The 288,358-nt window shown below is 39.6% G+C and overlaps 4 protein-coding genes across 5 annotated transcripts; 2 read left to right on the top strand and 2 right to left on the bottom strand.

Moving 5' to 3' along the window:
• The first annotated feature begins 6,185 nt into the window (after positions 1–6,185).
• On the top strand, positions 6,186–15,607 carry CD164 (CD164 molecule). The gene is made up of 4 exons (XM_062488727.1): positions 6,186–6,335; positions 10,219–10,437; positions 11,528–11,608; positions 12,544–15,607. Exons 1-4 carry the CDS (start codon positions 6,239–6,241, stop codon positions 12,702–12,704), a joined length of 558 nt encoding a protein of 185 aa, XP_062344711.1. The 5' UTR covers positions 6,186–6,238; the 3' UTR covers positions 12,705–15,607.
• Positions 15,608–98,942: 83,335 nt separating this feature from the next.
• CEP57L1 (centrosomal protein 57 like 1) lies at positions 98,943–109,624 on the bottom strand. The gene is made up of 10 exons (XM_062488726.1): positions 109,483–109,624; positions 107,570–107,749; positions 106,858–106,979; positions 106,316–106,432; positions 105,958–106,035; positions 104,133–104,231; positions 103,338–103,415; positions 103,024–103,253; positions 101,256–101,400; positions 98,943–99,158 (listed from the first exon to the last, which is right to left on the bottom strand). Exons 1-10 carry the CDS (start codon positions 109,622–109,624, stop codon positions 98,943–98,945), a joined length of 1,407 nt encoding a protein of 468 aa, XP_062344710.1.
• A 13,511-nt stretch (positions 109,625–123,135) lies between these two features.
• SESN1 (sestrin 1) lies at positions 123,136–198,946 on the top strand. 2 transcript variants are annotated; one of them, XM_062488724.1, is made up of 10 exons: positions 123,136–123,433; positions 189,519–189,584; positions 190,474–190,674; positions 191,586–191,768; positions 192,967–193,209; positions 194,447–194,594; positions 195,428–195,540; positions 195,781–195,971; positions 196,201–196,345; positions 197,828–198,946. In XM_062488724.1, exons 1-10 carry the CDS (start codon positions 123,170–123,172, stop codon positions 197,912–197,914), a joined length of 1,641 nt encoding a protein of 546 aa, XP_062344708.1. In that variant the 5' UTR covers positions 123,136–123,169; the 3' UTR covers positions 197,915–198,946. The 2 variants fall into 2 exon arrangements, with proteins under 2 accessions (XP_062344708.1, XP_062344709.1); XM_062488725.1 differs by lacking the exon at positions 123,136–123,433 and adding an exon at positions 179,600–179,669.
• A 3,007-nt stretch (positions 198,947–201,953) lies between these two features.
• Positions 201,954–261,014, bottom strand: ARMC2 (armadillo repeat containing 2). Its single transcript, XM_062488723.1, has 18 exons — positions 260,797–261,014; positions 260,111–260,183; positions 257,778–257,946; positions 256,362–256,572; positions 253,075–253,125; positions 243,947–244,017; positions 240,162–240,251; positions 237,132–237,307; positions 235,779–235,881; positions 233,191–233,411; positions 228,770–228,915; positions 226,506–226,605; positions 213,401–213,716; positions 211,867–211,989; positions 209,959–210,072; positions 208,479–208,611; positions 206,151–206,308; positions 201,954–202,087 (listed from the first exon to the last, which is right to left on the bottom strand). Exons 1-18 carry the CDS (start codon positions 261,012–261,014, stop codon positions 201,954–201,956), a joined length of 2,607 nt encoding a protein of 868 aa, XP_062344707.1.
• Positions 261,015–288,358: the final 27,344 nt, after the last annotated feature.

The following is a 288,358-nucleotide window of genomic DNA, read 5'->3' as shown; positions in this document are numbered from 1 at the left end:
GCTCTGAGTATGAAGATCATGTTAATTTTAGCAAGGGGATTTAGGTTTTTCTTTACTTATGCTACAAATCAAAAAGATTCTTTAACCTAAAATATCTTTGTATATCTGCAGCTAGCTAAGAAGCCTTTAACACCTTTCATCCTTCCATTTTCTAAAGCATTCTGCAATCTGTACACAGACTACTATATAGGAATTAAATCTTCTGTAGGAACATTTCAAATCAATCTGCCTAGAGAGTAATTTTTTTACCTTGTAGTTCTGGGTCTTAGGATTAAAATAGACTGTGATATTTTCTTCATAAAACTCCACATTTCCTGATGAATAACTTTTTGTAAGTAACAGAGACTACTGCTATGAAAAGATACGGTTTTGCATACTCAGTATTAAGACAGAGGTTAGTGGCTCTTTTTCCTTGCAAGGATTTTAAATTGTATTCAGATGTTTAAAGTCAGGAAAACAATTTTAGTTCTTAAGGCTATCAGAGGACAATTTTAAGAGTCCAGTTAATTGATTTTTTATTTGCTGTTGATTTGGTCACCCATGGCAGGTCTGCTCTGTGGCTGTCACCCCTGTGTCTCCAATGTTCCACAGGGATCAAAGCAAAACACACTATGTGATTTGAGTCCAAAAGACCCGATCTGAGCAGATGTCAGAGCCTAGAAACTCATGGTCTGGCAGTAGGCAGTGTACGGGGAGTCTGAGGAGAGGCAAATGCCTCATCACATCAAGTATCAGAAAGCTGATCCTGTGCCAAAAGTCAGACCTGGAGACAAGGATGATGGCTGGATGTCATACACTCAGGATGTAGGAGAACAATGCATGGGAACTGGACAGGGGGCAACTGGCTGAAGTTATACTACATCAAAAAAGTTATAACAAGAAGAGTACAACCAGGAAATATTTGGAATTTCAGGCATAACAATTCTTCAGGCAAGCCATAATTACTGTATTTGCATTGGTCATGGCAGGATGCTCGGCCAGAAAAAAACATGGTAAAATCTTTCATCCAGTATTAAGAGGTCACCCAAAGAAACAAAAGTGCATCTTTGAAGCCTGGTTCCCCAGTGCCTGCAAGCTGGAGTCCAAGACTATGAACAATGAAACAAATGGAATATTCATATGAATCCAAAATGATGGTTTTTAACGTATTTTCTGCTACAACTTAACATATCTGACCAAGTCACTAGGAACACAGTGCAGCCTCTCAGAGTGCCATACCAGAGAAACAGCATGCACAAGCATCCAGAGGACATGCAAGTCTAGAGGCAAGCCATAGGGTCTCCACAAAGTCAGGAAACTTAGGGGCAGTCAGCAAATGGAAAGGTGAAGACTTTCATTGTCAGCTGCTAGGTTTGGAGAAGTTCTCTTCCCAGCAACCATATAAAAAAAATCCCTTCTATAAAGAACAGCTGGCAGCAACATGCATTCTGAAAAAACTATTATCTTACCAGATTACACAGTACTTTATTTATGTAATGTGTCACCACTGTAATAAAAACTGGTATCTTTGAAGTTTTGCTTTATTGGAGTTTTATAGTGAGCTTCTTACTCCAGCAAAAAGCTCCCTTAGACACTGCTTTAAATTGAAAGTGATGAAAGAAGCCCTCAAACTACACACCAGTTTTCTTTGCACGGGCGTATGTGTTAAAAGCACAAGGACATTGTGTTAATACAGCAGAGACAGTAGGCTCCAATCATTCCCCCCTACTTATTCAAGCTGATGAGACAGAAGTTGGAAGCCAAAGTCATTATCTACAAGTCAGTTTACCTAATCTGAGGTCAGAGGGTTTCTGAATGTGATCCAGGAGGGCTGCTAAAGCCATCAGAAATTGTTAGCATGGCTCCTCAGCTGTATAGGTACTCCACACGGATCTGGGAAAGCCCTGGAATCTGTATACGTCCATTTTCATGGCATCAGACAGACCTCTGACAACATATTTCACCTTTCTACAGGCCAGCCTCACCTTCCTTTTTAGACTATCATGATTACAGCTCTCTGCTATTGACCTTCACATACTTGACTGCTTGGGATACCCTTCACTAATTCACTGTTGACCTCCAGCTGTAAGCCAGACAAAAAAATTCTTGCCACCAATTCCAGGGAATTAAAAAGGGTACTCAGAGGGACTGGTTTTGAAAGAACTTTACTGATAATATCAACTATGCAGGATATCAAATGGATCAGAATGATGTAATACAGCTTGCACAAAGAAAATGGGTAAGTGGAATGATTTTACAAACTTAATAGAAAAAAATCTCGATACAGTAATGGGTGGCCAGATCAAGAGAGCTCAGTTGTGCCTGTATGTCAACTGGTGGGAGGGAAGAAGCACTGGTCCAGGCCATCAGGGCACAGCAAGAGCAGATGCCAGGTGAGTGGGACCGAAGACCAGGCACAGGCAGCCCAGAGGTGTTACATTTCAGGCAGGAGCTTGATGCAACAGCCTCAGAACAAAAACATCTGAGAAAAAATTGTGGAGACCCTCCTGAAGTTCCTCCACTTGAAAAACTCCCAGGTTGACCAAGGCATTTTAATCAGCCAGCCAGCCTTGAGGACACAGCTAAACTCCTAGGGAATATGCTCCTGCCCTGACACAGTTCAAAGCCCACCAATGTATTGCACTATCACCAACTAAAAAATGCACATTAAAAATATGGTAAATGGATGTTCTGTTACGAGAACTCCATCTAAACATTAGCTTTATTTTCATTTGGTCACCTAAATCAGCCTGACCTCACTCTGGTTGGCTGCAGCTGCACAGGTGAAAGGTTTATTCCTTCATTCCATCCTACCTCTACCTGTTACCTTCCATTCTTCTTTTCAAGACATGTCTCTGGCTTGCCTTAGACTAAAATCATCAGCCTGTATATCTCTAAAAGAGTTAATAAAATATTTTAACATTATTTTATTATCACCATCCACTCTATTATTTTATTTGTTCCTTATGTTAAAAACAGCTTTTCCACCCCACCTGGTGGGGCTGATGGAGTGCCTGTAATAGAATATGTGTGTACCAAACACAGTTCCACTTTGCCTGCCTCAGGCAAGCAGCTTGTACAGTACAGATGCCAGTGTCCTCACCCGGAATTCCTGCTGGGGACAGACAGGCACACAGGCATCTTAAATGCACCCCCTGATGTCACACAGCATGGCATGCACCATCCAGTATGTGCCTTGGGGCCATATCCAATCCTGGTTGGACACACCCTTACAGCAGGATTTACTGCCATACCTGCCTCATGATACAAGGACAAACAAGGTTACAAAGCTCCAGTTACAGGAGTCAATGTGTTATTTCTGAACAATTCATCATTCTGGTGAATGGCACCAGGATAAAATAATGCATCATTATGTAATGGTAACAAATACTTAAAAACTTCCTTAGATGCTGTATTTTCCCTGCTGAAACACCCACCACATATTTACACTTCACATGCATTTCTCTTACTGTGCGCTTGAAATGACAATATGGAAATAGGAACCAATGTTTACAAAATTAAGGAAATATATATTAATTTCAATTTATCTACTAAATTTTGTTTTTCATGTACTGCTGTCATCCCAACTGCTGTACACTCCTGTGGAATCTCTCCAATCCATTATCACATCTTGCCAAGCACCAATTGATACAATGCAATCTGCTCCAAATCCTGGGCATTTGCTGTGTTTCAAATGTGCTTCCCTAAAATGGGCATTTGCAGACTCTTAGGTTCTGCCCATTTTGTCAAGGATTTCACATAATTTTCCAGTAATGCAGTGCTTGGAATTCCTTATAGATTCAAAACAGAGGTAAATGCCTTACTTACCACTAAGTATATAACAGTGCAATGAGAACTGAATCCAGTGATGAATGTGGTGTTTTAAATCCAACAACAACAACCCAGACTGCCATGGTCCTGCTGACTGTATGCTACAACAAAATCCCAAGACGCTGACTATAAGAAAACACAGACAAACCACATTTATCTTTTCCCTGGATTCCCACCAGCCCCCAGAATGATAAACATGTTTTCACACACTTGTGGAGATGTTCTTGCCCTTGCTGGTAGTCTTAGTTCTATTTTTTATGTACTTCATTATCTCCCACTTTTTCCATTATTTAAACACTGATTAGAGTCTTGTCTTTTATCTTATTTAACTTAACTGTCCTATTACTTTCTCAAAATAAGGGATTTTTAGTATGCACTCCTGATGAAATGCAGATTGCATTTCACTTACCATCACACTTCATGTGTCTGGCACATCAACAGAAGTGCCACTGCAATCCCTCATAAAACACTGATAACTGCTGAAGACAATATTTAACATTATAACCCACATGACCCGCAAAAAAGAAAACCTGAGTTCAAATAATACCTTGTGTCTAGTGAAGTCTCAAGAGACCCTCTGAATCAAGTCCTGATCCAAGCAGAAGACCCTTGTCCCAGAAGGACATAAAAATCTCTGCAGGTATGGCCAGGAGGGATGAGTGGAATCCACAGAAAACTCCCTTATTCCATGCTCCCTGCAATTTTGGTTACATTGCAATTTTTATTTATGCTGCTTTTCAATTTATGCTGTTTATTCAAAGTAGAACAGAAATATCATATTTTAATAATGCATGTAAAAATAATTTCTTATTAAAAGGCCAGAAACTTCCATCATACTGTGGAAATAACAAAATTATTTTATACTACCACTCCAGTAAAAATGCAGAATGAGAGATAACTAAAGTCACTGTGCAACTTCTGTTTCCTTATTACTTTTCAAACTAAATTCTGATGTTCCTGACATTTACATACAACAGAACATGTTTGGTCATTTTAACGCAGTTTTACAAGGTTCCAGATCATATCACAAAATTGATTCTCTGTAGTTTCTTTGCAGACCTTTCTTTTATGCTTTCTCCCTGAGACTTCTTTGCAGGAAGGCAAAGCGTTCGCCATCCTGCCTGCTAGCAGAAAGCACCACAATATATGACAGTACAGAATCTTGTCAGAAAGCTCTGTACCCAAATTACGTATTACCAGCAGCCCTACAGGCCCCTCCATAGCTCACACAGTAACCATGACAGGTAGCTTGACTTAAAATTTCTGCATCTGTATTGGTCTCTTGGCTCTCGGCAATGTAACACCTTCAGGAAAGAATATGGGAAGCTAAGCTAGGGATTTCTTTGGCAGTTTCCTCTTTACTGCCCAAGTCCAGCTCACACTTAGGAGAACCAAGGGGGAATTGTCCTGATTGTAACTCTTCCGTTTGTTCTTTGACCTAGACCATAATAAAAAAAATTGCTTTATAGCTCTAGCTTAGCTCTCCTTGAATACAAGCACACATTAATGTTTGCCTCGGTTTCCAGACATTCACCTGTGCTGGCACTGCACAAAATGCTGAGGCAGATTTACATAAACAAACTTTGTCATATGCAGAGTCCACTGATGACGGTATATACGGACTCAAGCTGCCTCAGGGGAAAAAAAAGGGCAGAGGAAATGCTATAAGCATAGGGGGAACTCTACCCAGTGGTCCGGGGGGAATCGCCGATTCTTAGAATCACTTAGGTCGGATAAATTTTTTCTTCGAGTCCAACTGCAAACCCGATACTGCCAAGTCCTCGAAAAGAAGTGGTGGGATGACGAAGGAGCCTTCTCCAGGTGCTCCCTACAGCGCAGCTGTAAAGATACGGATTACAATTTGTAGCATGCTTCCCTTCTACTATTGCAGCCATTTCATCCTGGACCTACACAAACTGCAAGCGTGCAGCTTCCCCGTGCGATGGCACCACTGCTGCTGGGAGCGCAGCTGGACACCACTGGGCAAATGCTGCGCGCAGACTGCTAAGGCTCCCTCCCCACGGCCCAGCGCGATCACCGGCACCGCCCGCGAGCCTGCGCGCCCCCGCCTCGCTCCCAGCCAATGAGGGAACCCAGCGGGGAGGGGGCGGGGCCTCAGTGTGACGTAGAGGCGCGTGACGCGCGGGAAAAGCTCCCTCGCGGGGTCACCGGCGGGGTCACGTGGGGTAGCAGCGCCGCGCTGCGGACCGTTCCATTACCCGCCGGATGGGGGGGGGGGGCGCAGGAGGGAGCTGGGCGGAGCCACAGTGCCGCGGGGGGCGGGGCCCGCTCCGGGCGCTCCCGTGACGTGACGCGGGGCGTGGCGGGGCGGCGGCGCGCGGCGGCAGCGGGAGCGGAGAGGAGCGAGGCGGGGAAGTGCCGAGCAGGAGCGGGAGCCGCAGCACACTCGTTTCACCGCATCGCCGCCATGGGTCGGACACTTTGGACGCTTTCCTTCTCCCTCGGCGTCGTTTCCATGGTGTGCTGCCTCTCTGGGCTGGCCTTGGTCGAAGGGACGAGCAGCGGTGAGTGATTCGCGCCCTCCCCCCCTCCTTCCCTCCGGGCGCTGCTGACGGGGCAGCCCCGCCCCGCTCCCGGCGCTGTGGGGAGCGAGGCGGGTTCCGCGCACCGAAGTGCGCGCTCTGGTGCCGGACCCTCCGCGGGCGGCGGGCCGGGAGCGCCGCGGAGCCCCGGGACCTGCCGGGACCTGCCGGGACCCGCCTGGCGCTCGCTTGGCCGCCGCCGCCGCTTCCTGGGCACTGCGGCCGCAGCCCGCCGACCTCTTGGGCCGCTCTACTGCTTGTGCCGGTCTGGGACTCACTAGCCCGCGTTATCCCCCGCTAGAGGGGAGAGACGATGCCAGGGAATTGTGCCGCGGCTGCTTCTTTCGCCCTGGGAACGGGTCTGGCAGCGGGGAGTCCTTGATGCAGCCGCGTCGTTCTGGCCCTGCTGCCGCGTGTTCCTTGCCCCGGTGTGAGCCCCGTTACTCGTCCTGCGGGTTTGCTCCCAGTTGCCCACAGCTCGGACCCTGCGGACTGTTTGCCAAAGTGTTTGCGGGGCCGAGAACCGCCAAGTGTGCCGCCAGCCCCAAAACGCGGAGACAGCAACGAAAAAGACAAAACAAAAAGTTATCTGGGAGCGCTTCAGTGTTCCCTGGCCGCGTTCCATAGTGGCGCTGGGTGCAGCCGAGGGTGACGCTGCCCGGTCACCGCTGTTCCAGCCCGTAGGGATCTCCTCTCCAGGCCTGCCCCACCGGCGGGATGCGGGGCGGTGCGGGCCGCCCTGCGGGAGCCTGGACTGCTCCGCCAGGGTTAACGCTCGGCTCCGCTGCGGCGGGAGAGGGCGCTCTTGGGCCGGCGGGACCGACCCCTCCCCTGCTTCCTGGTTTCCTCCTCGAGTGCAAGGGGAGTATCCGAATTTACCCTGTGCGAGAGCCAGTACGGCGGGTTTATCTTGGGAGCAAACGTCAGCTTGCCTAGGCTGAAAAACTGAGTTGTTGGTACCAGAGTATTTTTTTTTTTCAGTGAAGAGGAGGCGTCTGCTGATGGTGAGAGCTGGGGAACTTGCTGTTATCCCATGTGAAAGACTCCACAAGAGCCTTTAGTAGCAGGAGGTGTCATTGGGACAACATCTGAGACCCTGCCACAGATTGTGAAGATAAAAGCTCATTGATAAAAACATGTCCTGATCCTTTACTCTTGCAAATCTGATCCTCCCCCATGTTAGTGTGGGAAGGCTGTTTTTGAAACTAAGTTAGATGTCCCAGTGTACCTGGTATAAGTTGGCTCTACCGACTGTCTTCCTGTCTTAACAGATGTACTGTGCTAGATTTTCCACATACCAGTGAGGAATCTACAAAAGTGAAGGTTGTTCATTTGTCAGAGGCCATGGTGTGTGCTGTGGTCATTCCTCAGATATACACCCACCGTAACTGACTGACTTTTTTCCCCCCCTGAAAACTGTTACCGAAAAACAGTCTCTGAGTGCTTTGAGTGCTGCCTTTCTGGAGGGAGTAGGGCGGCTGTTGCCCACCTCACTTTATGCAAACCCACAAAGGTCTTTTCATATCTTATGTAAAAGAGGAAGAAATAGTGCCAGCCTTTCTGACCTGATCCTGCCATAACCAAGAGAAAAGCCCTATGGATTCAGGCTTACTTGGGTTTGTCAGAGTACTGAAGTCAGTTAATGTATTTGTAGTTGTTACTTGAGAGGTAAATGAGTGTGCTGACTGCCAAAGATCTGTGGATAGCAGCGTTCCTTTCGTGGAGAAAAGTGAAAGGTCACCCCAAGGTGCCTGGAGTGGGTGTATACGATGTGAAATGAAATGTGCCGGTGAGCATGCAGCAGAAGGAGTTGTGGGTTGTGTGTGGGTTTGCTGAGTATGATGGCTGTATGAGTAAGTCTCAGTTAAAACTAACATGGTAAAACTAGACTGGGAGAAGATCTTACTTGATCCAGTTAGTGGATGTATTGTCATTGTGGTTTTAAGGTAACCATGATTGACTGAGATAGACATAAAAAAGCAGCTGGACTGGTTAGATTGCTGACTATCTGCTGTGATCAAAATACAAATAGATTGACTTTTTTTCTCTGCTCTCCTTTTTAATGCATGTGCACATTAATTTCTCCAGGTTCTTTTCTTTATTTCCCATACTTTAATTGCTTTCTACTGTAGGTCTATTTATAGCTGACTGCATTACCTAAAGGAAAAATGTAATCAAAAGGAAACAAGCACTTACCATCTGAAGCTTCAATGAGCTGCAAAATTAATTTACTGGCCTTTGGTGTCTTCACTAGAGGAGTGTATGCCATACTATCTGTAAATAGGAAGAGCTTATGAACTTTCCAGTTGTAATTAAATAGCTCAAATCTTCATGCAGCTCAGTCTAAGATATAGAACTGCCTGAGATAAATCCTTTATGCTAGGAATGTGCTCAGTTGCATATCTACTTCAGACTTTTGTGCTTATTGTGCAAAGCAGTTTTACAGGATATGAATAATTTAGATAAGGTCTTGAATTTCACTTTTGTGAAAGCCCCCCAGTTTCAGTTTTTCTGAATGCTGGTTAGAAATGGACTTTAAAAACAGGATTTTTTTGGTTTTAAGGTTTAGAACAGTAAATGAAAATTCTGAATAATCTTATCTAGGTGAATTAAACAGTTCTGCTAAAGGGACTGGCTTGCACCAACAGAGATTAAGCTTCCATGCTGCTTTGGGCTATCTTGTGGTGGTGACAGCCAGAAATAATTTATTCTGACTTGGACTTTTGTGTTGTTTCTAAAATTGTAACAATCACCCCATAATCAGGAGTGCTGAAAGAACGATTTTTTAGTCCTTTCCAAAGAGAGTGAGATGTTACAATGCCTTGTTCTGTGTTTGGTAAGTGTTTCTACAGTCTGTTCCTGTTGAATTTGTGGTGGTAAATTATCAGGTTGTTGTGTTTAGCTTCTGCAAATTCAAGGACATAAATTGTCAATAATTGGAAATAAATAGTAGGTGGTCTTTGTAGGTGTGAGAGAAATTTGTATCCCTTATTGACTCTCAATTGTTTTGGCTCAACACTGCCTCAAGGGACTGACACGGGAAAAACAGGCAGCCTTTTAGATGGCCTTAAGCTATCTAGGTGCAAGTGGAAGCCAAGAGAATGTAGATTCTCATATGTCCAGCCTATCTCTGTAGAAACAGTCAGCCCTGATTTCCCACCCTGCTGAATTATGCTCAAGATGTAAATAGCCACACTTGAATGAACCTGAGCATTAAAATCTTCTGGACATCATGATTTTTCAGCAGGAGACTTGCTGATGTATCAGTTTAGATAAGCTTTCTATGTGTGATCAACCCACTACAACTTTTTTGTTTTGGAGGTTGTGAGGGGGTTTTATAGTACAATGTGTGCCAGCTGGAGCTGGCAGCACCTATGTCCAACAACAACTCTCCAAACAGGAACTGTAGCTAAACTTTCAAATTCTTGATTGTTTTCCCCTCCATTCTGATTCAGTTGTCTAACCAACTCTGATTTGTAGTTGAACTTGATAGCTCAGGTCTTAGTTGCAGTGAGGTTGGGAAGCAGTACTCTATGCCTAGTGTTCTCCTGTGTAAAGCATGCAGTTTCTGCTTGGACAGTAGGGTTCTTCTCACTCAGGTTTGCTTTGAGGAATCTTGATTGCCAGTTGAATGCTGGCTTGATTGGGCTGCCTGCTGTGACAAGATTTTTCATATATTCAGTCATGCAACTTTTGATGTTATTATGGTGGATTCAAAAGCTTTGTAATTTCAAACTAAAACTTCAGTGGAACTCAGTGCTATATGAAATTCCTAAAGCTATGCCTGCTGGTGTTATTTTGTTGGGTTGTTTTTCAGTTCAATACCATCATTAATCTCTCTAATGTTGCTCTATTTTTTTCATAGCTCCCACAGTTTCTCCTGCTACCAGTGTTACTAAGCCCTCTTCCAGTGTCACCACCACCACTGCCACCACAGCTTCTACCAATGCCACCACAGTGACCACGGCGTCTTCCAATGTGACCACGGCGTCTTCCAATGTGACCACGGCATCTTCCAATGTGACCACGGCGTCTTCCAATGCTACCACAGCCAGCTCTGCCACCACAGCTCATACTCCTATAGGTAATACAGAAGCACTGGGCTCAACAGCAGGAAACTAGGAACTGGCGAATAACATGAAAGACAGGGGCCTTTTCCAAACTTCACTGTAATAGCTTGGCTACTAAAAATCTGATGTGCAGAATGCATAAATGGTTCCAAGGTTTGGAAGAAAGGGATTTTAGAAAACTCTTAGTTATGTTGGGAGGAAGCATTTTCTTAGTTAAAAATTGGCTCTGTGGTAATTGAATTAGTAATTGCCACTAATCATGAATTCTTCGGAGTTTGGTTTTGGTGAGATTTTTTTCCCCCCTCAAAATTTCTCTGCCATCTCTACAGTGAAATTAGTTTTTTAAAAATCACCTAGTCTTTAAAAAACTTGCTGATCAAGGGAGCTGGGAGGTAACAAGTTGGTACTTGATTAGGCTCAGAACAGCCTAATGTACAGCAGGGTGATGTTTAGCTTTGAGTAAACTCACAAATGTTGACACTTATCCCAGGCACATAGTGGAATACTGATTAATTTTTAGTAATACTAATGTTTAGGGGAGCGGGAGAGGTCAGAGACTGAGCTTATGGGGCTTGATAATGGAAGTTTTTAGGAGACAGTTTTGTTTTAGGTCAGTGTTTTTATTCCAGTGGTGGCATTCACAGTTAGTGCTTTGAGGACAGGAGAAGAATGACTGTGTATCTCCTGTCTAGAGGTATTACATTAAGTAATTTTTTAGTACAGTTGATACTAACTGCTTCTAATGAAAGTTTAATGAAAGCCCTTTGCCTTGATGCTGATTCTCAGTTGTTGTGAAGCAGATCTCTTGATTCTTGTTCAAATACCAGCATTTATATGAGTGCTTGAAAGAAAAGTCGTTTTGTCTGAACAAGAATCACTGATCTGTGGAGAACCTTGAAATAGTTGGATAACAATAGTATTCAAGTTTGAGAATAAACCTAGTTGCAGAAATTTGGCTTCACCTAGATTATATGGGATACAGACTGAGGGCCAAGCTTATCCTTGTTAAAGCAGAACAGGAAAAATCATTTGTGTAGGAATTTCAGTGCTTGCAGACTTTGCTTTGGAGTTTATGGTGTTTACATACTGTCTTCTCTCAAACAGCCAACGTCACCAATGCAACTACTCATGCTCCTATACCTAAAACTACCACTACTTCAGCTACCACAACACCCACTCCTGCAGGTAACTGCTACAAGTGCCATCATTAAAGCATAAATTACTTAGAAATCAGTGTTGCTTTAAAAGTGTTATCTTGAAAGATCCACCAAGTGACAACATTAAAGTAGTTTTGGTGTGTCTGGTGTTGTCACTTCTAACTTTATGGCAATTCAAATTTTGTTAAGGTGATGTATACAGGTAGCAAGGTTATATAGCCTGAGAAACAGAGCTAATTGGTGAGATGTAAAAAGTCAGAAACATATTGGTCAAATGAGATCAGCTGGATGACTCCCTTGTCTTTGGGAGGTGGTATTTTGTTTTTGCAGCATAATAATGGGATGGGGTTTTTTGTTTTTGTTACATGAAATTCTGCTACAGTGATAAGAATAAGCTGAAGTATTTTATTTCCAAGTCAGTCCTAAATATGCCGTTTCCTGAAAAGCTCTCACAAAGTAAATTTCTTTAAAACTATCCATCAGCAGATGGCTGTTATTTGCAGACTTGTATTTGTGACTTCAGCTGGGTTTTTTTAAGCCTAACTCTTGTGGTAAAGTACAGTTGATGGAAGACAACAATGTGCGTTAAATTTAAGCAAAAAAAAAGCTGGAGCAGGGAGCAGCGACTGGGAAATGTCTTGGATGTGGGCATATCAATAATATATTCTATGTAAAGGAGGAATGCTTTGGCTTTTTGAAGTAAAAATAAAGTCCAGCTGGGTATTGCTCAGTTTTGAGGTTCAGAGCAGTTTGTCTATAAATAGCTCTACCCTTGTACAAAGAGCATTTAATCAGAATTTCAGTACCACTAATCTAAATACAGATGCTGGCATGGCTTCGCTTTTGAGTATTTGTTTTCTTATTGGTATTTTGAGTAATCCTAATACAAAGAATCCAGCAGTAATATCTGTAAAACTATTGTGAGCATTGTACACTTACAATTTCTAATTTGGTGTTTAACAGGTTCAAATACTACTGTGGCTCCTGTACCTGTTCCACGCAAATCTACATTTGATGCTGCGAGTTTCATAGGTGGAATTGTCCTTGTTCTGGGTCTGCAGGCTGTAATTTTCTTTCTGTACAAATTCTGCAGATCTAAAGACCGAAATTACCACACGCTTTAGGACCTGCCCCTTGGTAATGGACTAGTAGCCCAACAACACCTGTAGTTCACTGAACCAAAATATTTTCTGTTGCTCATGGAAGACAGCAGTTCATAATATCCTTTAAATCTCTAAAAGAAGACTTTAAATGAATATTTTTGCAACATTATACTTGGCAAGAAGTGATACCAATCTCTTCAACAGGATTACTTGCAATATGCTGCATGGGTTCTAATGGCTGTTTTATTTTCCTTTAGTGGCTGCTGATGTGGGACTTTTCTTGATATGCCAAATGTAGAATGTTCAGAGATTCTTATTCAGTGGCAACACTGTCCAGTAGACAATCTTAAAATTACTTCTTCTGAAGGCTAATTTAAACAACATCTGATACAGTATCCCTTCAGTTTTATCAAGATGTGAATTATTGGTGACTGATTTCAAATACCATTTATAGTAGCTTATGGCTCTTACAGTGTGTTGCTAGAAAGATGGACAAAAATGTAGAGTTAGATAATGTCTTAACAGAATAACATAACCCTTTTTTTTTCTTTTTTAACACAAGAATAGAAGTTGCCTCATAAACTACTTCATTCCAAGCAGAATTCCTATGCCATTTCTAGTTACTGTTGAGGGTAGGGAAATTAATATTAGTGCCTTAAAAGACTAAATTTCAGTAGGCTGTAAGCATGTCCCAGCTATTTCAAAGATGAATAAAACTTTTAAGTATTAGCTTTACATAGGAATATAGAATACACATGACTTGAGCATTCCAGTTTAAAAAAAATCTTCCCTAGAATAACTGTCCCTTAGTGATTTTGTTTTAGAATGAGGAGTGTGGTACAACAATGTTCAGCCACAAACAGAAGCTTTGACTTGTTTACCTTTTGTTCTGGCCTACAAAGACCAACCATAAAACTAGTGATACAATTCAGTTCACTCCCTAGATAAAAAGGCAACCGCTCACATTTATACTTGAAATACTGATGTTTGGGAAATCCTGATGTTTTTGTTATTCAAACGGTTCTTAAAACTCATTGCAATTAATTTCAGGAGCTTGGGTTGTTGCTTTTTCTTTATTACCCTCCTGTATGTCTGCTTGCTGAAGGAGCAATTATTAAAAGTCCTTCATAGGATCTGCTGATTTGGTCCTAGTCAGGGTTGCTGTAATCCTGAGACTGCAGGGTACACCTTTTTTCTTTCCCTTCTCCCCTTCCCAGCTTCAGGTTTGTCACCTTGCAGTGAACTGGTTAAGGAAATCTATTCAGCCAAATAGTTTAGTTGTGGGGTTTTTTTGTTGTTGTTTTTTTTTTACCGTTGGCTGGATCAGCCATGTGATCTGAGTATCAAAGGTACGTCAATTCCAATGCAGACTGACTTGAGCACCTGTGAAAATAAACACACAGGAAAAATGGAAGTAAAGTCAAGTGGTGGAGGTAGCACATAATGCAGAGCTTCTGATGATATCCCCTGATCATCAGTTTTGGGATAATCTGTAGTACTGTCTTACTAGCTCTGACTTGACTGGAATTTGGCACCCAATACAAAAATAGCATTGATAGCAGATAATAGTCATGGCAGTGGGACTTGAATTATGAAGCAAATTAGGTGCATTTCAGTTGGAAACTTGAAGTGTACATTGTGGCTTTCTTGTGTTCTTCTAGTTTGAATGGCATTGTTTCTATTGTGCTGCATAGAAAACTCAAATTGCTACAAAGTGCAGAGGTTACTCACCAGTACTGTATCTTAGAGTTCATTAGCTTTTGGTTTTCTAAACAAAACTAAGACAATCAGCTCAGGTTTATGAAAACAGCAGTGAGCAGCCAGTTCTCAGCAACAGTATGTGTGTGAGTTAGGTGGTATATCCTTGGCCTTATTGTGAAATCACTCAAATCTCTCCTTTCCCCATCTAAGAACTGTTTTATATGTTTATGTGTTAAAAAAAAATCCATGAGCTTGTATTCTGTGCTTTGGAGTGAACAAAATATTCTTTTGAAATACGACAGTTTGCCTTTAGCTCAGCAAAGCAAACTCTGTCGTATACAGTTTTTGGCCTCAAAGGGCTCTTTTGGGAAACTTGCAGAGAAGTCCTACAGAAGACTTCATAGTGTGGAAAACATTGACACAAAAAAGTTGCTCTGTAAAATGTTGCTGAAATGGTTAGTCATGAGCTTTGCTAATCCTGATTTAGGTTGCTGATAAAGTATGCTGGTAAAGCAAACTAAAAAGAATGTTTGAAGTGCCTTAAAATTGCTTACTTGTTTGCCTCAAATTTTGTTTAAAAGGGTAGAAGGGATACCTTGCCTTAGTTACTAAATTTGTTGTGGTGCCAGCAATTGCTATTTTCCAAGACTTTAGGAAACCCAGGATCTCTGGCATGTACGAATGCCTATCTGAAAAACTCAAGTTTGTGCTGTCTCAATTTAATCACGTTTCAGAAGGCCTGCACTATACACCTTTTGCTCATTAACCTTGTCAGCAAGGTGTAATTCCACAGTTCAGAGTTCTGGCTTGTATTTTTCCCTTTTTAGTTGTTTGGGGGAAGGGGAGGTTGGGTTATACATCTTCACCATCTGCTTGGCTGCCTCACTGTCAAAAGTAATTACTCCTTTGTGAAATGCAGTATCAGCTGATCTGTGCTGTGTACTAGCAAAAAACCTGAAGTATCAACTTGCAGTTTTTCTTTGGCCTTGTGTTTTGAAGTGGAAGGTAGCTTATAGATCTGTAGTTGTACTTGCCCCTAAATCAGTTTTAGGCACTGAATCGTAGTGACTCTTCAAGTTATCTGGCTTTTTCTTGAAGCCAACTTGTGCAAATACCAAGCTGTTACCTTATGAATGTTCTCTTCAAATGTTGCTGTAAAAGTTTGTTTCTTGTCTTCAGTGAAGGGAAACTGAAGCAGTTGTAATCGCAAAACCAAATTGATAAATAAAATCTGTTGAATGGAATTTTACCTGTGAACTTGATTTAATGTGAGCCATGTCTGAGAGGGGTGTCTGCTTGCTGACTTGGCAATTAGCTGTTTCCCATGGGAATTGAGAAATATTAAGGGAAAGAGGAAAAATGCAAGGTATGAAGAGTTAGTTCCCCCCAAAACAATATTAATTTTGTATTTAACAGTTCTGACTCAGATTTAGAATTATCTCAAAAAGAATTTTCAGTCGGGTCATGTTTTTCCATGTTGGCTTAACTCTTGTTTTCCTCTTAAAGAGGAGTCAAGTATGCATTAAGTGTTACACTTGTAACAACCTGTGAGGCTTAATACTCCTCTTCCTAAGCAAAGTTTGTAATACTGGATGTCAGGTGGAAGAGGGGCTGCTGTCTGTGTTTGCACAGAGGCTGTTAGAACTTTCATGAAAAAGGTTATTGCTCTGAGCCTTATTTCTTTTCTGATTGTTTAGAGCCATGGGTGGTTGTGATTGGCAGGGACTTTGAGGATCCTCTAATTTCAACTCCCCTGCCCTGGGCAGGAACACCTGCCACTAGACCAGGTTGCACCAAGGCCAGTTTGGATGGAGCTTTAACATTTCCAGGGATGGGGTGTCTACAGCTGCTCTGGGCAACCTCTAGACTCATTCCTGCAGGTTCATGGATGCAGTACTCGAGGTAGGTTCTCACAGGAGCAGGGTGGAGAGCAGGACTCGCCTTCCATGACCTGATCACACTTTGCTTGAGGCACCCCAGGATACAGTTATTGTTCTGGGCTGTGAGTGCACATTGCCAGCTCATGTTAGGCTTCTCATTGACCAAAACATCCAAGTCCTTCTCCTCTGGGCTATTCTCAGTCCATTCACTGCTCAGCCTGTATTTTTGTGATTGTACTGACCCAGATGCAGGACCTAGCACTTGGCCTTGTTAAATTTCCTGAGGCTGGCACAGTCCCATCTCAAGCCTGCCGAGGTCCCTCTGGGTGACATCCCTTCCCTCCAGTGTGACCACTGCACCACTCAGCCTGGTGTCCTTGGCAAACTTGGTGAGGGTGCCATTGATCCCAATGTCTATGTCACCAACAAAGATGTTAAACAAGGTGCTGGTCCCAATAACGAGCCCTGAGGACGCCACTCATTACTGGAGACTCCCCTTGGACACTGAGCCATTGACTGTGTGTGGCCATCCAGCCAATTCCTTATCCACCCAGTGGGCCATTTTCAAACCTGTGTCTCTCCAGTTTAGAGACAAGAATGTCACATGGGACAGTGTCAGATACTTTGCACAGGTCAAGGTAAGTGATGTGTGTCACTCTTCCTTCACCCACCAATGCTGTAACCCCATTGTGGAAAGCCACCAGGTTGGTCAGGCGTGATTTGCCCTTAGTGAGGCTGCGTTGACTGTCATCAATTCCCTCTTTATTTTCCAGGTGCTTTAGCACAGGTTCCAGGAGGATTGCCTCCATCTTCTTGCCAGGCACCAAGGTGATACTGACCAGTCTGTTTTTCTCTTTTTGTTTTTAAAAATGGGGTTACATTTCCCCTTTTCCAGTCAGTGGGAACTAAACCTGACTACCATGATTTCTCACATATGGATAGAAGCTTCATCTGCCAGTTCCCTCAGTCCCCACATGCCAGGGAATTTATCAGTATACTCGAGCAAGAGAATAGAAGGTGTTCAGTTCTATGGTTGCTGACTGACTGAAATGATAACCACCTCTGGGGGAAGAAACCTCAGCTTCACATCATGACCTTGATGCTTATGTGGGTAGTGTATCAAGTATGAATGTCTATTGACATGACTCAGTTGTATATGATGAGAAAATGCAAAAAATTTAGCTGTAGTTCTGGAAAGGCTGTATGGGAATGAAGGAAACCTAGAGCTTCCTGATGCTATTAAAATTGCTATGCCTTTCAGAAAATTATCCATCTGCTGCACACAGTTATGGACTGAATTAAGTTTTTGCTACAATGCACCACTGAAAGTCTGTGTACAGTGATTTATCCCTATAGTACCAGTCTGTGTTACTGCTGTTCTTTGAAGACTATCTCCTGCAGGTATAAAATATTTTCTAAAGTAGTCTTTGAATTTTGCTATATTGAGTAATACTTCAGGTGTTTTAACAAGAAGCTGTGATTACTGGAGACAGCCCTTCCCCTTTTGCTACTGCAGTGGGATGTAAGTGCTTCATACTGATGCTATTGCTCTACTTCCAAATTGGCATCTGGTTTCTGGAGTGTGCTAAAATCACATTTGATGGTTTCTCTAGTGACAGCTGACCTTGGATAGTTATCACTCACTTTGTCCTTTATTTATTGCATACCTTAAAAAAAACCCCTCATGTTATTTGATAGCTTATTCTACAGTATTCTGGGAATAAAGTTACTTGTTTTGATGAAGCAGCAAGTGTGCATAAATTAAAAGTTGTTTCAGTAATGGTGAAGGATGTCATCCCTGTTCTAGATGTCCTGTATCTCTGTACACAGCAGCATTTCTAATGTAACTTTGAGCTCTTTTAATCAGTGTTTAACCAGTGCAGTGCTGTTAAGTTTTGCCTGAATTTAATCTAGGTCTTAGTGCTTAAGTGTTTGATTATTTGTATTCACAAGCATCCAGGCATGTGGATGATGCCAGAAGGCACACAGCTTAGTATTGTCACTGATCAAAAGCTGCAATACAATTGGATGCATCTCTGGAAGATACTCGGAGTCCTTCATTGTCTAAGCTATAAAAACAAGGATTTTTTTCCATGCAAGATAAATGCAGATACACTTATGAACATTTTTGGTTTTCTTCTAGGTAGTGTAGCATTGTGGAAGGAGATGCACTTCTTCCCCTTTCTAGGTGGAGAGCAGAGAAGGTGCTGGGGCAGGTCAAGACAATGCTTTTAATGAGTCATCTTTAAGCAGACATGAAAGGTTTAGTGTGCAGGCAGCAGCCTCTGGGGGTGAGAGCACTTCATTGGGCAGGATGTGGTAAGCAAAGATTGCAATAGGACAGCAGTTAAACAAAAAAAAAAAAACAAGCACCCCCCCCCAAATAAAGCACCAGACACCAATGTTTTTCTCTAAGCACCTAGCTGTGTTTTGCACCGCCATGTTCCAAGGTTACCATAATCAAAGGAAGACTTTTAACTGATTTCCTTGCCTTTGTGTACTGTGCTGCACTGTCTGTGAAGGGAGGACATGAAGTACTGCTCTTGCTCAGGAGGAGGATCTGCATCACCCAGTATTTAAAATGGTTTCTCAGACCGAATGACTGGAGCTGGTATTGAGCACTGTATCCAGATGCATTGAAGTACATGTGCACAGCACTGAAGTATTACTGCCTATCTTTGATTTATGTGATGTGATGTGACTGTGCTGCTTCCTCACCCTGTGCTAGCATCTCCCACTAGCTTTAGCTAAAAAGATGAAGGTGTTTCTGCAGTGTATCTGTAATCCTGCACTTAATATGTTCATTGAGACACTTCTCCGATGTGATCCAAGCTGTTAGCTGTGGTTAGCTGTTTCTGGCAGCATTTCAGGGTGCGTGCCCAAGGGACTCTGCCCTTCTGCTGAAGCAGCAGGCCAGAGTGCACAAAGACCCAGTCTGGCCAGATGCATCAGGTGTGCACACATCCTGCAGCAGGGGCTTGAGAGGGCTGCCTACGCAACCATCACATGAACCCAGAAAGAAGAGCAGCAACTGTTCTATGCTGCTGAGACAGGCTAGGACCTAGTGCACTGGAGAGGGAAGAAGAGGAAGATGTGAAAGTGAAAGGAAAAGTCTGGTGAAACTACCTAAAGGACATGGCTCAGACAGCTAATCTGCAGATTACTCTTACTAACTGGCTGAAGTCTTAGTCTATCTGGACAATTCCTCAAGTTGACATGATCTGCTTCAAAAACATCTTTGCCTTTTCAGTCACAACTATGGCACATAAGAGTTGCCACCCCTATGCAGATAGATCTGGCCAAGTACTGTAGGCCTGAAGGCAGGTCAGTGGCATAGTGCAATCAATTTAACAGAAAAGACAAACCTTTACATGATCCAAGACTGGATTGCCTTATCAGAAGTACTAGTGTTAATGATTTTTTGAAAACAGCCATTTGATATTGACTTATCTGACAAATTATTTCTTATACTGTTTGTATTGTGCAATAACAGCTAGGCAAACTTCCTTCTACCTTTTTGAAATGGAAACAAAACTTTGCAGTATCCATTAAATATTAGACATAGGAATAAAAATAGCACAGGTGAAAAGGTAGCTGCAGTACATTGCAGGGTTTTGATGCATTTCAGACTATGTGTCTAGAGTTTGATAACACTCCTGTGATGAGCACAGAGAAATCCTCAGACAATTTTTCCAGCTCTGCATTGTCTTTAACAATAGTAACTCACTGCAGGAGAAAAGAAAATCTATCACAGCTGTTCTCCTTGTGCTCCGTGGCATCTATGTGACTTACAAGTTTTGCACCAACTTTTCCCCTGAACTTGACTGGCTTAAAGCCAGAGAAGCCAAGTATATTTCTGCATTAAGTTATCTCCATTTCTTGATTTTCCCAGATTTGCCTTGTGTGTTGTCTTCAGCAGTGTGCTAATGAGCATTTCTGAGTTTCCTGCAGCAGGAACAGCTAATGTTTTCCTGCAGGAGCAATTAAATTTGTAGTATTTATACTCTTCATAGCATAGAAATGGACCTTGAAAGATCATTGGAGGTTTTTTCTGTGTCCTTAACTTATTAGGAATTTGGGTATTACCCATCAATTTTTCTGCATGCATTTGTCAGACTGACAGCAGGATTTTAAAAACACAGAAAAAGAAAAAAAGCAGAAACTTCAGACAGATAGGGGTAGAAATCCTAAGTCAAACTTTTACAAGTACATTAATTATATAAGGATTACCTTTAAAAGTTACACAACAAACAGCTGTGAAGAAAGATTTCTGTTAAAAGGTTTAAGTTCCAGGTTAATGCAATTAAGGGCTATAAAGCTTTCACTGCTGTCTTGAAAGCCTCTAAAAAACTCCTGCAATCTTAGACATATATCTAACTGAATTACAAGGATGCATTCTTGTTTGACTGCCTCACGTTGCTTCTAGGTAAGCTGTTCCAAGAACAGAAGCACTACCGAAGCCTGATTTCCTACCTCTTGGGATCCTTTATCTCCCAGTTGCCTCCCCTGCTAAATGCAGCTCTCCTTTTATTTCCAGTCAAATCCCTACAAAGCAAAAGACAACACAAATTATGGTTTAAAGTTATTAACTGGGTGTGTTGTGCTGCTTCAGCAGCTGTGGTGTCAGAAATCATAGATACGGCCTTTGAGTTGTCTCACTTTTCCTGAAGGTTGGTTTTGGTCTTTCTCCTCTACCTGAAAGCTTTCATTACAGTGTAGATAGTCTCCTCTTTTATATTTGGCTTAAGCTGCCTATTCCTTCAAAGGTTAAAGAGGTATTTAGAGGCATGGACACATAACTCACAACCTCTCTTTACCTGCAGTCACAATTCCTCTGGGAAACCGCAGCTTCCAGATCATAAACTTGACATTGCAGTTCATCAGCCCATCTCCCATTTTAAACTGCACCCTTGGGTTAACTGACTTTGTATCTTAAAGATGGTAAAAGGATTAATGGCAGCAACAAAAATTCATCATCTGATAGCTTTGCCTCAAAGCAGGTGGCTAGATTGAAATGGAGATATGTTGCCATGTGCATTTATGAGAATGAGTTCTTTCTGGTTGAAATAATCCATAATTACAGCTTTGCTAAACATACCTATGATCCTTCTGAATGCAAAGTACACCATGAATACTGCAAATTGACATTCTCATTATTGTTTAATAGGAATCTGGGTTTCAGGCATTGCTGGAGGAAGATAAAACCAATAAAGAGGCCTTTTCCTCACTGTTCTCTGCAGGTAACCCTAATTAGATAAGGCCCTACATCCATTTTCAGGGAAAAGGTGTGTGAAAGTAAAACAGCACCTCTTCCCTCAGCTTTCACACAGACTGTAACTTGCTAGCTAAATTTATATTTGAGGTTTGTTAGTGTTAATGACCACATAGGTGCTAGCTGCAGCTGGGACAGTTGTGTGGCAGTAAAAGCACGAGCACTACAGTTACCCTTCTCTGTTCTGTTCTCCTCAAAGGCTGATATAGCTGTTGATATCTCTGATCTCTTGAAGGGTTATTTTTTAAACAGAGCAAAACAGTTCAGAGCCCCATCAATGACAGACACCTATGAAATCAGTGGCCTCGTGTCTGCACCAACTGCTGTGGCTGTGTAAAAGTCTCTCATATGAGTTTGTTTAGAAAACATGCCAGAAGCCTGAGAAATTATTTCCAGCAGAATGGCATTTGTCATCCTGACTCTGGAAAACAAACAATTCATGCTTTCACCTTGATGCTTGAAAAGATTGAAGACAGAATATATTTTGGTTGGTTTAGGGGAAAGACATTCAGATACACTTCAAAAGCTTTTTTTCTCAATAGACCAAGAAAGCAAGGGTAAGGAGGCTTCTGAGGCAGCAAAATTGTCACTAGATGGATTCATCCAGTTAAAGTGTAATCAAGTGGTTTCCAAACAGTATTTTTTTTTTCTGCAGGCTATACTACAGAAAAAGCACTGCACATTTCACAGCCAAGAGCCTACACTACGAACTGTGCTAAACACATAGATTGTATTTACTTGGCCAAAAACAGTTTTTAAATTGAAGCAGTTAAAGCTCAACAGCACCTTTTACATGGAGACAATCTTAAGAGTAGATCTGATTTCAGTTACACGAAATCAATGATTAGCAAATAAGCTCTAAGATTTAGACTCAGTACAATGCTCAGCACAATGGCATCAGTTTAGTGAAAACTAATGCCATTTGTGTGGTCTGACTGGATTAAAGCAGTTCCCTTCCCAATACCCTCATTTGGTAGTCCAGAGTTTGGGGAATGGTGTTGTAATGTGTTACAATGTGAAACAATGGACAACAGAGGTAAGGGCAGAGAGTTCACGTCCAGTGCAGAGTAGATAAAGCCAAAGGACAGCAGTTTGTCAGCTCTGCAGCGCTGGTGACAAATCCGTGCCTGGAAAATGTCACAGGCACTGCAGACTCAGGAACATGGCCCCAGCAGGGAGGCAGTGTCCAAGTGAGGCTCCAAAATTCCTTGTTTAGCCTGGTGATAAGAATGGCCATTGTGGCAGAGGCCTGGGGCATAAACAAGTCCCCCAGAGCCACCAAACCCAGCCAGCTGCTGCTTTAGCTGCACCACCCTCAGTCTCCCCAGGGCTGCCAGCATGTTCTGTCTGACATTGCACACCATTCCCTCTGCATCAGCGCCTTACACAAATTCTTAGGAAGTTTGCCTCTTTACTATGGAGAGTACTGCTCACTTTCTAGAGCAAGGATATTGACCCAGGGTCGGTCAACAGGATGGTCCTGAGAGGTATCAGAAAGACAATCATGGAATCATACAATATGCAGAGTTCAAAGGGACCCATCAGTATCCTTGAGTCCAACTTCTGTCTCTGCACAGCACCATCCCCAGAAGTCACACCATGTGCCTGAGAGCATTGTCCAAATCCTTTTCAACTCTGTCAGTCTTGGTGCTGTGACTACTTCCTTGGGGAACCTGTTCCTGTGCCCAGCCATCCTCTGAGGGGAAGAACCTTTTCCTGATATTAAATCTAAACCTCCCCTGACACAGCTTCAGGCCATTCCCTCAGGTCCCGTCACTGGTCACCAGAAAGAAGGGATCAGTGTCTGCTCCTCCTCTTCTCCTCACGAGGATGTTGAAGACCGCCATGAGGTCTCCCCTCAGTCTCCTCCAGGCTGAACAGTCCAAGTGACCTCAGCCACCCCTCATACAGCTTCCCCTCAAGGCCCTTCATCATCTTTGTAGCCTCATTTGGACACTCTCTAATAGTTTAATGCCTTTCTTATATTGTGGTGCCCAGAACTGCCCCCAGCACTTGAGGTGAGGCTGCCCCAGCTCAGAGCAGAGCAGGACAAATCCCCTCCCTTGCCCAACTGCTGGCCCATGCTGTGCCTGATGCACAAGATACCACCAACAAGTGGACCATGACCCTAAAGCCCTCAGCAGGCAGGGGCTAGCACAGCACCAAGACTCCTTCTGCAAGATATATCCACCACACTTGGATGGCTACAGAGAAACTCTCAAGTTCAGAGACTTGAAGGGACACACTCAGATATGTGGTCAGACAGTGTGAGACATCTCTTCAGAAATGCTAATATTTCCTTTTCTCAACTATACATTATGACTGTATCTGCTGCATTTGTTTCTTGTCCCCTTTTTTGGGGAAGATAGTATGTCTTAGAAGGTTTTGGAGCTTCCCTCACAGAGGCATTTCACTCTCTGCTCTTTTTCTTCCTTCTCTTCAAACAGCTTCTCCATGTTTTTATACTTGCCTCTTGGAAGGTCTTGGCTGTTTGTAACTTCCTTTGTACTGCTTCCAACAGCTTTTGTTTCTGAAAGATGCAATTATAAACATGTCAGGGTTAATTGCTTTATCCCAGTGTCCATACCCACCTTTTTGATTTAGTTTTAAACCCTGATGATTAATCCTCAGATGTCATGCCCAGTTGAGCTGAATGAAGAGAGACCCAGTCCCACATTGTCTTCATTGGTACTGAAAATAATTAAATGTTGGTAAATTAATCTGAATTATCCTAATATCTAAAAAAACTCAGACAGACCTAAACCCAAAATAAAATCTGGGTTGTGAAAATGGGGAGCACAAGGGAAGGGTAGGGTCAGTTAGAAACAGAATGCTGATTTATATAATTGCTTGTTAGAGAGAGAAGCTTCAGAACAATATTCATGTGGAGAACTCATTCAATTGCAAATAAAAAGTTCAGTTGCTTCCAATTTCCTCATTCTGTTGCAATTTGCTTTCTGCAACCAGCCTCTGTTCTGTATATGAAACTTGTTTTTAAAGCAATGTATAAAAAAAGGAAAGGGGGAAAATGAGCACAGCTTTTTCAAACGTATCTGTTTGTACATGGTTTGTAGAGACAGACAGTATGGCTACATGTTAGAATCTTCAGTTCAGTCAAATGCAATGGTATTACAAGCCACCCAAATCAGGGCAAACCCTCCTGTGCAGGCAAGGTTGGAAGCTTGCTGTTGGTAAATCCCATCATCATAATGGTAAGGAGAGAATCAGAAAGAAAGGAAAGAACCAGAAGCTGATGTCAGAAACCGAAATAAAACAAAACCAACAAAAACTGCTGCTAGGAAGATGATAGATGCAGTGGGTCTTCTGGAAGCTTGTCAGTGAAGAAAACCGATTTATTAATTCCACTCTGCTGAAAAATCTGAACATGCAGAATTCAAAGCAGTCACAGCACAAACATTTTTCACTGGGGAGCTCTCTCAGCCTTACTAAGGTTGGAGTTTCACAGACTGAGAAGCTCAGAATGGTGCAATCAACCTACCAGATGTGAATTTTTAATATCACCTTTACCTTCATGACCCTTGTACTGGAGTGAATAAATTGGTTGGGCTAATCTGTTTCCCTAAAAGGGATTTGGTTTTGGTGATACTCCAATAGCCATATTGTCATTGCTTAGTCACATTTTTAAAACATTGTTTCTAATTTCCCTTTTTCAATTTTTGTGGCCTCAACTTTGAAGCTTTGCCTTTCCCTAAGTAGTTTTTAATGTCTGATATCTCTCAACATAATTATCTGTAGATTGTAGGCATGCCACTCTCAGATAAGCTAAACAGATTGAGCCCTCTGCTAGAAAGCATTTCCTGCAGCCCTCAAATAATTTTTGGAACTCTTCTCTATTTCCTCATTCTTTTTTTTTTCTTCATCTGTTTTACATAGTATACACTCTGGAACTGGCAGCAGTATTTCTGTGTTGTACATTGAGCTACAAACTCTTTTTCACTGTATCTTCACTGCTCTCCTTTTTATAAACTAAAAGATTGCAGCATCCATCTTTTCCACACTACACAGCCAGTCATTAGGACTGTCTGCTCAGTTCCCTGTCCTGTCCAGGGATGCAGTCACACAGCTCTGCACAAGCCCTGCTTTCTTCTCATTCTTTACCTAAGCAGGCACTGAAATACTTCTCGGAGGGAGAACCAAGTTACTGAGTTACCTGTGTGATTCTGTACTCCTGCTCTGCCCACATCATTATTCACTGTATGTGCCTTACCAAATTCACTAACATTCCTCCCCAAATATGTCATTGGTTATTTTTATAGTCTATAATTTTATATTTATTTCCAAGCCACTGACAAAAATGAATAATGATAGCTCTGCTACCAACCCTTGCAGAAACCCATCAGAAACCAACTAAATTTAATGAAAATGTTGCATTTTTATATGTCAAATATATCTAGCTCTCCATCCATTTAGCATTTTTATTGATATGGTGTAATACTGAAATTTAAAATACAAAATTTATGTGCAGCTAGCCCACACAGCCCTTCCAAATAGATGTTACATCTATAGCATAATGTTTATCTATCTAACTCGTAATTTTATCAGCAGAATGAAATGAAGTGGGTTTGACAAGACTTATTTTCCACACAGTAATGTTACCTGGCATTAAGTATATTGCAAGGGAAGGGTGTGCTTTTCAGTCTGACTTTGAGGAATGGGGCATTTCAACATGTGCAGCCACGTGTAGAAGTGAAAGGCAGCTTGCTGGCACAGTGTCCTTCATACCCATGAAGATGTTCAGATTGAGGAAAAAGCCCAACCAAAAAAACCATGCAATTAATTTATTCTGGTTTTAATAGCAACATCTTCAATATTCCCTCGAAATTTAATGATTGGGTAGAAGACTAATAACCTCAAGATGTGTTATTTAATTTTTTAAAATCTGTGTAATAAAATTTTAGTAGTGTCTTTTGCTCTAGTAAAACATGCATCCAGCACTGTTGATGACAGATGTAAAAGTAGTACCTGTAGGTATCCTTTTGGTATGTGACTCAAACTTCTTCCATGCTATAGTTTTTTCCTTAGTTCTCTCTGCCTGGGATGGTGAGAGCACTCAGACAAACACACTGTTTCAATGCCTTAAAATGCACATCCAGGTCCAGTAACTGTGTTATGAAATTAGTTTTTAATGCATTCCTCTCATAGAACAACAGCAGGCAAATTGCTCATTAAAGCAGGTGAGATGGGGAGGAGAATTCAGATACCAGTTTACGTAGCCATTTCTTAACTTGACAGTGTCTGCTTGAGATTTTGCAAGAGCTTTCCTTACAGACATGAGCTGCCTCTGAAACAAAGCAGCATTTAGACACACTTTTTCATTTTGAAGAGCTTCCTGTAAATAGAAAGCACATAACAGAAGCAATATGAGGGCAGTAATTTTGTCTCTTTTATAGAGAAGTAGGTTTCTGGAAAGGTATATCTCTCAGAGTTTTGAGTAAACTGGGATTGAATTGTTCCTGCCTTCTAAAAAAGGCTGGACCTTTTTTAAAGCAGAGATGGAAAGAGGATGGACAAGAGGGGTCCCCTAAAGATTAAAATGTAAGATGATGTTTCCTATGGGTACACCTGCACATCTGTAATAAATTTACATTTCAGCATTTCAAGTTCTTGTGTGCATAGAAGCTCAGAGAAATACAAAACTTGATCTTCTTATTAGAAGGACTTGCCCATCTACTAATCTGTTTATCCCTTCATTGTCTCTAAAGCAAAAATGTGTGTGATGAAGCTTGTTTTCCTTCCAGGCTGGGTGTTTTTTTTTCTTTTAAACACGAATATAAATGTTTGTATGTGACATTTTACTATGTCAGGCACAGATTCAGCAGCCCTCTCTCCTTTCCCAGCCATTTGAACTGGAAAAAGCAGTATCCAGGATCCTCTGCACTTGGAGTGGGGGACAGTGAAATACAAATTCTTAGATGTTTGGGATCATTCCAAAGTCAAACACAAGAAAGCTCTGCCAGAGTGAGGTGAGCTAGTTTCCAATTTTAAAAAAGTCTGATTCTCCCAATAATTATTTTTCCATTTCAGACTCTTCTTTAAAATCCTGTGAAGATGGCTCTCATTTCTTATTTAAATCCACCAATTTGCAATAATTCAATCAAATTTTGACTGAGCTATTTAGTAAAATATTCTGATGACTTAACATCTCCCTGATACAGCTGAACTAAGTCTATGCACATCCATTTTATTAGGGTTTAACATTACAAGCACACAAAGGCCATTTTGTTTTCACCCTTTTTAAGTTAACAAATATGTTCCATTCTGCTTTCCTTTGTTTGACATGTGCAGCTAATTGGCCACTATGACAATCAATAGCCTGTTTGTTCAATCCTAATCAGCTTTATTTACAGCAGTGAGGCGCTTGTCTTTCCACCAATCTTCAGTTTAATTTAGTAATTTTTGTCCTTAATCTTGTATTTCTTTAATTAAATTTATAAACCTCATGCTGTGTTCTGCTTTGTTTAAGCAGATACTAATTAAAAAAATAAAACAAATGCCACGACTTCCCAAACAGCAATCTAGTTCATTTTCAGTTCATGTCTGCCTGTCTTCTCTTCATACCTTCTGGTCAGTTATGAAATAGTAAATTTTGATGCACTATCACAATTCATCTTCTGAGTCAATAACAGAATTATGAATACTGTAGGCTATACATATTTCCTAAACTCTTCCTTCAAGCAAGCATCAGAGATTGGTTTCACATTCTTCCCATTTGAAGACCACCATTATACCCATAATAGAGTGGGGAAAAAATATAGAATCTTAACCTAAAATCTGCAGTTACCAAGAACTCCTATAGGCTCACCATTATTCCATGACCCTCTCCACCCTGACCACAAGTTTTGCAAGAAATTAGGCATAGTAACATATGAAATGGTAAGGAAATATCATCTTCTCAGCATCTCTGAGCTTAGCAGAAAACTGTGCCTTCTGAGGGTTTTGTTTTCAACAATTCAGAGCCTTTAGCTTACGCACCAGCTCACTAAGCCTGATATTTTCATCCTGCATGAGCTGCAGCTGTTCCTGCTAAAGAAGACATTGGTAAGAGTAGACCCAAAAGGATTATTTCCCCAGGAAGCAATGTGGTTCGGAATTAAATCCAATTGTAAAAGCATGCAACTCTTTATATCACTTTTTAACTTGCAAATGCTTAAACTTTGCAGTATAAAGCAGTGCAGCCTTTGACAATAAATTTCTATTACTGCATCCCTGGGGAAACAGGACATGTGAATGGGAAAAAAAAAAAATGAAGAAATTAGATCCAACAAAGCAAGCAGTGAACCTCTCCAAAATGAAGCCCTCTTAATGGTAGTGAACACTATTATGCCAAATGGGGATTTTGGTTCACACTGCATTCATACACTTGGTCCACCTTAATTACAGTGTCCTCAGTAAAAACAAAACTAGTGGATTCATAAAAAGTACAGTCACTGGGTTTTCTTCTTCATTGTTCCAAGTAGACTTGCCCAGAGAAGCAGCCCTGGTGGTGCTCAAGGCCAGGTTGGATAAGGTCTGGAGCAACATGGTCTAGTGGAGGGTGTCCCTGCCTGTGGCAGGGGGGACTGGGAATATATGGTGTTTAAGGTCCCTTCCAACCCCTTAACATTCCATGATTCTATGACTTCCTGCTGAGAACTCTTACAGATATTTGAGAGGACAGCTGGAGAAGTGTCTCTGCAGAGAAGGTCAACCATTAAGTGTTCACTTACCTTCTTAGCCTTTGTGCCCCATATTAACTTCATCTGCAGCTGGGCTTTGGCCTTCCTAATGTCACCACTTTGGGTCTGAACTCCAATACTCCAGCTCTGTGGCCTGCCCATGTTTCTACTGTTTTCAATCTCCCTTTTTGTATCAGTTCCTCAAGAAGCTCCTTGCTAAGGCAAGCAAGGCCAGATTTCTGCTAAACTCCCTGGTCTTCTTGCATAACAGGGTGGCTGGTTATGAAATCTTCTCAGTTTTATTTAAAAATCAACCAGTTTTCCTCTGCACTTTTCTTCTCTTGGCAGTCTTTCAGGGTTTATGCCTATCAATTCCCTAAATAAGTCACAGTCCACTTTCCTGAAGTCCCAAGTCCTAACTCTAGAGCATAATTTTGCAACCTTTCTCCTGATCCTTAAATAATTTCACAGTCAATACAGCCTCACGTGGCTTTCCTTGCTTGTGAGCAGCAGAAGTAGGTATTTACCAGAGTTGGCTCCTCTAGCATTTGCTTTTAAGATATTATCACTAATGCTACCTAGGAACTGCCTCAGCTTTCACAATGCTGTTTTCCCCTTCCAGTACATTTCCACCAAGACATCAAATCAAAAACACTTTTCCCTATTCCCTCTATAGGCAAATCCATCTGATTTGTTCTCTTGACCAGGCAGAATGTCACAGATTCTCCACCACAGTCATTAATCCTCGCTAACATTCCTCCCTCCTCTGACCTTGACTCATAGGCTGTCATCATGTCATCTCCACACTCACTCACAAGCTTTATGCAGGGAATGAACCCCTTACACAGAACACAATCCTCACTCCTCTTCTTCCCTACTGATCCTTCTTAAGCACCCCTGGCCGTGGTGCAGCAGCCCACCAGATTTCCCAGGGCTCTGCTCAAACCACAGCCCTCTGACTGCACGTAAGCTCCCCACTTTCCCTGTCCACTGCATCTGCACACTGTCCCTTCCAAGCAGGGACACCAAGGTCTCTCTGTAGCCTTCTCACACACTGACCTGTTCCATTTCCACCGGTTCCTCATTTACTTCTGGCTGTGCCCACCTCCCAGGTACGTTTGGGGTGCTGAAAGCCCTTCTCACCCTGATGGCATTGCAGTTATACCCTGCTTTGCAAGCTTCTCTGCGTGAGAGAGCTGCAGACATATTTGCTTTAGACAGAAGTATATTGCCATTATCCATTTGATCTCATTTGTATTCACTGGCTTACTACCATAATTTCAGTACAAATTGAACTTTGCTGAGGAGGAATATGTTTGACTATAAAAGGAATTGATCTGGAAGTTGCAGCTTGGAAATAACTTTCCAGGCTTTAGTTTATAATTCCCAGAAGATCAGTTTTGGGGGCTCTTTTTCAAAACATAAAGCTGAATATATTTTTTATTCTAAATAACCACTAGTGTGAAAAAAGATTCTTGCCCCCATTCTCTTATGTGACCAGCCTGCAAAACATGAAGATAAAACTCCCATCAACACATTTATCAGGGTCACTGAAAGAACACAGTCTCTTTCCCCTGCCCAGAAAACGGACAATGACAGTACATGAAGACATTGACATTATGACTGACAGTGTGTTCAAATTTATACTTCCTCATATCCAAGTTCAACCTCTCTGATGTTCACCTGTGTAGGAAGAATGGTGGTGGTTTCATTCAGAACAGTTCAAAAGCAGAGTTTTTAAGTTAGTACCCAATCCAGTTCAAAGACATGTAGTTATTCAAGTTCTAAGGGCCCAGTGGTTTTGCACTTGGAGCATAAACACACGAGGATTTGTGACAGGAAGTCACAAATTAACAGAGTCTAGTAATGGATCACCTCCAGCTCCTCACCCAACCCATGTCCCAGGCAGAACACAGTAACAGCAGCAGTGAGCTCAACCAGCACATTATCCTTGTCCTTATTTGCTGACACACAGATACATTTCCTTGCTTTAGAAAAATGTTCTTTCAAGTCACCATTATTTTCAGTGGAGCCAACCTTTTCCTTCAGATCAGTCATACTGTCAACTTGTCCCTTCTCACTTCACTGCTGATTTCAAACACTCTTTGCTCTGTGCTAAGGTAATAGACAGCCCCCTTTCCCTGCAACTACAAACCCGTAAGGGATGGAATGTGCACATATGGGAAAGCAATGTTCAGAAGATTTCAAAAGTCTCTCAAGTACAACCAGATGGTCTTTCTTCTTTACTATTTTCCAAGAATCAATGTATCAGGAAGACAGAGCTATATTCTTTTTGCCTCCGGGCACTAAAAAGGTGGAATTTCAATTGTGTCATTTGCAGGCAATCTATTGGCAGTCCTGGGATGTATGTATTTAATGGAAGCAGCAGCACTATGGTGAAAAATCAGGCTGTATGGTGAAAACTGAATTGACTCTAAAGACTGCAAAAGTAATCACAATATTCCTAGAGTCACTACTGACATTAATGGGCTTATGGACAATCAAATCAAAACTCTGAGGATCTGATGCAGGCAGTTGCTCTATGGTTCCAATTAGCTCAGTTTTTATAAACTACATTGAAATGTCTTATTTTTGAAAAGATATGACATATGTAGCCCCAAAGAAATCTGTGGACTACTTGAAAACAAAGGCATTGTTAGAGTGAGCAGAACAATTATGCAGCAGACATAAAGTTTCCAAGAAAAATAATGCAGAATATTACAAGCTGAGGTATATCCAAAATATTCCCTCTGTTGTAACTGAAAAGAGCTCCCATCACTCTCTCTAATGTGGTACCTGTTCCCCTGGGAATACATCTCTCTCACAGAAGGTACATTATTTTTCCACTAGATGTTTTTACAAGATGCTTCTAGCAGCAGGAGACAAATGATTCACACATTCATCCACCTGGCACACTGCAGCAATTTGTTTCTTTGAGTGCTACACTTGTGGTGAGTTATACAGCAGAACAGAAACACTGATTGAGTACTCCCTCTTATTTTGTACTTTTAGATGGACACAAGTTACAAAAACGTTCTGCACTAGAGATTCATATCCATCCCTTTCTTTTCTAACCTGGTCTTTGAGACCAAGATTTTCTTCCTCTCAGTCACTGAGCTGAGCTCCTGGAGCATTTATTTCCATAATTATCCCATGGCACAGCCCCACAATCTATCACAGCAGAGAAAGTGAATGAGCAAAGCTAGCGATGGGCAAATACCACAGCCTAGGAGTAAATGATCCAGAGCTCAGAATATGCTCTGTGATGCCTATTTAATTAGAGCAAGGATATTTTCCTAAATGAGTGGCTTGGTGAAAACAATCCTTTGATGATATGAAATAATCAGTTTTGTTCTTCTCTGTTAGTTGAATAGAAACATCAACTCTCTGGAAGCAGTAGGAAGTTCATGACTAATATTTGAAGGTGTCATCTGCCTGAGCCAGGAGGTTGGACTAGATGACCCACTGTGGTTCTTTCCAACCTTATACACTCAGTGATTCTGTGAAATGTGTAACTTTCATACACAATCTTAAAATGTCTGTTTCTGTTCATCAGGAAAGAAAGATCTCGTCACTGGTAGGTATGAGAATTTACAGAATGAAATGTGTGCCGAAGACAGAGGAGCAGAAAGGTTGGGGAGCAGGATTAGGAAATTTTAGGAGAAGATCCTGTGCCTGGTTCTCTACATCATTGAGCCTGGCCTCCCATAGCAAGATGTCCCCTGCCTCCAGAGAGAAAGCCAGAACTGTGAGCAGGCTTCCTTCAGCAAGCTGTGAGGTAATGCATTTACCAGAACAAATATGCTCTTTCTGATAAGCTTGTACATACAGACCATTTAATATACGATAAAAAACAATTGTGTGCTCCATTTGATGATATTTGACAATCAAGCTGCCCTCAGAAAGGGCACACAGATTAGCACAAGCAGGATGGTATGTGACAAGAACTTAAACAGATTTAAATGACAGTATTGAAATCTCACACAGGTAGGTCATTGCTAGGTATAAATGTTTGGTCGTTCTCATACCACTGAACAGCACTCTCAAGCAGATGAACACAATGCAGGGAAGCTAGAAGCATTCCTAGCATATTATGTTACTCAGATAAGAAAGAGGCACAACTGCAGACGGTGGGCTCAGCCAACAGCACAGTCTGGTTTCAAGGCTGCCTGGCACCTCTGCGTGCCAGGTCTAAGCTATAAATGCTAATAACTACACTGGGCTCTTGCTGAAATTTTCTATGGGTGTTTTCTTGGGTTTTTGGTTTTTTGGGATTTTTTTGGTTATTGTCTTTTGTTTGGCTTGGGGGTTGTTTTTTGGTTTTGTTGTTTTTTTTTTTTTTCTTTTTAGTTTTATAACAAACATTACTAACAGATTTCTGAAAAATGAACATTTGGGGGAAAAATACATATATTTTAGCCCTGCTTAAAAATCTGGGTGATCTTTATGCAGAGCAACACTAGCTTTCCTCTGATTTGGGTTTCTTTTTTCCAAAATCAGCAAAAAGCTTGTTGAATCCTAAGACTCTGCTGGAGATAACAGAACAACGCAGAGAGTTCATCTGTGTTCCTTAGTTACTTTTTAGTTTTTCAACTATCTGCCATCCCATTTTAGCTGATCACGCCTGAACATTTCTTGTGGATTCTACCAGCTCCATGAAGCATCTGAGCTTGCTCTTCAGACCTGCAGTGGCCTTTGTTGATTGCTTTAGGATAGTGAGAAGTGGAACTGGAGGGGGATATCTCCTCTGAGGTTGAAGCAGAGCCCAGTGACATTAGACAACTGGCGACCATGGGCCACTTCCTTTGAGTACAAGACAGGTGGCACAGGGATTTAGTGGTGGTGGGCTAGCAAAGGGGATGGGGGAAACTCCACTGCCCACAGGCCACAGGAAAGTCCAAATGACTCCTCCTGTATCTTTCCATCCAGCTGAAACCTCACATGGATTTCTCATTTTCTCTCTCACTTGAGCCTTTTCAAACATGTGGAGCAGGACAATGAAATCAGGAAAGAAGGAATGTTGCCAAACAGACACTGTACAGAAAAGGATATAGGAGAAAAAGAAAAAAAAGAAAAAATGAAAAAAAGAAAAGAAAAGAAAAAAATAGCATGAGAAAAATGCAGAAAAAAAATCCTGATAAGAACCCCAGAGAAGAATTGAAATCATGTTGTCAGTAATGAGGCCTGATTAGGGTAGGAGCCCAGGAATTAAATTAAAAGTGCAGGTGTTCCAACACTGCTGTGTAAACATCCTTGTAACCCAAGCAGTCCTGTCCCTATTGTAGGTTTCTGTAGAAGCTGATATGCCTGTAGCAGTGGAGTTTGTGTTAATGGAGCCCTGCTTCCAAGTCAGCTAACACATTACAAGGATGTCATGATTCCACAAGATAACATTTCTGATTTATTGGCTGGGTTTGCTTTTTTTCAAAATTCCACCCACACATAGTAACTATCCTAAAATACAGAACTGAAGCTGCAAAGTCAAGCTTAGAACTCCAGAGGAGTTGGTTCTGCAGCCATATGGCAGAATATCTCCCAGTGACCCTACAGTGCCTGACCCACTTCTGTTTCCTGTCTCAGCCAATGCGCAGGATTGAACTGCTCTGGAAAAACACCTTGTAAAAAAAAGAGACCCAGGGTAGAAGTTCAAGTTAGAAGGTTACCAGTGTAAAATCCAGTGTGGACGTGAACCATGGAGCAGCAGGCCACTGCCTCTGCCTTCAGGTTATCTTTGTTTCATCAGAGATAGTTGGTGATAGTTTCATCGTCTCCTTCTGGCATGACTAAGCAGCATCCCCAGAGCCTCCGTGCCCTCCTTCTCAAAGGCTGTCACCACATGTCTGCACAGGGGGACTCTGTGGGACCACCGAGTGCTGCCCCTCGATGGAACACCATCACCAGCCTGAGTCAGAGCTCTGTCACTTGGGATGCCGCCTTCTTCCACTGCGTGCAGCTCCTGAAGCAAAGCACGAAGATGCAGAGTGACTGTGCTTGTGCAGCCCAGCTCCCCTTCAGCAACTTCCCAGCCACACAGCTTGGCTTTAATTTTTACTTAGCAACTGCCTCCCACACAGAGAAACCAACTTCTCCTGTTCTTGGAGAGCAGGATCAGTGGTCTGAGCATACTTTTTAAAGTTTGGTAAAGTAAATGATACTGCTGATGAAGATTTTCATGAATCATGGAATGGGGTTCAAAGTTGCTGCACTTTCTGGCTGTAATGTCACAGCCCAGTACAGTGAAACAGTGCTGTAAATTACTTTTTTAAAAATAACCCAGGGAAAAAAGAAGCCATGTGGGTGGCCTGAGTCACAAGGGCTGCTATATAAACATGCATCAAAATGAAATATGGTCACTTTATGGTAAATAAAGTGCTTCTGCAATACCAAAATAATGCAAAATCAAATCATTCAATGTAAAAGTTTGTGCCCAACCTACAATTTCACTGAACTAATGCAAAACAGGCTTGTCATCTTTTTTTTGACTGGTTCTAGCTGCAACTGTATAATGTTGTTTTTTTCCAATTGAAGTTAAAAGAGAATTTTCAGTGGAGAAATTAAATCACCAGCACAGAAACTGCTTGGATTGCAGTTGGGCCCCAACATTCCTTCTGTTGCTGAAAAATGTGGTTTGTGGGTTTTACCTGGAGTGGTCAGATTTTCATAATTATTTTTGTTTTCAAATTTCCCTAAAAGAACCTAATTCTGCTTCCTAACATCATGACTGACCCCTGATTTAGCAATGACTCAGGAAGAGCAGTTCCCACTACTGACTCTATGAATGAAGTCCTGCAATCCTGCATTGCGGTTGAATATGAGCCTCCAGCCCTAGCTCATCTTCACATTATTGCAGTCCTGAGAGCTGAAATAAACCTGTCAGAAGGCAGCTGGTCACTGCAGAAGTTTGCTGCCAATGCTGCCATTACAAACCAACATAATCTACATCTAAGCTCATAAGCTTAAGAAATGTGTTTCTCTTTTAGGTCACTGATTGACAAGAGCTTTAAGAAATAAAGCTGTAAACATGATTTAGCTGTTGCTCAGCTAGAAATGCAGAGTATTTACCTCTGTATCTGATTCTGTGTGGTTATCCATCAACCTTTGAACAATTGTTTCAACTATCTGTGTGTGTACAACTGAGAAATTGTCTTGCTTTGCCCTGTGTTTCCAGGGCTCTGTGGGGACAGAAGGAGAAAACAAAACAAACAAACCAAAAAATCCAGAATAAAACCACACTTCAGTGGGTATCACTGTCACAGAATATTGATCCTTCAGTAATCCCTGGGATTTGACACTGGGTATGCTTTTGTAGCTTAGTGCTTCTCAGCTTTCCTAAAATGTTTACAGCAAAAAGTAAATGTCATTGCAGACAGATTGCAAAGCCTGTGCTGAGCAGCAATATCAAATTCATTCTGGTATCAAAGCCAAAATGCAATTTCATTACAGACCAGTTCTGTCAATAATGACCTGGCCCACGGTTGTATATTGGAGTTCTTTGTAAATATTGAGAAAAGAATATTGCTTTTGCTTGGAAATGAGAATTCATGTGCACTAATTATTGCTTCCTGCAACCACAAGCAGTGGCAGTAGGGCACATTTTTCTTACCTTTTATTTTCTCTTTTTCTTTGTTTTACTGTTTGTGTCCATGAATACTCAAATTGCCCACAACCGTGCAGTAATTGTACCAACATGATATACCTAAAATACTAAAACTTCTGACATTTAAATTACTCTGCTAGATGTAAAATATTCTCTACTCCAACACAAAGGAGTAGAGAAGTAATTTCCTATCTGTCTGATTCAGCCTGGCTGCAAACTCCAGTGGGGAGCTGAGAGCAAATGCATTCACAGACAGGACAAGGCTTTGCTGCCTATATGCAGCAAGGCTACTTTCCCCACACAAGAACTGAGCTCCCATATTCCCCAGAGAGGGTATCTTAATTCTCCTGACCAGAGGGGAGAGCTGCTCTTGTCTGTCTCTTTCAGATATCACTAGAGTCATCTCCTGACTAATTTTCTTCTGCACATCATGGATCATGTGGATTTTGGGGCTTTCCAGAAGCTTTTGAAGCTAGAATCAAGTTCAATACTTAGCTTTTACTGTATCTCTATGTTGTTTATAAAGCAACTTGCTGGCAAAAATACCGGACTAAACCAAAGTAATTTTCTTGCCATTTGTCTCTAAAATACATAATTTTCCAATAAAATATCAAGGTTAATATTACTTTTGGGTGACTGTATGCCTAGAGCTATGCATCAGCCCCACTCCACCTACAAGCAGGACAGGATCATCTGTCTCTTCTTTGCTGGTCCTGCCTCACCACATAATTCAGTCTCTCCATGTTTATGATAACACAAAACTAAAACCTAGGGGAAGAAACCACGGGGTCAAGCACATGAGACAGGTGAATTTGGTCACTGGTTCTTACACTGTTGATCAAACAGACCAAGAAGCTCTGTCCAAATCCTATCCCTGCTCCCCTTGGTATCTGATCATGGCTTTGCTTAGTGCTTCTGAGCCAGAGGCAGACAGTCATTGTGCTCTTGGAAATGGAGGAGCCATTAGCAAACCATATCCCTTACTTCAGTTTATTGCTTTAATCAAGCAGCATTTTAAACGCTTGGTAGCATGACAAAAAGAAAGGTCAGCACAGAGCACAGAGCACAGAGCACAGAGCACAGAGAGGGAATTCAAGCTCTTATCTGTGAAAGGAGATGGGTGGGGACTTGGAGAAAGCAAAGAGGAGAATTTTTGGATCCAGAATATTTACAGATTGCCTGCTGTGAAAGAGCATAGCACCACTCCAACTTGCTCTCTCTGCAAATTGCTCCTCGGCAGGAGCCATGTAATGGCCACTTCAGCCTCTGCAAAAGGCTGCTTTTACTGCTCCACTTACGGTTAGGGTGTGAAAAATCCATAAAGCTTTGAGCTTCAGGGAGACTGGAACTACGAAAGGCTCGAACTACCAAGGGTATCGTGGCACTGCCCCAACATTGCTCTCTCCTGTCTTGGTTTAAAAGACAGGCATCTGCCAAGGAAGGTGGGAAGTTTCCTGAAATGGAAAATATGACCCCCCTCCCTCCAAATTAATATAGTTATGAATTTACAGGACTTTCAGGTAAAGATAAAGGAAAAGAGTGACAGGTCTTTGCTAGTGCAGATATATGTATAACAAGGCAAACAAACAACAACAAACTACGGCATTAATAACAACCAGAGCAGGAACCCAGTGACCCTTCCGGGCCGTGGGCACTTTCCCCTTGGTGCAGTTCCGGGCACGGCCAGCAGGGGCGCTGCGGGCTCCCGGCCAGGCAGGGCAGGGGCGATGATTCCCCCGCGCCTGCAGGGGGCGCTGTGCTCGGCTCAGCCGCCTCACGCCATGCGGTAATGGCGACTCAGTCCGTCAGGGAGAAAGAGAGCGTGGCTCCCTCTGAAAACTCACGGGGAGCAGCCGGTCTCAGTGCCACTCCTGGTGGTTAAATAGACTGAAGCAGGAGCCTCAGAGTGCCGGATGGAACAGCAGAGGTGAGCAGACCCCTGGGGGCCATGAATTGAATTGTAGCACTAACGCCAAAATGGTGGCAGAAGCAGAAGTAGCTGGGGGTCCTGGCAGACATAGGGCTTCAGGCTAAAGTACAGTAAAAACCCCGAAAAACCCCGAAGCAACGTTAGAGAACAGTGGGGCTGGGCAGGGGATTGCTCCTTTGCACAGCTCACAGGGGATGGCTGGTGCCAGCGATGCCGTTTGGGTTTGTTGCTTTTTATCCTTTGCACATATATTTGTAGCTTTGTAGCCTATTGTTAGTGACTAGTCTTCCCAGTAATTTCCCACGGCCTTTCCCTAGGCAGAAAGACAAAACAAATTCCAGAACTCCAAGCCCCACAGGGTACAAGGCCCCAGGGCTATTTTGGTTCTTCCTGGGAACCAAGGCCGAGAACAACTCTTCAAGATACATTTCATGGACAAAGTGCAGCCAGTGCTGAGGGGGGAACTCCAGAGAGGGGGCTTGACCTGAGGAGGAATTGCCTCACCACTTGTCCCCCTAACTGGTGCTTTTTATCTATTATGTTGATTTCCTAAAACCTATAAAAATATACTCATCCCTGTGGGGATGGGCATTTGTGGACACTTTTCCATAACTGCCCGTGAAGGCCTTCAAATAAAGATCTGCTCTTATATTACCTCCTTACTAAAAGGATCTTGAGTTTCATTCCCAGGATGTGAAAAAGGTAACACTGGGGTCAGGCTGCCATGCAGAGGGAACGGCCCAGCGGATGTAGGGATGCTCCTGGCTCCCGTATCCTGGCACAGTATGCGCCAGCTCTAGGCTCCCATTCCCCTCATGGGAAGGAAGAGCAGCCCCTGGCCCCCAAGCCCTGGAGGCTCCCAGGCTGCCCTCACCCATTGCAATATTTCCAGAGACAGGGCAGGGGAGGCAGTGACCATTCCAGACACAAAAACAAAACCAAAAGTGGTTATAGGATGCAAGCCATGCCCAAGACACCTCCACACCTTGCTCCTTATGCAGCCATGTGCTGGCCACCTCAGCCTCAGCAAAAGTCTATTTTTACTGCTCCACTTAGGATTAGGGTTGAAAAAACCACAAAGCCTAAAACTCCAGGGACGCTTTGCCTGCCAAAAAGGACAAAGCTTTGGGCTTCTTGATTTTTAGGTGGAAATGAAATTAAATGGAAATGAAGGGTCCTTTAGGTTAAATGTCACATGTGAGTAAACCAAAACCTAGTCACGCAAATATTTCATATTTTCCCAATTTTTTTCCAGTCCACCAGTTTGTACAGCATTGTCCCTGTGCAAACTGAAATTCTAGGCTATACCCTTTTTAACCTCTTGACTTATTTCTGCAGAAATATATAAAGTAGGGAACAGGAGGGATGAGGTACCTGGTGGGCCCTGGCATTGTGGGAGCTGGGGAAAAGGACTGTGGGGGGGAAGGCTGGCTGTGTCTGTCTGAGTAAATGTAAACACTGAATAAAGCAGTTCCAAGAGACACTGGGGGAACAGTTTCTTAACCAGAGCTGTGACACTAGATGAAACAGTGACAGCTAGGAGTGATACCCAGAGCCTCAACAAAACCCAGTGGCTGAACTTGCTCTGGGATCCCCAGTGTCATCCCAGAAAGGTCTCATTTGGTCTCTGGGAGAAGCTGTGTCCCAAGAAGCAAAAATATTTGCTGCTTTGGTGCGTTTACTTAGCGACAGTTTTCTGAAAGGTTTTATTTGTCTGAAGGCTGCTCTCAGAGTTCCCCACCTAAGCTTAGAAATGGTGGATGCATTTTACCATGTGGTTTCATATGTCCTGGCTTTTGCTCAATTAGGGAATTCTCCAAACTGCTTCTGTGTCTTAAATCCAGAGCTTCTGACCCCAGACTGGGGAGTGACCAAGAGGACTGAAAAGTGAGCAATACTGAGTGCTTAAGCAGATGGTTCCAGGTGCAAAAGAGTGTAAAATGCTGATAGCAAGAAAGGGGGAAAAGGAGGAGATTGATTTCAAGTGAAGAATAAAGTCAAGATGAAATGTCATCCATCTTCTTTCTTTTATTTTTCCTTCTGCATTTTACTTTTGGAAGGCTGTTGTATTTCCAGAGCATGTCCACCGCATCACAGATCTCACAGAAAAGCAATGCACCCTCCAGGCCTGGGAAGTCTGCTCCTGCAGGGAACAGAAAACATGGTCCAAAAATTCTTCTTCCACCTTTAGCAAGTGCCTGTTAAACCATTTGATCAGCCTATGATGATTTTCTCTTTACCAGAAGATTAGAAATGGCAGGCTGGGGTTACCATAGTAGTAGATGTGTCATTTCCTCTGCTTTCCTTTCCAAAGGGTGAAACAGCTGAGGTGTGTGTCATCCAGCATGGAGACAGATAGCATTGGTTTCCCTAAGAGCTTTGGTCTGTTATTCAAGTCAAACAACTTCAGGACTGAGACTTGCCTGCCTTTCCTTTAGCAGTTAGCAGGGAAGTGCTGTGTAACTACTGGCATCTCACCACCGATTTGGTACCACTGCTGTCACTGGACACCATTTCAGAACACTCCTACAAAGACACCTTCAGCTAAAATGTGTTCATTGTGAGTGAGATGAAAGTCCCTTTGGAGGTGCCTGAGATTGCAGGAGCCAAATTAAACTTGATGTATGATAATTAGGCAACTAAGGTCATGTCAGATAATCCTGTCCCATGTACTGAAGTTCTCTTTTGGCATTTTGCTTTTCAGCCCGTGGAGTATTCTTACAGTATAATGAGCTGGAATTTCAAAACAAGGCATGTTATGCATACCATCTTCTCTGTTGGTGCCAGTGCTGGGTGTCAGGACTGTTGTCCTGTCACCAGGAAATGCCCCTCTTTATATATCTGTACATTTGGTGCGGCTCACATATGACTCAGTAGTAAAAAGTTCCTCTGTACAGCTTTCCTTTTGTCCTGGCATCTGTTAAAAAATGAAAAATTTATCACAACAACTTGATAAAAACAATAAGTTCTTCAATAGTTGGTTAAAATAAATAAAAGACCAGCTTGGTCTTTTAGTATCTCCAGTTTTTATCCTTTACATATTTTTCTTTTTATGTGAGTAAGATTTTTATTATCAGTTCTGAATTTATCTTCTTGAATTTTCATTTTGGAAGGAAGAACAAGTCAGTGAATCATAAATACTTGTTACAGCTTTTATTTTACTACTGTGCTTATGAATGTTTGATGTTTGAAGTGGGTTTATTTTCTTTGACAAAAAGCCCTTCCTGTTCCGTGGTGTGTGCTCATTGTGCAATCAAGTGCATATCAGTAACTTCATTCGTATATGACTGAGAAAGCTCACATAAATTAGCATGCATAATGAGCTTTGAAACAATCAAAAAGGCTGAGCTCAAGGATCAGTGAGAAACCACATAACCACATGTAGGAGGAAGATTATGTGTAATGTATGTCAGTTTCAGACACATCTAATGGGTGCCTAGCTACTGCACTTTCAAGACAGAAAATATGGGCAGTACTCTGCTGTCTCTGTAACACAATTTGTACAGAGTTTTACTTCACTGCTCATGACTAAGAGATCTTTTTGGTTGCTGTTGCTGCTGAGAAATAATTTCCCTCTCCTCCAAATCAGACCATTTAACTTCCCTGAATGATGGCAGGCCCTTCAGTCTGACAGAGAGAACATTGGGTTTCTATAACAGGTAGTTCCGATTTAAATCACTTCTGCCAGGGCTGTCTTGGGACGTCGAGCCCTGTGCACACACTTCCTGCAAGCACCAAGCAAGAGCAGGTGCTCTTGTAAGGGTAATGACTTGCAGAGACCCATTCTTTGAGAAGTTTTTCATAAGCTTAGAGGGAATAAATAACTTCAGAACCTCTGTAGGAAAATATTCTGTACCTTGCAGGATTGAGCTACAAAAGTATTTCATTTAAAAACTGTTGGAAATGTTGTCCCTCTCATCCCTAGTCAAGTAGTAGTGTCAAGCTTAGGTCTTTGGAGTAAGTAAAATGCCATCTCTGGACATGATTCCGCATGTGTCTGACAAACCTAATCTTAATATGATAGTATGATTTGCCACCATCCCTTCTTGGATTTTATAATGTTTAACTTTTAAATGGGAAAAGCTAATGAAAGAACTACTCTTTTGAATTGCTTGCAACTTCTCATTGCTATGCCTTTTCCTCCCTTACTTCACTACAATCTCATAATTCTCCACCTCTCACAGTCTCTGTTCTTACCTGGTTTTGTAACGCTGAGATGGTTGTAAACACATTCTTCTTTTGCATCACAGGGAAGGATGGAAAATAGAGAAAGTCCTGAAGTACAAAACCTCTGGAGGGAAAACAAGTTTGCGAAACTGACATATTTTTATGTGCAATTTTTGACACCTTACCTGATAAACTTACTATTCTTGAGATCGCAGGGACTGAACTTCAAGACATACAGAAAATTATTACAGCTTCCAGAATCCACTGGATCTCAGCGGAGTATCCCAGCTCTTAGCAATTCACAGAGAAGTGGTCTTCCTACAATTTAATGCAGCAGTCAGGCATCAATTATGGAAGGAATTACAACTCACTGGAGATGGGACTGACACCTTTTTTGATAGAGGTGCTTCTTTAGTTGTTCATAAAGAAAGAAAAAAACCTAGGAAAGATGAATTTAAATTTTGTCCATGGTGTCTGTTCCAAGATCATTATATGTGCCTTGTAAGCATAGACATTTTCCTTTCACTTAAAAGCATTAACTTTCTTTAACTAAAAGTGCTGAAGATCCTTTTGTGCCTCACTGAGGGATCTCAACTCATCATGTCTGAGTACAGCTGTCCTATTAGCTGAGCATTATTTCACCTTTATGTCCTGATCCGTAGTTTACTACATCTGGGACGTTGTGGCTGCCATGGAGGTTGACTTATGAGTTAATCTTTTTGTGTTTCTGTGGGATCTATGTCCAATTTTATAATCTCTTCTGTCAAAGTATGCTTAATAAGCAGGTAGATAACTTACCTACTTATACCATCTTCAAAATAAGAGACTACATGAAAAGGAGAATACTTACTCAAAAAGAAATCAGAAGGTTTAGCTGAGAGAATTCAGTCCTTGCAGAGGGTATGGAGACCCTTTGGGAACACACTGGGAGCATTCAAGAAATGCATACCACATGTGAAGAAAGCCTTAAGAAAGGATGAGAGGATGCTGGCATTGCTGAACAGCAGGATTAAACAGCAAAAAGGCATCTTTCAAAAGCTGAACTTTCTTTCAAAAGATGAGTTCAGTGGTTGGTAAAATGATGTCCCTGGGCGAAAGAAACCAATCCCATTGTATAAAATTACAGCCTCTAACTTGGCCATTAAATGTCAATGCATTGGCTATGCAATAGCAAAATCTCAGAATTACAACAGATAATTCTATCCAAATTTCAGCTCAGTGGTGATAAAAAGAAAAGCAGATTGATTCCCTCTAGGCTAAAAATAAAAAAGAACGCCACTGGATAAATCTGTGTTGACAAGCCTACACAGTTCTGGTCCCCACCTGAGGAAGGAGAGAGAACTCCCAAAGGTTCCCATGTTTCCCAAAGGTGAAAGGTTGCTGGGTAGAACAAGAGGTACAGCTGGGAGCCCTGTAAAATTGTCAGTCAAGGTCTGGGGATAAACGAGGAGTGTTTGCTCATAGTCTTTTCCAGTCTAAGGTGCAGAGGTGAACAGCAGATAACCATCTCTCAGCAGCAACAACAACAACAACAACAACAACAATAACAACAACAAGGTGTTTCTTGCACATAGCCTGTAATTAGGCTGTGGGATTTCTTGCTGCGTTGTGCGGCAGTAAAAGTTCATAGGACTCAGAGGGAGCCTGCACAGGCTCATGGAAGACAAATCTACCAAGATTAAACATTTAGCAGTCACGTCTGGCTGAGAAAATGCCTGAGGAGGCCTTGAGAACATCAGTGGGAATTACCATCATATGCTTGTTCTGGAGATTTTTGTAATCTTCTCATGAGTCTGCTTTTGATCACTGTGGGAGGCAGGTCTCTGAGCTGATGGACCTTTGCTCTGACCCAGTACGATCACACTTGTGCTATCCAGGGAAGTTGTATGTAATTGTAGACTGAGGATTTTTCTGGAGATTTGCAAGGACATGAAACTACCTAGTGCTTTTACCTCTATTTTTCCCTGCTTAAAGTACTATAAAGGCAATTTTTGAGGGAAATGTTTTCCTCAAATAAGGAATTGTGTTGATAGGAAGTAAGCTAAAATGTAAATATCAGATGCTTCATCTTTCTTGTTCCTTATTTCCAGTGCTATCGGTTTCCATTTTCTTCACACCGGGGCTTAGTGTGACACTAAATCATATTTAACCTCATTTGAACTCCTCTGCTAAGTTCAGTCCCAGAAGCTGCCCCTGTAATTTTCTTGCTAGTCCTGCAACTGATACAAATTCCATGTTGCTTTTAAAAGTACTTGCATGTGTTTAACGAAAACAAAGAACAAAATCCTTGCCTTAGAGTTGCCTTTCAAAGGAGGCTGTGCAGCTACAGAAAAAGTTGCAGTGTAGAATGCTTTTTATATTGCAAGAACTGGTCAAACAGGGACTCTTCTTTTAAAAAGTGTGAGAATGAAGTACAGAAGGATTGAGAGTGACAAACAGGCTGCAATGAGATGACAAAGTCATGTCTAAGCTTGGTTGAGTAATGTATTTGCATGATGCATAGAGTGCAGTAAAAGCTTTATGTGTGTCATTGCACGGCACAATGCAATCCAAGCATGAGGAGTCAGCTGGGTCCTGGAACACTGTACAACTGTATTGGAAGAGCACTTTGATGGTTTAGCTGGGTACTGATGTCCCCTGCACTGCTATGTGAGCCCAGGTCTCATGAAAATCAGTGCAGAGCGCTCCTGCTAAACCTGACTCTGGACTCCAAGAATCCTGTCATATAGTTTCCAAAGTTTCACAAGCTCTTTTGAAAACTTTTGAAAGCTTTAGTGGATCTCCCACTTTGTATATGAAATTATCTTAATATCAGGAGTAGGAGGCAGTAGAGCTTCTGAGTTATTATCCGGTCTATTAGCTACATTAACATTCCTCTCTGTGAGCATTCCTCTCAGGCATGTTTTGTTGTAAATGTCCCCAGTCAGAGGTACTTTCAAACATGTATCTAGATCACTAATATTTGTGTCTATTTGTTTTAATCACATCTGCCACTATCCCTTTTAGTTGCCACCATGTTGGGTTAAAATGAAGTGCAGGTAATTTTGTTATAGACCATTTGGAGAATTTTGAAGACACCTTACTCCTTTTTTTAATACAAACATTTTGATTCCTTTACTGAGAGACATTTGAGTCCTTAGGGTATGTTTCAGCCTACCAGAATGTTACAGACAGGGTGCACCATGTGCTGCCTCTATGGAGTAACTCCGTGATTCAGTGCTTTTGCTTCACAGCCCTGACTCCCACAGTTCCTGGATCCTCAAAGCTGCAGGGTGAGTAAATCAGGACTCCTCATCAGCACTCTTCCTTCCTCCATTTGCCTTCAGCTCTTCAGAGAACAACATCCTCTGCACTGCTCGCTCCTTGCCTACCATGGGGCAAGGAACCTGACCGCTAACAGCTAATTAAAAAAATTCCCATGATCACAGGTTAACTTGATTTTCCATCAGGAGTTCTAGGAAACACTCTCTACACAAGTGTATATATTGAATAATAACATTCTGAGAAAGAATGTAATCACACTGATGTCACCAAAATGGAATTATTCTGCATGACAGATATTGGTGTTTCTACTAACTTTCAATTTTGGTTAATTACCCTTCTGAACTCTCTTACCACCTGGCAGCAGTTTTTATTGATCAACATTCCTGTTGTGGTTTTGTGCAAGATATTTAGGTGGAGTGGTTTTCTCAGATATAGCATCTCATAGAGTTGCGTAATGCCCAATTACATACCTATGTGCTCGAGAGGCACCTTGAATGACATTGGCAAAAAACCCCAGGTGTCTTGTTAGGGAAAGTAAAGATAAGTCTTACATACTAGTATGTTCCAAGGTAATAGGCAGTTTTAAGTAATCATTCCCACTTCATGTTTCTTCATTTTAATGCCATTCCACTAATTATCCAATGCTAGATACTATGATTTCACAACTAATAATGCCTTTCCCTAACAATGATTTATAAGAATACAATTTTCTGCCTTGATTTAGGTCCAATGCCAGGTAATACCTACTTAGTATAACTGAGAAACAGGATTTATACTGGCATTCAAAATCTGGATGGCTTTGCTGAATAAGATGCTTCTGAGGTAGGACCAACAATAAATGATTGACAGTAGCTAGGTAAAGACGTGGGAGCTATTCTGTGGAAGCAGAAGTAGTCCAGCAGCTTGGTAGAACAAGTATTCTGAATTTATTCTTACTGGTTTTTTTTTTCCCCCAAGGGTTGATAACAGATGTTTCTCTCTTTTCTCATTCATGACCTACTTTCAAAGTCAGACCAGTGTACCACATATCAAGTATCAATGTGGCCTCTGAGTTGCCTTTTCCTCATATTAGATGGGACTCTCATAACTAATTGAATGTTGTTCTTATTTACAAAGAGTCATCTTTATGTTCTAGGCACACATGCGTTTTCCTTAGAGGATATTCCTAATAGATGGGGCATTTTCTTTTCCAGTCACTATCAACAATGCAATTAATTTAAATTACAACATACAAGTACAGTGAGAGTACAGATTAGCCTTGTACTTATGTCCAAAGACATAAAGACAAGATGATTCTATGAGAAAAGTAAACTAGGACTATCTTTTTTCCTGTCTTGGTTTTTTAAAGAACAGAAGTGAAAAAAAATCTCCCCTTTTTCTGTCCAAATTTCCTTTTTACCATTTGCATCAAACCTGATCTTTCTTCAAGGAGAACAGAGTATTTTTATTGTAATATACCTATACCTAGCATTTTTCTAGTGTGCTAGAACTAGAAAATTTTGGTGCATGAGCATATATCTTCAAAACCATGGTGCTAAGATCTTGAAACCCATTTGTGTTTGCAACACAAAAGCCCATGTGCTGAGTTATGAGGTTTGCTCTTAGTGGTGAAGCTCTGACAGCAAACCCTCAGAGATCTTGCTTTCCTCCCCAGCTGTGCATGTGCAGCCTGAAGAGTCGCTCATGCAAATCTAGTGGAGATGTACTTTCTCCTGGGGGATCCCCTGCAGCCACAGCCATGCTGTGGAGAAGCACTCTGACAGTCAGGCCTTGTTAGCTCAGAGCAAGCTGGTACCTCTGATAGCTCAGTTTGTTTGGGGCTGTACAGCTTCTGTGTAGGACTTCTAATATTTGCAACCAAATCTCTGTGAACATAAGAGACCTAGATCTGAGTTGTGCCTTCACCTACTCCTGGCCAGCTGGCAAGAAGCAAAGGGAACAGTGTTGTCTCATAAATCCTGAGTGGTCTCAAGAGAGGTCCTAGTCGCAGATGCCCTTTGGGGACCTGCTGGTATCTCCAGACTTCTGGAGAAAGCAGAGACCCATATACTCCACCAAAGGACCACCTCTTTTTTGTCAAGATCTGTTCAGTGGAAATGGAAGAGGAACAGGCTGGTCACTGTCTAAAACCAAGTGAAGAAGATGAAACATACTTCCAGGCTGTACTTCACCAAGTACTTCCATTCTGGATGTGTTTGTGAGGAATGGCTCTTAGGGGCACCTAAATCTACCAGAAACTGCATAAAGATTTGGTTCAAGGAATGGGGAGAGATTCAAGCTGTTTGTGATGGGAAACAAATGCTATGATCAATTTTTAAAGTAAAACGAGTGGAAAGGCAGATTTCTGTAACAGCACTTTTTACAGCAACCAGGCAGAGAGATGCTGTTGAAGAGATCCACTTGAGGAAAGCAGCAATAAAACAAAGGGTTTCACTTCTGTGCAATTTTATCCCCAACTCTGCTGTGTGTGAGTACCCACTGCAGTCAAAAAATAGGCCCTTTCCCCCTGTGCCATGCTCTGAACAATCCTGGTGTAAGGCTGCAATTGCACAATAGCCTATCACATGCCTTGTCTCATTGTCCATCTCATCAGATGATATTAAGCAAAGAAAACATTTCCTTGCGATTTCCAGTTGAATGTGGCAGAAATGCTTGACTCAAGGACCAGCTAGTTGCAGGATGGCAAAAAGTCATGCAAACATTTGCTGAGGGTTTGTGATCAGGTCGTATCAGTTAACTTGCTGGGATGTTTACTGATACCATGGAAACCACATTAAAGGCAGAATGGGGCTGTCTGAAGCTGAAGAGTGAGAGTATCAATACAATTCTTCTCTACAAATAATTTTGTGAGCCATAAGGATGCAAGAATATTCCAGAGTGACTGAAAAGATGGAAAATAAGAAAGGTCTCTGCCATGTCCAGGCATTTTCCTCCTGTCCTCTTTTACTTTCCTTTTTTTATCTTTTTTGAGTAACTTCTGCCTTTTTTTTAATTTTTATTATCAGCTAAGTACTTTTGCTTTTCTCTAAAGGCTTGAGGGCTACATTTTGCTTAAATACAGTTGTTTTTTCCCCTCTTTCAATATCTGTCCAGCCTGTTTTCTGATGCTGTATTCCAAATGCATTATTCTCAGTCATGTGACCCATGGCCTCTGTATTTCAGGTTCCATAAACAATGTTAAATACAGTAAATGAATAAATGGAAATTTGGGACATCCATTAGATGAACTGTAGCAGAATTCTTCTTAACCCTCCCAACTCAACTGGCTCAACTTTGAGCAGTCAAGAAGAGAAATTTGAAAGATTGCCATCAGAGAGATCCTTCTTAAAGCAGAAAATGGAACATTGCCTTTTAAAAAACCTTGTCCCCAGAAACCATGAGAAAGGAAGTGAAAGACCAAGATGACACAGTGGGGGTGAAATCTGTGCATGTGCTGGAAAATTCTGTTGTCATGAAATGGGTCAGGGAAGAAGCAATGCTCAGTGGGTATGTCCCTGTAAGGCCAAGGCGTTTTAAATTTACAAGTCTGAATCTGTCACAGAAAATTTGTGTGTTTGCATACAGAGCTCATATCAGATTTTCTCCATTCTGGTCTCCAGGTATCTATCTGTATCCCAGGGCTATCTCCCAAGTGTTACTACCAGAGTGGAAGACACCTCTTCCAATCCTGGGGGTCCATGGTCTTTGTCTCAAGCTAATTTATAAACTCTGTTGAGGAAACAGCTTCAGGACAGAGCAGGACTGGGTTTCAGGAGGGCTGAAGTAATGGATGCAATTTCTCTTTGTGGAATGAACAACACTTGTGCATTATCCTGGAATTGGACTGTTGTGGGAGAGCCCTGGCCTCAGCATGTCCCAGTCCTACACACAAGAGCTTTCTTGAGGTGGTTCCTGAGATTCAGCATAGAAGTTATTGCCTCCTGAGAGAAAAAGTGAACTCCGTGCCCCTGCCTTACCTTGCGCTGGCCATTAACCATGATGAATATCTGTAGAATTTAACTTCTATATAATAATAACTTCTGCTTATAAAATTCCAGTATCCCTCAAGTGCTAGGCTTTGTGGTTTTCTTAAGGCATAAATCAAATCCTAAGACCAAAACTAAGCGTAACAGTAACCCTGAGCGGAGCAGTAAAAGGAACATGAGCTGAGGGTGAGGTAGCCAACACATGGGTGATGCCAAGCAGAAGGACGCAGAGGGAACAATACTGGGACAGTGCCGAGCTACCCCTGGCATGCCTTTTGTAGCTGCAGTGTCCCTGGAGTTCCAGGCTTTGTGGTTTTCTGAACCCTAACCCTAAGCATAGCACTAACCCTAAGCAGAGCAGTAAATGCAGCCTTTTCTTCAGGCTGAGGTGGCCATGATCTGGCTGCTGCCAAGGAGAAAGGAGTGGAGGGAGCCGTGTTAGAGCAATGCCATGCTTCCTTTGGCATGTATTTTGTAGCTGCATTAAAACCCTTCATCTGTGGCTCACACTGACTGCATTTGGATTGTCACTATAATTGTTTTTCCCCACGTCCTGTTGCAAGACATATAGTAATGCATGCGAAAAGCTGTGGATGGCTTAGTGCCTAGAACAAATTCTCTTTTAGCATTAACAAATACTGACCTTCTCTTGAGGCATTTTGTACATGACCAGCACTTTGTTATTGTGAGTCATTATCCACAAGTTGAGGAATGTGTGCCCATACTTAGACAGTAGAGTGTGTTTGAGGTTAGAAGGAGTTATTGCAAGGAGTTAAAAGTATATAGTGTTTTGAGGCTTCTTTGTGCCTGTCATTTCCCAGAAATCCGTTTTTGTTTGTTTTATTTTAGTCAAAGTTTTACTTGAACATAAGATTTATCTCTCAGATTTGAAGCTAGTGTATTTTAGACATAACATGATTTAGCTATGATGTGTAGAGTACAAGGTAAAGGTTTGACATTCAAAGCCTGCTGAATTTGAACAACATTTGGAAGAAACTTTCTTAAAACATCTAATTTATAAAGCAGGTATGTGAGATGCTGCACTGAGGGCATTCAGGGTCTCTTCCTCCAGGAATGTGCTTTTGCTGGCTGGGACAGGGGACAGGCAGCGACTGACAGACATTAAAAATCTGCATCATTATTTTAAAATATGATGTGCAATTACTAGTAGACAGCCCACTTTTTTTTTGCCAGAAGACATGAAAAAACAACTTTTATTACATGAATAATGCATTTCCCTGTTTTTATATACAATATGCCATTTCTTGTCTTCATACATATGAAATATAATATGCAGTTAGTACATTCTGAAATAAGAGACAACAGTTAATCTTGGAGATTAGGTTCAGGTCTTTTTAAAGTGAGTTTTACAGGGTTTTAATGTTTTCCTTTTTCTTTAACATGGAAAATAGAACAAAATAAAATTGTATGCAAAAAATTAGACCTTTGATTTGGGTGGAAAGGAGTAATGAAAGGTTAAGTACTCTCTGTTGTAAGCATGGAAATTATAGTTGGGCAGGGTTTGTTTAACTAGCTGTGACCTACTAACTATTGCACAAGAATGATAAGCACGAACTGTATCTGAGGAAACCAGATCCTTTTCAGGGTGTATCAGATCAGTATTTACACTCCCCATTTCCTCTGCTTTACATCACAACCCGTAAATGATACCAACAGAGTTAGAGCACGCAGGGTGAGCAGGGTTTCCTCCCAGGGCAGTAGTGCGTACACTGTCCATATGTGTGTCATCTTCACTTATTTTGGTGGTCTAGGACTGTGAGCTGCCTGTCACAGGTGCTGCACTTCTCCACCTCACAGCAGGACACTAAGGGTGACTTCTCTGCAGCATAGTCTTCTATGATGTGGCACATGACTTGTTCAGAGACAAAAGAAGAACATCCCACTGCATCTAGATCAGACTAGAAACAGATGAAAGATTTGCAGTGCCATTTCCCAAGAAACAGCTAAAACAGTTTAATCCCAAATAGAATTGATTTTCCACATTATGTGAAAAAAAACCCCAAACCCTATTCCCCCACCCCAAACATGCCTTGTCATGCTCACAGAGTGACTAGTACTTCTAAAACATGTATGGCTAAGAGCCTTGACCTAGTTTCATATACCAAATCTGGGGACAAAGAAAAAGTCTAGAGGAAGGGAAGAACAGGATGGCAGCACTGCACTAAACCCACAGTCCTACATTATCCTCCTTCATCCTGCTTCCAACATCTAATTTTAAGACAGCAGTTGCCGCAGGAGTCCTTTATTGTCTTCTGTGAGGTAACATTTCTGCTGCACCCAGTGCTTCTGCCTTTTACTCAGAGACACTGCTAGGCCTGAGGTAAGCCAGTAAGGGTAGATGCAGACTACTATCCACAGCCTTTCCTTCATCCTGCTTCAACTCAGCTATATGTAACATGAAGACAGCAAAATCAGGAAAGTAAGAGACAAAATGCAGATTTTGACAATGCCAGCACCTCCCCTGAGTTCCTGTGGAGAAAAAGAAGGACTTCTAGGACACAAAACATTTCATCCAAACCCAAGAGTCTGAAACAAGTCATCCCTTTGAAACACCTCTTGATGGTCAGGGGAATCTTCTCAGATTGACTCTAGGTGACTACAGTGAGATGGGCTATTCTCAAATAGTTCCCATTAACATTAATTAATTTTAGTCTTATGGACATGAATATGCATGTTTTTTCAGAAAGATTTACATTATATCCAGAGTGAGTAGTCAGTAGTTCCTTCCTTCCTTCCTTCCTTCCTTCCTTCCTTCCTTCCTTCCTTCCTTCCTTCCTTCCTTCCTTCCTTCCTTCCTTCCTTCCTTCCTTCCTTCCTTCCTTCCTTCCTTCCTTCCTTCCTTCCTTCAACAGCTCCTTATCAGAGGGAAGAAGGTAGAGAAGGACAGCAAAGGCAGGGCCTGCTCACCCCAGAAGCACCTGGCAACCACAAATGCATGTAGCAAGAATAGTTCAGAAGATAAGAAAGCAATTGAATTAATTCCTGCTATAGGCCTCCAAATGCAGCCAAGCTGGAAGCTAAATTTCTGCTTTCATTATAACTAATTGGCAGTTGCTGTCTACAAGATGCTTCTTAGCTTTTGTTAAACAAAACCAGAAAATGAAACATTAACTGGTAACAACGGATGAAGCAGGAATGAAAAAAGACCAAAGGATTGGAAAGGGCAGGAGCAATTCTTAACTAAAGCCTTTTCTCCAGCAATTTGCAGCTGCCTTTTTGGCATGAATGCCAGTTTCTGGCAGCCCGTGCAGAGGAGGTTGACACAGATGTGACAGATGTGCTGCAGTGGTCCCCATGCTGCAGGAGTCCCCAGTTCACAGGCTGCAGTGGTCCCCATGTTGCAGGGGTCCCTGAAACCCATACTGAAGCCATCCCCAGTTCCCATACTGTATACAGCATGTGGGCACCCTCACATCTGCCTCCCTCCAGTATCTGAAGTACAGAAAAGCAGCATATCAAGTCATAGGAAAGTGGGTGTGGCTGGGCCACAAGCTGATGGAGAGACACAAAATGTCAAAGCACAGGATAACAGGCAACTTAAGAAAATTCAGTGCTATTAAAGAAATAAAAGGGCATTCATAAGTATACACACATTTTCTAGGATGTGTCAGTTTCTAGGATGTTTCATTTTAAAGTGTAAAAGCACAATGTGTAACTGCTTATAAGTTAATACATTGACTTCCTTGAAGAAGTGTAACAGTAGAACTCTACAAAGTATTACAGGGCACTGAAATGTTTTCTTGCTGTCAACAAGTTACAGGTTCTAGAGGCACAAACCAGTATCTGATCAGGGTGCACAGCATTAGGATTCACACATCTCTGTCTCAATTATCCCAGCAGAGTAAATGGACTGAAATGCCTTCTCTGCCACAAGATGGATCTTCCTGAAATGCAAAAGGCTTTATTCTTTACTTGATGTCCTTGTGACTCCAAGAGTAGCAGGAAGTGCATGGCATGAACTGCAGGTGGATAGGTTCTGCAGCTGAGTTAGCTCCTTGGTGCAAATAAATCATGTTTGATTCAGTCCTTGTTGATAAACTAGGATGGCTATCAAGAGCTACTATGACAAGCCACTACTCTTGGTCTGTACTCCCAAATGAGTTCAGGGCAGAAAGACACTGAGACCCTTGAACCCACGGACTGAAACCATCTGGGGTGGGGGCAGCATGAGCTAGAAACTTAAGTCTAGTAAAATAATCTGCTCTAGGTTTACCACTGTCTCTTCTCTTACTGTGTCCAGAGAAAACTCCTTCAAAATCTAAGAGTAAATGTGCTATGAATGGCCTGTGTAGAACTTTTTGTGATATTACATAAAATATTATAAAGTTTAAAAGCTTCTCAGGACAGTTTGAAACAGGAATACAAAATACAGCATCTTAGACAACACCCAACAAAACTAGGCAGATAAAGGAAGGAAAACAGCCTGTATAATAAGCCTGTGACAGAGTTACTTTCCAGCAACTACCAGCCAGATAAGAACTACCCCAAACTGGTGTAGCTCCACATGTTTGCAACTGGTGTGCAGTTAACCAGCAGAGGAGAGCTAATGAGCCCCTTCTCAACTTTTATAGCTCCCTAGGCTTGTAACTAGAGCTTCCAGCTTCAACACAAGCTTCTGCCTGAACCTTAATATGTGTTTTCCTGTGTTTCCTGCTGAGCCTCTCTTTTGCTGGGGAACAAGATGACCAATAGCAAAACCAGTGTGTTGTGCGACTAACTTCTAAACTCATCTGTCTGCTGTTGCTAACAGAGTCACATAGGGAGTCAGCAGAAGGGCATGCCTTGCTAGACGGAAGTTTTGAGGAAGGAGATCCTTGTGACATGGTCAAAAAGTTGTGCTTTCTGAAAGGAGCAGTTGATACAGGGTCATCTAAGCTGTTGTGTGCTCTTTCTTTCCTTTCCTAACTCCCATCAAGTCACATGTCTGCAGCTTATTAACAGGTTTCATTTAAATCTTAAATAAACAAAATTTGAAGGGTAAACAGCCCTCACTATCTAAGCTTAATCATTAAAGAAGTGGATTCACATGCTGAAAATGAGATTATCTGTTTGTTTTTCCCTTACACGTATTCCTGGGATTAGAAGCAAGAACATTTTCAAAGTTTTCTTTATCTGTATGCTTGTTTTTGCAGGACATTGTGCACATTCTCCATCCACCAAAAATTGCCTGAGGACTGGCAGAGCACACAGCTCAAGGCACTTTCATACTCATTCCCTTTACAGACATGTTTTTACCCTTACTTAACAATATGCACTGGCTGAGGACTTTGGCCCTGTAGTAGTGCAACTTCTTAGGGCATGATGGGTGACACATACAGTGACACAGCCTAAAAGAAGTATAATTTAAATATGTAATTTTGTGCAGGGCATCATGAACCCAGATAAGATACACCTTTACTTAACTTCTTTCTGTATGGACATTCTTGGCATCTCCTACAGCCAGATTTACAAGCTATGGTTCCTCTGTACTATGATGACCAACATGATAAAAATTGTGAAGGCATTTAAGAACTAAGGTAAATTTTAGTTTTAATGCTTTTCATTTTACATGTGTGTTTACAATGCTTTAGAAAAATCCACAAATTAATACAGCAGCCACTTCGTGGTAACTTTTTATTAAGTGACAATAAAGCAGCAGAAGCAGGAAGGAGCTAAGTGAGATGATGAGTTAGTTGCAGAACTGGGGATTTGACAGTGTGACCCTGAGTCAGATTTCATCATCACTGAGCTGTGCTGAAACTCTACTCCAACCCCGGGCTGCAAGCTGCCTCCAGAGCCCTCAGTGTGGCCTTAGCCACCCACTGTTACCTGGCTTACAGGCAGACTGCACCTGCAGAGTGACACAAACTCACACCATTTGCAAAACACGGCTTCCCAGGACATCTGTCCTGCTCTGAGCTCTCTCCTTGCTGAGGTGTTTCCCAAGGCTGATCAGATGCACCTTTCCATTCCTGGGCATATGAAATGGCAGACCTGGATACTTCCCCCATGAGGTGTTCTTGCCCAGCCTTTTGACAGAGTGGAACTTACAGCTCTAGGTGGCTTCACAACAGGTTACACATGCAGTAGAAAGGACACACATAAACTAGGCTATGGGGTTATGCCAAGTGTGGCCTGTTTCTTAGTGAAAATAGACTACAAATAGCCCATTTCTTTTTTTCTTCTTTATTGGCATTTGTGCTCAATCTCAAGATATTGTATGCAAGAGAAACATCTCAGAAACATAAACTTATCTGGGAATAGAAACAATAAAATACTGAACATTCACATATGAACACAGAATTAAATCAAGTCCAACTCTGAACTTGTTTGAACTTTTTTTCTCATGAATTGTTTTACAGTCTATATTGAATTCACAGGATAGCACATCCCACTCATTCATTCTCTGATTTACTGCACATTATTTCCACTACAATTTATCACTCATATCAATGATGTTTATTTGGTATTTCTGCTGAAGTACCAAAAAAAAAGTGTTGGTGTTGTTGATCAGCATTCCACCATCTTTCTCTTCTTAAAGAAACCGAGGGGCGTATTCCCTACTCATCAGCGTGGCTTGTAATGTTACCCCACTAAACCACTGAAAATGTTCTTTTCCTCACCTTGCAAAATAGCTTACAGGCATATTCATAATATTCTGAATAAAGAGTCTGTAAGTTCATGCCATGTACATGAAAAAGATGACCTCAGAACAAGAGTTAAGCTTAAATTTTGATGTGCTTGTATGTAAATGGCTATACTAGGTCTATAGTAAACATTTATTAGACATACAGTAAACACTTATATCAGATATACTTACTTATGGCAATATTTAACAGTAATTCTTCTTTTGAGTTTCAGAACTTTACCCTATAAAGAGACAATATCTTCTTCTTATCATGTAGGACTTACATGCACTCTGAATCTAGCAAAGCCAAAACACTTGTAACATTTTCTATTCGTATAATTTAAAAAAACCCTCTAGATTGTGTACAGTATTACAAATATCTGAACTATGAAACTCCAAAACCTTAAGGAGGTTAAACATTAAAATACATTTCAACCAGTATGCCAGGCCCTATAGACAGCTAAGTCAGTATTGTAAATAAATTCAGAATTATTTTGTTAAAGTCTGGTTCACACAGTTTTGTTCACAAATTCTGCAGTATTTCCCCAAAAGAGCCTGCAGCTTACAGATGTTTCCTTGTACAATCAAAAAGCTTAATGAGATGGAAAGAACCTTGGGAGTACATTAAACTAAATAATTTATGCTGGCTATTTAAAAAAAAACAGAATAGGCATTAGGGGGTTGTGTAGAAGAAGTTTCATTTCACTACCTGGTAAATTCTTAAGGGCTGTGCCTAACCTGTAATGCAGTCAGCACAAGATTAAGAATCACAAGCAGTTTAATACAGGATCTATGTTCTCACCTTTAGACACCGGATAAACAGGAATTTGCAAAAGACAAAATCTATAGTCATAATGTATGTTTACATTCATTATTATAATAACTATCACATCCTCTTCTAAAATTAAAATATTTACAGAAATATTTATTAAGGAGCCTTTCTCACAAAGCACCCTTCTTTAGCTAGGATCACTGTTGGACACTTCATATACAAAAGTCCAGAGCAGTTCTGCACCCATCAACAGAGCTAAAGCCAGAATTTATGTCCACACCTAGGCTGGAAATAGTTTAGGAGCAATGTCCATTAACATCCATAGCCTTAATCAGCCCTGTGCCTGCAGACTGCTGCTGTTCCCATGCCCCTCTCCATCATGAGTCTTGCAGCTGTGCCCATGGGAGACCACGGGGAGACTGTGCAACAGAAGAAGGAGCCAGGCCACTGTCTAGATACCCTGGCCACATCCCAGCCTCCTCTCCTCTGCTGGAGGTGTAGAAACTCCTGTCACTGGCTTACCCTTCCCCTTAAAGTAACCACTGAGAAAGTACAAATGATAACTCAAAGCTGTCACTTCATCTACAAGCTGCGACTTCATCTAAATGCCAAAACCCAACACAATCACTTGGGAGCATCCTGATGTACTTACAGGGATTTGCAGCCTGCTGCCCAGTGCTTCTGTCTCTTGAGTGAAAGGGTTCAGCATCCTATCTTGGGATCCTCGTTTGTCCAGCCAAGGGAAAATGAAAGCCAATGAAAGCCTCTGGAAGCCCAAAGAGGGAAGAAAAATGTGGCAGCTTAGAAGAGTCACCTTTTGAAAGGTGAACTGATAATCTACTTCTGAACCATTCAACTTCTTTAGATAACTTCTCCAACAACATGCTTTTTACTGATTCCTTATATATAACAGGTATAAATACACAGGGTCTTGTGGATCATCTGTCAAAGATTAGATGAGTTCTGGACAAAGTTACACAGTTTATGTATTTTTAGTTTCAGTGCAAGTGAAATATATGGTGAGAGGAATTGTGACAAAATGAAAAAAACAAGAAACCACTTCATACTGGCATTAAAATAGTAATAGGAATCACGAAGTCTGCCTGGGCCTAATTAGACTCACTGAATGCCCTTTTATTTTTATCTTCAAATCACATTGTTCAGTGAGCACATACTGTTCTGTGCCCAACTTCCAGCTAATCAGAATTGAATAATATAAAAAACTTTATCTGTGTCTTGCCAGTGTCTTGTTAGTATACAGTACCCCATGTAAAAGCCAGGAAATAGTAAGTGGGTATAAAACTATTGAGACCAAATTCTGTTCTACAGGAGGAGAAAAATCATATTTAATGGCCTTATTCTGGTCCACTTACTATTTGTCAAAATTTTGCAGTGTTTTCAATTGTAAATTCAATGATGCTTAGAAACTCCTGAGAGGTAACTGCATTTTCTCCTTTAGTTAACTAAAGGTTTTCTCCATGGGTTTTAATGTGAAACCAGAGTCATACAGAACCATAAAATGGCTTTGGTTGAAAGGGCCCTTAGAGATTACACAGCCCTTCCATGGGGAGGGACACCTTTCACTAAACAAGGTTGCCCAAAACCCCATAAACCTGTTCTTGAATGCCATCAAAGCTGCCAATCCTCTATTTCCCTCCCAGAATTTCCAAATTTCATTCATCTGCTGAACTGCTCTGACTTGTTAGGCTTAACATGTCATTCCTAAAATATCATGAACATCAATTCTGTGCTTGCTGTCATTAAGACTGGCAGCTCTTCCTACAAAATCATTGCAGATTTGCAACTCTGTGTGTTTCTGTTTACTCTGGATTTATGCCATAATAATTCACTGGGATCATTGAAAGTCACAGAAGAAAAACATTTCTCATTGAGCACAGGCATAATGAAACTGTAGCAGCAGCAGACTTAGAGGCAGTATCCCATTTATAAATCAGACAACATTCTCAACATTCAATCAGATGCAAATAAAATATGAATGTTTACAGATAGTCACATTTTCAAATACATACAAATAATTGTTTCTCTAGATTACTTGTCTGGAAAATCAGTTTGCCTCCCCACAAACACAAAAAACTGCACACATCCCCTTACAACTCCTATGTAAGTCCCATTGGCTCTTGGTATGAAGGAGCCTCAGAATTTTTTGTATATTTATATAAAAATAATCCTAATTTTCAAATAGGAACAAGTGGTAGTTTTCCAAATAATTTAAGTCATATTTCAAAAATGTCGTCGGCACTTTGAAGTCCAGGAGTGCGAAAAAAGTACATTAAATCCACTGCAGATCAAGGAGAACTATTGTTGCATGTGTAGCAGGAAATGGAAAGATCAAAGAGGGGAAAAAAACATGTTTTTTGAGGATTGACTTCCTTTTCTTAACTAAATACTAACTTGAATTGGATTAGTGGCACCTTGCAGATAGGTCTACCAAAGGATGCTTTGGCTCTGTGGTAGAAAATTGATTTATTGCCCAGAGAACAATTTTTCTGAGCACAAGGAATATAAAATATTTTAAAAATCAGTGGTCAGAAATTGCCTTGGAAGTAAATGGACAGACATGAACAGTGTCTTCCTGAGAAATAGTTCAGCCTATAAACAAAGGCAGTACAGTAAAGCTGGGCACTGAGGTTTCAAATACAGGGAATTTCATCATTCTGAAAGTCCTAGACCACTATCAAACAGACTGGTCTGCACAAGGACTTACTGCACAATGAGTCTGGCCTGGTTAAGCCTGTGCCCCTCATGGCACAGCCCATGTGCCTTGGCTATCAAGCAGCCCAGGCCATGTCAGGTGCTGCAGAACACACAGCTCCCTTGGCATCACACAAACAGCTTTCCTTCACACAGGCTGAAGGGAATCACCATGAACCTTGCCCTGTTTTGTGTGGGCAACCATGCCACTCATGGCACCAGTGGGTCCCTCAGTGCAGACACAGCCTGTGACATCCTGAATCCATCTCCTATTCCTGTGTAAGATTTGTTCCATTTTTACGTATTACTCTGGAAAAACAGACGCATGACCACTTTATCACTGCCTCTGTTGTTTGTATTGATTGCGTCCAGTGTGTGAGTTTGATAAGTTAGCTAATACCCACTGATGGTAAATCAGCAAAAACTGATTTGGAATGGATGCAGCAGCCACTAAATGATTTACAGAGGAGAGGAGACATCTGAAAATGAAAAAGAGAGTTGCTGCCATTCTTTGGCAAAGAAACCATTCTGCATTTAGACAGCAAGAGAGCTCCAAATGTTTGGAAGATCAATTCTTTTCAACTGGTTGCTCAGTTCCCCTTCAGGGTTGAAGACTTCGGTGGTGCAGGCTCTGATTAGAAATGAGGACATGTCTGTGAGAGGGAATAGAAACCAGTCTGTTGGATGAAGCAGACCCTGACTGGCCCAAGGAGGCTGTACAGCTGGCCTCAATGCCTAGGTGCCCACCAAGTGGTTGCAGAGTGCAGCAGCCCCCAGGGACATGGGCTGTGTGCTGCCAAAAGTTGTATTTCAATGTTGTGAAAGTTCCTGCTCAGCAGTGAGCAGGCAGCTCTGACCACACAGGACTAGGTTTTTTTTCTGGGGGATCGTCAGGGTATCAATTTGTTTGGGCCAGCATATCTCATCCATACAGTGAAGAATCACTGTCCTGCTTGTGCCAGGACAGGGTGCAACCATGCAGTGGTGGAACAATTTTGTTCTGGTGCAGCTGACAATCTCTGGGGGCAGTACTACTAGGACTTTCTTTACAATCATCTCCAGTGTAAGGAAAGACAGTGTGTAGGACACTACTCTAGGAATAGCAATTCATGCTCAGAAGCTTGAAAGTCACAGTTGCAGTGCATGTGATGTCTTTCCCTCATCTCCTTACACTACAGCTATGACTGACCCGATATGAGACAATAGAGTGCCACAATAACATCTATTTTTAATTTTTAAACTTAGAAAAAATCTGGTGGTATGTCACAGGGAATGGTTTAGCCTCATTCCCTTAGTTGGTTCATCTCCAACAACTTTTTGACCCTCTAATTTTAAATACATTTGACATAAGAACAAAGGTCTCAAGGGTAAAAAGTTCCTTCCAGTTTTGCAAAATCAGCATTCAGCTAGTGAGGAGAACTCCCTGCTCAGGGAAAAGGCAGGGCGGGTTTGATCCCTGGCTGTTTTGTTTGGCTTGCTCAGCTCTCAGGAGGCAGCAGCCAGCTGGGTTCCCAGCATCACAGCCAGGCAGTCAGCACGTGCACAGCTACAAACCTGCTGCAAAACACAGTGTTTCTTGTTCTGGCTAGGCAGCAAACCATGGGCACTTCCTATACTCAGGAAAGGGCTGAGGATACTCCCTGGTGGTGAGGGGTTGAGCACAGAGTGCATCAGGGATGCAAGAGGGAGCTGAGAGGAGATGGAAGAAGTGTACTAAGGAACATGGAAAGAGAAGCCAATATAAGCACAGAGAAGGGACAACAAGCCCCAAAGAATCTCTCTTTGGTTATGAATTTAATATTGCACATGAGATCACTTAGCTCACTACTGTAAGGCAGCTGTCTCTGGAAGAGTAAGATAATGCTGCATACAGCCCTACAAAACTTCACACATATAAAGCAAGGGCAGCTCCTGAACACGATATATTAAATACAGGATGTTAAACAAAAAACAAAAAGGAAAGCCATATATGAGGAAGAATAATGCTGGTAGCCCTAGGAGGTAGATTTTGAACCAACATTACGGCATCAGGCTGTCATGGATGTTTCCCACTGCAAATGGCATTGACCATACTTCTCTTTTTGGAAGACAGGACAAATTAAAGTAGTGGGAATTAATGGTTTCACCATGTCAGAAGAATGCATATTTCAAGGTCAGGTTACGATTGCTAACCTTTTGCATACCACAGGCTTTAAGATTTCACCTTTTGTGCTTTTTGCATCCAATTCATCTCCAACCTCCATCAGTCCTCTCTTGTGCATTTTTAGCTATGTTTCATTGCTAACCCAACTCATAGACTGAATAAATCACTAATGTGACACCATTTATTTTTATGTCATATGCTAATACACACCAACTACAGTTCCTGCAGTCATTAGTAATGCTGTTCCAAGTATTGTACAGGACTGCCACCCAACTGATTATAAACCAAATTAACAGATACCCTCTGAGGGCTAAGTCTGACAAACCCCATTACTACCAGTGCAGTGTGAGGAAGAAAATGCTGCTGACCTTTCTGCTCTGGGTATGGGGAGGCTGGATCCAGTAACACAAGGAGGCTTGCTGAATATCTGCCAAAAGAGCATTTTTCTGAATGGCCTGAGAGGCCAGGATAAGTTACATCTTCCTTATTCCAGATAGACACAAGAGCTAAGGAAAGGGAAAATGTGTTAGACATTTCCTCTGCTGCTCATTTTACATAAATTGCTCTCTGTTTTGTAGTACTTTGGCAGCTTAATTAAAGAAAGGAGGAGTAACAGAGGGCATTCTGCTATATTTGTATGCATTGTTATCATTGAAACATTACTAAATGTAGAGACTGAGGAAACATTTCATTCATTTCATTCAATTGTGTTTACTGAGTTGTATGCTCAGTTCTGCTTGATAGAGCTGAGTGCTAGGGACTGCAGCCAAGTGCAAACAGGCTGGGAAAGGAATAGATACCAAATAAAATATACTTCTTCACCCTTGGTAAATTTTTAATTGCATGCCACCATTCTGCAAAGTACAGGTCATGACTAAATTGATGGCAAGAAAGAGACCTTGTGGCAAGCTTTAAAGAAGAAATGTCCATGGCCTGGCAGTCTCTGATACTGTTTTCATACACCTGTACAAAGAGGACATAAGTGCACAAAAAAAAAGTTGAAGACTAAGGTAATTTTCTTTCATAATTTAATACACATATTTTTGCTTATTCTGCAAATTAAATCATTCTCCTGCCTTATATGATCTCTTGTACAGACACTAAACTTTCAAATATGATTTTCAATTTCTGGAATGCTTATTGGTAAGCTACATGGAAAATATCTGCAATAAAAGCAAAATTATCTATTAACATGGAGTATGACAGAAAAAAAGCCAAACTAAGAATAAAACAAAAATTGTGATACATTCAGAAACTCTTTTTATTTCTTTTCCACTTTAGATTTGGAACAATAATGGAATTGGTCACTCTAGTCCTTAATTTAGTGATATTAGGATGATGCTTTCATTTTCAAAGGAGTTTTGTAAGAAAAGGATTATGTTCTCATGGTGTTTTGTGGTTGGCTTTAGAATGATTCATTAATGGACAAATGGAAGTCCCCCAAACCTGCTTCCACTGCAAAAGCCTCATATAACCTAAAACCAAAGCCACATGGATACATTTGAAAAATTAACTTTCCTTCTGCTGTAAACAATCCACATCTAGAAATCTACCTCCATCAGGCTCATTTCAGTGAGTCATCTGCATTCAACTTAAAATATTTCTTGGCATCTGAAATGATGTGATGGATTTACCCAGATAGCTGATGGTTGCTCGGGATTGCCCATTCAATTGACACAGACAGCACCCGCAAAGGACAGCCAGTTGAAAGCCTGTAATGTAATAAAGGAAAATAAAGGGAAATAAGCTACCTGCTCTTGTTTAGAAAGGATAGCCTTTGGCAGAGAGATGAATAACATTATTATAGACTAAAAACTGGGAAGAGGACTGACTGCCAGAGAGGAAGCTTAAACAGACAAGTAGAGCTCATACACATCACTACTATTAAAAAAAAGATTTCATAACTTAAAAAAACATTTATTCTAGATGACCCCAGTATGATGCAACCCTAACACAACCTCCCTCATCTAATGAATTATAAGAGCAGTCCATTAGCAGACAGTAAGCACATGGTCTGAATGCAACCACTAGCTTAGAAAACTTCTAAAACCCCAAGTGTCAGAACCTGGGCACAGTTCTGCTTTTAGTATTCCCTCCCTACAGATCCATCACTGCACTCCTTCAGATGCAAGACCACAGAAATATTGATCTGGCCTGTGATGCTTCATTTCATGTAGTGTAAGAAGATGTCAGAAAGAAAATCTTTGACTTTTTGGTACAGAGTGCAAAGGAGTAAGATACTCCCTTGCTTCCTCCCAACGTCACACCATGTGTTTTATCAGTCAAACAATCAGGTCACAGAGAATATGCTGTGAGAATGTGATAAAAACACAAAGAGGACCTAGAAGACATAGAAGGCAAAGAGGAGAAATGGAGAACAATTGAATATATTTTAAGGGTGACTGTCAAACAAAACCAAAAATAAGCAAAATTCAGAATAAAGCTGCACTGTCTAGCTCTAGTTTTCTTCCAGGGGATGTCCCTTGTCTTCAAATGGTAGAAGACGAACACTGAGAAACTGAAACTGGGGTAACACTGAGGAACAAAGAGAAGAAATGGGAGCTGAAAGGAGCAGTACCTACAATATAAATGTTATTTTTAACTGTAAAAGTTCCACTTCAGGAATGGAGAGACAATCAAGTCATGGGAGTAATTCTGGCAGGTCTGACAAAAGATATTTTATGAGATAGAGGAATCCACAAATTAACTACATTTAACACTGCATAACAGGGAAAGAGATCACTAACCTTTCTCATATTTCAGTCTGAATCTGAGTCTCTACCAGTTCATACTGTAAATGAACTGTGAACTTCATCACACCGAAAGAAGATGTAAAAACATCACCTCCAAGTACCACATTAAATAAGCCATATAGGTTTATATTAATATTTAGACTGACTTAATGATCTTCTCTAAAATGAAGATAATGTTATGCTTACTGGTCTTACATATGCGTATGAGGTCTCATTTTCTGTCATAATTTTCCACTCAGTTCTCATAGCAGAAAATAATAATTTCCTGCTATTTCTTAGGGATTTGTAAGTAAGCCTCAGATGAGTACATCCTCTTAGTCCTGCTCCCAAAAGAAATGCAGCCAGGCAGTGATCCGGACTGCCCATCTGCCTGCTCTAGATGACTTTTATAGCAATCAGTGAGTATTAATGAAATATGATACAGAGACAGGTTTCATGAAAAAAAGTTAAATGGAAAGTTTCAATATAACCTTACCCTCTGTTAATTACCAGAAAATACTTGTGTTTCCATGTATGCATGTGTATAATTGAAGGAAAAGCTCAGCCAGCAATAGCTTAACTAGAACTTCTATTTTTATTAGAAAGCTAAGTATTCAAACAAGAAACAAAAGCTGACAAGAAAAGAGACCTCCTTGCTTCGTGGAATTTTTTGGCTGATGTAGATTAACCTGTTTGTTAGTTTGGTCAAGAAAGTTCCACATGTCATATTATTGTTCCAGAAGTTCTTATTTCAATGAAAAAGAGCTGTAACAGAAAATCAGATTTTCTACCAAACTAAGTTGAGTTGTCATGGCTCACATGTCTTAAAGATGAAAATAAATGCTGCTGACTTTTTTGATACAGACTCTGAATGTTTAAGAGGAATGTTAGAGAAAGGGTTAAGACAAAAAAAACCAAACTGTGACTGAAATGTCATCTATCCTACACACCCAGCTATTGCAAGCAATCACATCCCACAAATCCCTTCCATAAATGAATCAAGCCCCACTTTATATTTGCTAGTTTTCTACTGTTTGCTCTTTCCCTTCCAGAACTTTGTTGTCTGATTCTTAGAAATCCCCTATTAATTTCAAGATTAAATTTATTCACAGTGATTAGATCCATTTGTTCTGCTGCCAAAATTGGCCTTTAGTTTAATAGCTTCCCTCCATTCTCAGTGCTTATCTTTCTGCTGTATTTATGGAGAAGAATCCTATTTTCTCTCAGCCTTCATTTTTGCTAGGATAAGCAAACCAATCTGTTTTATTTGTTTTTGCAAAATGTGTCCTCTATTTTGCCCCAACATGCTAGTATATCGTCTTTGCCCCCATTCCAGTCTGAATTTATCTTACCTGAACACAAATCTCCAAACTATACTTAATAATGCAGGTAAGGCCTTATCAGAACCACATACAGGCATCAATTTCCCCTCTATCTAAAAACTCATTGCCTGACTCATGGTAAGAAATAATGGCTTTCCTGCCCATCACACTTGTGATATGTTGGCAGTTTACAGTCACCCTGTGGTTAGATCTATACCCAGCTCTTTTTCGTCCTCTGTTGCTTCCAAGTAATAAGCTCAAAGCCCACAAGAGAATTTTCTGGTTTTATGCATAACCTTAAGATTTGTGTTATTGATGCTTATCTCCTCTCTACTTCTCTAATCCTTAGAACTGTGAGTTCTTCCTGCAAGATATTCCATTTGTTTTCCATATCAGTTTTATCTGCCAGCACTGCAATGTCCTGGATTTAATAACACCTCCTTATGTTTTCTACTGACATCATTACTAAAAGTGTTGAGTAGGATGGAGCTGAACAAGAAGAATTTTCACCAATAAACCACCTCCAAAACAGCAGTTCAACATTACCCTTCATAGTCTCCCCATTATTGTCTTCCTGTACAAATTGTCATCTCCAGCTGATAACTCCATAAATGACACTGACTTCTCTTGCCTATCTTATTTCATTATCATAGTAAAGATCAGCAGAGCTAGAGCAATTTTGATATTTTCCGACCTCTGGTGGTGAGCAAAACCTGTACTTTTTGTGTTCTTCTTCTCATGTTACACTAACTTTCATAAAAAGACTGTTAAAATATTTAAGTGTGCAAAACTCAGCAGAAGGACGCATCTTAGAATTTTTTTTTGATTTGTGAATTCCGCCTGCTCCTTTTAACAGAATCTCGGTATTTTCACTAGGAAAGACTTTCTCCTGTCAAGATTTGAGGAGCAGCATGGCCTCAACTTTTGAAACTAAACCCATTTCCCCATCTCCACATGCAGGCAAACAGCTCTCACAACAAAAATGCAGGGACTTGCCTTATCTCTGAATTTTTTCCCAGCTATAGCAGGCGGCGTATTTAAAGGAAGAAATTTTTCCCCCTACAAACCACACCTCTCTGAAATCACCACAGCTAAAACAGCACTAACCAAGGTAACCATGCCTTCTCTGTTGCTACCTCCATCAGCTGATGGCAGAGTGTGACAAGATCCAGGAGAGTGGAGGGGGAATACAGGATAAAGGACTGTTTTTCTCTGCCTTTTCTCTTTGTCTGCTTCCATCTCTAATACATAAAGACAAAGCAATTTCTTGCACCAACACAGGGTCTTCTACCAATACCTCAGCAAATAACTGTTAAAAAAGGGATAATAAAAAAGGAAAGAGAGAAATCATTTACATACAGATAATGAAGGCCTTTAAATACATTAGGAAACCATTCAAAAATCAATTGTAAATTGTGACTGGATTTGTTTCTGACTTGCCACCCATGCAGGGCCAGAATTGTGCCCACTCTGACCTATTCTGGCCTCTAAAAATAAGCTGGCATTTTGTCTTTTGCTTTGAAGGCAAAATACACTGAATCTATAAACCTGGCTTTGCTCAAAGCTTATTTTATCCATAACAAATGTTATTTTATTTATTTTTCATATCTAATGCAATATATTTACCATTTGAATCAAAATTCAGCAGGCTTTTATCAGTATATACCTCTCTAAAGTATAAATACCACTGTAACCTGGATCACATATTACCAGCTGAGGCCATTCCTCCTCCAAACACTCTGCAGATCCCAGCACATGCACCAGTGTACCTATGATGCTCTCAAAATGGGAACAGCAAACGCCTATGGTCTGCAGAGCTGAACCCCTTTTCTACTGATGATGGAAGACTCCAAAAGACAGCCAGAAAATTTAAATTATCAAAAGCTGTTGATCGGTCATGTGAAGCTGAAATGACAATAGCCCATCATCTATTGTGCTGTGGAAGTGGTGGCAGGAACAGCTCCTGGCTCTGTGCATGGAAAGATGCTCCTTCTCTATGTTTATCTAAGCTATACAACTGGGCCACCCTGCTCACAGCAGATGGCAAATGTGGCCAAGCTGAGCGGCTTCACACTTTGCTGCTTATGACCAATGAATCACAGATTATAAGAAAATGTGAACACAGCCATGCAGTTATTAGTAATAAATGTTTAGATTTTAACACCAGCCATTCCCTACACCTTCGCAGCTACACTGAAAAAAAAAAGTGTTTGGAAAGACAGCACTACAAAGTTCAGTGTCAGAAATTATGCAACTTTATTCTGTCCCCATTAACTAGTATTTTACAATGTGCTTTTGTAACTCTGTGACACTGGAAGGGTGGCACAGCTTTACAAGCTTTCTCACAGAGCTGCTACAAGAACAGCATCTTTCCTTTCTCCAGTGAGGACAAGAGAAGCAGCAAGCAACAACTAAGCTGACTAATTAAAAAACCCCCAACCTGCTAGATACATCCAAGGTCAGTAATTTCATTCACAACAAATTAGCATTTATCAAAGTTATACTCATCCAAATTTGGTGCCCTACACCAGGAAATGGTAGATATTATAGTAATGATTTGCCTCAACTATAACAATATTTGCTTTAATGTCAAGTCTTTTTTTTTTCTTTGCAGACTGTACACACACACAAACACAAAATCTGGAGACTTATCATGACCTCACATCACTATTAAACATGTATATTTTCCTTCTCATTAAGCTGATTGTTTCTATTTCCTGCCACAATGAGGTCAAGAGTTCTACCTTTCAGTGGTCATTAGCAGGAAAAAAATCTTGTTTTAAGGGTGGATAGAATGCATCTTCACCAATCTTAAGCAATAAATACATAAATAAATTAAGAATCACATAACTAGAATTTGACCAGGAAGTATAGTTGAACTAGCAAGATCACACTGGGGCATTCTACTTGAAAGAGTTATTACTAACATAAGCAAAATGGAACTTACGTCTTTTTGAATCTGAGAACTTTAGGAAGTTTCTGGGTTTTCCATAGTTAGCCACTTATCAACTATTAGATGCAGTACTTATTTTTCTAGATTACCTCCTTTTTGGTCTGTTTTTGGTCTGTAGGTGCTGTGGAATTCCTGGTAGACACACTCAAGAGCTTTGGGGATTGAGTGCACCAAACTAAGAAAAGGGAGAAACTCCAGCTAAATAAATGTTCCTCAGAGCAAAACTTAAAACCAGCAAAAACAAAGAAAGAACAAATAGGTCTCAAATGAGGCTTTAGTAAATTTTCTACATAAGAAACCTTGCAACAGGTTTGTTCGCAAGAATAAGCTGCAAAGCTTTAGTGCACATTAGTTATCAAATATCAAATATGAAAATAGAACTGAAGCTGTAATAAACATAATTATATTGGAACACATCCAAGTAGTCTCATTTGTTAATGAAAACAGAAAATGTTTAAAATTCTCTTTTGTTAGCTGACATGGTTTATTAACCACATTGTCACATCTACTACGATTATGCCTGCCCATTAAAACTGCCTGCACTTGGAAATAAACCCTCAGATAACCAACACAGAATCACAAGGTCTGTGGGGAGAGGAATATGGGCAACAGGTTCAAGACAGAGGCAGGAATCCAGAAGGGACCTGAGGCAAGGAGTTCTTGGCTTCTGAGTGTTTACCAGTTGCTCTGTGGCTGCTCTGCATAACCCACAGTGTTGCACAGCTGCAGGATCCAGCATGAGGAGCAGGTCTGTACTGCAGGTAACGTGTGGGTTGTGTATGTGAAATCCCAGTGCATACACATACAGCTGGGCAGCTGTACTCAGATGGGTAACAGCCTATGGCCAAAGGGCAGGGAAAATTGCATCACCAGGTCAAAATACTGATGCAGCAACCCTGAGGCCAGGCTAACCTCAGTAATTACTTCTATCATTACTGTTTAATATTCTGTACCCATAGGAGTGCTAATATCCCAGTGCACTGAAAGATGCAATTGCCAAATCCATTGTCATGAAAGGGGAGTGTAAATCTGGTGGGGGAGGAATCACTTTTTCTCCTTTTTTTTAAATTTTTTTTCTGGGTATCTAAACAGCATGAGACTTTTTATCTATTGTTTGATTCACCATAAGACTGCAAATTTTTCAAACAGTCTTATTTTTTGGGTGTTGGATCCTAAATTTTTTGCAATCACTGTGGTGGCTGGATGTCAGGTACCCACAAAGCTGCTCTATCACTCCATTCCTCAGCATGGCAGGAGAGAGACAATGTAACAGAAATTTCATAGGGCAAGATAGGGACCAGGAGAGATCTCACCAGTTACTGTCATAGGCAAAACAGACCTGACTTGGGGAAAATTAATATATTGATATTTAAAGTCCGAGCAGGGTAATGAAAAAAACCCCAAATCTTGAAAGAGCTTCCTTCCACCCCTTCCTTCTTTGTAGGCTCTACTCTACTCCTGACTATGTACCCCTAAAAGCAGGGAAAGGGGACAGGGACTGGGAGCTGCAATGAGATCATCAAATGTTGTCTTTGCCACCCCTTCCTCTTCAGTGACAGGATTCCTCATGCTCTTCTCCTGCATGGGGTCTCTCCCGCAGGAGACAGTCCTCCACAAACTTCTCCAGCTCAAGTCCTTTCCCCAGACTGCAGTTCTTCTCAAACTGCTCCAGCCTGGGTCCTCCATGGGGTCACAAGTCCTGCCAGCAAGCCCATTTCAGTGTGGGCTCCTCTCTCCATAAGGCCATGGGTCGTGCCAGGAGCCTGCCCCAGCACAGTCTTCCCATAGGGCTCCCAGTTTCTTTCAGGCATCCACCTGCTCTGGTGTGGGGTTCTCCAGGGGCTGCAGGTGGATCTGTGCTCCACCATGGAATTCCATGGGCTGCAGGGGAGCAGCTGCTTCACCGTGGTCTGCACCAGGGGCTGTGGGGGAATCTCTGCTCTGGAACCTGGAGCACCTCCTCCTCCTCCACTGACCTTGGTGTCTGCAGGGCTGTTTGTTCTCATTTCTCTGTACGGCTGTAATTGCTGTTGCACAGGTTTTTTTTTTCTCTCTTCCTAAATCTGTTATCCCAGAGGCACTACGCTGAGGGACTCAGCACTTACCAGCAGTAAGTCCACCTTGGAGCTGCATGACATTGGCTCTGTCAAACATGTGGGAAACTTCTGGAAGCAAGCAAGTCTTGTGGATATATTCTCTCTGGGTCCTTACATAAAACTAACCAATAGACACAGTGATGTTAGCCAATAAAATCCACTTATAGCTAAAAATCAAGGCAAAAATCAACTATTCTTTATCTAAACAGAAATTAGAAAAAAAATCTATTTATATAATATATATGTAAAATTTTCATGTAAATTATCTGTGTACCCACTCTAGATGAATCATTCATGCTAAAATTATTTTGAGTCTTTCATATTGTTTCAGATCAAAATTTGATGTCCAAATTTGTGATGCTGTCAACATTCCATTTTTACTGCTAGCAGTGTGGAAGCAGCAACAGCAGAAGCCTTGTGTACCAAAACCTCTACTTCTGTCTGTGGACTAAAAGTCAGATTACAAAATTGCATAATTAAGCTTCCCAACCCACAGCCTCTGAAATCAAATCTCAGAGAAAGGAAATACCCTGTGACAGGATACAGAGGAAAGCTGAGACAGATTTTTAGACCTGAAGAAAAACGTGAGGGTTTGAAATGCTGTGCTTTAATCATTAGCACAGAAATTCCCAGCTATCTGAAATTTTTCGAAGTGTACTGCAAAGTACAAACTTTGTTTATATTCTCTTTAAAGTCTCTTCTCTCTTACTCCAAATATGACTAGTTCCTTATCCACTGCATTACAGAAACAGATTATAATTTTATTTACCTTTCATGATTCTCAAATACTATTTCTAGCTGTCTCAAACAGTAGCAGATGAGGCCTTAACATCACATATGAACCTCTGCAATCTTTCCAATGTTTCATTTCTTATGATGAGGAAATGATACCTTACTATTCTTGAGCTTCAGGCCATCTATTTACAAAACATCCATGGGTTTCATTTTAAAATTAGTCTTGTCCCACCTTAACACTGTAAATCCATGCAGGCTTTAATCAAAGTTTCCCATTATGGATTTCACCTACTTGGCCAAGATGGCTTTACTGTAAATTCAACCTATTTCTTGGTTTACTATGTCCTTCAGCAGTGGGGTGAAGTTGCAAACACATACATTCATCTTTGTAGTTGTTAACATACATTGAAGCTCAAGATCAAACCCTGGATGCTTATGATGTGAATCATTACTCAGGCCAAAGTGAATCTTTCTTCTGGGTTCAAAGCATTCTGATAAACTTCAAAGTAAACATTAAAAAGCTGAAGAGATACTCAGAAATTTAGAAATGTTTATTTGCCCAAATATTCATTCTTTTCTGGGGACAGATTTCTGAACATGGAGGTTGCTGTCTGTATCAAACCACCAGTAACCTGGTGTAGCATCGTGTTTATAGTACAGGATATTATTTAGTGCTTCATCAGAAGGTTCAAGAACAGAACATAGAATAAACCACTCATGAGAGATATTTCTTCAAAATCTTGCAAAGTTAACATTCATTTTTTTTTCTACTGAAACATGAAGATTTTTATGACATGCATATTTCTTTTTAAAAAGTAACAGGCAGTGTACTTGCTGCTCTAAAAACACCTGCTTCTTTTGACAACTAATCCATTTTCATATATTTGCAGAGCTCCATTTCCCTCAGCTGAAACCTGTTGACTCTTCCAAGACTTTCCATTATCATATTTGGCAATGACTGTCACTGTCACTTTATATTTTCTGGATAAACTCCAGATTAAATTAAGGTGTAATTAAAGATGCACAGAGACTCAAGCCCTCTTTAGGCTCCTCTATCAAGAATAGCTGTTAAGTTCTATTTAAATAAAAACTTTAATTACAAATGCCCACAGCTTAAGTCAGAAAATTAAATAGTCCAAAAACAATGGTATGTATGAACTCTTGAAATGACATTATAACACTTTTTTGGTCAAATGGTAATTAGGAGATTGAAAATATGAACTAGTGCTCTTCCTTCTGGACATACCAGTAATGTCACTATGCAATGATCTAGATTTGACTCTTGCGTTAACACTTAAGTAGAGAAGCATTCACATTACTTTCTATACTGAAACCAAAGGATTCTGAAAGAGGAAGACGCAGAAAGGCTTAGGAGGTAACCCAAATGCTGAGAATGCAGATTTCAACACTCAGGGTCTCTGATTTAGACCTGCCTGACCTCAGCTGTTTTGAGGAAACTAAGAGAGTGCTTGAGCAACAGACTGATAGCAAGTTCTGTATAGGCTAAGCTAAGATATTGGACAAAGTGTTTTTGTTTCCTTATTCTTCTGCATGAATTCTGTCCCAGATAGAAAGAAAGCTAGCTAAAATTTCAGCTAAAAGCAAGACCTCCAGCACATCTGTACATTTATTCCTGCCTAGATAGCTGGGTTGTGAGAGAAATTCCAGAATATACCCTTTGATGCTTTTGGAAGAGTATTATTCTATTGTTGCTGTAGAGGTTTCACTATTCTTTAGCTGGGGGTTTTTTCTTTATAAAACAAAGCAAGTTTCCTTGTACAGAAGATCCATTATAAAAATGAAAGGTAGATTCACAGAGGCAGCATGATCATACAGCAATGGAAAGTGTAGTCTGTGGGGATAAGGGCAGAAGTTAGTGAGCTAGGCAATTAGACAGCCTTTTATATAGCTCTATAACACCCATGAAAATGGGAGAGCAGCCCTAGGAGATTTCTTAAACTGCATACTTTTAGTTTTAAAAGGTTTTCTATTTAAGACCTCTTCAAAGCTACACAGGAGTTTTCACAACACCCTCTACTATTCCTATTTTGAGAGCTGCCCTGTGTTGCTCCAGGACTGAGAACACAACAGTTCAAGTGTATGAAGATGACCTCAATTAGTGCCATTTCTCCCTGCTTATGAAGTGGTTTATCTGCCCCTTTCCACTTCCTGACACTCACAGCATTGTCCTTGAGACTGCTGAGTCCCCTAGATAGACATACACTTCCAAGCTTCTCTGGGTGCATTCTTCTTAACTTGTCCAATCTCCTTCATCTTTCAACACTGAAATCTTTGGGCAGAAACCCTGTATGCTTCCATCGGCCTTGGTAAAAGGTGGTCACATCTCTGGATGTCCACAGAGAGGAAGGGGAGAGCCCTCAGGATGGGCAGCAGCCCTAGTGAATAACAAAGCTACACATTGCTTAATACACATTTTAGTATCAGTTTGTTAGTTGTTGCTCTTAACTACATAATAAAGCATGGCACTTTTTTCTCAGATTAAATAACAATGAAAAAAAAATTATAGTAAATATAGAGTGATACTTATAGAATACATATAGCTGATGGCTCTAGCATCCTTATGTATGTGCAACAGGAAATGTCGAAAGGGAATCTTACACAGCCCAAAGCAAACTGATTGCAAATCACTGCTTTCAGACCAAAAATCATCTGTACCTGACTTTTTTTTTCCAGGGGAGCAATTTCATAAGTCCAGAGGTCAAGCAGCATAGCGCATTCATGCAGAGAGATGTGTGCCTAGCCAAGGATTGACTTGCTGCCACTGAATTGCTCACCAGTTGCATTGTCTAAGATGAACCAAAAAAGGAGAAAACAAGCAGATGTTAGTATCACAGGGATTTCCACATGCCTACAGTCCCAGGGCTTGTGGTGTTTCAGTTTATTTACAGCCCAGGGTTGTGGTTTCTGCTTGCAGGGAACCCCAGGCCACAATAAGATTTCAAGTTCCATAAGCTTTGGTGCGCCCCAGAGTATTCTACAAGGAAAGGAACAACCACGCCAGCCATTTTTCCACCAGGGTGTAAACATTCCTTCCATCCTTGTTTAACAAATATTCTTTGTGAGGTGTGAATTTAAAAGACCCACATCAAGATACATAAAGCCAGAGAAAACACAAGAAAACTAGGAGAGGAAAGTAAAGAGAAGCTTAATTGTTCACAGCAGCAAATCCTGTTGGTATCATCTCCATCCCTTTACCTTCATTTTCAGATCAATGAAAAGCAGCACAGACTACTCAAAGATAAATTTTACTTAGAGGTATAGCAGGGCAGAGAGTGGATCAAAGGGGTAGACTTTTTTTTTTAGGTTGCTTAATATCAGAAAAGTCAGTCTTCATAATTTGAAAATTACTGTGAAAGGAGGAAAAAAACAACACTAGAAATGTTTCAATGCAATCAGTCCATGAGAAATCCTTAAAAAAATCAATGGTTTTTTTTTCTTGGCTGCATTGCCATCTAAATGAGAGCTATTTTTGACAATAAATGATAAATCAAGTAGAGTGAATCTGAAAAGTTTAGAGCTGCAGAGTTAAAAATTAGCTATGGGGTTTCCAAGCTTCTTCCTCCTCACCCTTCTAGAAGTACAGCTGGTCTTATTTAGTAATGTGTAATTGTCTCACTTAACTCAGATCTTACTGGTTAAGAAAAACGAGGTCTGGAACATCAAATAATTATTGGATTTTTATTTACAACTGAGAAAAGTTCAAAATGGTAGGAAGTTAAATACAGTTCTGTGGAAAAAGAAATCCAATACATTAATTAAACTAATTCAGAAAAAATTAACCTTTTTCTTTTCCAACTCCCTGTGCTTAGAATATGTGCTTGCTCATTATATTACTGAACTACATCAGTAAATGTCCCTTCCCTGTTATTATTTCCTCTGATGCCTAACGAGGCTACCTAGAACAGTGGCTTGACAGTGTTAAAGAAGTAGGTATTTATTAAAAGGCCTTCAAAGGATACATCTTGGGCAGTACAGGAGGCTGGCCATGGCTCTACCCAAGATGCGCCCAAGATTGACTCAAGATGGAACTCTGAGTCATGAGTTTTCACACTTTTATAAGTTTTGGTCCATTTACATGTTGGGGTCAATTGTCCAGTTACAGCTTCAGTTTATGAAGTCCCATCCTCCCAGATCGTTCTCCTCAATTCACTGTTGTTTATACTTTTTAGGCCTCAAGCTGCAAGAGTGTCCTTGGTTCCCAGGATGGAAAAGGATTGTTTTGTCTAAGTAAACTGGTAAGAGAACTTGCTAGGACTTTATATGAGCTTCAGAGTTATATACCAATGCAGTACAGAATCTGGAAATCATGGAAGTTAAAGCTTACGGCATCACCTCCAGGGTGACTTTGTTATCCATGACCCTGAAAAAACTGTGATATTAACAATATATGACAACCAATTCCACATGTTCAGTTAGGTCTTTGTAGAACATTCATCACCTAACTAACTAGAAGGATAAAGAAAAGTTCCAGAAATGCAGTCAGCACTTGGTCTTGAAGAAGTATAGCAACAATTCAAGTCATGGTCTTGGCCTACCTTGAAAAGAGAAAACCTATCATAAGTCATTTTGACCTGTGGATATCTTGCATTTATCTTCCTTAATATACTGACTAGTCACAAGCAGCAGCTGCTCCCAATGTCCTTTGGATCCCCTAAATTCACATAATATATTATGTAAAACCCTTGCTGGTCCTGTGTGTGATTATATCCATCCTCACCAGCACGAGTGTTGTCATAGTTTTCCACCTCTGCAAGCTCCATGAACTGAGTGCTGTGGACCTGTGCCATGAAAAAGAAACACCCAGGAAACAGCAGCTTTGCAAAGATTTCAATTCTGTATAATTGACCTAAGACTGGATCTGTCCTCGGAACAACTAAATAAAATATTACCAAAATATTACTTTTTTACAGGTAAGACCTACACTGTGGCTTCATTTATATCATCACAGAGCAAGACATACTGTATGAATTTTTTATTGTGCCTGGTTTTTCCTTCAGTCCTATAAATTCACAAAAAACACCAAGAAGGCATTAAAATGCAAAAGATTAGCTCTTGTACTAAGATAGAACTTTTCTTCTTTTTTTTTCTAATTTAGCTAAAGTTTGGGAAAAAGTGTCTTAAATTCTGATATTCAATGTCAACATATTTTCAAAGCCTTCTTGGCTAAGTTCCACTTGTAAGATTTGAAGATAAGCTCACACAACACAAGGACTCTAGCACTAATTAAAAGGAACACTCATTGACTCGTGTCCCAAATTGCTGTGACATCAGAACTTGTTCATTAGAATAGTTTAACAATGACCTTATTTTTCTAAAAAACCCATCGGCATGTTTAAGAGAGAATTGTCTACCTTGGCAGTGAGTCATTAGTTAGGTTGGTAACATCCCAGGCAAGAATCCAGTACTGCAGTCAGCAGAAGTGATGTTCATTTTCAAGTGATTCTGTTTCTTGACCAGGAGTGCCACAAAGAAAATTGCGTACATAGATCACTGGGTGGATAATTACTGAAGTTAATCTTCCAGTATAAATAAGCACTTGGTATAGGCGTATAACCACGGAGATTTTTTAAGTGGTTCTCCATGTAAGAATCTATCAAGCAGATGCAAGGTCCTGGTTTTCTGCTGGTTTTGTTATTTCCTGGTGTCTAATGCACCTTTGTTCTCCCTTCAGTGCCAAATAATGATGCACAATTGTCCTGGTTTGGGAAGTCACTCCAAGACAACGATGTACTGCAGACTTCCTCTTTTCATTGTTTGTCCAAACATCTGCCTTGACAGTATCTCCAGTGCTACCCAGGTGTCTCAAATTCTATTCAAAGAAAGAATGGGATGGAGAAAAGAAAAAGCTATTTGCCTTAGTCATTGAAATCTTAGTAAAATTTAAATGTGGTGGGAAGAACAGTTTTCCAGCTTCACAGGTCTATTCCGAATTAGAATTCAGTCTTTCCTGTAAAGTTTATGAGGCACCCCTGAAAAATGTTCACCTAATTTGAACATCATATTTGCTAAAGATTAAATCAAAACCCTTTATAGAATAATTAAATTCAACTTGATTGAGGTAAATAACAGCAAATTTTGGGCTGACTTTACCACAGCAGATAGAGGATTTTGATTGTTTTTAAACAACCTTATGGAGAACATTCATTGAAATATCTCCATTTTCAAGATCTTGACCTTTTGTTTCTGGAAATTCCTGCTCTTAGTCCTAAACATCTCAGTCAAGACTACTGCACTTTGCAAAAGGGGTGTGTGACTACAAAACTAGAGACCCTTTACCAAAAAAAACAAACAAACAAAAACCAAACCAAAACAAACAAAACAAAAACAAAAACAAGCAAACAAAAAACCACAAGAAATTAAGACTTCTCCCTATTGTGCTTGTTTTGGGAGTCATATTATTTTAAAGAGACTACCCAAGCCTTCGAAGTACTACTTATGCCTATAAAAAACAATTAATATCCAGCTAGTATATTAGCAGCAAATTAAGTAACTGGATATTTGTGTGATTGTTTTTTGCTGCAGGTTCTGTGTTTTCTCCTCTCATTCTACTCGGGCTTACTGGGCCTTAATAAATCCTTTTTTTTTGTTGTTATAAAACAATACTTACACATCAACACATATCTTACCTACTTTCTTTCAAGCTGAATCTCAAAGTGGAACAGAAAATGGTTTTAATGTAATGTAATTTATTGTTCTGCAAGGCCTTCTGTCAGTGTAACTCACACCTCTGATCATCCCAAGCAGTCTGCTGGGGAGGGTGCAACACTGACTCAATTTCAGTTTCAGATAGATTGTGTGCTGAGCTGTCACACTGGCTCACAGTTTACAGTGTGGACAGATTCATAACACAGGTACCACTCCAATTTTGAGCACTGATTAAATGATAATGTATTTAAGAAACAATGGCATATATTTTATGTTTATAGCACATGCTACCTACATGTTAGGTAGGTCTCAAATAGGTTTCCAGTAAATTGGCTTTCCTGTTGTTCCAGTTATTGAAAGACAGTCTGTACAGTATATCAAAAAAACACAAAACGAACAAAACATATTAGAGACTGTTGTTAAGGAAATACTGTTGCCCCTGCTTCTAAATCCACTGCCAAATAAACAGTAATCAGATTAGTAAATATTTATGTAGGCTTTAGTTAAAGTTCAAGAGTATATATTCATATCCATGTATTAGTCCAGGGGAAAGACAGGCCCCTGTGCAATAATATCTCTCTCAGAGCAAGGACTCTCTGAAGTATTTCACATCTAATCTCCAGATCAAAGATTGTGTACATGGAAGGTCAGAACTGATCTTTGTATAATTTCTTCTGTCACTGATAAAAAGAGGAATGAAAACAAAGGTGTATTATCTAAACTTCAGGAGATTTTGTCCCAGCACCTGTTCCCTGGAAAGCAAAAGTTTCCAAATTACTTTTTCTGACTTGAAAGTTTGAAGATGTTGGAGCACTCCATTCAACATTTCTTTAGTGGAAAATTATTTTCTAGTTCCAAGTAGCTTTCATTTAGGAACTTTACTGTTTCTCTTTTTAAAGGAAAAATGTGATCACATTAGAAATAAAACTAAAGATACCTTAAAAATATCAGAAGTTCCATGTCTGTTCCCTACATTTTGCTCATTTTCAAAGTTTAGGATTTTTCATGTTTCCAGACAAAGGTGGTGTGGAGTTTTTTTTTTTTGTTTTTTTGTTGTTGTTGTTTTTGTTTTGTTTGTTTTTGGGTTTTTTTGTGGTTTTTTGTTTAGTTGGTTTGGGTTTGTTTGTTTTTTTGTTTGTTTTTTTGTTTGGTTTTTATTCTTTGGTTAGTTGGTTTGATTTTTTGGTGGTTTTTTGGGGAGGTTTGTTTTTTTTAGGGGGTTTAGTTGGTTGGTTGGTTTGGGGGTGCAGGTTGTGTGGGTTTTTTTCTTTTTTCTTGTTGGTTTTTGTTTTGTTTTTTTTTTCTGGGGGATGGACGGAATGCTTGAAGTCTTAACACAAGCAAGAAATGGGGGTGGAAGCCTACTTCCTTTTTGGTTATAGCCACAGTACTTCTGTATTTGTGTTTACTTCTATGTGTTTCTATGGAGAAAAACACAAACAAGTTTCCAGTAAATAAGAAATAAATATGACTTCAAAATGCTAAAAAAGCTCCTTGTAGAATACTATCATGCTTTTTCAGGTTTTCTATATTAGAACTTTGGGATGAGTGTTAAATAACAGAAATTTTACAGCTCAAAAGACAAAATACTTATATCTCACATCAAACCACTAATATCAGGATGAGAGACTGATTCTGTTTGGGGTATTCCACAAAACAAAAAAAATTTGAGACTCAAAGTTTGATAAGCCTTAGGAATTACATTTATAGTTACTTTTTTAAATATGTGTAGTAAATATACAAATTATCTCACTTTGGCCACATTCCCTCATCCAAGATTAAAAAACAGTAAGTCCTAAGGTATATCTAAATCTAATAATACATTTTAGAAGTCATTAGGAGTTACTTAAACAAGCACTTCCATAAATTGCAGAATGCCTTAGATTTTTCAGGAGCAGCTACGCTGTATGATAATCCCACACTTACAAAAGTTGTAGTTTAACCTACAACAGCAGCACCTATCTAAGTGAATGTTTATCTGGCAGTCATTATTGACATTGTAGTGATGAAGTTTCTCAGGTTTGTTACAGAACACTGGTAAATACAAGTTTTAGTTGGTTAGGGCAAGACATAGGGTTCTGAGGAATCAGTTTGCCTGAATCCCTCAGATCATTCAGCAATTGATCAGAACACAGCTGGCATGGAGAGATCCAGAGCACTGGATAGGGTACTCCTGGTGAAGAACATGGTTTGAAAGACTCAGGTCGTACCTCACCTTGGTCATGTGGCTGAGAACCCAGGCCACCAGAAACCCCAGCGCCTCCTTTGGCAGCATTTTCTGTGCTGTGATTTAGGCAACCAGCCTTGAAAGACTGGCCAGCAGCACTCATGGTTAGACTCCTCTCCACGAACTTGAAATATTTAAGGATCCTCAGGCACATTTGCTGGAACAAGCAAACAGTTACACTTTCAGTTGGATGACTCTCTTAAAAAATTAACTCTGGTCTCTGCAGATTTTATGTCCAGTTTTTTTGGGGTTTTTTTACCATTAGCCCATGGACTCCTCAGGGGACATAAGAAAAGAAGGAACAAGTAGGCTCTTCTCCTTGCCATGTGTTCCCTGTGGGCAGTAGCTGTACTGCTTCTAGCAGCAGCAAGATGCCTATGTAACTATACCTTTTCCCAGACAGGAAAAAATGTCATTACATTTTTTACTGTTCAAGGAGATTCTGAACCTCACCAAAGCAAACAGTTTGGTAATGTCTGTTGTCTAAAAGAAGACTGATGCTGCCTACAGGACTGAAAGTCATGGAAGTCTGCACTATGGAATAATGGAAAAGGAGGGCCCTACTGCTTCTGTTAATATGTTGATATCATTCTTTTTCCCTCTTTTGGGATTCATTAAATATATACATACATAAACAGTTTTATGCATAGACTTTATCATAATGAAAAGGGAAGGAAGTGCCATACTATATGAAATTCATAATCCAGACAGTAGTGAAATTATCCCATCATATAACTCTACAATATTTGATTCCTTTCCAATCCTTAGTGGTTTGTCCTTGGGCTGTATGAAAGCACTGTCCCAGTTTCAAAGACAAGACTCTGGCAAGGGACAGAACACGGAAATTTTCCAAAGAAATTCAGAACATCTGTTCACTAAAACCTCAGCACAGCTATGGCTAGTGACATATCTGACCTCCTAGTTCATCCTCTTTCCTTCAGACATAAAAGCAAAACTCATTTCTGGTCTCGAGCAGGTCATAGGAGCAGCATGGGGTAAAATCATTGTGTGGAACAAAGAAATAACATCAGACTAGGCTGTAGGAAAGTTTTACTGTGACATATATACAACATCCCCGAAACAAGCATATATTAAATGCTCTATCCAATATTCTGTATAATGAAATTAAATACTTGGTTTGGGGTTTTTTTCCTCCCTTCTTTTGAGCACACTCAACACTGTAGAAAAAGAATAGCAGAAGAACAGCAAGCAAGAAAACAGCTACACCTGCCTTGGTAGCAATTCCAAGGCCTACTCACAAACATCAGGAGTTACTCCACCAGTATCAGTGGAATTAAACTTGCATTAGCATCAGTGTAAATGAGAAGATCACTGTGAGTGAGTCATGCAGTATTTATTAATTGTGGATCATTATGGACAGTGATTTACTTGGCATTATCCATTTCATTGTCTCAGACAATCAAGTAGATAAGAAAAATTCTTATATGTTCTTTATTCAAATTTATTTGGATGGCATAAATAGGAATTCTTTTCAGTGTGCTAAAGGTTTTATAGTATTAATCTTGGCCTTGGTTTTTCTGATTACAGAATATCCTGTTAATGTATCTTTACAAATGGGTGCTTGTCACATTTATCCTGCTCAACATAAGACATTCTAACAAAGCTTCTAATAGAAGTGGCACAGATAAACTTAGGACTACATTGGCAGTTCTGTAAATTTGAAAGATGACATGAGTGTTTTGTCTCCAAGAATTCCTTCAAGAGAAGCAAATCTTGATGACAAACTGTCAAGCGATTAATTATTTACATAATCCTTGCAATGACAGGTTATCTGTGAACCAATTTCTCTATCTCACTTAGTACGATCATCCTCATTCATCCTCTTCTCACTGACTCTAAAGGTTTAATTTCTCAAATTTGAGAAACTCTAGGTCATTCCATCTCTACTACTTAAAATAGCACGAGGTCAAATAGCATTAAAATATGTTTTCCTGAAACAATAACATTAATTGTACATCTCTGTTAAATATCATGGTAAGTATATGGACTAAGCATGGGATGAAGCATTTTCATTTAAAATTTCCACTCCAAAACAACAGAAAATGATGTGTGAAAAATGTGAGAGACATGAGGAAAAAGGTGATGGCACATTTTTGGCTAGCAGTTAAAGTTTTTTCTTAAAAGAGAGAGACCTGGACAGCACCTTTTTTTTTTTTTGTCTTTGTAGAGGATCTAATTCTAGTCTTTCAATAACCTTAGTGACTAGACTGTTTCATAATGAAAATCAGTCACATTCCTTACATTGCCCTCAATCAGCTACTCTTTCCCGACCTAGTTGTGGATTTAGTGCACTTTATGAAAGATGAAGAGTGCAAAGCTACTTTCTTTCCTTTTTTTTCTTTTTAAAAATTAATTTTCATATTGCTTCCATGAGAAAACCCAATGTTTAGAGTTTTTTTCTGAAGTTTTCATTTAGTAAATGGGTATTTCCTAGTCTGGGTCAGCCCGAGGTAGGAAGACTTTCCATATTTTTGAAGGTGGGAAGTTCTCCTGACAGAAAGTGTGGTTATATTTTTTAACCTAGAATTTGTATCAAGCTTGGGACACGTTAATCAGCAGGAAAGAGGGAATGCATGAGCCTAAATGCTCTCTCTCTCTTCCTTTTCCCCTGCACCTGCTTGATCCTGGCCAGGTACCTGGGCATAAGACCTCTCATTAACATTAGGGCTACCTCAGCTCCAGTAAGCTGAGACCTTTCCTCTTCAAAAAACAGCAGTAAAGTGAGGAGATTTTTCAGTATTTTCTTACCTTGCCGCCAGGGCCCACTGGTGCAGGCATGGGTAGAGTGAGCCAAACTGAACATTGAGCTATAGATACAAAAACTTCTGTGAGGTAACCCTTCTGGTGCAAAATGCAGTAGCTGTGAAGGGCTCCTCAGTCCAAAGTACAATAAAGAAATAGGGAATCAAAGTCCATGTGCATCAAAGGGATAGCTTCACATTCAGAGGATTAGTCATAGAGCTTGCCTCACAGATAATGTAACTTCCCCAGATACCAGAGAAGTAGGTCCTACTTTTCATTCACTACCCCCACAGTGAGGCCATTTGGACTTTTTCCTCCCCTCTACAAAAGGTGGAGATTTCTTGCATCTTCTGAGCCTCTGTGAGGCAACGTCCACAGATGCCACTTCCTCCTTTAGAGGAGGAACTTGCTATCACACCTGCCCCTGCACAAAGCAGCATTTGCTCTCAGGTCCCCAGTTGCTCATCTGCTGGACAGCTTCCAGCAACCAGAGCATGCCCCTGTCCTTCCTCCCCTCCCTGCCGTACACACACGCTAACCCATTTCCTAAGACCATTACCTTTCAGTAAATACTAGGGAACACTTCTTGTGGCCAAATCTACATCCCAGAGCTGCTATAGGCATATATCCCCATGTTACTTTTACAGAGGTGCAGTCTCGTGCTGCTTGTGCTGTACTGGGGCTGGTGAGCACAAGGAGCAGAGGACACTTTGGCACACTGCAGCTGGGCAGCTCCTGCTTAGCAGCATTAGCAGGAAACTGAATTTTGAAAAAGGGGAGGGCTCGTGTCCAAACAGAAATCTGTTACAGAAGCCCTCTATCAAAGGTGACAAATGCCTGCTAGATGTGTTAATTGTCCATTATCCATAATTTCTACCCTTCTAAGTATCTGGTGGGACTCCTCCCAGACATGATTGTAGCTCTACTGTCCAGCAGCATAAAAAGAAATGGTAGAACTTGACCACACAGGATGTGTTTCAAACACTGCTACTGCGAATTGCTGGAGATCCTCCGTCACTCTCACACCAAACAGAGATAAAAGATTCACAGGGCCAATGAGTCAGCACACCAGACCCCATTCTGCAGTGAGTCAAGATCAATTTAGAGCATCTGGCCTCTGCAGTACTGCTCCTAACTGCTTCTCCTTTTATTTGAGAAAGTTCTCTGCTGCCCCCTCTCCAAGGTGAAATGAATGCCTGTTACAGCATATGGAGGAAATACACCAGACTGGAAAGAATACAAAAGAGTTTTTTCCTAAGATTTATGGAGGGGAGTGTCTACCTCTCTCATTTCCTGTTACCCCTTATCCTTAAGGAGTGATGATCAAAATCAAACATACTGTGTTTGGTGAGCATATCACTATAGAAAAAACAAGGAGAGTGATCTTTTTTTTCCCCCCATTGTCTCAGTGAGTGGCATAGCCAGTTTTACTTCTGTTAGTGATGATGGCTTGCACCCAAGCTTTCCAGAAAAACTACCTGCTGTAGCAAGATTTGAAAGAAAGGTTTCTTTGTGAAGTATCTGGCATGGGGAAAAGGTCTGAAAACAGGGATCATAAAAGAAAACTTGTTTCAGTCCTAATTTTTTTTAAAAGGCCATAAGCACCTTATCTTTCTAGGAGTATCATCAGCATTTAACCCATTAGTTAAAATATTGTAAAGCTAAATGCAGCTGTAAAGCCTACATATCCAATTTCTGAATTCTTCACTTTAAGCCAAGTCCTCTCTCAAATGCTTTGTGAGACTCACAAAAGGAAGAATGAATATTAAATAGGAACCCGTGAGAATATTAATGTACAGAGTACTGCCAAACCCTAGGTTAAATAAAATTAATAGTAGTACAAAATTAATTTTAAAAACACACATCTCACTTTGCAGGAGGCTTTTAATTGCCACTTCTATCAGAAGTACAATTTGAAGAACTTGGCCATGTTCTTCACAATATATATATTATATATATATACAACTTCTAGCAAAGCATTATAGGAATTCCAGGGATATTAAGAACAGGAGTTTCATAAGACTCTTTGTCATCTGTTTTGAACAAATGGAACCTTGCTCAGCACAGGAGAAAAAAACTAAAAGGAGGGGGGCAGGGGACTAAGAAGCCTGTAATAAAAACATAAATTAAATATCAAACTCTATAGAAATTACATTTCCATTAATTTCCAAAGTATTTACTTTATTTCTTTTCTTACTGATTGGGAGGCAACAATTTCTAATCCTCTACTGCCTCTCTACTAAACAGCTACCAGCCACCAAGGGTCCCAAATGAAGGCTTGCCCACAACTTGAACACATCCACAGCATCATCTGTGGCTCTTAGACAAGACCACTACCCCCTTTCTAGAGAGCAGGGATCTTCAAGCCTGAGCACAGAGATATTTGGATGGAGTGCAGCAGTGGTTCTTTGGGAACAGAAAACTTAAGAGCTCAGCAACATTTCAGGGCTGAAACAGCCTCCCATGAGCTGGAGACACCACATGAGTAATAAAAGAAAAGAGAGACAGCACGCCAAGGACTTTCCATCTGTCAGGAATATGTTTATTGAGAGAAATGGCATACAGGGGCACAACTCCCCAGCTTCAGAGAAAGTATTTATTTTCTGTAAAACTGGGAGATGATGAGCTACAAGGTGTTCTTATTTTCATAGTGCCTCAGGTTCACCCAGGGGATGAGATGCAGTGACCTCATCCCCTCTGACACCACATCAGTGTCACTGGATGAGATATTTATATAAATCCAACTCCATAGTAGCAGTTCATCTTAACTGCAGTAGTTTTCCTCTTGTTTTGGAGGCAGAACACTCCTGTTAAACCAGTTTTACAGATGAGGAGACCAGACTTGTTCCAATGTCACTAGGAAAATGTGGCAAGACCCCCAACATACCTCCTGTTGCATCCCCCAGCTCCTTCAAGCATCCACACAGCAGGAGTGAATGAGCAGTTTTTGCTGGGCAGGTGCAGGTCAGCCCTGAAGGCTGAAGGACACATTGAATAAGATGCAATTAAGATGAAAAGATGAGAGGTGTTAGAGGTGCCTCAGGCTCCCTGTGGATGCAAAAGATACCTGATCTGTGGAGATATTTGCCATTTTTCCAAGGAGGCTGGGTGGCAGGACATCTTCCAAATATCCCAAAATGGGATTGTATCACCACAGTCAAGAGAACCTGGGAAGCTAGAACCAAAATAAAGATACTCAGTAGCCACTTCCTGGGGCACATTATGCCCCATGGACTCATACCTTATTATTAGAGCATCTCTCTTTGTCTTTTGAGCACAGGTCTGAACCTTGGTCACATTACAAAAAGAGTTCTTCTGAGACCTTTGACACAAATTCCAGGGCTGATTTTTGCTTGACTTGGGTGAATTTCAGAGCTTTTGGATATTTATGCAAGTGTTTGAGCTGCCTTTTGAAACTGCTGAACTGGGAATGGCACGTGGGAGTGGAATATCTCTATAGCACCTTAGTAATGGATCTTTAATGAATTCAAGCATAAGTACATGATACATAAACCTGAGACAACCTTTTTCTAGAGATTTCAATTTCTCTGGAAGTGTCCAATAAATAAATAAAAATAACTTTAAATGAAATAACTTTAATCACTTACATTATTTCTACAGATTTAGAATGAAGGTACATCAGTTTATCTCCTTTTTTTCCATTCTTTCATCAAAAAGCTTTTGCTGCCGGGATCTACTTTAGGATTAATCTGGCTGACATAAAAGTAACCACAAAACTTATGAATATTGCTACATGTTTTTATATAGGAGGCAATATACAGTAAAGCAAGAGCAACACATTCTGGTTGCATTTTCAGCAAGTATGAATAGGGATTCTTGACTATACAGAAATATTGTGGTTTGCTAAGGACTGAATTATTTAAAAAATCATCCCACACTTTGTAAAAAGAAACATTTTAGATTTAATTGTTGAAATGTATCTTGGTGCATCCTGAAGACTATTTAGGACTAACACAACTGAAAAACGGAAGTTCCTCATAATTACCTTTAAATAAGGAATCCTGCAGTCTCTCTCTTCCAAACTCCTGCCTGCATTGACCATGCCCCACCTCTGCCACTGAGAAACCTCTGCATCATAAACTTGAAATGTTCTCATTGTCTGCTGTTTGCAGAAGATGCTTCTAAAGTTTTGCAGAACCTAAAGCACAAAAGGAGATGATACTGATATAAATTTCCTAAGCTGGATATGAAATCCTAGAGTAAAGCAATACTGAATATTATCAACCAAAATGAAAGGGATGAAAATAAGTGGAGTGGTAAGGGGACAAAGGAGACATTCTGGTCTCCAGTTGATTTTTTTTTTTTCTAGCAGACACAATGAAACTCCCTGCTGTTATTTCTAGCACCTCCAAACAGAAAACCAGGATTTTCAAAACCACTGCCTTTCAACCAAAGTTAATAGCAAATTTCTTATCAAATGGCTTTGGTAAGAATAGCATAAGCCCTGAAGGTATACTTTGAAAGTCCTGTTCAAAAACTAAGAAGCCACAAAAACTAAGCCGAAAACTAAGCCAGCCTACAATGAGGGCAGTTTACATCATTGCCTAGTTGTCTGCCCGTGCTTATCTCTGATAGCTCAAATGCTAATTTGAGGAAACTGTTACAGAGCAGTTTATGCAATCAAACCTTTGTCCTTTTCAGCTGATCACCTATGCTCATTCAAGGTGCAGTTTGTAAGGCAAGTCACGCATTTAAAAGCAGTCTGTTTTTTCTGTTTAACAGCTACACATCTCCTTTGGACCCTGAGCACACGGTGAAGATTTTTGTTTGGTTTTGCCTTTTAGATGACAATAAAAATGAAACTGAGTTTTCCTGCTGGTATATCGAGAGCTGTGGAGTCTGGCAAGTTCCTGGGTGATGGTGTGCTGCAGCCGACCTCTAGTGGAAGGACCACAGCTCAGGGAGACACCAAAGTCAGGAATACTAGAGAAAATGCACAAAAAAAGCTAGTGAGAGCTAAGAGAACAAAGGTACAGCCTCAGAACCAAGATACTGAAAATATGAATGTGAGCGATTAATAGAGCTAATAGAGTTAATAGAGTTAATAGTGGGTGTGAGTTGAGCCTTCCTGCTGCTTCCTGTCAAGAGCAAAAGTAACACAATCTTATTTTCCATGATAAAAAACACTGACTTAGTAATAAATGGAACTTTCTTCCATGCTTTTAAATACTTTTTTAAACTCTTTTTTTTTTTTTTTTTTTTTTTTACCATCGGGAAGTACGTTTCAATTACCAGGGAAAAGAGGTCCAATCTCATCATTGAGTATTGAGATTCTTAAGGTTATGGTCAATATCAGAGTGAGAAAGCAGAAGCTGAAACTGAGGTTTCAGGTCCTTGGTTTCAGTGTTGTGCCAGGGCAGAGTGAAACCATTGTCCTTGTGGTGGGACTCTGCAAAAAAAACAGAATCAGACCAGCTGGAGAACATCAACAGTTTAAGCAACATGAGCGCAAGATGTCTGAAAGCAATGCTGTCAGTGCCCTTTACTTTTCATCCATACCATGATTTAATTCCCTGAGTTTCTTTATTCTGAAGCAAAAGTATATCAGAGAATGGAATATTATGGCAGGGGAAATGCACATTGGGTACATTTTTATTATTTTCATATCTCTTTTAAGAAATGGCTTTCTGCCCGACCCCAAAAGACAAACAGCTGTTGGAGGTCAAGGCACCTCCACAGTCCTTGGAGGAGTGCGTATCCTCTAGGAAAGGACATCATCTAACAAATCCTTCTGCCTGAACAGAGTCCTGCTCAGGCATGTACAACATTCTTCTGACACACACACCTCCCAAATCTTCTCATGCCATGATGACTTCAAGTATGTTACTATTTCAGGATTATCACTCCTCTGGTATCTGATTCTGACATGATACTGCTATGGCCAACTTCTGAAACAAGTGTGTCCTGGGGAAGGCTGGGTCTGGCATGGTATCAGTGTTGAAGAGTCTGTTGGCATCATAACACCCATTTTTAGAAGAAAACTTATTTTTTCTCCTTCTTCTTTATATCACCTCAGGCTTGCTGAAAGCTTTGAAAGATACCAGTATTACTTCATCCTTGAAGAGCCAAAAGTACTGTGTTCCTGTAAGTTTGGTCATATTTTCTTCCCTTTTCTCAGCTCTTTGATGGGTATATTTAATACTGGGGGTTTGGTTGGTTGGTTGTCTGCTCTTTGTCTTAGGCCAAACCATAACAAACAGCAGCACTTTTTCTGCTACTACTTTTCCAGAGACCTTTGAAAGTAAGTATCAGCTGATCCTTCCTTATCCAGTATTGGTGAGTAATACTTACATGCGAAATGATCCAAACAGGTAAGACAGAATTTGCTGAAGTTCAGCAAAACTCTTGGGGTTTACTAGAACTACATGTAATAGAATTTTTATCTCATTGTTTCATCAATAAAGGGCCATCTGTGTTTCTGTTCCATGCTTTATTTCAGCTTTGTTTTTAATGTCTTGTCTAATCATTCTGTTGTTTCATCTGTGATGCTCAGATTTAGATAGCAGATGAATGACAATTATGATGGTAAGATGAAACTGTTGCTCAAATATTAGATAACCAGATATTGAAGATCAAAATGATCCAGAGCATGTCTGAGTTGCTTTTAATACTAATAAGGGTCTATTCCACAGAGTGGCTCATGTGAACTTTGTAATGTTGTAGGTCTTGCTCCCTTTTCTGTACATCATTAATCCATGGTATCCAAGATCATGGATCATCTGTCCTTCTATCCTGCTCGGCTAAGAGACAGGGTCAAGAGGCTGCATTTAGAATGAAGAGTTTAACCCTGCTCCTGCCCTGGTGGTGGCATACTCCTAGGGCAATGCTGCATTTTCTCTGCTTCATGGGTCCCCTTTGGGCTAAGGGGTGAAAAGCAACTGCACCAGCACCACCAGTTAAAACAGTCAGAGCTTGGTTAGACCACTAACTAAATGCTACAGACCCCTTATCTGTCCCAGGTAAATCTGTACTTTCCTTAGCACTGTTACCAATCGTCACTGGTTGGGCAGTGACAGCCAAGGGCTGTGCCTTCCTCCCCTGTGCCAATCCACAGGTACATCCACTAGAGATTTTTGGTGGAGAAAGGAGACAGGGAGGACAAGTCACAGCACCTTTTCATTTCTCCACCCTGGGCAGCCCACTCCTCACTTACAAGGGCAAGGCATAGATCTGCCTAGTTCCCAGAAGTAAGGGGTTTTAGTTTTTCAGGGACAATCCTGTGAACTCCTACAGTTCCCCACTGTTCCCACTCTGTAACAGCATGGGTTAAACCCTACGTTTTAAACACTCTGCAACAGGAATGCTGCTTTGCTTGCTAAGTACCACTCACACGAGTAATTCTACTTAAACAACTCCCTCCCTTCAAAAGGAAAGAAAACCTGAGAATAACCACAAGCAGACATTCCTAGATACCCAGTCAGAATCTTGCTGAGCAGCTAATTCTGATCATAAGCAGACAGCTTAGAATGAAAATCTAGAGACTCCCATGGATACTTTAGCTTAACTCTTTAAACAAGAGCTTTCTTCTCTTAGTTTATCCAGAAACAGGCCACCCACAGAAATATTTTAAATAATACTGTTGCAGAAAATTGGAAGGGTGAGTTTCAGGGTTTGGCATAACTGAGACAATATCTTGGTTTCTCCATCAAGTTGATCCCACAAATATCCTTCTGAACTGCCTGTTTCTGCAGTCCAAGACACAGTAAGTCCAGAGGAGTAACCACTGCAGATTCAGGGCTCCAGACTCTGGAATTTGAGCACCAGATTTCCAGGATTCCTGCTGACTTTAAAAGCCACACTCCAGATTTCTCAAGCATACAAACCAAGGATGGCAACGTTTGCAGTGTTGACCATTCTCAGAAAATACATATAAACAAGCACTTTATCTGTAGGACTGTGGTTTTAAAAGAAAGCTGATGATTCTTCACAATTTCTTCTTAAAACTCTTGAACAGGGAAGGCACATCAGTATTAAAAATATCTGAATTCCTGTCTAAAGCACTTCTTAATTTTTCCCAATTGTCTTGAACCACATCAGGATATTTTTCATCAGCCACATTCATTCTATAAGAAATAGACAAATGCTGGAGAATTAGAGCTAAGAACATAACAATTATTTTTCTTAGTGATTTAGAAAACATATAAACTTCAGTAGAAAATTTAGTAATAAAATGAAACACAAAAAGAGGGAAAAAACTCCTGTAGCTATCAATTATATATAATTCCAGAAGTTTATTCACTGTCAATGACAGCACTGATAAAATAAAGTTACTGAAGAAATTGGATAAAATAATTAAGTATTTAAAACTATTTTCAAAGGGTGATGCTTAAATAAATACTCCCCAGGTCTGCAGGCTTCATTGAGATGTCTCAGTCCCCAATAGTGTCCTGTTCTATTAAAATATCATCACAGTGACAATACAGAAAAAATCTCTCCAAGCTTTTTCCTTCTCATCCAGACCTCCTCAAATCCAAGCAGCTCAACACTACCTACACTGCATGCAGGGAGCACATTAATTAGCTAAATAATTTTTATCATTGCAACATTTCCTTTCTAGTAAAATCAATCTACTAAAAGAATTGGAAGATGTACACAGCCTCGCTCATTACTTATAATAGATTTCTTACATTGAATTTGATCTTCCTCTGTTTACTTTTTAAAATTCATGATTACACTTCACTGTCCAAAGGATGCTTATCTTACCTGGAGAAAACTACTTTCAGAGAGTGTAGGTGACACACCGTAACTACCACATCTAAATCAACAATCTTCCAGCATCACTACATTCGCTGGATTTTTCTTTCCTGTTAGGAACTTTTCCTTGCCACTGAAGACCTTGCAGCCCTCTGAACTGCATTGCTGTGTTCCTCCTTGATGTGATTGAATTGCTTCTGCTTAAGTATATAAAAGAGAGGCTGTTAATTTTGTATTTCTGAATCTTCATCCTGTGTTAGATAGAAGGCCATTGCATTCCCACTGCATGAAGAATCCTAGCCTAAGAGTAATCTCAAAGGTTTTCTTTTCTTCCTAAGTGCTTACAAATATTATTTCCAACCCAACGAAGAAAAGAGAATTTCAGTCCCAATAGTGTATCTTCCTGAGCAGCTAATTCTGACCCTAAGTACACAGCTGAGAGTGAAAGTCTAGAGACAAATTACTCTCAATATTAACAGCTTTTTATTTGGGTGGGAAAAAAGCCATTGCTGACACACTCTTTTTCATGAACAGCTGCTGTGCTGGATGTATGCATGACAGATTCCAGGTTTGGTTCCCTCTCGATAAAGGGGATAAAACTGTCCAACAACACTGACATGCGTACAAAATCTCTTCCATCTTAGGATGTGCAAATATTTACTCTGGACTAGCTGAGTAATTCTGTCAGGAAAAACTTGAATAAAATCAGAAATAACCAACAAATCACACATTCATAAACAATAGCAGCTTGACTTAATAGAAAACTTAAGGAGAATATACATCATCATTAGCATCAGAGAGTGACACCATAACAACAGCTAAGCAAGCCATCAAAGACACTGTGATATTAGACTTGTTCATGAGGTGTACTTCCCTTAAATTGACCCAGTGGAAGTATTACAGGTATAAAAAAACAAAAACAGTTCATACCAGGAAAATGGCAGAATTCAGATCACCGAACCTAGAAATTTGAAACCCACTTGAAGACTGAGAATAAAAATAACCTGCGACATAGATGCACCAGAACAGCACAAAAACATCAGGAAATTAAGAGAACCTTGGCTCAGCCCATCTGGTCTGGCACAGATTCACGTCTTTTCAAGAAATACAGAAAGAGGAAAAAATTTCATCTCGTGCAAGGGAACTGCAAATACTGACATTTTCATGCCTGTTTCCAGGAAGGCGTTTCGTATTGGTTTTATTTTCAAATGTGCGCAGTGCAGCCTGCTGGGCCCGCGAAAGCTCCTGGGTCCTCGCAGCCAGCGGGAGCCCTGCCTGGAACAGAAGCAGTACTATTGCGTGCAGCCCTTCTCCGGGCAATTCCCAGCTCTCTAACTCCCTCTGCATGACAGCAGACTGAATAACAAGGACATTTGTTTCTGATACATGAAAAAGGAGAACACGTTGAATTAAAAAAAAAAAAAATCTAAAGTGGTAAACACAGAAAAATAAATAAATGCTGCACAACCAAGTCCACAGTATTATTCAGATGAAAGAAGGGTTATGCTCTGTTACTACAGTGAAAATAGCATTATGATTCCTCCTATTCTGTTTGTACAGGCCCAGATTTCAAAAATCATGTTATTTTCTCTTGTTTTAATTTTCAGTTATTTCTTGGCAAGATCTAATAGGCTTTTTCAAAACCAGTATGCATTTTATCTACCTGCCGGTAAGCCTTTCTTCACTATTACCTCCCTTTTTTTTCTGAAACAAGATTCATCCTTTGGAATTCCAACAGAACAATAGGGGGAAAAAAATCTTCAGCAGGATGTTACACACAAGGTAGTAGAACCCAAACATTTGTCAGGCTCAACATGGCTCAGATGGTGAATTTATGATTAACAAGTTTAACAGTATGGAAAGACTATATTAAAACAGCAGGGTTTATTTAATTAAAATACTTTTGTTGGCAAATGCTTCTCTTACAATTTTTTTTTTTTGCCAAAACCTTTAAAAAGTCCATCTGGATATTTATAAATCCTATAAACAGATATTACAATGCACAGATAAGCAGTGGAGCTCCTTAACAATTCTGTCACTTTCCTAGTATGCCTGTATCACAGAAGGGGGAGCTGAGAAAACTTCTGGAGGAGAATTGATTCTCATGTATCAACACTGGTCACTAGGAAAAAGATCTTCAGCCAGAGGGTGGTCTGTCACTGGACCAAACTCCCAGGGAAATGGTCATGGCACCAAACCTGCCTGAGTTCAAGGAGCATCTGAATGATGCTCTTGGTCATTTGGTTTAGCTTTAGGTAGTCCTGCAAGGGGCAGGGAATTAGAATCCTTTGTTCTTATGGCTCACTTCCACTCTGACATATTCTAAGGTTCTATGATAAATACACTTACAAGAAGCATACACCACATATTTTTCTCTATTAGAGTAAAAGGAATGCATTAAAATTAAAACCACAGGTGAAAAACTGGACCATTAAAAAAGGCCCCCTAAATCTCATCCAAAACATGGCAAACTGCTGCAATACTTCAGAGCCCTAAAGAAGTAGGACCAGGATGGGTTTTATAATCTGTCTACTATTTTCACTGCTCTTGGGCAGGAAAAAGTAAATACTTAAAGGTATTTGTTCATCCTGTTTTTAAAAATGGATGGTCCTTACAGATGGTCAACAACCTCCTAGCCTAGATGTCAGTGTTTAGCTTACAATATCTTTGGAAAGCTTGAATTTTAGCCCACTATTTTACGTCCTACTCATAAGTGCAAACAGAACTTTATTCCCTTAACCTTTACAGCAATGACCCATGCTGCTTAAGATTTATAACCTAGAGAAAATACAGTGGAAACATAAGTCCAGCTCCTTATTTTTTTGTTTCAAGTGTCCTAGTCAAGTGTTTTTCATCTGTTTTTCTTTCACACACTCTCCAAGTAGTCTACAGCCTCCTTGAAGTGCAATGCCACACCTCGATACATCATCTTACCTTTCCTCTCATCATTGCTGAGGAAAGTATCCTATGTAACCACTCTGTTTACACATTGTAGCACTGCATTTGAAGCTGCTTCCTTTTCACTCTAAGAAGGATGCACCTGACCTGCCATGGAGATCTAAAGTTTTTCTTACAATATACAACATAAAATGAATTTAGTTTATGACTTGACATTCCATTCCATTTCAACCATAATTCTGTGGTAAACACACAATGAAAAAGCTGGTATTCCTGGCTTCCATGTGTGTATGTCTCAAAATTGTATAGTTGAGACAGTTGTGGCCCCAAAAAAAAGCACTGGGGCAGCTAACCCAAAAGTCAGGGCTGGGAAGCCTCAACTAAAGAAACACCAGCTAAATTAAAAATCTCTAAGGAAAATAAAGGGCAGGCAGTTCTTCAGCTGTATAAATAAGAAGGAACCAAGAGAAAAGAAATGATTCCATTATGTAGCCAGTGGAGTTCAGATAAAAATAACACAGATAGTGGGTATAAAACTAATGACCAGGCATTTGGGATAAGATTCATCTGGCCTGTTACAGCCATTCCCTCAGAGTAACACTCAGAAATGCTTACTTCTCTCTTCTCCTCTCATTTAAGACAGACTGTTGCACCTATATGGGAGCTCATGGAAACTTTCAGGTAAGCACCAGAGCCATAACCCAAGCAACTTGCAGAAGCCTCAACAGGCCCCAGCAGGGGACACAGCAGAAGCAACCTTGGCCACTTCTGTGCAGGCAAGCAGAGGGAAACAGAACGTACTTCATCAAAAATAAGAATGCTTGTTTTATTATCCTCACTTTCTTGGCTTCTTCCCTGCTATAAAATCATCATGTGTTTGTACAATATTCTTATTCTGGGAATGTATTTCAGTCTACATAAACATCTGCACTTAGTTACATTAGCCAGTATCCAAATCTCAGCAAGATCCTGCCCTGATTATTTAGCTCCGAATGTTTTTGCCAGCTTCTATTCCCAGAACACTCTGGATTTATAGCTATGTCCAACCTCCAGCTTTGCTAACTAGAAGATTGTAACACACATGCTCAAATCGAACGTCTTTTGTACTAGGACAAAGTCTTTCCAGCAAGCTCAAGTAACAAGACATTAAATTGTGCTAGCATACATTAGCAGCAGGAAAGTGAACTATTGTTGGATGCAATTTGTTGATCTGTATTTTTAATCATATTGTTTGACCTACATCTTTCATCCACTTTCCTTGCTATCTAACCATAAAATACGACCCTTAATACAAATAACAATAAAACCTGTTGTCGCAATTTTGCATAACTGAGCGCAAAAGAACTCAGATCTCAAGTAAATAAACTGATAAGGTTTTTTTTGGGGATCACTGTGTGGTTTTGTCTGCTGCCCTGCAGAGCTAGATCCAAACCATTAATAAAAAAGAGATATATACAGTTTCATCTGAGAAGACAAACAAAAACATGCAGTATATAAATCAAAACAAGGATTTGCAAAATAATAGAGTAAGCACTTACTAAGCCAAAAACATATTGTTCCTGTGAAGAAGCCTGCTCTGACCACTGTGCTTTCTCCAAATGTACATTTATGGATCTTCAGGCCAGAACATTCTTGGAGCATAAGGACATGAAGCATTCGATCCCAGCAAAATTCACTGTGATCTGCCCAGTTCTCATGGAGCTGAACTTCACCACAGTTGTGCACAAGCCTACATTCCCAATGCAGCTTCTGGACAATTATTCTCTGATGGACACTTCCTTGAATACTTATTTTACATGACTGACAACTGCCTCGAACTGTGAATATGCTAATAGGTAAATACATAACCTGACCTCCTACCTTACCCCTCCCTCCCAAGATACAATCAGAAACCAAATTTTATGCCTTACTTCAAGCAAGAAAACTGGTTTGGAATACACTTTCTTTGTATCTGGTTTGGATCTCTCAGCCAATGCTGAAATGCATCTACTTTGCTTTGGTGTGTGAAAACACATTCACTACAGAAATAAAAGCTTCAGAAAGAAAAAGAAGAAAATATTATTAAAATTTATTTAAATCTTTCGAGTTGAAATACAAGTGACACAACCAGTCAGCCAATATAAGACCACATATTATCCATTCCTATTTTTCCCTCTCAAATCCCAGCTCCTGGCTCTGAGCAAGACAGCTTTTTCAGCTCCTGGCCCTGTTTTGAAGCAGGCAGAGATGAGAAATGCCCAGCTACCAGCAGGACCAGGTTCAACTGTTTCCCTCCAGCCACTCAACCCACAGAAGAGCAAACACAAATTTTTTTCTGGGACTGGACAACCCCTGTCAGCACATATGTTTTGAAGACTGACAGTTCAAGGCTGTCATTGTTTAAAGACTGCCCCATCCAGTACCTGGTTGACAGACCCGAAGTTGCAGCCCTCCACTACAGCTTCTGCCCAAGTGGGGAGCCAGAGCCCCACTTCTCCTGCTCCAAAATAACATCCTCTCACCAGGATTCTGTAGTCAACAAAAATACCAGGTCAAGGTATGGAGGGAGCCGGAGAACAGTATCAGTGATTCCAGTATCCAGAAATGCATAAACCTATCTCAGAAAAGCTATCTGCACCATGAAAAAAATACCAGGCTTTGAATTTTGTCTAAGCATCTTTAAGCATACATTGTGCTTTTCTAAGCTAGAAATAATCCGCAAATAAGAAGATTGGTAACAGGTACACAGCTGAAGATGATCTCTATGACAGTTTCCTTCTCAGCCACTGTATACTGTGCTAGAAGTAGGTTCTGTTAAAGAGAAGACAAGCACTCAAGCATTTAGCAATGGCCCTTCCCATGCACATATCAAGAATACTGCAATATTTTTGTAGTTAAACCAAGTAATGTGTTGTGCTTCCAGAGCCCAGCTGTCCCTGATACTAAGACTGTCAATAGATCTCATAAAGTAATAATACTACTAATAATGAAAACATATAAATAAAGAGACAACACCTCTTCTGCCTCATTCACAGTGATCTGAATTTTCGATTATTAGAGAAAGGAAGACCTTTATTTTAATTTGTACAGAAGCACTGGCACAAATCATTCTGGAAAAGCAAGCTCTAAATATCTCCTTGGTGGCCAGGAAAAATAAGACACCAAAGATCATATAATATTTTAAGTGTAAAAATGTATCAAATTGTATTTGACAAGTTAACAAATAATAACATTTCATTAGTCCATTAAAACACTTTATTACAAGGAAGTGTAGTTGAGTTACAGCTACATTACATGAAAGTTAATTCTAAAGTGAACAAACTGACCTACTGGAGAGTAGGCAGTTTAGAATGTATGTCTACTGTATCCAGTTTATTTTTAAAAGGTATTTTGTACAATTAAAAATTTACTAGGTGTCAGGCAACTTCAAAAACTTCTAACATAGCAAACTTCAGAACTACTCTTCTCAGATGACATAATATATTTTCAGAGACAGCTGAAGTTGCCTCACAGCTTTTAGCAGCTGAAGAGAACTTCTGCTTTTCTGCCCTGGACAAGGTTTAGATACACTTTCCTTTACAGTGACTGCAATCCCCCTTGCTCCCTTTTGTTCACCACACTTTAGTTTGACATTGGTTGCCCCTTGCTTCAATTCCTGAGTTTTTCTCTTTAATTTCTGCACCTAGGGAAAAAAAAACTAATTAGCATGTTACATAGCTGTAGAGCTGACTGGACTTTTCATGAACTCCATACTACAGATGACTAAGAGACATTTAAAAAAAAGAGAAAAATTTAAATTTAATAATGTTGCACAGTTGTCACACTGTAACAGAAAACTGACCTTGCACATACAGAAACCACCACAGAAAACTGACCTCACCCACACTCAACTGGTTGTTGAATCCCATTGCTACCTAACATAAAAATGCTTGCTTGAGAGAGCTGGAATATCATCTCTCAATAATCTATATTTACAACAGCCTCTTTCCATTTGAGATTGCACTATCCTAATTAAAAAAAAATCAACCAATAAACCTCTAAAATGTATACAGTTAATTTATCAGTTACTGGTTCTAAGCAGCTTATTTTGATGTCTCCTTAACAAAAGTGGAAAACAGAACAAATAGGGTTAATTGCTAAAGAATGTTTTATAAAATGTCAAATAATGAGTCTTGACTTGTACTTGGCATGAAAAGGTCACTTCCCAAAGATAAAATTAAGATGGAAGGATTCCAAATGCCAATTTAGGCTTTAAGTTCATTTCTAAAAATAATTAACTTCAATTGCATTCTAGAACATATTATTAATTGTGAAACACAGCATTAGCATGGCACTTTTAGTATGGCAGGTTCTAGAAAAAGAAATATGCATTAGCAATATTAAGATTGGTCTGTACAAAATACAATGGAAATGTCTGTGTGCAAAAGCACCAGAAAAATAAAAAATACAGACCAAAGAGCTGGAGGAATGGCCTGAATTGATAACCAGGGCATGATGGACAGTAATCATACAGACACCACTATTTACAACACGACCCTAAGGGGTGTGCTCTGACCAGGCTGTATCAGAGCATAGAGGACTTGCCAGAACATCTGCATGCTGGTAAGAGGCAATGACTACAAGGTTGCACCACATTGTATTTGCTACTCTTCATCATCCCAAAACATAGACAAACTGTAGCCATAAAAATATGGAAAAGAAAGAAACAAAGATGTAGTTGTTGTCCTCTGTCTTAGGTTCCTGAGGATGAAGTCAGCAAGATTTTGAGGCAAGGAGTAACACCGTAATTGTGGGGTCTTCAAGAATATGAGAGTTTTACAAAAAAACCAGCTGACATTGCCAAGAGAGGCAGTGAGGACTCAGCAGTCAATGCTTGGTCCGTATTGCTAACATGCAAGTCTGACACATCTGCTATGACATAAAGCTTGCAATTACATGGACAATAAAAAGTTAAAGTGAATAAAATCCATCAAAAATGAATATGAATAAAACTGGTCAGATTTAAATTAACTATAACCTCCTCTTTTCATAAGGTTTCACACTGAGTTTTGCTTTGTTTTCTGTATAAGCAAAGTTCTCAGGTGAGTACTTATCTTGAAACATAAGATGAAAAAACAAAAGCAATCAGACAGAACTATGGATTGAATGTTTAATCATATGCCCAAACCAAATTGCTACAAAACAGTTAGGCTGTTCAGAAGAGGGATTTTATATGGGCATGTATGAAAAGTTGTTCTCTATGGCTCTAAACTAAATACTATCAGAATGAGGACAGTTTAGGAGTTAAACAAAACTGAAAGGCTTGCCCAGCTATGATTTTGAAGAAGCTCAGGTCAACAGACTAGTTTATAAAAAAGCCTCAATTTTCAGTAATATAAAAGACATTTAATCCAGTCTGCACAGGAATTACAGCTTCTATTTTCTCATTCCCCTGAGGGACAGGATACAAAGGAATGAAATTCCAACAGTTTGTCTTAACACCGTGAGTAGAAGTGACAGACAGTGCAACCCAGCTTTGTATTGCAGAACTGCCACAGGGCAGGAAGCTTTCCCACCAGCATACATTCCTAACTTCCAGCTGTAAGCACTTTTTCTTGATCAAATGAAGAAATTGGAGGTACAAAAATATGAGCCAGCAGTCTAATTATAATCACCCATACTGGAACATCTTGGCTTAAAACATTCGAGTGACATTCTAGCTGATGACAACAGGAGGCAGAGTTGTGGCAGCCTTTCAACAAGAATGTTAGTAGCTAGAGAGTTTACATTTCATTCTTACAGTAGCCTGATGCCTTTTCAACTTGGATATTTGTTTTCCTTTTGTCTCCATGTGTTTTACAAGGCAATCCAGCTCCTGTTCCAGGTCTTCACGCGCTTGGGAGTCTTGAGTCTCCTGTATCTGCTTCAGAAGTCCTTGATGCTCACTATTAAAAACATGAATGGCAATCTAAGTATTAATGATACAATCTCTATAATTTCTTCCTGCAGGAGATCCTAGCTATTTTGTGCAGAATACAAAAATTTAGCATTATTTCCATTCTCACACAATGCACATTAATCTGGAATATATTAACATGAGAAAGGGAAAAGGTTTTCCCCTGAGTCTGATTTTCTTGTTCCAAATTTTTTGGTGATGTCCATTTACTTCTCCCTCTTCCCACAGGCATAACAACTACATGTGTAATAGTGTGCAAAATGAAATTTTTGAAAGTGAACAGCAGCTATGCAGTCCAACATTTTCAATTCCTGCCCAATTTAGCACAGACTTTGAAGGCTTAGTGTAATACATGAAAGTATTTTTAAATTAGTACATTCAAGTTGTATTTTTTCTAACAAATTATTCAAATTAAAATATTCTACACAAAAAGATTTACAGAAAAGTGGGCTGCTTAATCAAGCTTACCAGATTAAGTAAAAGAAATTGTCTAGCTCTTGATACCCAGATACCTGAACAAATGGAAGCCAGAGACCCCTCTTAGATAAGTAATCCCTTTACAAAGGTCAGAGCTTCTTTCTGGGTAACTGCTCCTCTTTGACAGTTTAATTGAAGCAACTGGCTGTTGCAATTTTAAAAAAAAAAAGAAGAAACAAAACCAAAAAAACCACCCTGTCCTTGAACTGCCATGAGTAAGCTAGACATTGCTTTTTGAACATGAGATTGCTTGCCAGTTTAAATTTTACCACATCAAGCATTTCAAATCAGCGTCAATATCCTAACTGGTTTAATCAGCACATCTTCCTCTGCTCAAACCACAGCTCATCGTGTTGACATGTCTGCTACAAACAGCTACAGAGCTTTGGCCCACAGCCCCACAGTCCTGCATTAATGGGAAGATACCTAAGAACACAACAGGTTGTAATCCACATTTGCTTGCATGGCTAGAAATATACACTCCCATCTGAAGTGTTAGCTTCTTCCACACCCTGCCCATTTTCTGGCAGGAAATCATCCCTCTTTCACAACCCCCTTACAGGACCAGCAAGTTTTCCTGCTATCAACAAGCAAAGGGTACAAGCACCGGACTGACTCAGCACAAAGACCCAGCAGCTACACTGGTAAGGAAAGAACACAAAGTGAGTACAAATGAACAGAAGAGATTTTGTGGCAGGACTGCTAATGCCAGAGCTGTAATAACCCATTCCACCACCTAGACTGACTGCATTCTGCAGGCCTATTCAATATCAGCACCACCTTTGCAGCCTTCTCCAGGAGAAAAAATTTAGTTTACTCTGTATATCTCAGAATATATTTAAAATATCTCAAAAGCACATGTCTGAAAGGCTTTTCATTTGCTGCAGCTGCTACTTCAGTAGCAGCTTGTTTAGATACAGGATGTGAAAGCAGAAAAACAAGACCCGTGAAACAACAGGATAGAAAGAATTTTTTGAATGAGAAAAATCCTACTAGTCAAGCCTGATCAGGTCATTCTGTCAACAAGTAGTCCTATTGCTCAAACAGGCTAGGCTTGATGACTACAGCACCCCATTGCTTTTCAGGGCTACTGCTGAAGTCACATTTACTCACAGCACCAGTGATGGGTACTCACGAGCTCATTTGGCCCAGCTCATTTTGTAAGGCAAACAGAAGGTCTGAAAAGCTCCTGGTGGCAGTGGGTGGTGTGGAACAAGAGGATACAGATTTTGAAAGAGCACTGTGTCCTGAAATCCCAGCTGCAGCTCCTCCTTGTCTTTGCAATGAGATCCATGGATTGTGATGCTTCATAGTGTGCAACACACTTTGTACATTTGCACTGACAGAATGGCTGGAGCTGACAGACTTAAAAGAAGAATTATCAGTGGCTTACACAGGCTTACTCAAACTGTAGATGTCACTTCAGTGAGAACAGTGGTTTTCACCTACCTTCCCAGCCACAAAAGGTAGTTCACCAGCCTTTACATGTAACTGTGAAAGGGGCATTTTCTTCATTGTAGGATTTCTCTGCCGTAAGAGGCACAAGAAAATATAAGACAAGAAATTCCAATCTGCTGACTCAAGAGCACAATTTTAAACTTTTTTTTAGTAAGTAAAATTCAATATAAATACACTGTGAAATGCATCACCTCCAGGTCTTTTCTGGTTAAAAAAAAAAATCCCTCCTGCATATGTAACAAGTAAGACTTTCCAATAGCTGACACAAGTACATTTTATACATATGAATGTAGATTGTTTAACAATTAGGCTAACATTAAAGGAATTCAACTTTGTTTACTTAAGTTTTCAAAACCACAATTACAAAATTTTGACTGATCTGTTGCAAAATAAATTTTCTTGATTTCAGTAATTCCCCCAAAACACACCATCTTAAGGTATTGAGCTAAGACTCATTTGGAAACAAATTCTACCAGATAAACTGAAAGGCAGCTAAGACAGGACAAGGGGATGGCAGCAAGACTTTAACAGAGGTAACTGTCAAGCTAGTAAGGGAAGGTTTTCCAGTGATGTCCTACCAGCCCCAGTACCATTTTAATTAATGAAAGAAAGAAAGAAGAAAAAAAGGTGGGGATAGCTATTTAGCACTGTTTGTCACTTTAGAAGTGGATTAAAGTGCAGCATATGAATCAAGTGCCTCTTACATCACTATTTCCCACAAATTCCAGTCTCTGTGCAAGTCATGTGCTATCAGCAAAAATATGCTAATAAAAATATCCACATTACCTTCCTAGGTTTTTTGTTCTTCCCATTTTCCTTTTCAGGTTCATGTTGAGAAGTTACTGAAGACGTAAAAATTCTGTTTATATCAAATCCTGTTTGAAGCTGTGGCAATAAGCAAAAAAGAAACAGCCATTTAGTGTAATACCAGAAGTATGAAATAACAAGGTTTAATTAATTCTGTCTTTCATGCATGTATAAGAACCAACTAAGGGCACTATTAATTGCCCTGCTTGGAAAGCACATGCTACTCTTAAAATATGAACAGATTACAAGGAAGGCAGAGTATCAGGCAGATCTTGCAACTCTGTCTTATTATTCCTCATTTTCATGTTCAACTGCAGCAGCAGCTGTATTTTTCCACTGTGACAACCAGCAGCTGAGATAAGCCAATCTTGCTGCATGCTGAGGATCTGATCATAAAATCCAAATTATATGAACATTTGGCTCTTGCAATCTGGGGACAGAGATAATTAAACCTGTCTGTATTACTTTGAGGTCAAACCTGCTGGAAAATCATATTGCTCAGTGGTTCAAAGTTGCTATCAAGGCCCATGATAAACAGGATGAAAATCATTCCCAATTAAACATAGGACAAGGACTTTACTTTGGCATGTGTTACAGTTCCAGCTAAACAACGCTGGAGGTCCACCACTAAAGTGAGAATATTCTGGCTTTTCTGTCATCAAGAGGAAATGAACCACACCACGCCCTCTGCTTTCCAGTCCAGATCCAACAGACCTAAATCCATCCTGCAGTGTATTGAGATGGTACTAACACAACTTTAGGACTCAGTTCACTGCACCTAAGCCCTTTCTTAAGCAAATGTTTAGACTATCTGCTCTGGGACAGTCATTCTTACCATGTTTCTCAGAAGATAAAATCTCTGTACTAGGCCTTCTGCTCTGCAGCAGCAAGCAGTCTAAGCAAGAAATCAAAAAACCTACAAGTTTTTAACTGTCGTTCTGCTGGATTCTGGGGGTGGTCAGACATCTGGGCTACAAATCTGCATGTTATTTAAAGCTTCCTGGATTGATGAAAACCCATCATCCTTGGATGAGGTATAAGAGCTGACAGCAGTGATGAATTAAATTAAGGCATCAGCTTTGCTTATGTTCTTCCAGAATATTACTCTTCAGCACTGCAGTCCCTACCCCACCCCACTGGAATTCCCCCACAACGGGTCTCTCTTTCAAGCTGGCTGCTACTTGTGCACAAAGTGAGGTTTGGAATACAACTACCTTGCCCCTTTAACAAAAGGTTTCATAATTTTGTTCTCTTTGGCAAATACTCCTCTCTCAGATGGATGCTGGCCCAACAAACTGATTATGGCTTTACAGAATAATGAATTATACAAGAACTCATCTGATGAACAACGTATAACTGATTAAGGTTTTTCCAAGTATAGCCTTATGTATTAGATTTCTACAGATCTTAACAAAGGGAGGAAAATAAACATAACAACAAACCTCACTTGGAATATATGGTTTCATATTGTGACCACTTTCGAGTTACTGAAAATTAAGTTAACCTGATTCAGTTTCAGATTTTCTAGAAATTAATTTTCTACCTGGGTCACTTAGAGCAGTGTTGAGGCTTATGAACTGTTCCACTAATACAAATCCAAGTAGAATATTTCTTCATTGAGATATGCAACACACCTGGCAAACTTTCTAATATGGAGCTATAACTGATCTAGGTAGTATTTCAGGAGTTCTGCCTGGGTAATAAACATGAGGAGTTAAAATGTAATAGAACAAGAAAGGCATTTTGAACAGAGAGAATATCTTTCTTTAGTCCTAAAAAATAAGATAAAATCTTTTCAGTCTACCTGAGCAGTTTTATCTTGTATTAGCTTATGCTGATGCTCTTCTTTACACAGCTTTTCTTCTAAGTGCTTGATTTTGTCCTGTATTTGAAGGCAAGAATTATTAGTCCCACTTCAATTTGTCATGCTGAATCAGAGGTCTGGAGGAGCTTACAATTGTAAGGTGGGGATAAAACTGGACTGTAGGAATTTTTAAAGCCCAGACTGAAAAAGGACTAATGCACATGAAGCCAAGGTGGCATTCAGTCAGGTATGCTTCAACAGAGGTTGTTTTGCAAAACTTAGTACTATTAACAGTATACCAATACTATTATAAAATGATACCAAATTACTTTTAGGCTGTCATTCCATGCATACTTACTTCAGCAATTCTCTGAGTAGCAGTAAGTTTAAGACACTCTTTTTCTAGCATTTCAAGCTTTTCAAGTTTTGCGTGCAGTTCTAACAAGTTCTGATCTTCCTCTTTCTGAAGCTGAACCTAGAAAAAATAAGCAAGAATAGAGTTGGCAACTGACTGAAATTGCTTCAGAGAGCAAAAAAAAAAACACCAAACCACCACCAAACCACCCCACACCAGAGTAAAGGTGTTGAATTAGTTTAAATTCCATATCTTTTTAAATTGCAAAGTGATGAAAAATACCAGGCAGACAAAGACAAGCTTCCAGCAGCTTTTTTGTCTACCAAGTGTGCAAGTATTAGCATGGTTTTTCTCATTAGGAGTTCCACCCAGGGAGCTTTTCATACAATTCATTGAATGGTTGCCATCAGCCATACACTAAATTGCTTCTGTTTACTAGCAGCCTGAGCAGACCTGAGGAAAAACAGTGACCACAAAAAACTTCCTGCACATTTCTATAATTTTAAGCTATGTCACTACGGTGTTATTATGCTGAAGGGCTTCACCTGTTGTTCTAAAATAATTTTCTTTTCCATTTCTGCATGGGAAACCATTTTTCTCATGTAATCCAGCTGTTTCTCCAGCAGGGAGCAGCGGGATTGTGCTGCATTTAACTGCACACTTGCATCTACAGAGAGAAACAAGACATTCAGTACAGCAAAGGGAGCAGCTACACATTTAACCAGACTCATTTCATTGAGGAATTTTCTGTCTTCAAAACAGGCAAGAACAGTTTTGTTAGTCTGAACAAGTCATGTGGTTAAAATGTATTTTATATATAAGACATGAGAATCAAAATGTTTTTTCAAAGCTAGTCCCTAATTTGAATTCCAAAGGCATGAGCACTGCAGTTACTTTGATTTGTATCAGCAGATACCTAACCAGAATCTGAGAGAGGAGAATCTTCTCTTCTCCTATCTTTTCTCAAGTTATCTGTGTTATGTAAGCAGCTGCTAGCTTATTGTAGGAGTTAAACATACCACCTAAAACATGCTTAGTCTTTAAAATTGCTTTATGGCTTATGCAATACTTGGTTGATATATGTAAAAAAAAAAAATCTCAACTTCATCCATAATTATCCAGCTCCTGTCCCTCCTCAGTTCTGAAGCAAAAAATGAAAGGGGCTGCATTAATTAGCAGTTTTTCAAAACAGAACCCTCCCTGGATTATACAGTATTAATGTTGCTGTGGCTACACCTTATCACTCAAAAGAAATACCTTTCCTTTGTTGCATCAGCTCCTGATGTGCTGTGTCCTTCTCGAAGGATTCATGCTCTAAGACCTTCTTGTACTGAGCAGCTGCTCTGGAGAGGCTGCACAGTTTATCTTCAGCCTGTGACTTCTCCAGCTCTAGACGATGGATTTTTTCTTGCAGAGCTTTCAGGGCTGCCACTACAGCTAGCAAACAACACAACAGCTACACTTTAAGTAACAATTCTTATTTTGGTGATGATAACCATTATTAGAAAACACTTCACATCACAATATACTACCTAAATTTTCTTCCTAGGATCACTCCCAAAATTAATTACATTCCCCAGCAGTACAGTAATATATGCACAACATATATGGGGGAAAATTGATGTGTTTCCTGCATAAATGAGGTGCAAAGCTCTGGCCCTATGAGCAAAACTATTTTCACTCCAAATTGCAGCAAGCACAAAGAAATCACGGCAAATAGAATATAATAAACCCTGGGGCTTCTCTTTAAAAAGAAGCAGAGAACAGAGGAATCCAAGTGAGGTCACAAGTTTTGGGGTAAGGCAACTGGTCTGGACAGATTAAAAAGAGAAAACATGCTCAAAACGGCGGGGGGGAGGTGGGGTGGTGGTGGTGGAGAAATTAGATACAATGGACAATTTAGCAAAGGATACATTGTTAAATACTTTATTGTTTAAAAAGGTAATGTTTCAACATCTAGTATCTTCTATTTGATGATTCTTTAAACCATAGAAACACGTCTAGAAGATTGAAGATTTTGCTTTCAGCCTCAAATCAGTATGTGTCAAATTATACCAAAAATAAAAGCTGCAATTGCAGCTACAAGAAAAAGTCTGCTAGCTCTCCATACAGCATACAGACCTGTGGAAGCTTAAGACATGTTCTGTAACAAGTCAAGCTTATTTTCTGACATCTTGTAATTGGCAGTTTCTCTATTCCAAACTCTCTCATCAAAAGAATACCATCAAATATTGCTAACCTCCTTAACAACCGTCACCATCTTATCACAGATCCATTAAAAAACAAACAAAAAATCCCCAAACTAAACAAAAACACATAACAGCAAAAACCAGATAAACATCAAACCAAAACAAAAAGCAAATATCAGAAAGCAGAAAGATGAAGTGGGACCACCTTTTCCATCTTTCTATTGGTATGCCAAACAACTCCTTAACCACTTCACTATACAGCACTAAACTGATCACTGCAATCCAAAAAGCCCCAAATCTGTATGACTAAAGATTACTACAGAAATCACAGATTTTTCAGGTGAAGAAGAGTGATCACATGCACACTCATAGGCTATGTCTGTGCAAGGTAGCAAAGTTGTCCATAATAATAAGTCCAAGTAAGGGTACCCTTAAGATTCCCCAGGCTTTCCAAATATGTTAAGCCACTGAGCATTTGCCTTATGAGCTCCAGAGAGTAGTCACCCATTAAGGCACATGACAACCATATTTCATAGGGAGAAATAACTTTCATGCTGCTAACCTTCAAAAAAAATCCTTAGAAGTGATTTTAAGCTGAAAGAAGTCAAATAGCACTATGCAAAGCCAATTTCAGGTCAGTGCACCATAATAATGATCTTTTTTTAACTATATTTGAAGTCATGAACTACTTCTGAGTTTGAAGCATTCTCCTTTGCTTTCAGAGGAAGTCTGATGATTTTAAGCTAAACAAATTTCAAAGCCAAAGTTTACAAGGATGTTAGAAGATTCGCAGAGGTTTCCATTCTAGACATATGACTTCAGGGAGACTACTCCCTCAGGACATATATACATCCTGCCTCAATGTCAGACTGATAACTGCAGCAAGTCATTGAACTCAGTCAAATAGGACGGGGAGTTTGCTCAAGAGATTTCACATGGAACACCTAAAAAGACCATTTTAAGCACATATTTTGGCTATACCTTGGTTATTTGGGAGAGAAGGCCTGTTACCAGCAGCAGCTGCCAACTTCTTTGATTCTTTATGAACAAAGGCTGCAGGAAGCATCCAATCTGGTGGCTGAAGAAAGCTTCCTATGAAACTGTTCTTTGATTCAGAATCCATAGCCTGTAGAAAGAGAGCCATTTAATGACATTATTTCTTTAACAGACTCCTTTTCAAAAGTACGTCACTGGGCTGTCCCCGGGTCTGTTTATATCAAACTAGATCATGTACACCAAAACAATAATAATAGTAGTAATAATAATAATAAGAAGAACAACAATAATAATACCCACACCCCAACAGAAGAATCCTGTCTTTTAATGCAATTCTAAACCAATGTCTTTCATAACATTAAACATAACTTCCTTTGACCAACCAAAAATTTCCAAGATTTTTCTAGGTGCTTTCTAATAACTTATGCTGATTTTTGCCCTTTTAAAACCCAAGTATTAAGAGCATTTTCTACTAAGTATTTACAGACTTCAGTGTCTTGACTTTAAGTGCTCTCTGCAGAGCAAGCATTCCAGGTTTTACAGCCTGTTTCTATTTGCAGTGTCTTTAGTGTTCTTCTCCCCATCTTTTTTGGATTAAAAACCAAATTACATATGGTGAATAATGTATCATTACTACATAATAAGGACACAGTTCTCCACATTTAGTGCTGAGATAACAGGAGGATATTTAATATGAAATATCCCCAGTATTATCTTCATTATTAAGCGCACACATTAAGTTCTGTTTCTTCACTCCCTTTCTGCTCCACCTTTTCGCATTCTTCATTTTATGAGAAGCACATTTGAAAATAGTTCATACCCTGCCAAATAGAAATTTTTCTTGATACTCAAGACATAGACAGTGAAATGTGTAGGAAGTGCTTTAGACTAATACAACCTTCAGGAAGTTAAAGCAAGTTTGAAATCATCCTGCAGTTACCTATCAAAGTAGTATCAAGAATTTCACTTGATACAGTGTAAGAACTGAAGAGTCTATACAGCTTCAGCTAATAGAAAAACAGCTTATTTGAAGGTTCAGTGATATAATAATTATAATTGTCGTATCACTTGTGTTTAAAATACAAGGCTGGAACAGTCTTTGCACTTGGGTAAGGCCATTTACATGTGTTAGTCCCCAAGAAAATCACCCAAAGGAGGTATCTAGTAACATGAGGAAGAAACAGAACAAGACTAGAGCCTGCTGATGAAGCATACTCCAGGAGAAACCATTCATACTGGGTGGCAAACAGGGAAAAAAGGCTTCAATAACAAAAAAGGTTTCTAGGAGCACTTACAGCTCTTACCGCGTCTTCCAAAGGCTCTACAGAAAAACCAAAAAAATCATCTTCCAGCCACACTGCCTCAAGGTATGCACTAAAATGAAGGCAAGCAGAAATCCTTCTTTCTTCCTCCAAACTGTCATCACAGAGATGTCAACATGAGCATCTTTTCACCAGGATTTGCCTGACTTGGGGTCTCCCAACCACCACAGCTTTTGTCTGCTAACACCCCTGAGGTCACACCATTCAGAGCAGCCCCCCTGGTCTCAAAGACAGAATCTATCCAGGCTACCCTCCTGCCACAGGTCTTTTCCATGGACTTCTCCATGGGGCCCTACTGCCATCCTACTCAAGGTCAGGCCACAAGTTCTTGGCACTGGGTTGGCAATAGCAGACAGCCAGGCACCCCACCATCACTTGGAAGACGTCCCATCTAGTGACCCTACCATACTTATGGCCACAACTCCCCCCTACCTCTGTTGTGAAGGACTGGAAAAGACAATCCAGAGACACTTGACTGTAACAACTGGCCAGGTCTATTGACCATGTTCAACAGCACAAGGGGCAATGGTAGTGAAAGGCACAAAGCAAGGAACAGCAGAAACCTCAAAACATGGATGAAAACGTCTTGTGGCCACAGTGGCAGTCAGGGCCAAGACAAGAGAGAGATGGTTCTGGCATGCCACAGGGCATCAGCATGGAGTTCCAGAAAATAAGAGATAAGCAAGGCTTAATTTTCCTGCTGCTATTCAACCCCTTCACATTGGTGATGAAACAGACTAGCAAAAAAAAAAAAAAAGTCCATAAAAATGAGCATATGCACAGGCAAGGAGTTTCCTACCACTGCTGTGAATAAAACACAACTTTGAAAACAGCAGAGGAAGAAGGTGGTTTTTGCTCACACCATCCAACCTTCTGGCAGTCAGCGTAAGTGGAGGCTTGCTTTTCCAACATCCTCCAGTGGAACATGGCTCCCCTGCATGCCTGCACAGCTACACATCAATTACTTTCCTTATGACTTTCACATAAATAAGTTTTGCTGTTTCCAAGGAGATGGGTCTGTGGACAGTTTAAGGAGGGCAGTGATCCGAAGCAAATAATGAATAAAGCAGCAGAAAATTCAAGAGTCTGTGGACAGGTTCAGCAATACAAAGGTGGGGGGGCACGGGGACATCGATTTGGCAGACAGGGAAATAAAACCCCTTTAGTTCTGCAAGTGAAACCAAAGGGAAGTGAAAGAGAAGAGGCCAGCTCACCTGCCTGGTGGTGGTGATTCAGCTAATCCGGTGTGGGTTTCAGCACAAAAGCCCACAACCTTGCCAGCACAGCAGGGGATAAAAAACACCCACCAGCTGGAGGGGGAGCTCCCCAAGCTGCTCCTAAGAGCACAGGCTCAGCAAAGGGTGTGAAAGAAAACACCACAAGACCGAGACACCTGTGTTTGCAGAAACTGCTGCAGACACAGTTACTAATGCCTTGCTTTACCACAGCTTCCTCAGATACAGAGGCTGTGTGGAGCAGCTGAGGGCATGGTTGCTATAGTGCTTTGAGGCTGTGTCAGCATAATTACTCTGATAAAAGTGCTCTGGTGTAGACAAGTCCTAATATCTCAGCAGGCAAATAGAGTTTATAGCAACCAAACTGCACAGGAGAAACATCTACAACTCTGCAGACCTCAGGCAAGGAGATACATGCCAGTAAAAGGACCAGGTCACTCTACACCAGCAAGACCCCACTAAATATGCTGGCCACTTCCAGCCCATTGCAACAAGAAATATATCAGGAAATAATTAAGTAGTTTGACGTATGCTTGAACGTCAACTGGCCTACCACAACTTTCCCCCCCCCCCCCACCAAGTATTCAAAAATCGTCATATAAAACCATCACAACCAGGTTTGCTTTTTAAAAAGTCTTATACAGCAAGTTTAAACCACTCTGTTATTCCATGGTGCTGCCACCATGGACACCTGGTACACAGCCCTAGAGAGGTGCTTTAAAGCAGATATTGCTTCCTAAACAACGTTTGTACTAACGTAACTCCACAAGGCTTAGGGGGATTTAGCATGCGAACAGCACTCGTTAAAGCAGCCAGATTATAGTTGTTTAGACAAGCCCTTGGTTGAGGAAAGCAGTGCACTCCTTCAAGTTTGGGCAAAAGCCAAGGGAGAAGTATGCATATTAAACAGAGGCTGACAAAATACCCCAGTTACATGCAGAGGGGAGGAGAAGAAGAAAGAAATGCCTCGCTCCCACCCCAGCAGCCTACACTGCTGTGGTGAGCAGGGTGAAGCACTTATGCTGTGGAGGTCATATCTGGAGTCAACACTGGCCCTTTGGGTTTTTTAATGGGAAATAGTACAGCCTGTGTTGGTGGATGCAGTAGTGATGCTCAGATACTCGGTGTTATTTTATCCAGAAAAATAAAAAGTAACTGGCTCCAACACTGGCTGCATCAAGCATGGGGTAACTTAGTTGCACCCATGGACTTACCATGGTTCTCTTCCAACTCAGAATATTCAGTGATTAAACATCAGCCTGGGCAAGCCAGCTATGTTTTTCTCCAGGTCTGAGCTAGGAAGCTCACAGAGCTCTGTGCCACACATTTGCAACCCTGTGCATGGTGCATGATGACAGGCATAGCACATTAGCCCTGTGACAGCACTGCACTAATGCAAACACTCTGCCCACCTCTCACCTTGCTGCAGCTGGACTGCTCAGCCCTGGCATGTGAGCATGAGAAGGGCTGGTCCCTTCAGTGGGACCACTTCTGCCTCTTGGCTCACCATCACATGCAGGCTGAGAGTGAGCTCGCACACAGTACAGTGGGGAGCAATCCCATCATCAGGTCCATCCCTGTACATGCAATGTTCATGCCTCAGAAGAGAGTGAGCAAAATGAAGTTTGGTACCTTACGAAAAACACAGATTTTCCCACTTCATCACAGTCATCTAAGTACTAATACAATTTGCCTTTATACCATTTCTGTTTACATTTGCAGAATATGGCCAGCAGTAAATGCCAGAGTACTGGATTGGTTGCTGTAAAAATCAATTGACATTTCAGTTACTGCTCTCTGGCCCAAGCAAGTATACTAACAGAGGAGAATTACTGAACACAACTGAAATCCCAAGTGTTACAGAAAGACCACTTATGGCTTCATCATCCTCCTCCCCTCCTCTGTGTTTCTCCCCTCCAATGGAAGCCACTTCATTACAAAGTTTCAAAAAAATATCTCCTGAAGTGAAAAGTCCAGAAAGAGCATATGGAAAAGCTTTTCCCACATGTAAACAATAGCAGGCTCAGGGAATAATGCTGGCTTAACAGTCTCCCAAAAGATACACTAAATGAATAATGTGATAATGTAAGGGATACTTCCACTAAATTCCCTGATGTTTGCTATCTCACAGGGACACTGGTTCATTCAAAATTGTTGTGAGGGCAACCTTTTAGAACCAAAGAAAGAGAAGCTGTCAGAACACCTTCAAAGAAGAAAAAGAAAAAGCAGATCAAAGCATTTTTCAGAAAGAAATACAAAGATACCTATCTTCTGGTCTGACCTACTGGGCATACACAATTCATAGTGGTTTCTTTGATAACTGAAAAAAGGTCTTAGATGAACCAAAGACTAATTCAGTGATTATCTGACATAAGAGAAGTTCTAAACAACTGCCCCAACACAGGCCATACCAAAAAGCTCCCAAAATACTGGCTGCTGCCTTGTCTACTTGAGCCAAGCCTTGCTGGCTAATGGTTATGTGAGAAGCCATTTTTGTGACACAATCCAAACTGCTGTATTTTTTCTCCTTTCACTTTCCTTTGAGAACTGGGAGAAAAGCTTGGTCAGCTGTACTAGTTATGCTGCAACACTCAGCCTTATTCCCAGCAGACAAAGAACAGCCCCTTCCACAGAGAAAGAAAAAGAAATAAATAATGTTGTGGGCAAACTGCATTGTTGTTTTGGGAACACCCAGTCTCTAGCATCCTGACACAACCACTTTAATCAGCCTGAAACACATGACAACGCTCAGGACATATCTAAGCAGCTGATACTCCCATGTCTCTTCTAATATAAGTGGCTTAGACATGAGACGGTGGCAGCTGCAAAACTAATAGGAAGTGAAACCTCACCGAATCAATAAAGCATTTCAACACGATTTTTAAGTTTTCTCAAATTCCACTTCAAATAAGTTCAGAGCAAATGGCAAAACTTTATTACAGAAATTAAGGAAACTGGGAGTATTTTGAAAAATTGACACAGCCAAATCCATGGGAGGCAGTTTATTTTACAAACTGAGATACACACACTGTCATTCTCAGAACTGGATACATAAAGGTTAAATTTCCGGACTCTTCTCTGATACTACTGTAGCAAAGCCCATCCATTCCTGAACATCAAGTCTTATGCAGAACTTTCATACAATCATTGTTTTTCATTCTTGGAAGAAAAGGAAAAGAAATGCCATTCTCTGTTTTCTCATAACACCATATTTACTGTCAAGTAGGATAAAATCCGGCATTTTAATTAAAAAAAACCCAAACCACAAACAACCCAACAAATGCCCAAAACTCCTAAGACTTTTCACTGAGTCAGCATTTCACTTCTAAGCATTCACACTGTTATTTCTCTATTTCCTGTTTGCTAGAGAGAAAAGAGGGAAGAGAGAAAAATAAAAAAAGAGGAAGAAAGAAAGAAAATTGAGTGAGTTACACGAATATTTTGTGAATAAGCCAAAGAAACAACCTGGTGGAGAAAAACCCTGTGATTTTTAAACAATTTTTTGGGGAATAGATTCTAACCTGGCAGTGTATCAAGCATGCAAACTTGGGTCAAAATGTTATTAGAATTTTGCTGTTTTCTTCAATGAGTACAGCGGACCAAATTCCTCATCCAATTGGGCCTTCATCCAACAGCACATGTTAAACTCACAATCAACCCTTGGTGGGGAAATCAAGTTGGTGCAAATTGCTTTAACCTCTACATACAGATGATAACTGAACTTAGCATTTAGAGGAGCAAGACTGCAAACTCCTATCTAGTAATAATTGTTATCTTAGCATGAAAACATTTAGCCTGTAATACAGTGCTATCAAAATAATTACATTTATGTATCTTTAATCAGTCCAAAATAATTAAACATTTTTTGTAATAAGCATCAAACAAAACCCAAATACTATAAATGGTCATTAACAGACTTCCTCACTTCACCCACTGTTCTGTACCTCTTATTTCATGTACCTTCTGTTATATTTGGGTTTTGTCCCTCATCTCCTCTCTCTTTATTGTATTTACATGATCCTATAGCTTCGTTCCTTGCCCTTTGCCATTTGGTATTCTTTTTCTCCTATGCCCTCTTCTAGCATAAAAAGCTAGGATTTTTTTCAAACTAAAAATACCTACTTGCCCCCCCCACCCCCCCATCCCCAACAAGATTAACTAACAAGTTTCTTCCTTTTATACTTAAAATCCAGTTCCAAGACATACTGCTTAGTATACTTACTGATGTGGAAATTGAAGGTGTTCTCCTCAGTACTCTACACGAAAAATAAAAAAGCCTACTTTTTCTGTCCACTGTTATTTCCTGCTGATGCCATCACACTGTCTTCCATATGTAGTTTCTTCAGTTTACTGCATCGTGATAGATTGGAAGACAGGAAGGAATTATTGGCTTTGGCTATGGACCCTTGAAAAAAAAAAAGAAAAAAAAGAAGTTTGCTGTCATGTCAAGGGAAGGTTTTCAAGGGTAACTGACTCCAGTATAAAAGACTGTATCTCTTCACAGGCAGAATAATTAGATATTAGAAAGGCAAATGCAAAAAGGAAAAGTCATATTAAGGTAGGGCAGGGCAAATACAAAGGTGGATTGAAATGACAATCATAGTGAAGAAATGTAAGAAGGTAGGGGATGATTATTACAGGTGTTGACTCATTCACAGTAAATGTTTCTACTGCATGATAATTCTCACCTTTTATGTCTCAAATATTTAATGGTATCACTGAAAGATGGTTTTGAACGTTGCAACTTGCCCTCTAGGCAGATGAAACACACAGATTATGTCCCCACTGTTGCCTTGGAATTTATTTTTAAAGTAAGCTTCTGTTTTTACCAATACCTTTTCAGGGAAAGTGTCAGTCTCTTCATCCACTATCCTTTAACCTAGCCTGGAGATGGAGTAGGAGGTAGATTTTAGACAGATAACCTCAAAAGCTTGACATGGATGATCAGAGAAACACAAAGAGGGTAATTATTAATAGGATTTGTCTCTTTTTACCAACTGTCATACCTACATTTTTTTCATATATTTCTGTGTTACCTATAGCTAGGCACCTGGCAAGGAACAAAAACTCCATTCTGCATTTGTACATCAGGCAGCCTAAGAAGCAGAATGAGGAAAAAAGAAACAAGAAAAAAGTTAGCAAGGAAAAGGAAAGGATAAGTTTCACTCCAGGCAAGAAATTATTTCCAAAATCATATTTGTCTGAAATAGTTGTCTTTTAATATACAGAAATAATGAAAGCAGATCTGACTTAGAACAATTCCTTGATCTTATTTTCGAGACCAATTTTGTTGAAGAATGACTTTAAAAAAAAAATCTGTTTACATGACTCATAATAATCATAGCAATTCTAACATCCACACTGCACATCCTGAACATTATAGATATCAATGCCAAATAGTTTGTATATCATATGGTATAATGAGTATTCAGAAATGTAGAAATGGTTTTATTGCTACTTCTGTTCCAAGTTGCCTGGGGAAACTTAAAACAGTCAAAGGCATTACTTGTTTTATATAATCTGTGTATTAAAACTTGCATGGCTTTGGAAATACAGAAAAAGCAAATCTGAGTAAGATGCTACAAAATCCCATGCAATAAAAACTAAAACCCAAGGCATCATTTGCAGGTAGAAAACTAACTTCAATTGATGATAAAATTTTTAATAGGCATTTCTAACCTATTAATTATATGCAGTTTCTGAATGCAAAGAAATTTAGTGAATCTCTAGGTTCTTGACTTCAATTCTTTCTGTTCTGTGTGATCTTAGTAAATCAGAGGGTTGGGACTGATAAGGGACTGATGTTCCAGGATACATGAGCCTTTCAGCCTCGGAGCTGAGTGTGGTAATGTCAGGCTTGCATTCCCTGCATGAAAAAGAAATGCAGGTATAGATCCAAAACAAGCAGCACGCTCAGTGAGAAGCTAACAAGAGCTTTGGTTCGGGGTGAGGAAACTCTGAACACAGACGTGGGTGAAGTCCCACCCTGGTGCTTGGTACCTTTATCTTCTTTGGAGTCAGAATTTGGAGTCCTCTTCTGGCAGTGAGTGCCAAAATCTGTTCTTTAAAACAATGAATAAAGAGTCCCTGTAGCTTTTCTGGTCTATGACTTCAGTTCATGTGGCTGCTGGTCACAGCATTTTTCTTTGTGTTGTTGCTGGAAAACACCAAGGTCGGTGTTAACAGCCTGCCAAAGGTGCTTAAAGGGCCTTTTGGGCTGTCAGCAGATATAAAATTCCCAATAAGCAACGTTCCTTTTCTTTTAAAGTGCAGCTGGAGGAAGCAGTGTCCACCTTCTCTGTGCTGCTACCCAGTGGTCAGAGCATTGGCCAGGAAGAGGGACTTCCTGGGGAGCATTCATGCCTCATCCCTGACCACCATGCTAGACTGGGAGGAGGAAGAGCAGGAAGGAAACAGGGAGTCACCACCTTTTCATTTGAAGTTATGACCCTGTTCCCAAAAGCATGTAAGTCTCAAACAAGGACCAGGCAGTTGAGGCAAAAGACAGTAAAACAAGGAGGTGTCTCTCTCATCTAGTTCAATCATCAAAACAGGGTCCTGGGGTTAATTTATGCATTTCTGTTGTAAATAGTTCCTGGATAAAAAAAAAATCAGCACTGGCTTGAGAAAAGTTATCAGAAACCAGGAAAAAGTGCCTACAGATCCCTGTGTCTCCTTCCCTGTAGCTCACACTAGTGCCATGCATTTACCATCCTTTCCAGTAGGGCACAAATTCAACAACTGAGGTGATGAATACTTCCCTTCCATTTTGCAATCCTCCTGAGCACCTGGGACACTCTCCTGGTAGTTAGGAGGTGTAGATGTAAATGCCTTTGAGCTAAAAGGCAATTTTTTAATCCCTGGGTTACTGTACTGAAGGTGAGCACTCTACCAAATTCTTCCAGGCACTGAAGCCAACAGAAGAACCCGACTTTTTGGGCTTGGAAAGGTTCCTCTCTTAGACCTGCTCCACCTGCTTCCTAGATCACGATGGAAACAAAGGGGAGACAGGTTCCAAGGTGCCCAGTTTGGGGCAATTCCAAACATTTCTATTCAGAAATAGATTAACAAGAGTTCAGGTGGCTGCTCAGAGTTCTTCAGAACTGCACTTCTAGTTCACCCATACTGTTTTCCTAGTCCTCAGTGTTTCAGGTTACATTTATACAGTTAAATGGAGTGTAGTCAGAGAGTTGGCATAGTCCAGCAGGACTTTTAAGTGATCTGTAGTTCTGGCACATCATAGCCCAGCTCTTCTCAAAGCAACCCACTCTCCAGAATAAACTGCTCCACAGACTTTCTGCATGGAAGATTTGGTCCCCTGAGAAGAAGCTGGTGTCCCATTTACCCATCCCTGCTGTATTTGTGACCTCCAAGGAGGCAGGGTGGCAGGGTTTGGTGCAAATGTACACCTGCAACACATAATAGGGCTCATCAGATGTACAAACAAAGGCTCAGAAGCAAAAAATGCCACATCTTCTCCCAAACAGAATGGTTTGAGCTTGACACCAAGCTTCAGCCTGGGTTCAAAGGCAGTAGAGGAGTAGCCTCTGGCTTTTTGGTGTCTCTTTGCAAAACAGGAGTCACAGAACTTGTTTTCTTAGAGGGTAGCTGTGAAGAAAAATGCATGTTACTCTGGACTGCCATTTATTGTGGCAACATGCCAAAACACAGATCTAAAAAGGGTGAACTTTTTGAAGAGTCCAAGGTATTTAGCAATTGGAATGAAGTAAGCCTTAACAAAAACCAGGTGAAAAGGAAAACAGTTGAAGGAATGTAATTTAAAAAGCATTTTCTTCTAGACTGCCCAAGTTTTATGTTATTATTAGTTCTCTAGTGTTTGACTAAATGCATTCTGGAGTAAACTACTCTTTTGTGACATACAGAAACTGGAATGAACTTTTAAAAGTAAATATAATAGATTTTAGATTTTATATCTTAGAAAGAACATGAATATAATTACTAGATACTGTATGTTCAAAAGTAATTCTGCTGTTGGATGTCTTCTGCACATGGCTATAGAAGACCTTATCTAGTTAAAAAAAAAAGGAAGTTGATAAATCATGAAGGAAGGAAATACTGAGGTTTAAAACAGCCACAAATTTGTTTTTCTTCAGCTTATCGTTTTGAAAGCTCAACTGCTGTAATGCTGGATGAGTTGCCAGATTGTTTCCTTCATAATTCTGCCTCTCTCTTATCCATTCTTTAGGGATCAAAAACAAGCATATTAACTTCAGTCAGTGAGCATGCAAATCAAACAAACACATTCCCCTAACTCTGGGCTTGGATTAATTCCACTGGTAGCCTTTGACCTTGATTTCCACAATGTCTTGCAATGCATAAAGAAGCCTGACCTGGTATCAGAAAACTGCAGAGATTTGGTTTGGAAAAAAAATAAAGCCATCCTCATTGCTATTCCCTAAGTACTACATTAAAATCTATAAAACAAAGGGCTGAAATCTGAAGTTTAGGCCTCGGAGCCAGTTTCACAATCTGTTTCCTGTAGCCAGAGTTCATTTGGAGCCAGTGGAAAAAACAGCTTCTAAAAGATAAAAGGCAGTGCTGTGACTTTCAATCGATCTTGGCATTCAGTGTGTGAATATAGCTGTACCAAAGTCTAAAACACCAAGGCTCCAGTTCTGATTCTGGTTCGCTCTACTGATCTTGGATGTATGTAGTCATTGTCGGAGACACCCAACAACTCATGATGGGAAAAATAAGATCTGGCCAACTTCTGGAGATCAAAAATTAGACAGATATAAAGCAAACAGATGTGACATGCCCATTCACAGGAAAATGGGAGACTACAACAACTGACAACAGAATGGGATGGGAAGCTGAAGTGGTAGCTAATGTAAAAACAAACCAAACAAAAAAATCCCCCTCCAATGACATAAAAGGCACAGGCAGAACTATTTTCTTTGAACATATCAGTTATGGTGGGTGGAGGCCTCAAGTGCTTAGAGAAGTCAAGACTCATATTTATTACAGGTAGTGCTGATTTCAGCAGATACATTGTTCATGAGGGTGCCAAAGGCTTGGAGGAAGCAGCTGCGTGAAGCAGTCCAGGCCTGTCCACCCTACTGAACAATGGTAATGCAGCCTCCTTACAGAAAGGATTTTATGGGAAAAAAAGACAGATCTTCCTTCAAAGGTACAGGTAAGTGCAAGTTTTAAAGAAACAGTTCCAGAAAACAAAGGGATGTTAGATGAAGAAATCTGACTCCTTACAAATAAGAGAGTTGTCAATGGATGGTGTCAGTGAGCCAGACCTGGCTCTGTTCCTGGACTCATAAGTGGTTTCTGTGTCTTTCTGTGGCATAAAAGTAGCCTGTTCTGCATTTACCTTCAGTTTTGAAGTCTGAATCTTAGAGTGGGAAATGTGTATATGAGAAGATAAAAATAATTATGCAAGGCCCAATGTCCTGTTTCTAATTTACTGCCAAATATTCTTTTGCTTTTCTGTATGCTCAAAATTTTAGTTTCATGATTGCTTCAATGTGACAGCTGCAAACAGTTCTGCCCTTGTTTTCTTCTCCTCTTCTCTGCCAAGAGGTGAACTGGATCAAGGAACTGAACTTGGCTGAAAATTAAAATTTATCATAAACAGCACCATTTTTTTTTTCTGGAGGAAAAGCAAGGGAAACAGCAATGCCAGCCCCTTTAGTGGCAGATTACACTTAATCGCAGAACGGCTGAGCTTGGCAGGGACCTCTGGAGACCATCTGGTCGCACTCAAGCAGGGCCACCTAGAGACAGCTACCCAGGCTGCCCCGTGTGCGGGCAGCTTCTGAATATCCCCAAAGACAGCAAGTCCTCCCCGGGCAACCTGTCCCAGCTCTTGGGCACCCTCACAGTAAACGATGTGTTTCCTGATGGTCAGAGGGAGCCTCCTGTGCTTCAATTTGAGTCCCTTTGCCTCTGATACCGGGAACACCCTGGCTCCATCCTCTCTGCACTTTCCCTCTAGGCACATACAAATGTCCCGATACATACACGGGTAAGATTCCCCCCCCCCAGAGCCGTCTCTTCTCCAGGTTCATCAGCCCCTGCACAACCAGGATTTAAAAAAAAAAAAAAAAAAAAAAAAAAAAAAATTAAAAAGCCCTGGGAATAGTTTGGATAGAAACACCGCGGAACTGTTGCTCCATTTGAATATTCCAGGGGTTCCTCCTTTATCCCAAGTGATGACGGGCTGTGTTTCGCCAGCACCGGTGGTTTATCCTTTCCCGCAGACACGCTAATAGGATACAGCCAAGGTCCGCCTGTGACACGCCTTCGCCATCGCTTGAAACAGGAGCGTGCTTAAACGTCTGCCGGTGCAAAGGTCCGAGGCAAACCAGCTACGGGTGCTGCTTCACCCCCGGCTGCCGCCAGCCATCGGCGCTCCACAACCTGCTACGACAGATCGCAAAATCACCCCAAAATCCTGTCAAGCAGGACGACGGGAATACCACGCACGCATCCCGCAGCTAACGCTAGCTCTTTCCCGGCAGGAGCCTGGCCGTGCGCCGCGCTGCCTGCCGGAACACGTAGTCTTTCCCCCGAGAGACACGGGACCGCCCTTTGACCAGACTACATATCCCAGAAGCCCCTCCTGGCATTGCCTCTCCGGGCTGCGATTGGCCCCCCCGGCTCCGAGCACTGAAAGACGATTTGCTAACCGGCGTGTCTGTCATGCGGGCTCGCCGTGCTAGGCGGGGCTATTTCCCCCCAACCCGGGGTGTGGGGACTGCCGGGGGTCGGTGGCGGCCCCGGCGGGGAGGGCTGAGGGGCCGCCCCTTCCCTCCATGCCCGGGGCAGGGAGGAGGAGCCGCCGGCGCCGCGGGGTGGTAGCCGCCCCTCTCCCTGCCGGCAAAGGCGAAGCCGCGGCGTCACCGCTCGCTCGGCAGCCCCGGCGCGGGAGGGCGGCGGCGGCCGTCGGGGGCACCGGCCCGTGCTGCCCCCCATGCGGCGCGGGCAGCGGGCTCTGCGCTCGCAGCGGCCGCGCTCGTCGTCGTCTGTGTGGGCGGGCTGGCGGCTGCCGGGAGCCCGCCATGGGGCGGCCGCACCGAGGCTGCTGCTGAGGAGGAGGAGGAGGCGGCGGCTGCGGCGGGGGAGCTGCGGCCGGGCGGCCCCATGGAGGAGCGGGAGGGCGAGGTGCGCTGGGACGCGCTGTGCAGCCGAGACGCCGCCGCCCGCGACGCCGCCCTGGACACCATCGGGCAAGCGGTGCTCCGCCGTGCTGAGTGCATCGCCTCCGGGGCGGCCGCCGACGGGCTGCCGGTGCCCGCCGCCCGCGACGGGCTGGGCGAGGCGCTGGCCCGCCTGCTCATGCTGTCCAAGAGGTGCCCCTTCCCCGACGTGAGGGAGAAGAGCGAGGCGATCCTCAGCGGGGTGCAGGTGAGCGCGGCAGACCGTCCCGTTCGGCTTTGGGATCGGGCCGGGGATTCTCCCGGCCCCGTCCCGCGCAGGGCACCTTCGGGTTTCGTCTGTGCAACTAGGTGGGCGCCTGATCCGCCCTGGCCGATTTATTCCTGCAGTTAATATGTGCTAAGTGCTCTCCGCCCCGACGGCTCTCTCTCCGAAGAAACATTTGGAAAAGCTTTATTAAAAGGCGGGGTGGGGGGGGGAGGGGGAGAAGTATCTTACTGGAGACACTCAAAAAAACAACTGGATGCCTTCCTGTGTCACCTGCTCTAGGTGACCCTGCGTTGGCAGTGAGGTTGGACTGGATGGTCTCCAGAGGTCCCTTCCAACCCTAACTATTCTGTGAAAAAACCTTAAGTTTTTCAGTCTGATCCAGCAGAGAGGATTTGGCAATGAATGGCTGGAAAGTTGGGCCATCCCCAAGGAAACACTAAAATGACAGCTTTAACACTCTAGTTTCATTCTGTATGACCAGTGCTGTTGTATTATCCGGTTAGCTTTAATAGAAAACCGGGAAGGATTTGGTTGTTAATATTAGTGTTGCCAACTGAAAATACAAATGGGAAGTTTTGGAGCTTTTAAGAACCGTATGAGCTTGTTAAGGCAGAGCCCGTCAGAATGCCCTTCTTGTTGTTTAGTGGTAAATAGTTTCTCCACTGGCATCGATAGAATCCAAACTATTTTTTTTTTGTGTAGCTTACAGGCTGCCTAGCCAGTAGAGGATTACATTTACTGACCTAATGCTAACAAAAATAAATGTTAGTTTGTACTCTTCCACTCTTACAGGCTAATTATAGTTACTTGCATTGTGATTCTCTTGCTCACCTCAGGTTTTTGTGAAGGTCTTGGAATTCTTGTATCAATGGGCCCATGAGCACTGCTAAAAATAGTACTTTTAACTGTAGAGTAGGAAAAGGAAATTTGAGTATTTCTTTCAATCACAAGTAAATACATAGAGCTGTGCTTGGCGATAGCTGCCTGATTCTCATTACTGTGCTTTTCCTCCCTGAACTTGAACAGGCTGAATATAGGGAAATCCAGGGGAATGTAATCATAATACATGAAAGTATTACAGATACAATAATTTATGTATTATATATATAAATATATATGTAACATAAAATAATTACATATTATCACATATAGAAACACATTCAGGGTTTGGGTTATTTGAACTGAAATAGTTTCTGTTTATTTTGTCGAACTTCTCAGTAAGAGTAAATGTAATTATTTTACCAAGGTTAGACTGTGTGTGGAGTTTTTCTGAAAGCTGATGGTTTCACATGGTCTAAGTGAAAAGCTTGACCGCTTTTGTTTAAAAACCGAAGCCAGTGAAACAAGCAACCACCCCAAACTTGAATACTGAGTTGAAAACATAATCTGGCATCTTCCCTGTTAAAAGCTCATGTAAGAAGTGAGACTGTTACCAGTAAGAATGATAAGTTACTGCTAAGGAACTCCGAAGGGAAGACTTGTTTTTGTCAGGCTCAAGATACCAGAGTCTATTCAAAGGCCAAACAGATGGTGATCTCTCATCTAAATTTTGGGAGGAGGTCGGAATACAGGACTGGATAACTCTCTTTTTATGTATTTGAAGTTAGTGGCTTGTTCAACTATTGTGTGGTTTAGAAACTTTTTTACTAGCTTTTTTTTTTTTTTTTTTTTTTTTTTTTCCCTAGGCCAAAAAGTTCTGGCAGAAAATGCACAGAAAATGCAAGTTCAAATGCCGTGGTCATTTCTGGCTTGATTAATAAACATAGGTATGAAAGGTTTAGTAGCTGTGAAACCAATTGTATACACACAAGGTGCAGTAAAAGTTTACCAGCAAGTTGAGCAAAATAAAATCAGATATAACTTTATTTTAAGAATTTTTTTAGATGCTGCTTTTTAAAATTTTCGTTTTTCGAAGCGTAGATCTAAGAGAGAAGTATTCTGTATTTTATGATTTTTAGAGTGGAAAATCTTAGTTCTTGTGTCTGTGCTCTAAAATGAAAATTTTCACTGTGATCTTTGGATCCATGTTTTTTTGGAGAAATAATCCAGTGCAAGTAATCTGTTTTAGATGCTGAGGACTATTGTCAGGTATGAAATGGTTTTCTGTTGATTAATGACCAAGAATAATATTGTTCAGATCTCTGCAGTGAAGATGGCACATAAAGCAAACTATTAAATTAAATATTATCACCCCATGGAACTTGTGGCTTTCAGCAGTGCTTCCAAAGGTAAATAGTTTAGTAACATAAAAATGTGAAATCCCATTAAGAACAGTATCAGTACTTGTATTACTTTAGCTCCTTGTTTTGGGATCTGAAACAATACTCAAGTCCACAGCAATATATGCAATTATGCTGTCTAAAGGTATTAAATGACATAGAGCCCAGGGCAGGAGAGGCAACTCTGAGCCTGGAAGTTCTCCTGTGAGCTGGGGCTCCACTCATTCTCTTACCTGTGGAATGGTCCATCCCACACTAGAAGTCTCAGCCTGGACTTGTGTATTTCTTTCTATTCCTTCCCACCCCAGCTGCCTCAATATGGAGAGCTGCAAAATGTGCTTTATTCATTTTTCAGGTTTGCTTCCAGCATGAATCAGTGACAAAATCAAAGATTAGAATTTTCCATGTGGTCTCGTTGCTGTTTCTTTCCTTGAGTTAGTGCCCTCTGGCCTCTTGGGGCACCCAGCAAATATTTTACATGAGCAGCTGGTGCTCCTGGTGATTTTGCAACTTTGTGTCTGGAGCAGGTTGGTAGAATGCATTATATGGCTGGTGTAAGGTGCAGGCTTGGCAGCAGCCTGTGTCAGCATGGCATCCATTCCTCTAAGCCTGCCTTGGTTATGTTTGGGGGTATTTTCCCCCTGGATAAAAATTCCTCTGATATGGTGGAATGCTAAGTATGCAGCTTTCTTCTTAACATTATTGATGTTATTTATTAATAGCAATTATTAATAAATAATATTGCATGTATCAGAATCTGTAGAGTTGATTATTGCTTCACATAAATTCCCCTTGATTTGCCTCATGTTCAGAATAGTGAGTTTTCTCATTGTAGGCTATATATACTTATATATAATAACATACTTTTTTACCTGGGAGAGTGTATCTGTTTTCCCATTTAGAATAGACAAGTTGTTTTTGTAAGGGTTATTATAAAGACAGTGTCAGCAAACTAGTCCCCTTTTTCCTAATTTTTTGGCTTTTATTACGAAAAGCAAGTTACTATAGCCACTTCAACCTTAATAGATAATTTAAAAAATATTTTAAAGATACTTCATTTGCAATGCTTTAACCAAGTGAAAAGAGTTTCAGTGTTTGCATTGGAAAGTGTTTGATGAATAGTTTTTGAGGTAAACCCTCCAATATATATCATAGGTTCTTGATAAGTTCTTGCTCATGGGGTATTTTGGATATATTTATAGCATAGTGCCTATGACCTTGCAGAATAGTGCGTCATTCCTCCCAGTGTTCTGGGTGTCTGCACACCAACACAAATATATTGGGAAAGAACAGCAGTGGAATGTCTGAACACGTGCTCATTAGAAGTCTTCTGCCAGCCTCAGCTGGATCAATCAGATATGTATGAGTGGAATATAAATACAAGGTGTCTGTAGCTGGAGAAGAATCACTGGAAGGATGAGATTTGGTAATTAAAGTCTCTTGTAGCCATTCATTGGAGAAAACTCAGCAGAACATACTGCTCTCCACGGGTATGTAAATTCATTCTCTTCATAAACAAAGAAAACACATGGTTGGAGGGCAGGTTCTGCAGGTGCAACAAGATGATAGTCTACATAGGATAGAAGATGACAACAGCAGAATAAAACCCCTAAGTGTCAAAAAGCATAGAATTTAGCACACAGAGCTTGTCTGGGGGCAAATATAAGCTAGAAAGAAACAATCTCAACCTCTTTGAGTAGTAGTCTAATGATACCAAGCACTTGCATTAAAGGGGAAAATAGGTAATGAAAAAAAACCTCCACTCTCTGTTCTTTCTATTGATGTAAACTAAAGAAACATATAGAAAGTGCACAAAGGTGTATGAATAAAACTACAATGGTCAAAAACATATGGCGGTATAGCTAAAATTAATATTGGAAGAAAGCACGCAATAAGAGCCACAGATTACTGGATTAACAGATAATGCTGGGGTGATTGAAATGTTTTCTGAAACGGTTAATCCGGCCTGTGTAGTCAATAGCCATGATAAAAGCATAAATAGTACCTTCCTAGCTGGAGGGTGGGGGGAAAACCTGTAAATTGCTTGGATAAGCAACAGACTTTCAATCTGGTAGGGCCTGATGAAATTAAATCCAAGGTGCTTAAAAAAGCAACTAGCTGAAACAGTCTCATGTAGTGGATTGCAATTTCCAGATAGTGGAGCGAAGCAGAAGACTCAGATTAATTGGTGCATAGCTCTTCAGTGTGGGCTAAAGGGGATGAGATGAAGAGGAAGCTGATGGGTTTTAACTGTAGCTCAAAGAAAAAATACTGGACCAGTGTTGGAAAACATTTTTAGTGCCTAGGAAAAGAAGTTGAGCAACAGCCAAAGCAGACTTAGCCAGGATAAATTCTTTTAAATCCAGCATTGCTAGTGCTTCTGTGATAGAGTAACAGGCCTTGTGGTGCAGAGAGATTCTATTATATTAATAGGATGATATACTGAAGTCCTCAATGTTCACGTGATACCCTTATTAACAAGCTAGGAAATTGTGGTCTATAAACTACACTTTAGTGAGTAAAATTAGCTGGAAAACCAAACCCAGAAGGCAGGTGAGGTCAGGTAACAAGTACTTGGTACAGGCTCTACAAGGTCCTGTCCAGTGAAGTCTTGATTAACAAATTTTTGTGCTTTGTTGAATAGAATAAGCTGGGATGGAGAATAAGAATGGTTTAGAATTTTTGTCCAAGTTAATTTGACTGTGTCCTGCTGCATGATAGGGATGATTGGTCAGCCACCATAGAAAGGTGTCTCAATTGGAATTTGTAGTCTATTCAAGCTTAAGAACTTAAATATGGTATCCTCACTGGTGGTAGTGAATCTGATCACTCTGTAAGCTTACTTGTACCTCTGAACAATGCCAATACCCAAATCAGTTCCTGTTTCCCATAGTGCTCTTATATACAGTGAATTAAAATATCCCTTTTTTTGTGAGTTCACTTCATAGCAAAAGCATGTTCTGTCTCTTCTGGCCATTGGATGGAATGGATTTAATTATTCATTGTAGAGTGCTCCCTTCAAAATCCATGTGTTGCTTTACCAGATCTGTCTGTTATGGGCTTTTATGGTGGTGTTTAATACTCTTGCTCTTCTCAAACTAAGAGAGAATACTGAAGTAATGACATGATGCTTTAAATTGATTAGTCCTATTTACAGTGTCTGCTGTCTCTGCAGTATTAATTCTAAATGTGTTTTGATGATGTGTCTGTATCATGTGTGGGGTGAGGCTGGCTGGAGATGTTAATGGAGTAGAATTAATCTTGACATGTCAGGGAATATTCTGAGCAGGGGTGTAAGCATATTTTTTTAAGACTTAAATGCCCAGTAAAACTCAGATGGCCTTATCTGACTCTTCCCTCCTTCAGCCTACTTGCCTCCTTTCTTAAGGCTTCAGTCTGTTGAGAGAGATGAAGAGAAATTTTTTCTTGCTGAGCTTGTCAACTGCAGAATTGCCTGACCTTGGGAATGTCTTTGGTTGGAATAAGGGGTTGCTTGAAAACAGTGGAGGTTCTCAAAGTGATGCAAAGTAGGGCATCTGGGGCACTTCTAATGCTGTTTCTGTGTTTGGAACCTTTCTGTAATTTTCCATGGTAATGGTATGCTGCTCTTTGTGTATGGAACTGAGCTTTGCTTAGTCAGCTTTTCCTCATAATTGTTCAAAATTACTTGATCTGCAAATTTATGAGTTTATGTGAATCTGCTGAATTGATTTTTACAACATCATAACAAGAATTTTTATTTTCAAAAGAAGTGAAGCATGAAGCACACATTTGATAATATCTTGGTTGATAATTTATTTTTTGACTGCATTGAAGTTATTTAAAACTGTAGAAATGAAGCAGCAAACTTTCCTTATCTCTTGCTCTTTAGTAATGGGGTGAACAGTTATAGGATATATATTGGTGGCTTGGTTGAAAAAGATTTGTTTCCTGTATTTTTTGTTTTTTTAATAGGTGCTAATACCTAGAGATCTGTAGAAACCAGAAATGCTTCAGCTTGAATGCATTTTGTAAATAACAGCATCTGTCCTCCTGATCTAGCAGTTACTAAGTCACAGGAGCTCTTTTTTAGATATTTTTTTTTAACTTTTTGATTCTGTTTCTTTCTAGAGGGAATTTTAGAACTTGGCTATTCATTTCAACTCATAACTGGATATGATCCTTTCCAGTCAACACTCATATTCCAGTGTCCACTTAAATCTCTATTTGAAATTGTTTTTCTTGCTCTGACACTAACAGTGTATGGGTAGCAGTGATCTTTCCCCTCTCTGCATGGGTTTTCCTGCAAGTTCTGCTCTAAGTTTCCAAAAAGCCAATTTATTTATGTTTTTGGGGTGATTTTTTTTTAACCATATAATTTATTTGTCCTGTTTATTATGTAAATAACTGTCTTCATTTTGGGCTCTTGGCATACATTTGGATGGTTTTTGCTCACAAATGGGGAAATTTTATGTATCTGGAGGAGATGTTCAAGCAAAAGGAAATATTCTAAGATTTTGGAATGCTATGTAATTTAGCATACAATTTAAGTAAAAAAAAATGTATGGACTTCTTGGTTATGTAAAATGATATGTCTTTTGTTAGCCCGACCAAAGTATATTATTTTAAAGAAAATTATATTGCCTTACTGTGACAAGTGCAAAATCATCACTGAAGAAATACTTGCTGTTTTGTCATCTTACTCTTGACTTTTTCTTCAGGTTAGGCTTTCTCCTTTTAAAATAAACATAGTGGAAAAGTACTGAATATACCATTGTGGGCCAGAAAAAAAGAGTTTTGAAAGCTTGATTATATTTTCCTGTGGATACCGAGTGTTTAAATTTCCAAAAATATGGTTTGCTGTCAGTATGGTTTTCTATTCCAGTAAATTGTTTACAGTTTAACAGAGATTGGAGGGTGGGAAAAGCTTGGGTCTCCCTCCAGAAACCAAGGGAAGCATGGAAATTTTTACTTGAAGCTACATAAATGAATTAAATCCAAAAAGTTAAGTGGTGGCATTTTTTCTTGTTTACTGCCTTCCTGGTCTTCAGTGACTTTGACTGTTTTTCCTTTGTCTTTTTTTTTTTTGGTTTTTTTTTTTGTTTCTTTTTTGTTTGTTTTTCTGGAAAATTAGGTTAAATTACTGCTAAAAGTTGTTTTGGGAAGGTGAACTGGTTTAGTTCTATTTAAACCTAGTAAACAGTTTACCATTTTCCTTACTTCAGCTTTATGTAGAAACCAAGCTTGTTCTTTCATATAATTTTGGGTTAAAAGTATCACCTAGTGTTGTGTCCTAGTGCAAGAATATTACCCAAAAATATACTGTGCTGGTATTTTAAAAATAGAGGTGATGGTACTTATGTAATCTGATAATGTGTCCCTTCTGTGCAACTGCAGGAACTTACTTTCAATTCAGGCACTGTACTGTAGAAAAGCACTGAAAACTGCTTCTGAAACCATGTGGGTTTTTTGATTTTTTTTAAATTTTTTTTTATTTTTTTATGTTTGTTTGTTTTCCTGTAAATTACTTAGAAATGGTAACATTTTTCAATATTCTATGCCTTCTGGAGTCAGTAATAAAGTTTTCTTGGTGGCAGGTCTTTCTTGGCAAGTTCTTTGTCTGTCTAAATAGCTGTCTGGCTTTGTGGGCCTTAGCTTTGAGACTCAAGGTGTTACTACCTCTTCACCAAATTTCCTTCCCTAGGATATTCTTGCTTGCTATTGAATTGGTTTTATGCCATTTTCTTCTGAGACAAATATTTTTCTCAAGGATTCCTTAACTCCTAGGGAGTAAACATTGAATAATGTGACATTTATTCAAAGGAGGAACAAACTTGAAAATGCAAACTTATTTAAAGCTCAAAAGCCTTTCTTGTGTGCCTTTTTTTTTTTCTTCTTCTTTTGGTTTCCTTTTTTTAGGGGGGGGAGGGGAGGATGGCGTTTGTTTTTGGGAGGAGGAGAACCTCTTTTCTGAAATTTTTTTTCCATTGCAGCTTGTTGCTGAGCTTGTTGCTTGTGTTCTGGTGCAATAAAACTTTTAGCTTTAAATGCAGCCTGTTTGCCAACAGCACATTCCACTAGATTAAACTGTATGTTCGGATTTTTCATTTATTTAAATTTTAGTTCTAAACTAGTTTCACACTGATATCCTTGTAGAAAAAAAGACTGAAGAAAGGAAAAGTTTAAGACAGATTTTCTCTTTCTGTGAATTTCAAGTTGGTGTTGAGTGCAAGCTTATGTCCCTTTAACAATACTAAATATTTGGCAACTGGTGTACACAAAACATTTTCTGGAGCTCATCATGTTATAAGAGAAGTCATTACCAGGATAAGATTGCTTATGATATTTGCTGTAACTTCCTTTGTGTCCATTCTGGCCTTCCTACTTGTGTCACATAAAAGGTTTTGGAAACCTTAGAACTTCACCTAGCTTACATTTTTTTAAGAGTTATGTTTGCAATGATTGCTTATATTTACCTAAAAATTGATGTATAAACAGTGTACTGTAAGCAAAGCTTAATTCTGACATTTTTATTGCTACTTTTCTGTTCCATGAGGTGGGAAAATAAGCCAAATGGCAATGTTTTTGTCTGGCTTTTAGAAAGCAAATTGGTATCTTGGCTGGTAGTGTTCTGCTTTTCTAGCTATTCAGAACATGGCAGCTCTGCTTGGCTGATATTGTCTGTAATCTGTCAGAAGAGTATGTGTAAATTGGGAATGTCAGATGTTGCTTCTTTTTCCTTCATATTTTGGTCTCAGGCACTTCTGTTAAAGGATTCAAGGTTTTGAGTAAGGTTTCACTAGGAATGAAAGCTGTTTGTTAATGCAGAAGATACCATTTGTAATTCACAATGTAAAAATCTTAATTTTAGATTCTAAAGGTAGTAGTTAACTCTGTAGCTTATGCATTAAGTGAATACTTGAGATTGAAGCATAGACTGTTTTGCATTCTTTCTACTTTTTAAAGTTTTCTATATATTTGTGTGTAATGATAGAATATGGGGGGGAATTCTGGTTTTATACACTCTGAATTCATTACTTCAAAGGGCAGTGGAAAATACAGCTGCTTCATGATGCAAAAATTAATTTTGTACTGGTAAGCTGTGGTGTGCTTCCCATATATGTGGTTTCCACCTATGTTCCTCCCCTCAGAGCCCAAGGTCTGCAGTGCAGTGTGTCCCACATCTGCATGTTTTGGGAGGAGCTACAGTTCTTGGATATTAGTTCTCTGGGGTAGGGTAGCCACATGGCTCAAAAGTGATTTCCAGTAGCAGTAAATCTTCATGCATGGGCATAAAAACATGCTAAGGGGATTGCAAAGTTCCGCTGGAAATCTTACATGGAAGCTAAATGACTTGCTGTCTGTTCCCTCAAAAAATAGTTGCTAAAATATACTTGAGAAGGTATCCTGAGGTCAAAGAAACTAAAGCATTTTACAGAGAATAAAATAAGATTTTAATATTCTTCTAAACCTCTTCTTGATTGTGTTGGGGAAACTGAGAATTTCTCTAAGAAGCACACTCACTCAGACTCACAAATTCCCTGTTTAACTATGACTTAATGAATAAAAGTGCCCTTTGGGGAATGAAATGTCTTTGAAGATACAATCTCAGTTTGTGTCAGGGATGCTGGTGTGGGAGGGCCAAAGCTTGAAGTTGTGCTGAAAGTCTATGGCTTGAGTGCAAACCTGTCCCAGGTTATCCTTAGCTAATATAATCTGCCTGGTTCTGTCCTGTGTGATGGTCTGATGTGAGATTTTTCTTTCATATGTAGCTGTTTTAGACAGCTGTAAGGAGACACCTTCTTGATTCTTGATTGTAACAGAAACAAACATATAAGTATATAATCATGTGTTGTCAAAATTCAGCAGACGAATGAATATTAATCTTTGAAATATTTGCTCTATGTACTTGTTGAGGGTGGAGTGACAAGTCCTGCTGCTGAGCCACGAGGTGCTGAAAGGAACCCCTTGCTTTCTGAATTCCTTCTCAGAGAGGTGTCCAGGTGTGGCTGGATGCAGTCTTAGCCCCATAATTTATTTCTGCACAGTATAAAAGCTAAAACTGCTAGCAGTGTATGTGTAGGATAGTACAGTGCACTACTGCAAAGCAATTATATTAAAGCTCACAAGAAGGAGTAACTGAGTAGATGTGGATGTAACTCACCTTAGCAAGGCTCATGGACAGATCTCTCTCTTAACCTTGAGGAGTGTCAAGAAGGAAGGAATATGCTAGAGAAACCTAGCTTTGTGGAAGTTGACTGGACTTTCATAGCATAAAGTGGCCAATTGCCAGTCCCATGTCGGCTTAGCAGCTTGTCTGCCAGATCTTTGCCTCACTATCAGGATACTGATTTGGGGTTAGTTAGCCAGACTGGTTTCACATAGTTCAACACCAAAGCTAGAATATGGCCTGAGCTCAGCCCACCACTGATAGCTTTGCAAACAGGACATTGTCCGAGTTGCTTGACTACATTCCAGGGTAGAGTATCCTGCTACAGTAGTACTTGAATATTTGTTTAAAAATAAGAGTGGACAATCCAACTAGGCAGGACTTGTAAAAAGCATTGAGTTCCTTTGTTGTCTAGAACTGTTAAGAAATGTAAGTGGAAGTCAAATTGGAAAGAGCAGGTGCTGTAAATTTTTATTATGTATACACAATATAAGAGGCAATCTAACAAAGAACTACCTCTAAATTCTTAAGCCAAGCATAATTAATTTTGGAATAGAATGAAGTGATTTTCCTTGGGATAGTATCATGTTTAATATTTTTTTCTGTATATAATAGAAGTCAGGGATAATGTAATTTAATAGCCTCATTTGAGACTTGATTCCTTTATCTGGTGGAACAGTAGATTCTGGTGCTCATTGAAACCAAGCTCTTATCTCCAACAGAATCTTCACATGGATAATAATCTGTAAACTACTTTCTTTCCAAAGTAGTGTGATATCTCTTGCATAGTTTGTGCTTCTGAATATTGAGCTGTCTTTGAGGAGTCTTGAATCCTGAGACTTCTAAATGGCAAGGGGAAGTTTCTTCTAAGAAGTTGAGTTCTCAGCAATTCTGTATGTTATAGAAAAATAAAGAGTTGAAGCAGCATGCTGTGTAATATTCTGTTGCAATAATATTCTGTTACTCTAAGAAAATATAGAAGAGAAACTGCTATTATGTCCTTGTGTCAGTTGCTTTCCTTCACATGATTAGGTAGGATCATGATTCTTCATGGAGTCTGATTGGGAAATCCAGTGTCATCTATAGGAAAGCATCCTAAAGGGAATGTTGTCATTATTGATGCAAATTCTAAATTTCGAGAATGATCTTACAGCAATCTTCTTTATTTCTCTCTTGTAGTGGAAATGAAGTCCAGGTAATGTGTAGGGCAGATTATTTAATAAAGAGTGGATTTTGGTTTTTTACCCCTTTGGCTTTGTATTTGTATTGGGTTTGCATGGCAAGATTTTGGTTTCGGAGCAGCTACAGGGTGACTTCTGTGAGAAGCTGCTGAAAATTTCCCCTATGTCCAATTGGCTCCAACATGGGCCTGTCACTGGCCAAGGCTGAGCCCATCAGTGGCAGTGGTGGTACCTCTGGGATAATGTCTTTTAAGAAAGAGGAAAAAGCCCTGGGCCATAGCAACTGCAGTGAGAGAAGGGAGGAATATGTGAGAGAAACAGTTCTGCAGACAAGGGCAGTGAAGAAGGAGGGGATAGTGGTGGTTTAGGCACTGGAGCTGAGATTCCATTGCAGACCATGGTGAGGTGGGGTGTCCCAATGGAGCAGATCTCCACCTATAGCCTGTGGAGGATGCCACACCAGAACAGGTGGATGCCTGAGGAAGTCTGGGAGCCTGTGCTGTAGCAGGCTTCTGGCAGGGCCTGTGGCCCTGTGGAGAATGGAGCTGTTAGAGGGTTTGCTGGCAGGATCTGTGACCTGAAGGGGGACCCATGCTGGAGCAGTCTGTTCCTGAATGGCTCTACCACCCTGGAAGGGACCCAAGCTGGAGCATTTCATGAATAACTGCAGTCCTCAGGAAGGATGAACTTCGGAGAAGTTAATGAAGAACTGCCTCCTGTGGGGAGGGACCACTGGAGCAGGGGGGGAAGGAACAGCAGAGACAATGTATCTGACCACAACCCCATTCCCTGTTCCCCTGCATTGCTAGGGAAGAGGAGGTGGAAAAAATTGTGAGGCAAGAAGAAGGTAGGGTTGGACGAGATAAGATGCTTGAAAATGTGGGTTTATTTCTCATTATCTTAGTCTGATTTATTAATAACTTAAATTAATTTCCCCAAATTGAGTATGTTTTGCCTGTGATGGTATCTGGTGAGTGAGTGATCTCTCCATGTCCTTACCTTGGCCTGTGAGGTTTTCTTTTTGTTATTTTGTCTCCCTGTCTAGCTGAAGAAGGGAGGGATAGAGCAACTTTGGTGAAGACTTGGCGTGCAGCCAGCAACAACCCACCACAATATTGGAACTAGTTCTTTAATGTGTTTTCTTGAGAGTGAGACTTAGAATTTGCTGGAATAACAGTGTTTATTTGGCTGTTACAAAGTTGATTGGTGTCTCAAAAAAAAAAAAAAAAAAAACAAAAAAAAAAAAACAAAACCAAAACGACAAAACCTTTTTGTGAAAATGTTCTGCTTTTGACAAAGTGTTTGCAGTGAAAGGCTTCCTCACTAATGACTGGAAGTCTCATGAAGAATAGGAAGAAAAATACACTTAGAATAGCCAAAAGCTGTGACCATGAAGGTCTCATATTCCAGTCTCTGGTTTGTCTTTCTCAGGTAAGTGACTTGTGAAGGCAGTTGAATAGACAAGTTAGTTCTTCTCAAGCATTAGGAGTTTCATGTTTTCATTTAAAGTTGTAAAAATTTTAGAGCCTTGGATGTATGAGTATCTCATTTAAACATGAATGGGATCTGTACTGAACTGGAGTTTGAAACTTGCTCTGCCTCATCTCAAAGCTTAACTTGGCCCTAAAGGTCATTTTTATTGACAAGATGTCACATTGAGAAATAAGTACCTGAGGTCTTAAAACTTCATCAAGTTAGGAAAAAATCACATTTTGTCCAGATGCTGTGAAATTTATTTACCTCAGTCCAAAGGTTCTTTATATTAAAGCCAAAGTAGTGAGGAAGCTTTGAAGGCACTGTAAGATGGGTGAAGGGTTTAACCTGAGTAGTGGTAATCCAGTTAGATTAATGGGGTGAGTTGAACAAGAATTGTGGTGAAAATTGAAATATGCTAAAATAATTTTTCCAATTATAATGTTAAGTGTTTATCTCCTCTTTGTTCTTAGAAAATATCTAAATAAGTTGACTTCAGAAAACTAAGATAAAATACATGTTTGTATGGCTTTTTTGAAATTCAGCTTCTGAAGAGGGGGAGTGTGTTGTGCTACAGAAATAGGACACTTTTTTTTTTTGTACCACAAGAGGAAAGCATTTTTTCTGTATTCTGATGAAACTTATTATAATATTAAACATGTTTGTTTAATTACATTATTGTGGTAGGATCTAGGGTTTTTTTCTTCTTTTCTGAAAATTTTAATTTTGAAGTATTTATTGTCTTAGCAGTAGAGTTTTGGGCACTTACTGTCACTTGGAGGGAACTGCTTTACTGAGAGTACTATATTAATATCATCAGATCATCTAAAAACTATAGATTAAAAATAAACCAGCAGGTACTTCATTAAAGGTGTTGTGTACCACAGACATTATCCTGAAAAAAATCACAACTGACGATTATTCCTGAGAGCAAAAAAAATTGCCAGAATGGCTACTCCTTTCAGTGTGGTATAGTGAAGCATACATGTACTTGCAGTGTTGAGGCCTCTGTGCTGGTTGGTCTGTCCAGAAGCATCTTGGAACACTGGTCCAAGATTCTGTTTCAAATCTCTCTTAGTACTTCCATTTGTTAGGAACAATCATGTGTCTCCTTTTACAGGTTTCAGGTTTCCTGTGGCCGTAAGTGTGATCACTGTGCCAAGATGACACTCACACTTGTCTCTTAATCTGAGAAGTTACACCGTGAGTAGAGAGATGCAGGAAGCAAGTTTTGGGTGAGCCATAAGGAGCCTGGAAGCACAGTTGTTTTTTTGTGGTGGTATACCTTTCTGCAAGGCCTGAGAGGTTAAATGTCATATCTTATGAATAGAGTTGCAGTATTTGCAGGACTAAATTGGCTCAGCGTGGGCTACCAGGTGTTCCAGTTATCATAGTAAATAGACATTGCTCACTTGTAAGTGCTTCACAGAATTCCCCATGGAACGAACTGAAGCTGGTGCACCTGTTCCAGGAAGATGTAATGAATTTGAAGGAACACTTGGGGGAGACTTCATGTCTCATGTTTTGTTGCCAGTTTTTGATTTGTTTGAAGTGGCATCGATATGAATTGAGATGTATTACTCTAAAACTCTTGAAAAATGAAACTTTTGTCCTTTTTGTCTCATGCTGTTTCTGTTTGCAGAATAGTAACATGAAGATTTCTTGAGACAGGGCATTTTTTTAGGTATTTTTTTGTTGGTGATGATATCTTGCTAGTTTTCCTTAGAAATAATGTGGTTCTAACTGACATAAAGCAGTGATGATTGACACAGTGTAGGAAAGGGAGAAGAAAAGCATTAATGAATAAGAAGCTGGTGATAGTAGGTGAATCAGCACTTTATATGTTAATTATGAATACTCACTACTGTATTCAAGTTTCATGCCTATTTCTATTTTAAATCATGATGGTGGCTATTTCAGTTTTATCTGGCATTTATCTCCAACTGAAACTTCCCTAGCATTACCTCTGCATTGTTAATGAAACCTTGGCATCAATATGTCTTTAGAAAATAACAAAACTGAAAGAAGGAAAGAGGGCACTAACTGCAAGAAGTCACCTCTTCTGAACACAGGAGACATACATTCCCATGTGCTAAAAAAACCTCAAAGCCAAAACAGCAACAGAAAAAAATCCCCTACCCAATTGCAATGATGTTTTAATAATTGAAAGAGTTGGGGTCAAAAAGCTGAGGTTTGTGAAGGAAATCAGTACTGAGTATGTCCGATGGTGCTTTCTGTTGCTGGCCATGGCATAGACTTTCCCTGATCTAACCAGAAAAGACTGGTACAGCTACTAAGTGAAAGGAATAGCCATAATCACTCTATCTCCTTTTTCTAAAGGATCTAGCAAGGGATCTATATGAAGGACTTTAAGGGAAATTAAATTATTAGAAAACTTTGGTGAATAACTCTCAACCTTAATTTTGAGCTTACCAGCAAAGAATTTTAAACTAGTGCATGGCACTTAACCAGTTTTCTAAGAATAGCTTCAACAAAAGAGTAGATTCTAGTTGGGAAGACAAGGATGACACTTAATGTTCTAGGACTTTTTAGTTCCTGTTAAGCAAAATCAACCAATAAGTATGTTTAAGCTGTCACTGGAATAAAATAAATTTTTCTGCTGAACTGTATTATCTTAAGTAAAATAATGTAAATAATGTGTTGTGTGGTAGTGTTGCTATTTTTTTTCTTTATTCCAACAGATTTGAACTACTGCATTGTCAAGGATAAATCTAGTTAAATGCTGTTAATTGTTCGCTATTACAAAGAGAAATAGTGGAAAATAGAATTCTTTGGCAGTCTTCACTTACTAGAAGAAACTATATTATTTGCTGTGTGACTGTGGTGCACAGGAGTTGCTGGTGTGTGCTCAAAGGGACCCTGCAGGGTTAAACTTCTGGGCTGCATTTTAGCTTTTATGGCAAGGCCTTATTCAATGGGAAAGGTGCTCTACTTAATTCAATCCTGGCTGTAGCAATGACCCAACAAACTGCTTGTGTCTTCAGAGATTTACTACCAGTGTCTAGTGCATCAGAACATAGGTGGTATTTTTAGTGAAAGAAGGGGGCTGGAGTTTGTGGCCTCTTAGATGCAACTACTCTTCAAATTGTTTCAACTCCCTTACTCTAGGTATGCAACTGAAAGAATAAGCTTGTATCTTTTAGGTATTTTCAGGTGGAATGCTCTACTGTTTCATATACTTTGTAACTTACTGTTTCTTACAGCCTCCTTTAAGGCAATAGTAGTTCATCCAATTGGGACATTTATATCATAATTGTGCAGTATTTTCATTGACAAGTTTGTCCCTGCTTTGTCATTGGTGTATCATTCACAGTAACAATAAAGGAGGTGAGGTTCTGCAACAGATGGCACTATAGGGAAAGGTAACCCTAACAGGAAAATGTTCTCCCTGCAGTAGAATGAAAACTTAAAAAATGCAGGTTGAAATAATCTAGGTAGACTCAACTTCTAGTAGTTTCTAGCATCAGAATGCTTTGCTTCTCAAACTTAATGTTTTTATAGTACAGCTGTTGGGGTGGGGTTTTTTTGTTTTATTTTGTTGGTTTTTCTTTTGCTTGGTTGGGTTTTGGGGAATGTTTGTTTTAAATGGAGTAAGATGCCTTCAGATTTCTGAACTTATACCCACCAACATGGGGGTTCCTCTGTCCTGTATTATAATTATTTGTCCAGACAAAGGTTCTGGTTTTCACTAAGTCACTGAAAGATGATTATGCTGTCTAAGGACAGGAGCTGAGTTCAGGAAGCTTCATAAGCTTCAGGAAGCTTATGACCCAACTCAGAGTTTCAAAACTCAGGACCCTTCTAACTCTATAGCTAAAGTCAGTGAGCATCTAGGCAGAACCTCATCAGATGTTCAGCCATGCTTAAGGGTGTTCCAGGTCTGGAAGTGGGCAGTAGTTCCAAGCCTGTGCTCAAGTAAGCTCACTGTAGATCCAGAAGTTAAATGTTTCCTTCTATCTCTTCTCAGGGTTTACAGAACATGGTGTTCTTGGAGCATGTTTACTGAAGACCTATCAGATGGGCTTTGCACAAAACAAACCAGAGCTACTCCTCCCACTCCTGAGTAATAGCTCCATGGTCAGAGCATTCCCAAAGTGTGAGGACTCTGAGTTCAGCACCTTTTCTCCCTGAGGTGGTTCAAAGTCATGCCTTTTACATGCCTGGGCTCCCAAGATGAGAGAACTGAACTAGCTTTTGCTCTCATTTCCAGGCCTGTGAACAACTTAAGAATTGCATGTAAAGCAGGACAAATGCAGTTGGAAGTGCTGGTTGTGTTGCCATCATTATGTGTCTTAACTTTATTTAGAGAGGGTGTGAAATCACTTTGGCCCGTTAATGACTTGTCCCCTATCTTGTTTAAGTGATCGCTCTGCTGAGGTGAGGGCACCAGTCTCTTGGCTTGAGGTTGTGGTAATGAATAGATGCAGTTGCCTTTTTGTGGTGGGCAGAAAGCTCTAGCATAGTGAGAGATGAGACTGATAAGGCACTCCTATCTTTGGTGCTCCCTGTTGGTTAACTTAGGTGACTTCCAACTTGACCTACAGGTTTTGTGAATGATAGTTAAGGTGTATTACCTTCCTCAATTTCTGTATAATTAGAAAAGATAACTTTTGTGTTCCTGGGTAGTAGAGTGAAGTGTGATCTTTGCTAAGAGATTCAGAAACTTGAAGAAATGTTGTTGTCTTCAACATGGTTGGAATTGTCTATACAGTGTTTGTTTTATTTGTAAATTTGACCTTCCACTAAGGTGGTACTTCCTTGAATTACTATTTAGAGGCTTCTGCACTAGATAAGTAAGCTGCCTTTGTTATGTGGTGAGAATGCATATGAAACTTCCAGCCCACAAGCATCTGAAAAGGCAGTTGAAAGAGGAGATGTTTTGTCATTTGTTTCTTGCACGTGTTTATAGTATGCAGTCTGTCCTAATGCGTAAGCGCAATTATTCCCACATGCTGGTAAGCGTCGTTCTCTTCAGTGAGGGTCCTTCCTGAAGGCTTGAGAACTTTTCTTTCCCTTCCTAGATCCCAAGACTTCTTCTAATTCTTATCCCCTCACACTTGAGGGCACTATAGGTTCATTCTTCTTTTATAACTGATTGGTGCTAGAAGGTCTTGGTGGAGGTTTGAACCAAAACTAGGTATCTGTTGGCATTTTTCATGAGTTTTCTGTTTATTTTTAGTTTGCGTCTAAAAGTTTCCACTGAGGGAAAAGAAGAACAGTTCTTTAAAATATCAATGGGTGTTTGTATAAGACTTCATAGAACAGTTTGGCACCTAGAAAGGAAACATTTCATCTCTAGAGGATTTGCAACTTGCTTTCAAAATCCAAGTGCACTGAGGTGTGAGTAACTTGCACTACTGCAGCTGAGTGGCTGAAACAGGGTTACAGAACTAGTAGGACAGTCTGGAGGAAGAGTAGAACAGTGTCAACATATATTGTCAACTGGGTTGAGTTTAATAGAGGGTGAAGCTGAAATTCTTCTTAAAGAGAACTGTGTATTCTCGTTGCTATTTAAGTTTTCCCATGTCAAGCTTTTTTCAATTGAATGTACTATGCAGGAACTAAATCATTAGCATTAGAAGAACCTGAAGTTCTTCCAAGTTTATATTCAGGCCAAATGAAGTAAGCCTCAAGCAAACATGTAACTAGATGACATAATAGCATATATTAAATGTGCAGAGGCCTTTTTATTTCCCCATCTCCTAATTATATCAAACAATAGGAGATGAAATATATGTCTCTTTATTACCACTGAGCTTCAACTCTGTTTAATAGACTTTTTTACAAACATAGATATGTGTGCAGTTGAACCCTCCTCATAGTGGATGGCCATGGGCATTGTGAAATGCCAGAGGTTTCATGAACAGTGCCATGAAAATCTGCAACCTGAAGAGCACCTGAGCTCACAGAGTATAGGCTAACACTTCCCTTCACACTCAGGCCTTCTAATTTTAGGGTAACTTCCCATGATTGCATGTGAACTAAATCATTACCATTAACTTTGGAGTAGCTCATCTATAAAAACTGACTTGTTAGACTTGCTGTGTAAAACACATTAAGGGGAGCATGCTGTCAGTTGCTGTGGCTGAAGTGACAAGATTTGACTCACAAGATGGTGGTAAATTGATTGTTTGCAGTTGTGTGAAATTATGATAATAGCTCTTGCTAATGTTTACTTTTCATTCTGTGTTAAAGCATGCCTGCATGCTAAAATATATTCCAGCATCTTCAAAACTTTTTCTTAGAGGATTTTGGAAAGGAAGGAAATGTAGCAAATGCCAAACATCAAGTGGTGCTGTAGACAATTATTGGTTTAATCTATTGGCAGTAGATTAAAGAAGGTGGCTGATGATGGCCAGTTCTTTCCCGCTTTCCCACAAGACTGGGCTAATAGTTTCTCCCTACCTTCCCCAAGTGACGTGAATTAGTTATATGATACCTGGGGTGACTGTTTAGTGACCTCTTAGTTGTAAAAGCTTTTATGAACATCAGAAGCCTAGAGTTATAAATATGGACCTTTAAAATAGTCTGGGGGTTTTTTGTTTGGTTCGTTGTTGTTTCTGGAATAGCTAACATAAAACCAAAGGCTGGCCCATTGTCAGGTTAACAGACTTCCTTTTTGGCGATTCCTTCCCTCTTCTGTGAAGTTTTAGTCTTCAAAATATCAAATAGAGAAACAAGCAACAAAACCAAAGGAAAACAAAACCCCCGTAGTTTTCCTTTTAACATTAAATTATCAATGTCACTGAAAAGATGGGAGTCAGCCCTTTTGTTGTAGATCATTACACTTTGGGTGTGGAACCAGGGAAAGTAGCAGTTTGTGCAAAATGGAAGCTGGTAAAGCTGTGCTTGTGTGATGGTCTGCTTGATTTCTCCCTGCTGGAAATCTGGGAGTGGCTCTGACCTAAATGGTGGACGTTTATTAATGTAACCTATCCAACAGTGACTTCCTTCTTGTAGACCCCTTATGCATTATTAGACCCAGCTGGTTTGGAAAGGGTGATTTATAGAGACGTTAGTGAGTGTAGTTAGATCTGTACCACAAGTTCAGGAATAGCATTGAGCTCCTACAGTTTGCATTGTCCAAGTGCTGGTTTTGAGTTTTTCTCTTTACCTTTTAGAAGAACCACTCTATAAGCTGAAGGGGAAAGCAAGTGCAGAGCTCTGGCATTAGGCTTTCATGGAATGAAGACACAGTCCAAGCTCAAATAATACAATTTCTTCTATGATTTGAGATGTGGTTTTCAGCAGATGACAGTCTAGCAGGTTGCACCTCTGTCTCAAGATATCAGCCTCTTGGGGGACAGAGTCTTTTGGGCTCACTGCTTAAGGTGAGTTTGGAGCCAGGCACAGCCTTGTGCAGCAGTGGTGGGAGCAGCGCTCAGAGCTGAGCAGGGGTTGTAGCCTTGCTTCTCTGAGAAGTGAGAGGGAGAGGGAGCTGAAACAAGAGGTGAAGTCTAGTTACTGTTTCTGGAGTGGGAAAGAGAAAAGTACAGGTTGGTGAGAGAGAGCAACACAGTAGCTTGTGAAGTTAGAAAGACTTTTCTGACACATGTTTGGTGTTACCTTCCCTTCCCTGCTGGGCTCTGGGAAAGGAAAATTCTGTGATCCCTGAGGTTGTGAGAGCATAAACCTTTGAGAATCTTTTCAAAGCAAAGCAGTATTTTTCAGTAAGAGCTTTGTGTGAGTGTTTATATGGGGCAGTAGAGAGAGGCATTAGGAGAAAGCGTAGCTAATAGTAACACAATAAATATTGCTTTGGAATTTATGCACCTCTGGCTGATTGTTTAGTGTTCTTGTTCTTGAAAAGTGCCCTGTGAAATATGGAGATTTCTGTAGAAAAAAAGTTTTAGAAATCTTTTTGCCTATTTTAACCTTCTAATAGTCTGATTACCAAATGGTAGGGAGATAAAAGTTCATTCAGCATTTGATTGTTGAGACAGCCAAGTACTGAATCATAACCCTGATGCCTGTTTTGTGCCAACTGCCAAATAAAATCATGTTATTGGAATGAAGTGCCTATATCCTGCTAAGGCACAGGAGTACTTGGCAGTTAGCAGCCAGTCACTGCACTAAACTCTACAGCCAGGGATTGCAAGGAAAGAGCAGAACTTGCAAATATTGGATTGGCAGAATTTAAAAATGAAACTAACATGAATGGTAAAATCCAAAAAATAAATCTTTAGTCCTGGGCTAATAAAGCTCTTTTGACTCTAGTGTTTTTGTGCAATTTCTCTATATTCATGTTAATTAAATATGCAGGGTATTGTAGCTTTTTTTACACCTACTCTGCTCTGTCAAACTCATGAATGTTTTCCTTATTAATTTTCTTTGAGGTAGAATGTCTTTGGTCTCTGAATTTCCGATTCCATTTTCTGTCTCAGCTGTCTAGGCATAGATCATATTCATGTCTGACGACTTGATGACTACCTTAGTTAGTGCATCCTAAACTGAACTCCTTTCAGCTTTTCCCTTTCCTGTTCTGTTATCGTTATTTAATTGCTCTTGCTTCCTGCTTTGCCATCATCTTACTGTTTTCCTAGTGTCACATGACGCCAGCTTTCATGTTGCATCATGAAATCAAAAATTTGTTTTTAAAGATCTGTTCATTTCCACTGGTGCTTACTACATAAAGATATTGATTTCTGTATTGACTGTACAGATGGGATCTGCCCAACTTTGTGTGCCCATAAGGCACATACCTTGCTGGGACTGTATCAATAACAACCCTTTAGATTGCACATTCTTGCATCATGCAGCATGCGGGGCTGCAGGAACGCATCCTGCTGACGCACGGTAGCATAACAGAAGAAGGTACTGCTGAGGCAGGGCATGGGGGTGGGGAGGTGAGGAAATAAAGCAAACGAAATTCAGCTGTTTGAAATCCCAAATGAAAGAAAAACTGTCAGCCTGCAGGAGGTCACAGTTTAGTGTTTCAGCTCCTTGACAGAGTGTAACTATTTAGAACTATCTGCATGAATCTAAGATATTGCTGAAAACAGGTAAGTGAAGTAGAATCTTTCTGCCTTGTTTGGAGTTTTATTTTGTTGGCTTGACCTGTTTTGTTCATGCTGGTTGTGCTGAGGGTTTTTTTGCACAATTTTTCCAGTCCTTACTGGTGAGCCAAAAGAAAACACCTTGGTAGCATCACTTAACTGTGTATTGTATTGCTATTAGAATAATATTCAAAATGTCTATTTTAGGTCTGTCTGAATACAGAAAATTACAATTCCTTTCCTGAAATTCTTCTTAAAGGTGCTAAGTGTCTCCAATAGCCTTCAAACTTATTTAAATTTTAAAACCTTCTTTAATATGAAACTTAGGAAATAATAGAAACTGTACAGACAGTTCTCAAATAATTTTGATTTCTTCCTAAGAGATTAGTGCTGGGATTGTAGTTGTCTTGTTGTTCAGTCATTGTATTTTCAAAGTTTTGCATTGAATCTACAAACTTGTTAGCTTTAAATTCTGCTAATCAAAAGATACTGTAGTTAGCCTTTAAGATCAAATCTTAACTTTTCAAGCCTTTGCCAGCTTGGTGTCACATTCACATTCGTGTGTCCTGCTGTTGAAAGGCACTTTCAGCAAGTTGTCTTATTGCAAGGAGGGGACAGAAATATAATCGGAGACTTTGATCTCTCAAGAACTTGGCACGTAAGTATTTTCTCTGACTCCTTACTAAGAACTCTGCCTCTGGCATTTCTCTCCAAAATGTACTGTATCCTGCTTCAGCAATACTGAAATGGGCTTAACAGTTCTAGGAATGGCCTGGGAGATGAGTTCTATTCCTGGCCTTGCCACTCTCTGATTTGCTGTGTGGTCTTTGAATTATAGCCCCATTTCAGTTTGCTTATCTGTAAAATGTAAATAATGCTCATGGAATTTTACAACAAGTTTTGAGTTATGTGAAAAGCTGATAGGATGAAATTATAGAAGTATATTCAGTTGAAGTACTTTCTGCTAACTTTTATATATCATTGCGCTTTAGGAACTTCTATAGCATGACATACTTGTGTGAAGAAAATTATCCATAGATAGAGTATGGTGGAAATTATCTAAGGGATGTGATTTTTTTGTGAGACTTTGAAAAGGCAACCTACAGTGCTGTTGTTTGCAATTTCATTTTATTGCCATTTCACTTTTAATTTACTTTAATTCAGAAGTGGCTAAACATATTCAAACTTCCAAAGAAACTGAATTAGAGGTGGGGGAGAGAAAAAGTAATAGGAAAAGAACCATGTTATGTCTTTGTATCCACATGAGCTAGCATTCTCCTTCTTTAGAATCCTAAAACATTTCAGTTTGGGGGTAGGGTGGATAGTCTTATCAAGATGCTAAACTTTGTTTTGCTGGCATTTGAAAGGTAGCTGTCTTTGAGAAGTGAGGAAGCTGTTTAGCAGAACACAGCAGTGCTACACAGTGTCAGGAGACAAAGAACAACACAGTGAAAGCATAAGTGAAAGCAGCATTTGGCCACACTGGAATCTGACCAGTCAAAGTGGTGTTTATAACCAAAGGAAAAAAACCACCCAAAACCATGGCTTGTCTCAGTATATTTACCAGTCATTTCAGCTTAAATTCAGTAGTGGGCTTCATTGAAAGCATTTCTTTAAAATGGTGACCTTTGGAGCCAGGCTGGATTGGCATACATTACATTAGTAAAACTTCAGCACAGTTACAAGATAAGTAAGGCTTACAGGTTAGGCTTTTGTATATTTGAGTTGCATATTCTAATAAGCATACTCTATTTGCATATTTATTCTGCCATCTTACAAGTTGTATTGCAAAGTGGAGCTAGAAAGGAGGATGAAATATGGAGAACACCATAATCTTGAAACTAGCTACGGCTGCAGAGTAGACCTTATAAAAGCTGTAAAATTGAGCTATGGTTATGCCATATCTTTTCTGGAACACAGACACAAATTAATAATATATTTCTGCAGCTGTTTGCAGAAGTTGCAGTGTTCAGTTTGAGAAAGGTTTGTCCTCCTTAGGTCATGTTTTCAGCTATAGAAATGTTTTCTCTTAGGAAATTCACATATATTAATGTAGGGTGCCAGGCTGATCACTGCAGCTGTTTAAAATAGAAAAGCAGATGGAACAAATAGGAAGATTTACCACACAGCTTGATCTCTTCCCCTGAAGCAGCCATTCATCATCAGCGCCGCCGAGACAAACAGCAAAACGAGTTTCCCTTCCTGGCTGTGATTGGGCTCAGAGAGGTGGCAGAGCTGCACGACAGCCTCGGGATTGGCTGGGCAAGAACACACCTCTGGAATCTGTTTATTTCCCAAAAATCAGATACAATCTTTTACATTTTGCCCAGAGATCTTTTATCTTGCATTTAATAACCAAATAAAGTAGAAGAAATACAGTTAACCTCTTTGGAACGGATGTAGTACTTTAGATGGGTGGAATGAATTAAAGTTTTTTGGGTTTTACTTGGTGGTGGTTTTTTTGTTTTTTCCTCATTTTCTCCTGAGAAAATTATGCCTGTGTGAATTGTCTAGGTCTGTTGCTTGCATTTTTCTGGGTGACTATATATGATATTCAAGAACTTTCTTGCATCTTGACTAGAGCTGAAAGTTGTTTTCACATTTTATAATGTATTGACTTCAGCTTGTACTAAAGGCAGTTATTCTTTTAAAGCTGTTTGTATGTCTGCTCAGTAAAATGTTTACAATTGCAGTATTGTCTTTCATTATTTTTGTAAATATCAAGTTGCTTTTTCTGATCATGTTTTAGTCAGCTATGGCTTTTTAAATTAAGTTAATCAATTTAAATAGATCTGGAATTTTCTTTGAAGTTTTTTAAGTTAAGGACTTAAACTATTTTGATACCCTACATAAAATAACTCCAGAACACAAGTGAATGAGAGATTTGATCATCTGCAGTGAATGTTCCAGCTGAGTAAGTATCTGGCATAACTGAATACATCAGAACTCATTAACCTACTTCCTCTCTCTCTCTCAAAAAAAAAAAAAAAAAGGTAGAAAATTATATGGAAAATACATATGACTTTTGTTGTGGTTCAGATGGGGTGCATGCAGAAGCAGAAGATTGTGAAAGCCTAGTTTCTAAAGCAGGAACTTGTGGTTGTTATCAAGTAACAAGGATTTGGACAAGCACCAAACACAGGGATATTGACTGTGGGAGTTACTGCCTTCAGAAGAAGAGGCAAAGATAAAGAGGAGAATTGAGAATGGAAATGAATGAGAGGGAAGGTTAAAGGCAAGAGAAGCTGACTACCAGAAAGCTCTTAAAACCCAAGTTCAGTTTTTTTTCTCCTCCCTGAATAATTGGTTTTGCTTCAGTTATATTTAATTATGGATAAAGGCAGTAGTTAGTAATATTTAAATTGCCAATCAGCTTTTGAAAAAGAATTTATTTTCCTGATTTATGCAGTTAACTGTTGAGATTTTTAAAAGATTAGCTGTGATACTTTATTGATGTTGCTTAACTAATATTAAGCATTCCCTTCTTAAATCTTTGCACCCTCAGTGATAGTTTTATAAGCTTTCATATTATCCTATTAAAAATCCTTGCTCTTTGGGGCAAAGTGAGGAGGAAATAACGTGTGTACTTATGGAGGAATTACCAGCAAAAGATAAATTCCCTGATACACAAGTCTCTTTAATTGTTTAAAATCATAACCCAGAAAAGTGACTGAGAAAAGCCTCCTCAGAAGATTTAAAAAGAAGTATGGAATTCAACAGCTGCAAATGGAGGAGTGGGATGGTAATGGTATTGTTGATCCTAAATTTTTTTGTTAGCTGTCAGCTAGATAACAAGAAAAGTAACTTTTTCTCTGAAGAAAACTTTCTTCCTCTTGGGTAGGAATGGGAGAGCTAGGAGCTTCGTTCCTTTTCTGCTCACTTTCTTCTAGCTGTTAATTGGAATATGTTCAAATTAAGGTAATTAGGGGGCTGTGTGAAGGAGGGGACTCTTGTTCAGTGCTGCAGAGATTTCTGAAGACTTGCTCTAAGAAAGGGCTTCTCTGGCTGCTTCCCTTTTCTAAGCTGTAGGAAGTCCTGAAAATAACCTTTTGTATCTCTACTTTAGGGCTGATACAACAATTTAGGGGGTCTTTGGCTCACCAGCATTGTTTGCGTATCCTGAGACTTAGTGAGACTAAAGGCTTTCAGATCTAAAGTTGAAAGTGAGTTTCATTATTATATTATTATAGTCTTCTGTATTACATATGAAAATGTATGTGCTCTCCCCTTTACATCAATGTTGCTGCTATTTAGTTACTTTTGTGGGGAAAAAAGATGTATGTATTCCCTTTCTCCATAGGTGTACAAGAGCTAATGAGGCTATTCTGAGAGTTCTTGTTTTGTAATCTTAATTTACAGTCTCTTAACCTTCTTAAAATATTTGCTGATAATAAGTAAAATGGGAAGCTAGTAGCAGAGAGCTTCAAAAAGTGTGACTGGCTAGCAGATGACATTTCAGTCTGACTGCAAGATATGCATGCAAGGGGAAGCAAATTCTCCTTTTGCAGGCTGCTCTGTGTTTTCTATTCAGAAAACAATGAAATTACAATAGAGCTGTGTGTTCATATTAGAAAATTCTAATTCCTATTAGAGAATAGCAACACTATTTTGCTGTTTCTACCTTATATGAAAGAATAAAAGGCTTTCAATGTCCTTGTTGGGTGGAGTAAAAAATGTCAAAATTATATTTTAAGGAAGTGCTAGGAGATTTGGCTTCTGTTCCCCTCTCAATCTCAAAAAGTCTGGACCCGTATTTATCTGCAGAGGTAAATATGTTTCTCAAATAGCATTTTACAATTCTTGGGCAAATCAGTAAAGTAAGAAGTTAGTTTTAGCAATTTAGAAACAGTGGATGATAGATATCTAGAGATACTGATAGGAAAGAGTTCAGTGTTGGTATGTTTGTATATTCAGAGAGGTTGTCACCTCACAGTGACCTAAACAGTGTCGCATCTCTGTTTTTAACAAGTAAACTTTGCAATTTTTTTTCTTTTCAATCTGTAGAGTAGTCCTGGATTTTGTCAGATCACCAGTTCTTTCCAATACTTAAAAGAAGCACAAGGTTTAGCATTGTGAAAGGAATCCTTAGATGGCAAAAGACTCAAACCCCAAGACTGTGATTGAAAATATAGTGGGGACTTCAGAAGCATTGTGTTATTTATCTTGGTCTTTCTAGATTATGAATTAAATGCCCATGGGGAAACAAGTATGTTCAAGGACATTGCCAACTGTTCTTTTCCACCATAAATGTAAAAAGAACACATTGAGCTTGGTGCTTCTAATTTAGAAAATAAATCAAAAGTTAGAATAAAATACTACACATTGTAGTATTCCTCTTCCTGGAAGAAAGGTTAGACAGCAATATGGATTCCTGTTAACTAAATTTCATGATACTTTGCATACTGCTGTAAGGCACCAATGTGCTGGTAATGGCAAAATAGGATCCTGCACAGAGCATAACTGAAAGTCTGTGTAGAAATGGTTTAACATCATTGTGTGAGTCAAATCAATATGGAATTAACTGTTGTAATGAGATTTACAGTTCTGGTTGCTCATATACCCTTCCAATAATAACAAAAAATTCTCAAGAAATACACTTCAGAGTTTGCTCATGTACGTTAATTGCAGGGAAACCAGGATTTTTTTTTTTTTTAACTGTAGTTTAAGAAAATTCTTTTAGGTCTTTTATTTTACTGTAGATCAAGATGATAAAGTGGTGGGGTGGTTTGGGTGAGTCTGCAGTTGGGGAAGTTCTGTTCCTCAGTCTGATCTGCTGAACTGTTCTTTGCTCCTAGCTACTCCTAAAACAGTGAGACTTACAGAAATAGGCTATAGGTTTTGTTTACTGCCCTTAGGCTCTTCCACCTGTAGGACTCATGTACTACAGATTTGTTTTATTTTTTATTTAAGATTATGTTTACAGGTTTGTATAACCTGGGCAATACATATATGACTGAAATCTGTCATGAATTGTCAACTCTGGCTACTGTACCATCTCATCACACTTTATTAAATATAATGGAAATGGCCAATCGGGTAACACTGCACCCAGGCAAAACCAAGTAAATGTTTGACAGTAGTTACAGTGTTTTTTAGGAGTGTGTTTGTGTTACTTTGAAATGGTCTTCTTCCTAGTCTGCTTTAAAACAAGTGTTTATGTATGTACATACATGCATACATAGATATATATGTGGCCTTGCTCGTCTTGTCATTGCATTTGTCTGATTTTTCATATCTTAATCTTAAAAACTAGCATGGAGAGTTACTGAGAATAAAACAAAATAAATTTCTCTTTTAGAGTGACGGAGATGAACTTTTGCTAGTGGTGTTTCTTATCACCTCAGGTTAGTGAAGGGGAAAGATGGAATGATAGAAAAGACAGAAGGAAACCTCATTCAGGAGAGCACCAATCTATTGTTTAGTGAAACTGAAAAGGAAGTTTCTGCAATTGAGGTGGTAAACTAACTCAACAAGAACAGCAGATGGGGGAAGGCAAGTGCAGATGTTTGGCTAGGAAAATGGAAAAGCTCAGAGAAGAAATGATTAATTCCTTCTGCTGAGAGGATGCAGGAGTTTACAAATAATAAAGATAAATTTAAGAGAAAAAACTTCAAAATCCCAGTGTGTAAGTTTCTTCTTGTAAATTTTAAAGGAAAAGGTGATTAAAAAACCAGTGAACTTCTTTCAGATGATAAAGGTCAAATTTTATTCTTGAATGCTGGAAATGTTTAACTTCAATTATGCTGACTTGTCCAGGATCTTTCATCATTCAGCCTAGGGAATAGGCAGAGCACAAACATTTAATGAATTCTGGAATTTACTTACATGTTTCCTGGAGGAAGTAGGAACATCTCTCTTGTGTTGGCAAAAAAAAAAAAAATCAAGTCTGTAGTAACTTCAGATTTACTGTGAACTTTGTACCAATTTCAAAGCTCAACCAAAGTAATAGCTCCATCAGCTGGTGCTAACTGTTCCTTACAATGAAGAATCTTAATCTAGAAATGAAGGTAAAAGCATTCATTTCTTCGTCCTGTATTTTGGAACAGCGTGTGCACACCTCTGAGAAGGTGAGACCTGACAGAAGAAATGTGGCATTTCAGTAGGGAGTGTTTGTATATGTATGTATAGGGATGGGTTTGTGGCATATACAACTGGTGGTAATCTCTGGTGTTATATGTCAATTGTTAATAATTGTGTGGACAGTCTAACTGGGGGGGATGAGCAGGGGCAGTAATTCCTGAATGCATCAGCAGTCTGTACAATGCTGTGACTACATGTGCATTAACAATGCTTGCTTTGGCAGGAGAATCTTCAGCGTTAGAAAACTGTCTTGATGGCTGTTAGAATTGCATTCCCTTTACTGTGGGGCATTGCACTTCTGTGATATTCTTTTTATCTTGTGTTTCTTGTTAAAATCAGTTATAAGCTTGCTGTGATAAATGGCTTAGCAGGAAACACCTTGGTACCCTCAGTGATTTAAAATAAGAGGTGAAAGAATTCTTTGCCAAAAGGAAGCTGATAAATAATTGCCTTCCACATAGAGGGATTGGACTGAGTTACACTATTCTGCTTCAAGTAGAAACTAAGGCAAAAATAACCTTGAACAGTTTGTTCAATCATTGTAAAGGCTGTAGATATTGTAGCTTAAACCCCCTTCTCTCAGTCTTTACTTCTAAAGACAGGTGTCTATAACCTCTATTGAACAACTGAAGGAAAATAATGAAATGCCACAAAGTAAATGTACTTAAGAGTGACTAATCTAATGTTTGAAGCATTAAATCAGAGCTGGATAAGACACTGAATATGGTTTGATTTGGGAGGAAGAAGTGCATGGGTCAGTAGTTTTGGTTTGTTGGTTTATAGATCAAATAGATTATGGAAATGACTCTGGATCAACATGAGTTTCAGTATTTTTACACCTTCTGCAGCTTTTAATTTTTTTTTCTCTTTCAGAATGCTACTACTCAGAAATATTTGTCAGTTTAAAATTTCCATACTGCAAACTATTCTTCATTTTATCCACAGCTATAAACTGTAGCAATAGAAGTGCTTTTGTCTTGTCATTATTACGACTTAATTTGAGAGTTTTATAGCTATACCCTACCCATATATCTTTCTAAACTAGTATTGGTTTGCATTACTGAGGCATCACCATGTGCAAAACCTGCACAGATATGCCCTGACTTTCCCTTGGAAAGAGTTATGAACTTTTCTTTGTGAGAGTCATTTTTTTTTTTGCAGCAGATCTTTTGATATTTGACAGGAGCACTTGAACTACACAAGAGGTATTTTCTTTTTCCCCATGGCTACCACTCAGATTTGTCAAGGCTGTAAGTGTTAAAAAGAAGGATGTGCAGTTACGAGCCTCAGAAAACTGCAGCAGTTGTAGGCATTGCTTAGGAGTTGAAGGAAACTGTCAGATCTTAGTGAGAGTGGAAGTCTAAGGGTGAAACTGGGCTCTGTCCTCAAATCTGCAGTCTAGTCATGTAGACATGGTAGATTTTCCCTTTCCTTGGAGTTGGAGGGAAGGGGGATATTACAGTTGGACCGTGGATGTAACTGTGCATGTTGCCATTCACTGGAATTTCTGGACTCCAGCAGTCTGCTAAGTGCAAAGAAACTTCTACTTGTGTGTAAAGTTATTCCCTGGGGTGCCACCAGCAGCAGCATTATGCCACAGTGCCAAAGTTTGCAAGTTTGAAGCTTAGTGGAAGTTTATGCAGGTGGTGTTTGTGTTCAAAACCATTAGTGCAACCTGAATTCTTTGTCCAAGTGTTGACATTCTCTTCAATTGCACAAAAAAATGCAATCCTCACCAAAGTCCACTTAAATTCTGAGAATATAAACTCAAATTTCAGTCAAAGACAAAATTACCACTTTTCCATGTTAAACTTTATATAATTTAAACTCTTTGATATAGGATATTCTGTGAATCAGGGACTACCAGGAGCTGAAAAAGGGAAGTTCCTGTGTTTGCACATATTGTCTCAGATCTCTGGTGGAGCTCTGTTTCATTGTTGTAGTCTATTTATGCTTTCCTCCAAGTTCTGGAAATGCTGAAACTGCAGAAAGCAACAGTGTGGTTCTGAGCAACTCTCCAGCAAGTTCTATTTTAATCACTTTCATCAACTTTATCCTACAGTGAAAGCTCTGTGCTGTATCTCTTCATCATGGGGGGAGGAGGGGGAATTTAATTTGTAATTAAGCCCTATTCTACATCTAATTCACATAGGGAAATCATAAAAATGTTAAACATTTTAATATCATAAAGGTATTAAACATTTCCTAGGACTTTCAGAGCCTTATGAATCAATGAATGGTTGACGGAATAGTTTTGTACCAGCAATTAAAATACAAACCTATTAGTACTGTTTCTATGCCCGTGGATTCAGGGCATGGGGAAAAAAAGGTGGAAAATGTTAGTTTGCTTCCCAGAGTAGCAGCATCATGAGTTTGATGTCAAGTAGAAAATTCATACCTGATTCTGGAGGACTGAGTATTTCATCTCCCAGGAATTTTTCTACTGATTGGTTAAGGTATTTTGACTAAGAAACAATTATGCACTGTTGGTATTGGTAAAAAATATATCTATACCCTGTGTGTTTTGCCAAGTTTAGAGTTGTTTTTCCTAGGTGGGGGCACATGTTCTTAGCTTTCATGTGGAAATTAGGTATTGACCGAAACAGACAACTCCTGCTTTGCTTGTTCAGCTGACAGATGCTTTCCTTTAATACAAGTGCAGCCTAGCTCAGTAAGGAGGTACTGCTGCTAATGTGTCCCTTGGGTAATAAATAAGAAAGAATTTCAGATTTCATTTCTGGCTTAAAAACAAACAAAAGAGGTTTACAACATTTAATTGGAGCTCAATAAATATGAACTAATGGTAAATATCTACATTAAATGCAGTTCTCCAAAATAGAGAATGCTTCTCTTCTAATGTATGGGCTGTACTGTCATACAGAGTTTTGCTTTAGTGATACTGTATTGTTCTTCTGCATAGGAAGTACTGTTTATAAGACATATGAAGTTTCATTCCAGTGTTACGAACATTTAAAACAATATTTTAAAATGTTTTGATAATCTTAGTAGTTTTTAGAAGATCATAATATTAACTGGCCAGATGTTTAAGCAGCTATAAAGTACCCAACATGGCAAAGAGGAGCCAGACCTACCTTAAAATGTTGAAAAAAAATCCCCCATCTCCTAAACAAACACTTTGTCTCAGTACACTTTGTGGAGCGTTTTATCTCTCAGAATGTTTCCCGTGTTTGTTAGATGGCTCAGCTCCAGAGAGCTTTAACATAGTCAGCCTGCCCTTTCCTTGTGTGCTTTGCTGATGATGTTTTCCTGCTCTTCATTATTCAGGTCTGTAATGAGTGCTATAGTATAGTTACTTTTTTCCTGCATATTTCTGATACATGCGTATTTCTTCCTGTATCTCAGTTCTTACATGTTCTGTTGTTTCCATATCATGTAGAACAAGGTTTTATCTTTCTGTCCCAGGAACTTAAAATTTCATTCAGGCAGAAATAGGACTTCAGGACTGAGCTGCTCTAGAACTGTTTTTTAAAGGGCAGCTTTCCTTATCACCCTCTATTTCATGGGTGCCTGGATGTATTATTCAGTCAACCATTTGTTGATTCATAATGATCTGAAAGTCCTAGGAAATGTTTAACGTACTTATTTATCTAATATACTGAGGATATAGGGTATGAGTATATTCTGTATTTCTTTTAATTTATTCTGTCATGTCTTCCAAAACAGCAAAAATGTCTTAAGGTTCTCCTGTTCTGAGTAAGTATCTTGATCTGGCTCCTCTGGAATCCTGTATGTATTGGTACATAATAAATCTTCCTCATTATTAAATTTTTAAGAATCCTTTCTACATTAAAGTCTTAACTTAAGGAAAAAAATCCTCATTATATTTACTTAGATTCCATTTTCCAATCACTTTATAATTTACTCAATACAAAATTTCATTATTACTATTTATTTGGGACAACACTGTAATGGAAATACTGAGACCTTAAGCCTGGGAGTTGAAAGTTGTAAACATGTCAAATATGCTATTTTGCTGTCACAGAAACGATCCTGACTGAACTGGCAATATTAAATTTTATTTAGCAGACAGGTAGCATGAATTAATTATATTGCTGAAGTCTTCTGCTGAGCATCCAGTAGCAGCCTTGACAGTATTTTGGAGTGAGACTTGATGCATTGCTGGCCAAAGGGAGAATTTGTTCTAGCAATGGTTGTTAGGATGGACTGGAGGTTAAATTGTTATGACAATTACCACACTTGGAAACATAGCCTATTACTGGAAATTTTTTTTCCTGGTTGTTACCGTAGGAAAGGGAAAGATTCCTTTGGAACAACTTGTACAGTAATAAAATGTAAACAAAGACTGTATGTGATGTACAGGGTAGGTTTAGACATGGATTAATCGGTACAGCAATATCAATAAAACACTTGTTTTTTGTAATGTCCCTGACTTTGGATCTGCTTTGTCAGTCAAGTCTGAGCCTATGGAGGGACAGCAGAAACCCTGAGGTACTATTAACTTGAAACATGTCAGGCACCCCAGACTGTGGGAGCAGATGAGTTTCATTTCTCTTGCACATATTTCAAGCCTTCAGAACCTTTTAAAGAGGCAACTCACCATTTCTTCCCTGATGGATAGCAGTCATCTTCCTTGAAATATGTTGATTTTTCTCCTTGCATTTTTCCTTTCCCTAGGGCTTTTTGAGTTTTCCACTTGCCGAATCTTAAAGCTCCTTTCTTACTTTGTGGAATTTAAGGAGTTTTTATATGGCTGTTGCCTTTGAAGTGCCTGAAAGAGTATTCTTCCTGCCTGTCTTTGCATCAGGTCACTTTTGTGTTCAGTCCCTTCTGCTGCAAAATGCACAGACTAGGAAGCATCTCTTAGAAGCTGAGAGGAAGAAGTGTTCAGACTTTTAGGCCAGGTTAGAGAATTGTGATAATCTGATTCAGTCTTGTGTATGTAGGTCAGAGAGTTTTGTTTCTCTCCCAGATGCTGAACATAAATTAAGTTTCTGAAAGGTATCAAAATTTACTTTAAAATTGAAGCAATGATGTCCATTTCCTGTAGGAAGAGCTTTCAGAGTAATTTTCTTGCTACTAGGAAGTGATACCTCTGTAAGACCCATTTACGTAGTGTCAATTTGTATTCATTGCAATTTTCTGCGACTTAATTTATCAATCTGAAAAAAATCTTAATTTTTTCCTCCAATCTTTTTCTTCTTAGACATCTTAATGAGTCTTAAAGGTGTATATGTAAATATATATGTGTATATGCAAAAATGTCAAATAATCTCTCAGCTTTCATTATTTTGCCTGTAGTGAGATTTTTAAGATGTGTACTGAGAGGTTCCTATTCTTTACCAAATCAACAGGAACCTTAAAAATCCTTCCAGTATTTTCAAGTAAATTCTGATGCTGGGAAAGTCATCAACAATGCATAAACATAAACAATCAGATTGCCATAGTGTATGCAGGAAAGGGGGTGGGTTGTTTTACCTGATATTTCTACTTTTATACATTTTAGCTCAAATTAGCATTCTAGGCAGCTGAACCGCAGTAACAAATAGACAGTGGAGCCCAAGCTGCAATGTTCCTTCTGGAGACAGTACTTTCCAATTGCTTTCTTAAGTGTGCATGTTGATTATTTTCTTTGTCCTTATGTGTGGGATGGCTAAATTAAAATGTGTTTTCACAGAACCACAGAATAGGGAAGGTAGAGAAGGTGCTGAAGGCAGCTGTTAGGTCTGTTGAGATGCCCCAGGGAAGAAACAATTGCTATATCTAGGCTGTGTTTGAGAAGTTTATCTGACTGTTTTTAAATTACCAGCAGCATGTGCCTTCCCTTGTTCAAACATATTATCTGCTAGAAAGGTTTCAGGATCTGTCCTCAGCATGCAAGTTAAACTAAATTTTGCCTTTAACCCCATTGCATATTATTGTCTTATTATTGTCTAGGCACTTACAAACTGCTTTGCCAATTTTTTTCCTTTTTTTTTTTTTTTTAATTGAAATTCAGCTGGCTGAACTGGTTCCTTTTTTGTTTCCTTCTTTAAATGGAAGTATTGTTCCTTGTTTCTCTAATTTTTGGTACTTTGCCCATCTTCCATAAAATCTTGAAAACAACACTAGCCATTTCAGTCAATTCTGTATATATTTAAGGTGAAATATAAGTGATTTTTTTTTAATTGGCTAAGCTGCTTCTCTCTAGGCTGACTTTGTCTTCTGTGTTGATGGTGAGCTTTGAGGGTTAAAAAAGGAAATGAAAATGGTTTTGCATGAGTTATGTTGCCTTTTTGTTATTTTTGTTCACTTATTACCTCATCCCAGAATTTCAAAATGTTTGGTTTTAATAGATGCAGAAATTCTGAGGTTTTGATGATTTTTTTTTTTTTCAGGGCTGTGAAAGTCTGTGTTCCATGATATAGCTGTATGACCATGTCAGTCTGTATTACAACATCCTATTAGGTCTTAATTGCTAGTGGAAATAGAAGCTGTACTAAATAATTCAAGTTATTTTTGACCATTAACAATATAGACAAAATACAATAAGCAAGCAAGGATAGTGTTGTTTCTAAGTGAAATATGGACAGAACATCCTGACAAGGATTTCTAAGTTAGTATCAGATTGCCTTTGCCTTCATAGTTGAACTCTTTAATTGGATGTTAGATGGATTGTACTAATGTTTTCCTGGTGAAGCAGAAATGTCCACACCTTTTTTTTATTTGCCTTGACTTATTATTTAGGTCCAATGAAAGAGCAGGAAGTCGGTCATGGCTTTTGTAGCTGGGTCTGGTTTCCTTGTCAGGAAAATCCTTTTATTTAAAAAATACATGCTGTGTTCACACATGCTCACAGATTGCATTATGGTTAACACAAAAACTTAAGAACCAGATTTCTGAAATATAAGCATTTTAGACACTTTTATGGAAGAAAGTCTTGTCAATTTATGACAAGCATTTAAATAGTATAGTAGTCCCTAAAATTTAGTCCCCCTAAATCTGTCAAATAGCTTTGAATTGTTTACTAAAGCAATTTTACAATCAGATTAATTATAAAAATCTTTCAAGATAATTATTTAATTTTTTTTTTGTTTATGCAGGCACATCTAAGAAGGTGAATCTTGAAATTTCAGGTTTTGAAAATCAGTTTTTCTTGGTAATAGATTTTGAGAATTTTTGTCTAATTAAGTTGAAAATGAAAAGAGGACTGTTCAAAGTGAGTATAAAAGTTCCATTATAAAGGAATGATTGCATCATGTTAATTCAAACAATCAGTAAAACTGTAAATATATCTAACTACTTGAAATAGCACTCTATATTTCACCTCTAGTCTTTGCAATGTATTTCTATTTATTAAGCAAAAAAGAACATATCTTTTCTTAGCAAAAGATGAGTGAAGCCTACCAGTGGTTCCTTCCTCACTCATTTTCTGTAAATCCCCTTATCATCCAGAATTAAGTAATTTTATAGCCAGTCTGCATTGTAATTTTCTTCTTTTGCTTGCCCAGATGAGTATTATTCTCTAGTTAGTCCTGTGGCCTAACACTGGACCAGAGGACCAAAGAGTCTGGAGGAAAGTGCTCGTCAACAAGGCTGACATGTAAACTGGGGACACTTGTACTCACATGCCTTTGACACAGCTGGGCACATCAGGTCCTGGGAGGCAGGACCTGAGCAAAAACAAAAGCCTGGAATTCTACTTGTGATCATTAAGCAGGTATGCAAAAAAAAAATTGATATTCCTGGAAACAGGCTGATGAGCAGGGCCTTTTAGATGTTAAAGCACAGTTGCAAAAGGAATGAGTCATGCCTGCTGGGCTATATCCACTATAATTTATGGCCAGAGCTGAACTTGCTGAAAATTGCAGTGTAGCTGTTCTAGTTCTCTAGAGTCTCAGGTAAACAAACTTTCTAAGCTTGTCAAATAAAACTTCCTTTACCTCTCCCATTTGTTTGAAGGGGGAAGAGTAGCACATCAGACAGGCTTTCTTGGCTGCTTTAAAGACTACTGCAGATCTATTTCTACTTTTGTGCTAGACTCATTGAGCAATGAAGCATATGTTTTTGCAATAACATAACCAATATCTCCATTGGTTGTTTTGAATTGTCTCCAACTGGTATTTTGAAAAAGTATATGCATTAAAGTGTTCTTATTAGATAAGTATTTATCATAGGAGGTATAGCCAAAGGTTAATTACAGATTATACCAAAATGTACTGGTTTGAGCTCTTATCACACAGACTATACAATAAACAGATTTCTTTGATTTTGAGGTTTACTATTTGTCAGTTCTGTAACTTCCTCATTGTACCTGAAGATACCTGAAGCAGAGAGATCCATTTCCCCTTCATGCTTTGATTACACATCTGTCTGAAACCATATTGCTACAGTTCAGGTAAAAATTCTGGTTTAGAAGGTGTATTACCATATTTGAGAAATAAAGGAGGCTGTTTCTTCAATATATAGACTTTTTGGATGTCCAGGTAACAGCTGAGTGAGTGATTCTTGGGAAAGGACAGAAAAGAAATGCATTTACACTCATTGTTTGAAATTAGCATTTCAACAGTAAATTGACATTGGTAATTCAGCAGGATCTTTGGAGTCCAGTTACACAGAACTGCGTGCTAATTTTGAATTACAAGTAAACATGCAGATATTTGGATTATGCATATTTAAATTTGCTATTTTGGAAGCTAAGCTTTTCATAAATTTCTTTTCTGAAGCTGAAAAGGGACAGAATTTGAAGTCTTGCTTGGCTCAGACAGTATTGATAAACAGCATCAAGGGCAACTACTTAAGCTTCAGATCTGTAGTTTCCATGTTTAAACCCAGAATTACTTGCACCTATGTGTTACGAGGCTTTTGTTCCCCTAGTGAATTTGAGAGGATGAAGAGTTGGAACTGAAATTCTGTCTTTATTGTAATATACTCCTACAGTGTCACTTATCAGATCATAAAGTGCTTACACTTTCACAAGGAAACCACAGCAGTAGCTGTTCCCAAGCTGACTTGACAGTACTGCAAGAAGAGTGTTTGCATAGTTTTGTCAGTAGTCTGTTTTGCAAATGCTTTTCCATATATAACCATCAGTAAAGTGTAAGCTGTTCTGAGACTTGATGTAAACAAATGTATACTGGGTAATAAAAGCTTTTTTTAATTTGGTTTTATCTCTTTCTTGTTTAAGCCATTTGTAAACAGTGTTTAGAAAGGTATGGACATAGCTTGTGGCAGTTTAACCAAACCCATTATAAATGATCAGTAGCAGTTCACCTACAAATACTGCATGTAGCTAAGGCCATGGAAAGTTTGCTTTCTCAACAGATCTTGTCTCTTCTCACAATACAGCTATCTGCTGAGCATATCTGCAGGAATGCTTGCTGTTTTTGAATCCTGTTAGGTCAGTGAACTCTCCAGCAGAGTAAGAATGAATCGTCCAGGATTGAGCAGCATCAGCAAAGCCATTTTAGCTGCTTGAAATCTGATACCATTTCTAGTTTTTTATGGTTGTTAATGACGTGAACAGAGTGAAATTACAGGTATGCATGTGGGATATAACTTGACCTTCATTATGGTTGAATGTCTTCCAGGAAGTATTAGACCTGTTTCTCATGTTAAGAGGCAGAGTTCATTAGCTCTGAAATGATGAAAACAGTGTCTCAGTTATATGGTTCCTGCTCTGAAGCTGGCTTGTGTTCAGACACCTTCTTTCACTGACAGTCTGTAGAGGTGCACTTTAGACTTTTGGACCTGGATGAATTTGCAAGCTCAGCTGTACAACTGTAGAAAACTGGCTTTAAAAAAGCTTTGTTTATGGACCAAGTATATTTCCTATGGAATCATTCAGATATAGTGCAAGGGCAAAAAAAATAATGCAACTACATTTTAAGCAGAAGAGAACTGAGATGTCAACTGTAGGAGAAGAATTGCCCCTCCTGATGGTAAGATAAGCTTTCAGTTTCACGTAAGTACAACACTTGAGTAAGTAAGATCAATGTATTTAAAGATGACAATAATAAATGTCAGATATTTGTAGAGAGGGATTTCACATTGAACTTGATCACATATGTAGGCTCTTTTTCCTTGATGGATTGCTACACTAATTCATATTCAAGAAACAATGGGTTTTAGTCTTTTTCCCCAGGTATTAATTTATTTTTACTATGTTGTGACAGTTCTCAAACATCCTAATCATTGACTGTATTTCCACTGCAGTAACTGCTCTAGCAGTTTTCTTTTTTATGCTCTCCAATGAGATTAGAAGTTTTAAAGTAGGAAAAACTGTATAAGACTTTTCATAGGAAATTACTCCATACAGACTGAAGTGCCTGATCTTTGCCTTAAAGAGAGCCATAATGGTGAATAAGAAGCCAGTTTAACAGAGAAGAAAAGCTAGCACTGATTGACACATAAAGGTGGAAATAGGGCTTGTGTGCATGACTACAGACAAAATGTTTTTCTTTAAGGAGTTCTTGAAAGGAGACAGGGAGTCCTAAGTTAATGTAGAATAAAAGAAAAGGAACACTGGCCATTAAGAGACCTACAGTTTTGCAGCCATCTTCTTTCCCTGTCTTTACTGTGCCATTGTGTACATGCAGGTACAAATGTTCACAAATTAGGGTAATCCAAGGCTCCAGTGGAGGGAAAGGTGCTCCTCTCAACTAAACCACTGTCTTTCAGAGCTGCAGTTAGCATTGTTTCCTCCTTTTTTTTCTCTATGATTGATTTTTCTAGATGCATACATTTAAAGTGTCCTTGAGCCCTTTTCCCTTCTACCCTGAATTTCTTTTGTAGTTACATTAGAAGTATCCTTTCACATTGACTCAGTAAAATTCCTGCAAAAACCTACTGTTATCCACCCATTACCTTCATCTTACACTGAATGAGGTCTTGAACTTCCATACTTCTTTTTCACCTCCACCCATAAAAACTTGAAAAGAGTTTCCATATGTTCCTTCTTTTTTATCACCTGTGACTAGTTTTTTGAAATCTGACTATCGTGCACTTGGGAGAAGTCTTGTGTGGAGACTCACTGGTCCTGCCTTTGTGTGAATTTTTGTAAGTGTACTGAGGGTCCTCAACAAGACTTATTAAACAGCTGTGGGTGTTTGTTTGCCTTTGTCTGTGCCTTGAGAGGCTTGCTGATAATCATCACTGTTCTTTGATGTGATGACATCTGTTGTGTGAGGAAAAGAATATATGAGCCTTCCAGGATGTAGGACAGGATTGCTTTCTGTTGGCAGAGTTTGCGTGAGCAGGGAGTAGGGATATAATTGTAGTAAATTATCCCTGAAAGGAACAATAGAGGAGACCGCGGACAGAAAGTTCCATCTGAACTTAAGCCACTGCTAAGGAAGCCCAGAGAGGAACTGCTCCCTGGGCCAGCCAGGCAAGGGAGGGGATTGTCCTGCTTTACTCTGTGCTGGTGGAGCCTCACCTCGAGTCTTGTGGTGCAGTTTGGGCATGACAATACAAGAAAGATATGAAGCCATTAGAGAGCATCCAGAGGAGGGCCATGGGGATGGTGAAGGGTCTGGAGGGGAAGCTATATGAGGAATTGAGATCACTTGGCTGGTTCACTGCGGAGGAGACAGCAGTACATCAGCCACTACTTGTTTTCTTCAGTAACAAGGGTTGCCCAGGACAAGTAGAACATTTTGTCCCCATCTTCTGAGGCAAAGATGAAGTAACAAACTTGCTGTCCAAGGTCATTACTTATCTGACTCTGAAGAAGTAACCTTTCCCTGACAGAGTAACTAACAGTGGAGAAGAGCAAGAAATTCTCAAAAATCAGCAAGAGCTGGAGCAAAAGTAAGGTTTAATAGAGATGGCATCCAAGTCTTTTGTACAAACCTTTGCTAATGGTGTACTGCAATCAATTTTATTGTAGAGTAGGAATAGACCTCTCTTAATCCCCCATCCTCTGCAAAGCATTGTTCTAAGGTGCATTAAGGTTGTGTACTGCTGCTCTTCCTAGGAGCTTCATTCCCCTGCTCTTAAAAGTTTATCACAAAACTGTTATTACCTAGAAGTTTTAAATCACTCAATTCTTTATCCTTGTTCCTCTGCTTCTTGGTCACAAATCAACTGTAGCCATAAAATAACAACAAAGAACAACAATGCTTTGAGCCACACTTAGGTTGAAATACCTGCTGTCACTTCTGTTCTGTCATGCACTATATTTGATGCTGTTTGCTTCTAGACTTGACTTTGTTTTGCTTTATATCTGGATGAAAAGACAATCAAGCAGCTGAGTCACACTGCAAGAACATGATAAAAATCTTAGCAATATGTTCTTTGAGAACTGGTGGTGTGTTAAATTATTCAGCAGTAAGAGAAGATAATTTTTTTTTAACAACACTCAAGAATCATTCTGTGTTCACAGATTCACTCAATGGCACCAGGCAAAAATCTAGTTCTTAATAATAAGGTTACTTGAGCATTCCTTTACTTAAGGACCCATGGCATCTTTCAGGTGAGGCAAACATCTGTCAGGATGACAAAGCTGCAGTTGATTCTGCTGAAACAGGAGGTTGGTCTCGAATAGGCTTTCAGGGGTCTCATCTGTCCTTTTTCTACAGCTGGGATACTTTTGTGATTTCCTTGTGACTGTTTCTGAAGTATTCTGCATGGTGTGCTGTACAAATTTCTTCCTAATTTCAAGATGTATTCTCTTGGTGATCATGAAGATTAAAACACTGAAGAATATGTAAAAATTTTCTGTCACTTGTCCATCAGTTTTTGCACCCATCATGTAAGCCAGGCAGAGTTCAAGAACTATGTATTGAAAATAAATAGCTGCTCAATTTACCAAGTTACATCAAAAAAAGCATCAAAACTGTTGGCTAAACATCTTCATCATACCGTTTTTCTTTGAAATCCCACTTAATGCAGAGTATATAGCTCTAAAATAAGCTGTCTGACCACTATTTCTTCTCCTGCTCTGGTATTTGTAATGTGGAGCCTTTTAGAAAAAAAAAAATTCTGTTTTGTTGGGGAGGAAAAAAATCCAGCTAAAAACATTTACCAAGCATTCTAAACTTGTTCTTTCCTTTGTGAACAAAAATAGTGTTGTAGCTGTTATAAAAGCAAATCAGACTTGTGGGGAGAGGTGCTCGATTTTCTTAGATGAGCTCATACAAGTGATAAAAGTAGATAAGCTTCTAAGCCTGATCTGAAGTAGAGCTTGCCCCCTGTAGTTTTACAGCTGCTTTAGTTGATATAATGAAATACATTACATAAAAATAAACTTTGATTTCTTACAGGATTCTTTGGTAAATATTTTGCAAACCAGAAATTTCATATGGAGTGACCTTCATATTTACTCTAATGGAATTTATGTTAACACTTCTCCACATGAAATAAAATTCTGTTTTTAAGTATTAAAATGGAAGATGTAGTATAGGGGAGATTAAATGCTGGTAAATAGGATTTACCATACTCTAATCTGGACAGAAGTGCAGTTTAGCTTTTTCTCCATTAGACCATGAGACAGCTGAATCTACCCATTCTTTGTTTTTAATGGTAGAGCTTGTGGATAACCAAAGACTTTATTTCCCTACCAATTTGCCAACAAGTAAGTAATATCTATTGATTTAAGGAAGAAAGTAACAGGTACTTATAGCTTCTTTCAAAGGGTTTGGATGTTTTTATCTTTCAGAATTTAAATTCGGTTTCACTGTTGTATCCAGGAAGCTTTAAAAGTACTTTACCAAAATACATTCATGGGGAGAAATGATCTTAATTTCAGCAGTGTGTATTTGTTCAAATAGGCCACTGGAAGTGCCATCAGTTCTTGGCTAGAACACCAGAATGCTTCCTAGTGGAAATAGGTGTTCAAAGAGGAAGATTGCTGGGTGTGGAAATGCTGTAGAAAAGTTACTCTTCAAAATATGGTATGCTAAAATGCTACAATAGCAAACCCCTTCTTTAAAGGAATTCTTGGTCTAAATTTCCTTCATGAAAAGTTAGAGGGGAACCCCCAAAAGCCTTATTTATGTGTTTCCAGGCAAGGGAGTAAATACTCTTCATGGAATAACCTTAAGCATGCTCAAAAGCTCGTCATATTTCTGTAGCTGAGCTGTGTTTACACAAGCTGCCTAGGTGAGATCACTTGCTTTGCAGTGTGATTGGTACGTGGCATGTTATTAGCAGCTCTGGCTATTCATAAATTCCCAAATAACATCATGAGGTTACAGTGAAGGAGCCAAAGTGCACATTTTTAGACCATAATCCTCTTAGCTACGTGCATTTAGGCAGGGGACCTGTGACTGATACTCTTGATGTTTCAATGAGGCCTGACTACATTCAGATGCAAGGTGGTTTTTCAGTTTTTAAGGTTCACCTCATCTCTCACAGCCCTCACAGAATGGCAATCCAATCCTTTTACTGTCGTATTAAGATGGTAGGAGCCCTAGCAAATAGGGAGACCTGGCTATCTTACCTATGCTGACTTTGCAGCCCAAAGAGAAGATAATACCAAGAAACCCTCCTTTTTTCAGTAGGAATTACATAAAAGGGTGATGAGCTTTAAGGAGGGATTGGTGTTGCTACATTCATTTCAATATCCTCAATGAAGATTCCCTGGGTATGTCATCCGGAGTAAGGACTTGACCATGAAAACATTGTTGCAAAATTAATAGTCACAAATGTATTTTAAATGACAATATACTTTTTACTCTGAAGGATATAAAACAATACTTATTAAATGAAGTAGTGTATTTCCTACAGGATTCTTATACAGGTTTATACAAACGCAGCTGACTGAATATAAGCTCATTGAATCTCTCTAGGGCAATTGTATATTGATGTTCTTCATTTCCACTCTAGATTTGCATGGAGGCAATGTACTCATAAGTATCTGTGGCTTGATTGTTTGTTTCTTAAGTATTATTTCTCAGTGGAATAGCTTTCCCCATCTGCAGGTAATATTCTGGTTATGTTTATGTAATGGTTTCTGCAATGCCTTGAAAAAAATACATAGGCTGATAAATGTCACAGATAAGTAATTGGAATATGTTTACATCATGTTTTGTGGTGCACTGTTGGACACACCTGGACTAGCTCTGACAGGCTGGTACAATGAGGTGAAGGACTGTGCCAGGAGATAACCTCAGGTCCCAGAAGCTGCCCAGCTTTGCTGTTGAGCGCTGCACTCCTGTTAAGAGCCCTGCGCTGAAAGAGCAATGCTGCTTCCAGAGCTGGCGTGTGGAGAAGCTCTCTTTGGTGCTGTGTCATGGCTAAATAGTCCTTGTTCAAATCAATGGCCCAGATTCTTACAGAGCTTTTTCATAAAGCTCTTATTGTATCCTGGATGAGACTAAAGGAAGCAAATCAAATGTTAGGCTATGTTACAGGCAAGGGAAACCAAGACAAGACGTGGCATTGTACATTTTCACCTTAAATGCTCTTTGGCTTTGGCCGTTTTACAAAAGGTACATCAGAAATAGGCAACTTATGTTACCAGAATAGGCTGGACTTCGGATGGGATGAGAAGATGAGAAAGGATAGGGAAGGGATTAAGGACTGAAAAGAGCTAGTTTTGTGTTCCTTCTTATTCTAAGAAGTGATACGTAAATTAAAAGCCATAGTAAGTTTTGTATAAAGTGGAATATTACAGGATATTCTGGAGGCAAGAGGAAAAAACCCTTAAGAACAAATTCTCATCTCCCTCCTCCTTCTCCCAGAAATCTCGACTTGCCAGTCTCCATTGTCAATATTTACACTGGTTTATATTGAAAGTGTACAGTTATAAATGTCTAACAGAGAATAGCAAGATCATCAATTACATAAAGGAAGGAAAAAACCTGATCATTATAGCATGCCTGGACAGACTCTTGCCATTTATATGTCTCTTTGGTATCTGCTAAATGTAACTGGTGGGATGGTAAAAGATGATTTTTAGTATAGTTTGGAAAAACAGAGAGGGGGAGAGTGAAATTCAAAGCACTGTACAAGCATTAAATAGCCCTAATGCAAAGCCCACCTCACAGCATAAGGCAGCCTGTTTTACCCTTGCTGTATGCCAGGAGATAGAGATAAGGTTAATCATTCTGTACAGAATTCAAGGGCACAGTTTCTTTTTGCTTTCTTATCTGTACAGACTTTTCAATTGACTTTTAATCCTTCTTACACAGCCTGTTTAAATCCCATCAACACTGTTTATAAATGGAGATTTCTTTAATAACTCAGCCTTACCCAAGCAGACAGTTTTCAAATTACTGCTGAATGCTGTTGTTTTCATTAAATCTCTTGCCAGCTGGCCACTATTTCCTGTCATCTGAAAGGCTTTGAATCCCTCTTTGCTTTGGGACTTGACTGGTTTTGTTAAATTGTGTTAACAGGTCCTCTTGCATCATTTGTCACTGGCCTGTAGTGTTAATTGCAAAGTCGATGTTAATTTGATGTCTCTGAAAATCTCTGTGATAATTAGATGCTCTGTGGAACTCTGATTTATTGAATTTGTTCTGAAGATGAAAAATAAAAACATCTCAATTTTCTTTTTCAGATGCTATAGATTTACTAACGTACAAGGTTGTTGCTAATGCTGCACATTTTAGAAGGGAATTGTAATAAAGTCCATAGAGTGATTTGATGGCTAGTTTTTGTCTGCAACTACTGCTGTATAAACTGCTGATGTAACCAGCTGGAATTGTCCCAAGTTTGGGTGAGTGTTTGTCCAAAGAGAGAAAACAAATACAGTAGCCACAGTGGAAGGAATAGATAGGCTACCATTTTATTTTCACATCAGATTTGTGTGTTTCTGTTTGCTAGCAGCTGTGCTTAGTAATGAAACTTGGAAGTTCAATTCTACAAATTGAATCCATCTGAATAGATTATACAGCAAAGCTCTCAGACCATTAGGAAGGATTTAGTTGCATTTTGGTAACAGACTCAGGTAAACCCGTGTTTTCCATTACGTCCCTTCCCTGTCTTAAACTTCCACTGTTTGAAACTTCAGTCAGTTGAATCAAGCCAAATCTCACCCCGTAAAAGCTGCTTGTAGTCTGAGGGAGATGCTTTCCACTAGCTGCTGATAGACTACACAGCAATTTAGGAGGCTGCTGTCCTGAGTGAGTCCCCATACAACCTCTACTTTCCTAGTTCTTCCAAGGAAGAAGTTGTGGTGTGATATTAGTTGAGACAAAGCCTGTATTTATTGAACTTATGTAAGTTTCAGCTTCATAACAAGCTCAAATTTAGATAAAATCTCTTGGACTTTGTTTTTCCTGAGGCAGACCAGACATTTTCAATCTGCATGTGGTTTTGATAATGAGACTTCAGCAGAGTAATCATGAGCTCGTGCAGAGCTAGAATTACTATTTTATTTTTTTTTAATAGCAGCAAGCTATAGCAGAGCAGAGATGAGACTTCCATAATGAAAGAGTGAAAAAAAGTCTTTGCAGGTGGAAATTTAGAGGGGAACAGGGGGGCTGCTTTGGTTTTAGGGCATTGTCCTGAAACCTTAGTACATTGCTCTAGCTCCGTCTTGTTCTTGTGTCATTGAAAAGTTGAGCTAGTTTGGGAAGCAGTAGGGTCAGGAGAGACTGAAAACAATGAAGCAGCAGAAAGCTGACTTTTGTGTTCTTAATTTTGAGCCTCATTTTGTGAAGGGGCCTCCTATCTGAGAAGAACACGATGTACAAGCCTTACTGGCACAGAAGAGAGCCACACATAGGTCGATATAATCTCAATGTGAAAAGTTGAAATCTACATTAGAATCATATTTAAGCAGATTTCCTTTACATAAAATGGGTCATGAACCCAGGGTTCTGCTGAAATGTCTTTCACTGTACACTCTTCTGAGCTGCCTAGCTGTGTTTGGCTGTACTAGTCAGTTTGGAAAAATACTGGGCAAAGGAAACAGTTGGAAAACTATTTCACAGTATGGAACAGACGTGCCGATTCTTGGAAATGCAACTTGGAAGTTAATTGAAAACCTTTGAAGCTTTTTTTCCTGGGTCTTTCTCCACCTACTTTTCACATAATTGCGACGCTGCCTTAATAAGTTTTCAAATTTGGTTCAAGGGCATCTAAGATGGGACACTTTGCTTGATGTAAACTGTTGTTTGTACGCAGCAAAGCGTGGAGGTCAAGCACCCTTCTACCACAGGAACCGTAGGCTTTCTAGAGTGATGTAGCAAATACACTTATGTAATGGTTGAGGTTGTTACCAGACTAAAAATATGTGCTGTCTCTTCAAGCACTTTGCTTGAAATCTTCAAATCTAATTTGTTGACTCTAGTTCCCTTCATGTTCCTTTCACAATGTTCTGTTAGTTACAAGCTTTCTGAGGAACTGCCCATTCCCTTTGCCCCCTGAGACTACAGGGAACACGGGCTAAAGGTTGTAGACTGTCTGATGAGGAAGTTCATATTAGAGTCAAACACAGCTGGGGAGCTTTTTCAACAGTGGGTGGAAGTTTTATATAGTGAGAGGAAGAAAACATTTAGGCAGACACTGGTATAAAACATATGGGGAAAATGGGTGCAGCTGTATTCCTTTAAATCTGATGGTGGCCAAAACAGCAGGATAAAAGCCAATAACATTTAGTTGGTACTTTGCTAGTTAACATAGAAAACGTGAAATAAATTTGCTTTTAGAGGCTTTATTTACTGTTTGAAAATGATAATGTAAGTGCTGCTGCTCTAATCTGTCAACAAACTTAATGAAAAAAAACAGTTACTATATTCTTGTATTTTATAAAGAGGTTTTAGCCATACTTAGTTAAGAATTTAATAGGCTACTCTAATGCAAAATTCAATTCCTTTAAAATAGACAACTTCCATCAAGGAAGTTTGTCTAAAAAGGAGTGGAAAAGGCATTTACTTGCCAAGTTCAGACTTCTGTTTCTACTGCAGCTTTTAGATATTCCTTACTTTTAAATAGACTGCAGTCTTTCCCATGCTCTAGGTGCTTGGAATTGAATGTTTTTAGCTACTGTTGACTGAGAATTGTTAGCCAGTAACTCTTAAAGTGAGGGTGATTGCTTTAAGATTGGCTTGGATACCTCTGTGTCCAGTGTTCCTTAACATTATACTTTTAGAAAAAAATTTTGCACAGTGACTTGTTTGTGGTTGTTCTTTCTTTTTTTAACAGCCACATAAATGTCAACAAGCTGACATGCATGACAGAGTAAGGTTGTAGGATAACTGTGTCCAGTACTTTTCTGTCATTCTAGTACCCAGATACCTTCTTAACTTAGACTCTCTCTGGGCCAGTATTCTTGTGATTCCTCTGTACTCTATAGACCTGGATTTGTGCCATCTATCCCATACATACTGGTTACTTATTACCAGGCAGGCCTGTCAGTGCTTGAGCATGTAGTGTCCCTCTCTTGGGAAACTTCTGGCTGGTAAGGCTTTTTCAAAACAAAGGATCATTTGTTGATATGCAGAGCAACAATTCAGAGATGAGAATATTGAGCCAAAAATCTAAATGTGTGTTTTGTTTTATGTGAACGCCTGTCTTGGTATGAGGCAGAGCAGGCAGTTGTGGGTTGGTTTTTTTCATCAGTGAGTACCCATGCAGAGAGTTAGTCTGTTTTTAGGACTTCATAAATAGGGCTGCCATTCCTGTCCCTTCCACCCATGCCATCCCCTCCACTCCTGGAAGATGGCACAGACAAGGGAAAAAAGGAATTTGGTCATTCAGGCCTTCTGGTAGCTGGTTACAGTGTAGAATGGTGACTGCATACTTACACACAGGTGTCTGATATTTTTTGAGCAGGTTTAGATCTGTTACACAAATGATACTTGGGAGGTCACTGGCAGTACGTAGTGAACTAAGATGGTTCTGGATGCACTGCAATTGCATTTTGTGTTTTTTTCAAAATTTGTTGATTTAACAACATTTATGCTCTGCCCACATTGCCATGCAGAAATATCCTAACCCTATCCTGTCATTTATTTTATGGAGTTTTCCCCTGGGAACCAGCTCCCCAGCTTGCCTCTAGCTATTTTTTTCTTTCCTCTGCTTTCAGAGCAGCCTGGGTTTGAGGTTCAGAGCCGTTAGGAGAATTTGTCCAGTTGCCGTATCATGTGAAACTGGGCAAAGTCCTTCACTCCTAATATACTGGCTGTACAAGCTTATATGGGGGTTATCTTTCTTTCCTGTTCAGGTCATCTCAGGTGTGGTCAGATGATTAATTTTGGTTGCTTGTACAAGACATTTGCCTCAGCCAGGGCAATGTGTTGCCAGAAACAACCTGAAGTCTCAAGTGACTCCAGTTTTAAACATTCCCTCCCAGCAATGTCTTGAATTTATTTCAACGAAATAATTAGAGCAAGACAGCTGCTAAGAAAGTGCCAGCCTGTGTGTGTAATGCTGCATTATTGTTCCTATAGCCCCCTAAAAAGAATTAATTGTAGAAAGCGTGGCCCTTGCACACGGAAAAAAGAATACAGATGATATTGCAGTGTGAATTCAGGTACACAGGGTTTTATTTATTTATTCTTTCAGAGCAAAGGATCAGCCCCTTCTTGTTACAAGAGGGGACTCAGGGGGCCCTCTCATTTGCCATAATTGAACCTCCCTTTCTGGATCCTGGTTAGTACAAGTTCTACACTTCAGCTGCTGGCTGTGGACATGCAAACACCTTGCCTTAGCAAAATGACTCCCACTAGGCTTAAGTTTAAATCTAGAGAGATGGTGCTATGGACTTCTCTCTCATTCCCTAGCCCAAAGCCTGAATTCTCCCCTGCCAGTCAGTGGTGGTTCAAATCCTAATGCTGATCCTGACTCTGGTTTCTCTGTAAAGCCCTGGTCTAGGGTTACCAAAATGATTTATCTGGGACTCACCTCAGTCCTGTATGTTTTAGCCATTGTGCAGTGATCCTTGACATCTCCAGACCTATGCTTTGCCAAGTAATTCCTTGTTTGCTACAATCCAAATTTGGTTTAGTCTCACCCTACTAGCTTCAGAGGGCTGTGATGGCAGCTGTACATTTCTTTCAAGTCACATTTTGTATTAAGTTATAATTTGTTACTTTGAATGGAATGTACATTTACAAGAAAATAATAGAGTGAATTATTTCTGTGGTAGTCTCTCTCAAGAGGACTTCTCAGGAAGATGACACATGTACCCTGATAAGAGAAGTAATCCTCTCTGCTGTTGTTAGTAATATAGGCAAGTTAGCAAATTAACCAGAGGGTTTTTTTGCTAACATTTTAGTCTACTGGCTTCAGTGACCACTGTTGCATCTTCATCAGTAGTGAAAATGTGGTCCAGTTCTGCCTGAGTTTTCTGCTCTGTTTTGCTGGCTTGGAATCCCTGCTGAGTTTCCAGAGGGCAGTTGTCACACTGGTGAGGAGCAGAGGGACAGGTAGGGATTTGTAGCTTTACTCACAAAATGAGAAGGTGTTTAAATGTTTAAAGCTTCATATCCAGATTTATCAGCCCCTATTTTAATCCTGTCTTAGCAAACTTGTGTATATTTGGTATGGTATGTGTGCATTTTCATTTACTTACTTGTATTTTATTTACTTACTTTACATTTGAAAATTGATATTAATCATGCTTCAGTGGTAGCTTGATTACAAGATACTGATTCTGATAAGGAGATCTGAGAACACTGTGTCACCTACAGCACATCTGCTGTATGTATTCTGTGTGTGGTTTCAGCATGTGTAAATCTGAGAGGCTACACAGTCGGTGCTGGCCCTTCCCAGGACTTTGGCAGAATCTATCATGGGTTTAAAATGCTGTATAAAAAGTAGGCAGTGGTAGGAGGCCTTTCTTCTCTCACAACAGCAAGTGGTTGATTTAAAATTGTGACTGTAACAAACAGTGGATTTAAGGCTAAGTTCCAATACTGTGGTTAATTTAACAAAAAAAATACATATACATACATACATATATATACGTATACATACATACATATATATATATGCATAAGAATATTTAAACAGAAAGTTTTAGAATTGGTTTCAAGCTTGTTTTGACTTAGTTGCCCTACAAAATATGTTTTGAGGAGGTAGATGGGGGAAGATATTAACAGTTGCATGGTTTAGATGACACTGTTGCAGACAGCAATGTTACAAAGTCCAGAAGAGTATGTGGGTTTATTCAGATCCTGAGCAGCTCAGTTGCAGAAATCTCCTGTGACTTTATAGCTGCCCTGCAGGGACCCAAAGCCTTTGTGGCCAGTGGAAAAATGCCAAGGTGGCAGTGGCAGTAGGAGGTTGATAGTCCTGCAGGAGCTTGGTGCCAGGCCAGTTTGTCCCAGGGGCCTTGAGGGAGCTCTCCAAGCTCTGAAGTTATCCAGGATTTAGAAGGATGCCGAAGTAGTGCTGTGTTAAACAGGGGCACGTGTACCATGTCCTTGGAGCACGTGTTGGCAGGGGCACTGGAGTTTGCTGGGGCTCATCAGAGCGGGTGTTGGCTGGCACTGGTCCCAGGGCAGGGGTGGCTCCTGTTGGGCTGGGAGGCTTCTGCTCCCCTCTGTGTACCCCCAGCAAGTGTCAGTGACTTCTTAACTCTCTGTAGAGGAAGAAATGGCACATTGCTGCAAGTGGCAACATAGTAAGACTCACTGTAGGAAATGGTATCGATTCCTGAGTAGGAGACAAGCCAGATCTTTTAGGGTTTGTATCAGTGGGAAAGCAGTGCTTTTCTCAGTTCTTGTGATTCAGAAAGCAAAGGCCAAAAAAAGATTTGTTTCAAAAATCTTAGCCATGTCTTCTGAAAATGGGAAGACTGGAGATCACAGTGCTGTCTGAATTTTAACAAAACACCAATAAAAATTGCTAAAACTAACAAGAAATACATTATTCATCTGGGTATTTTTTTATGATTCTCCTCATGCAGAGGTCTTCATGGGTTTGTCTCTGAGTACAAAAGCAAAAAGAAACAGATCTGATATGAAAATGATAAGTCTTGTGTTATCTCCTTAACTTATGGCAATCAGTTGTTGAATAGTATCTAGAGTATAATCTGTTTTCTTAATGGCTATCATTAAATCACTGATGTGGGTTGCTCTTCTATGATGATGCTGTTTACTTTTGTACTTAACTTTTTGCCAAGATACTGTTCTAAAGGAGTTAATAAATCCTATATGATAGTATTGTCCTTGGCTTCATATATTAGGTAAATAAGGAGAGAGATTCAGTAGAGGAACTTGCAACCCTCCTGACAAGATAGGTCATTACAGACAGAGAAAAAACTGTGATGTTTTGCCAAAATTCTCAGACTAAAAAAAAAAAAAAGTACACTGTTAGACTGTGAAAACAAAAAATAAAAGAACTGGTTTTTCTTTTTTCTTCTCCTGGCTGCTTCTCTTAGGCACTCTGAGCATGTGCCTGAAAGTGGCAAGTGCAAGAAGAAAGCCACAAAGCAGTTCCCCAAAGTGCAGTTACTGACAGAAGGGTTCCTGAATCTCCAGCAGTAATCCACATTACTTTAGTACTAATTCACTCAATTTATCTCATTGTAAAATCAAGCTACGGATAAGTAGCTGAGTCTTGAGGTACACTAAATAGCATGACATTTTGTCATATTCCATTCTTGTTACTTGTGGTTTGTGGGGAAAACATTGCATTTATTTTTAAAAAATACCAAGAAAACACACAAAAACATCCTAGTTTTTGAATGCAGTGTGAATATATATGAGATTAAGGGTTGACCTGACTTCTTCGCAAAGCATTTTAAAAATTTCTAGTTTGTTGCTTGGTGAAGGCTCTGCAAAAGTAAGCTTTTTGTATCCTCTACCTGCGGAATCAGGTCAGGCACGAGCCTCGGGTCAGAGTATGAAGCAATTTTCTAGAAGCACACTGGAGCCCCTAGGAGTAAAGATGGCAAAAAGCTTCTGGTAAGATGTGCTTCTGGGTTGCATGACTGTATGTTCCAGAACATGATAGCAGGTTTTAGATGCAACTTCTTTACAGGACACTTGCATGACATTTCCTGCACACTCGCTGTAACCTCACAGCTCTGGGTCATTTGCTGTCATGATCTCTGCCAATTCCAGTAAGCCAAGTGTAACACTCCAGTACTCCTAAAGGCCTTTTCTTTTTCCCCGTGTGCTTGCTGTTGTGTCTTATTTGTCTGAAGCTGGTAATGAGGTATGTTTCACTGTTTTTACTTCTATTTTCATATAAAGAGTATTTCTGAGGTTAAATGCAGTTAAAAACCAAAACAGAAGCCTTAAACTCACAGAGTTGATTCAGCTGGCCTTCCCTTGCTTTGAAGACATATGTTTGCATTGTGTAAAAGATCTGTTGACAGTTGATTGCTCAGTGAGTGATAGGGACACCTCCATCTGTGCAGGACAGGCCTTCCAAGAGCATCTTTACATGGTAGTGGTGAGGCAGGGTCAAACAGCATTCCAGGCAGCATTAGCAAGTAAGGTACTGAATTGTCTCATTGCTCTTCACTGAATCAGTCATGAGAATTAGGAGTTGCAGGAAGTTCCCAGGGGTGAATTTTCACTCAGTGGACACATGATATTCATCCCTTTTCAGTATTCATCCTGGGGAGAAGGGACACCAGTATAAGATGGTAGAATGTGTCCCAGTTCCAAGGAGCTGTGAAATATGTTTGACACTGGCATTACCCAGTAGTTTGCTACTAAAGGAAAGAGAGGCGACCTATTTAGGCCAAACCAGTTCTGGACAGCTGTGAGCTAAGTTTTATTTTTCTTGTCTGAACTCCAAATACACTCTTTTATTAAGGTTAAACTAGTTTTGTTTAACCTTGATGCTTATTTAGTACTGAGAGACTGCAGGCTGACTGGAAGCCCAGAGATGTTCCATTCCCCAGGGAGTGGTGACAGTCTGCAGCTGGACAGCCAATCCCCTCTCTATACACCCTCTAACCATCAAAGTTCAGAAGTTACCTGTAAGATACCAAGGTCAACTTTGAAGCTAATACAGTCTTTGATTTTGGGAGCGCTGGGCCTGGGGGACTTGTTAACCAGAGTATTCTTATGTGGTGCTTGAGTCTGGAGCCACCTCAGAACAGCAGCACACAGAACCCACAGCCAGCCAGACAATTTCTATAGCTCAGCTATTGTCTATCAGCCTAGGAAGAGCTGTGTACCTGCATAAAAAAAAGGATAATCTGGTAAGACAATCTTTCAATCTTCTAAGCTTTAGATATGCATCTTTAATCTACCTATTTGCAGTAGTGTTAGAAACCATACTTCTGTTTTTGTGTCCTTGCCAAAGCGTGAATAATCTCAAGATCTAAACTCCTTAGAGCTTCCCAAATTAAACTTTGTACTTCTGCTACCTAATAACTGCAGAACAGAACGTTAAATTTGGACAAGCTGTGCTGACATTAAAAAAACTTGTGGTTTAGAGGTGAGAGTGAGCTGTAGACATCTTAAAGGCAGAAATTACCAGAGGAAGAACTCTTTGGGGGACAGTAAGAGTCCTAAGTGATGGACCAAATAGTTCAGGCAACAAATAAAACCATTGGAGTTCTTGCACCGTGGTGAGTTCAAGTCAGTCAGTTGTGAGAACAGCTCAGGTGAACCAAAGGAGTCTCACAGCCGCTTGCAGCTCTGAGAGAAAAGATGGTGTCTTTGGTGGGAAATACAGTGGGTAGGAATGGCCTGATTTATAATTGCTCACAAAACAGCATGATAACTTGCAAGTCATTTGCCCATTAAAGATGAAGATTAAGAAATCTTAAAAAAAATTAAGAAGCTGGCCATTAAGAAAACAGCATTTAAGAAGGATCTAGAAAAAGAAAAATAGCAATTCAGTAAGGTTCGAAGAGAAGACAATAAATCTAATGTATGAATAGGGTAAAATGTTTGGTCTTAGCTAAACCTTACAATCCTAAAGGCTATGAAAGGAAAGCTTCTATATATTGGTCTAAACTTATCTCCTGACGTAGCAAATTGTCAGCCCTCCATTCTAATAAACAACTTGTTTTTGTTATTATTATAAAAGTATCAGGTGTAGTTACATTCCTAAAGGGTTGATCCTTTTTGACACATACAGCAGGAATTTAGATTGTACAAAGAATAGAGTTTATTTCCCTCCCTAGAACTGTGTACCAATTCTAATAATAGAATTTTTTTTTTTTAAGCTTGACAATCAGATTAAGGTTAAATCAAGAGGAATGCTTTCAAATACTGGCTTTTTTTTTTACTCGCATGCTACAATGATACGTTCTTCTATTTAATTTAAATTCTTTCATCACTGTAATGAATGCCTTGATTGCTGTGCCATATTGTTATCATGATAAAGATTTTTGCTGTTTGAGAGATAACAAATGTATACTCAAGGGATAGAAGAGATTGATAGACTCATATGAAATTTGTTATGAAAAGGGTAGTGGCTGTGGACAGCAAGGAAGGAGAGGAATCCACAGGGAAGTGTTCATAGTGGCCATTGTGGGGCGGCTTAGTCGTTGCTGAAACACCTGGTGATTTCATTAAGGCAACATATTAGGTGGAGCTAAAACTAATACAGATCAGCTCAGAGTCCCAAAGAATTACAAGTTCTTTACAAAGAACTTGTAAACGTTCCTGGGAAAGAATCATCTGATCATCCTCCAAGATACTAATTTGATGTCCAGGGTATTGCAGCAACAGGTATTTCAAGTGCTCCTGCCTGGATGGCTTTTCTGTGGAAAGAATTTAAGATCTAGGTTTCGCAGTTCTTTGAAGTCATATGTTTGTGCTGAACTTGACTCAAAAAGTTGCCCTATTGGACTGAAACAGAACTGTTTCAACTTAAACCAGCAAAGTGCAGACATTTTTGTTTGCAGAATTAGGCTTTTCACACTGTAGCTGGTTTTAGCTTCCTCAGGGCTTTCCTTGAAATGTAGCAATAAGGAAAAATTGCATTTCTGATAAATTAGAGTGCACAGATGTTAAATGCCAACTTCTATGGATGTGCTTGCTATGAAGGAGTATGCTTCTATGCTTTAGGTGGTGTTTGCTTTGAGTATATCTCATGCATTCTTTCTGGGTGAAAGGAACTCTGTATCTATTGATATGTTCATGTTAAACGTCTGTTGTGTTTTCCCTTAGGAGCATTTCAGTAGATCTCTGTTTACTTGCATCAATACATGGTCAAACATACTGTTGTGTTTCCCCAGGGGAACGTTCCAGTTATGCAAACCAAACCCTGGATCTGTCCCCGTGTTCCCCGGCTGCGCTGCAGTTTGCGCTCATCAGTACCCAAGTGAGCTCTGTGCCATATTCTGTTATGAAACTGCTCATGTAATTGGTCATACTAGCTCACAAATAGGAATCATTTCAGTCTGCAATTGTATACTGATTTATAGATGAGCAGGGGGCTCAGGTTTGTCTGGGCTCTTTAGTTTGGAGGAGTTAGTTGCACTTTGGAAATATTTGTGTGAGGGCTGGGGTGGAGAAAGGGTTTGAAGCAAACTGGAGTGAAGGGATTCTGCTAAGGCAAAGGCATACCTGGAGCCTGAGCAGGGCTTGTGTACTCTGACCATATGGGAGAGCTTTTAAGTCCATTATTATTTGTTTGCTGTGGCTGTGCAACTTCCTCTTCCCCTTTGTACACAGTTTTTCTGACATGCTGTCACTGCCTCCATCTCTCCTGACAGAGAAAGAGAAGAACATGATACAATTTCCTACCTTCTGTTGTTGAGCTGGTTGTTTAAAGAGAGAGAATTTCCCTTGGACGATGCCAGAAAAGAATCTGTATCTGCCAAGGTTCTTTGTATAGGAACAACTGTTAATATAAACAGGTTTCCTCACAAATGCCCAGGCATTTGTACAAATGACCACAATGGGACAAAACCACTTTGGAAGTGAGAGGCAGCTGCCCCTCCTCCCCCACACCTTCTTCCAAAGATATTCACAAATTCATGGGAGGTGATGACCATTCATCTGTCATCCAGGAAGATTTCTTATGGTGAGGCATCTTCTTTCATTTTAGCTTGCAGGTAATTACTCCCCTTTTCAATAGTTTTTCTGAGTGCAGGCCAGTTCTTTGCCTGTGTTGAAAGAGGAGCCCTTTTTGTTACACCTTGGCCTGAAGTAAGGAAGCAAGCAGCGGGAATCAAACAGTGTTCTTCGTTAGTTTATTTTATTAGCTCACAAAATGCATACTTCCTTGCCAATATTGCATTATTCTTTCTCCATGCTTCTGGTGAGCATTTTATAAAGTGCAAGTAGGTAAGGACACTCAGTTTCTTCTGGAAAACTTACCAGCTTCAAGCCAAGGCCCCAAATAAGGATGGAGATGTGGTACTTGGGCATCCCCAGTTAATTTTAACCTAGTAACTGCTGCTAAGCCTTCAGTAGTGGACTATCCCTTGGTTCTCCAGCATTAATTGCATGACCCAGAGGCATGGTGGTATTGGAAAACTGTAGAGGGAAGAAAGCCTTTAAGGCTCAAGAATTAGAGATGTGCAGAACTGCTGCCTTGCGTCGTGTTGCCATGTTCCTCTGACAGCACTGTCCTCAGCGTTTTCTGCATTTAGCTGTTAGGTTTGGTAACAGTAGCGGCCTGTGAGCAATTTTGCAGTGCTCAGTTTTACATTTAACAGAAGTGTAAAGTTCAGTGTCATGGAATTTCCCTGCTTGGTTGTTAAGATAACTTGGTACAGCTCAAAACTACACAGCCTGAATTGTAGGCAGAAACCTTCCTCTCCCAGGAGAATATGTTTAGGGGTTCAGAGCTGTCCTGGCTCTTCTCCCATGAAAACTGCAACAGATCTCCTCTTGGGGTTACCATATTTTATTTTAATTCGAATTATTTGAAGGAAAACTATCTAACAGTATGTAGCTTTATAGATCTTATGTTGTTGTGAAAGAAAAAAGAAGGAAAATCACGTGGGCCAGCTCAGGGACTTGTTTCTTTTGAAATAATTGATGACATAAAATCCCAGACCAAAAGAGGTGGGAGATGCAAGGCATCTGGCAGAGTTTACAGCCCTGGGGGGGTCGGCAGGCGCAGCACAGCCTGCTGCAAACAAAGGCCGAGTGTTTTGCTGATACGATTGCAAAACATATGTTTGCCCAGGACTGTTATGATCTTGGGAACAGGCAGGAGGCCAGATTTCTGCAGCAGCAACACACTTAGTCACACAAATATCTGCAAAATGTGAACCTCCTGCGATTTCTCGGTTTAAAAGCCGTAATTATTTGTTGCTTAAAGAGAAGGTAGAAACTCTTGCATAAGGAACAGGAGAGGGGAACGGAAAGCATTGTCCAAGGAGCGTCTCTGTGCCGGGGAGGAGAGCGGAACGGAGCCGAGGGGTCCGGGACTCTAGGCTGTTCTGCCGGGCCGGGGTGAACCGGACGGGGTCTGCCGCCTCTTGTGCCCTCACCCGCATCATCTGGTGGCACTGCCGAGCACAGGGAGCAGCCGCGGGGTTCAGCGAGCGCCGGTCCCCGGCGGGGCAGCGCCCCGGCCGCCGCTCCGCCCCTGCGCCGGGCGGGACGGGACGGGACAGGGCTGGGACCGCCCCGGCGGCGCTGGGGCAGAGAGCCCAGCGGGGCTGCGAGAGCGGCGAGCCCGGCCCCAGCTCCAGTCCCGCAGAGCCCGCCGGACGGTGGCGAGGCCGGGCCGGCAGCACCAGGTACTCGCGGGTGGCCCGGCTGTTCCCGGGGCGGGGGTCCCTCTCCCCGCGGGCATCCCCCAGAGAAATCCCTGCTGGAAGGAGGGGCGGAGCCCGGCAGCCCCTGCGGATCATCCGCGGCGTCTCCCTGCGGGCTCCTCGCTCGGAGGGTGTCGTTCGTGGTTCGCAGGTCCTGCTGAGCCGCGGGATGAGCGGCTGCTGCCTACCTTGGCAGTGCCGATGCCGTCGCTATCCTGCGCGACGCCGCTGGTCCCAGGAGGGCTGTGTTCCGCCGGTGCGTGGGGTGACCGGGTAGCTCTGCAGAGTTCTCGGGCTCGTCCAGGTGGTTTTTGCCTCGGGACCGCCTGGCATTTCCGTCGTTCTTGCATAGATTTGGATTATCCTTTTGAAACAGTAAGGCTGGTCTTGTGTTTCTCACGGAGAAGAGCGGGTGTAATTGTAAACAAATGCAAGTCAAGAGCATTATTTTGGGTAGGAATAAACCTGCTGATTTGTATCTCTCTCGTAAATTTCTTAGGGTCACCACGTTAAGATTCTAATTCTAAGGGACATTTTTAAATCGTCTGAACTGTTGTAGGTTACCGCAGAACCTGTTTTGTGTTTTTCTGATTTAGAGTAATCCGGTGGATTACTTCATAGATACATATATATGGATATATGCTTTGCTTTGACATAATCCACCAGTACAGTCTATGTAATGCAAACGGTTACAGTCACATTTAGACTGCTCTGTGTCACCAATTTATTGGTATTTAAATAGTGTTTACAGCAGGGAAATTGCAGACATTCATTAGAAATCCTTAGCCCTATAATGCTTTCTGTTTCATTACAGAAGTGCCATATTAAAAAAAGGTAGGCAGTAATCATTGAAACTCAGCCTCAGTTTCAGTGAGCTGATATCAAAAGTAAATTGGGTTGTGGGCTCTAGGCAGTTGTATCACAAAAACCACTTCAGGAAGATCTGTTAATGCTGGGGAAGAGTAGGTGGCACATAGACAGGCACCTTAAGACTACTGCAGTTGGACCTGCTTGTACTGCTCAGTCCTAGAAAATGACCAGAGAAGAGGTGCTAGAGAAGGAGACAGGGGAGTCTGGGCTTTGCTTTTATTCCTGCTATTGTGAACAAGGTGTGTGATCTGGGACACACTCTCCCCTGCCCTGATTTCTGTCTTGAATCAAGTCACATAAAATAGATGGGGATGTTTTTTAAAATCAGGTATCTTAAAGGACTTCAAAACATTCAGAGAAATGACAATGAAATTAAAGTAGTTTACATCTTTAAGTTCATGCAAAAATAACGTACTCTATATGAAAGAGGAGCAGTTCAGCATTTGCCATGCTCTAATTCCAGTGAAGAGTGGTAGGTCTGTGTAACGAAGTGCCTTGTAATAGAGGGGGAGTACTTGTTCCCAGTTCTTTAAATCCGTACAAGTAGAGACGTGTCTGTTGCTTCAGTTGAATGACAGTCAGACATACCCAGCAAATGGAACCAGTGCAAAGATGTAAAGAACACGAGCATTTCTCGCATAATTTTTTCCATCATTTTAATGTGAATCGTGGTTTGTTTGGGAAAGCCACAACAGTTGCAGCTACTTCCAGAATAAGTAAACAAATAAACAGTAAACAAATAGCTGGGGGCAGCTCTGCATAGGCCCACATTTAGAAAATATGTAGGATTTCTCTGTGTGTAGGAAAATTAATATATTTAATCACCACTCTTTGTTCTTTATTCTCTTCTTTGTAGAAGTTTTCTGTCCAATATGGAAACTAGAGTAGCTGCTGCATTTAGCAGAACTGAAAATGCAGTTTTTAAGCTGAGTATGTATCAGCTTGGGGACAGCTTGTCCTGTGGGGCCAGTTGTGCCAGTCCTTGTTGTTAAGGTCCTAAACAAGAAAACTCCATTTGTAGCCTCAGTGTCACCAGCAGTGAGATTTTGCTGTTGGTGGCCTTTAAAGGGGAAGTAGGAACCAGCCAATTCACAGCGCAGCAGCAGCAGCAATATGAAGCCTCTTAGACTAGTATGTGCCAAATCTCTCTTGGAAATGCTGCACAGCCTTCTTGGACATGGACATGGACATGCGTAGGGGCATTTCATCCTATAAGCTTATGAAGCCCTAAATGTGTATTTTTAATGCCCATGCTTCAAATGCTCATCATATAATATACTAGGTTGAGTTTTCAGCACAGGCATGCTGGAGGAGTTAATTCTACCAGGAGATTGTGTTAGAGTTTTTAACTCACAACTAATTGTGCCTTTCTTAACCCTAAGCCTGGGTAAGAAAGCACTTAGATTGTGTAAAATGATGACTGGTTGTCTAGGAAAATGTTACCTCCAAAAAATTCACCTCAATCTCATTTCCCTTCTCTGGTTCATTACATTAGATTGTTTTATATTGTATTATGCGGTGTGATTTTCATATAATTTTGTTTTACTCTAGCAATACTTAGTGCTTAATCAGGACATAGATGATTCAGATAAAGATGTTAATTCAAATGTAGTTTAGTGAAGTAAATTGATAATTATCATTTTACTTTGCCTGTGGCTTGTCTATGATAAAATGTTCCCTTTGCCATTTAGAGACAGCCTAAGTAAGTATGTAAATAAGTTTTTCTGGTAGATAGAAATCTGGTAGACTTGATAGTGGTACTGACTGTACTTGAGGGGAGGGAGATGACTTGCTGTGCTAAGACCAGGGAAGCAGTTTGAGTGAGAATTGTGGATTATAGCTCATCAATCTTGAATGAAAATTAGCAGTTCGGTAACAGTCCCTAGATTCAATGGACAAAAATGCCATTGAGTTTTGGGAGAGGTTTTGTGAACGGGGCAGAGCTCTAGCTCCAAGGAGCCAGGGATCGACAAGGATGTGAAAAAGCATTTTAGGCATATAATAGAGGAAGAACTGTAGCTTGCAATAGATAGCTGCTCCTGTTCCAGAGGCTCTGTGACCTGGCTTGTAGCTTAATTCTGTTTTCAGTGTTTCTAGTGAAATTTCTGATATTGGGTGTTTGCTTAGACTGTGACTTTTTTTTTTAATGTACATTTAAAAGAGATGCAGAAGCAAAGCAGACAATGTTCTATTACTAGTAGAGGTAATATGTGTTGTACTTTAAGTAGTTACAAACCTCTTCTACACAATTGTGGTTCAATTTTCTATCTCAAGCTTTTTACATAAATTTGACAGGAATTATGTTCCTGTCAAGATGCTTAAAAAAGCTGCCTAAAAATTCGGCTTGATTAACAGCTGTAAGATACAGAAGAGCTCCACGTTGTGTGAATTTGCACATGTTTGAAGCTTCAGAGTGGTCTTCCCTGAGCATGTATGTGCAGGCAGTACAGACTTCTGGTCTGGTTGTCCTTGTGGAGTTCGATGTGCTAATTGAGCCAGACTGGTGAGAGTAAGTGGTAACTGGGGAGTATATAATTAAGCTTGCAGACTTGTCTCATTAACTTTTCTGTCTCAGCTCTGCAGTGCTGTTTCTTGGTGTAAATTTGCATAAAGCATTTCCTGGCTGAGAAGTCTCTGAACAGGCACACAGTCTGATGGTTAGGGCATTAGCCTGTGACTTGAGAGATCTCAGCTCAAGCCACCAGTCTTCTGTGGCAGCTTTTCTAAGATGTGTAGATTTTCCATTTCTCAAGGATTTTTCTTCTTATACATGGGAGATAACATGCTTGTCCTACCTCACAGGAATCTTGCATTATCTAAATGCAGGAGATGTGATGCTGGGCTGATATGGCAGTGGTGAGGGATATGTAAATAGAAAAATGATAGCTACCTGGTGAATGTAGTTCCCATGGAAATAATAATAGCGGTTGTACAGAAATGCAAGTTACATTACAAAAGGGGGAAGAGGAGGCTTTTCTGTGTTTTTCAAGGTTGTCTCTGTCAACACAGCAGTACAGCATTTACATGGCTAAAGTCTTGCTTTTCTGTCAAGGTATGTCTGGAAGGTGAGTGGTGGAGTGGATTGCCACCCAGCAAGGCCCACCTCCTTCCATTAGCTTGAGCTTCTGGGTGTTGAGGGTGAAATCTGTTCCACCCTTGGTGCTCAGCTTTGCAGCCACCTGAGTTTTATGTTCTGGCTTTGAAGATGGAGTACGTCTGATGCATCATCATCATCATTATTGTTATTATTGTTATTATTGTTATTGTTATTATTTATTTGCACCTAAAGCCTCAGTTGTGGTTGGTTTTCTGCTGAGCTTTGAGCTGTATTCAGCTGCAGAGTTTCTAGACTGAATGAAAGTGGTATGGTGAGGTTGACAAACCGGAGGAAAGGAGCCAGGAGAAGTTTGTTGCAGAGAATTTGTCACTAAGTAGGTCACTTTGGTGTGCAATTCTGTGGCCAGGAATTGCATGAAAGTTGCTTATACTTTTGGAATACACAAAAGGAATACAGGCTTTTTTCCAGCTGCTACTCGTCCTAGACACAACTGCTTCACCAAGAGCTTGTTGGTGCTTCAGGGGAAATGGTGCTTTAAGAGAAAGGTGCAGGAGAGAGATGTAGTGGTGTGTCTGGTCAGGAGGTAGGTCTTGCCTTTGAGAGGGAGAGTGTTGCTCCCTGAGTTGAGTGTATTTGGAAGACGGAGGTTTAGTGAAGGATGTCATGAAGCATAGAAATACTTTCAGGACAAAGGAGGGATTCACTAGGACTGTTTTGAGAATTGCTACTGTGTTATCAAGTATTTGAAATGCTGGGATGCTGGAAGCACACAGCTACTTCTGAAGTAGTAGGAGAACTTGATTAAATGCTGCTTCCAAAAAAAGAGAGGAAAACAGTTTTTTTAAAGGTCTGCCATAGCTTGTAACTGAAGAACAAGCTTTCAAAAGGCTCCTAATGGGTCAGATTTTACACAACTCTCATGACTATGTTAAGCATACACCTCATGGCAAAATGCTTCTGTTCTCAGCACCCTCGGGAAGAAACCCCCATTTTGCAGACAGGAAACAGGCTCATCTTCACAAATCCTTTGTTACAATTCTGTCACAACAGAGCCTTGACCCCAGACTTCTCAAGTACTAGACTGGTACCATGATATCGGGGGATGATTCCTCTCCTGATAGAAAACAAAGCAACTTATTTAATCATTAAAAAAAACTCTTAACCATCCAAACCCTTGCTGCAAAATGACTTGAGTAATATCATCTGTTACATGTTGTGTAATTGTAAGTTTGACCTCCTGTATGCTTTAAAAAAGAAAAGTGTATTGGTTGTGATGTATTTTAGATTGTGGAGCAAAATACATCAGCAGTCTTGCTGATCTCAGGTTCTTAAAGCTGAGTTTGGATTTTTGTTTTCCCCTTCTAACTGTTCAGGGAGAAGGAAGGACTGAAAAACAGTTGTTCAAGAATTAAACTTCAAGATATTTGACTTGGAGGGCTTCATCTGGAAAGCTGCAGACATCTGCTAAATTAAATGCTGCTTACAATTTAAATGATCTCTCTTTTTGCTTGTGTTGTTTGCATATAAGATGTTTCTCTAGTATAGTTATAGAAAAATAAGAAGCTCTGCTGAACTTTTAAAGATATGCTGATAAATTACATCCTACAAGTAGCATTACTTGGCTGACAGGCAAAATTTGCTTGTGTATGTTGGGACTTGTAGTGGGAAAAAGCTACACTGAGGGGGGGAAAGTGAAAAGACTGTTTGTAAGAGGTGCCCTTTGATCTTACTTTATCCAAGTAAAACTTGAGAAATTGATTGATCTGACTTTAGGATTTAAGGAGATTGTCAGACTCTGAAGAGTTTGGCATGCCTCTTAAGCCTGCACTCGTTGTTTCCAGCTCTCTAAAGCTGTTTTTTAATCTTAGGGGAAAGTTCAGGAAATGGTAACTGATTAATAAAATTGATTCTTGTACAGTGAACTCGTGCAAATAGAAACCTCAGCTAAAGAGAGAAAAAGTGCAGTAGTGAGTACAACCAGTATTGTATGTTTGTAACAGCCTTTACCTATGTGGGGAAAATGTGGCAAAGTTAACAAACTGCATTTGGCAGGCAGCTCTCGGGGCATCGTCTGCTCTTGAGGCCTAAACCAGCTGAAGGTGCCCCTCTGCTCTGTGTGGACTGAGCTGGCTCAGTGCATGGTATTAATTCATCTAAACCTGCTTGTGAACCTGGACAAAGTTGGTATCGTCACAAAATGGGTGGGTTTGGCTAAGGAACAGAGGCAATGGGTATGTTCTACAAGATGATTGGGAAAGAGGGCTCAGGTAAGGAGCCCAAACCATTTGTTTATATAATGCCTAGTGTTTAGCGCTCAGCTCCATCCTCAGCTTTAATCCCAGGTCTCCCTCCATCTGCAAGAGTGCCATGCCATCAGCTGGCAGGGTTCCCATCTTTCCTTGGGAAGCCAAGCTGCTCACTGGGGAGTAATCCCTCAGGAGCCCTGTTTTGCAGCAAGTGCCACACACAAGGCAGAGGGAGCCTCTGCAACGATGGCATGGGGGGCATGTGTGAAAGTGTAAGGTCATGAGGCCATGCCCTGCTTTGGTACCTGCCCCCTGAAACCTGATGTGCCTTCTCAGGGGGCTACTCTGTGCTAAATAGAGAGACTGCCCTGGAACATGTGGCTCTCCCCACTTCCAGAGGGAACAGTGTTAATGGGCAGGACACAAATGCACCCAAGTCTTCTATGTATTTGTTCCTTGGCTGCAGGAAAGGCCCAGGGTGCCATAAACTTGTCAGAAATCTTCATCCAGCTGAAGGAGAGGACAAGTAATGAACTGCCAGGGTTATCCTTCCTCCACCTTACTACAAGGCAGTACATCCACACAAGTGGGTGCAAGGATCTGGCTGCTGCTGTTCTGATGGAGCAAATTCCCCTCCCTCCTTCCCTGCAAACCTGAATAGCTTTTAATCCTATCTTGAACAGAAAGAAGATGCAAATGTAGATCAGGTACTTTCAGCAGTTTAAGTGCTCTTTGAGGTTGGGAAGAAGAAATCTGATTAGGGTTACAGCTGTTTCATTTCCTGACAGATGCACAGGGTGTTGTGTGCTGGCGAACTGCGGATGTACACACACAGAGCAGCCTCGTTTTGTATCAGTGGCATAACCACACAGCAGCCGGCATGTTCGGAACTCCTTGTCCTGGACACCCTGCCAAAGTATGCTTTATGCAGAATTTTCTGTGAACCAGGCTGTAGTGTGTTTGTGTGTGTGTGTGCGCGCGTGTGTGTGCATGCATATAAATTCGTGTGTGTTTTCTGTGGTTGACAGGGCCTTTGTTATTGAACTTTTTGTTGCTGGAGTGGGGCAGTGTGCTGTAAACAAGCGCAGCTAATTATAAAGCACTTGTATAAAACATGATTTGCATTTGTACAAATAGTACTAGTAAAAGTGCCCGTGCAAGAGTACCACAAGTACCCAAATAAGCCCAGCTCTGAATGGAGAACTCTTTTCTTTCTTGCAACCACAGCTGAAAAAGCTGTTTATAACTAAATGCTGAGGTGGTGTAATTTTCTTTTCTAGGAACTTGGAATAAGAATTCCTAGACCACTGGGACACGGACCAAGCAGATTCATCCCTGAGAAGGAGGTGTGGTAGTGTTTTCAAGTACATAGTGAACTTTATGCTTTTAAGGAACATCATTTTAGTAGTAGCCCACAGTGGTTTCAGGACAGCTGATCTGCAAAACATTTTCAGTAGCGATCACATTCAGTCCTGAGACTTTGGCCACAGTTCTAGTGTACAGAACAGTGAGAGCCTTAGGGAGCTTTAGAATAGTTATGACCCCTCCCATGCTATCTAGCATGAGAGAAACCCAATACTGTTTCCTTGTGAACATCCGGATGTAATTTCCTACTGGTCCACAAGGTACCTGCCCCTCTGCTCTGGGATTGCTTTTTCTTGAGCTGTCTCTACTGCTCTGAAGAATCTGAGAAGCTCCAGAGTGCTTTGGATGAGCATTTCTGCTGCTTCTCTCCTGATTGTCTGGTAAGAGAATTTGAAACAGAGGAACAGTTAGTTATATGCTTGTGGTTTTCTAGGGATTGTAGTCTTTTTCAATTTACTTTTTTTGTCTCTTGTCATCTTAGCTAGCTTTTTACTTATTTCCCTCTTTTTCCCTAGTAAAAGTGATGATTCAATTAGCTTTTAGTTATAATAAACTAAGATCAGCCTGGGGTATTCAAGAAAGTGAAGGTGAGACAGTTAAAAATGAGAAGTCAGTGTCATATTAGGGAGAGACTAAAGCCAAAAATCTCCTTTTGCTGATATGACCACGTGTGATCTCCTAAATGAGAAATCATTTGAGAGGTATTACAGGGATTTAATGAGCCTTATGTGCACTGATTTTACGCCATTAATAGATTTATAGTACAATTCCTTTCACTTGCGGCCTCTGGGTGCTGTGGTAATATATTTACTTGCTGTTTTATTGGTGGCACTTGGACAATATTGCTCATTGCTCTTTCTCTCCAATCAGACAATTCAGGTGGGAAAGGAGGACGCCACGATGCACACGCTGTTTGCTGAGTCTTTTGCCACGCTAGGCCGACTGGACAATGTCACCTTGGTGATGGTTTTCCACCCACAGTATCTTGAAAGCTTTCTAAAAACTCAGCACTATCTCCTGCAAATGGATGGCCCACTCCCGCTCCATTACCGGCACTACATCGGGATAATGGTACGCACCAGGCGGAAACCGCCACGCTGCCGCGGCTCGAGCCCTGCCTGAGAGCAGCTGTTACTGTGTGTTGCAGTGTCTAGCTGGAAAGGCATTTCACCAGCAGCTAAGGGAAAAGCAGAGTAGGTTTGTTGGTGTGTGCTTTACAGATGGTTTCAGAAGAGCAGCACTTCATGTTCATAGATTTGGTGGGACTGTGACAAAGAGGGGAAAAGCGTGCTATAGAAATGAGACAATTATTATTGGTTTCTTTAGTGTCTCAGAAACTGTTTCTCGAGAAAGCTTGTTGTTGTGTATGCGTTCTGTCACATACACCCCTCTCTAACTCAGTAGTTGGTCCCATCATGCATTTCTAAATATGTAAATTCTAAGCAAGTTTTCTGCCAAAAGTGATTGATTTATAATTTTTAATCTGTCATTTCAATGATCTTTGCTTACTGAAGTTGAATTAAAGTTTTGGCTGTGTCTTAATTTGATGTAGGAAGTGTTGGAGTAAATGATACTGGGCCTTTCTTTGCTGAGAAGCTACCTGTAGTCTAAAACCTGCTTTTGATTGTTGCTGGTAAAGGTGCAGCTAGAGATAGCTTTTTCTCCCCCGGGGAGTATGATGCAGTATGGATTACTTGCTTCAGGACATGTAATAAATCCATGCCTGTATTTCTCCCTGGGTATAGGCATGTTGCACCTGTAGCCAGCATAATGGTGGTGTGTATGAATAAGGGATATTTGTGTTGTGAGAACAATGATCAAAACAAGCTGATGTGTTATCTCAGAAATCTTTTTTTACTTGAGTCTTTGATCAGTGCAAATTTTATTCTTGGATGTTTTGAGGAAATGATAACTTATGGTATTTGTGATAAAGTACTAACTTTCTGATATTGTTTTCTGTATCACACTGTATTCCTTTCTAGGCTGCAGCACGACATCAGTGCTCTTACCTTGTTAACCTCCATGTGAATGACTTCCTTCACGTTGGTGGAGACCCTAAATGGTTGAATGGTCTGGAAAATGCACCTCAGAAATTGCAAAATTTAGGAGAACTGAACAAAATGTTGGCTCACCGACCCTGGCTTATCACCAAGGAACATATTGAGGTAGGTCTTTTGTGGAGTAATGCGAATGTCTCCTTTTTTCAGTAAAGCAACCACAGATTCTTGGGGTTCAGAGCCAGACAGGGTGAAAGACATTCTGTAGTAATGAGTTTGATTTCAGTGCTACATCATTGCATGATATGGTGTCACTTATGCCCTGTTGTGTAAAACTAACAGGATCATAACCTCTCTTAAATGAGTAACAAATTTAATTTACAACACACTGAAATTTCCCTGTTGTGTTGTAATTCTGTTGGTGCAATGACGATGTGCTCAGATGTGCACCTTCCTCCTCCACCTGTGTGCTTTCAGCAGCCAGAACCCCCGGGTGTTTCTGAGATGCTGCCAGAAGTCAGGCAGAACTCCAGCCACCACATTTTTGTCTGGTTTGCTGCCATTCAAATGCTGAGTTTTCAGGCTGGGATGGAGAGAGCAGGCTGACAGAGCTGCCCAGGGGAGTGGTAGTGGTACAGCACAGCCAGGACTGCAGCACCAACAAACCACCAAGGGGCTGCTTCTTCCACCCCCTCTGCTGTCCTCTGTGCCCATAGTGAGGAGCACGAGGAGCACGTTTGTGCTGGGACTTCCTGGGTGCTGCCTGGCCTGGTGAGAGGTGGAGGCAGGACGCTGCTGTGCTGTGGGGGAGGGCGCACACTCTGCCAGAAGGCCCCAGACCTCCCACATTTTCCTGCCTGAAGGGGAAGTTGGGGTTTGAAGCTTCTTGTCGAATCTAGAGTATTCCACTCACAGGGACAAGGTGGAAGGAGCCTCGCCCTGGTGCCAAGTTTTCACATGGCTGCTCTGCAAGGAGTTGCCTGGGTTTTCTGATGCTGTAAAGACCCCTTGAACAAACATGCAACAGCTGTGGTTGCATCCTCATCAGAGGTGTGAAATCTCAATGCAAGTCAGTATGGCCTCAACAGAAACCACATGGTGCAAAAGAGAAACCCCAGCTTATTCAATTGCCTAGGGACAGAGAGGGGAGAGAAGTTTTGTCCTTTGTGGCTTATCCAAGCAGGTCTGTGTCTGGGAGGTCACCTGGTAACAGGTCATTGAACACACTAATGGCAGCAGAGAGTTAGGAAGCACATTTGGATGTTGGAAAAATAATTTTACGTGGCAAAGAAATATGTTGATAAACTGTATTAAAGTAGGGTCAAATGAATTGCTTTAATACTTTTGTCTTACTTTATTTTTAAAGCAACTTTTGAAGACTGAAGAGAACAGCTGGTCCCTGGCAGAGCTGATCCATGCAGTCGTTCTCCTTACACACTACCACTCCCTTGCTTCCTTCACGTTTGGCTGTGGAATCAGCCCAGAGATAGACTGTGAAGGGGGTCACACCTTCAGACCCCCCTCTGTCAGTAACTACTGCATATGTGATATAACAAATGGTTACCACGGGGTGGATGAAATCCATGCCAGCCAAGCTGGAAGTATTGCAGTAAGTGTCTGAACAAACAATCTCTTCCAATAATAGTCGTTTCTTTGTAAACTTAATACATGGAGGGTGCCTGTCTCTTTATTCTTTGAGAGTGGGATTGATGAGCCTAATCCAGATGTGGGTATTGAAAAAATGGACTTAGGAGGAGCTGAAATTATATTTGGAAGCTGGGGAAAGCTACCAAAGGGAGAAACGGACACAACCTCTGTTGTCCTTTTTTTTCTGCCTGTCATTCATAAAGGTGAACTGAGATGAGTCCCAGCCTCAGCTACTTCATGACACCTGTCCTGAGCAGCAGTGGCCAGGAATGTTTTTTTCATCAGTGCAGTGGAAAGTTGGCTCTTCCTCTGATTCCAGGCTCTGACTTTTTTCCCTTGAGCTGTTTGTCACGCATAACACAACAGATCATTCACAACTTTGTGACTCTCTTTAAAACATTCTCTCCTGCCTGCAGCAGTTTTGCTGATCTGGACTTGTTTTCCCTTGGTGAAAAGCATGATGTGAACTAATTGTTGTTTTAAGAACAGCTATAAGGGTGTTCTCACTGCAAGATCCTTGCTTGTGATATTTTACTGCAGTGGTGTGGGTGGCATTTAAATTCGTTTGATGGATCTTGCTGGCTCTCTGAAGGAGCAGACTGCAAAAGGCAGGGAGGAAAGGGGCAGAACTGTATAAATTAAAGATAATTTTACTTTACTTTGGTGCTTATGAAGGTTTACAAGATCAATTACTGAATTCTTGTGGTGGTAAAAGAGCTCTTGCGAAAGCTGATTATCTTGCACTGGCTTTCTTTTGAGGCTTCATTAAATCTGCATTTATACTCACCCTTCCTTTTTCCTTCAGTGTTTCTTCTCTGTAAGCAGAGGAGGGAAAAATACAGTTGAGTGTTAAATTGTGGTTACTTCCTCTATCAGAATTTCTGTTACAGCTCCTTGTTTTTCAGTTGCTGAACATTTAGACTTAGAGAAACTAATTTTAGTGTGAGAACAACTAGTTCCAAAATGCTGTGATTTTTAAATCCTGCTAAAAATACCAAGGATCTAATTGAGAAAAGATGATGACTAAATGTAAACCACTGGGTCAGTACAGGTTTCTTTCAAAAACTGTGTTCCTTGAAAAATCTCTATTTAAAGATGTAAAGGACTTGAGTTGTGTTCAAGCTTTCTGGCTTGGCAATTTCTGCTATCACTGTCAGTTCTTTTTGCATGAAAATGAAATCTCTTTCTCTTCGTTTTAGTCTACGGAGTCTGTCTGTGAAGTTGAAGCTCTTATGGAGAAAATGAAGCAGCTGCAGGAGTGCAGAGATGAAGAGGAAGCCAGCCAAGAAGAGATGGCCACGCGTTTTGAAAGAGAGAAGAGAGAAAGCATGTTCGTGTGTTCTTCAGGTAGCACAGATGTAGTCTGTATATGCGTTTATTATAACTTTTCCAAATTATTTGAAGAAATACTCCTGCAGAAGGGGAAAGAAGTGATATTAGATGTCTCACAAACATTACCATTTCTTTGAAGGAATCAAGATTAGGGATGCCTTGTTTTCTTCCAGGAACACTTAAAAGCAAGGTAGAACCAAGATTCGTGGCTGCTTGCAGACACACCGTAACACTGTCTAACCAATGTTGTGTTTAATAGAAATCTCCAGAAGAAATGGAAACGCTCTCTTGAGAGTTTTAGAAGTTTCACAGGAGATTTAAGCATCCTGCAAGATGCTGTAAAAACGAGACACTTGACATGTTTTGCTATTTAAGTGTATGAAACATTACTTTTCAGATGACTGAGAGACAATACTTAAATCTATTACAAGTTTAGGGTTGTCATGGGCTTTTCAGTACAATTTGTTCTAAGACAAACTTGGCATAGACGTCTCTTTTTTAATAAGCTCTCTGTTCCAAACCAGGTTCTTCCCCTAACATTTTTACAGACGTCTTGAGTTAGGGGGAAAATGTGCCCTAGATTCAGGGGATATGGTGAAGACTGCAGTACAACAGAAGGGAGAAAAATATTTTTGTCTGTAAGAAAAAGCCTGAGTGTTTTTCATGGAGTTGCCTCTGAACACCATGGCTGTAGTCACAGAGCTGTACCACAGAATCTTAATATGGGCAGTCCAGTGAAAATGTGTTTGATTAAAAAGCACAGAGACCCATTCTTCTGCAGGAGTTCTGCTCATACATTTCCAATTTGTTCTTTCCAAATTGTGTGAAATTCTTTTTGCCATTAACAGAAGATGAAGAATCTGCAGCCACAAGAGATGTGTCTCGTCACTTTGAGGATACCAGCTATGGTTACAAAGACTTCTCCAGACACGGAATGCACGTGCCCACCTTTCGTGTTCAGGTAAAAGGCTGGGGGCTGCTTAGTCAGGAGGCTTAGGGAACAACCTGCTCGTTGTGCCAGATACCAAACCTGGAAATGGCTGTGCTCTCACTGCCCCATGGGTGAGGCTTAAAGTCAGCAAATGAATGACCCCTACCCCCAGTGAAATATCTGTCTTGGGATCTGTAACTGTATTAAAGCTCTGGGTCTTCACAAGTTCATTTCTGAAATGTTCCATTCTGCATTTTTACTTATTCTAAGGATTATTCCTGGGAAGACCATGGCTATTCCTTGGTTAATCGTCTCTATCCAGACGTGGGACAACTACTTGATGAGAAGTTCCATATTGCTTATAATCTGACTTATAACACAATGGCCATGCACAAAGATGTGGATACCTCGATGCTAAGACGAGCTATTTGGAACTATATTCATTGTATGTTTGGAATAAGGTCAGTTTTACTGTTTTTGTTCTCAACACATTGGTTTTTCTTTCTCGTGTTGAACCACAACTATTTATTAAGCAAACATGCTTGTATTTTTAAACATACTTTTGTTTATGGGGGAGGGCCATTAGTGCTACTTACCCAATAATTTGTTTTGCCATAGGAACTTAGAAGCAGTGCAAGTGAAATAACTGCTGCATGAAAATGAAAGTGTTTTTCTTGCAATTCCAAACAGATATGATGATTATGACTATGGTGAAATTAATCAGTTGTTGGACCGCAGCTTTAAAGTTTATATCAAGACTGTGGTTTGCACTCCTGAAAAGACCACAAAAAGAATGTATGATAGCTTCTGGAGACAATTTGAACACTCTGAGAAGGTACAGTTGGTGTGCATGCTGAGGGACAGCCACGGGCCCCAGATCAGTGTCTCCCTGACAGCCACGCAGCTTAAGCTTTGCTGATGCTCCTGGGGTTCTGCTCACAGTCAAGTCATTGGGAGGTGTCATGTTCCCAGGCTGAAATAATCTCCCTTTTCCTCCTGCCTGTGTCAGGCTAACAGCTGACACGGACTGGGCAAGCTCTGAGCAGTACAAGGCGTTAGACATGAGAATGGTACAGCTTCACCTCAACTGCAGTGAGTGCTGCTTGTATCCCAGAGATGAAGGGAAGTGTGCAAGATCCATCCATCCCTTGGCAGCAGACCTGGAACAGCTCTTTGGCTGCCCCAGGGTCTTTCCAGTCCCCTGGTCCTTCTGGCATGAATAGCCTCAAAGCAGCTTCTTTGTTAAAGCCTAAAAGCTCTGCTGCTGGGTTAACAGTCTGAATTGTACCTCACAGATACTGAATCCATTAAGTTTATATCCTTCCGGTTTTTTTCTTTGGAAAGGTATTTCTTGGCCTCACTTAAACTCAATGCTGAAACCAAAAATTGCAAAAATCATTAATGTTCATATCATTAGAGGCTCTAGTTTTTTGTAAACCCCTTAAAGTAGGGTCCTATAACTACAGTGATTTAAGATGGTTCAAGTAAAGCACTGCCTATGTTTTAGTTAGACTAACTATGATAGATGAGGTTTCCAAGCACAAAGATCCTTTAAAGCCCATAACTTTGCATCCCCATAGCCATCAAAATCCAAGGCTCGTTCCCATATGTGTAACTGAACATACATCCTCACAGAGCTCATGCAGATGAAACCATACACAACCCTTACATGCCTGAGCAAACTCACAGCAACCTGCTGTCAGTGAGAAAATACTTTCACACCCTCCCTCCCACAAGTTTTTGATCTCATCCTCAAAGAAATGCAGTAAAGGCATTGAGGGGATGACCTGGGGAACTAAAATTCTTACCTCCAGTAGCTACTGAACACCTGTGTCTCTAGAGATGGCAGGTTTATGGCACTCTGTGTTGTTCAGGTGGTAGCTGCCTGCATGTTTCTCTCAGTCCCCAGGGGCAAATGTCCTCATCACCTCTGCCTTTGCTAGCACTGCCCTTCTGCCTCTAATCATTAGCCTCACTGAAATTGAACAAGCTGTGCATAATTGTGCTGCTGAAGAAGGGCTTGTGTGCTTGAAAGCTTGTCTGTTTTTTCCTGCTAAAGGATGATTTCCTCTTCCTATAGCCCCAGCCCTGCCCCAGTGTGCCCGTGAGTCAGTACCACGTTGTGCCTCAGCACCAGGTGTGGCATTGGTTCCTCTGCCCCCCTCAGTGTAACTCCACAGCAAGGTCGGGGTGATGACATGGGCAGCGCTCCCCTGCTGCTGCACCAGCACAACACCCACGGCCCCAAGGCTTCCTTTGGCTGCAGCACGTGGTGGTGAGCACGCTGCTAAAGCATAACTTCTTCTCTCTCCTGAAGGTCCATGTAAATTTGCTTCTGGTAGAAGCTCGGATGCAAGCAGAACTACTTTATGCTCTGAGAGCTATTACTCGCTATATGACCTGATGTCTCTGGCTGCCTGTCGACGCTGGAATGTTCTGCAGCTGCAGTATGGCAGAGGAAGATACGAAGCCTCAGGACCAACAGTAGCTATAAGTTAAGATGCCCATTGTGCCATAACTCCTTTAGTTTCAGCTATTTCCATGTTTGGAATATCACTGCTGCCACTGGGCAGCGAACGCTTGGCAGTTGACAGACAGGGTTGTGCAGAAGTGCTGCCCGCTCATGGTATTTTGGCTTTAGACAGCCCGGGACATTCTCTGAACTTGTGGCAATATAGCAAACCATAGATACATAGATCTTGTGTTAAGGCAAATACTGCGGGAGTCGGAGTGCGAAAAGAACTGGGACTTGATGACATTTGCTTTCCCTACAAGAATAATTTTAGAAAATCTTGATGCTGCTATTTGTGCAGGTGGAGTGAACAGACCCAGGCTGTTCCAGCTGAGCTAGAAATGAAAAGTGAGCACTGCTATTGTCTGAGCCTTTACTGTGTGTGGTTTCAAAAAAGCCTTGTTATTTAGACTCCCTGTTTAATCAGAACTAAACCTCTTCTGTCCACACTGATAATTTGAAAGATAGCAGTCAATTTTCTCAACTAGTTTAGCCTTAAAAACAGGATGTTTGTTCAGCATTATTTCATAAACTCCAAAGTGCAATGGTCTTCCTATGGAAAGAAGGGGACTGGAGTCCTCAGAGCTTCTTAGAGATCTACCTACACAAAGTGTCGAGTAGCTTCTTGTCCTCCTTTTTGCGGATGAACCAAGAAGGAGGTGGGACAAGGTGTGGGAATGTTGTTCTAGACTGCCAAACAGTCCTACTCTATTACATGCCCAATGCTGGTCTTAATGATTTTTGCAGTTGCTTAAATAACTAGGCTAAAAAACATCTATTTTTAGTAAATCAAAACATGATTTAAATGCTGACATTTAATATACAGTGGTTTTGGAGAACACATGAATACTTTTGTATGAGTGTGAATTACTTTTTAAATTTGTCAGTATTACTGGTATTTTTGAAATAAAGGTAACAACTTTTTCTCTTTGTGTTTCTGTATAGTTTAACTTTAAGCTTCTGTTCTTATGGGCTCCATGACCATGTAAAACATTTGAAACAGTAACTGAGCAAACACAGTTAAAATCATGAGCCAACTAAGTCTAAAATGGTGGGAGGAAAAATTTAAAAACACAGTTAGAGCTTCCCTAACTTAAGTGGGAACACCTCTTCTGTACTGCTGGTATTTTCACCCATCTGGTCTAAGCTCTCAGACACAAGCTGTGATTCTTGGGGTGTGTGGTGCAGGGCTAGGAGTTGGACTCAGTGATGCTGATGGGTCCTTTCCAACTCAGCTGATTGTATGATTTTCTGTAATTCAGTGAAATGGATTTTTCCCAAGCCCACAAGCAGCATCAGTTTAATTTTTGTCCTCGGGCCTGGGTCTCAGCTCAGACTGGTTTCTCTTTCTACAGAACCTTCTGAGAACAGTTTTAAGTTTACAGTCCAAGAAGCTAAAATATCTAAAAAGATCTGGGGGAGAAAGATTAATAAACTGTCAAAAATTGTGACTAACAGGAAGCATCTGGTGCTTCCTCTTAACTGAAAATACAGGATTTTTAATGTTCCAAAAACAGAGCAAAACTTTCCTGTCTTAAGGGCATTGTACAGCTGAGCTGTGCCTTTCCAGTCTGTGAACAGTTTCTGCAGTGCTTGAGTCTGCAGGTGCTTTCTGAGGTTGAAGGTAGGCATGAATTTTTCCAAGAAACCTAAACTGGCTGTTTCCATCCTATACTCTCCAGCCATATCCAAGTGCCCACTTGCTTTTCAAGCAGTAAACACTATAGTGGATCTGTGTGTGAGTGGCTTTATCTGGTCACAGCTGCCATCAGAGCACAAGCCACAACCTGCAGCCAATCCCAACTCGCTGCCCTGTACTCCCGTGCCCCAGCCCGTGGCTGTGAAGTGCAGCAGCCTCGGGTACCTCAGCTGTAGTACTGGCAGCTCTCCCCAAGGAAGAACAGGAATGGGCTCCTGGACACGAGAGAGCTGCTGTACTGAGGTCTTTGGCAGAGATACCCAAATGGTAAATTATGCCATAAGAACAAACCTGAAATCCAGCATTCTAGGGCTGCTTCTTACTACTCACAGGTCTTTCTCCAGAGGAAGACAGAGGCTGGCATAGCTCAAATGGAAGGGGATTCAAGGTCCTGTGCCGCCCTCTCTTCTCAATCCACCTCCTCTGAACATGTCTCCTCCTGCACAAAGGCCAGAGCTCACACGTGGTGGCCATCCCAGGATCCTCAGCTCTGCCCTGTGCTGCAGACACAGAGCTTCAGGCTTTTGCCTACAGTTCGATCAGTAATAATTGACATAATTAGTGTTGCATTTGAACAAATCTTAATTGCCCAAGCAGCACCTTGACTTGAGCCAGCCGTCAGTTCAGCTGCCTTCTGACAGAGACTCAGCCCTTGTCAATTCTGATCAGTCCTGCTGATGGGCCTTGGCCACGGGCGCCTTTCCCAGTGCCCCCACCCTGCCCTGCACAGCCGGGTGTGTGCCTGCCTTGCTGTGACACAAATGCCAGGAACAACTGCCTCCAGCTTCTTCCTCACAGGGACTACTAACCCATCATCCTTCAATACTCTCTCAAAACAAATCCATTCTTTTCTCCCAGAAACAAATGGGACATTGAAGCCATTTATCTTCCCTTCAACTTCAGCTGAAATTAAAATGGCAAAAGAAGGGATGATAATTAAGATACTTTTAAGCTGAGCAGAGCTGTTGTTGGAGCCAAACCACAGTGAAGGCCGAGCACTTTTCTCCTGTGGATTGCAGTGACAGAGGCTGCCACCACACAAGCTCCCACAGCAGGGCTGAGCCTGGCTGGGCACAAGTAACACCTGAGCTGCTAAGAGACAAATGATGAAGCAAATTTTATCACCTCCACTGAAGTCTCCTCCTCACCACTCCCAAAACCTGGAGCACGAAATCTCCCTTCTCCTGCCCCGTAAAAGCAGGGATCTAAACTAGGAAAGAAGTCTTGCTGCCCTTCTACTGTGGCTCTACTTCCTGGTCTCCTCAGTGCCTGGAAGCAGAGGTCTGGGTGCTGCCAAAGGTAGAGAGAAGGGTGCCACTGAGGGAGCTCTGAATCACAACAAATTCCTCCAGTCTCTCGGGATTGCCAGGCTGGAGCTGCAGCAGTCAGGAGGAACAAGGCAAAAGAGGCCTGTTATGGCCCCACACAGGCTCAGCAAGACAGCTGGCCAAGAAATCTGAGAGGTAGAGGCATGTGGGCAGCTCCTGGGAGTGTGGGACCAACTGAGAGAAGGTAAAAATCTTCTCTGATATCTTCTGGGATATGGGTGTTTTGCCTAAAGATGTGAAGTCCCAATTCAGAAAAGACTAGCACAGCTGGACCTACATACCATAGGCATCAAGGCAGTAGCTGGGTTAGCTGGGATACCTTAGACCCTAGACCCCAGTGTCAGAAGGAAGAGGGGAATCGCGCAAGGAAAGGGGGGTGACTTTCACTGACCACCAACAGTGTTTGATCTGAAGAGTGAAGCTCATGAAGGAACACAGGACAATGCCCCAACAGCCCTGGGTTATTCTGTCACAGAAGCTCCTTAAGGTAGAAGTGTGACAATGTCTGCAGGTGAGATGTGGCTCCTGTCACATAATATTTGTTTGCACAGCATCTTTGGTACCACAGAGGTCCAAATACACACTCATAACTTTCCTTTTAAAAATTACAAGTCCAGCAAGTATTTTTGTTTCACTTTTCCAGTCAAGAAACAATGTAATTACTAGACAAGTCACACTGAACAGCTGCTTCATCAGCTCAAGTATATTGTAAAACACATGCAAAAATTTCATACAAGCTCTTCAAAAGATAGCATCCAGTACATAAATGCCAGGGTTTTCTGATTTCTTTTTTTTAAACAGTCATGCTCACCAATAAGCTTACCAATGGCAATGTACAGGTATATTAGAAATACACAATTTACCCAACAAAAAAACCCCAACTGATTAAAATGGAGTGATAGACTCAGCTGGAAGAGTGATGGCTTTGAATTCTGTCAAGAAGTTTTTCTGCCACGGGTTTGAACTCTCTTTCCCAATACACTCTTTGGCAGTCCTTTATATCTCTCTCAAGGCTGCACTTCAGCTCTACCTCTTCATCTGTAATCAAGGAAAATACTGTTATCAGTTCCTGATAAAAATACATTCAACTCGTATTTTGTGACACATACAGCTTACCAGTTGTATATGCTGATGTCTTAAAAACAACTGCACTTGAGATAAGTTAAGCATCCGTCTGAAGGTCTTAAATTTAATTGGAAATAAAGGATGGTAAGATCAGTAGAACAGTGAAAACAGTACTGCAGGTTCTTTTATTCTCACACCTCATAGTGTCTCCGAGGCAAAAACTGTCTCTGATACCGACTATTTACTGTGCCTGTCAGCCTGGAAAGTTCCCAGGGTTTAACACTACCCACAGCAATCTTGCTGAAGTAAGCAATCTGTTGATCTATGTTTTTCCTGCCCCAACTATGTTTTTCCTGCCCCCAGTTGCTCTGCTCATCTGGAGACTCTTTCAAACTCCACCTATTCTCACACTGAAGGAACTTGAACCACACTAGTTATTGTATTTACTGATGCTTTCCCTTCCTTGCAAATTTCAAAAATAAAAAAACAGGACAGTTTTTATGAAAGACAATGTTAGGAATGAAAGGAAGTCATCAGTCATTTTTCCCCCTCCACTTTGCTTGGCATTGGATGTGGCAAAGAGACAAACTTTTAGAGAAAACAGTCTGAAACCAGAAGCATTCTCCTGAATCATAATCCACAAACACAGCTGATAATGCTGAACAGATGTCTTCACACAGTTTAACAGAAGGATATTTGACAGCCTTTTGGCCATAAACAGACCCAAAATGAAGTTAGAATCCTGCTCAAATAGGCAACACTTAACCCTTGGGCTACACTATGAAAAAGCACCAGATTCACAATGTGTCAAATAAATAACTCTGTAAGGGAACTTATTGCACAGTCACATCAGGTAAAGGCAACTTGAGGCAGAAGAGAAACTTCAGTTACCCACATTTTCAGTCAAAGTTTGTGTAGAAGAGATGCTCCAACAGCACTTACTCCCATCCAAAAGCATGCCAAGGTGCCTGTGCAGATCAGATGGCCTGAGCTGAGACAGGTATGAAGGAGAAAATGACATTCCTGTCTGTGGAGATGGGCTCCAGCTCACACAAAGTTAGCAGTAACTGGAAACAGTACTTGGCTCCTGTGCCACTACACAGCAAGTATCGAAATTAAAGAGAGGCTGATTGTGAGAAAGATTTCAAAAGAGGTCCTAGGTAAGGAGATGGCATTTAGAGTTTTTCTGTAATAAAATAAAGAGGAAAAGAATAACCATTATTTCAAAAAGGATGTCATATGTCTGCAGGAAGAAAACTTGTAATCAGAGATAAAATCTAGCATCCGACATCAAATCCATATTTGATGATGTCACAGGATAATTTAGGTTGGAAAAAAACTCTGGAGCAGAATCACCATGTATCAGTTTGCTCTAGTCCATGTACTATTGAGTACTGAACACCTTCTACAACAGCAGCCAGTTCCAGTGCTTAACCCCCACAACGGAGATCTCTTTTCCTAATGTTTAACTAGAATTTTGTCTTATTGCAACCTGTGCTCATTAGCTCTTGTCCTGTCAATGGCACAGTAACCCAACATATCTAAAATCAATCTCAGCAGCAGAGAAGCCAAAGACCCTGAAGTGGAAAATAAGGGATTATGGGGTTTGTTGTTAAGGAGAATTTCTTTGCCTACTCCTGTTTTTTCTACCCAAATTAACTCTGTTCTAACACAGAGTGAGAGGCATTTCTCCCTTCTATTAGACAGCTGTGCTCCCCAGAAGTGAACTGAGTATTTATGGAATCACTGAGGTCGAGAATTCCAGCCTACAAGAACAAGGGTCAGAAGCAGTTCAAAGCTGAAGTGTTGAACTGAAACAGTAAATTTCCCAAAGCAGAACGTGAGTAACGCTGTGGATCAGTGAGGATCAGCGCTCTGCATGCAAGCTGTGCATCCTCAGATAATTTAATTTTCCCACGACTCTCCTCAAAACCCAGAAATACTGGGTCCTGGCCAAAGAGCATATGTGCTGGCTGCAAGCCCAGGAACAACACAAACACACTGGGTCTGCATATTGTGGGGGAAACTGGAGACTGGAGTGCAGACCCCTGCAGCCTGCAAGGGCTGCCCGTCCTTGAAACACCGGCAAGACAGGGCCTGGGAGCCCTGGAAGTTCTGTCAAGCCATGTAAGAGTTCACATGGGCTGAAGTTCCAAAATAACTTCCTGGAATTGATAGTGGAGGTAAAAGTCAGCCCAAGAAAAAGTCTGGAGAGAGAGGGAGAAACTTTCTCTTCAGTGAAAGACCAAACAGAAGAACGTTCCCAAGACAGAGGCTCATCTCCACTGCTGCTCATGACAGCCTGGCCCAAGACAAAGCTGCTGCCAGGGGCTGGGAATAGCAGTGTCCAGAAGCTCTGAGCCAGCAGAGTGACATGAAACTCCAGAGCAGCTGAAAGAAGGTGAATGACAAGTGCCATTGGAAAGCAGGGCCACTGCATCTCAAGCTGCTGGGATCAGGCAGGGAAAAACAAATAGTGCCCTTTGTCCAGCTCTTGGGCACATCTTCTTTTCAGGCCATTCCCATTCCCTTTTGCCTCCTTGTATCTTTTGTCATCCTGTGCCAGATGGGGGAGGGAAAAATAAAGGGGAGGAGGCCAAGCGCAGCAGGTGAAGCGAGGTGTCTGCTGTGCCATGCTCCACTTTTTCCGCTTCCCAAGGGTGTGCTGACGCTCAAGTACAGTTCACTGGCTGTCAGCAGTTGCCTCCTGCTTCCTGAATGATAGAATCAGAGCAATGACAGTTCAAGGCTGTTACTGGACACAACAGGAGGAGGAAGATGTAGGACAATATTAACCAGCTGCTATTATTAAGATCTGTTGGCTCTCTGCACACAGAGGAACCAGATCCCATGAGTAAGATGTTCTTTTCCTACAGCTCCTCAGTGTGAAGAATGACTGGCCTTCTGATTTAATTCTAACCTATTCCTAAATAATTACCATTAATTAATCACAGCTGTAACTGCAATTGCAATTGTATGCGAACTTCCAGTTCATGGAAGTTATACTATTCAATGAGAGTTACAATTGCTATCCAGCCTGGACTGTGCAGTCAAATCAATTGCTTCAATAAGCAGTGTTAAATGCAGAGGTGAAAAAAACCCACGTACTTTCTAAAACAAATACATATACCCCTTGCTGTGTGCCAGAAAATTTAAGCGTAATTGTGGCTGTAAAGTTTGCAGGTCTCTTGCAGAATGTTAAACAGTGCAGTAATAACCTTGAATCACTGCTATTTTCACATAAATAGATGGAATTACTGCACACATTAAGATAAAGTCCATCATAGCAAGGAATGTAATACAAGGAACTACTACAGCAGTGAATATCAGTGATTCTGCTTTAACTGGAAAGAAGTTATCACAAATCCACCCACTTTTTTGACTGTCTACAATAAAAGACACCATGAGATTTCACATTCTGTCAGGGTCTGACAGTAAACATACATCCTAAATCCATTTCCAATTATAAACCAAACATAGCTAGTTTCCTTCAATTTAGTTTATATTTTAAAGATTTTTTTTTAAAGATAATTGCAAGTGACCTACCCAAAATAAAATCATAAGCAAAGCAGTGCTCAAAAACTAAAGGAGAAATATTGCATATACTGGCTACAGGACTATTACACAGCCACTAAACTATGTAAAATTTGAAGTAAAAGTAAATGCCCAGATGAAAAGATCCCACTGGGTAAGCAAATCAAGGTCCTTACATTCACTTTCAGCCTCTCTGGAGCAAAGAGCACACCCTTCCTAGCTTTAGGGAGCAGATGAGAAATTGCCAGGATGCTGTCCTTGCCCACAAGGAGACCATGGAGAGAAAAGAAAGGTGGCCAGGCAGCAAAGTCAGCCTGCTGCTCCCCAGAAATGCCACGATCCCCAGTGTGTGCTGCACAGGGACCACTGTGCTGCTGGACACTCCACACTGGCCAGCCACTGAAAGCTGCAGGACAGACTTCCCACCCAAACCAACCCTGCTCTGATTTTGCTCCTTCCATTTCTTTTATTGAGGAAAAGAGAACATGACCACGAGTCTCACCCAGAAATGCTGAGAGCAGCAGCAGCAGTGTGTTGGTGTCTCCTCCAAAGCAGGAGGCTGTGCTCGTCATGTTCTCGCTGTAGTTCCACAGGGTTTTGCAGATCAAACACGAGAGCTGCCAGTCTGCTGGCCCAAAGTCTTGTAAGCAGTCAACCAACCTGTCAGTACCAAACCAAAACAGTGGTTTGTTCCATGGAATTCTCTCCCGAGCTCTTCCAAATCTAGCAGTCTAGAAATGTTAGCAAGATCAATGGAAGCTTGCAGGAAAATTCTGTTATTAAACTTCAGATGCTACTTTCTTCCTCAGTAACTTCCCCCTTTTCATTTAGTGCAGTTCCCCAAGGATGTGGATATGCCTTTTGTCTACATATGTGTGTGCCTGCCTGCAGCTGCCCATCCTCTGTAACTTTCTAACCAAACTGACCAATTGCACTCCCATACTTTGCAAATGTAACTACTTCAGAGACAGTAAAATTCCATCAAATTTCATTACAATCTGTGGCTACCACTAAAGCAAAGACTGCAATCCAAGCCAAACTTTGTAAGACACTAATGATTCACCTGGAAAAGGTGGTGTGAATGCAGAAAAAGCTTCAGTCATAAAGATTTCATCTCACTACACAGCAGATCATCTCACCAAGAAAACAAATTCAAAGGAATTTTCTTCTTCCACGATCAAAGAATTACCTTTCACATGCACTGAAGTCTTACAATTCTGCAGATCTCACCCATTTTTGCATTTCCTCAGCCTGTACTCCCAAGGGAATCCTCTCAGAAATGCCCGTTTTATTAATGACCATTAGGTTCCAGACCTTTCTCCCCATCTCCCTTCCTTGCAGACACCAAATGCAGGCTGGATCCTAAACAGGACTCTGAAATGAAGCTGTAACTTTTCTGCCTGCACCAGCTTACACACAATAGCTATCCAGAACTCCCATTTCCAAACTGCAGAGTTCCCAGGTCCTAGGGCTGCAGAAGTAAACCTCTTCCACCTGCTGTCCCTGGTGACCTCTCCAATAGCGATCCATTGCGGTTCTCCAACCTTAGGACCCCCTCCTTGCCTCACTTCCCCACTTCACAGAGAGAGTTATAATCTGTTGATTAGTAAAGGATAACTACTATATTCAGGTATGGCTGAAAATAACAGTCAATGAAGACCACCCAAAAAGAGGTTTGCTTTTTTTCTCCTCTCTGAAGGCCAGTGATTGTGGAACAGGAGGCATCTAATGAAAAGCCAAAAGAACTTGGCCTATATTTTTTTAAATTTAACTCTCTGAAAAAACTAATTCCATATTGTCTTTGGGGCACTATATATTGGTATAATAACCTCAGTCCCAAAAATGCATAGAGCGGGTTTGGCAAAGTCAGGATGATATCTTTAACAATCACTTCCAAATTCTTTAGATTCATTCCATGCTGGTACTACTTTTTGTTCCTTTCCTCACAAATTTTCAGACACAGTATAGAAAATTCTGAATTTATATGATTCTATAGGCAACAGACTATTCTATATAGTAGAAAATTCTCACATTTATTATTCAATTTTCCAGCAACTCTTTTTTATTCACCTTTTCCAGCTTTATATTGCAAGTTAACTAGAACATGGGAAGGAAGGACAAGAAGACTATGCATTGTTTACAGTGTATAAAAAAGTAATTATACGATGTATGAACAGGAAAGCATTTCAAAGTGAGGCATATTGTTTCATAACTGTGGGCTGTATCAACTGCTTTACAAGCACAGGAACATGATCTTTCATGTTGCTCCAATTAAGCTGGATCTGCTATTATCTGAACATCAAAGCCAGAAGTGTTGCAGAGGTTTTTCAAGGTCTAATATCCCTTACAATGTTATAGTGCCTTAAACTTGAACTCCCAGAGAGAGGAGACTCAGGAGCTGCTCCCTACCGAGCATGGTTACATCAGGTAGTTTTCCCTACAGAACCAAATGGTTACAAAAATTGTAAGGGACCATGTGGGATATCACTTCCTGAACTCCGTTCACACTTGTACCTGACACACACTGACTGTGCGGTTCACTGCAACCCACCCAGGATCCAGTAAAGCCAAGCACAAGCAGCTGCAAAGCCAGGCCTCAGTTGCTTTCTTTAATGGTACCCGCTGCTGGGTACATCACAGAGAGTCTTTGGGATACTTTTCTGTGGGGTTTGGCTCATATGAAAGGCTTGTTCTCAAAGAACTTTAAATACTAATGTCTACTATGCTGGGATTTATTACAAGCAACTGGCCTCAGAAAAAATAATACAATTGAAACTTTTTAGCCAAACTACATAAAATTGCCTTTTCTCAAGCACAGTCAGGAACTTACTTTCCAATTCCTCCTTCTTCCATCAGAAAAGCTCGTTTGTTCTCATCTACTGTGAGATTGAGCAGAACTCCACAGGCAGGAAAACAGACCTCTCGGTTCTTGGAATCGAGCAAAGCAATCATGAACTTGTATACTGGATTGTAAAGAAAGAAACAATATTACTAGGAGGATGGATTTACCATACAAGTGGCATTACAATATACTTATTAGAAAGCAGTCAAATGCAGAAGACCCTATCCAAAAATTCACCCTTGTAGTGTACTACTGTAACATTTGTAGAGGAGGCACATGACAGAGTAACATCATTCAGAACACCAGTTTCCTTCAAAACAACAAACCAGAAATTCTAGTAATAAAAATACACCAAAGAAATGTGAAAATCCCATCAAAAGAGGCTAAGTTGACCAAACTGAATTGCAGTTTACTTCTTGAAAGTATCACCCCTCCTTTCCATCCCAGAGTCAGCAGAAATTGCAAGGATTTGGCATCTAGCACTCAGAGGAGGAAGTTCTTTCCCCTGTGAGTGCAGGGTTGTCCCAGACTGCACCAAGTCCAGCTGGAAGCGCAGCAGCCTGGGGCTCCTGTGGGAGCATCCTTCAGCACCTGCTGGCACTGACTGCGGAGCTCTGGAGGCAGCCCCAGCCAGAGAGCTGGGCTGGCCTCACCGAGAGGAATCCTCTCAGCAATTCCTGAGCTTGGCACACCAACACCACAGTCTTTCCCAGCTGGACAATTTAGTCCTTTGACTGAGACTGTACACCAGGAACCAGCTACTAAGGGTCACTTCTCCCTTCAAATATGGTGATGTGCCACCCTTGGATCACCTCACTTTCAGCACCAAGAGGCAGAACAAAAAAGAAAAAAAAAAAATTACAGCGAACTGATGACACACCTTCTGTGGAAAACAAGGAGTTGCCATTTTCCCCGAAGCCCTTTAGACCCAAAGCAAAAGGACCTGAGAAGATTTGCAGCCTACTTCACCCCGAGGCAAATAGGAGGTCTTTGCTGAGGCAGTCAAATCCTAGCCCCACGTTACAAAGTACTAACAAGCTGTTGACTATGGGAATCAAAAATCTGAGATTATGAACCTAAATGAGATATTAGTTGGATTTTCATTTTATTTCATATCACTACTAGCCTGCAGGATCTGAAAAGCTATTTGAGTAAAGGGAAATTTCAAATTTGAAACTTTAGGAAAAACAGAGTTTTTGTAGTATTTACCTTTGTAAAGTAAAGTACCATGAAAGTACTTTGAAAGTACCATGGCATATTTTTCCTACTCCAATATTTCCATTTTAATGAAACTGAAATAAAATGGTGTTCATAATGACTATTATTGGATTCTGATGTTGGCCTGATTTGCAAAACATCAGGGAAAATTACTTCTACCCTTTAACTGAGACAGCTTATCAACAATCTTTTCTTTTTAGAAGCATGGACATTTAAAAATAGAACTCCTACAAGTGCAAAAGTAACTCACTCTTTTTCTGCATGATGAAGTCACGGATCTCATAATGCTGGGAAAGATTGCCAAAGACTCTGACAGCCTCCACAACTGCATCCATATTGTAACTCATTAACAGCTTTACAAGCACTATTGGTTTGCAGAGAAATTAAATAAAAATAATTACTTCTAAATCACATGGATTTTTTTTATCAGCAAATATCAGAATTCAAACAGCAACAGTGATAAATGTAATAAATGGGAGAAGTTGTCTATCTGTCTGTTGGCAGCAAAGGGGGTGAGCTGATGGTAGAACAAGAATGAAATTGTGTAGGGATTTGAAGATAAAACAAAGAGCTCCAATATGGGACTATATGCAAAGGAACAAAGAAGGAGTTATGGAGACAATCTAAGCATAGTTGTAATAATGGGAGCCAGTTCTGCTATGCAGATTTGAGTGGGCTCTTGTGAAAATTGAGGAAGACATAATTTTTTAAATGCTGTAATGCAGAGGAGATTTGATTTAGATGCTGAACAGGTGGTCTTATGGTAGGATGTCTCCTAAAGCTCAAATTATTTTCTGACATTAGCTCTGTTTTCTTCTCAGTGCTGCTAGAACAAGAAACACATTTTCTCTGAACAGCTACTTAATATTGGCCCAATCTGAAGCAGTCACATACTTGCTGCTTTTCTGCTTAATAGTTTCACATATGATCACTGTGTACTTCAGCAGCAGGAATGAGACCTTCAGCACTTCCTAGGAAGAGCTACCACCATGGAGGATTTTGGTGCATGGCAGAGGAGTGATATTACAGAAGTTACATTTGTCAGTCTTCTGTGAGTACAAAGCAAAGCACTGAAATCAGTCCATAATACAGAGGACTCAAAGAAGTCAACCCTCAGCCCTTCATACAACCGAAGAGAGAAAAAAATATAGATGGAAGGTTGGCTTCAATCTCGTAACTTCTGCCTCTGGATGTTGCAATACTGAACAAACCTTGAACTTGTCTTAAAGAGACACCTGAAGGGATTTTGGCCACCACTCATATCAAACAGCAAGTATTCTCAAAACATCTGCAGGAGCAGAAAGCCTGCTGATCTTCCATCAAAAGGTCTCCTCTTTCCTCAGGTCAGGAGGGTAATGGGACTAGTTCCACATGTCAACAAATAGGATAGGAGAGAAATAATTTGTTTCCAACCAGCAACAAGAGGCAGCTGGCTTACAGGTGATAAAATGAGTCGTGACTAAAGAGCAGAGTTGTTACCTACAGAGAATATAATGTCTGCCAGTCCAGGCACTGGGCTGACAGCCAGGATAGTTTTTTCTATTCCTCATTCTACCTGATGTGTGAACTTCAGGTTCTGTCTCTCCCCTGTGTCGTGTCTATTTAGACAGAGAGATGTGCAAGGCACAGCCTCTCTACCTTTTGTACAACGTTAACACAATAGTCCCAGAAGTCAGTGCAGCTCCTACACATTGTTGTCAATAATGTCAGAGGGGAGAGAATCACTCAATACAATATTGCCAATGGATTTACAAGCCAGAAACAGACAGAAATCAAATTTTACAGGTATAGAAAGTAACAAGAAGGAAAAACATCCTCTTGCCATACTGTGATTAGAACGAAAAAGCAACATGATTATTTTGGTTCAGGTATATGGACTTTGAACAAATCCAGCAAAAAATTCTGAACAGAAAACAATACAGAAAATTGCCCTGTGGATGAAAAGAAGGGGTTTTGTGAATAACTCAACTATTTTCATGTAAGTAATAATGTCATTTTAAAAAATGGGAAATCATTATTAAAATAATTTAGCCCTATTAACTTTATACTCCTGCAATATAATACCACAAAATGTTATCAATGTTTTCACCTTCTGTTGTGTAAAAATGTTTCTGCTTTCTAAAAGCTACACAAAGAGTACTAGTTTAAAAGTGCTTACTTTCAGCAATGTGCAGCTTCTTGTCTTGAACTGCAGAATTCTCCACTTGGTAGTAGGACAAATTGTTGATTGTTGTTGCAGCATTGATGACCAATTCTTCACAGGCATTGACTGACTTGTATTCTGAGCCAAAACATATGCATATGCAGATAAGCACACACATGTCTAATTTTCCAGTGAATTAGATCCCAGAAGCAAACTGAGTAATAGTCTACATGGCCACTATTGCAGTCAAACCTTCTGCTGTTCAGTGACATGGCAGAAGCTAACAGGAACATCTGATCCAAAAATGGCAATACAAAATCACTTTTTCCCATTATTCATTTATGGAAACCATTGTGACTCAGGCAACATAGTTTAAAATTTAGTTGGTTATGGCATTTTACAGATCATGTTTGCTGTTTTAAGATGGCACTGAGGAGAGTCCACCTGTAGAAACAGGGTTGTGTGAGAGACATGGGGAAATGCCAAGGACTATTATACTAAATTGTCAGGTATCTAGGGGGAAAAAAACCCTTCAAAAATATCTGAAAGATTTTTCTCTTAGAGTTCCTGACAGAATGTTAACCCGTGCAAAAGTCTGAAAGACTTATCTGTCCAAGGTCTCTGGCCTCAGAAGCCAAGAGTGAAGGAAATACTAGAAGGGTAAGTTCATAGGGAGACAGAACATTTTGTAATAAACTGACTGATAGAGTGCTCAGGAAGAGGAGAGGGTGGCAGAAAGAAGCTTTGAACGTCAAAAGCACTTACACAATCATAAAGACATTAAGATAGTTTCAACACATGAGACAGAACCAAGTTGTGAGTCTGACTTGTCTCACCCCTCATGACTGGTAAGACAGTGCACAAGCAGGTTGGTTATCTTAACATAATATTTAATGTTCTCATTATACAGTAAAATATACTGAGCTGTTTAAGATGTATCTTGTCACAGTTAAACTCTGTTACGGGGCGAACAGACCAGCCCTGGTCTGTAATTAGATTTACAAGGGCATCAGCAAGTAGTAAAGGAACTGCACTCCTATTCCTCCATTCAGAGGGAGACACCCCCTTCCATATGAAAGAGAGGAAAGGTTGGAAGACCAAAAAAAAAGAAAAAAGTGAGAGAAAATTCTTTGAAGAGGCTGAAAGTTATGGGTGCAGAGAACAGAAACAATCCAAAACAGTCACAAAAAATGCAAACCTTCAAAAAAACCAAAACACCACCAAAGACATCTACATAGCACCTGATATGAACAAACTTTCCTTATCTATGAACTCTCAGTGAGATATGTTTAAAATAAAATTTGTTTTCTTATCTTTAATGATCTTATCAGCAAATCTGATCACTGAATTAAAGACTTCTTTCCCCAGATACTGAAAAGTCAGTACCAAAGCAGCAATGCTTCCACTGTTTCGAGCATGCCTTCTACATAAAACAGTTTATGAATATCAGCCAATTGGCTTTTTTTTTTTTTTTTTTTTTGCAATGGAAAGTTGTAAACTCTCCTTCCAGGCTGAACAAAGGCAACAAACACAACATAAATTTTATTACCTAGTACTGCCACAAGTAATCCTACAAGAGGATGGGCAGCTGCCAGGGCTGGGCCTACTCTAGGGTGAATGGAGAGGTTGGCCAGCACTCTTATCAGTTTTATCAGAACATCTTCTGCTTTTGAAGGATACTTTTGGTCTTTTTTTCTTTTTCTATCATGGTGCCATGTCAATGCATTCAAATCAAGTTCGTAGTAGATTTGGAATAATGATGTCAAGGTGTTGACACTTTCTTTTTCTTTAAAAAATTGCTCCCGGGACTGGTCATTCTTTGCTGTTAAATTACCAAGAATGAAGACGATATGGATAACCAAATCCTGTAACAAAATAAATAAACAAATCATGTTACATGGAAAACATCAGGAGGTGGCAGCTGCATAAAAAGAAGATAATACCTCATTTGCTTCCCAATTCAGGTAATAGTACATCCAGGACAACTGAAGGAATGCCAAACACAGCAACCAGAAATAATTTTTTATGCTATCAATTTTCATAACCTGATTTACAGAAGAAATCAAAAACATCTGACAGAACTAGTATAGCACTAGAGTAATTACTAATGGGATATATTTAGCATAGGTCATCTATTTTTACCAAGCCCACAGTAATCTTAAAATGCCTTAAAACTGCACTTTATATAACTAGAATAATCATATGGGCCAGAATTTACTAATCTTTCAAGTAAGCAAGTGTCATCTGTGATGGGCAGAGACCACAACCTTTCCTTTCCTAGGCCTGGTAACCATTGTAGAAGTTAAACTCCTGCCCCTTGACTTGTTCCTGTTAAATTCAAATTAGGTTTTATTCATTTTGTTGTTCATTCATATCTGTTCAATTTCTTACAGATAGTTGAATTATTTGTTCCAGATTTTTACCAGAAATACATTCTAAATTGACTGGTCTGTCATTCTCCAGTTCCTCCTCTTTCTCCTTTTAAAAACAGGCACTCTACAACCTTGTAACTCTTCATAACTTTTCAAGAATACCAGAGATTGGGATCCCCTTTCTGTCCTTTAGTAAACACCAAAAGGTAATTTTTGTCAGATGGCTTGATGACATTTCATATTCTTCAGCTTGTTTTTTAGTAATAAAAGAATCCAGGCTGAAGTAGAGATTATTTATTTGGTCATACATAACCCTTTAGGAAAAATAAGCAAGAAAAAAAAAAGGCATTGCAAAGTTCACTATTCACAGTGGTATCTGTCAGTAATGCTCACCTTCTTTTGAACACCAGAGCAATTATTTCCTTTTTCTCTTTTCACTGTACTATAAAAGATTTTGTTTCTTTTTACATCCCTTTGTAGTTGTACCTCATATTATGCTCTGTTGGTTTTGTTTTTTTTTTTTTCTGATTTTATATGCTCTTCCTACCCTTCTATTTTTATCATTGCTGAATGAGACCCACTTTCTACTTTTGTAAGGTATCATGAGATCGCATGATTTAACCAAGCTGCTCTCCTAAAGCAGTTTTTAGCCTGACCTTCATTTCGTACATATTAAGATACAACCTTTTAGTGGCAAGCCTAGTGGATCCCAACTGAATGGCATTCAACAACATCCCCATCTTTTTCTTCATCTTTCTTCATCTTTTTCTCACCAGTATGTGGCAAGAAAAAAATAAATTCTGAAAGTCTAAAGTAACTCAGGTTTAAACTACTTCAAACATTTCCCTCTGTCACTTGCATTAAAACCTACTCATTTTTTAAAAAGTCTGTAGCTTTACCATAATGGTGTAGGTAAAGAGGCAAAATAACAGCATTTCTTCAAGTACATGAGAGCCATCCACCTTTAGCTGCTAAACTGCTGTACTTGTTCTAACAAAGAATTTTGCTAAACAATTCATATGCTGTTTTTCTTCAAATACCATATATTTACACATATTCTAACCCTCCCTAGTATCAGTAACGTAAGTTAACCACACACAGTCTAACTTGTTAAAGTATACAAGCTAATACTGAAGGAAAAAAGACTTTTAGGCAGCAACTCCTTCTTTGATGCATGCCTTCATCAGTAAGTTTCAGGTTTTAAGCCTCTGCCACAAGACATTGGCAATAAGATCCTCTCAGGAAGATGAGTGCTACGCCTGAACATGAGAAGCAGCAGTCTCCTAAGTGAGGAAATGGTTTTCACATCCATGTATTTAATAATATCACTCTGTAGGACCTACTTCCATCTTTTTTTTTAACTAGGCATCACATTTTTGCTAGGACCTAAATGTCATCAAGACAATTTTTTATGAATATTCTAAATGACTAACCACTACGTGCTTTCACCTTTGCTGGCACAACACCCAACTCACAAAGGCTGTAAAAATTTGAAGCAAACAACAGATGAATCAGAAGAGAGAACTGAAAAAAAGCAGGCAGTCTAGTTTGACTCGTTTATATTGACTTTCTAATTTTGGTCAAAATGGTATCAGCCCAGCAACAGCTCTACCCAATCAGGAAAGAGACAAACAGGTACGACACAGCAATCAACTGATATTTTGAGAAGTGTGATCTCAGCTGTGCTTTCCACCTACAGCCCAGCAAAACAAACTTATAAAATACTTCTTTTTTAGCTAAGCACATCCGGCTTTAATAGAATAGTATCGAAGTTCCATTATCTTCCAGTGAAAATTTAACTAGCAAAGTCAAAGAGGAAACACAACTCTTGTGCTGTACAACTTCTCCTGAGTAGTACAATGCTTAAGAGTTTGTATTATTTTTTGCTATACTTCTTTAAATGCTCATGGCTAAGGACTGCAAGAGCAAGAAACAACATCTTAGAATGGCTGTATAAAAAAATGCATATAAAGCTACATGATATTTTGAAAGTGCTTGGAAGACTAAACGTGTGCAAGGCCCATGGGCCTTTCTGTACATAGCACCTTTCTGTACATAGCCAGAAATCAATATTAAAAATGAGATTACTGTGCATTTCCACATGTTTGGAGTATTAACTGCATATGAAATTTCAGATGTTCTTACACACTTACAGGAAAATTACATTTATCAGATCAGTTTATATAATATGGAAGTTTAAACATGCATTGCACTAGAGACAAACTAGATTAAAGACAGAAATTGCACTCAGTTATTTCATCTTTTTATAGTGAGGCATTCATGTGAGACATGATGAACACAGCGTACTCAAACCTGAGTGGAAGGCTATATGCAAGAGCACACAGCTTCACTTACACAAATAAATTTGAACAAATACATCAAGAAAAGCTTGAGAAGATCTTTCTCTTTGCTTCCTATTTGTGAAGAAACTGTGGTACTTTGAGTTTTGAGGTGGTAATGGCATACTTCATCAGCATTTAACATTTCTGGCAACCGAAACACAAACATTTGATCATCATGGATATGAAAGATTTTTTTGCTTATCTACTTCTGAAACTCTCTTCCTTGCATAGCCCGACTAGCAAAGGTGCCCCATGTACCTGCTGAGTCAGAGAACCTGACAACAGTTTATCTTGGCAATTACAGTACACCTGCCTTTCAGTGTAAGCATGATGAGCACAGGTACAGACTGTACAGGCGACCTTATCAGTACGGAAGGAAAGCAAATTAGGTCAGTAGTTTCTAACTAAACCAAGATCAATAAGGAAGGACAGTCCAATCTAGAACCTGTAAATGCTGGCCAAGTTCCTGTTACTTTATTTGGTGTCTGGGCCCTCTGAGGGGGATAGTAGAAAACAAAAAGTCAGATGCCAGTGGCTGAGCTCCTATTGAATCATCAACTGTAAATGAAATCTGCTTTCCATGTTACACAAATTTCAGTGGAGTTAGTCAAAATTCTACCACGTGCCATGCTTCTCATTCATATCTAATATACGCTTCACTTCCAAATTTGTATTTCTGCTTTATTATGCACTTTGGAAAGAAAATATGGGAGGTTTCTTTGCGGGGTCTGATAGTACATTTACAGGCAAAATTACTGTAGTTATACTAACCCAGAGATAATCTCTTCCAAATACAGTAGAGATTCATCTTGAAGTGACATTATAACTGGAAAAACTTCTGTTCAAACTCAGAAATGAGAGTTGTCACAATATGAACTCAATTCAAAGAATAAAATAAGGGGGAGAAGGCAGTGGTGTAGAACACCCTAGAAGTATTAAAAACAAATAGAGAACCTCTTGACTGAAGAATGTGAAATAAAAAAGTCTTGCCACAGTGAGAGCAGGAAGTACCTTGTCAGTAAAGAGAACCTCTTTCACCCCCAGACATTAATGCATTTGAGGACAAAGAGAGACCATTATTAAAATGTAATAATTATACTTCTGAGTATCCACACCATAGGACCCTACCCAATAATTTCTACATCACAAAATCTGATCTGTTGTTGAGGGTTAGTTCTCTCCTTTTTTTTTCCCTCTGTGGAATTTTCCCCATTGTCATGCTAAGATACCTGTTGACTGGGCCCTGGTGACAAGGGGGAGGGGACGGGAGGGAAGAGGGGAACCTCACGAGATTCAAACAGCCAGAAGAGGAAGCGGAAGGCTGGGTCTCGGCCCATTTCTCCCGCGGAGTTCGGACGAGAAGGACGATCGCCGTCTGTGTCCCATCCCAGCGTCGGGAAACCACCATCGGACCCTGCCCGGCTGTCTTCTCGCTGTGAACTACCACCATCCAGCACTCTGCTGAGCACTGGGACCCACACCGTGAGCGGAGGGCTCTCTCTCCATCTCTCTCTCCCCCTGGGACAGCTCTGCCATCACCCCCAGCCCTCCTGCGGCTCTGCGGGACCCGCCCGTCCCCAGCACCGGGAACTGCAGCTCAGGGAAAAGGTGCCTGCAGCCAAAAAACACTGGGACTGAGTTACTGTTCTGTTTGTGGGTAATTTCATAGCTGTTGTTGTTCTTGTTTGTCGTGTTAGATACACTAGTAAAGAACTGTTATTCCTACCCCCATATCTTTGCCTGAGAGCTCTCTTAATTCCAAAATTATAATAATCGGAAGAATCACATTTTTTTTTCAGTCCAAGGGGAAGCTTCTGCTTTCCTTAGCAAACACCTGTCTTTCAAACCAAGATATCTGTCCAGCTAAGCTTTTCTAAAAAGGGTTCATCTGCACTTAGTGAATTTCAGCAATCAAGAACTTCTGCTTAGATTTGTGGACACCTGGAAACCTGGGAAAGGTACAGAAGAAAAGCAAGCATGCTGCCACCAGAACAATATTAAATGAAAAGCTGTGTAGGTTCTCTAAAAAAAGATATTTTTGAAATTAAATTAATTGGAAAAAAAAGTTGAAAACCATATCTTCCATGGTATTGCTCCAATAACTGCTGATCTCTTTGGTTAAAATCTTTATAACTATCACTACTTTAAATTTGAACAGCTTTAGTCCCTATTTCTTATCAGCTTTTTTTTTTTTCTAGATTGAAGACTGGTCTACTAACAGAAAAGTCTTCCTTGTGCAGCTTCTATTAATAGGCAGCTTGCTAATGGTCTTGCCTTTGTCATGGATAAATTAATTTCCTTGGGGCATTTTAACTCTAATAATTCTTCTAGTTTTTTTTAGAAGTGTTTCCAAGCTTTCAGCATCGTTTAGAAAAAATGGAATCAAAAACTATAATAACATATTTTAATAAGAGTGTGCCTCACCAAGCAGTATTTTCTCACTGTTATTATTTATATTCCATTTTTTACCTATCTAGTAATTACATACATTCACTTGTATCTTTTGATATATCAGAACAGCAGGTTTCTATATGATACATGCCAATGAAGACTGGTTCATTAGAAACTTTGAACACTGCATTTCTGGTAATTTTATACTCAGTGTACAAATCAAATATTCTGCACTTTTCTTAACATTTTTGCTTTTTCTTTCAGCAAAAAAAAAAAATAAAATCACAACTAAAGCATTAGGAAGACACATATACTTTTCAGTTTATCACACTGTCAGAAGTCATACTGCAGGGAAAGAGTGACCTTCTGCAGTTACTCACATTTATCACCAGGAATTCCTTCAGAGTTGTCAGAATATCTATCCTAGAATTGCAACTTCCTTCTTGGGGAAAAAAAAAAGCAAATTCAGACAGAATGATTAATCAGTTATGAATACGTAAGTACACACACAAAACACTGGAGAAATTTTTTTTCGTTAATAATCAATTCCTTTAATGATAAATTCCCTTTTTTAAATTGTCCTAGGTACTATTATAATGTTGGGCTACACTGAGGGGGAATACAACTGAAAATATGTATTAGTAAATGTAGGAGAAAAGAACCACATTATCAATGCAAGTTCTTTGTAAGGTTGCCTTGACAAGCATTTCAGCACAAGCAGTGGCATATGCAGCACTCAGTCTCCTTCCCATACAGTTTCTTTCCTCTCCCACATTGCTGCCTCAGTATTTGTGATCAAGGAAGCATTTGTGTGGCTGTTCAACAAACTAGACAGGAAAGCAATGCAGATGATAACCATAAAAGGGCTGGGGCTCTTTTTCCCAGTTTTAGGGTTATTGGAAAGCTGGATCAGTTCTCTGACATGGTGTATCATGCTGTCACACAAAGAACTGTCCTTAGCCCAAATGAGAGATGACACAGAGGAAAAAGTGAGTAACCAAAACACAAAGAACATTTGGATCATCACGGATAACCATTTATTTAGAAGCAAACAGTAGACACAGGAACACACCGTTGCTCCCAATAACAGTGTTAATAAAAAACCCCTTTGACATCTCACAAGGCTGTGATGGCACTAAGCAGAATGCCAGTAAACACTCTCAAAGTATTTAAAAGGCAAACATGTACCTGAACTAAACACAGGTGCAGCACTACACTGTATAAGGAAGAGCCTGTGGTTGCTTTTGGGCATTACATGACTTATGTTTTATGACTGACTGAAACAGACAGATGGTGGGTTGCTGGGAGCTCATCACAGTGCTATCCATAAACCAAACCAAAGTACCAGCCAGACAGACCAGTCACAGCATGCAGAGAAGCCTTTGCCTCATCAATAAAGCCAGAAACACAGTAGGAAAATTCCCTGCAGTTACAGACCTCACCTGTGGCAGCCTTCCCCACGGCAGTACTCCTAAGAGCAAAAAGAACATTCAGCAGCCCTGAAACAAGGTTTTTTTCCTTTGGGGAGACAAGACCAAGTCTCACAAGCAAAAGCCTGCTTGCTCACAGAAGACAGTAAGCTGATTTGGGAGCCACTACCTGGTAGACGTATTTGGGAAGGAAGCGGGCGGAACCAGGCGGAGTGAACCTGATAAATGTGGACAAGTCCTTAGAGAGGATGAAAAGGCAACATTTCTTCATTTAATAAATCTGACAAACTGATTGCTAACTCAACCAGGTAAAGCAGTGTGCAAAATGTAATTGAAAATGACTGCAGTTCTTCTAGCTGATGCAAGAGATGCAAAAATAATAACAAATCTTTTCAAACTTATCAGGACTGGGAAGTTTGCCAGAATCTGCAAAACTAATTGATGATCAGGATAAAACAGGAACACTGAGAAAAGAAAATTTCATTGCAGAGAAGCTAAATGAGTTCTTTGCATTGATTCATGCCCACTCTGGAAGCAACTGGAAAATCTCAATGTGACAGCATTCTCCAGGGAAGGCTCATCAGAGCCATCTGTCCAAAACTGATGCAATCACAAACAACTTTAAGGAACAAACTGACAAAACAAAGAGTAACCAATCACCAGGACTGGATAATTATCCAACAGTTCTAAAAGAACTAATTAATTAAATAGCTTAATTACTTACAGCACTATGCAACCTCCTAAAACTGTAACAAATATTCAAACATGAAAAGATTCCAAGTGAGAATCAAATCTGGTGTCTGGAGCAGATAAATTAGTAGGAACCACAAAAAAGAAAAGAACAAAAAAAAAAAAAAAAAAAAAAAGAGTGGATAACCACGATCAGTTTTAAGACTTTTAATTTCTGACTTACACATTTACTGAGTTCTTCAAAGGGATTAACAAACATGCATAAAAAAGATCCATCTGATACCACCCACGTGACTTTCCAGGAGACTTTTAACAAAGTAACTCACCAAAATTCTAGTGAAATGATTGAGGATGTAAAACCGAGTAATTAGCAGTTTCTGCAATGGTGGAAGATGACCAGTGGAATTCCCAAGGTTTTGTGCCAGGATCTGTTGTATTCAATTTATCCATAAACACAGAAAAGGGGCAGCAACAGTGATATGGAAGGATGTACTGATTTCACTATGATCTTCGAAGTACCAAAGATGAAGACTGACTGAAGAGCAGAAAAAGAATTGTAGTCTGTTGATAATGAAATAGCAGATGAAACTTAAATGCATGAATTTAAACATCAAAGGACCCATGGAAAATAACAGAGCAAACATATCTTCATGTATAAAATCAAAGCCTTTGAACCAACTGTAACCACCTATAGTGTAATCTTGGAGTTAATGGCAGAGTTTAATGATCACAGATCAAGAAAGTAAATAAAATATATACTGGGAATTATTGGGAAATAAATTTATGCAGGCATGTAAATCTATGATATGGACACATCTTAAGTGCTGTGTTCTGGTTTCCTCCTCCCAAAAAAGGAGACAGGAGCCAGGATTGGAAAATGTTATGAGAAAAGCAACATGGATACACCATGGCATGGAACAATCTCTCCATCAGAAAGAGCTAAGTAAGCAAGGATTCCTCAACATGGAAAAGAGATAACTTGAAGAGGGTAGGCTAAAGGCTTCACCACATTTGCAATACAAAAACCAGAAGGCATCAAATAAAGACAGGAAAGGCCAAATTCAAAATATGCAATAGAAATTGTTTGCTATGCAACTCCTTGCCAACTTTAACATGTTAAAAGTTTATATGGGGTAGAAGAGAGACTGTAGCATTTCACAGAAAATAAGTGAGCTGAGGTTTATTTCATACACAGCTGGCTGAGAGTGTTTCCAAACTGGAAAGAGTTGGAAGTCTGGTAAGTACACACAGGAAAGATCATACATGCCTACTCCATTTTTACTGTTCTCTAGATATCTGAATGTCACCATTGCCGAGTGTCAAGAGCAGACTGGATGAACTGTTCATGTGATCCAATGTAATTACTATTTTGCTGAATAGGCAATTACTGCATCCAGTGATGTCAGATTCTTAAATGCTTCCCCAGTGTCAAAATTAGGATATAGTAAAGCTAAGGGGACCTTTCCATACCACAGGCATAAGATTGCTTCTATACAATTTTCAGTATCGCACCCTGTGTTTGTGCTCTTAGGATTGAAAACAGACTCATAAGTGATAAAACATTACACGGAAGCTGGCAGGGCTCCAAAATGCCACCTGAGCTCAGGTAGTGCCTGACTTATTGACAGAAGCTACTGTCCTATTTAGGCAATGTCCCTGTTCCAAAAGCATGGCCTGCCTGTGACTTGTGACATTAGCCACAGCCCAAGGAAGTCACTCTTTATGCAGTTTATCTGGAAAGCTTAGAGATGATAATGATGTGGGAAAGCGGAACAGAGCCCTGCTGCTCCAGATTTCTTGAGATGGGCAAAAGTCTACAATGCTGACTAGAAACAGAATCATGCAAAGCTTATCCTGCAAGACAGAGGCTCTACACAAACACTTCTGACAGTCTTGACAGCAGGTGCCAACCACGACTTTATTTTGTTACTCCACACCATGTCCAAAGCCAACCATGAACACATACTTCAGATGTGTGTAAAAGCCCAGCTGACTTCCCCAGTCCTATCCTGAAGATTCAGCTTTTCCAGTCTTCTGTATTCCCTACCTATGACATGTGGTATTATCAAGTCTTGCCAATTCAATTTCCCTAAAAGTCGGTCTCACAGAGTTGAATCATTACTCTTCCATTCCTTCTGACTCTTTCACTCAAGAGAGAAAATGAGCTGAGAAAAAAAAGGGAAAAGAGCTGTAACTGCAGTGTGGAGCAAAGAACAGAGATTATTTGGGTTGAAACTGTGGAATTCAGTATGCGGTGTGGGTGCAAGTCATTAATCCTACTTCCAGTGCTACCATTTTTATTTTCACAGTATTTAATACTTTAAAGTCACAGTTATGATAGCCCTTGAGAAAGTCTGAATGCTGCTCTTCCTCTATTTTTTCCCCCCTGTATGTTTCTAGCTGCTATGACTGCCAGCAAAAAACCTGATCCCACAAAATTTGAAACCTGAAAACTCAGAAAAACACACACACAGACACACACACACTTCCTTTCTTCACATATCAGTTTTTAGTCCTGAAGATTATTAATGCTTTAATGATGATGATTTTTCCTTCTCTTTGATTCTTCCCGCAGCAGACAATTGTACTCACTATACTGCTGTTACTTCATTTCTTTTCAACATATACCAACTCATACTGTAACTCACTAGCTGTCAGCATTTTAAAAAAAAGATTAGCAGTGCCAACTACACCTCAGGAAAAACATCTGCACTCCTCACAGCTCAAGTCATATACTACAGAAAAGTGGTGAATTACATTATCTATGTCCTTTTTGCTTCTGCAGGGCTTCACTAAGCTGACAACTGACAATTCCATACTTTTTTCAAAACTGCAGTAAGAAATAATTATTCTGAAGACCTTGCATATACAATCAACACAATGTAATAGGTTAAGTTTTTCTTAATACACAAGCTACTTCTTTACTCATTTGGATTTTGATAGAACAACTGACATTTTAACATAAAACATAACGCTAACCTTGTGAAGAAAGATGTATTTTTGGACCACTTAATAGACAAATAAGAAGCTAAATTCTGAATACTAAATACTGAGTACTAGACAGACGAAGTTTAGGAGAAAGATGTTACTAAATTAAAGATCCTTATTCTTGGTTCCATAATTTGTTGAGTTTTTAATACAATGGTCACAAGGAAGAATAACTATAAATCTAGGAAAATATAATGCCTTTGACATTTTTCACGTTATTTACATAGTATTTACATGGTATTTTACTAATGTATCTTTGAAGACTAAACTATGCAAGAGCAGCCTGAAGCTAGAAATACTTGACAGATATGCTACAGAAGAGTTAATCAGCAGATCTCTAGGAGAAACAACTTAATCTTTGTTCCTCTTCCATGTGCATTATCACAGAAAACAGGGATGCTGGTACACAGGAAAGGAAGAAATTATTTTTGTATCTGGCAGGAGAAAGAATATTGTTCAGTATAGCTCATCTAGTTACCTTCATTAACTCCCTTCAATGATAGCAGCACAAAAGAACTCCTTCCAACAAATCTCCAAGAATTACTAACCCTGGGACAAATTTCATAGGATAACTAAATGATCTCAAACTAAAGTTTAGACGCTGGACAGACAAGAAAAGTTCCTTAGTTTTAAGGCTGATCTTAATGTAATTTAATATTGTATATTTTGAAACCTTGTTCTACCTTTGAACATCTATGCTTTAGATGAAAATTTTTATCTTCTTAAAACTTACCTGGCAATAGAGCTGAGTCATTTGCCCTACACAGGGCACTCCACTCCTACCAATGCATCAGTCTGTAAGATTGGGATCCTGCACCAAACTCCGAGAACCCGGTGCTCCAGTAAATGTAAGAAAGATCACTGTCATACAGCAGGACAACAGAGCAACACCCTTGGTGATCTAGTAAAGTTGCAGTAACTATACTCAGAATTTTACTTCATGATGTGAGGCATTTTGACAAAGTCTAAATGTTTATTTCTACATTAACATTCCAAATGTGGTACTCCAGGCATGTGGTTTTCTCTGGTAAAGGAGAGATACATTTCGATATCTTATGCACTTAGAGAACATGGGAAGATGACTGGGGGTAAAAAGATAATGGTATGGAAGTTACAGGGAAAAATACAGTTGTACTCCCTGGATGAAACATGGTCAGCATATCTGACCTCCCACACACTATGCAATCTAAGGGGGACTCAACAGAGGGTGGAGCAGAGTGGAGACACCATGGCAAGGCACTGTGTTGAAACCCTTGCAGAAGAGAGAACTCAGTGGTACTTTCTAGTTGATAAGCCCCACAGCAGCTGAAAACCAAGGGAGATAAAGGAAAATGTCCTGCTCTTGAATCAGCAACTGTTATGAAATCATTCTGCTTGGACTAACGCATGTCCCCATCCCAAGGTTATCTCGGGTATTATCCTGAGATGTCCACCCCTTAGTACAGCCACCCCTCACTGATTAAGAGGTATGACCAAAGCCACTAAAGTTTCACCTAAACATAAATAAATAGTATAAAAATGAGTTAAGAGTGGGGAGAAATGGGGGACACTCCATTGTAACTTCTGGGATCAGCAGACAAGCTGAGCCTGTCTTCTCTCTCACCTACTGTGTAAGAAATGTGATCTCTGCAGGCTGAATGATTGTCTCAGGTCAGCTTTTATTTGGGATTAGAGCTTGTTAGTACATTGCTTTAAATTAGTATATTGCTTTAAATATACTTTTGCTGTTTGATACTATCACTGGCAAGTCTCAAACCTTAACCTTTCACGATTCTATTAACAATGTTATTCTGCAAACTGTTAATGTCCTTCAAGGGCACTGCCCATGCCCCGCAGCGGGTAAAGGAGGAGACCCAAGAGGAGGTTTTCTCTGTTAGGTGTGTGACCCTGAATAAGTCAGTGGAAGAGATCCAGTAGGATTGCTTAGTGAAGGGTTCCATAATGGGACACTGACAGACTGGTTGGTCACAAGGGTCACGGCTTTCCTGGTGCTCTCACAGACTAATCAAACACAAAGGATTTGAGTAAATCTCCCCTTTTTACATGACCACGAGGAACATGATCCTCTGCTTTTATATCGCTTAGCACTAGAAAAACCACACTTTTGCAGGTGAGCAGGACATAAGAAAGCCCAACAATTTCCTACTATTAAATATTCAAATAGTTTTTTGCTTAAAAAAATATTCCTTAAAACTAGGAAAAAAAAAAAAAGGTACTCAAAGGACTGTTTCTACACATGGACAGACAAGTTAAACAACTGTCCTCTGTATTGCTTTGAATTTTTAACCTAAATTATTTCATTACCTTAGAAATGCTATCAACCATTTAAAATTTTTATTTGGTAAATGCATAAAAGTAGGTCACTGAAAACAAGCTGATACACAATAACACAGATACGTCAGAGGATTAATATATAAAAATCAAGAGATAAAAAAACTGACCTGCTGCTTCTGGTACTTGTTTAGTAGGGCTAAAAATAAGATGTAACATCTGGAGCAGTCAGCTAAAGCTGCACAGAAGTCATTGTAGGTAGAAAGTTTGCTAAAAAAGAAAAAATATAAATGAATGAAAGGACTTCTTTCCACAAAACATTTTTTATTAAGTCGCTTTTGACTCTCAGAGCTGTATTTTCCAACAAATGAAGTGAATGCCAATACTCTGACTCCTAGCAGAGGCATGTGCAGTTATTAAGAGCACAACAGAAGCCTAGCTATCCTTGCCACAGTGAACTACGAGAAGAAGCAAACATAAGGAGCTTCCCAACCTGCTTGCTATATGGGCACAGTATGCTAACACCAGCACTGCTTACTGCTAAATAGGAGAACTGGAATTTCAAGATGATGTGGGAAGTCAGATGAGAGGAAATAAGGGGTCCCTTCCTAGTGCACATGCAGTAGGGCCCAGCAACAGCACTAAGAGAACACATCTCTCACCAGCAAATACAGAGAATGTGCTTCCTTGCAGGCATGATTTATCTCTGCACATTTCCTAACAGCTGCTCCAGTCCTACACAGCTCACCTTGACCACTGCCAAAACTGGGAACTGGACATGCTTTGGTCACACCAGAAAAATGCAGTGACAGAACAAGCTAGGATAATATCCTACTTCTCATGTAGTCAAGAAGTAGAAAAGATCTGTGTTGATGTTCAATTACAATTAATTACAGGAAGATTTACAGTCTTATTGAATGAATAATCTGAATAGATTGAACATATTCCCTACAAAGAAGCTGCCTAAAGTTGACTGAGAGAATAATCATTCTGTATTACAAGAAGACAAAACAAAATTCAAACCTGAGGTCTGTACTACATAGTGTATTTTTTGTGGCTGAAGTTTCCAGGAAGGCAATTAAATTGATTTTATGGCTAATTTATATTCTTAGAGCATGCAGTTCTAATCTTAAGGAAAAAAAAAATTGAAGCAGAAGGAAACTTTAAGTAAGGCAAGTTATTTTTTCTCCATATTGAATTCTATATCAAATAAATGTCCTTATCAGAATTACAGTGTAACTATCAATTACACTTAATTACAAACCCATTATCCCACTTTTCATGGCATTTTCCAAGTAAAAGAAATGCTCCCTCCTCAGAAGAAGTAAATATGTTCAAAGTGCTGGAATCATTGCTAGAGCTCATTCTCAGGAACAAAACTAGAGACAGATGTGAACAAGGTAGCATGGAATTGGGGTAGCACAAACAGCAGCAGAGCAAATTTGCCTGGTTTCAGCTGTGGGGAGGAAGGAATGTAGCCACTGCTACATAGCCCTTTATGTAGCCACTGCTCAAAGCACAATTCAACCTCATCCATAAAGAAGAATGTGAATGATAATTTGGAGGAGGTGAACAAAAGTCCCTAACAGAATCTCATTGAACACAGAGCCACAGGCAACATGACTCAACACAGTAACAAAGCAGCAATGGCAAATACTTCATCCAGCACTTTGTATCATTCATAAACGGTTCTTATAATCCAATTACTCCTGAAATTACCAACAGCCAATTTCACAACTTCTTCAAAATACTTACATTGTTTGCAAGTCCATTTAGCACCGAGTATTGCAAGCTGATGCTTGGTAACTGGAAGACTTTTGACTGAGGAACTATTCAGACTACAAAATGATCTTTTTGGTGACTAACTCATACTGATTTCCCTCCATAAAGCACAACTTGGGAAGCAGCCGTCGGCTGCTCATAAAACTGAGATTCTTTCAGCACTTCCATCTGCACACTCAAGCCCTGATCCCAGGGATTAATCTCCTCAAACACTCTGTAGCAGCTCAAAACAATGAACACTGGTCACATTTTCTCTCGTGTATTTTATTTCACAATACACAGTTCCTTGTGTAATTTCTCTCATTAATTTTTTTCAAACATGGCCTAGACCAGGATTAATAAATACCTAATAATTTATGCAGTTTTATAAGCAATGATACTTTAAAAAACTGGATCAGAATCGGTGTGATCAAAGACCGACACAATACGACAAAATATTTTTCATGGGGATGATGAATCCAAGTTTGTACGGCTACAATTAAACAACTCTCTAAGTATCAATAGCACACAATAGCATTAATAGCTACACAAGAGCTTTTTAAGAAGGAGTTCAGTGTGAATCTCCCACTCTTAGCGCTTGGTCCTGCCTCCTTTGAGGTTACTCGAGCAGGAAGAGGGAGCTGCCTGCAGGCCGAACTGTGTTCACACGTACCTGAGCACCCTGATAATCCAGATGCACACGTCCTTGTCGCTGCCGCGCTTCTCCAGCGCCGCGCAGAGCTCGGGGACGGCACCGCTGTCGCTGAGCCGGCGCCGCGCCAGGGGACACTCGGCCAGGATGCGCAGAGTGGCTGTCACCTGCACACGGAGCGTTTGAACATCCATTAACCACAGCTGCTCACAGCAGAACGCGCTGCTGTGAAAACTCCGTAAAGCTCAGGTCTCATCTACAGCACGACGGGCACTCTACGTGCCCCGCTAACGTTCTGTAGATATATATAGTATATATATTAACTATATGTATAATATCTGTACATAACAACAGGAAACGTGCAGGCAGCAAGGTGGTGTATTTGGGATAACTGCTTGAAAATGTAAGATTGATACTAGTCTTTGCCTGTCTGTAACCTCCTTCTTTGAGGGACACATGATCTTTCATATGCTTTAATAACTTGCGTGTATACATCCATGAACCAACTGGAATGAGGTGATGGTTAAAGTAATTCTTCGCATAATTATTCAATAAATATTGTAAGTTTATATTTAAGTCTTGAAAATACTAATATGTATTTTGATAATACCTGTAAACTGCAAACTAAAATTAATTTATTTTAAAACACAATCGTATTTATTCAAATTTAAAAATTAAAAATTTATCAAGAGAAATCTTCACTGCCTGAACAATATAAAAATGAAAAGCTTAAGCGCTCAAGTCTGTTTGAAGAAACCAAAATATTTTCAGATGATACTGTTCTATTTCAAGGAGCTTAAAGCACAATCTAATACTTGTAGATGTACAAAATGCATCACCTATTGCATACTTTGAAATATTCTGGTTCTCTTCCAAGGCAAGATTATTCAAATGACAAGGTCAGACAGGCAATGACATGTAAGTTATTTCTGATCTAATTCAGAATTTACTACAAAATGAATTCAATTTTATGTGAATATGGGAATTCTTCATTTTTTTCTTATTCAGAGTGAAGTTATTAACTTCAATTTGGGTTTGAATATAATCTAATAAGGCACAAAAACTATCTGCTCAAATTGTTTCTTCTCATAAAAAACTCTAGAAATTAAGCATTTTATCACTAAATAGGACTGCTTATCCAGTGATATGTAACTGCTAATTTTTAAGAAATACTCTTAACAAACAGCAGATTAAGATGTTGTCTTTCAGCTTTTGCACATAAGACTCTATACATATTCTGTCCATTTGCCAGCAACTTTCAAATTTGTTATCCTACTTCAACAAATCTGACAGCAGAGTACAAATCTTCAGCGGCCCCATGATGTTCCATAATGGAGCAACAGGAGATGCAACATGTCAAAATGGAGAAGCAAGGCATAGAGGGGAAAAAATGTGATAAAGCAATATGTGAATGAATTTAACTTTAGTACTAAAAATGTAATTTATACTATATTCATAATACAGAGAATATGAACCTACAGAAGCCATTTGCTTCATATCACTCATATTTTAAGAAGACACCTGGAGTTTTCTATTATTTTAACTGAACAACGGCAAAAAAATTTCCAGATGAACATTCCTTCTCAAGTCATGATGCTTCAAAAAGTCAACACAATGCTGGAGATATATTTTAATAAATATATTCTGATCAAATACTTTGCTTTTCAGAAGTTTTGGTAGAAAAATTCCTGTCACATGGAATAGAGACAGGAGAGTCCATTCAGTGTTTACATACAAGATGTTCACAGTCAGCCTAGGATGATATTTGTTGAATTCTAGCTAAGCATCAGTAGAGACAATAAAGGAAATGAAGGATGAGCTACATATTAAAAGTGTTGTTCAAACCCAGACAATACCTTTCACTGCAGCAAAGAGACTTACATACTGGATAATGGAAAAAAATTATCAACAGACAATGGTACAAAAAGAGGTCTCCAAAAAGAAAGTAAAATTTTTAAATCCCTGATACAGTTAGAAGGTTCAAAATCCTCTAAGAGTAAATTCTATCAAGAGCCATCCTCAGACAAAGACAAGTTGGAAAGGAAAAGCCATGCAAAATAACATATACATTCAAATGTGCAGGAAAACAGCATTCAGCACTTCATAGAATTATACATCCACAAAACACAGTTAATGTGCCACTGAAATTTGACGAGTACAGTTTGAAAGATTATAGAAGCTAGCCAGACAGCAGTTCAGTTCTAGAGATACTGTGACTGCTTCAAACAGACCCTATGTTTCAAGGAGAAATGCATAACAATTGTCTTTAGCAATCCCCACCAGCCCTAACACTTATGTTGCCATAAGAAAAATCAAATTCACCCAAATAGAAAATTTCACTGCTGACAAATACTGTTTTTAAAGGAGAAGACATTTAAGTTCTTTTCAATTAAGGAACACAAAGTACTTATTAAGTCTTGACAGCAACTCTTCAAAAATCTTGCTTCTTCAATAAGCATTACTATGTTTTTGTATAAATATTAGCAGACTGTTAGATTAAACAACAAAAAATTAATTAAATATGATCCTGTCTTCATGTCCTCTGTTAAGGAAAAAATTATTACAAACATTTTTATTCTTGTATTGTATGACTTCTGCAAAAACTCCATTGTGGAAGAATGAAGAAATGAGGTATAGACTTTATTCCCACAAAAAGCATCTAGCAAGATTATGTATAACACTGCCATCTGGTGATTGTGCAATTATACAGTTAAAAGAATGAAGAGCTGGTCCCAATTAAATGGGATACTTAGGAGATAGGAGACCTTTCTTCAGACACCACTGTGACTATTTAAAGTTGTTTTCTCCTCCAGTATAATTTTCTTTCTATAACTGAAGATACTACTTCTGTCTTGTCACTGGCTATTTGATCTGTTGCTACAAGATGCCATATGCTCCAAAAATGTTATTCTGAATACATCAATCACACAAGAAACTTTCTTCAATCATCCCTAAAACACTTGAACTAGAACTACTTGTCCATCTGCCTATGATGAACGATCAATTAACTCACATGAAGGAGGTAGTACACATGGATTTGTTGAAGGAACCAATATGAGAAAGTCACACAGGAATTCCACAGAAGTAGGGATCACTACTTTTCTCACAAGAGGAAGAAAACCGAAGTATCTGTACTACTACAGAAGAGAACACAAATGAAAGATCAACCTCAGTAAGAGACAGCGGTCAGTGTTGACTTCTCCACAAAACACTCAAGAACTTCTTAGAAACAGCCCATCTATCCAAACAGTACAAAGCAGTTTTGCTACACTTCCATTTGTACTGAAAAGAGCAGAGATACGAGAGATTTTTTTAAAGAAAGCATAAAATACAACATTTTCCTTCCACACATTTGCAAACTAAACCCTTGGTTATAAAAAACCTAAATTTATCCACAGGCAAATAATGGAAGAAAAACATTTCTGCAAAGTTGGGGAAGTTCAGACAGCTAGTCAAAATCCTGGAAATAAACTGATTCGTTAGTTTTATTACTAAGACTAAAAAAATCAGACAAAAATCATTAATAGCAATGTGGCATTACAAGCTGTTTTCTCATATAATTTCAAGAAGTATAAAATCCTGTGCTTATAAATTAGTAGAGAATTATAGAAATCCGGCATAAGTAGCAAACCTAGTGCAAATGCTACCTCAAAAAATTGTCCAATATATTTTCTTATGAAGTACCTGGAAGTTTATAATTAAAACATTCATTAATCACTACATCAGTGACTTCCAAACAAATGCCAGGAATCTACCTGGCAAATTCTTGGTAAACATAATACCCATCCCCCAGTGTGTCTAAAATACATGGGTTTAAACAGTTTTAGGGCCAAGGATTAGTTCTCAGAGCCGCCACTTATCAAGGTGCTTTGTATATGGAAACAGTTTTGAGCCTGCTGCCTTAAAAGATTCAAAATGTGTTCACTTTTGAAACTACTTTTTCCTTACATTACAGGTCTTCAAAAACACTTTGTCAAAGAACCACAGCTGTATTTCCCTACACAATTTTAAAATGCATTACTCTTGTAATAAAAAGCCATTATTGTCATAAAAAGCTTTTTGTAATCTCCTAGAGTATTGCAGAAACAGTTTGTATTTATTATTTCAGTTTCAAGAATTTAGAGAACACATTTTTATCTGTTTACTACAGTATCCAGAACACTGTCAAGACAATAAAGTAGTAATGAGAAACTGTTTTATTAGGTACCTAAAAATATTTCTATTAACTTCAGAATTTCTAAAGCCTTTAAAACTGACTACACACAAATATCTGTGGTAATTAAATTAGGTCCTGAACAACTTCATTAAACTTCTTAAAAATAAATCTATTGAAATACAGGTACAACTCTTTCAGTAGCACACAAGGTTAGCTTATCTCCTCTAATTAAAATTTTAATTTGTCCTTGAAGTACCTACTTTTTGAAATAAAAGTAAATGCTAACCTGGACTAATAAGTGGCTCAACTTGGAGAAATACATGTCATGCTCTTTTATGTTATTAATCTGCTTCATTAATTCCAGAAACATTTCAACAGCTCCTTTGCTGACCATTTTATAAAGGAGTGCATCATTTTCAGACATTAATTTTATAGCTGCCATGCAATAGACAAAAGCTTCATTGTTTGTTTGTAGATCTTCATTCCACAGAACCTGCAACAAATAATCTAAAAGGAAAGAAATTATTCAGAAAGGCTAATATTAAAATTTATATTTGACACAGTCCACATATTAAAGAGATTAATAATTAGAAAACACCCTCAGATTGAACTCTTACATTTCTAATAAGTGGGCTAGAAAAATTGGATATTTGGACTGCAACCAAGAAACAATTACTGATAAATAAGAGAATGGCCCCAACTTTTGTTCTCCTAGACTTCAAGAACCAGTGTAAGCTGTAAACACATAGCAGAAATCATTGAAATACTCAGTCGAGATTTGCAAAAGTGATTGTGTGTGCCTGGAATTTTGTGTGCTACTTCCCACTACTTCCTTAAAAATCAAATGTCTTAAAGCATCTCAAAGGGAACACTAAAAAGCACAGGGGCTTAATTCAATTCTCACGTTTGAAATCTGTTCATAGCCTTTTTAGATTTGCTTTTTATGTCGGTAAAACTGACATAAAAAATTTATTTTGTGCAACCACCATCAGACATCTGCAACATTAAAATTCACACGAGTTACATAAGTTAACACAAGCCCAGTGTACTTTTTGCAGTCAAATTGAGACATTCTGAATTTAGTGGGGGTATCTTAAACAAATGAGTAATCCTAACCAACTTTATACTTTTGAATTTTTCTAGTAACTGATTCAAAGATATATTTATTCTGCTTCCTATGTTCCATTCAGTTCCAGTTGAAAAAAAACAATTTCCTATACCATTAAACTGAAGAGATTTTAAAAAATATTTCTGTCTCAACTGAAGCTGAAAGTCTTGTCAAGTATATACGTATATGAATGAAGTACACACACTTTAGGCTCTTGTCCAAACTCCCACCCTCACCAATTAAATCACTTGGGTTGTGCCAATGTGCGAACTCAGTTTCAGGTTCCTGCTCCACACAACATCAAACAGGGTCTTGAACAGTAGTTGTCTATTCTGGGATGAAGAATTAACTTACTTCTTCTACTGGAGCTCCTGAACTGCATATAAATTATTCACAGGGACAGAAGAGGAAAATGAAATTGAATCTATAATCCAGTGACTGCAACAGGGATCTAGGCAGCTGTGATGATAGGCCAGGGTCACGTCTTCTTCCAGAATAAGTTGAGTCCAAAACACAAAGGGTGAATAAACAAATAAAGCAACACCTACCAATGCTCTTTCCTTGACTAGTTTTTAAAATACCAGGAAAGAAGAGCAAGTGAAATAAAAGTGAATGAGGATGGAAACGAGAGCAAAACGTGAATTGTTCAAATGCTGTGTGATGGTTATCTCTACAAAACTGTACTTTTCAGTATCCATACTCAACCCAGCTGTTCTGTTTCCTGTGGCCTGTCTTTATTTCTGACAACTGCGCTAAACTTTAAGACCATGAATACTCTCAACTATTTAAGCAAATATACACTTGTGCCTCAACCAATACACATGCAATTAACTGCTTGTAAGATCAAGCCTACATCAATAAAACATACTGTTTTAATAAAAGGAATAAAAAATAAAAAAGTTTTAATGAAAGGAATTACTATCAATTAATACTGAGTATCATTTGCCCACTTTCATTTTCTTTGTATTTCTCATATTTGCAAGGGGTGGGGGGCTGTGCATGACACAAAACACTGTTACAAGCACAAAAGACATCTTAGAGCCATTGCTGACAATTCTCCAAAACCATTGGCTCAATGTGCAGCAGCAGTTATAAAAAAATATAAAAAAGCCAATGACTGTTCTCAAGATCCTCCCTGATGATGGCAAACGCCACAGACAGCATTATTTCACTTCTATAAAATTTGGTGCAGACACAGCCTGAAATCTATAGACAGTTTTGTTCCATAAATCTCAAGAAGGATCCATTGGAGTTTGAGAAGGTACAGAGGAGGACTTAAAAAACAACTGAATGACACACTATCTGTTCAATGAGCTTAAAGGCTGAGATCAGTCTGGCTCAGTCAGAGGCTCAGTCCTGAAAAGGAGAAGACAGAGATAAGACTGCATTTTAAGAAAATCCTGAAGGTGAGAGGTAAGCTGACTGGACAAACTCTTACAAATCCTGCAAAACTACAAGCAGAGGGACAAAAATATATAGATTTAAAACAGCACACAGAATTTTTCTAGAACTTGTTCGATGACATGGTAGAGGCAGACCAAATCAGAAAATCAAAAAAAGCAAATTAATGAACAAGAGATGCATAAACAGAGACTAAAAAGGGATTAGGTAGGGATGCATCATGCAGTGTCCCTAACAGAATAGAACATTTCTGGATGCTGGAGTAGTGCTGGGGAAACAGGTCACAGACAACACATATCCTGAAGATGAACAACTTTAACTGTTGAATTTCAACATCTAACTTACAGACAAGAAAGAATACATACCCAATAATGTATCATTTTGAATGATGACATCATTTTTTTTGTTCCTACAAATTTTAAATGCCAGCTTGCAAACACCAAGAAGATTTTTTCCATCTACTTTCATCTGCAAAGACATTAAAAGACAAAATCACAACTAAAATTTGCATGCAAAAATACACCATAACGTTCTACAAGTTCAGACACCACGGCAAACTTGTATTCTCACAGAACTATTAAATTACAGCTGAAATCCTAACAATACATTAAAACAAACTGAAGATGCATGCAGGATTAAAGGAAACCGAAATACCTGAAACTCAAGTATTTTAAACTCTATTTAACAAACTCTGCTGGCTTTAAAATAACAGATTTTAACTTTTAATGTATCAGTATGAACAGGGAGTATATCAATAACTTGCAGGATTTTTTCTCCAATTCCCTTACAAAGAAATTCTGTATGGAAATCAGTGATTTGTCAGCTGTGGCCCCACCACAAAGACCTCCAGTACCAATAGTACAGGTCAGAATGAAATTTACTCACAGCTATCAGAAAACACAATCTTAGGATGAGAGATTGTGAAAGGGAAGTCAATGTGGTAAAAATACAATGACATCTCTCTCTCTTCTTTTCCTCTGCATTTCAAGGGCAATATCTTCTAGGTTCATGCTTTTTAAAAGATTACACAGAAAAATATCTGTAAAGGCTATTCTTTTTGATAAGCACCACTTAACATCTCTGTGGTATCTGAGTAAATAACTGTATCTTCTGAATAAATTAACTTACACTACTTTATAGAGAACACATGACTCCCTCAAACACACAAATTATTCAGGTGCCTACAACACAATGTTAGTGGGCATCCTTTCACCAGTGACCGTCCATACATGCTTTGTAGAACATGAACAAAGAAGTTCAAAAAGCACAAAATTTCACTGAGAGTTTTAACCAGAAATACTAAAGCAAAAGATCATTTACATTTGCTCATAAAAAAAAAAAACACACCTCCATTTTTGTATTTTCAGAACAAGATCAAGATATTCTTCAAAAACTAAACTTCATTTCCATGTGTACACTTTATAATCATTGGGTTTTTCAAATCCCTGCATGTGTATCCCAGTTTAGGACACTGTGTCTTTTCCATGCCTATACAATATTCCTGCCACCATACATCCTACTTTGTGCCCCTCCTTCCCCAGAAGCTACAAGTGCTGATCCAGATGGATGGGAGAGTAGTATCTCTGTGATAGTAAACTGTACTTAGGAAAGGGTTTGTTTAGACAGAGTCTACAACTACGAAATGAAAAATTAAATCCAAGTTGTAATTCATGATTTTGAGCTTCACATTCTACCAAAGCGCATTTCAAAACACTTACAGCCAGAATAATCTTTGCCAGCTTCAGGGACAGTGGATCTGAATCAATATCTACAAGTTTATATAATGTCTTCAGAAGGATGTTTCTTCTTTGAAATCTTTTTCCAAGCATATTTCCTTCATCCAGTGCTTGATAGAGTTTGGTACAAGCTAGACAAAGCTGTTCTATATTGCCTTCTCCTTGAAGGATGTAGGAAGGGAGAGATAAATAAAAAATAATTATCAGTGCCACTTTATCCAGAGCATCTCAACACACCGAAGAACAAAATAAAAAACAGGTTGCACAACAATAAAAATAAGACACCATGATAGTGTGATCCCCAGAAATAATTTTATTCTGCGTTTTCCAAAAAAAAGGAGACTCAAGCCAAGAAAACATTGAGCCAAAATAATACCTACAGCTAAAATGAAACTCACCTTTGATGCTTAATAATCAGATTGACCAAATGTCTACAAGTAAACTGTGTCTCTGAAAACTTTCTTTATAGCACTCCACCAAACATTAGATATAAAAGAGCGACAGTTAAAGAGCATTTTTCTCCCCATACACGTAACTTTATACATCAAACCTTGGTGGGATTAAAAAAAGTGAATGTAAAAACTTGCTAGATCTCTTCAATGTATAGATGCAAGATATATTTGAATGGAATGCTGTCCTATTGACAAAAAATTATCTACTTCCTCACCCAAGTCCCTGAGACTGTTTAAGATACACAAAAATAAACCAGTAAATTATTACAAAAACCTGCATCTCAACACATTGGAATCATGCATGTGTTCACTTTACAGAGAAAAGGAAAAGTCTTGTTTATTTTTAAAATTGAACAGTTAAGATTTTAATTTTTTTTTTATATATTTGCTTTTGTCCACAAGGTGACACTTGCAAAGCCCCACGTAAATCCACCTGAACTGACAGTATAAACTCTGCATTTACTCAGGGTGCACTTCACAGCTGAAACAGAGTCATATTCAAGGAGGCAAAGCACTTGTGATAAAATACGTATGGACAGAAAATCACCAAAAAAAAACATGTCTGAGGCCCCAAACCTGTAGGCAGATTCAAGGGCCAATCTCTCCGACTGAGAAATGCCTGGAAGCTCTCAATTTGCAATCATTGCACTCAAGGAGCAGCAACGACTATTCCATTTCTACTCTCATCATGACAAAAAATTTAACAAAATTTAGCATGATTCTAAATGCTCTGCTCCAATAAGGTGTGAAACAGGAGTTGCAAGGAACCAAAACTGAAAGGTCTTACACTCCATTTCATCAAAATTAACAACTACAAAAATTATTCATCACTCATCCCATGGGGCATTTTAAAGCTTAACCTCCTGAGTATTGGAATGCAACAAAATAAATTATTTGTTCCTATAGTAAAAGAGACTTTGGGGTGTTTTGGTCAAATTACAGACAACTCGAGTACATCATATTCAGAAGAATTTAGGCAAGAAATAAGTTCCAGGTTAACTTCATGTTTGTTTTTGAATGGAAAGGTTTCTGCAAATATTTTTGCATGAGGAAGGTGAAGAAAAAGGCTTCTCTATTAATAGATGAAAAACTAAACACAACCTAACTTCATGTGCAAGGAATAAGCTAAAAGTTACAAAGCAAATGACTGTACATGAAGTTAAAAAAACATTAAATTACCAACAGACCCACTCAAACCATTTCAACTATGGAATTCTAATATTTATTTTTATAAGAATTGTGCAGCAAATAGTCCAAAGAAAACAATCTATCACAGAGTTGCAGGTGGCAATGATGCAATTCAGTTACAATTTATGTTAATATTCAAAAAGTAGCAAAACTCAGGTTTTAAGGTTTTTGTAGTACTACATTCAATCAACTGGCAAGAAAGTATCATTAGATAATTCCATCTATTATTAGAAAAACTAAGCCATAATCAGGTTTTTAAAAAAGCTAAAAAAAACCCAGTACTCTAACCAAATCAAGTAAAGACTGAGGAAAAGGGGCATGAAAACTGATTTTCCTTAGCTACATTCATGACAAGGGAAAGATATTATTAAACTTTTACCTCTAAATTTCATTTTGCTTATGAATAAAAACCATCTCACCATGCAAAACCATAACTCAGTGGCTGATATCTGACAATCTTAGCATTAAGCAAGGAAAATGTGAGGTTACATAGCTGTTATCAAAATTTCCTGATCACTGTTTTCTATAGTCCAGTGACGAGATGTGAATGAGAATGAGAATCCTGTCTTCTTTAAATAATTACATATATTGGGAATTACTTAGCACTGTACAGGTGTTTCATACTCATCAACATCTGCAAAACTATGCAAAAAAAGTTCTAATCTGTACCATGCTACCACAAACACTGCTGAAGATCCTGTTACACAGAACTACTTGTAAAAACAAATCTATGTTTTGTATTCACGCCATTCAAATACATACAATGTCTACAGAAGACAACTGAACAACTTTTCCAATGAAAAAATTATTCCAGACCTTAATCTTTCAAGCTATACTTAATTTTACTTCATTTTGCTTCAGTATTCTGAGTTATTATACACTTTTCTGGCACATCTAACACTTTAATCACAAATAGAAATTTTCATTAAGATTTCCTTAGTTTTTTTATAATTAATTGGGACCTTCAATAAAGTCTATGGTTAAAGCAGTGAATCTGTGTAGTACTTTATTCTTTAAATTCTAAGCTCAACACTGCCTGCTAAGCTGGCCCAGCTATGTTGTCTAAAATAAAGTAATTTAATCAGACAAAATAAGATCTTCTCTAAACCAGTTTTGCAGTTCTTGACAGGATCACAGAATGAGTAAGGCTGGAAATTACCTCTGAAATTACTTCTGGTACAATCCCTGTGCTCAAGCAGGGCCACCTAGACTGCCCAGGCCAGTTTTACACTGTGAAGTCACTGAACATATGAAAGCATAGAAGGCCAAATACCCCAATTACTGCTAGTATTTTTTAGTAAACACAAATGAGTCCCACGCTTTCTGCAAGAAACAGTACAGAAAATACACTTTTCAGAGCAGTGTTACCCACTTTTTTCCAGTTCACGCAGAATTGGTACAATCTTTGTATGCCAAAAGAAATCTTCTTCCCATTCATTTATTCCTGTTTCATCCTTTAAGCCTTCAAAATACATTCAAAACAAAAGCACACATTCAGTGAAGTTTGCACTTTCTACAATAAGAAATAGCTCCAAATACTTTGTTCATTAGTCAGAAAAAAAATCTAAAAATGTCACATTTTGCTAAATTCTGGGTTATTCTATTAATTCAAGCTTTTCTTTTTATTTATATGTTCTTAAAAACAAACATTTCAAACAAAACTAGATGGATAAGTGGTTTGATATGTAAAGCTGTACTGTGAAGGTTTTGTTTGCTGACATTAATGTTTCATTTGATCACTGAATTGGAAGATAATGACTACTTAAACATCAAAGTGTCCTACTATTTTTCAGCTCTGTGCTCACGTGACAGATTATTATTTGTTTTAAAAAATGCATACTACAGACAATCCTCCAGGATTGTAGAATTTTATCTAGTACACATGCATGACATTACACTAAATTTGATTAACTGACTGGTCAGGTAGAGAAAGCCCTAATTATTACATCCTGTTAGCAATTCTAACTACTTCATGCAATTAGTTTAGCGAACTTCTAAATGATGACTAAACTTTTATAAAATGCATGTTTCTTTCCTATTCTTCATTGAATTCAGAAGTCTTTACATGGCAACCTGTGAAATGAATAGTAAACTATAGATATATGAAAGATATCCTCCAATAAACATGTCAGAAATCTTGAAGGCAACCAGGTTGCCTTCCCACTGTTCTTGGCTGCCCTCAGCCAAATGTACCTGTGACTGAGAAAAAACTACTCTTCACTATCAGAAACCTTGTCCACTTCACAAAGAGAGTTTTTAAAAAAGTATTTAAGCTTTTTTTATACTTGGGTTCAAAAAGAAAATAAAAAAAAATATATCACAGACATCAAGTCAAAAATTGGCAGAGCTAGAACTTTCCCAGAAACAAGACTGGGAGCATGGATCTGTTTTGTGATTGGACAAGGAAGTTGGTAAAAACACGGTTTATTAAAAAATTGAATCCAGGATTCATTTTCACATGGACGCAATATCACCGGGAATTATTCTGACTTGCTGAACATTCATTATACTCCCACCTAGTATTTTGTGAAGTGACAAAATTCTGGCCTTGATCATTGGGTCACTACAGAGAGCCAGAGTTTCTGTAAAACTCAAGATATAGAAGATCTAACAGTTGCTTACAATGTGCATGTAGGCATGTGTTTGGAGTTCAAGACTGGGTTAAGTTCTTTATATTACAGGCAAGCAAAGTTGTTATAAAGGCAGGGTCTGGTTTGTTGTGTTATTTTTACTTTGAGTTTATTTTTAATTAGAGAAATAGAAATCACACAGCTCTACTAAATAACATTTAAAAAGCCATTAAGACTGGATTATACACATTTCTTTAAGTCATGGATTTGGCTGAAAATGTCTCCTGTTGTTCATTACTAGCTCTTGTCTTTAAAGGACAGTGTAAATTCTTAACACAAACGTGAACAAACACAAAAATACTATACTACCTGAGAACACCAACAACAGGTTGTTTGCATCACAAGAACAGTATCTCAGACCTTAAAATAGTGACTGTCTACTGGCATTACTTAGAACAGTAAAACAGTTAAAAACTTCCTATTTTAAAAGCTTCCTCTTTAGAAAATAATCCAGACTTTTTTTTTTGGTCTAAACTGTCTACCTACATCTTACACACAATTAATCTATCAAATACACCTATTTCAAAAGATCATACAAAATGCTGCCATTTCATAAGTAACACACTATACTTGTCATATATAAGTACATATTATTAGTGAATATTATTATTTTGCATACCATTTTTATTTTCTAGATCAAACAAGTTGACAATTTAAATTGATGAGCAGCCGAATTAATAAAACACTATGCAGTCTTTGCAATGAAGTGAAAATTCTGCTCTGGACAATGTAAAAGTACAGCTGAAATGAGAATACTAGAACAGTGTGCACTCTACCTTCCTGCCACAAAACCCACATATTGACTCAATTACTTCTTCTATTTTCTATCTGTAGCTACCTCTCTTAAACTGACAGACAGGAGTAACTTTTTAACTACACATATACTTAACTTCATTAGGCAAGAAATAGAAAACTTCAGGCATGCATTTGTAGATAAAGCCAAACTTCTCACTTAAAAAAAAAAGTTACCAAAGCCATTTAATTTTCAGTTCAGAATGAAAGAATAGATTTTTTCGTACTGCTCTGCTTCACTTGTCTCATATTCATCAGAAGAATACAGCAAACTGAAAGTCATAATGGCATACTTTTTAAAAAAAAGTATCTCTTAAGTAAAAAAGAAGATAATCAGCTTTTACTAAACAGTATAAATCCAAGCAATAAGAATAACAGGACAATATACACAGTAAAGAAAAGACAGACAGGATAACCAGACAATACAAAGAAAATCAACATTACTAAATTATATGCATCTCAGTCCTGAGAGATTTTTTAAGCTGCTGATGAAAAGTTAGGGTACTAGCTATATTTAAAATATTGCAAAAGCTGTCCAGAACTTTCTAAAGAGCAAACCACAATTCAACAGAAAATAAGCAAAAGAATGCAGCAAGGTCAAGTTGGTTGTCTCAGTTTTTCATAGGTCTTAACCGCTGCCTTGCATTCTGGTCAAAAAAAAAAAAAATCACTAATCAGTTTACATTTATTGGTTGCTGTTTTTAGCATGTAAATACAAGAGCCTTAGCAACACTGAGCTTTCAAAAGCTGAGTACTGCCTGACTTATACAATGTTTAGCCTTTTCACTTAATACTTAGTGGCCACGAATAGATCAATATTAGAACAGTCTACCTCCTTTCTAAAACATCAAAGCATAAACACAGTTTATATCAGAAAACATAAATAATTTGTAAATTAACACTCCACCCAGAATCCCATTGTAGAGAAGAAATGATGGAGAATTCCTACTGGTATCCCACTCTTTACTGTGGGATTAAAGATGAGGCATACACAAACTAAGAAAGCTACATAATGTTAAAAAAAGTAGATATAGAAAGAAACAATCCTAAAAACAGACTTTATATTTTCAGTAACAGCAATAAAATAGCACAAACAAATTAAAAGGCTTATAAGTATACTAACTCACATGAATGGTAAATGCTCTCTACTCCTCATAAGGAAATGAGAGCAGAGCACAGTACACCCTTTGCCAGAATGATCTGGAATAACAGAGTTTCTCAGTTCTAGAAAAATAATAATAAAGCATAATAATAGCACAGTAGAAACGTCAGGATTCCATACCAGACTCTCAAATATGCTCTTGTGATGTATTAAATGTACCAGCTATGAGGAAACATTAAAATCTGTTATGTAAAATTAGCAAAATGCATCCCTACACAGCAATCCAAAATCTGTTTCTTCAGATAATACAGGCTGGCATAATTTTATTAGTTTCTGTGCAATTATGACAGATTAAAAAAAGTGATGGGCAAATAAGGTATTAATGGATTGGCAAATTCTTAAGCCTGGATATGGGAAAAGCAAGATAGGAAATACCAACAGATTTTTTAGAGTGAAGATCTCTTGAATATTGTTTCTCTTTACTAACAAGAGTAAGAAAATCCAGTATGTCTAGAAAACAAAAAATACTGTTCAGTAAATAATAAAGAACAATATTGACAAATCACAAGAAATAGATTACTTTTATTTGACTGCACTTCACATTTTTTGGATGGAGATTGAAATTCCTTGTACCTGTTCCTCTTCTCTTCCAGCCTGAAGCCCTTGCCTGTGATGACCTTTTGCCAGGCTCTTTCATCTGGTCACTAAAAGATACAGTAGGGACATGAGAAAGCATTATCAGAAGACTGTGATCAAAATGCTGGTTCTTTTACATGCACTGAGCTGCCCATATTAACAACTAATTGGAAAAGAACACGTTATTTTACTAAGCAAGTTAGCTGCTCATTGAAAGTTACATGCAAATACAACTTCCTCCCGTATTACAGAAAGCTCCTTCAGAAATACTGACATATTCACACCACAAGAGGTCACCATTATGGAACACAAAACCTGAAGTATTTCTGCTTGCTCAATAAACTGAAAGATGAACCAAACTAAATTCAGAAAGAGACAATTTTTATTTTACCACCAGCTTCATTAAATTAATATGAAACTCAACGAGTTTAAAACTCTAAGTTCATCCATCCACAAGAACAGTATCTTTTTTCTGACAGGATTAACACTCTTGAAACATTTAATGAGAAGACCTTTCAAAGAAATAAATACCTGAGTAACCTTTAAAGCATATATTACAATTTCTGGGTCTGCCAGTGAACTACTGCTAACTGTGTAGTAGTCACTAGCTCTGTTAGTAGAAGAAACATTTATGTTGCTATTTCTATTGTTTTACAAAGAAATGCCATAATTCCTGCTGATTTTATGGTCAGTCTTTCTTTGGACAGAGGAAAGTACTACATACATCTATAATAAATTTATTTATTTATTCTGTTTGCCTAGCTACACACTCAAGCAGCCCTGAGCTAAAAGAAATATACAAGATATGGACTCCCTGCTATCAAATTTCCTCCTGTACTGAAGAGGAAAGTCTTAATCTGTTTTCTATTCTCAGTATATGTTTAATTTAACACTTCTTATTCCATTTAAAGTTCATGTACCAACACAGCCTAATCTCCTGAACTCCCTTCTAAAGATGAAAGTAGTGTGTTAGCAATGTTATTTCAATTTCTTTTAACCAGGTAATTTAGTTACTCTAAGGCTTAAAGCTAAACAAACTATTATTTAAGTAGTTTGCTGGATTGGTGCCTAAATCCTGTCTGTCAGTCCAGACAGAAGATGTAAGTCACCCTATCAACAGATGGAGACAGAATAAAAGACAAAGCTGTTGCAAGATCAGTTCCCCACAGAAGAGACTAGATAGCTCACTGTGATAAGTCAAAAATTTCCCAAGCAATCACATTATAGAGGAACAGTTGCTTCATAATGGCTAACAGTGAATAATGCTTTATTTTTACAGCATGAGGATTTAAGTGCTCCAAAATCTAAATGCTTACACAAACTACCTTGAAATTATTTCAGCTCACATATAGCGATTTCTACTCCTCTGGGGAAGCAATACTTTATAAAGGAAAAAAGTGCTTGCATCTCTAAAATTGTCTGACATCTCTAAGAAAGAAGAGATTTAGAGCACACATTACAGACAGTTCAATGTATTGATAGAAATAAAAATTTGATTCAATTTCTGTGAATTCCTTGTCCTAGAAACTTTTAAATTTTCAGAAATGTTTCTATAAGTTTCAGCCATCCCTGAAATCAAGACTACAACTTGAAAGGATGCTGGATAAGCAAGAGAACAACTTCAGTCACCGTATACTAAACACAGCTGCATTCAGAAATCAATGCCTTTGGAATTGCATATAGGTATGATGATACTACATGCCTATATGAACATGGATTTTTCAATTTGCTTTCCTCAAAGAAAGGATTTTGTAACTGTCTGTGCCTCTTCCCTGAAAATGCAAATCCAGGATGAATCCAAGAAACTCAAAAAAGACAATCCTATGAGTTTTGTTGGAAGAAAAAGCATATTAATATAAAAAAGCCACTGAACCAAAGGATGAGTTAATTTACCAGATAGAAACACATATGTAACTTGCAGACTAAGCCCGTATCAATTGCGCACAAAAAGAAGTTGGGTTGGAATTTATTATTTGTTTTTTAAACACTAGTATCAACCAGTTTAGAGATTTAAGTTAGTAGGAAAGCAAATTTTTCTGTGAATACCAGCAGTATAACCATCTATTTGGCCCCCATCTTTTGAGAAACAGCCTTGTAAGTCACCCAAACTTCCAATATTTTCAGAAAATGAATACACTGAATACCTATATAAATGGGAATGGCTGGTTGGCAGGCTTATCTTTAGGGAATATGTACAATTTAAGAATTCTGTGAGAGATTATAAAATCCCTTTATGCATCTTTACCACTCTGCCAACTTCATTTTAGTTACACAGACTTTTGGTTCATTATCTTTACATTTTACATTTAGGATTGAAACATAAATAGAAGTATCTTATTAAGAACAATGTAGTTAAAATATAATCAACCTATTCTAAAAAAATAAGTCACCTACTATTGAAGGGAACTGGCTTGTCAAGAGAGTGGTTGTCTCGGAAACAAAGTCAATTGGCAGAAATCTGATCATCTAATAAGAGGCTCATCAAGAAATTAACTGAGAGGCTCTGATGATTTACAGAAGAAAAATAACTTGGCAACTGGATCAATTTTATCCTTCTCATATAAAAGACATCATAGTAGCCTCAATGAAGAACACTGCTTTCTTGAATGTACACAGAGTGTGAAGACTTCCAAAAGAAAAGTGAGCCAGTATTGGAGTAGTGTGGTGTGGTGGGCTGACCTGGGACAGATGTAGGGTGGTCAATCACACCACTCTTTTCACTCCCCTCCTCAGCAGGACTGAGGGTTTAAACAAGGTGGAAAAAAACCCAAGGGGCAGGACAAAAACAGCTGAATAAAGCAAAAGCAAAGGCCTCTTGCAGAAGCAAAGAAAAACTAAAGATGTATGCTCAACTTCCCACCAATAGGCAATGTCCAGTCATTTCCAAGGATTGCAGGGCTTGAGTATGCATTGCAATTGCTCTGGAGGACAAACCTCATAATAATAAATACCCCTGCTCTTTCAGTGCTGAGCAGACATCAAACATTATGGAATCCCTTTGGTCAGTCTTGTCCAGCTGTTCTGGTTATGTCCTCTCAAAAGACCTTGCCCAACCCAAACCTACTGGTGACAGGCTTACAATGGAGAGACAGCTGTGATATTGTGGAGTGCTGCTCAGCAGTAGCCAAAATGCTGGTGTGCTATCAACAACACCCTTCTAGCTACCAATGCAAAGGACAGCACAGTGAGGGCTGCTCCAGGGAAAATCAACTCAGTCTCAGCAAGACCTGTTCAGTATTTTCCCCTGGTGAAAGAATGTATAACTAACTGAAAGCTGCATTTACTAAGAAATTCTGCATGATCAGACATCTACCTGCTTGCTTTTGCCATGAGCCTCTTGTTAAAACTGCAAACTCTCACCCTTCCATGGTATTCCAGGGAAAACTACATTTCTACAAGCTATATCCCAGAGGCAAAGAATTGAACTAGTAATTTCCAAAGAAGCTGCACACAACACCAAGGTTTAAATCACAAATGTGAAAGTAAGATCCCAATGAAGGGACAGTGCTTGTGCTCCTTCCTCATCCTGCACCTAAAACATATTCACTTGCCAAACAGAAGCTGGCAATGGGCCTGAATTTTGTCTCACACGGTCCCACAGATTTAGACCCTTAGCATCACCCCTGCTACAGTTTTGGCCCAAGAACAGTGTTATTTTCCTTGGTTGGTTTAGTGCCTGGGCACAGGGCACAGATAAGCAGAGGTAGGGACATTCCCAGACACTACTTTGAGTGCTGGTATTAAAAACAGGGAAGTAATTAAAAATAGTTTAATTGTATAACAACCTACAACACTGCAGATAGCCATCAAGCCAGAGATTTAATTTTTATTAATTATTATTAGAGATGTATCACTGATGCCCCTGATAATTTAGTTACCAGTTAAGAGCGACAAATGATAATACTAACAAATTAATGCTTCTCTACAGAATTGCATCTATCAAGCACCTGTGGTCAGCAAGGTAGCAAAGCTCAACTAGAACAAAAAGAGAAAATGACCATCTTTTCTGAATTGTCCAGCTTCAAGGCATTCCCTCTTGACACTACCCTCTCCTTACAGTAAGGATCCTGGAACATCTTCCATTTCCTTATAGCTTTGGGAGGCAAAACTAGGTAACATAAAGCAGGAGAAGAACAGAGAAGAGAACTGAGATGGTGTAGTAAAGAATGAAGAATATACAGGTTACTTTTCAAAGAGAAGAGTAGGAATAAAGGGGAACGAGAAAAATATGAGGGCAGTGGGGACTGAAAACATTGTAAGCCCCATAGTATCTCCTTCTGCAAGTGCCAAGGCCTCACACAACTTTGCTCATCCAGATGTTATGAGCCTCTCCTTCTGCACCCATGTAAACTGGATCTATGGACTCTCTCCTAAAGCAGATACAGGAATTGGGACTACCCCACATAAACCAGAATCTGAACAGATTCTTACAAAGGCAGAGAGCTACTAACACACAGACTGTGCGTAGCACGCCCCGAATTAATGCTGTAAGGAAGCCTAGACTGCAGACACAAGATGATGCCTGGAAAGAGATTTCTTTTCCATTTTTAAACATGCCCTTTTTATTAAGCCAAAGAATTCTAATTATATGATTTCTACACATCCAGAACGGCAGAGCCCTTTCTACATCTGTAGAACCACCATTCTTAAGTTACTTCCTCAGAAGCAAATCTAAGCTCCAGATAGCTTATTTTTGGTCTTTATTTTGATAAGGTAAATAAACCTTTTTTCTTTCATTTTCCCCTCATAGTCATTCAGTTTCTCCCCAATGAATTTTCCTTTATTACATCCCCTCCAGCTCCCACAAAATTCCTTTTTCTAGTTTATTTAAAACTCAAAAATGTGACTGAAATTTTTACCTTTTTTTTTTTTTAGATCCTTGATATATCAATGTTTTCAGGTCTGCAAAAGTCTAGGAGAGCAATTTCTAACTTTGCACAAAGCTCTGAAAACAGTCTAGGCACTGCAGTAGATGCAGACTGTTTATACATAAATACAAGCACTGAACATCTGATTTTACCAACATACGTTGTGTGCATTGGAAAGCCAGACATGGTGTATCTACACCCAAAAATCAAGACATTTCACTAAGTATTAGAAAGACCAGATTTCATGCAATGCTAAGCAGATCCTGGGGGCCTGTTCAGGCAACTCAGATGTATCAAAATAACTACTAGGCACAAAGGTGTTTTTCCACACTAGATCAGAGTTCAGTTCCCTTGGCTGTGGATAACCCTTAAACAGACAGGCCCTTTAGAAAGAATGTAATTTGAGATTTTACTCACCTGTATATTCAGAATATGACTACACATCTACATTGTAATCTGGGTTTATTTTTACTGTAGCACTGCTCAGGATGGCATGCCTTATATTGATAAGGATCATTTAAGCAGCTGAGCACTCTTCTTTCAACCTAAGATTCACAGTTCTATATGGACTACAAAGGGAAAAGCTACAAGGAGGTGTTCTGGAAGTCTATACAACTAATAAATCCTTAAAAAAAAACTCTCACAGGTAAATAGTTTTTCCTGTTTTGAGCACTTGCCAGGGGGAAGAAGTAGCTCTTGTCACACAAACAATGATGGTGTCACAATGCACCCTCCCTCCAGATATTGAAAGATGTTGAAAAGAGCCCCCGCCAAGCCTCCTCTTCTCTATGCTGAACAGTTCCAACTCTCTCAGCCTTTCCTCATACAAAGGACTCCTTCACGTCTTAATAGCTGGACTGCCTCCAGCCATTTCATATCACTATTGCACTGGGGAGCCTGGAGCTGGTCCTAGCAGCACAGGTGTAGTGGAGGTTTTCAAGACACAAATGAACAGGGTGCTAGATAATCTCATCTACTCTCTTTTCCACAAAAGATTGGGCCAGGTGATCTTCTGAGGTCTCTCCCATCCTGAGCTGTTATATGAACTTGGTGTAGACCTGGACATACAGGTCTCTTTCCACAAAGCTGCCTCCCAGTTGGATCGTCCCCAGTACATAATGGTGCCCTGACCAGATGCAGGTTGTTCCTGCCCAGATGCAGGAATTTGCATTTGTCTTTGTTAAACTGCATCATGTTAAACTGTTTCTCCAGCTTGCTGAGGCTCCTCCGGACAACCTTCTGTTGTATCAGCCAATGGGTTATCCACTGACTGCCAGTTAGCATTTTCTCAAAATTATTCAGAACTGTGGTCTCATGAGCAGCCCATCAGATCTCTTGGCAGGAGCACTATGGAGCACTGGGCAAAGATAGGTAGGGCTCTAGACCAAGTTTATCAGGGCACAGCCAAACTCAGCAGCTTTGCCTCAAAAAGAACAATAGTGGCTCCAGGGAAAGTTAAAGGAGGTAATCCTGGGAATTAGGGCACTAAGGACAACGGAGCAAACCCAGAGTCAGCAGCAAGGGCCCAAAGGCAAAGAAGGGGAGTCAGATGCAGAGCTGCAGCAAGTGAGAGAAACTGCAATGGATCTTCTCAGAGCAGGTTCATTTACACAACGCTTTTAGGAGCCACTGCTCCAAAACACAATCCACTGCTACCATGATTCTTCCACTGTGCTTAGTGATCAAAAAACCAAGAGTTCTAACTCTAAATCAAGATCACTGATGTGAACAACAAGATATTGCTCTGTAGACTTTGAAAGGAAGTATAAACAAAATGCCAGAATTTTTGCCAAAGCAAGTAACAACTGTTTTTAGCTTTTGGCAAAATGAGAAAAATTAGTATTTTGTTTTGTCATTTATTCTCACAGAAATTAATTTTTCCACATACCAATTAACATTTGCATTTCTCATTAATCCTTTTATTCCAATTTCATTATATTATCCAGACCTTTTATGTTGCCAGAAGGACATCAAAATTAGTTTCTGGTATTGTCTTTCATTAGCTGAATAGAAGGGAATATCTTTTCGTGGTTTTTACTACAGACCAACTGATTTCTTCCAGACCCATACCTTAGCACTTGAAAAGCACCCTATCCTTTTAAACAAAGAACTGATCTTCACTGAGCCACTTATGATAATCTGTCCCTATTTTGCTCAGCTACCTCAGAATCTTCCTTTTTGTGATGTCATTTGAGGGACAAACAAGACAGATAAATACAATCTGGAAATAAGCCTCAAAGAAAAAAAAATAAAACAGTATAATAGCCCAATTTTTAAAGGCTATTTTCCTTTTCCAAAAAAAAAAAATCTGTGAGACAAAATTACTTGTAGACAGCTAAAAGAGATATAAAATAAAGTATCACACCAATTACACACAACTTGAGTCAGTTTTATTTCTCAACCACAAAACTTCTCAAAAGCATGAAAATAATTCAAAAACTGGTAAAATAGATGTCCTGAAATTATTTCAGGAACTGTAGAGGATCATAGGAACACCATAAGCAGAGAAAAAAAACCCAAAGGGAGTGAAAACTATAATCAAGCATGTAACTGATACCACTGATATGAGGATAACTAGCAGAAAGACAAGATAATCTGCAAAAATATATTGACGAATAGACCAACTACACTCTGAGTCCTCCTGAAGATGAGTAAATAACAATTCTACGAACAGAATCATGGGAATAGCTCACTTCTTATGACAACCTCAGCAATAAAAACACACAGCATTTCTTATTTATACAGGCTCTTGATGGAGAGCCTCATGCAAATGACTTAAAAGAATAATCAAGGTTGATGAAAAACCTCTATCCTTATCCTTATCCTTTTTATTCTTCACAGTCTTTGCAAAATATTAACAGTAACTATTTATGGCAGAGTATATTTAGGCAACCAGACAACTCATAGTCTAATCCTAACCATAAAAAATATCTAAACCACTAGCCTAAACATATTTGAGTCTGAAAACCACACCCTCATCATCTTCCTAACTTGAATCTTGCATAAGCATTGCATTTCTAAACAGAAAATAAATTAAAATCCATTGGTACTACACGTCTACCTAGACAGAACTGGTATTCCTTCTTACCCTCTGCATGGCACATTTACCCACTTCAGAACTGCAATTCAATTGGTATTAAGTACTCTCAAGACCTAGATCTCCCAGATTTGGAGACCAATGACCCTGGCCTGAAACTCAGTTCTAGAGTGGAAAGACTCTGGAGTACACATTAAAAATGAGCCTAAACTCCACTGTCTCTTTTGTGAGCTAAGAGACTAGAGATAAGCTACCTTTTACCCTTTTTTTTGGAATTCTATAACAAGTTCTGGAAAAAAAAAAAATATCAGTATGCCTTAACCCTATACCTTCTTGAAAGGGTAGATGTCACAGTCCAGAAAACACTGTAGAAAGCTCTACCTGTTCAGGATTTCCCACCAATCAAGTGCTTACTTCTGAAATCAGTGGTCCAAATAGCCAGTGGAAATGAGGCAGAAATAGATGAAGATTAGTTGGGAGTAGGCTAATTTCCACTTTCCCTGTCTTTATGAGAATTCCAGAAGTTGTCAACATATATAATTTAAAAAAAAAAAAAAATAAAAAGAGAAAAATACTGAAAAAAGTCTAGCAAATCATCTACATCATACAACAAACCAACAGGCACACCACGTCAGTCAAAAAAAGTATCCAGAGCAAAACAGAATGGATGTCCCCCTCAGAAAAAAAAATAATCTCTCTTCTCTGTGGGAATCCTTCTCTTTGAAGAGAAAAAGTATGTATATTTTGAGCACAGATGTGAAGGTAGTTTAAGCAACCAGAGAAAAGTGATTTCCAGTGGTCCCCTCCAACCTACCCTACTCTATGAATATATGATTCACTTTACCATTTAATCCTTTGCTTTTATCATTTTCTATTGAAATATTCCAAAACTTTAAAAAAAGCATAAGAAAGAGAAACTACTCTCATGGAAGAAGAATATATTTCAAGGATACTCTAAAACAGGCATTTAATAAAGAGAGCAATGGTGAGAGAAAATGGCACAGTGTATCTTCTTTACAGCACCTGCTAATCCTTTTGTAGCTCTTTATAAAACTCACTTATTAAAAAAAGAACAAGCCACTTGGGAATGAACTGTTTGCCTCCAAACTCTTCCTCACTCAAGGCACCTCTGCTTTTAGAAGTCCTGGAATGACATCTAAGCTTTCAGAATACTGAGAAATTGGAGTAGGAAAAAAAAAAAAATCATCATCTTTTCTCACCAGAGAAACTGTTGCTCTTCATCAGCAAATCTGCCATCATTGTTGACACTTCTGTTGAAATATATGAATGCAGAAAACATTTTAGATGTTTCACTTCTTTAGCAGTCACAATAGATGGCAAGGCACAATGGTTAGAGGAAGATGTAAACAAAACTGAGCTTCCTTACGACTGCCAGAAATTGTTCCTAGCTTTTCTGAGGCAACATGTCAATAAATTCAATCTGCTTCAATTAATATACCTATTCCAGCACAACTAGACTGTTATTTGCAAAACAGAATTGCAAACAAAATGGCAAATAACTTTTCCTCTCAAAAGGTCCTTTCCTCCCCCCCATAACTTTATAAGGCAGCTGTGATTTCATTAGCACTGTTCATTTTTTTTCTTTAATCTTTGGGACAACAAAAGAAGGTGAGATAGAAAGTGATCAACTCTCTTGCTGAAATAGAATACCTCCCTCCTATTCTCTTTAAAATAAATATAATAGCACTAATGGCAGGAATCTGCCATGCTATTTTGCCATGCTCTACTGTTTCCTCATTAGCAGAAAAATGTTTTCATTAGGGAAGTTATTTCAGTACATGTATAGGTACTGTAGGGAAAGGGGAGTAGGAAGTCCCACACAACTTCTCCAATATGAAGTGTACTGTTTCTACAGTCCTCTTGCTTAATTCCTGCAAGGATTTTAAATTACTGTGATACAGAATTGAGGCTGACAGCTGCTTCATACAGAGAATGATATGACACTAGGTAATAAAAGATTTCACATTCCTTTAAGCTTTCATCCTATTACTCTTGAATGCGATGTACTTTAAATAGAAAATATCTTGTAACCCCATAGAAGATGCCTCAAGTACTTATGACACAAAACCAAATGCAATCTAACCTTACAATAATCTAATGAATATGCTCTACTGAGAAAGAATGCCAAATCTCACTGCAATGACCCCTCTATGGTTCTGGAGCCTTTTACATACAATTATCATGAAGATCAAACTCAACAAACTATATGGAAGGCAAGATTTGTGGTACCTTTCAACTGCCTTGTCAGATGAAGAATGACATCTGTGAACTCACACAAGCACACAGAACAAGGTCTGCCTGACTTGTGTAGTATCATACACAAACACTGGACCAATGTGCTCATTGGTGTAAGTCTTAGCAAGGAGTTAGAATGTATGAGAGCAGCTGAGATTATCCACAGCCATCCCATGACATGATGGCATGAACTGCTTGGGCTGATATAGATGAGAGACCTTTGTCTGTGGCTGAAGGGAAAGCATTTTGTATTATTCTTGTGCATCTTGCAGAAATGTGGAGCTCTAAGTCATACGAGCACTAAATGGTGTCAGGACACTATGACACTAAATGGTGTCAAGAAGCTTTGCTTAGGCAGGATTGGCAAAAACCAGCTCTGACATGAGTGCACAGAAAGCATCCACAACTCACAGGAGAGGTAAAAATGGGCCATTCAAAAATACAGATCTTGCATTCAACACAGAAAGATGAAGGAATGTTATATTCCTCTTCCATTTTGGAGAAAACTACTCAGAACAACATTGGAAAGCAATTTTTTGTATTATCTTAAGGCCTGTAATTTGAGATCCAATTTAACTGATGTATGAGATTTGTGATTGCAAAAAGCACCAGTAACAAAAAATGCAAAATCAAAAACTTTCAGAGCTCTTGTTCTTATAAAGTGTACAATTTTGAACAGACAGGAAACATGCCTAATGGGTTAGCTGTTAAATTATACATGCAAGTTAAAATCATGACTAAGAAGGAAGGTCATTCTTTTCAATTAGCAAAAGTATCAACCAACCCTTTCCTACCAGAGGCACTTGGACATCATCAGCTAAAACAGCAACCTAAACAGAAAGCAGAACTGAAAACAGGAGGATGCATATTACACAAAAGGAATTACCCATTTCCACTGCAACACTGAAGTACTTCACATCATACCTTTACTAAATAGAATTCAAACTACAGTAATTTCTATAGTATGACAATCCAAATAATCTTTATCTAAGAAGTTATTAGATCACTGATTTTAAAGGCAGAAAATTGTATTGCAGTATTCTCCCTGGTGCTTTACTCTTTTTCACCTACATTTTTCATCTCTGCTCTTATTTTCTCCTTCTTCCTCCACACTCATGGAGTTTTTTCTTTGCTACAAGTTTTCATTCTTTTAGAATCTTTCTTAAAATCCTGCTTACAGTTTAATATAAAAGAGTGCTATGATAACTCCGTTATGTATCACTTACTATAACAGCCTCAATGGACAACATTCTCTTAAACTATTAAGTGCTATCATCAAGCTAGTAAATTAAAGGCCTTTCATTTTATAACATTAAGAACATAATCTTTAATATCAATGGTGCTTAAGAATATCCAGGGAAATAGCTTTTCCCTAAGCACACAAACATGCTAGAAAGAAGATACCTACTGGCAAATACATATTTTTACAAGTTAACAAGTTTTACAAATACGTGTTTTGAAAATAAAGTGTTTTACATTCTTTGTTGTTGAGATTGCTACATCTGTCAATGTTATTAGCACAAAAAGGTTGTTCATCTGACTGTTAATGCAGCAACTGATACACCAACCACACACACTGCCACGGAACTATTCCTCCCCGTGCAAGAATCCACATCAGAATCAAAAGAAAAACAAGTTACTTGATTATGAACAGAAGAATTGATATGATATTCCAGGTTCAGCAGAAACAGATTACAGGCATGTGAGTCCCATTAATCTCTCACATCTATTTGGTCATGTGGGGGGAAAAAAAAAAAAAAAATCAGTCACAAAAAATTCTGCTTCTGTTGCCAAAGAGTTTAAGCCTGGTTTTGGTGTATGACCACATACCAGAATTGAAAGCATGGCTCTACTCATCTGTCAAGCTAAGTGAAGATGGTATACTGCCTTAAAACAACAGGACTAAACTACAAAAGGAAGCACATCAAATTTAAACTTGAGGATTTTACGTGCAGTGATCAGAAGACTTAGTTTTGAAATGTTAACGATCAAACAAATAATGTAGAACAAATTTCTACCAATGATATTTTACAAATTAGTTTTTTGAATGTAGAAACTTTCTAAAAGAAGAAATGTAAATTTTTCTAATAATCTAAACACAGTTTCATATTAAAGCATATGAAATGTTTTCTTCAAATTCCATTAACTTAAAGCATTTTGCTACTCAGCAAAATACTCAGCACAACTGAGTATCTAGGAAGAAGGTTGTGTGGAAGATATACATTACCATACTTGACCAATGCTGGCTGACCTTTCTCCTTGCAGCTGAAGTGAAAATTTTCCTGGTGTCCCTTCCATGGAGTCTTCAGTTCCTAATCTGCTGGTATGCTCATTACAAATTAATTGTCTACTCTCATCATTAAATGATGTGTACAACTTCTGTTCTGTTATGCAGTTATTATTACTTCTGTCAAGATTATTCATCATCATAGCTGGCTCTTCAAAATCTAGCTTCATTTCATCTGAAATAGTCAAAGAGAACACATTTTGTTCAAGTGTTATTAATTACTGCTTGTCATGTTACATTGCTTGTATCAATTTAAAAGGTGAGAAAGCTTAAGACTATTAAGAGAAGGCAGTCAATGTCTTCTTATGAACAGTATTTCCTGAAGTCTTTTGGTGCCGTGTTTAAAGTTTTAATATTTCATCTTCTTTATTTCCTTTTTACAAATAGATTGTACCTTGAGAAAAAATGTACATTTTTTTGCATTTCAGAACCTGAGTATTATGAAGGAACTCAGGAAAAAACTGGCTGTTGATCCTGTATCTTCTGTGTACACACAATAAGAACCCCCACAAACAAAACCCCTCAAATAAAAATCTGTATGAACCCAAAAAGGGAGAAGAGACCAAAGCAGGTTACAACTAGGCTAGCTTCTTAACTTCCTCAGTTAGTTACATTAACTTATTAAGGTTACATGAAGCGGTACATTATATAAAAATATATTTATAGAATAAATACATAAAAATGAAGTAAAGTTTAGTGCTTTTTATGTAAGACTTGTGTTGCAATAAGGTAAAATCTGAGATATTCAGTTTATCATGTAAAGCAACTCTCCCAGACAATATAAGAACTGTCATAATTATAAATGAGTCTTCTGAAATAAAGACAGAGTCCCAGCACACTTCATTATGAGCCAACATGCAGGAAGCCAAGATGCCATTTCCCATCTTCAAGAAAATTACTTTTAAACCCCACATTTGGTGACCTTTATAAAGTATCTACTAATGAAACTGTGAACAACAAATATGACATAGTTGGAGGCTTGTCAAGACATAGAATTCCTTTTTATTACTCCTTTTATGCTTAATAATCCATCAGGGAATCTCCTTAGATGATGGCATCTCATCTCTTTAAGCATGTCAGCATTTAATGTTAATTTTACTCACTGAAGACAACTTTCAGTAAAATTCCATTACTTGGAAACCTATAGGAAGAAGAGGCACCTGAGTAGCTTACAATTTATTTTCAGTAGTGCAAGCCAGCACTGTTTTGGGAAACCACAGTTTCAAAACTGCTTTAAACCCATTTAAATACTTCCAGAACTCACACTGAAAGGACACATTAAAGGTTCTTTAACGTATTAATAATTCATGTAATTACCAACATTAAAACTCATTATGAAGTTATTTTTCTAGCAAATAATACATATCAAAACATTCTTACTCTGATCCAGAGGAACCACTTTAGCAGAAAATAAATCTTTCAGAGAAGTTGTTCTGTATAAGCCTTTCCAAGCACTGCTGACTTTTCTAACCTCTGCAGCATCAGCAGGAGGCATTGGAAGGAAAACAGAAGCTTCATCTTTTTTTTCAGAAATTATTAGTGTTGGTTTCTGTTGCAAAAATAAAGAAGACTTTTAAACAAAAGCACAGATAATTTAAAGTATTTTTAAAAAAAAAAAAAGAAACCCACATAATTTCTAACAAAGGGCTAAGTTCAAAATAGAACAGAAGTTACACTGGCTTGCTCATTAAGAAATTTTCATATCCTGAATCTAATTATATAATTCCACTGAACAAACCAGATGTCTATACCATTATCACCACAGAAAGCCATTTAAAAGCCAACATTCGGGGTGCAGAAAACAAAAACTAACTTGAGTAGAACAACTCAGAATTATTTATTCCTCATACTCATCTAACTACATCTGCAGCAAGCTTATTTATCAAAGAAAATATTGTGTCAATGACTATTGCTAGCAATTCTAGAGATATATCCATTCTTTGATTTGATTTTGAGCATTAAAACAGTATTTCCAAAACACTCCAAATAAGTTCATATCATATGTACTACTTTCTATCACAGTGAGACAAATCATACAGATCCCAACACCTGAAAGCCCTAGTTTTATGTCAGTATCTTGCCTCTTAAGAGGAGGTGAACAAGACCCTCAATCTCTACTACCAAGCACTTGTGCCCTTGCCCTATATAACAGCACTGACCTCTAAATTCAATACCAATTCCCTTAAAATAAAGAATCCACTAGACAGTCTCCAGCTGATCCTTCAGAGTTCTCCAGAGTATTAAGAAGCCAACAGGCAAGACTGACTACCCACAACCACCATGATTAATACAAGCTCTTAATTTACAGTGTACTAACTTATATCCATTGATAAGGGAAAAGAAGCAGGTTTTGCATTGGTGAGTAGTTTTCTCTAATTTTTTTCCACTCTCACAAAATAAATGAAAATTTAACACCAGTTCTTCAATCCAAATGTATATATACTTAATCTAAATAGAAGCATGTTCAGAAGTTTTAAGCTTGATTAATATAAATATATTACCTTATCTAAATTACTGAGGTATAAAATTTCTTTGATATTTCCCCTAATTTCCTAAAGGTTACTATCTGGGAAAAGCAATGTATACAGCAAGCACATTTAATTGCTACAGCATGCTCTGTCATCTCAGGCACTAAACAAATGGTCAAGACTTAATCTTGTATTTTAAGACCAAATATTAAAAAAAAAAACTGTGAAAGAACAGATACACTTACAAATTGAAAACAATTCACAGCTTTTACAAAGAGAGAAAAAAGGTTCTTAAAGGACCTCTATCTGTTTTAAAATAAACTGCAATCATGACATTCTATAGAAATGTAAGAGAAACAGAAAGCAACCACCTAGCTACCTCCAAGTTACTGACAACAGAATCACAGAACAGATGAGTTTGGAAGGGACCTCTGGAGGTCCAAGCCTCATATTCAACTACAGCCACCTAAACTCAGTTGCCCAGGATGATGGCCAAGAAGCTTTTGAAGATATCTGGGCAAGCTGCGCCAAGGCCTCATCACTCTCCCAGCCGGAAAAGTGTTTCCTGAAATTCAGAGGAAACCTCCTGCATCCTAGTTTGTGCCCTCTGCCTCTGGTCCAGTCACTGCAAAGAGGCTGGCCCCATCCTCTTTGCACCTGCCTTTCAGGTATTTACATCCATTAATAAGATCTTCTCTTGGTCTTCTCCAGGCTGAATGTTCCTATTTCTCCCTGTCCCTTCACCACCTTTGGGGCTGTTCATCAGATTCTTTCCAGTAGCTCCATGTCTTTCTTGTACTGTGGAGCCCAGAGATGCATACAGCACTCCAGGCGTGGCCCTACCAGTGTTCAGTAGAGGGGAAAGATCATTTCCCTCCACCTGCTGGCAACTCCTCCTAATGCAGCCCCAGACATCATCAGCCACTTCCTTAACAGCAAGGGCACATTGTTGGCACATGTTCATGAACTTCATCTATTTTATTAAATTTACACAAGAAAGCCGACTTAAGTATTCGTCTTCTCATTCTTGTTCATGTCACTTTGAACCATAAAGCAGTACAGCAAATTTAAGTAGCTTAAATTATTTTCAGGTTTCTTTCAGGAGAAAAATGACAAAATTGACTTCATAGTCAGACTAATGTGACAACAAGACTCCATTTTCCCCAAATGTCTTGAAACCATTTTTTTCCCTAACACTACCAAGATACATATCAGTACCACGTAAGTTATTTCTAGAGTACTTACATCAGCCAATGGACTTAGACAAACACCAGAAGGTGGCCTTGATTCAAACAAATTAGAACTGGATGTATCAAGACTAAGAAAGAAATGAAACAGTTAGAATGAAGCAGACCCAGAGCTGTGTGATCAACTGATTTTTCTAATTGCATGCTTCTTCCCTTTGCCAGTAAATATGGGGAAAGGGAAGAAAGGAAAAGTGTCAAGAGTACTTCATGCCAACAAAACTCCACCTAGAAGTAATTTTGAGGTAGTAAAAACCAGGTTTGAAAATGAGTATTTCAAACTGCAGGACCTAAAATTTTACATTTAAAATATCTCAGAAGGCTCTGAAAAAAAGATCCAGCACATAGATTATAGGAAACAAGCAAGCTTTCACATGTTCTTGGAAAAAAAGCCAAAGACTATCTCAATTAAAAGCATTCAATTGCCTCAAGAAAAGGTAAGTAACAAATTTCTTATACTATTCTCCACATAGAAAACTAGTGCAATGACTGCCTCTGTTAGCTCTAATCCATAGGAACTTCCTGGACATGTAGATTAACACCAACAGTAAAGATCATTAGAAGAAGGCAAAGGATGTGATTAGGTATACAGATTAACACAGGGAAAATAATCACCAGAAGCATAATTAAAGAATCAAATCTCTTGCTGCTAAAAGATATTTGAAAAAAATCTTAAAGTCATAGTACCTAAAAACTGAAGAGGGTCTACTTTGAGGACATAGTGAGAACTGAGACCCAAAAAGTTTCCTTTGTTCATCTGTAGGTGTGAATAGTCTTTGAGTTTTTACTGTTCGTAGAACATCTCTGGCTTCATTTACAATCTCAGAACTGGTTTTAGGCTTTGCCACTGACAGCCAGTAGAATGGTTCTGCTTTTCTTCTATTTTCAGTCATTGAAGCTTGCATTCCTATGCAAAGTACTGCACAAAAGAACAGTGAAAAATATGTGTGAAAGGCACAAAGTATTATGCTAGTTTTAAATTACAAACTATCAATTCATCACTGGTTATACTACCACAATATAGTTTAAAAGGGTAAGTAAATCCTAGACAGTGCTGAAATAATGGGAAAAAGGTACACTGATATTGCATTTCCTCTCTATTCCTCAGTTCTGTAGGAAAATACTCAAAAAACAGAAAGCATCTGACATGGAGGATCTACCTTCAGTTTTTTTACAGGAAGCTAAAATACATCACCGTGTTTGGTTCATGTGTCAAATGGGGTCCTCTACAATTCCACAGAAAATCTGTTTATTGACACCTGATTACTTAGGAAACACCACAGTCAAAACAGGAATTCAATAATATGCTGCAAAGAGACAGGTTTCTCCAACTTAGGAAAAACCTAATATATATTACTGACCTCATCATGTGCAGCTTCCTAATATGTCAGAGGCATAATTATCAGTACTAAAGCACAGTTATCAGCAATTGATAAGCAGAGACAAGGAAGAACAAGTGATCCATTTTTTTTACTCTGAAAGAAATGATTCCCCAACCCACCCCCAAGCACAGGCAAAGAAAGATAACATTAATATAAGTTATAAACCCAAACTTCCAATCAGCATTCTGTCCTGCTGTAATTCCTGGGAAATGCAGTGGGCAGTGACAGACTTGCTTCATCACCCCCTGGACCCACACCCCATCACCATCATGGTGCAGTTCTCTGTAGATATCATCCCTGTCATTTTACAGCAAATTCATCATGAGTCTGACACCATGCAAAATTCCTCTTCTGCTTTCAAACTTACCTAAAAACAAAAATAGGTTTCTGCACTGTGACTCAGACCATCTGGTAACTTCTATTCTCTCACACTTTTTATGACAATGAATTGACAGTAGATCAGACACCATCATCTGGGTTATATCTAAACTATAGAGTTAAAAAAAAAAATCTTAAACCCTTAGTTTCTTAGTTCAATTCTTCCTGTTCTGCAGTTTAACTTTTCCAGGTGTTTCTCCTTTCTTTGAGAGCCTGCACATCCTGGCATAGTACCTTTTGTTCTTGCACACTCAACATAAAATTGGATGCTAAGGGGAAGTGCACCAACCTCTTTCATTTCATGATGCATAATTTAAAATCCTCAGGAACAGATCAGGAGCCTGAAACTATCAGTGTTTTTAGTATTTCCAACTACCATTAATATATTACTCACCTTCACTGTGACTGAATTTTGTTCTCTATGCTTCTTACTCTTTGCTCTATTACAATGTCTTTTAAAAAGAAGTAAGGACTTCTACTGCACCTGTTTGGAAAAATTATACAGTCAGTCCTCACTGTAAAAAGGAAGGCAGACTATCATTCCCTATTCTCCTAGCTACTAGGAGCCAGAATTTTGACTTTAAGTGGAAAGTCTTCTCTGCAGGTCTTATGTCTAATACAGCTGGAAATGGTCCTGTGCAGGGCCAGGAGCTGGACTTCATGATCCTTCTGATTCCCTTCCAACTCAGCATATTCTGGGATTCTGTAATTTTGCTCCCCAGTCCCAGCAGGAAACAGAGAGAGGGAATGCTGCAGTGTCAGTGGGGACAGAATAACTGGTAGACACAGATCTTGTCCCTCACTACTGTCACCACTTCCCAAGTAGCCTACAACTTGCACAAGTGAAAAGCTCCTCTCTAAGTCTGTGCTGGAAGGTAGAAGAGCATCACAGCAGTGTCTGAAAAGCCATACTGGGCTCTTGTCTTTATTCCCCAGTTGTTTACTCCAGAAGTCTGGTCTTTGCTGTACAGGAAGATTTTAAAGCAGTAGACAGCAGTACAGGATCCACACATTAGTCCCAGCAATGTCCAGAAGTGAGACAGCTGTACCCGCACAGTTCTTACGTCAGTTCAATCAAGATGAGAGAAGCATGGCTGACGACATCGGATACGGCACCACACCAGCTCTGCCATCTCACACTGACTCTGCCATCCTCTTTCCCATCTCAAGACTCGCGTCATCTAATTGCTAGGGTGCAGAGTGGGTGTATTTGCAATCACCAAGTATAGTGAGGAGAAGCCCTATACTCAAGTTAGGAACACTCTGCTCTCTGACATCCAAATCCATGTTCTGTCTGCCCTAGTAAATCTCTAGAATAGTTAGCACACAGGTTAGGTTCAGATTTAGTGAGAATCCCAGAATCATCGAGATTGGAAGAGACCTTTAAAATAATGTAGTCCAACCCTGCACTGCTTCTGTAACCCCTAAACAACATCAACCAGTACCAGATCTTAAATATGTCCAAGTTTGGTGACTCCATCACCTTCCTGGCCAACCTATTTCAGTGTATGGGCACAGTGAATTTCGTTCATCTAATATCTAATCTGCATCTCCCCTGTCTCACCTTAAGGCCATTTCCTCTTTCACGGCAGGCACAGTAGAAGAGATAGGCTCCCACCTCACTACAACCTCCTTTTAGGAATATGCAAATAATTGCTATCATCAGACATAATTCTGAACACCAGCAACTTACCAATCACAACTGATGCACTTTCACCCTGGTTATTTTTTGACGCAGAGAAATCGCTATCAAAGAGAAGCAAGAACGAAGTTAAGAGAGTTGAGCTCTCTCAGCGGAGCTGGGTTTCCAGAGCAGCCGTGGGACAACACATCCAAGAGGAACTCCCCAAATAAGCAGCACCTGTGGAGTAAACGCTATCCCAACCCACACCCGGCAATTCAGCCTCTCTCCCGAGCACGGGAAAGCTGCTGGGAAGCGCCATAGGGATTATCAGTCTCCAGCCGCTTTCTAAAGATTTCCAGACTTACCGCACAGTCTGGCCCTTCTACCTCGCCCGGCCAGGCGGCACCACCAGGAACGGGCACGACGGCCAGGGGAGGGCACCGAGCACGGCCCGAAGGACTCGGTCGGGACCCGGCACCGCCTCCGCAGGGCCCAGCCTCACTCAGCCGCCCGCCGTTCCCATAGCAACCGCGCGCACCGCGCCGCCGGGCCGGGAGCGGGGCCGGGCCGGGAGCGGGGCGGGGCCGGGAGCGGGGCGGGGCCGGGAGCGGGGCCGGGAGCGGGGCGGGGCCGGGAGCCGGGAGCGGGGCCGGGAGCGGGGCCGGGCCCTTCAGCGCTGCCAGCGTCGCGCCCGCGGGGCTGTCCGGGCACCTCCAGGCGCACGCGCGAGCAGCCGCGGGCGCATGCGCGGCGCGGGCGCTGTCTGACCGGCGTGGCGTCCCAAAATTCCCGGGATGGCGTCCTCGGATCTCAGGGGCAGTGCGGGCTTCTGCCGCGGCGCTGGCCCGCAGCACGGCGAGTTCCTGGTGGAGAGCTCTCCCCCGTGGCCAGTCCTGACCCACGTTTAGGGAAGGCGTGGTGGCCGCTGGCTCCAGCGCAGGGCACAGCTGGCAGAAATTACTCGCTGTGTTACTGCCAATTTAGGGACGCTAAACGCAGACACGGGGCCCGGTTTAGAGAGGAGGCGTTTTTTGTTTTGTGCAGGGTGCAAGGTGGAAGTGTTACAGAAATCAAGCACTCAGATTCTCAAAAATTTAGAATCGATGAGCTTGGAAAAGAATTCTGAGATCATCGAGTCCAACCTATGACAGAACACCACCATGTAAATTAGACTGTGGCACTAAGTGCCATACCCAGTCTTTCCTTAAGCACCTCCAAGGGACAGTAACTCTACCATCCCCATGGGCAGTCGATTTCAATTACCCTTTACACATTTTAGCAAAGAAATTGCAATTCATTGGCGAATTTTCCTATTAATTACCTTTTACTGGTTTAATGAGTCTCTTGCTTCTCATACTAATACTAGTCTTCATGCTGAATCTTTCTCTTCTTTTGAGTTAGTGGGTTTCTTGAGTTGGTGGTCAGTGGTGGTTGAGTCTCCATGGTGGAATCAAGATGCTGTGAATTGGCACTGGTTCCTTGCATTACAAAGGGCACAGGACCTGTGGCCAGACAGGTGACAAGAGACACAGCAACTGGCAGTAGACAGACAGGTGACAGACAACAGGGTATTGGATAAAAGCCTAGGTGATCCTTTTGTTCAGGGTCACTCCTTTAAAGCTATGATGCCTGTTTCACTGGTAAGGCAAGACTCTGTTTCCCAATGCCCTTCTCATTCTCTGTAACTCCCTGGGCGAATTGTTGGCTATTTCTGACTCTTCAGGTGTCAGCATCATTGCAATACCTTCTTGCTGAGCTAACATTTACAGGTCAAAATGAAGGCATTGAAAGTTTTCCAAAGTAAAAAAATTGGGTTCTGAGACACGGTATAGCAGCAGCCACAAACTCCTGTCCTGTGCCTGGGTCACTCTGGTCAGGCAGTGAAGGATGGATTGCTCACATTAGTGGTTCCCTGGCAGGGCACAAGTGCTGTCACATTTCCTGCTTGCCTCCTGCTCTCTGGAAGGCGGAAAGATGGACATCTTCACATTGGCTGTAGCAGAACTTCACACACACGGGTCCCACAGGCCAGCTGGCTTTGTCAGAGTACACAAAGGGGTCACTTGCAATGACTTCCCCAGGCTGCCTCCTGGCATGGTCCCACCAAAAATGCATCCCTCTCTAGGTTTCAGGATCCATTGGCTAGGTGAACCAGACACCCCCTGAACAGCTCCCTCCCGTACCTCCTGCTATTGCAATGAGTAATGTGATCAGAGCCTGTATTAGAAAATCTCCAGACACGGAACAACAACAAAGACAGGCCTTTTGTGGCAAGTGGGTTGTTTGTGACTGACTTTGTTCACTATCTCTGGATGCATTTTGAAATCGATCTAAAAACTGCTGTAGGAGGGTAGTTGTTACCTCTGTGAATAATAGAAAAACACAACAAATACAGATCCATCTGACCAAGCTTCTTACTTCGTTCCTTTATTATATACTTCAGATATATCTGAAAGCACTCCCCGAATAAATAAATCTTGTATATATATTTGTATGTTAATATATATACATATATATATATATATCTTACTAGCTTGAAGTTCCTTGTACTAATTGCTTGCTAACATAACTTTTTCATGTCTGCTAGACAAGAACCCTGTGGATATTTCAAATTTAATTTGTCTTTCTGATTTTTATTATAAGCTTTGTTATTCCCCTCTCTTCTAGAAAAATACCCTCTTCTAGTTCCTTTTTTGATTCTGACAGGCATTATGATAGCACCAAAAAGATCTGTGTGTAATGCTACCTGGTTTACATAACACATGCCATTATCTCTGCTAGCTTCTACTTTAATTTTAGACATCTAGTCCTTGTTCTTTTGCAGCCAAGTGCAATACCTCAGAAGTAATGAAAACCTTGTTATTATTGTACCCTCTTTTCTCTGTATATTCTTCTTTAAAAGCCAAAGGAATGTTTGTGTGCACATACATGTCTGCTGTTTTCAGATCATTCACAGTTAGCTCATTTTATGTTACTTTCTTCTGAACCTTTCTTTTATTGAAATAATACCAGGGAGGTTTCACAGAAAAAAATGTATAGATCTGTTTCCTGGTACAGCCAGTTTGAATTTCTTTTTACTGTTATCTCATCATTCTTTAAACAATTTTTTAAATCCACCCAGTTAAACCTACTAAGCCTCCTTTCTTGGTTTCTTCTTAAATCCTTTTCATATGCACATTATTTTTCCTGTATGTTCTACATCATAAAATTGAAGAGTTAAATTTTATTAATTTTCTGAGCTCTGGCAATTACAGCAAATATTTCTTTTGTGATTTCTTTGCTCAACTGTTAAAACTTTCTCTCTTAAATCCTTTATATCCTGTGATTTTTATTGAAGGAGCTTTCTCAGCACCTCTTTTAAATGCAGGTACATAATTAAATGTTGTTTGCAGTAACAGTGCTTTAGGATGAAAATATCATCAAAACCTATAAATTGACTTGGTCTAGATAAGCTAGTATTTGCTGAAGTGATTGCTAAGGTAAAAGCAGTGTGTTCTGAACATTTCTGCCTAACTAATGAAAAAAACCTGAAGTATTCAATTATGTCATATTCATTCAAATTACTTTTTTTTTTTTAATTTGAAAATAATGAAAGGGATTTCGTGCTGGTATCCCGTCTCAGGTTTTGGTCTGGCTAACTTAAATCTGTATAGAGATGAAACTTACCTGAATATCCAAACATACCAGGCTTATATTTCAATGCAATTCAGGATTAGTTAACAGTGTTAAGCACTTTGCTTGCCAAGTGTTCATTAACCACATTTGCTGCTCCTAGTTGCTGACCTGTAAAAGCAGCCTCCAGTGCAATTTGAGCAACACAAGTGGCAGTGCAGCCCCCATTCGTCCATATTTCTTTCCTCTTTTTCAAAATAAAACAACAGTTCGACCCCCAATCTGGACAAAAATATTCCTGTCATATTCAACCTTGCATAAACCATCTGGCATGTGCTGTTAAATAAGCTCAATGTTTTGTATCACTTGTAGATCATTACAAAGGCAGGTGGAGCAGTTCATTTTATAGCAGTTAGAAGCAACCCCTCCACCAAGTGGGCTAATAAGTCTTAATAAAGCAAGTTTATGAAGATCTCCATTACATGCAGCAGGGAAATCTGTCACAGGAAAGAGTGCTGAGTATATGATGACATGACTAGTTGGTGGATAAAGGGAGAGCAGTGTATGCTGTTTATCTTAAGTAAGGCTTTTGACTGTCTCCCATTACACCCTGACAGACAAACTGATGAAGCATGGGCTATTAGGATGGATATGGAGCTGCAGTGAAATCTGGCAGAACTGCAGAGCTCAAAGGGTTGAGATTGGCCACACAAAATGCAGCTGGGGACCACTCGTCCTCAGGGTGCGCCCTCAGCAAGTTTACAGGTGATGTAAAACTGGGTGGAGTGACTGGTACATCAGATGGTTGTGCTGCCATTCAGAGGGACCTGAACAGGCTGGAGAACTGGGCCAAGAGGGATCTCAAGAAGCACAACAAAAGGAAATATGAAGTCCTGCACTTCGAGAGGAATAACCCCATGCACCAGTACATGCTGAGGGCCAGCTGGCTGGAAAGGAGCTTGGCAGAAAAAGACCTGGGGATGGCAGCTGACATAAGTTGAACCAGCAATGTGCCCTTGCTGCAGAGGTGGTCAACAGCCTCTCGGGCTGCATTAGGAAAAGCACTGCCAGGAGGCAGACAAAAGTGATCCTTTCCTTCTGTTCAGCACCAATGAGGCCACAACTGCAGTGCTGGGTCCAGTCATGGTCTCCCCAGTATAACAGAGACATACTGGAGTCTAGAGAAGGGCCATGGAGATGACTAAGGGATTGAAGCATCTTTAGTATGAGGAAAGGCTGAGAGAGCTGTGACTGTTCAGCCTGGAGAAGAGAAGGCTGTGGTGGGAAATTATCCATGTATTTCTGAAGGAAGGGTTCAAAGAGGATGGAGACAGACTTCTTGGTGGTGCCCAGTGAAAGAACAAGAGAAAGAAGGAACAAATTGAAATAGAAGAAGTTCTATTTAATCATAAAACCAAATTTCTGTGATGGGAGTGGTCATCTCTAAACATCTCAAACACTAAAACAGGTTGTTCATAGAGCTTGTATGGTCTCCATCTTCGGCAATATTAAAAACTTGATTGAAAAGGTCCCTGAACAACCTTCTCTAGTTAACTGCTTTGAGCAAGGGGTTGGACTAGATGGTCTCCAGAGGTTTTTTCAAACCTTAACTATTCTGTGATAGTTGTAAAGTTTTTAAAATTTCTTAAAATCTTATTCAAATTTGGCTGAAATTTTAGATTTTGGACATTGCCATGATCAATCTCTAGCTTGCATTGCTTAGTGTGGTTTGGCCACTGCATCCTGCAAATTCTGCTTCTTACCCTCTCTCTGACCAGCAATTGATTCCCTCCATGCTCAGTGCTTAACCATCCGGGCAAAAGCTGAGGTTTCCCACTGAAGTTACTCCAGTTCCCCAAGTGAAATACGCTTTGGTTGTACCCATGTTTGTGCTGACACACAGCACACAAAGACTTCTTGTACCAACTAACTAAGCATTGTGAGCAGTCTACAAGCTGCACACCCACTATGCAATTGTCCCTACATCAATGATTGCTTTCATTGATTTCCTGATATTTCTGCTGCCTCTGCCAGTGACTGGAAATCCCTGGCATGTTGGTGAAATGCCTACTTTTCCTCTACTCTGGCTTTTGACACAGCTAGAAGAACAGAACTCCTCATGACTTTGGTGCTGCTTGTCAATTTGAGACTCAAATTTCTTCAGGCCAGGCAGAAAGAAATATTGGAGAAACAGCCTTTTTTGAAGAATAAATAAATTTGGAAGAAAAAATGTGAATGTCATTGAAGGTTGCAATCCAATATAGAACCTAAAGAGCAAGTTAAGAACCAGTGAAGGGTGAAAAAGAAAGGGTATTTTTTTTCTCAGAAGACACAGCCTTCTGTTTAGTGGTCCAAGGTGTTTCTTTCATGAGCATTTTGTTGTGCACAAGTTACGATAGCTGTGCATTCCTTATGGAGCCTTCTGAGCTTGGACACTGCACTTAAAATTCACATAAGTCTGTGGGGAAGAATACCAAGGACTGACTAATTTGGAAGGGATTTTTGGGCACAAAGATGTTGAGATGCAGGACCCATTAGGGAGCTCACTGAACACACATTGCTAATTGAGTAAGTGGATTCACTGAATAGAGCTGGTGCATTAACATGATGATCTTATTTGCTTTCTCAAGGTATCTACATCAGCATTCCTTGCCTTTCATACAAACAGATTCTCCTGTCAAATTGTATCTGGTGGGAGGGCATGTTAAGATTGCTGATATATTAGTTTTCAGCCAAAGTTCAAAAAGTCATAGGATCACAGAATGGTTTGGGTTGGAAGAGGCCTCAAACATCATCTAGTTCCAACCCCCTACCACAGGCAGGGGCACCTTCCATTAGACCAGGTTGCTCCAAGCCCCATCCAGCCTGGCCTTGAACACTCCCAGGGATGAGGCATCTGCAACTTCTCTAAGCAACCTGTTCAGTGTCTCACCACCCTCACAGTAAAGAATTTCTTCCTAATATCTAATCTAAATATGTTCTCTTCCAGTTTAAAGCCATTTCCCCTTATCCTGTCACTACATTCCCTTGTAAAAAAGTCCCTCTTCAGATTTCTTGTAGGTATTGGAGAGTGCTATAAGGTCTCCCCAGAGCTTTCTCTTCTACTGGCTGAACAACCCAACTCTCTCAGCCTGTTTTCATGTACACAGAGGCTGCCTGCAGACCACAGGTGCTGTAGGTCCATAACTTGTCAGACTCATTGGTTGGAACTTGCCTTGCATATATGGTTACGCACAAGTCCAGCAGGTTCCATGCCTGCATATGATCTCTAAGCTCTGTGTGTTTGCCATCCATCTGTATATTCTACATGTATGATAGCTAGCTAAGGAATCCACTTGTCTCTAGTATCTGGAAATGTTGTGGAAGAAAATTGCACTGCCACTGCCAAAATAAGCACTGTCACTGCCTCTGTGTGGAATTCAGGAAACAGGATGAAACTCCACTTAAATGGAGGGACCCTATGAAACCGTTCACGTGTTTTGCAGGAGACTGCTAATTTAAAGGTTTGTGGGTTGGTGTTATTTTTGTCCAGTTACATCCTTTTTTGTTTCCACAAACACCTTTCCAACCAGATCTGCCTTGTATTTGCTGCCAGGGTTGTCTTTGTAGCTCAGTTAATGACAACAGTATAGATGGGAAGGAAAGCACGGGCTTCCTCACAAACAACATTGATATAAAATACTCTCTAGAGAGATCACCACAGAGAAGTACTGCTTTCATTTTATGTATTCAAAATAAGATGGGACTGAATTGGACATAAACCTTATTTACTGTTCCACCACAATCAGCAAAGCTCATTGGATCGGGTTCATCTCTGATTTCCAGTACATTACCCAGCATGAAAAGACTGTGCAGCAGGAAATACCTAATTTTGTGTATCTTACTGGAGTCTGAGCACCTCAAATAATGCCAAAATGTCCAGATTGGCACAGCTTTCCAGAATGCTGGCACCACCTATTTCCCCACTCTCTTCGCTTTAAGGAGCTCTTACCTCAGAGTGCATGTGCTGTGAGGATAACACAAACTTTACATCCAACCCTGAATTTTTCCCTCATCCAGTGTTTACAGTATGTCTCAAAGCTACAATTTATTCTTGTAGTTCAGCAAATACTTATTGCAAATAGTTAGCTACCATTCATTGTCTCTGTGTCCCATTTGCCCACGGTACCCAGTATTTTAAGCTCCTCTTTGGATATGAAAGAATTCTTTCATCTGCTCTAAATGAACAAGAGAGCTCTGCTGTTGGATACAGTCTGGGTTTCTGGCAGTGAGAAATCTGCAATATGGAGAAACAACAAAATGGGTTATTGTACAAGATAGAAAAGCATTTTTAAATCTGACCCAATATTTACATAGCTTTTAGGATGGGACATTGTACCTCACAGTATACAGTGCAGCTCCACAACATGCTGCAAAGAATTACCAAAAAGCAATCTACAAAATGTGGCACAAAATACTCTGGGTTAACCTCCTGTAGCACCAGATTTCTCTTGCTAATAAAAGCTTGATGATCTGAGGACATACTGCAACTTTATAAAATAGCCAAATGTGAACACATCCAGCCAAAGCAGCTATGTCAGTAGCACATGCCAGCAGAACTTCTGCCAGTAGAACTTTCTAGTTCAAACAAGGCCAGCAGCAGCAGCAGCAGCGGTGGTGTGCACAGCCTCAGGATGCCTCATGAGCACAAATGTAGGGTTAGACACAGCTGAGATAGGTACGAGCTTCAGTTTGGCTGCTCTAAGTAGGAATTTTATTTAAAATTTTTGACAACAGGTCATGTACTTCAGTGACAATCCCTTTGCAAAAAAAAAATAGCAGCAGGAACAAAAGAAATATCACTGGTAGTGATTAAAATATTTTAATTGATTTTGCTGACATTGGAGTCTCTACCTGGGGTGGGGGGGGGGGAGGGGGGTAGAGAGAAAGTAGAGAAGGGCTAAGAAGGTCATGAATCTAGGTCCAATGTTTCCTGAAAGAAGAATGGTATGGCACCTGAAAATGGAAACATGAGGAAATTTGAAATTTCAGATGCACAGAGAAAAGAAATTCATGGAGAATGTCATCTCAAGTCTGGAGATTGTCTTCTCCAGGGAAGTTATGACTTGCAGGAATAGTATGAAGGTGATAAGAAATTAAATATGAAGCTGGATAAATGGTAAAATTGATTGCTAAGGCAAGAATAACTTTAAAACAATTGTTTTAACTACCAGTGAAATGCTTAGAAACAACCAAAGGAACCACTGCATAATGAATACAATTCTTATACACCAAATTTTTATAGATGTAAAGAGGCATGTACGTGTATTTATGAAAAGTATTATTCTATTATTTTAAATAGGTGTTATTAAATTTTTGGTAATTGCAGTTATGAAATAGTGTAAGATTTTTGAAGATAACAGTTTGGAAAGTTTATATCCACTAGTACCTAAAAATTAATTTTCATTGAGCTGAATCATATTTCCTGCAAATGTCAAATTGGTGAATTTAGTTCCTACTGTTGTGATACCTGACTTTGAGTGGTGTTTTACCAAGAGTTCCTCAACGATATATCTTCAGTCATATTTTTATTCATTACCTTAAAATAGGAAGACAGAGTTTGTTAATAAAATTTGCTGATGACATGGAAGTGGGAGACACCATTAATAAGGAAAGGGATGGCAATATGATGCAGGAAGACCTGAATAACCTTGAGAACTAGAGTAATAAAAGTGGACTGAAACTTAATAGTGCAAACTGCAAGCTTCTGTACTAATACAAATTTCTGTCATAAGCTGCAAGGTCATCAGTTCAGAAACAGAAATACGCGAGCTGTGCCTGGAAGTGCAAGTCAACCACTGGCTTCAAATGTTAAGGGCATGTGGAATAGGCAGATTTGATCCTTGGATCTGGTGGGTGGGACAATTCCAGTAGGCATTGCGAGTGCGTGCCAGGAGGAGGCAGTGTTGGGAGGCCCTCTGTAGCTCAGTGCCATCCAGAGCATCCACATACAGGAGAGAGAGACTGAGACTGGGATGAGTGTAGAGAAGAATGGTGAGACTGATCCAGGGACAAGCCTATCATGTCATAAAGCTGCAGTGGCACAGCTTGTTTGTTCTGCCAGAGGGAAGGGTGAGAGACTGTTCATATCATCTCTTTAAAGAAGATAAAAAGCAATTTATATTTTATTTATGTTCAGGAAGAAATGAGCATTATCTGACCTGAAAAAAACATAATGCAGTTTTTTTAGAAGGTTTAAAACTAGTAGAGAGGTAAAAGTCTGAAACAGCCTCCCAGGAAGACTGGAGGAGTCAAAAACCAAACTACATTAAGAGCTGTATTAAAGTTGTATTTAAAGAATGAGGTGGGATAGTTGCTGGAAATCGCTGGAGCTGAAAGTCAGTTGTTTCATTCAATATTACTCTGAAAATTTTTGAAGTGATTTAGTACCCATTAATAAAAATACTCCATAAAAGTAAACAGCCTTCTTTTCTAAATGAGCACTGCATTTGCATGAATTAGATGATTTTTTGACTCGTAAGCTATTTTTTTATTTGTCTTGGTAATATGAATAGCAGTACCACTACCAAGCACAAGATGAATACCCATGGAATTTTGTATTTCTAGCTACAGAACTAAAAAAACCTAATTAATATTTCTCCTTTAGATAACACTGAAGTATTTAGAGCATTACTTTTTCCTGTAGATTGCTTGCCTTCTTTAAAGAGAAGAGCTCAGGGAAAAGGCAGCATAGCACTGTAAGCCTTGAAAAGAAAACAACTGTTTTTTTGTTGTTCTTTTTTTTTGTGTATGTGTATGTGTCTGTGTGTTTTCTGTTATGGTTTGTTGTGCAACAGCAATAATCTCTATTGCTTTGTAGTATACTCACAATAAATGGCTTTTTAGATTGATTACATGCCTCAACTTTGCTTTGGCTATTAATCAATCTCAGCAGCTGTTTATTGCTTTGTACATTACAAAGCAATAAAGATTATCCCTTAAAGAGCTGTTAATGCCACATGGAAAAGTTTGGAAACCAGTATTTTTAGAAATAGTACTGCTGATATATAATTTTCTGGCTACCATCTTTGTTGCTTCTGTTGGTTCCTTTCTGAATGCATCACATTTCTCTCCTAAATTGCTAATCACAGTGCTTCATTGCTTACAGTGCTTTGTGTGATGGTCCAGATTTGTCCTAAGAGAGCAATGGATTTTGCAAACAAGGGTACCATCCCCACAACACAGCAATATCAATATTGTTCCTGTTCTTCCTCAAAGGTTTGGGGGTTTTCCATCAAGTAATAGTTTTAAGACTTGACTCACATGAAAAAATGAACCACTAAAATCTTACAGTATAATTATGGAAGTAAAGCTGCCTGTGTGGACACTTCTATTCCATGATAAATAAACTAAGGAAAAGGAACACTCTTTGTTATTTTGGAACACAAACTTTCCTGTGGGGATTGATCCTATGTACAAATATATACTTTTAACCTGTATAATTACATTGGAAGAAATGTTCTGGCAGAAGTGGCGGCTCAAATATTCATGGATACTTGACTGATATTTGCATGACCTTGTGACTGCTGCAGATGTACTCTTTTCATACATGTCCTAAACCCACCTGAGTTTGCAATCTTCCTGACCTGCTCAGCACCACCTCTGAAGAAAGGCTGCCCTGCTCAGTATTTTTGCAGCTCATGATTTCATCGCTTCTTGTATTCTACAGCCTTCCTCTGAGCACAGAAAGGAAAGACTGGGTGAAAGACTTGTTCCTATTCCCAGCAAATCACAATTTGTCCCATACTTTCTGTCTTAGTGCACAGGACATTTATTGTCAGTGTTAAACCAGGCTTAAATGTTAAGCCAATGTTAAATCTAAAGCTTAGGTTTTGCAAGTTTTTCTGTGGTTTCCTGTCAGTGCAGTTTTCAGTCATGGTGTAAAGAAAACCATTCTAGTGAGAAGCTGTTAAATTCAGTCATCTACCTTCTCTACTTGGAATGTCAACAAAAGCTCAAAATCTGAGCAAAATTTTATAATCATTACCCTCTCCTTCAAAATTTGTCTGTTATCTGCTCATTTTATCAGAAATACTAAGACCATTGGTTGATGCTGAACTTGGTTCCAATCTCATTGTCATTAATAATAAAAATACAGGGAATGCCTGGAAATAAGTAGAAATATTATCTCACATAGTAGTAGTGTAACGTAGAGTATTGTCCTGGTTTCAGCTGGGATAGAGTTGATTTTCTTCCTAGTAACTGTCGTAATGCAGTGGTTTGGATTTAGGATGAGAATGATGTCAATAACACAGGCATGTTTTAGTTGTTGCTACATGAAGTCCCAAGGAAGTCCTTTTCTGCTTCTCACACCACTCTACCAGCAAGCAGACCAGAGGGCACAAGAGGCTGGGAGGAGACACAACTGCACAAGTTGACCCAAACTGGCAAAGGAGACATTCTACACCACATAGTGTCATGCTCCCGCTATATTAACTAGGGGGAAAGGTAGCCAGGGGCTGCTACTCTGGAGTTGGCTGGGCATCAGTCAGCGGGTAGAGAGCAATTACATTGTGCAACATTTGTTTTGCATATTCTATTTTTACATTTTTTCCCCTGCCCTATAATTGTCTTTATCTCAGCCCATGAATTTTATTTTTCTTTTGCAACTCCCTCTACCATCCCACTGAGATGGAGAGGAGTGAGTGAGCGAGTGAGCGAGTGAGTGAGTGGCTGTGTGATGTTTAACTGCCTGCCAGGTTAAAACACAACAAATATGCAAAAGTAAATAAGAGAAAAGATATACAAAATGGCAAAATTGATTTGGTAACAGAAAGTGTATCTGAGAATAGAAGCAATAGAAGGGAAAAAACAGTGAACAAGAGGAAATAAACATGAAAGGGTGTATGGAATCCTTCCTTTTTCCTTTTAATTGGCATGCATCATAAGGAATTTTTAAATCACCAAAATATCCCTGGAGGATACAGTTTCCTATTTTGTTAGCAGGTGAATGCTGCCCATTCATCTTATAACTCTTCAGTTCTGTAAAATTAGCTACAGAATTAGACCCTGCAGACGGACACATACGAGAGGTGACTTTCTGTCGTGGGTGAACAAACCACCACACTCACTTACCTAAGAACAGCTATTTTTAGTAGGTGTATCAAGTGGAATGGATAAATAAAGTAGGTAACATGCTGTGATGAATTTTCCTGGTGAACTTCGTGTACAACGTGTAGAGAACTCACCATAGACAGAGGGTATGTAGTGGAAGATTACTTATCTTTTGAGATATCATCTGTCATCATCCCTGTTTCTGAGGAGATGACATAGAATACAGGCAGTGCAATGAATTGTTCTTAAATGATACAAAAATTCCCATTCAGCAAGGCTCAATGGAATCAGAATGGCCAGTTGTGACATGTTGTGAAATGTTAATAGCCCATGGAGGATAAAAGAAGCCCCTGAAAAGAGCCCCACTGTAGGTTTAGTGAGATTTTTTTCAGGTATGTTTAAGTCTAAATATGCTAGAAGCAGAGTAAGTACAAGTTGCTAACACTGCAACACTACAACATGTTCTAATTTACTTTAATTTCCACAATATGAATGCTTAAAAAGTATATCGCTTATTCTGAAAGCTGAGGTTATGTTTCTGATGATAAGCCATGGACTCAGATATTGTGTTTTCATCAGAGGAGGTAGCATGGCTGTAGTACTGCTGGCTTCTGCAGCATCACTCAGCCTTGTCCGGGCAGGATGTACTGAGGAATCAGATTAGGCTATCAACAAAGATCTGCACAGATAAATTTTCTTTTGCTCTTCCCATAGTGCTTATGAATTTCTGTTCCTTTACTGCAAAAATCAAACATGCATCTTGGCATCAAACAACTGAATCTTATTTGTACTGCACCACCAGTTTAAAAGCAATCAGGTCCTTCATGTATTAAAAGGAGTTGGCACGGATTCAAGCAATGAAAATTTGCCCAAGATGTTTAATCTCTGTCAGGTACAGGAGATTAGTTTGTAGCAAGACTATCATTAAGTGTACTCCAGAGTCACACTAGAAAAATGACCTTTACATTTTAGCATATGTTTAAACATAATTGACAGGAGACAGATAATCACATCCTATGTGGTCTTGCAGCTGCTGCTATCTCCAGTCCAAAGCTGGGGTAGTTTTGAAAAGTAGGTATATTTTGGTAGCATAGATAGACTGTGAGAGGCACATGAAATGGAAGGTGCAAGAAACAGCATTGTTAAGTGGGAGGTGTTTAAAAGGTTAAAAGTTTAGAAGTATTTCTCTTAGCTGTCTTCTTTTACCACACAACTTTTTCAGACAGTTCTTTTCTACCTTTCAACTCTCCACTTACTGCTGCTGGATCAAGGCCACACAAGGGAAAAACCCAAGGCAGGCTCCCATATGCTTTCTAAACATTCTCCAGCACAATGCAAGTAGAACATTGTAATAAATATAAGAAGCAAATAAGGATCTCTTATTGAACAGCTGCAACAATAAGGCTGCGAATATGTGACAAAAGATAACTTTCTGCCAAGCTAAAGGCAGTCTGTTGTGTTTTCTGGTAGTGTATTGACCAGTAAACCTCTTCCATTCTTAGGTTTACAGTCATCTTCAAGATTGTTTTCAACAACTGTCTCTGGGATAGAATGTCATTTTGCTGAGTGTGTTTATGTATTCTCTCACATGATTAAGACCCAGCTGGCCACGACTGGACACTGGGGTGTTATCAGTCTGCAAGTAATAGATGAACCAAACAAATTAAGCTGAACCACAGAGAACTGGTTCAAAGTGAGAAGTACGGATGTATGGTCACTAAAAGGAAATTTCCTAATTCTGTGATTTTTAGAAAACAACTTTTGGAAACTTCTGAGATATTGAGGTTTCACCTGACATCAAAGGATGTGAAATGAAAGGCATTTATGAAGAACCGCTAAACTTCACTTTTGAAACAGCTGTGCTCTTCCCTTCATATCTAACCACTGGCTAATCAAAAAGGAATTTTGTACTCATCAAGTTTGAGATAGAAGTTCTCTCTTCATACTTGGCCAGTAATGTCAAGTGCTAATAAGAAAACACTTCACTGTGCAAGATACCATGATTTGTACTCCACGCTTCCATCACCAAGCCTGTGGGAAGCCCTTCACAGGATACTCAGAGGTGGAACAGGAATGCTTACAGCAACAGAGTAGTTAGAGACGTGCCAAGAGACTCGTCACTTGCAAAAAGCTGGAGTTGGGGCAAGTGTGAAAATTTTACCCAAAGAGTTCTTACACTCAGTCAAGTTCTTCAGCCTCTTTTCTTCCTACTAGATCTTCTTTGTAGAAGTTGAAAGCTCACTTCCAACATTTCACTATTCAGAACAAACTTAACCAAAAGCGTTATTTCAGGCCTGACCATTGATAGTTATCACACAGTAAACCATAGCACACAGCCCTCCCCTATTTCATGTAAAATCTGTGTTCATTTTTAAAATGAAAATAAATTAATGTAATTGATTGATGAGAGGCACTAGCCCTGAAGCAGGTCTTGAGGCCTTTTTGGAAGAGCAATTGTGTGCTGCACAGACAGATGTGGCTTTTGTGGATCTACTTTGCAATAACAAATATCAAGTTACTGGTCAGTAAAATTCCAACTGACTGAAGTGAGATAACAGCCAGAAAGATTATAGTCTACAGCAGCAGTCAGTAAAATATTTACTATTTTAATATTTCAAGTTTTAAACACGTGGGAACAACTCTTTAAATAATTAGAATTTTGGAAGATTGCTTCACTCCTTTTTCTATTGTCCATCCATCTTTTCTATGCCTGACTCAAAAGTCATGAATTCATCCCCCAGATCATAATAACAGATCAAAAACTCTTCATGTTTAATGTGACTTTTAATGATTTTTTTAAAGTATTGTTCTACTTCTTACGCCTTTGCACATTTACATTTTTATCTTTTCTCCATAAGCACAAGGCTAGGGACACATTTTTTCTTCAAATGAAAACTGAGATTCTCATGTGAGTCACTTGATCTTTTGAGCTGATGCATTAATAACGATGATAAATAAAGGAGTCAAATTCCCTGATAATGGACTTAGACACATTCTCTTAGGCCACACAGTCCCTAAAACAGAACTTCAATGACATTCCCCACTTGACATTGCTCCACCATGGAGCAAATCAAGAAACTCCTGCTGAAAAGCCACAGGCAAGTGACAGAACTGGAACCTGGACTCATAGTGCTGCTACCATGCTCACAGTAACTTCTCTAATGCATGCTAATGTGAACCATTGAATAACGATCCAAAGTCCAATTTTCAGTGCAGCTTTTATTTTTCATATAGAACTTCTGACTTACATTTTTTCCTCTGTGGAAATTAGAAATCCACACTAACAGACTTATAGGAATCTAATTTATATCAAAATGCAAACTATTTCACAGTGGTAATTAGGGGTATTTGAAAAGTCATCTAACCTGGAACAATCCCAAACCAAAACTGCAGAGCAGACACGCCTGTCCTTCAGGGTCCTTAGACTACGTCACTTTGTAAAGTAAAGACAAAACAAACCAGACATGTTTTCTCTTTAAATAGGGGTGAAGATCATTTTTTTGGCTGTCACTGCCATGAATATTTGTAATTAAAAGCAAAGGAAAGAAAGAACTAAGGAAAATGAAAATAAGTCCTCATCTCAGTAAGAAGTCATTTAAAATATTTTTGTCAAATTATGGGTTGTCATCCCTAGCACACAGGGCATTTGCAAACAACAGACAACCTACTAAGACAGACAGATAATTACAATAACATTGTGAGTCTCAGGGATTTTATTTTATTCTTGGGCTCACCTGTGCTACTTAATTACTTTCATAATTACAGGTATACATGGTAAAAGATGTTCACCTGCTATACAACTTTAAAAGAAATGGTCAGACTGGTCAGTTTTAGATCTCATATTACAGTGTACACTGAGATGTGGCTAAGCATCTGGAGATGATGTTGGATGCAGCTGAATACTTTCTGATAATGGAGGTAATTGTGTCCCTGGATTATTCTCATGTAAAAGCATAAAGTTACAAACTTTACAGTGGTACTTGTATTGCTGTTCATCAGAGGGAGGGGATGGAGGTGTACAACCAAGGCATAGTGTCTGCCTAAATTTTGCTTCACATTTGGGAAGGTAAGCAATATTGCAATTTATGGGTTTCTGTTATGTCTGAGATAGTATTGATGTGAGCAGTAATATGGAAAACCTTGTATAAAGGAGACTTAACATATAATTTTTAAAATTGCTTTTTTTTTCAAAAGTTCTGGGTTTTCAAAATTACCACTGGACAAAAAATTGGGGGTTTTATTGTGTCTCATACTTTTTTTCTTTTCTTTTTTCTTTCCTGCATTCGAAATATAGAAGTCTTTTGCAAACACTTTTTTGTTTAAATTTCTTATTATTTCACCTGGTATTGAACAGTCTAAGGGTTGTTGTTAAAGGGGCATACTTAAAACTGGCTGGTGACCAGCCAGCAGGTGTTCCTCCAGGATCAATTCTAGGGCCAGTTCTGTGTAATGTATTTATAATATGACAAATATTTTCTTACCTCAAGATGTTGCTGCCCTAAAGTGAACAAGCAAATTTAGTATTTTCAGACACAGTACAGTTTTACAGACACAAGATCCCCCATAATCCAGATTTGTTATTTCTGCCATTTTTCTGCATTTGGCCAGGTTCTTTTTTTACCAGTTGGCCAGGTCTGTGAAAGTCTATAAAATTTTTCAGGATCTGAAATGGCTAAATCTGCCTGTTCACTTTAGGACAGCAACATCTGTTGGCTCTGTAGGACAGTTTCTATATTGGTAAATTACTCATAGATGGCATTTAGTTTGGGTTCTGGCTTGCCACTATTCATTTTGTTAAACTCTTAGACTGATACCTGCCATGACTTTGGCTCAGACCCCAGCACTAATCAGGAAGGATTCCCACTGGGCACCTTGGCAAATTTTTACTAAAAGAAGCACAAAATGCAGCCATGAATCACAATTGCAGGGACATCCATGGACAGATTATGAATCACCCAGTGAATTCTCTTTTGTTAGTTTTACTTCCTTTTACCCCAAAATCCTTGGGGTGAAATTGTGACTTCACTACTCTGAAAGACTTGCCAGGGATTTTGGTGAGAACAGGATTCAGCTGATGAACCTGGAGACATTTCAACCCACGGTTGCAGCATACTACATGCTTCCCTTGTCTGTATCTCAGACACAACAAAAAATGTTCCTTCCATTCATCTAATATTTCTGCATTTCTAAGGAATTTCTGATATTTTTCACTTCCTACCCCCAGAGGAATATGGCATGCTGAGCAATAATTCCATTTTGTTAGCTCATCCTAGCAATTTCCAGTATAGCAGCATTTCTTGTGTAGTCATATTTATACCGAAGTAAAGAATTATCTAAATGCACTGTATTTTAAATAATTTCAATTATGATGCTGTCACTTTTAATAATGGATAGTAGCACAGGAAAACAATAGTCCATCAGTGTACCAATGTAAAAAATTAGTTGTGATAGGGTGAAAAATTGAGCATTTTTTTTCATATGATTTAAGATGTTGGAGACAAGGTTTTCTCATATAAAAAGTAAAATTTCACCCATAAATCAGTAAAAGCAGCTTTTAGACATGTGCTCTATACTTTCATCAATACGCTTTTTTAGATTGGTTGAGTCTCTTTCTGTTTTGTAATTAACTTATCAAGGAGTAATGGTCTAATTTAAAAAATCCAGCTGGATGACAGAAATACTATTTGTTCTAAATTGAAAATATTTCAGCATCTGCCAAGATAGATTTCTTTAAATTACCCTTTAAAAACATTGATTTCTAATACTCTATTTCCTTTTCTCAATAAAATAGAAATATGTGTTCAGAGGAAGCTGTTTTTAAGGAGGCATTGCTGAGCAACAAAGCTATTCTAGTAATATTAATCCCTCTACGATGAGCTGCCAAAAACACAGTCTCCATTTAATGCTCCAAGTTTGGTGGGTAGTCATTTTTTATTATCCACCAGACTGAAAATCTGAAATTAAATGTTTAGCAATATTTGTATGAATGAAGAAGCCCCCAGCTCTATACTTTGACATAACTAGGACACTCTAACCTAATAACTTTATAAAGACTAATTGTCCCCCAAATTAGTGCCTGATAAAAACATATGGCATGGTGTTTACCAGGAGAAAGTGTTCTGGTCTCATATAGAGGTTTGTTGCATCCATAGCATAAGATCAGTTCCATTTGAATGATGCTGAATAATGCCTTTTGGATATTTTCATAGCTTTTAATCAAGGCAATATGGAGTTAGATGTAATATCTAAAATATCGCCCACCTGTGCTAACCTCACATTATGTGGCTGATATTAGAAGCCTCATTAAAGTAATTTACTGTATTTGGAAAGTAGAAGTTAAAATGCCTGTACTTGGGCAGACCAGAGGTCTTTGTAGCTCAGTTCCCTCTTCCCCACAGTGGCCAGTTGTGGGTGCTTATGAAAAACTCATTAGACAAACAAATCTATTCTTTCCAGGGCATATCCTGTAGCTCCCAATAATTCCAAGCTGGAGATTTCTTTCTAGATCACTGTATAATAGTCTTCAATAGTCTTGTCTCCAAGACGGCTCTGATCCCTTTTTTAACCCATTGTCATTTTTATTATCATAACAAGTCTATTCTACATTCAATTCTATTTTATGGGAAAAAAATTACTTCCTTGTGTTTTGAACTGGCCACATGACAATTTCACAGACTCCCATTCAATTCTCTTATTGTGAAAAGTTGTATGTGATTGCTATCTGCCCTAATACTAGTCACCATTTAATAGATTTCCTTCATAGTATCCCCTCAATTACCCTTTCTCCAAATAGAAGCATCTTGGTCTGTTTACTTTTCATTTACTATCTCCTCAGATGGAAATGTTTCCCACCTTTGATCATTCCTCTTGATCTTCCTTGTAACCTAGAAAAATATGAGATAAGAGAAAAGTAGAGTGCTTTAACAATGTTTTCCTGCTTAATCTCAGTTTCTTTCCTTGTGGTTTACCTTTGAACTGTGACTATTTTAATCAAACTGGTCAAAATTATTCTACAGACTCTTTCTTGAATGCTAGTGGTGTTTAGAAACCATTAGTCTCTATTGAAAATTTAAGATTTGCTTATGTTTACCTAATTTTGTTAGCTCTTTTCTCATTCAGCAATTTGTGGTGTCCTCCTGCCACACCTTATAGCTAGCTTTTGATTTTAGTATCCTAAAGAACTTAGTATGGCCAGTAAACCTTGTCACTATACTGTATTCTTCACCTTTTCACTGGGTAATAAAAGGCTAATAACAATGAAATTGTAACAAGTCTATTGTGAAAACGCTTGTATTTTGCTGCACAGCTTTTAAACAGTTGCTAACCAACAGATTTTGTTTCCCGCTTCATCAAACTCATTTTTATGAGCTTTAGGGTCCTGGTCAAAAGTATTTTGGAAACCTAACTGAGTCCCCTCTCGGCTCTTTGTTTACTTTCATACACTCAGCATAAAGGACTCTAATAGATTTTTGAAGTACAACTTCCCTGTGATAAAGCCACATTGACTCTTCATATATCCACCTGCTGTATACACTAGTTCTAGTTTTGGTTACAGCTTTAGTTTATTTTCTTGGTACAGAAATCAAACATACTGGCTTATGCTTACCAAAAATATCCCAAACCCTCCACCTTCAATTCCTGCACCCAATTCAAGTGCTCCACCACAAAAAGCAATAGAGCAGTTTCATATTTTAACCATGGTGGAATTGAAGAATAGATACTGTCAAGTCCTGGCAATTTCTAAATTCATTTCTATCTGTCTGTTCTAATGACTTTTCAAGTGGGAGATTTTACCCACTTAGGTCGTCTGAATTGCTGCTAAAGATACGGACAACCTGTCCTGTTCCGCATGACATATGCTCTTATGTCCTGCCCCTGCCCCCTTGTTGTGTGTTGGTGCTGACTCTAACAGGGCTGTGTAGGGGGCAAGGGACCTGCCTAAGTGAAAAACAGACACTCTCCCCTCTCCAAAATCAGCTGGCTTTGCCAGATAGGGTGGCTGATCAGTCTGGGTGTAATTTTAGGACCACTTTTGCTGCTGGCAGGTGTGGGGCACAGGGGAAGGATATGGCAACAAGGACTGAGAGCAACATAGGCTAATTGTGAAACTGCATCCTGATATGTCAGCTTGAGGCACTTTGCTGTCATTATCATTCTACTCATTTATGTGCATGAGGGATTTCCACAGAAACCCATGCCAGCACACAGTTAAATGGTACTGTTGAGAAAGGAGATGGAGTGATGGTGTCCAAGAGTGTAGGAAGCCTCTCTGACCAGGAACACGACATTCAGAGAATGGGTCCTTTGCCATCATACAAACAAACTGACCAGAGGACTTGGTCAGTAAATATTTAACTTTTGTTTCCTGCCCTGTTATTCCCACAGCACATCAAGAGATCTGTATTATGATTTTTGTCCGTAGCACAGGAAGAATGATGTTCCTGAGTTGGTAGAACAAAGGACAAACATTGTTCAAATCCCACATTCCCATCAGGTCTAAGGAGGAAAGTCCCACAGTCTGCTTTTTCCATTTTGTTGGTACTCTTTCATCTTCAAAAACACTTTAAATTTCTTGAGTTGTAAAAACACATTCAACAGTTATGATTAAAAAACATCTTGCATTTTTTTGGGAGGGGGAGGGCATACTTGGACTTTTGTGATGGTACAGACAGATGGTGTCCTTTAAGAATCTGATGAGATTATACAGCTTAAAAAATCTATTACTTTAAGTATCTAAAAGAATACACAGTTCATGAGATTTTGAAACTGCTCTGTCCTGCATGTCCTGCAAAAACATCACTGCATTCCCACAGTGAAGGTTGAGCCACTTTATGGTCTTGTGGTGAGAGTCCAGATAAACACTAGAAGTGTTTAATATTGGCTTTACAAACAAGGTAAAAAGAACTCCATGGCAATGTGAGTGATAGAGAAACCATTTTATGCATAGAATCCTGAATCACTGGCATTTTGTATTTTCAGGAATATTCCATTAAAATATCCTAAAATACTCCCTTAAAACATGTACTATTTTTAAATGAATACATGATTAAGTTTTTTTAAAAATATTTGTATTTCAGTACTGACTAGGAATTCCAGTCATTAATGGTAAGCCAATTGTAATAGACATCTCTCTAAATACAGAGCAGTATGACAACGTTCTCAGTCACAAAGATTTTGCAATTTAATTATTAGAAAAAGGAGAGGAAGATGCAGAGGTAGAAAGAGATGTTATTTATGAAGTAGCTACTATGATGAGTGTAAATCCTGGAATGTCTGCAACTAAACTCCAGTCATGATAGGCCTATCAGGACAGAGAGCTTTGAAGAATGACTGGAAAGATAATATTTTAAATGTCCTACATTACCTACTTGTAAAGGACTACTCAGACTTCAAGACTAGTGAGGAAGATATTTTGAAGTGTAAGTTGAAACCCAAATAGACAAGCCACTATGGAAGCATTCTGAGGTAAGACAGGAACCAACTTCCTGGAAAATCAGGAAAGAAAACAAAGAACTTCTCCAACCACTGAAACTCATCTTTCAATAATAAAACTATAAATCCAGGTAACTTTCTATTGTTCAAGAAGACTGAACTATTTTAGGGATAACTTAGTGGGGAAATCATCCAGTTTTACACTCGGCATGATTATGAGGACCCTGAGAAGACCAAAGGCAATACATGAATAAAGGGATGATTAGTCATTTAAGTCAGGGTAACTAGCAGGAAATACATACAGATGGGGTTCATTTATGCTAGGAGACAGTGGACGTTATCCATGAGGTAGATATGTCAACTGTCTAGGATTTTAATTTGGCTAGAAAACAGATTTGGAATGAAGTGGAAAATGTTTTATTCCATCCATGCACATTCGGTTAGCAAGTGAATGTTGCACATTTGAATTAGGTGCAAAGCTATATAAATGTAATCTCTACTTACACACAAAGGTGTAGAGACAAAAGAGTCTAGTGTGTCCATCAGGGCACTTTCCACTGAGCTATGATCCTGATGTAGCCAATAGCCACCGCTGCCTGACCACCACTGCACTGGAAAACCGACTTCAGACTTCAAAGGCGAAGGGCAGGAACTGGGACGGGAACTTGCAGAGAGTGTGCAGAAAATACCTACCATTGATTGATCCTGGTTTAGAAACCTACAAGACAGTCTTGAACTGACTCAAGAGACTTCCGCGTCTTGTGGTTTAGGTCAGGATAGGCTGAACTTCACATTAATTATTGTGCAATAATTGGATATGTGGGAAGGAGCGTGACTATTCATTACCTCTATGAAAGAGTGATTCATAATGCAAAGGATACTACAAAGTTACAGAAGACATCTCTACTGTCTCTACTTCCCCTCTCTTTGCTGACAGGACCAGGGATTGTCAATAGATGGGAGGAGCAGCATTAATTCTGCTGGTTCCAGCTATACAGGCTTGGTCCCAGATGTCCCTGAAAGCAGGGCTCTGTTGCTGCCCTTCAGGGTGAGGCAGATGAGTTTCATGAGATGCAGAGCACCATCCAGGTTGGCTGATTTTTACTGGTTGGTGATTCAGTCTAAAGTGTTGCTTGACGATAGGTACACTGAGTCACTGGGGAAGTATTCTTGCATTAGGTTAGTTCTGCTACTGCTACCAGTCACGTTTTCTTAATAAGACTTGCCTGATCATGCTTTACCTAACAAAAGTTAATCCCTGACAACTACATAGCAACATAATGCAGACTGAACCGTGAGCCTCTGACATCAGTTGCACTACTTGAGTGTGGTCAGCCTAGTAGGAGCAGCTGAAGACTTTAAGGGACTGTGCCTTGGGATACAGAACCTGCTGTTCTGGCCTAAATAATCCCCACTTACCTTCTGCCTCCTCTTTGCTCTGTAACAAGAGCCACACCAGCATCGTTCTCTTTTCAGCAGAGAATAATTAGAGGCTACAGCAAAGCCACAAGGAGGGCTTTTTCTAGGTACAATTGACTTGATAGAGGAAGACAGCTGTAAGGTGGGAAACAGACAGTTGTGGGCTTCAGAAAAAAGCTCAAATCTCCCAAGAACATGAGGAGCCACCCCTGCGGAGGAAAAGATGAGAACATACTGAGAGAAGGGAAGGAAACTGAGTAATGTCTCCCCTTCATTGCAGGTCTACCACAGACCCATGACATCATGCTGGCTTCTCACAGATTTCCTCCCTATCCCTACAGGTATCTCCCAGGTGTCTCACAAATACCTTCTGAAATTTCCCTTGCCATTCCCAGGAACCTGCTCCACTGCCACAAAAGCTGAAAATTGGCAACTGCTGCCAAGGAGATTTAAGCTGCAAATTCCTAACAGCATTGTAGCCTGGAGGCTTGCCCCAGGCGAGTAGGCCTATAGAGTTTTAACCCAAGCTAACTCCAAAACAAGAAGCACTATTGTTTGACAGCTGTAGCTGTTTGAACCATGGAACCAAGCGCATTATGACTCTTCTTTACTATACTTCCTCCTCTCCTGCCAGGCACATACCAGATTATGAGGGACCTCAGGCACCAGCATCTGCAGACCCAGCAGGTGAATTGCCTTTATTGCTTATTTCCTCACTGCACTACAGATTGCATATTACTTATATTCTAGAAATACCACAGATAAAATAATTAGACAAGCAGGTCTGCCATGCTAAGTAAAGACCACTCTTCAGCTTCTCACAGGTCCGAGCAGCCCTAGCTAACATCTTAAACTATACCATAATGGTACATAATGGTATCCCTCTGTTCATTCTTTGCACTCCATGCTTGCTCACTTTTGGCTTCTCTCCACTGCCCTCTGCACTTCTCCCCTGTGAATCCTCTTGCATATTCCAGCAGTTGCTGGTTCCATTCCAATGCCATATGCCATTCAGGCTCCCTTCTCCAGAGTCCTTCAAATAACCTCAAAATTGCCATGAAACAGCACCATGTAGTCATAACAAGCAGAAACTAGAGGTTAAGGTGCTACCAAGTGTTCCACACTGGGGTTTTTTTTGGCAGTCACACAAAGCCAGAGACTCTACCACAGGCTCAGACTTTTCAGCATTTGAATTCTACCTGATCAACAGCATGTGACACAAGTTTATATAGGATACTTCAGCTAGATGAAGCATCTCACAGGATTGTCCAGCAACATACTTCTCCACATACCATACCAGCTTGTTTTG

The sequence above is a fragment of the Cinclus cinclus genome, chromosome 3 (genome assembly GCF_963662255.1).
Source record: "Cinclus cinclus chromosome 3, bCinCin1.1, whole genome shotgun sequence".
NCBI lineage: Eukaryota > Metazoa > Chordata > Aves > Passeriformes > Cinclidae > Cinclus > Cinclus cinclus.
Note: the sequence above shows the minus strand (reverse complement) of the source record. Positions and strands in the feature narration are given on the sequence as shown.

Bases quoted from the DNA above. Each gene is read 5' to 3' on its own strand.
- CEP57L1 (XM_062488726.1), bottom strand. From the start codon at position 109,624: ATGGATTCTGAATCAAAGAACAGTTTCATAGGAAGCTTTCTTCAGCCA. The intron at 101,401-103,023 runs GTGAGTACCCAT...TGTTTTTAATAG, and splicing joins GAGCTGGGCCAAATGAGCTC to TGAGCATCAAGGACTTCTGA. The intron at 99,159-101,255 runs GTAAGAATGAAA...TTTTTTCCCTAG, and splicing joins TGAAAAGGCATCAGGCTACT to GTGCAGAAATTAAAGAGAAA.
- CD164 (XM_062488727.1), top strand. From the start codon at position 6,239: ATGGGTCGGACACTTTGGACGCTTTCCTTCTCCCTCGGCGTCGTTTCC. The intron at 6,336-10,218 runs GTGAGTGATTCG...TTTTTTTCATAG, and splicing joins GGTCGAAGGGACGAGCAGCG to CTCCCACAGTTTCTCCTGCT. The intron at 10,438-11,527 runs GTAATACAGAAG...TCTCTCAAACAG, and splicing joins CACAGCTCATACTCCTATAG to CCAACGTCACCAATGCAACT.
- SESN1 (XM_062488724.1), top strand. From the start codon at position 123,170: ATGGAGGAGCGGGAGGGCGAGGTGCGCTGGGACGCGCTGTGCAGCCGA. The intron at 191,769-192,966 runs GTAGGTCTTTTG...TTATTTTTAAAG, and splicing joins TCACCAAGGAACATATTGAG to CAACTTTTGAAGACTGAAGA. The intron at 193,210-194,446 runs GTAAGTGTCTGA...TCTTCGTTTTAG, and splicing joins GCCAAGCTGGAAGTATTGCA to TCTACGGAGTCTGTCTGTGA.
- ARMC2 (XM_062488723.1), bottom strand. From the start codon at position 261,014: ATGCAAGCTTCAATGACTGAAAATAGAAGAAAAGCAGAACCATTCTAC. The intron at 260,184-260,796 runs GTACTATGACTT...TTTCTTTCTTAG, and splicing joins AGACCCTCTTCAGTTTTTAG to TCTTGATACATCCAGTTCTA. The intron at 226,606-228,769 runs GTACGTGTGAAC...TTTCTTTTTTAG, and splicing joins TGGATTATCAGGGTGCTCAG to CAAACTTTCTACCTACAATG.